At 36.5% G+C, this 242,924-nt stretch overlaps 7 protein-coding genes, 1 non-coding gene and 1 pseudogene across 9 annotated transcripts; 3 read left to right on the forward strand and 6 right to left on the reverse strand.

Moving 5' to 3' along the window:
- Positions 1 to 11,583: 11,583 nt before the first annotated feature.
- LOC121431886 (elongation of very long chain fatty acids protein 5-like) lies at positions 11,584 to 16,484 on the reverse strand. Its single transcript, XM_041629665.1, has 3 exons — positions 16,323 to 16,484; positions 13,896 to 14,020; positions 11,584 to 12,045 (listed from the first exon to the last, which is right to left on the reverse strand). Exons 1-3 carry the CDS (start codon positions 16,464 to 16,466, stop codon positions 11,607 to 11,609), a joined length of 708 nt encoding a protein of 235 aa, XP_041485599.1. The 5' UTR covers positions 16,467 to 16,484; the 3' UTR covers positions 11,584 to 11,606.
- Positions 16,485 to 32,124: 15,640 nt separating this feature from the next.
- Positions 32,125 to 38,983, reverse strand: LOC121431828 (elongation of very long chain fatty acids protein 5-like). Its single transcript, XM_041629582.1, has 4 exons — positions 38,845 to 38,983; positions 35,841 to 35,992; positions 35,339 to 35,463; positions 32,125 to 33,601 (listed from the first exon to the last, which is right to left on the reverse strand). The coding sequence occupies exons 2-4, from the start codon at positions 35,982 to 35,984 to the stop codon at positions 33,166 to 33,168; spliced, it is 705 nt and encodes a 234-aa protein (XP_041485516.1). The 5' UTR covers positions 35,985 to 35,992; positions 38,845 to 38,983; the 3' UTR covers positions 32,125 to 33,165.
- Positions 38,984 to 40,910: 1,927 nt separating this feature from the next.
- LOC121431710 (general vesicular transport factor p115-like) lies at positions 40,911 to 64,818 on the forward strand. Its single transcript, XM_041629368.1, has 20 exons — positions 40,911 to 41,051; positions 42,958 to 43,044; positions 44,931 to 45,075; positions 45,888 to 46,006; positions 46,900 to 47,058; positions 47,349 to 47,554; positions 47,928 to 48,018; positions 48,348 to 48,488; positions 49,442 to 49,685; positions 50,081 to 50,286; positions 52,440 to 52,553; positions 53,000 to 53,118; positions 54,040 to 54,221; positions 54,981 to 55,087; positions 56,051 to 56,189; positions 57,540 to 57,691; positions 59,117 to 59,278; positions 60,274 to 60,501; positions 62,579 to 62,752; positions 64,125 to 64,818. Exons 1-20 carry the CDS (start codon positions 40,986 to 40,988, stop codon positions 64,218 to 64,220), a joined length of 2,937 nt encoding a protein of 978 aa, XP_041485302.1. The 5' UTR covers positions 40,911 to 40,985; the 3' UTR covers positions 64,221 to 64,818.
- Positions 64,819 to 73,946: 9,128 nt separating this feature from the next.
- On the reverse strand, positions 73,947 to 91,630 carry LOC121431633 (serine-aspartate repeat-containing protein F-like). Of its 2 annotated transcripts, none has more exons than XM_041629231.1 (5): positions 91,575 to 91,630; positions 82,285 to 82,335; positions 81,529 to 81,675; positions 77,653 to 79,858; positions 73,947 to 75,169 (listed from the first exon to the last, which is right to left on the reverse strand). In XM_041629231.1, the coding sequence occupies exons 1-5, from the start codon at positions 91,590 to 91,592 to the stop codon at positions 74,262 to 74,264; spliced, it is 3,330 nt and encodes a 1,109-aa protein (XP_041485165.1). In that variant the 5' UTR covers positions 91,593 to 91,630; the 3' UTR covers positions 73,947 to 74,261. The 2 variants fall into 2 exon arrangements, with proteins under 2 accessions (XP_041485165.1, XP_041485164.1); XM_041629230.1 differs by lacking the exon at positions 91,575 to 91,630 and adding an exon at positions 85,053 to 85,161.
- Positions 91,631 to 92,772: 1,142 nt separating this feature from the next.
- LOC121405613 lies at positions 92,773 to 92,991 on the forward strand. The gene has a single exon (XR_005968658.1). It is a non-coding gene; the product is annotated as a small nucleolar RNA U3 (small nucleolar RNA).
- A 15,751-nt stretch (positions 92,992 to 108,742) lies between these two features.
- LOC121431921 (E3 ubiquitin-protein ligase MIB2-like) lies at positions 108,743 to 136,361 on the reverse strand. The gene is made up of 18 exons (XM_041629699.1): positions 136,207 to 136,361; positions 132,033 to 132,288; positions 131,034 to 131,208; positions 130,338 to 130,444; positions 129,732 to 129,902; positions 128,094 to 128,203; positions 127,503 to 127,613; positions 126,687 to 126,791; positions 125,929 to 126,088; positions 125,215 to 125,318; positions 123,321 to 123,466; positions 121,266 to 121,422; positions 119,473 to 119,630; positions 118,123 to 118,249; positions 117,643 to 117,867; positions 112,556 to 112,734; positions 110,494 to 111,554; positions 108,743 to 109,751 (listed from the first exon to the last, which is right to left on the reverse strand). Exons 2-18 carry the CDS (start codon positions 132,271 to 132,273, stop codon positions 109,549 to 109,551), a joined length of 3,540 nt encoding a protein of 1,179 aa, XP_041485633.1. The 5' UTR covers positions 132,274 to 132,288; positions 136,207 to 136,361; the 3' UTR covers positions 108,743 to 109,548.
- Positions 136,362 to 144,094: 7,733 nt separating this feature from the next.
- LOC121432160 lies at positions 144,095 to 175,261 on the reverse strand (annotated as a pseudogene).
- A 2,523-nt stretch (positions 175,262 to 177,784) lies between these two features.
- On the reverse strand, positions 177,785 to 203,802 carry LOC121432023 (E3 ubiquitin-protein ligase MIB2-like). Its single transcript, XM_041629835.1, has 18 exons — positions 203,534 to 203,802; positions 202,076 to 202,317; positions 200,521 to 200,695; positions 199,163 to 199,269; positions 198,465 to 198,635; positions 198,086 to 198,195; positions 196,942 to 197,052; positions 196,260 to 196,364; positions 193,406 to 193,565; positions 192,483 to 192,586; positions 190,976 to 191,127; positions 189,703 to 189,859; positions 189,070 to 189,224; positions 183,476 to 183,602; positions 182,809 to 183,030; positions 181,887 to 182,068; positions 179,007 to 179,269; positions 177,785 to 178,647 (listed from the first exon to the last, which is right to left on the reverse strand). Exons 2-18 carry the CDS (start codon positions 202,308 to 202,310, stop codon positions 178,442 to 178,444), a joined length of 2,742 nt encoding a protein of 913 aa, XP_041485769.1. The 5' UTR covers positions 202,311 to 202,317; positions 203,534 to 203,802; the 3' UTR covers positions 177,785 to 178,441.
- A 4,588-nt stretch (positions 203,803 to 208,390) lies between these two features.
- On the forward strand, positions 208,391 to 233,818 carry LOC121405611 (muscarinic acetylcholine receptor M2-like). Its single transcript, XM_041596542.1, has 3 exons — positions 208,391 to 211,354; positions 211,664 to 211,779; positions 233,424 to 233,818. Exons 1-3 carry the CDS (start codon positions 209,458 to 209,460, stop codon positions 233,583 to 233,585), a joined length of 2,175 nt encoding a protein of 724 aa, XP_041452476.1. The 5' UTR covers positions 208,391 to 209,457; the 3' UTR covers positions 233,586 to 233,818.
- The last annotated feature ends 9,106 nt before the right edge of the window (positions 233,819 to 242,924 follow it).

The following is a 242,924-nucleotide window of genomic DNA, read 5'->3' on the forward strand; positions in this document are numbered from 1 at the left end:
CAGGAATAGAATTTAAGTTCATCTTAGAGATTATAATAAATGATCTGTGTCTGAGATTGTAAGGCTAAGTATGTTACTCATTTTTGCCAAAGACTTTAAACCTTAAATGGAGAAGTCCATCCTGATTGAGAATTGTTTACATGAAGGGAGAAAATAGAGAAACGAGTCATTGGAAATTGAACTAATTCTGTTAGCTAAAAAATAATGAAGATTTGAAGTTATTAACTATTTAATGCTTATTTTAACTTCCATTTTTCACGACATGAATTAGACTTATCTTCAACTTTGTTGTAAAACTAACAAATTAGGCTTATCTCCAACTTTGTTGTAAAACTACAAAATAATGTTTGGTAAAACTACTTTATATCAACTGAAAATTAGTATGAACAGACCATACGACTTGTACTACTAGTTATGCAGTGTGTTGAACACACCAAATGAATATTTCTACATCAGAATTATATATTTTAGTATGTAATTGGTATTACTATTACAGCTCAAATTTTCATTGTTCCTTTCTTTTCATCTTCATTGATTGATTAGTCTATTTTGTGTTGAATTTTCTCCCATATTTATTTTAAACGGAGGGAATAAACAAACAAAAACAAATTATCAGGATGGACTCTTCCTTTATTAATCTTAACAATACTATTTGCAGTCTGACTCTCTGTTATTACCAAGTATTACTAACTCACTGATACAACATATTTTTCATTATCATGGTATAAAATGCCTATTTAAGATTAAAGTGGTTAATGACGATAAGGCTAAAATTAATGCTTTGCCCGACGATCGCTGTAAAAACAATTTATTTTATGTGTACAAAATGAATATCATGACTTTAAAGTACGTGTTGTGGGCAGAAGATACTGGTATAGACGAAACTGCCCCTACCCAGAGCGAATGTTGTTAGCTTTGCCAATTGCTGTTTTCTGAATCTGTCTCATTGATCACCCTTCCTGAGAAAAGTTGGAGTAGTGAAGAGATGTCATAACCAAATTTAATCATCAAGTAGCGTGATTCAGTATTTTATTTAAAAAAATGCAGCTTCATCTTTTTTAATTATTTGTTTTGTACCATACCTTTTATGTTCGTATATATGGAACATTGGTGTATAATGAAAATTCATCCAGATGTTTGGTTTTATAAATCTGCCAAAAATGAAAGGTTTCATTATTTTTTTTACCACAATTCATTTTGAATTCATTTTGAATTAGATGATATCTTGCTTTGTACTTTCTATTCAACATTCACTTTCAATAGAATTGATAGTAGGGCCTCCATCAGTTTTTGAAGGAGATGTTGCCAACAATTTCTGTGTTTAATCTTGTCCCCTACATGCTATTGATTTGTGAACCGGCAATATTTTTTATGTTCTCAAATCATTTTTTTTTTCAGTTGAAGAAATGTAAACCCACATATTGACGCGGTACTGGTGGTATAAATAATGAAAATAAATTATTTGTATTCTAAATACATTGAAAATAATACGGAATGAAAAAGTTTGTTTTTCTCATCGTTTAGACTTAATTTTAATCGTTGTACATGGTGAATCTAAAGGAAGGTGGGGATGAGAGGTGACGAAAAAATAGGGGAATCAGGAGCAGCTGTTGGAGAAAGAGTTGAAGAAGTGATAAAGATGTTTTAGAAAGAGGGAGAAGAAAGAGCATTTATAGCCCATAGCCAGTTTTAGTATAGATTTTGTTGACGCAGCACGCTCCTGCTTCTGTGTTTATATATAGAGGGCATAGGGTTAGAGTTAGGATTGCAATAGTGTTTGGTTCAGAATATTGTAAAACTTAGGATTAGGGTTTGGCATAACGTGAAGATTTTCCTTCGGAGCAATTCTCGCCAGAGTTAATATCTTGGAACCATTTCAGGATCCTGAAGGTTTGCAAGATAGTGTGGTACAAGACACGCTCTAGAGGCGAATGGGTTTTTATGCTTTTGGTTAAGGAAAAAAGGCCGTTGGATGGTGAATAGTGTGATAGAGATGAAAAAAAGTGAAACGCGAGAGAGAGAGATGAGATTGAGAAGTATTGTTCGTGCTAACAATTGTAAATGAGATGAGAATGGATGACTTATAGCAGAGGAATTAATAGATTAGTTTGAGATGAGTTGAGAAGTCCTAGCCATCTGGTCCTAGTAGCGATGAGTAGATGACTATAGTTGAGAGTTTAGACGAGTTGAGAAGTGATTTATTTTCTCAATTATTCCATACGTGTATGTAAAGCGTGTCTCCTTTGAAACAAGAGAAGTTTCGGCAATGATTACCCAGGGGCCGCGGGGGGGGGGGCTTCAGCCCTCACTTTTTTTCCAAAACCGTGTACAAAAAAGTAAAATTGACCATAGGGTTGTGATTTTTTGCATGGTCAGCCCCCCCCCTTATGTCTTTGAAAACCAATCCGTGGCCCCTGTTACATTATACAATAAATCAGTCGTCAATCATATTTTAATACATTATTGCATTAAAGAAACTAATAGACTCAATTTCACATAACAAAATACAAAAGAATATAAAGTGGGAAGATGACAGCTCGCTCTGTGCATATGAAGACATGCATGGACTAATTGGTTCATCGATAAAATGAAAAACTCTCAAATGTTATGACTTTGTTATTCCTCATTCAATTCTCCTTAAAAGAAAAAAAAATCAGTGCTTTGTCTTTAATTAACTCTATACTTCTAAAATCATATCATTATGAAAAGAATCGTTCGCGGATGCAGAGCAGCCGAGCTTGTAAAAAAATCGATGTGCCCCGTAAAGCTTCTAAAACTAGTACCGATGCATTCATTTCAAATAATGGGGGGGGGGGCACATCCTTGCGAGACAGTTGCCCACCCCTGTATACGCCATTTACTATAGTCATGATAGTATAGGCCTCCCTTTCGATGCCATTGCATCCACTGATAGGCTGATATGAGAGGGATCAATAGGACTACAAAAAGCCAAAAGGTTGCTTTTTACTATCTGTCTTGGATCTCCTTTATTCCCCTTTTTCTAGTTCAGTCGGCTGAAGATAATCATGTAAACTTAATCGGTAAAGACGAACCCCTTTGTCACGATAGACGAAATCACATACCACGACAAGATCACCAAGATAATGGGTATAATACTGTAAGAACCGGTGATGTGGTGGTTCTTGACTCTCGCCAATGCAAATTCGTCCAATTGCCAACCCATCTATCATTTGGTCTACTATCGGTTTGTCCACTATCTTAGACAAACTGGTTATGAGACGAAATGGTCATAGACGAAATGGTAATTAGACGAAGTGATGATTGGACCAAATGGTTGTTAGACGAAATGTTGACCGATAGACTGATTGGCATTCGACTGAAGGTAGACCACGTGGTGAGTGGACGAGTTGGCAAGTAACCTAAAATTCTTCATCATATTCATTGCTCCCCTTCACAAATCTTGACCAAGTTAGGATCCGGGGGGGGGGCACTTCCATTCACGAGTGGATACCATGTGCGACCATGGGGTCTCTAAAAGCACCCTAAACACGTAATTTCCACGTTCTGAAAATGCACCCCTTAACAAGTAATGGCGTGTGAAACCCTACTTTTAACAAGTATTGGACACAAAACGATACTCTTGGCAAATATTCCCTGAAATGAGCCCCTAAACAAGTACGGGAATGTTTTATTGTTAGGGGTCCTTCGGTCGTCGGTTTTACCTTATTTGGTTTAGTACAACACAACCTTCTATACCTCGCGCAAATCGGATTCTAAACACGAAGTGTTGGGACAAAAAGGACATCCTTTATAAAACATTTTAATTTTATTTTATCATCCCCGCAAATTCGACCCTAAACACGTAATTTTCCTAGCGAAATAGATACCCTTTTCTCATAATTTTTGTGTTTTTGACACCCTTATCACGTTACGTACGTAACGTGCCCTGTCATGAAAAAGACATCCTTTTTACGTGTTTTTTGGTCGCGCATGGTATCCACTCGTCAATGTAAGTGGCCCCCCCCCCCGGGATTAGGATTGAAACAATTTTCCACACCCATGAACCCCAATAAGAATATAAAATCCCAAACCAATCGTTCAGGTAAGGTCTCCCCCATTGGTGTACACTGCAAAAACTTCGGTGTTGATTTAACACCAGCCCGGAATCTATATATGTCCACACCAGAGAAGTATTGAAACAACACCAGTTTGGAATCAAACCGATGCTGTTTTAATACTAATTGGTGTTGTATAATCACCTATCTGGTGTAAGACCAAAACGAAACTGGCGTTGTTTAACACTTCTATGGTGTGGACATATATAGATTCCGGGCTGGTGTTAAATTAACACCGGAGTTTTTGCAGTGTATGGGTGTATTCAATAGAGGGCATTTAGGAGTTTTGTCTCTCCCCCACACCAAGACCCCATTACCCCCTTTTTATTCTAGAATATTCGGAGAGATTGTACAGTATTATGTTGTAAAATTATCTATAAAAATAACCCAGAGCGATGAGAAATTTTACTAGGAAATGAACGCAACTTTTACCCCTTTTTTGTTAAACTATTCAGCCGATCAGAGTGAATTTCTGTTCTGTTCTTTTTAATAGATATGTTTAACGACAGGTTAAAATTAAGGTTTCATTGTGGATTTATGTAAACTTTTCAAATCAGAAGTAATTTGTGTGATCATTAAGTGGCATGAAACATGTACGATGCATTTATCATCGAGGGGCTGTCTTATCGTTGTTGTTCAATCTTTTTTTTACATTATAGTTTCAACAGCTCTATTTTGTATGTTTTCATTATTAAAACATATTTCATGTTATGATGTGAGTATAAATTTTAGACAAACAAAATGTGTATTCTCACTTGTTGTTGCAGTAAACTGCTTCAACTACGCAATATATGTGTTGAGTTCTTGAGATAACATGAAAATGTGTAGCAACGTAATATTTTGAATGCATGTCTACCTGGGTTGGGCGGGTATTTCTCTATTTTTGTTTGAAACATCTTGATTTGAATGGAGAAGAACCCGGTTGAGATCAGAGTTCGCTCTACATTATTTTAACTTTGAAAAAAATACACATGAAGAACAAAAATACTTGATTATCGGCAACATATATATAAAGAGAAGTGATTAAGAAAATTCTTGGCCATGATAAACTGACAGAATTTTTAAGAACGATTAAAATTGATATTTGTTAATGGATAATCAGAAAATTATATGGATGGCGAGTTAATCATACACTCTGTCCTGTTAAACGTTTAATATTTGGCCAAGTCACTGCAAGATATGAGTCTATTTGGTCCTTAGTGGTCGTATAGATAAACATCATAGTTATGAGATATTAGTACAGTGGGGCGAATAGAGCGAATAAAAAATAATCATCTCTTGACGGTAAAACTTTTATTTTGTCATAAAATTACATGCACGCTTTCAGTCTATCAGATATTCTCGCTTGTCGAATTGGGCTGTTTTCCAATGATATCATTATTCATAAATATATCGAATGATCATAATACTACAACGCACATAAAAGTTTTAATAATCGTAATATAATTTGACAAATAAAATAATATATATACCCACTCCAATTTCAATTTTGTAATCATAAATGTGCTGTAAGAGAGTAAATTTAAGGAGGAGCAAACACATTTTTTTGTGGTCAAGTTTTACTTTGTCATCAAATACACTCATCCAAAATCAATCTGTAGTATATGGTCACCTCATTCGCCGATGCTCTCTGAGATGTATGTTAGAAGAGAGCAAGCCCAGCGAGCGACGAAAAAATATTTTATGTTTTTTTTTGCCCCGAAACGCCGTTTTAGCGCTAGCAAAGAGAGAGAGAGAGAGGGGGATGGTACACTCTTTTGGTGGTGCAGATGGTATTTCGTCATCGAAATAAGTACCATATCATTATGGTCTCCCATCCGCCAAATTCGTTTGCCAACTGAATCCTTAAAATAATGTTATATGGCGATCATAGGATCAAATTTAGATATGAAAGAAGGAAGTCTATATACTCTCTCGTCAAGTTAGTATCTGCTAAAGGGGAACATGTGAGAAAAAAAAACATCAAAGGTGGTCAAATAACAAACAGAGATGGTTCTTATAGTTTTTATTTTGCGACGTCACATGCGAGCAATGACCCTCGTAAATATATAGATAAGTTAAAAAAAAACTTTCATAGGAACCGTTGGACAGTGGCGTACCCAGGATTTTCCACAGAGAATGGGGGCAAAAATTTGACAAGCAAAAAAAAAGAAAAAAAAGGTCTTTAATCACAAATAAAGGATTTCGTACCAGAAAAAAAAATTACAAGCAAAAAAAGGGGTTCAAGCTCGTCAGGGGGGGGGGGCAGGGATACGTCCTTTGCATGGGTTGTGGCTCGTCAGGGGGGGGGGCAGACCCCTGCCCCCCGCGTAGGTACGCTCGTGCCGTTAGACATCGTTTTGTGGCAAAGGATAGATCATGAAACACACATAATTTAAGCTGAGAGTTTTTAAGCTCGAGCTTGACAAAAAGTTATAGATTATCCTCGACATACCATGGCATAGAAAAAAAACTTCATGTCAAATGACAACCCGTATACCCATTCACCTAAAGTGCATGGATATTGTTAATTTTGGCTTTTGGCTGATTTCAATATTCAATTTTATTTCGGTATTTGAATTCTTTCATACGTTTCTTAAACGATTGAGGTCCGTTCTGGCAAAAGAATCTGCCATTATTGCTCTAGCTTGCCCCCAGACTTTGGACCTTCCATGCAGCCCAAAGTCATACAAATAATATAATTCCATTTCCATTTTCCTTGTATACACATACCTCCAGAGCTAATTCATTCTCACAGGTAATTATGTTTGTTCGTTTGTTCGAGTGATGACGTCTATTTTAGCTGAATATTTGATGAATCAAGAGAGAAATAAGTTTGTTGTCATACCTAACATTCTTGATATATAATGAAACTCTGGATAAGCAGGAAACTTGAAGATGCTGTTTTGGACATCATTCAATAACTCGTGACCTTTTCAAATTTCAAACTTGGCATTTCAAACTCAAACTAATTTTCTCATGTAATAAGAGTAATGGTCATGGACGATTTGTCTTGACTATAAGAAAAGATCAATAATCATTAATTTGAATAACATGTATTAGATGTGTCGTGTGGGGTGAGTGTGATTTGTGTGTTATTGTTTGTTTGTTTGTTTGCTTGAAATTTATTTCTGCGTTCAACATGTTAACATAATACAACATAATCAATTATTACATAGATTTTACAATTACATGTATATACATTTTAGACACACGTATCATTTACGATCTCTTTCTGAATATAAAAAAAAGTATATGAAGAATATTATTTAACTCAATTTCAGAACGCAGGAGACCGTCGTCATGGTGTGCGTGTGGATGTTCATAATACCATTGTAAGACTATTCTGATATGTTTGTTAAAGGGGGGGGGGTGGGGTATAACAAATTGAAGATTCTTATATGCCTGTAACGCAATGTAAAATGTAGTACAGTGTACATGTATTTGAGGAAACTTTTACCCACAAAGCCTTAAAGGTCTTTCTTTAAGTTTGCATATTTCCTTTCATATTTTTATGTATTTTTATATTGGCATATTATGTGATAATCATGTATGTTGTACTTTGTAAATGTCTTTTTATCGAAATGAAATAAATGGATTCAATCAATCAAGATTAGCATATAGGTTATCCCATTTACCCCAGTGATGATTAGTGACTTGTTAAGAGAGAGAGAGGGAGAGAGAGAGAGAGAAGAAGAAGAAAGAGAGGGAGGGGAGATAATTGGAGGGAGAGAGGGAGAGGGTGTTCATCAGCCCCCAACACCGCATATATATTTTTTTAACATTTCCATTCTCCATTGTGAATAATATAACCAAAAGACAGGATTCTTCGAGGTATTGTTCAATCACATACGTTTTATTTCATTTTTAATGGCAACGTAATTCATAATTCTCAAGCCTAATCGCTCACGATGGCGGTCTCCTGCATTCATTTATAATCTTGTTTTGAAAACATATATAACTCATCTTTTTTTGTTAATATTTATTTACAATATTTATACTGTGCGACTATTATTATTTTGTTACAATCATGTATTACCTTTGTAAATATTGTATATATGTATTTTGTAATTCTGATATTGATGTGAATGCAGAAATAAATAAATCAAATCAAATCAAAATAATCACATCACCCACTGGGATTCCCAGCTAAATCCTGGTGGGGCCTGGTTGCTGCTCCGTTGCTGCTCCGTTCGCCGACCAGATTTAAACAAAAAATGAATTATTTATGCAGGTACCAAGCTGTTCATTATAATAATTAATACACGAATATTCTATGCCCTTTACTCTATAAAATATGTATATAAATAAACTGTGGAGACTAGAATATTATTACTCTCTTGATATACCTGTTTCCGGGTAAAAGGGAGTTTTCCATCTATACAGAGTTAGATACCCCGATGGAGTTTTCGCTTGTCGCTTTGCGACACACGACGGATTGAAGAACACACACTGTAAAAACTGTGGTGTTAAAACTGACACCAATTGGTGTTAATAGAAGACCACACCCTGAGGTGTTAACCCTAGAGATTGAACATAACACCAAAGAGTGTAAATGTAACAACCGAAGGTGTTGTAGTAACACCTAGGTGTAAAACTAACACCACCGATTTAACACCGGTGTAAAATAACTGGTGTGGTCCTCAATGTAAAACACCACAGTTTTTGCTGTGCAGTAAATGTATTGAAAATGCCTGTCTAATGACAATGAACAGCTGGGAGGTCTTTGTCGAAAATTTGCGAGCCGGAACAGCAGTTCCGACATAAGTTGAGGAACTGACAAAAAATGCAAAAGTCGTTTGTTCGGAGTCCAAGGCGAAACTGCCGTTTTGATTCACCAGTTTACTACAAAGACTTCTTGGATGTTCTTTGTCATGACTGGCATTTGGTAGTTCCTTTCTGCGCATGATCAAAAGATTCTACGCATGATCAGAAGAAGGTAATTTGTACTAAAGTGACATGGTGGTTTAAAATCTAATGAGATAAGCACCAACATTGATGTCCTGATTATTTATATATTCTTTTGAATTGTCGTTTTCATTTACATCCACGAACGACTGGTATTTCTGGTATTTCACAGTTGTGTCAAGTACATTGTGCAACATGCTAAGATAATATGCATTCAAAGTAGGAATGCAACAAATACCTTCATTAAGTGTTCATTTGTGTGCTATTCTAGTCACCTGGTCTATTCAATTTCTTCATCCTGCTATGTAAGGCAAGCTTGCGTAATATCGTGCTTTGAAATCTGCCTATCATGATGAAAGAAATGAAAGGTCATTTGACCAAAATTGCCCATGAAGTAACTACGAACTGGTCCATACAATATCTATGTTCTTGAATCTTTCTTGCGTCGTGTTGTTTACTATTATAATTTGCCTTTTCGTTATCTTTACGTATATGTACTTTACGTATATTTCTATATTCCTTGTATCTATTTTTGAGGGGTCCACATTATACAAGCTTTGCTTTTCAGTGGACCCCTCCATTCTTCTTATGATATATAATTGCATTGATTTAATTATATTGAATGATATTGATTTCACTTGACATGTATGTTAATTTATATTTAAATTACTTTCAAATGTGTATTTTTTTTCCAATATTGAATTTTGTTCATGCTATTGTTTATTTAAATTGAATCAATCTATCTTGTACTTATTTGTATCATTTTGAAGAATGAAAATGAATTTGAATTGAATTGAAGCGGAAAAACCCTAATGTAAAGATTGATCAGAACAGAGTGTATGATTAACTGGGTCATCTTATAAGCGTTTGGTTATCCATTAACAAGTCTCAATCTTATCTTCGTTTGGATATTGCGTCATTTCATTGTGGCCACGCAGTTTCTCAATGACTTCCCTGTATGTATTGCTGATAATACAAACACGTGTTTTTTGTACTACATGTGTAATTCTTCCTTAGTTAAAGATTATTGCATGGCGAACTTTGGCGACGTATGATCTTAAAGGGGCACTACACCTTGAGTATAAATCACCCCCCCCCAAAAAAAAAACCCTTTGCAGTAAGTCAAGCCCACCACCCAAAGAACAAGCTGAAACGAAATAAAAATGACAAGTTTGAAAACTACTAAACATTTTTGTTCATCGAATTCAAGGTTGTCTTTAATAGTACCAATATTATATTGAACTATAATTCTGACACAAGTACATAATGTACTCGGTGACATATTAAAATCTTTTACAAACTGTAGGCAATTTTTTAGGTTGATTCTGGTATGCTTTGGTTTATGTTGTTGTTATAATAAGTCATTCAGATTCCTTTTTACTGTATTTGTGTATTTCTATATTGTAAAGTGCATATAGAGAACTATACTGGTTATTATGCGTTAAATAAATACCCTCTATTATTATAATTTTTATGTTAATTTGTGAACATAATTATAAACATAATCAATTATTGCGCATATTTGAAGTACTTTTACATCACGAAAACACACGAAATGGAGTTAAAAAGATGTGACACCGCTTATAAAAAAAATTCCCAATTTTACCATCAGCCTCTTATAACGAATGGATCACACACGTTCGTAAACGCACATCACTTCTTATTTTGAAAAATCAATCGCTTATAAACTAAAAACTTCTGGTTGAAAAAATACAAAAACAAGAATTTGGTATACTAGTAATATTGATCCTTAAAAGTAATCATCTAGAAATATAGTAAAAGTTGCATTGATTTCCAAATTAGTCATAGATTGAGTTATCTTTTTGATATATTAAATATTCCATAATTAAAACCATACCCTCTCAATATATGAATATATATTAAGTATTTGGAATAATTTTGCATTAGAATATGAAATAAATAAGTTGAATGGTCTTTTCATCTCATTGGGCCTTCTCCAATGGAATTTGTTTATAAGTGATCAACTCAATTAAGTGAATAAAGCTAAATGAATCCATATCAAGGTTCAACGGCATTAGTAATACTGCAGTGATGTATGGAGGGCAGGGACTCGCCCCGGTTAAAAATTATAGTTAAAAAAATATAAAATTGTTTTAAGAAATAGCTGAGTGTCCGATCAATCAAGAATCCCTTACCTTAAAGCAGCTAACTGTGTCATTAGAGTTGTGGAAATATGATACTATTATCATTAGTAGTTGTTTTTGTTGTTATAGTATAGGAGTAGTAGTGGTAGTAGTAGTAGTAGAAGTAGTAGTAGAAGTAGTAGTAGTAGTATAGTAGTAGTAGTAGTAGTAGTATCGTAGTAGTATCGTATAGTAGTAGTAGTCGAAGAAGTAGCAGCAGTAGTAGTCCTACAAAATTTGAGTGCATTTGTTGGTTTAAAGAATAACGGGTCTTGCCGTTCTGCAAAAAGTTACCGTTGGATGGCAAAGTTACCACAATGCGGCCCCGGTGTGTCAACTGGAGTTCATTTTGCTGGACAGGCGGTTGATGGGGCGTATCGATAGAAAAAAAGCTAAGAAAAGTTGCACCCAGAAAAAAAAGCTCACATGCAGTGTTGCATTCAAGGGGGGGGGGGAACTTGAACTTTATTTTGTCGAAGTGATAATTAGAATTATATCTTTATTCTCCTTTACGTTTTCTCACATAGGCATGGTAATAAAAAGATGAGAATAAATACAACATGGTAGCACCGTACATCAAGCAATAAACGCAGAACCCATGAAAGAGGTAGCCAATGACAGCATGCACCAGATCGACGACGAACTGCGTGATTTGGATCTCAGTTAGGTGTCGCTTCCAACTCGGGGCGCCACTGCCGAGAGGCCTCTGTGCCGTGTAGCCGTAGTAGAAGTAGAGACAGACGTGAACGAATGCGTTGATGGAGAGACCGAAAGCGACACCGGGTGTCGGGAAGTGATGGTAGCCGTAGTCGGAGAGGAGGACCATGCTGGCGTGGTGGTAGACGTGGAGGAAAGAGATCTGACGGCTCCTGTGGCGTAAGATCATGAACAAAGTGTCCAGAAGCTCTAGATGCTTGCTGCACCAGTACAGGAAGAAACTGCATGGTTGTTACACGGAGGAAAAGGAAAATACTGGGGATCAACAAATGCTCGAAAAACGAATTTATTAAACAAATGAACGAATGTATTGGTGACTATGTTCGACAAAAATTATTTGTAACGATCGGCCAATTCGACCGTCGTTGCTATCCAATGCCTTTGGTTAATACCCGGGGGGCCACTTCCATTCACGAGTGGATACCATGCGCGACCATGGGGTCTCGAAAAGCACCCTAAACACGTAATTTCCATATTCTGAAAATGCACCCCTTAACAAGTATTGGCGTGTGAAACCCTACCCTTAACAAGTATTGGAAACAAAACGATACTCTTGGCAAATATTCCCTGAAATGAACCCCTGAACAAGTACAGGAATGTTTTATTGTTACGTGTCCTTCGGTCGTCGGCTTTACCTTATTTGGTTTAGTGCGACCCCACCTTCTACACCTCGCGCAAATAGGACTCTAAACACGTAGTGTTGGGGCAAAAAGGACATCCTTTATAAAACATTCTAATTTTGTTTTATCATCCCCGCAAATTCGACCCTAAACACGTAATTTTCCGAGCGAAATAGATACCCTTTTTTCATTATTTTTGTGTTTTTGACACCCTTATCACGTTACGTACGTAACGTGCCCTATCGTGAAAAGGACATCCTTTTTACGTGTTTTTTTGGTCGCGCGTGGTATCCACTCGTCAATGTAAGTGGCCCCCCGGGGGTTAATACGTATTCATAATTCAAAACTCTTGCGTGGTCTGGGTCTGACCCTATATGGTTACTTCCTTTATGTTTTTTTTTAGTGTAAAGAGCTAATCGGATAAAGTCGTAAGAAGATCAAGAATCGAAGCAAAGCAACGAACAAGGCCCTGGGAACAATTAAACGGGGTTGCTGAAGTACTACAAGCAAGCAAAAAAAAAAGAAGAAAAAGGGAGAGGGTTACTACAAATGAAGTTTATTTCTGTCCAGATAAGTTTGACAAACAGACAAAAAGGTTTTCTCTACAAAATACAGGTCACTTTGCTTATAATCATTTTTCCATGTTTAAACACCTATTAGAATTTATGGGGGTTCTACTTATGGAAAAATAATGCACGCAGCACCTCCAGCACCCCGATTTCCAGGGCCATGGCCACGAGTTTGAAAATTCGACATCCATTTCGGAGACTTTTTTTCTGCAACGTTCAGAATCTATTGATAATGTCCGTCAAATCACAATGGACAGATCAGGGGCCCGTTGCAGAAAGAGTTGCAATCAATTGCAACTCTAAAAAATCATGCGTAACTTGATTTTCAACCAATCAACAGCGCGCATTTGGGACTTGCGATTGATTTGTTGACTTGCGTTTAAACGCAACTCTTTCTGCAACGGGCCCCAGAGGTCACTGTCGAAAGATGGTGGAAGGGGACGGCATATCGTCTAAAACCGCAGCAGAAATTGCAAATATGTCGTTTGTTCATCAGAGTCCAGGGCGACACTAGCTGCAACTATTTTCGACAAAGGCTGCTTTGTTATGAAGGGGTTATGACAATAGATTCTCTGCGTTATAGAAAGTGTCTGCGAAGTGTTTGCTAGAATTCCCTAATGAGTCGATGCGCTTCGGCATAACACTCACGCCCATTGATTAACATGACCAAGGAAAATTCAGTGTTAACGCAAATCATAAGCGCGGCTTCTGCTTGTTTGAAAATAATGGTTTACATTGATTTTGAATTTCGTAGTTGGGTTTAAACACATATGATTTCTTTTTTTTTTTGGGGGGGGGTAGCAGATCTATGAAAGTTGCAAGTCTTGGAATCCCATCGCTGTATTCAACATTGTAAAAGCAGAAAAAAGAAGATATACTAACCTGTTTTTAAGCAAGTCGTTGCTCTCTTTCTGAAAGATGGACCCTGCTGCAATCATTCCCGCCACAGCACCAAACATAGTACATGCACTGATGAAACTACAGGTAAAGTTATACACCACCATGGTCTGAAAAAAAACAAGAAAATTATTCATGACATACAGTTTCCATTCGATTCAAGGAAGCTTTCAAAATGAGGACAATAAATTTTCATTTCATTTCATTTCATTTATTGGTTTCTGCAACACTTTTCATGAACATATTAACAAAGAAAATACAATAATAATATACATATAACTGACAAGCAAAACATACAAAAAAAATAATAATAATGCATTTTCTATTAAAACATCGATTATTAGAAGGTTGCAGGGGTTGCCACTATAAGCTGAGCTTGACTGCGTGGCAACCCCAGAAAACGATGATAATTATTCTTACTACATTATCTTAACGTAAGGGTGCAGGTGCATAATGACGGGGGAGGAGGGGGGGGGGGCGCTTGGTCCTCATAATGTATGCTTTATTTGTATTCTTATAGTTGTTGTTTTCCTGTTTTTTAAAACATGTGTTTCATAAGATATATAGAAATAGCCTATTAACTTTGTGAATATTTATTCAATAGTAGTGATTTAATACCTTTTTTGAAAGGAGAAATGAATCTTAACTGTTTCAGCGAACTTGGCAATGTATTCCATATGTCAGGCCCATGATGTCTAAGTGTTTTATGTGCTAATAATGTTCTAGGATTTTCTAGGTGAATGTTCTGACAAGTCCGTGTTGGATATGAATGTAAGTTGTTATTATACGAAAAGAAATCGGTAAATACAGAAGGAAGCAGTTTGTAATGATATTTATACATGAAAATAGCTATTTGTATGGTATTTATATCATATATCTTATACGTTTTTAGACGATAAAAGAGGATCAGTGTGTGAAAGATATGTTGATTTTGTGCAGATTCTAACAGCTTTCTTTTGTAATAAAAGTAAATGTTCAAGGTTGGTTTTACTACAGTTTCCCCAAATAAGGTTACAATAATTAATATATGGTAGTATCAATGCATTGTATATCATTAAAAGGGAGTGCTCTGGCAAAAAATACTTCAATTTGTATAATATTCCAATTCCTTTAGCCATTGATGAGGATATTTTGCTTACGTGTTGGTTCCATGATAAATGTTTGTCTATTGTTATGCCCAGAAATTTCACAGATTCTTTTTTATCTATTGGCTCATTGTCAATTAGAATGTCTTTGGGAAAATCGTCATTCCTATGATTGGCTTGAAAATGAACAAAATGAGTTTTACTTATGTTTAAGGATAACTTGTTACATTTAAACCACGACGAAACATTTTTTAGTTCTAAATTCATTGTATTGATCAATTCATCTAAATTTCTGTGAGACAATAAAATGTTGGAGTCGTCAGCATATAAAATAAACGAAAGAATTTGGGAAGAATTTACTATATCATTAATATATATCAAAAACAGAAGTGGCCCCAAAATCGAACCTTGTGGCACTCCACAATTAAGAAAGGACAACGGAGATTTAATATCATTAATTGAGACGAATTGTTGTCGATTTGAAAGATAACTTTTAATCCATGACCAGGCAACTCCACGTATTCCGTAATTATATAATTTATGTAATAAAATCTTATGATCAATGGTGTCGAAGGCTTTACTTAGATCCATAAATAAAGCGATTATATGACTTCTTTTTGAAAGGGAGTCAACAACATTATCAAGTAATTTAGTAATTGCAAAATCGGTTGACAATTTTTTTCTAAATCCGAATTGGGTTGGAATAAGAATTTTATTTAATGACAAAAAAGAATCCAATCGTTTGTACACAATTTTTTTCCAATATTTTTGATAAACATGGCAAAAGTGATATAGGACGATAATTAGTAACTTTAGTCGGGTCATCTTTTTTGTAAACTGGGACTACTTTTGCTACTTTTAATAAATAAATAAATGGAAATAAAGAATAAATTTGACATTTAGATTGTTGAAAGTCAACCTACAGTTTTATTTCCTGAACAATGAAACACCTAAACGGTTGCATGCTGAGACCGATGGTTTTATTCAAAAGCCAAAAAGGTATTCATCAATTCAAGCACTTATGATTGACGTTGTTACTGTCCTCAGCGAATTGTTTTTAAATCTATCCCGCAATCTTTTCTACGTACAAACCTATGTAATCACGTCAATCATGACATATATTAATGGCGTCACAATAATCATAATTCAGGCCGGTTGATAACCACTATTTTCGAAACCTGTTAATCTTAGTTTTTACCAAGTAAACTATGTAGCTGGGGAGCAGAGACTTGCTGATATTTGTAGCTAATAGGATATTACTTCGTCACTTTGACTTTGAGTTTCAGAGCTAGGAGTCTTAAAGAAAATTGATAAAGTTAAAATCTACCTGTCGGAGAGAATATGGTTTGGTTATTCTTTGGTAGAATGGCGACAAAGCGACGAGGATGAGGTATATGACCATAACAGGGAATGACTGTAGACCAAGCAAGGTCTCTCCAACTTGGTAGAACCATTCAGTGAGCTCCGCCATCTTATTTCAGCTTTCTAGTGGAAGGTCTCACAGGCCTAATTCATTCCCCATAGACTCATGTGTTAAATTGGCACTTTAAAAAATTCATAAAAAATAAGGATGAAATTCGGGGGTCGAATGTTTACTACCAGTGGATAGGATTTATATCTGGCAATCCATATCTGACCAGAAAAGGGTCCCTCGACCGGCTCATTTTAAAAATAAATTGGCGTGTTTGAAGACACCGTCGGGGGAGCAGATTCATCAACTCAAACAGCAAAATAGCCCTAATCCTTCCGCCAGTCATAATATAGTCCAAAATTGGTGATATTTCTTCCCAATTAGGGAAAAGGAAGTTCAGTAATTACCAAAAATAGAATCAGTGTTAGATGGACAATCATATGCATACACTTTGTCAATCAGCCATATCAAAATAAAAAAATAGCAATGGGTTGGCTCGAATGAATATCTATGGCCTACCACTAGTAATTAGGCCCGTGAGACCTGTAGTGGAAGATGGAAGATGGTGGACTCGATATGCAGTGGTTCGAATTCAACTTTCAAACCAGGGCTGGATAATTCGTTTGGAAAGTCATATAGGAGTATAATAACAATTTGCAGCCTTCCACATAATCATGTCTCTTTGACGCAACGAGAACAATACTGATTATTGTATGGACGTAGCATTGGTCATAATGGGGGGGGGGGGTACAGTGGTGTATCAGAACGTTATAATCCAAAGATTAGACAGGAATAATCGTCTTTCTGGGGATTTATTTCACTACTTCTGACATTTTACCATGCATATCATCTCCATACACTGGTGATTGTATGTAGTGTAGCAACGGTTCAGCGGAACGACCAATTGTACAGAAACTGAAGCTTTCATTTGGTCTATATCCAAAGATGACTTTAGGCGTGTTTGGGACCACTGTGCAGATCTCTGAATTGTAGCTTCTGCATCCCATGCGTATAGGCCTATAGCTGTTAAAAGTCAAGTCTACCCCCAAAATTAAGATGATTCGAATCAATAGAGAAAAATCAAACAAGCAAAACGCTGAAAATTTCATCAAAATCGGATGATGAGTAGGAAAGTTAAGACAGTTGAAAGTTTCGCTTATTTTTCACAAAATGGTTATATACACAACTCAGTGATATGGAAATGGCAGATTTTAGGATGTCACTCATTCACTCTTTCTTTATTTTTTTGTTGATTGTTTGATTATAAAATATTTCAACTTGTACAGATTTGACGATAAGGACCATCTTGATTGAACCACAAAATTGTAACAAGTGATGGAGCGCCTCTGGCAGTCTCACCTAGTTGCATTACTAGTACGTTATTCAATAACAGTGCGTATCAAAAAAAAGTTTACACTTAGAAAAAATCCTGTAAAATTATACATTTGTAATATCCTGAAGATTTTTCCACATTTTAACATTGGTATAGATCCATTTAAGCAAATGACGATATAACTGTCGAAAAATATTTCCGCTTGAGTGAGCACCACCATTTACTTTTGAAAAGTTAGGGGGAAATGATTTGCGCAGAACTCTGAAATAGTTATGCGAATAAAAGTAGACCTTAATCATGAAGAACACGTGGAATTTAGCCAGTAAACTTGATTTGAAGATATCTTTTACCGTTTTTAACTTGTTTCCTTGGCCAAAACACTTCGAAGAGTGCATTGCACCCCACCCCACTCCCCCACACACCGAGACCATCATGACGCTATTTGCATTACACTGAGCTGTGATTTACATGAAATGGCTAATTAGGCTTGATTTTCATTTTGTTAATCATTGACCAGCTTGGGAAAAGTGTGGAGAAACAAGTATTAAATGAAATATGAAATGTAGACCCACTTTAAATGATAAAAACTTAGTGAAAGACTGCTGCAGATGTCTGATATAAACTTTTGTTCAGATTCAGTTATGTCCTCAGATCCAGCTGGCACAAAAAAGGGTATAGGTTGTTCTTACTAAGTGTTGAAATTTCAATTTTGGTTTCAAAATTGTTACAAAATGCTTGAATGTATCCGTTTTATTTCAATTGACTAAAAATGCAAGGGAAACGTATAAGAAATGTTTCGCAGGGTAAGTTTGATTTCGCCCTTTGTCCTTGACACAGCGTGAAAATGAGCATCTGCTCAAACTGATTTCTGCGAGCTTTACAAAAATGGACAGTGCTCATTCAAGTGTAACACTCTGTCAAAACTTTTACTACCATTGGATAGATGAGACCCAAACCCAAGATTATATGTGAAAAAATTACCCACATGTTGTATATTTGTATAATTCCCAGGGCTTTTTCAAAGTGTAAACTTTTTTTGATACGCACTGTATAGCAGCAGTGCTGACTTTGATTATTCACAAAAACACCATTTATATAATGATACAAAACTACATTCATGGACCCTTAATGAAATTTTACCTTGATCATGTGACCTAAGACTTTTCAGTGATACTTGATTGCCCCTATGTCCACAATTCATAAACTATATCCACAAACTTTGAAAGTTATATGACAGCAATTTAATAATTACCTTCAACATGGCCAAAGTTCATTGACCTCAATGACCTTTGACCTTGGTCATGTGACCCGAAACTCGCACACGATATTTACTGATACTTGATTACTCTTATGTCCAGGTTTCATGACTCAGAGCCATAAAAAGCAGTATTTGATTACCCTTATGGCCAAGTTTCATGAACTTTGTCCATATACTTTCTAAGTTATGATGACATTTCAAAAACTTAACCTTTAAGATTTCGATATTGATCCCCAACACGGTCTAAATTTATTGACCCTAAATGACATTTAATGTCCACATTTCATGAACTAGGTCCATATACTTTCTAAGTTATGCTGTCATTTAAAAACTTAACCTTCGGTTAAGATTTGGTGTTGACGCCGCCGCCATCGTCAGAAAAGCGGCGCCTACAGTCTCACTCTGCAATGCAGATGAGACAAAAACAATGGTAGTTCCACATGTTCAGCAAGGAATAAAAATTGTTTTTATTACCAATTAGCACTCTCGTTTACCCCCTTACACTTTTTAAAATTCTGGTTGGGTAGGTTATAGCTTTCTGTATTTTTGTACCTGATTTTTTAAGAATTATGCCGAATGTAAAATTACATGCAATTAACAGTTTCTTTTTATAGCATATAGTCGTGTTTTTTTTTATTGATTTTCTTTGTTTCGTTTTGTTTCACTTGCTATTTTGTTCATTTTGTAAAAAGATGTTATTTTATCACTCTTTGTTAGGCCAGTCGTATAAAAAGTGTTTATATTCTTTGATTGTAACACTTTACGTTGGATATGGAATCATTACAATAAACCTGAATCTTGAAATTTAAATGGGGCACTGCACAGAAAATGGTTCTTTTTTCGGAAATCACTGATTAGCAAACAAAATTGGATGTCATTCAGAAGGGGATGGGGGCACTTTTCAGAAAATTTCAGGTACACTGGAGCCTACATGGGGGGAGGGGGCTGGGGTGACTGGCAAGAGTACCCTCATTGGTTCGACATGGCCCCTACTCTCTTGTCCTCGTTTGAGGCTATGGACCTTAGACGACTTTGACAGGATATTCGGTCAAAGTACCTTACTTAATCGTGATATTTGTATTATTTGAACTGGGTTGACATAACGTCAAGATAACGGGGATAATTCTTATCAAATATTTCAATGCAAAGTCTAGCTATTGCGTGGCAGAATGCACTATAATCTGAAAAGTTATACCGTAATTAGGAGTATATAGACATTTTTTTCTTCCAAGGTATATTAGGAAGGTCATTGGATCATTTTTAGTATTATTATCTATACGATCATCAAACTGTTGTCACAGTAATGAGCAAGAATGACACTAGCCTATGGGAGGGGGGCATGTAGGCTACGGCATTTCTCTTGCACATTCAGAGATGGTTCTAGGGCAAGCAAAAGAAAAAGATGACCATGATGAGTGACGTCATTTATTTCTTAATTTAATAAAAAAAAGGGGTAAAATATGGCTCTGTTTGATATACAGTACAGTACTTCTTCCTTTTTTATGTTTCTTTTCTCTTTTTTCTCTTTTTTGTTTTGTTTTTCAATACTCGAAAATCAGTAGGGGCTGACTTCGTCTGCCCTTTCACCCCGCCTTTCACGTCTCTTCCTTATATATGCAAAGTGGAGCGTTGTGGCCCAGTGGATTAGTCTCCGGACTTTGAAACAGGGGGTTGTGGGTTCGAATCCCAGCCATGGTGTAATTTCCTTCAGCAAGAAAGTTATCCACATTGTGCTGCACTCAACCCAGGTGAGGTGAATGGGTACCTGGCAGGAATTTATTCCTTGAAATGCGTGTGCGCTGTAATCATAGTAATTACGGCAGCCAAGCTACAGCTGGGGTAATAATATCCAAGTCCTTTGGAAGCGCATAGAGACATTATTAATAATTGTGATATGCGCTATACAAGAACTGTTTATTATTATTATTATTAAAGTACACTGCAAAAATTAACACCGGCCTAGTTTGTATATCGGAAAACACCCAGAGAGGCGTTGAAACAATACCGGTTTGGCACTTTAGCATTTGAGCAACATGATTTGAATGAAAAGGGAAAAATCCAACAAGCATCACACTGAAAATGTCATTAAAATCGGATGTATGATAAGAAAGTTATGACATTTTAAAGTTTTGCTTGATTTCACAAAACAGTTCTATTTACATCCTGGTCGGTATACAAAAGAGTACACCGATGACGTCATCCACTCACTATTTCTTTTGAATTTTATCATATGAAATATTCGATTTTTCTCCTTATTGTCGAGTGAAACAGCAATTAATTCCTCCCTGAACATGTGCAATCAGCATTTTTACTACTATGGTTCAGTCAAGTTGGTCCTTATTGTCAAATCTGTAAAAAATAGAATATTATATAATTCAAACAATAAAAAACAAAAGAAATACAGAGTGAGGGACATCATCGACTGTCTCATTTGCATGTCACTGAATTGTCCATATCACTGTTTTGTGTAAAATAAGCGAAATTTTAAATGTCAAAACTTTTTTATTTTACATCCGATGTTGATGAAATTTTCAGTGTTATGCTTGTTGGATTTTTCTCTTTTTATTCAAATCAACTTTTTGATGGGGTGGACTTGTCCTTTAAAACAATATCGGTTTGATTCTAAACTGTCTGGTGTTGTTTCAACATGCACCTCTGCATGATGTCACGGTTTTCCGACTGATAGATACCAGGCTCGTATTAAATTATCACCAGTGTTTTTTTTTGAAGTGTACAGTGGTCGGTGATAAACAAAACGTTTGAAACTTGAAAATGTTAAAGTAACTTTAATAACACATCTCTAATAATAAGAAGGGCTGGATTTATTCGACGTTTTTCCATAGGATACAGAGCGTTGTTTTTCCTATATCATCAACATAATAGAATAATTATACTTGCTTATAATTATAGCGCTTAACACTTACTTTGTCAGAAGTCTCTAAGCGCTCTACAGTATATGCAGCATAATTACCCTGGCTTTAGCAGTGCAGCTGTTACGCGCGCTGCGTTTCAAGGAATAAATTCCTGCCAGCTATCCATTTACCTAACCTGGGTTGAGTGCAGCACATTGTGGATCAATTTCTTGCTGAAGGAAATAACGCCATAGTTGGGATTCGAACCCACGACCCTCTGTTTCAAAGTCCGGAGACTAATCCACTGGGCTACAACGCTCCACGCGTTGAATAGAATATCTCCCAATGTTTCTCATGAAAAAGCCCTTGGTCTTTTGACATAATGGCATGTATATCTTATTGTATTGGAAACTTAGATTTGGTAGCAAGGGAGCTTGTTTTAAGAAATACCAACTATAGAAACTCAACCGTTTGCAATATTATCAATTATGATGATTTGATAACAATGAAAAAAAATTATAAGAGTTTACTTCCGATAAATTTCACTATCAAAATGGATTGGTGGAAATAACTATGTTGGTGAATGTGTCCTACCCCCCCCCCCCCACCAAAAAAAAATCAAAATAAACTGAATTATTGATTAGAATCTACCAAAATTTTGCTTAATATTTTGAATCATTTGATTGAACATAAATATACATTCACCAACACCATGGACCTGTGGTAGCTTCATGTCACACTGCAAAAACTCCGGTGTTGATTTAACACCAGCTCGGAATCTTTATGTCCACACCAGAGAAGTATTGAACAACACCAGTTTGGAATCAAACCGATGCTGTTTAAATAATATTTGGTGTTGTATAAACACCTATCTGGTGTTGGACCAAAATTAAACTGGTGTTGTTTAAAACTTCGATGTGGACACATATAGATTCCGAGCTGGTGTTAAATCAACACCAGAGTTTTTTGCATTTCAACACATTTTGATGAATTCTTCTTAAAATTTTGAGGTCATTTATTTTCTCGTTTGCTACCTGCTATTAGAAAATATATACCCACTTATCATGGAATATAATGTACATGTAAAGTGTTTCATTCATGTCACCCTCAGTCAAATAATTAAAAAAATGAATTATGCATTTTGAAATAACCTGCTCTTAGAATCATTGAAAAAATGGTTGAAAAGTATGATTTGAATACATAATTTGCATAACAATCTCTACAATTGGCCCAATGCGTGCTACATGCCAACCATTCAGTTTGTACACTGTAAAAACTGTGGTGTTAAAACTGAAACCAATTGGTGTTAATAGGGGACAACACCCCGAGATATTAAAATAACACCCTAGAGATTGAACATAACACCAAAGAGTGTAAATGTAACAACCATAGGTGTTGTAATAACAACTATAGGTGTAAAACTAACACCACCAATTTAACACCGGTGTAAAATAACTGGTGTGGTCCTCTATGTACACCGGTTAACACCACAGTTTTTGCTGTGTACTGTCTGTTTGTGTATAGGAGATAAAAAGCATATCGGAAATAACAAACATTGATAGCGAAAAGATATTTCAGTATCCTTCAGAGCAAAACCGCTTACTATTTGAACAAGGAACACTGTTCGGTTTTAAGTAATTATCCATATCTCTGATTTTTTAAAAGGAAGACGGGGCAATTGGGTCCAAGTACGATTCTACAAATAATTGTGTTTTATCAGCCGTTATGAAATGAGTGAAGTATCCCTTATATCCTGAAGTACCCCCTCCACAAAATGACAATAGCATTCGGGAGAGTGCATGGCTTTTTTTGATCCCAGCCGTTACAAGATAAACGGTGAATAAATGACTAAATGCGACATTACACTAGAAACAAGAAAATATGAATGGTTATAGATTAAACCAATGCGCATTTTATCATGATAAGTTAGATTAAGTTAATTAAAACCTAAACAACCATTCAACTACCACCACCTCTAAACACATACGCACACGAAGCGCAAAAGTTGTATTTTATTACTCTGATTCAGTGGTTCAAATCAATAGTCAAAAACTTGAAAATCTTGAAAAAAAAAACACTCTGTGTACAAATTATCATCTTTTTATGTATGAAGTATGAATATTATTTTTGTAATGTAATTACAATTTTAGAATGATTTCATATAAATGCAATTTTTTTATAGAATGATTGTGTTTAATAAACTTAAAATTATTTACTCGTATTTCGTATTTTTATCTTCCCGTTTTGCAACGTAACCTAACTTTCTGACCTCATAAAAATGTCAATTATACTGATGATTGAATGATTAACATCGTGATGTTCAAGTAGTTAATGATTGGTTAAAACAAATACGATTAAAGTACTTCAGAGACAGTTGACCCGACTTAGCAAGGTTTCCACGACAAAGGATAAAAGAAGAAATAAGAATAAGAAATGGTGCCAGCGAGAGTATGTAAGAGGTGTGTAACCTGCGCATAAATTCGTAATTCCGAAGCTTCGTTATTCCGAAGGTTCGGATATTCCGAAGTTTCGTTATTCCGAAGGTTCATATATCCGAAGGTTCGTTAGTCCGGAAACGAAAAGAGGTTGGTAATTCCGAAGGTTCGTTAGTCCGAACACGAAATGATTAACGAACCTAATTTCGTTTTCGGACTAACGAACCTTCGGAACATCGAACCTTAATTTGTTTTCGGATTATCGAACCTTCGGAATAACGCCACAAATGTTCGGATTAACGAACCCTTTTACGCTTTCGGATTAATGAACATCGAGGTATAAGCATTTTACGTGTTTCGGAATTACGAACCTTCGGAATTACGAAGTGTAAAAACCGTAACCGGTGTCGATCGGATCATCTTCCATTATTTTTCCTCTTCCCCTCATCACTCCCTCCAGCTTTACCCCTCTTTCCATCATTTTCCTATTGACAGAACATCACACCAATACATTAAGAGCTCAGCTGCCAAAAGGGGTTAGATCCATTTTTCATCAAATTTGATTTTTTTTCTGTCTCAATGTATAGACTTTTAGTAGATGATAACAAAACAAAAGTTTAAATTCCCATTAAAAGGTGGACAAAAATAGCAAAGAATTTTTTTTTTCAAAAGGGGTTAGATCTATTTCAGTTTCGCAAAAGGGGCTAGATCCACAAATGTAATTTTTGGAGAAAAAAATATGAAGACAGGCAAATTTCTCTTATACCCAATTTTATGCTCACATGGTATAGTTTATTGCAATATGGGAGAATAAAACAAATGATTTTTCTTGGAATGGTTGTAAGTGGATCTAACCCCTTTTGCAAACAAACTAGTCTGAAGAGCTCATTTGCAAAAGGGGTTAGATCATTTTGTTTTCATAAAATTTGATTGTTATTTGTCTCGATGTATAGATTTTTAGTCGCTCTGATGATACCAAAGAAAAGTTGAAATTAAAGCGTGAATAAAAATGGCGAAGATAAACACTTGTTTTATTCAAAATGGGTTGGATCCATTTCAGGTTGTTTGCAAAAGGGTGAGATCCACAATTATATTTTTGGAAAGAAATATTTAAAAGATATGAAAGACATGTAGATTTCTTTTATACTGAATTTTATGTTCACATGCTATGGTAGTTTATAATGACAATTTAGTTTGGCATAAGAATAGTGCAATGTGGGAGGAAAAAATGATTTTATCAGAATGGTCGAAAGTGGATCTAACCCCTTTTGCAAACAAACTCTTCATATATGGTGGGGGGGGGGGGGGCTTTGAATCATTAATATACTAGTATATACAAGAAACGTATGAAACAAAATGAATTTACCAGATTTATATCTAAAAAGTGTCTTATTTATTTTTCACTTTTCATACATATCATGACCCTGACATGAAAATTCTATTCGTGAAAAACATCACGTTGTTAAATACTTCAAATTTCTAACAATATTGCAACTTCACAGGAGAACAAAATTGTATCTTCAAATCTTTTGGCATCATTGCATAAATTATAACACAAAAAGATTGGTAAAAGAAGGCACATAATATCCATGCTTAAAATTTTCTAAAAATGGCATACTTGAGAATCTGCTTTTTATAAAAAAAAATCCTGTTGCGAGTTTCAGCTAATTTGTAAAAAGCATTGGGATAGATCGAAGGGATAAAATATTTTGATTTGAACCCATGACCTCCAATTCACGAGGCGGGTGCTCAACCACTGAGCTACCGTATTTTTCATGCCCAATCTACCCACCAGTAATGTAGGAGACAGGTTATCTATACAACAAGGAAAAATATTTCTTCTTTTTAACATATTTTTAACACCACACTGTAAGAACTGAGGTGTTAAAACCGGGATGACCAGATTTGGGCAGTCAAAATACAGGACACTTTGATTTCAGATAAATGGCATAATGAGCCAAACATTTTTAGAGGGCATAATTTCTAAAAAGCTGTAAGAAATCAAAGCGAGCGAGCAAATTTTTTTGGCATTTTGTATAAAAAAAAATCAACATTCGTAGTAAAAGATTTTGACATAATTAGTATGTAGAAAAACATATGTTTCATCCTTTTTCATAAAAGTGTTTGAAATCTTGAAATATGGGTCAAAACGGCATCTCAGACAGGGTCATAAAGGACACGGTCGGGACAAATTGCTGAATTACGGGACTGTCCATTGAAATCCAGGACATCTGGTGGGTGTTTCATAAAGCTGTTCGTAAGATACGAATGACTTTACGCATGACTGGTGATCCTTCTTGAGCTATGTGGTATAGCCCTATGTAATTGAATTATGACCTAAGAACATGTTCCAGTCGTGCGTAAAGTCGTTCATAACTTTACGAACAGCTTTATGAAACACCCACCTGGTCACCCTGGGCCCCGTCTATGGAAAGCCAGCAAAGTCAACATATAAAATGCACGTTTATTAAAAAAATCTAGATATGAATGTATAGGCCTATCCATAAATTCATTGATTTCATGACAATTCGGTGTGATCTCCTTTGTTTACAAAGAACATTTTGCAAATTTTCTGTAGAAAAAATTACGACAATGATGGATTTCCATAGAGTTACGATTGATTGGATCAATTGTAACTCTAGACTTTGTAAGACGGGGGCTCAGGTTACAACTGACAGCAGTCGGTGGTCCTGGAGGACCAGACCAAGACAACACCAGAGTGTATAAGTAACCAAAGGTGTTTTAATAATACCCATATGTAGACTTACATTTCAAAATATTTATTGAAATCCTGCAAAAGTTGAACATAGTAATGATTTCCCTTAATTACCAACAATGTTTTAAAGTATACTTTCTGTTAAAACAACTTTGTATTTTTTTACACAGATTAGCTTCTCACATATAAAATTTATGACAAAATTTTTTTAGAATAGTACTCGTGTATTTAATGGAATGTATACTCATTTGTTAAAATTTAAACAAGCCAAATGATAAATAAAGTGTAATAAAAATATGTTTAAATTTTGATTTTACAATATATTATATGCAAACTGCCAAATACATCGTGATGAACATGTAGTACTTTTTAGACATGAAAATGCTATCATAACATTACTTTAAGGGCATGAATCTGAACACTTTTATACAATGATCATATTTAATCTTTATAAAACAAACCATATTACATCACATGTACAAGGTAAGGCAAGGGTTCAATATTTGTAAAGTGTATAATGATATGACACAATTACTGTGTCTTTGACATATTGTAATATATTACACCATAATTCCTTTTCATTCACAACTGAGGTAGCATCAATTGGCAAACAAATTACTTCATAATTACAGCACTTCTGATAGAATGGCTGATATATTTTTTCATATATTTTGCTAAGAGTACTGTCCCATGTTTGAAATAGCGACCTGGGCCCTGTCTTACAAAGGGTTGCGATTGATCTGATCAATCACAACTATGGAAAGCCAGCAAAGTCTACATATACAATGTATGTTTGTTCCCAAAAAAAATTGAGATATGAATGTATATCCATAAATTCATTGATTTCTTGACAATTTGGTGTGTTCTCCTTTGTTTTCAAAGGACATTTTGCAAATTTCCTGTAGAAAAAATTATGACACTGATGGATTTCCATAGAGTAACGATTGATTGGATCAATCATAACTCTTTGTAAGACGGGGCTCTGGAGTGCAGGAAGGCTGCGATGAAAAGGCACACAGCATCCTTATAGTTGGATTCCTGCCAAAAGACAAGGCAAAAACTTTCAACAAGTTGCAGAACCAGTGGGAACGGGCGCAGGTAAAATCTGTGTCACCCGAGTAGCGTTTCATGAAAGGACTTGTCAGACGTTTTATCTGACAGTTACCATAGTAACAGTGCTCCTCAGCCAATCAAAGTCATGAAAAGTTGTCAGATCCGACAACTTGTCGGACAAAAGTGTCGATGAAACACCCCCCTAGGTGACATTCTAGAGGAACTACATGTACACATTTGGTTTTTCAGGAATTCACTAGGTCGCACGCATGAAAGACATTTCAGATGTTACACAGTAATCTTAACAGGGGCCGCGGAACCGTTTTCAAGGGGGGGGGGGGGGGGCTGACCATGCAAAAAATCACAATCATATGGTCATTTCTACGATTTTGTACATGGTTTTGGAAAAAAGTGGGGGGCTTAAGCCGCCCCCCCACTTCCACGGCCCCTGCTTTACGCAACATGACCAATATGAAAGGGGTATATGTCTGAGTTTCCTCAACAGAAATGTTCATTATTTACTGAGATTTCATACTGACAGCCCATTCAATCCATCTGAGATTGTATTCAGACAATCAGAATGTATTAAAGGCACAGGTTAAATCTTGGTGTCCCCAGGACACGTCCTAGACAAATAGACATGTAAACATTTGGTTTTTCAGGAATTCACTAGGACGTGTGAAAGACATTTCTCACTCAGGGGAGCGTTTCATCAACATTTTTGTCCGACAAGTTGTCAGATCTGACATCTTTCCTTGATTTTGATTGGCTGAGAGGCAGTGTTACTATGGTAACTGTCGGATGAAACAGGACTTGTCGGATAAAACATCCGACAAGTCCTTTCATGAAACGCTCCCCAGATGTAACATGATAGTAATGAGGTGACATTACCAATATGAAAGGGGTATATATCTGAGTTTCCTCATTTAGAAATTATTATTATCATTCATTATTTACTGACTTTTAAACCTTTCAAGCTATAAAATTCACATGTGAATGTATTTAGACAATCAGAATGTAAGAAGTTTACATTGTCATTGTTAGCTCATACAGGCAAAATTATCTAACATATAAATATTCAATTCAATTTTAAATATATATATATATGCCTACATCCTACGTACGGGCGAAGTCTATGAATGGGTTTATTCTGTCATAATACACATATAGACGTAAAGACGAAGGTAGAGGGCGTTAAGGTGCATTACCAACATTGTAAGACAAAAAAATTCGCCTTAAACACAGATGTAGAGAAATATATATACATAAGTATATGTACATTATTTAAAAATGCCATCCTTTATGATCAGTAAAAGGCATCATAAGTGCCTAGCTACTAAAAAGAATACAATGCATAAAGGTAATACACTCTATGGCAGATTGAATTCCATTAAATTCAATTTGTGGCCTTCTCGGTAAATAATAATAATAATAATAATAGACAGTTCTTGTATAGCGCATAACACTTTATAAATAAATAACGTCTCTATGCGCTTCCAAAGGACTTGGATATTATTACCCTGGCTTTATTTATTTAAAAATGCCATCCTTTATGATCAGTAAATATGATCAATAAATATCAATAAAACATTTTTAATAGATTAATGAAAAATGGCAAATATCAAAATTTATAAAATATTGTGAAAATAATAGGCTTATTCAAGAAAAACATTCACACAATTTTTCAAACAAATATAAAATAAAATTTATATACCACCATATGAACATTATGATATATGACATAGTTACAGAAATAAACAAATTCACACTGTAGATTAATAATACTTTTACTGTCAGCCATTCACATATTATATCATAAATACATGCACAATCGAAAGCAAAAGGTAATTCAAACTGTATATGTATAATTGTTTATGATCATTTGTTCAAATGAATTGAAGATAACAAATTTAGGCACTTCTGCACAATTCTGAATATTATCGTTCCAGTTTTATAGTAAGTTATTTTTTATTAGATCAAAAGTGTGAATAGTAATGAGCACTGCATTTTTTATAATTCCCAAGTAAAAATTAAAAAAATAATAATTATTAATCAAACAGACATAAACCTATTCTTTTGGAACAAACTATTATTCTTTTTTTTTTCAATTTGAAAGATTTGAATCGAAATGAGCACTTTAAAATGTTCTCACTCATCCAGTCAAGCTCAGCAACCAATGCTTGTTAATCCAAAGCCACAAATCCATTTCTTTGGAGTGACATTTAGGTAAAATTGCTTTGATGGGGTATGTAACATACTTACATGAAATTGGGGTGATTGCACTTGACCTTGAACAAAGTTTGTTTAATCTAAACGTTTCCATGGTAACAGCCACCGACTGTCCGACACCTACATGTATGCATGGGCCAAGCCATTCAGCAGATTTCAAGTCATTTTTCATGTGTACCCCTAGTTTAGTAGTTTCCTGATATTGAATTGGATTATCATAATTAGCTCATAAAAAAAATAAAGCAAATAAACTGAACTTTCTATCTAGATAATCGCCTTCTGATAAGCACAAAGTAAATGGAAAGCTTAGTAGATAAATGGACATAAAAATTTGCATCATTATTACAAGACCACAATCTTTAAGCACAATCGCCATAAAAAAATTTGACTTACAAAATAAGTCTTTATTTTATCATAAAGTCTTTTCTCTTGAGTATTATTACAATTAATTTTGTTATAGCGTAGATTGGAACTTGGACCCTGAACATGACAAGGGCCAAGATGTCTTACAGCGTATTAAAGCTATAAATCAATTGCAGACAATAATGATCAAATATCAACAACCACCTGTAAGAGTTTCCCCTGTTAAAAATCTACCCTGTGACTCTAGTCTGTATTTGTGCCATGACACCAAACAATATTTTGTCCATCACGTTTCTTAAAAACAATTTGCCGACTCATATGACCTGCATCGCCCTACATTATTTGTTTTAAAATATCTGGTCCCTAACGGGAAAAGAGTATCCTGTTTTTCATATAAATGTTTACACCCTGAAAATGAAAGGTTTTCCTTTGTTATATCTCTTTTCATTAGATTTCAAAGGAAAGACAAATGCTAGTCCACCGCAATTACAGAAACTTTTTGATATTTTTTTCTCTTAAAGCTAAATGATAGTAGTTGTAGTAAAACACTAATTTCATGAGTCTGTAAACCAAGGTTAAGTATGACTATATCATCGTCAATCTAGATCTGGTACAGTTACATAAACTTAACTTTGTGAAATCATAAAATCTCAGCTGAAATACCATCACACTGAAGATCGCCTACACAGATAGGCACACGTGGGACAGTGTATTATTATTGCTGGAATAAAGACCCGACGGAAGTGACTGAATCCGCTCTTATTTTGCTTATTTCTCAGCAATTACACAATTTCTTCCAGAATCCTTTGGCACATATCTTTTATTCATACAAACAGACACTCGGGTGGTCATTATATTAGATTTTGTAAAAAGTCATTTTGAGATCGTTACCAAAACTGGAATTTACCTTTAAGCTAGAACCATGCTTACACCCTGTGGTATCAGCACCAATACATTTCTCTAAAGTGAACAAAACATTACAATTTGATTGTATGACAGATTTGCATAGGATTTTTTTCTTATCGGCCCATATCCCTCCTCTCTTCTTCTGCTCTTTTGTAGTAATTCAACCCATTAGCCCGTATTCTGAACTTGGGTTTAAAGCTAAATTTCAGTAGTTGCAGTAAAACACTGATTTTGTGAGAAAGTCTGTAAAACCAAGGTTAAGTAATACTATATCATCATCGATCTAGATCTGGTACAGCTACATATTAAACTGCACTTTGTGAAATCATAAAATCTAAGCTGAAAAACAATCACACTGAAGATCGCCAATACAGAAAGGCACACATGGGACAGTGTATATTATATTGCTGGAATAAAGACCCAACGGAAGTGCCCGAATCCGTGCTTATTTTGCTTATTTCTCAGCAATTACACAATTTCTTCCAGAATCCTTCGGCACAGATTATTTATTCATATAAACAGACACTTGGGTGGTCATTATATTGGATTCTGTACAAAGTCATTTTGAGATCGTTACCACAACTGGAATTTATCATTAAACTGAACCCTGGTTTAAAGTTGTGGTTTAACTATGGAGAGCCAATTGGAACACAAATCTCTCTTAGCAGATGTTCAATGTATTAGCTCTAAGTAATGACACTCAAATACTTTTATAACTGTCTTAGAATGATAAGTGAAATATTTTCTTCATAATGAAAGCAAAGGGAAACAAAATAGTAAATAAAAGAAAAATATACAATATAGGCAGATTTTTGTAGTTTGTGGCTCCCCATAATTTTAGCTCAGAGTTAGACTATGGTCTATATTAAACCTAACTTCAGAATACGGGCCTGTTCCATAATGTAACCTATCGTTCCTGTAACCAAACAAAGGAATAATGCACTTAGTGAAGGCAGTGGGTCACAGATGAATTAATGTAATTAGAACAGAGTTAATATCGCAAGTAGTATTTTTAAAACTTTCACCATTCAAATATCCTTTATACTGGCACTTAATGTAACATCAACCCCAATTGAAGAGCAATCATTTACTCCACGAGCCGTGATCACAAATTTATACCCATGCTGCCAGATTCAGTGAGATAGAATGTGCATGCAGTGGGCGCATCACACCATGAAATTTCCATCACTGGAAACTTACTTGTGACAACACTGATTGCAATGTACGAACTTTAGATGCCTAAGTCCAAACACCAAGACTGCCATGGGAATGTTTGGAGTAAGGTTACCCTATGGTTTTATTTCTTCTGTGCACTGCAAAAAACTCTGGTGTTGATTTAACACCAGCCCGGAATCTATATATGTCCACACCAGAGAAGTGTTAAACAACACCAGTTTCATTTCGGTAATTAACACCAGTTAGGTGTTTATACTGTACAACACCAATTAGTATTAAAACAGCATCAGTATGATTCCAAACTGGTGTTGTTTCAATATTTCTCTGGTGTGGACACATATAGATTCCAGGCTGGTGTTAAATCAGCACCGGAGTTATTGCAGTGTGAGTTGATTTGGAATTGGTTTAACTATTTATCTTAGGTACAAATTAATCTCTCTACTCTCCTTTGCGTTTACGTAAAAAGGCATTGTAATAGAAAGATGAGAACAAATAGAGCATGCTAACACCGTAGAACATCGAATACACACAGAAACCATGATGGAGGTAGCCTATAGTATTATGAATCAAACCTATCAGGAACTGAGTGATCTGGAGCTCGGTGATGTGGCGCTTCCAGGTCGGAGCACCAGGCAGTGTCTTCTGGGCCGTGTAGCCGTAGTAGTAGTAGAGACAGACGTGGACGAACGAGTTGATGGAGAGGCCGAAAGCAATTCCGGCCCAGGGAGAGTAGTGGTAGGCGAAGTCTGTGAGGAGGACCATGCTGGCGTGGTGGTAGACGTGGAGGAAAGAGATCTGACGACGCTTGTGGCGCAGGATCATGAACATCGTATCAAGGAGCTCAATGTTCTTGGTGCACCAGTACATGAAGTAACTGCAAGTTGCAAGGCAAATATTCTCCGTTAATACCATGGACCTACAAAAATTTCCCATTAGATTCTCGACCGCACTTCGGACTGCAAACTGCGGTCGGATACCCCTTTTTTCATTTAGAAAATCTCAAACAACATTTCCAACCCCGATAAACCCATCTTGGCCAGGTAATCCCCTTGTCTCAATTTCACCACCACGGGCCAGCTAAACGAGCGTTGAGCCAAGGACGAAATGATAAACAACAGCTGTGCTATTACGTAAGACTTGTCTGCCTGTAGAAGGATCTTCGGAATGAAATTATTGTATTCGATATTAATCACGTTTTCAACAAGTATATTACATTCAGACATCCAATACTAGTCCATTTTCAATTTCGAACGAAGAAAATCAACCTCGAAATAAGGAAAGTAAGCGGAATAAGAATTACGGTATGCTTAGCATGCAAGGACCGCGATGCATCCCATATAGTTTCTGTCCGTCCAGCAAGAAAATATGGGATGCATGCCGTTCACTCGCGCAATGATACAGTCTTAACGAAAGAAAGGAAGGAAGGAAGAGAGAGAGAGAGAGAAAGAAAGAAAGAAAGAAAGAAAGAAAAAAAAAAAAGAAAGAAAGGAAGAAAAAGTTTCTATCAACGCGTGTATACATGGAACTCCATGCACTCACCAGAACTACACACATTGCAATCCATCGTGTGTGGCCCCCTGCTGTGACCGTTGATGCTGGGGTGTATTATCTTCGGACCGAGGTCAAGAAACAGGTGTTTCTATACTTAAATTTCATGCTTGAGGGCAATAGGGTTTGTAGTACTGAGATTTGATAAGGGAAACTGCCCAAACTGGGGTATACTGCTCTTCAAAGCAAGATTTTCGTCATGACCATGGACCTCCAAGAAGAGATCTGACAAAGTCTTGCTTTGATCTAATGATCATCATCATCATTACCAGATTATTAAGTTTATCTTGGATGGAGAGGCTTGGGCCTTGGGGTAACACAATGTATTAAAGTTAGTCCTGAAAAGGACTGCTGGTTTATATTTGTGACTCTTGAGAAGAGCAAAGAGCTCATGCTTGAAATGTCCAGAATATCAGTACTTTTAAGAGCTATAATCAGAAAGATAAGTCCAACAGTCCTTTACAGGACTAACTTACATGGTGTTACCGCAAACCTCTTAATCCAGTCTTACCACCATGCCAACCTTCAAAGCTCACATTAAGTTTATCTTAATGACAACATTCAGCAAAGGACATTTCAGCCAGCATATGCTGAACAACATATGGCAAGCCATTTTACCACTTGTTTTTTTCTTCATATATCGAGATTTCAATTTTTGATATGAGGAAATTGAATTATTGATATAAATAAATCACTTTGCATTGTGAACAAAAGAGCAATTCTTTGTCAAGAAATGGGCTAAATAATAAAATGGACATTATAGTGAAGATCTAAAGGCCTGGTCACACCGCCCGAGCATTGTTGGAGCGGTAGGGAAAGAGGGTCGAATTTCGCTCTCAAAATTGGGGAAAAAATTGATAACAAAATTCGAAAACAAAAAAAAAAACAATCGAAATCGAAAATGGTGAACGGTAGCGAGCGGTGATGATTTTTTTCCTCTCCGCTCCACGACCGCTCCAAAAACGCTTGGGCGGTGATAATAAGAATAGGTTTTACATGAGTAGAGTGTGGAGCAATTTTTAAATGTTGTTGCTGAATCATTTCAAACATAATACTACAGTACCTGTATTCTAGTACATCATTTCCTTCTTTCCTAAAGATGGATCCTGACTTGACCATTCCAGTGATGAATCCCAGCAGAGTACAGCCACTGATGAAACTACAAGTATAGTTATACACTACCATGATCTGTAAAACAAACAAAAAGAATCAAAACATCCGTATTTGTAACTTTGCATGTATGGACATCTGCATAAATAAAGGAAACAATGTAAATTAAGAATTTCATAATATATAAAGTTGACAAAAATATCTAGGAAATATGTGAAGGCATGTTACAAAACAAACTTCTTATAACAAAAAATAATGGAGTACATGATCACGATGATGATCTGAAATTCATCTTCATGGATTTCCAGTATTTTTCACTGTTTTTGAAAAGTTTTTCTTCCATTTCTGAAGGAAAAAAAAGTTATTGAGGGAATTTGAGCCTATTTTGACGCAGGAAGGTGGAAAAAAGGTAATTCCTTATTAAACTTGATATGGGACAATCAAACTGAACTTACTTGTTTGAGAGAGTACGGCTTGGTCATTCTTTGGTAGAGCGGTGAAAGAGCGATGAGGATGAGGTATATGACCATAACAGGGAATGACTGAAGACCAACAAAGGTATTACCAACCTGGTAGAATCTTTCCGTAAGTATAGCCATCTTCTCTCCTGTTTGAAAAAATAAGAAATAAGAGTACATTAACATTGAATGGGTAGGCCAGGCTGAAAATCAGGGTTGGCGATTTTTTTGATTTTTTAAAAAAATAAAAAAAATCGGATTTATTTGATTTAAATCAGATTTTTTTTATTTAAATCAGATTTTTTTTATTTTTTTTATTTTTTAAAAGTTCCTTCGAAAAAAAGGGTAATTATCCCCCCCCCTTACTCTTACAATGACATCAATATTGATGTTATACATTTCACCCCTAATATTGTTCTTAACCACATATTTTGTAATTAAAATCCTGTAAAAATGGACAATTAAAAATAAATTTGAGGAATCATGTACATGTGTATCTGAACTTAATTCTATCATACATAGGCTTATGAAGGAATATTCCATAGAGAATTCCCAGTGAGTAGAGAAAATTCCCCTCTCGGATTTTTCATTCAAATATTTAAAAAATCCAAGAGAAAAATCCCTTATCAAAACTGCCAACAAACCCTTTGCCAATTACTAGTATTCATGTATATTGTAAGAGAAATAATTCAAATCAATGATTTTTTTTCAATTAGTCACAGCTTTACAATAGTCAAAGAGAGACTACAACTGTATATGTTTAGGATCTTTTTAGTTTGATAAAAAGCTCTTCTCTTGCTACAGATATAGATGCAAAACTCTCAGTTTTGGAGAACAATATAGGAGATAGCTTAGTCAAAGGGTGACTATACTACATTCTGTTACTGTGATTTTTTTACATTAATCTACAATTTTTATTCCCATATTCTCTACAAAAAAATCTGTTTGATCCATGAAGTATGAAAAAAAATCTACTTACTTTTAACTTAACTAAAGGATAGAAACTGCAAAACTGCTTAAATTACAACATACATGTATGTATTACAAAAAGAAATTTTTTATTTTAAATGAGACACAGCTTACAACTGCCAATGATTGTAACTGAAGTACCTGAATCTTAACATTAAAATGCAGTGTTAAATGTTTATTCTCTGAGTTTTGCAAATTGTTGTTATAGAGCTCTTTCCATTATTACATGAAGATACAAAACTTCCATTATTTGTAGCACTGAACATAAAATGGGCTGCAGTGACTTAAACGGTTTATAAGAGAAAGCTTTTCTCAACAGTCAAATTATGACTGTACTACATTATGTTAATGTGATTTTTATAATTGTTATTTAAAACATCAAATGTATGATAAATGTAACAATACGAAATAAGAGGCATGTTAAATATGTTGATTACATGCAGGTATAATTTTTTTATTTTACATGACAGAAGTAGTTATGTGTAGGCGAAGGATCAAAACTGGAAAACTGCCAACAAACCTTTTCTCATTGACTTTTATATATTATATATTTTTTTTTACAAACTGCTCTCTGAAAAGTCTTTGGATTATGTAAAAACTTTATGTTAAGAAAGAAATTGACTAATAATAACTGACAAAGAATGTAAAATTTCAGAAGAAAAACTCGACATAATTTACAAAAAATGAGTACCTATTGACAACATACATCTGTAGTTTTTAAGGAATTACCTGATTTTATTAATTTGATTTTAATTTGTTTTAAGTAGATATGAAGACTTTGTTGATCTTTTATTGATATAAAGTTAATTCAAAGTTTTTCAGTTGACTTGAAGAATTAAAACTGCATTGAACAAATACTTTGTCCATGATTTGTACATTTTTCAATGGAAGTGATTTAAATCAATGATTTAAAAAAAAAATCATGGTGATTTAAATCGCGATTTAAATCACGATTTAAATCAACGTGATTTAAATCCGCCAACCCTGCTGAAAATATTAATTTCTTTTCTTAATCTATAGGCTTGTCTATACAGCCTATATTTGTTGAAATCATATTATTTTTATCAGCATGGGGTTCCCTTTAACTGTACCAAAGACTGCAGTCTCCGTGTAATTTGTTGTTGTCTGGCTCCACATTCATTTGTGCATTTGATGGGGAAATTGGGAAAATATTGTGTCAATTTCCTGTTATAAGAATTAAGATGGCTATTTCTGTCTACCCTTTGAATACAAAATATTCCAACAGTATCCATGGATTTCAAAAGCACTTATATCAGTGTCACAAAAAACAACGCCTTGCATATTAATTGACATTGTTGGCATGCCTACAAGTTGTTATTTATTTGATAATTTGGCCTCATGAAGGTTTGGAAACCACCCATTATTCATTTAATGTACACTTTTGTGTACAAAGTGAGTGGAAGTGAAAATAAGAAACCAATGAATGAATGTTAGGATTTATGTGAGCCACTGACAGGCGTTTTTCACAAAAATTATAATCTAACTCTAACTTCCTCCATCATAGCGAATCTGATTCCTCCATCATAGCGAAGATCTGATTCTGTCAAATCTATCAAGCATCATTATTTAATATTTTATCATTCCCTCGCTTCTTTTCATGTCAGAATATTGTTAAATTTGTGCCCTTATGATTAAGGCTGAATGACATTTAGAATTAGAGGACTACATACTATCATCATGGGACATGCCAGTTGGCATAGTTCTGTTGCAAATTATGACTGGACAAAGCCATAATTGTATTCATAGGCCTAAGTTAAAAGTCGCGTGCTTAACGACAACGTAACGTGATCTACTTCACTTTCGATCACCGCATTTCTTATATTACCACATGAAAGTCATCATGTGGGACTAGATTAAAAAATCATGTTTTTTAAAAATGTTTTTTACTTTGGATCTTGCAAATCAAGTAAAGCACTTATTAAGTCCACATATTTTCAAAGAGAGTGGATCGAATATTGACATGTCAGTAATATATAATGATCTCTAAATACAAAATAAATGCCACACTTACCCGTTTCAGCTTTATTTCTTGCCGAAATTCAGTTCTCAACTTCTAGTTTTCTGCTGCAAGCTAATAGTCTTAGTTTGAAGAATTTAGTCATCATCATGATACAAGATACACTACTCTTACTTGTTTATTTTATCACTCATAATAAAGAAAGTTTATAAGTAACAAGGTCATGAATTAACCTTATTCTTTACCTAAATTCTAACTGCTAATAACCTTCTTGATTGCATGAAATTAATAAATAAAAAGTGTCACTGACAATCAACAAAATACGTACGGTATGTGAATGCAGACTAATCATTCTGCTACCCTAGATCTCGTGTTCGGAACGTTTTTGTTAGGGTGGGCGTGGCATTTTCGGAGTCGAGTTTTGTGGGATTTACCCCGGGGATTTACGAGCAAAGGATGAACAAAATGTATAAACCTAACTAGATTAGAATAAAAGCTGTCTATTTTGCTCTATTTTCCTGGAATTTTAAATTCGATTTTTTACATCGTAATTTTAAATTCATTGTTTAATTTGTCTGATAGGAAAGTTGTGAACAAGAGGGGGAAAATGTTGCAAACAATTATGTGGAGGAATATAATCCCACATGTATTTACGGTAATTTTTTTTTTATGTTAAAGACAAACGTTCAAGTTGTTGTACAGGGGAGGATGAACAGTTTTGAATGAGTGTGTGTGTGTGGGGGGGTGACTGAAGGGCCCTGGGAACGACTTTTCAGGGGGTTCTGATTTGCAGCAATTTTTTGATAAATTTCAAGTGCCGATTTCCGTTCCCAATATTATTTTCAAATTTTGTATATTATGTTGATTTAATTTGATAGAAACATACAAGGAAAATATTTGTTTTTTTATTTACAGGGCCAGGATTTTTCAAAGGGGAGGCACATTTCGTCCAAGAAAAAATTTTACAAGCAAAAAAAAGTCTTCACTTTCAAAAAGGCCGGGGGGGGGGCACAATTCTGTTTTAACGGCTTTTTACATTGCAAATTTTATCTCTGCCTCTCAAAGAGGGGGGGGGGGGGGGGGGGGGGGGGGGGGGTCGGGCCGGCTGTGTGCCCTTGGCTTTGTGAACTAAGAAAACTATTTAGGGCCTACTTTTTCATGGTATCATTTTCCAGGGGGTGGGGCAGGTGGAGTGTTCAAACACTCATAAGTTAGGTCTATAAAAAAATGAGTGTAACGACTAGAGCTGAAAGCTGAATTGGACGGATCGTTGCATGGTTTTATGTAAATAAGTCTGAAGTACAGCCCCCCCCCACTCAGTGTTATTTAGGGTACGCCTATGCTCGTTCCCTCCCTTTGAAAACACCCCCATATCAAAGGTCTGCCAAAATTTCCGAACCCCCTTTCGAGGGATTTTTGCTGGCCTTTAGTTCTGCCTTAGAGACCCCCCTAAATCCGGAACACTGCTCAGTGTTACCCCTATCTCAGGTGAGTTCTCATTCCAACAATAGGTTGGTACTTTAATTTTCAAGATGAAATAATCATGAATGAGCTTTCAAAACTAGCAGGAATTTCAGGAATTTGATCCCGGGATTTAATAAATTTTCTATGCTATTCAAGATATTGTATAACCCCCTTTTATTTCTCAGGAGTCCAAAGATAAAGATAAAAAACATCCCCTTTTTAAAGAAATCTCCAGGTAAAAATAAAAATACACCCCTTTTTTTCAATTCGCGGGCCGGACTTGTACCCCTTTATTGGACATTTTGGGAACACGCATGCGGTCCTTCCGACTCCCGGAGGGGGGGGGGGGCGGGAAGTACAGTTTGGGTGTTTTCTTTTATTTGCAATAAACTGGGTTTTGAAAGAGGCAAAAATGATTATATAATCCCTGCTCAGTTCCTCACCCAATGTGTATGGCAAAGAAATTAAGTTTGTCTCCATTATACTTGTAGTCTGAATGATCAATCAATCAATCAATCAATCCATCCATCCGTGTTCAAAGAGATCTCCGACTCGACTGTGAAGACGAATTTCTTTTAGAGTACCTACATCATAGAGATTATCTCTATGACCTACATAAATTTCTTTAGTGCCATACCGCCATCTACGTTTACTAATTGCAGTTGTTTTGTGCTACGTGTTCCACACTTAATCCTTTCTTGACTCGCAAAATAACTGAATTTTACAGGAAAATGAGCTTTTTTAGTCGGGTTTTGGGAGGAAACACTCCAGAAAATCAACAGTCAGGGGCAGATACGGTATGTTGAAATGAGTTAATCAATTTAAGCTGTCTGTATTCATTTGTCTGGGCCGTAAAACATGCACATTTTTGCGAATGATATTTAGAAATTATGATCCAGTCCCATGCCTTCCGATTCCTGTCTGTAATATTGAAATGTCAAATACATACTTGCAGCCTAGACTCTAATTGTTTAACACCTTATTTTCATCTGTTCACTTTTAGTTTGGATGTAGACCCAATTATCTTTTTTGTTTTTGTTTTGATTCAATATATGATGGGGTGATTTATAGTGCTGTAGCTCGGCCCGGATTGTTTACGGGGCTGAATCCCGCCGAGTTGGCATTGTCATGATTGTTCGGCTCGGAGCTTTACGGGTCGGGTTTCACTTTGAATCCCTCGAACTCGGTAAATAAACCCGGATGGTTTGATAATATTTGAGGTGTCGTTCGTCACCGCAATAAAAGTCATGAAACTCTTTTTAACAAGCAATCCATCCACCTCGTGTGTAACCCAGGGAACTCCCGCCCGCGTAGCGGTCGGGAGCCCAGGATCACCTGATTAGCGTGAAGTATGGTCAAAATAATTCTCCGAATAAATAGTTGAAACATAAATCAAGCACTTACCACGATTATATGGATGAAGGTCTAACGAGTGGCAGTTTCCTGACATCTGGGCACAAAACTGGAACCTCAAAAAAATGAAAAGTTCTCTCCTACCCAGTCTCAATCGGCTATCGAGACTGGGGTAGAAGGAGAGAACTTGTATATAGAGATAATATATATGTGCAATCTCGGCAGCGATATTTCCAGTGAAAATCACTTCCCCCTTACGAGATTTTTTTTGTTCATCAATCTTTTGGAGTCCATAATTAGCGACGGTCATAAAAATCTTTGGAAGTCAAAATCATGGATTTTACCCCCGGATTTAACCCCTGGAATATTTTTTTGAGCAGCAACCTGGATCTACTGTGTGTGCAATTCAATAGCAGGATACATATAAATGTATCACATGCAAGTCCCCCACTATTGCGGGTCCCTTTAGTTGTGAGGAGGGAGTTGAAGTCATTTTAGTTGGATATTTGGAACTGTCCGATATTTGGGGACTTAACTCTAACTTGAACTGCAGAGTTATTTTTTTACTAAACTAGTGAGAATAGTCTGGAGATGCATGGAGAGTAAAAATAATTTGCTAATGTGAGGTTTCTCTCTAAAGCATATCTTTATTGTATCAATCGCACAGAACAAGGTATTCAAGGTCACGACAAGGTCTTGAAAAGCATTTCCCATAGATTTGTCAGAGGACAAGCCAGACAATTGAAACCATGTGGTGTATAATTGTCTGGCTTACATGTAGTAATCGGCCGATTGGTATTGCTTAGTTACTTTCCATGACAAAGGCCGAGATGGTGGCGTAAAAATATTTGTTCAAATTAGTTTATATATGTTTTTATGATTTCACATGCAAATTCGATTACATTAAAAGGGTTTAGCAAACAGAGAATGTTTAATATTACAACGTCACAAAATGAAAAATGTTGAATTTTGTAATGTAGATAAGACTTCCAGGGGCATATCCAAATGGTAGGGGAAGATCGGGTTACTTGGAAAGTGGGGTAAGTTGAAAGATTGAAATTTTCTTTAATGCCTGTAAAATAATTTTTTTGCAATACTGCCCTCTATTTATTATTAATAATACAACACTTGTATTATTAATACCAATAAATTGAGGGCAGTATTGCATAAATTCATTTTACATGCGTTGAAGAACATTACAATGTTTCAAGTTACCCTGCATTCCAACTAACCCCGATATCCCCTACTCATTAAGAAAATCAAGATTATGTCTCATCTATGTGACTGTTCCTATATTTCTTTTGTAACTGAAGAAATGATAGCATGAATATATCTCTTGTATATTTCTAGATTGCCAAGATATGTGATAGAGTGCAGTCTTCCACGCTCCTGGATGACAGACGAGATGCAGTCAGGGCTCTCAAGGCTCTCTCCAAGGTAAGAAGCCATGGTCCAAAATTTACTCCAAATAATAAATAATAATATAGGTTATTTATATTGCTCACATATCCACCTTGTTAGGTGCTCAAGGCGCTCCTATATTACCCGGCTAAGCTAGGCGTTCATAGCGCACACAGCTTTTTAAGGAATTACTTCCTACCGGTACCCATTTACCTCACCTGGGTTGAGTGCAGCACATTGTGGATCAGTTTCTTGCTGAAGGAAATTACGCCATGGCTGGGGTTCGAACCCACGACCCTCTGTTTCAAAGTCCGAAGACTAATCCACTGGGCCACAGCGCTCCATGTAAGTTTGTTTTAAATATCGGACAGCCACTGATAAAATATTCTGAGAGGGATTCCCATTTAAAGAGAGTTAGACATGGCACAGATTTTTGTTACGGTGCCCTATTTAGCATTTTTGTAGCCATAATATTGATGCTTGCTTTTAATTATAAAGCATCTGTCGGGTATGATGTAAAGAAAATGTGAGAAAAACAGAAAAACAACAAAATGTTGGACAACAGTTTATGAAATGATATGATAATAATAATAATAATAACGTTTTATTTACCCAGGGTAGCCACTTTAGTTAGGAAACTGCTCTACCAGCAGGCCCTGCATAACATAATATGTTATTATTACACTTCTCTGAATGTTGAGCGCCTAGCAAGACGGCAGAAGGTCCCATTTTTATAAGTCTTTGGTATGACTTGGCCAAGGATGGAACGCATGACCTTCCATTCATGAGGCGGACCCTCTACCTCTGAGCCACCATTTTGAATCAGCTTAAGTGGGGAAAGTAATAGAAATACTTAAAATACTGATACTTTTGCCAAATTTTAGGTGAATCTTAAAACATTTCTTCTAGGCCCGTTTTGAAAGTCCATTTTTGATGCACGTCTACACGGCATTTTTTTGGTTGTGTACACGTGTACACGTTGTATACACTGTGAGAGCGAGTTATGTTTTCATGTCGACACGGACCTGCATCAACATGTCATAAAAAGGGGTCTTATATAGCCTAAGTCACGGTTCAATCCACGAAAATTGGTGCAAATTAAAAGTTTACTCAGCTAAGCAGCGCATTAAATAAATAAAGAATGCAAAAGAAAATCAGTGCAGGGCCCTAGCATGCGCCGACCCTCGTTGGATGCGCATTTTGTATACTGTACCGTACATGCATGCACAGATCGCTGGAGAATTAAGTGTAACTGAAGTTATCGATTGATTTTCATTATTTTGTTGCCAATTTGAGGAGCGTTTGTAGGCTTGTAGCACATGTGTATGAGCGTATAACACGTAAGTTGTAGCAATGATTGCTGTCGCAATTGGTGATTCTCAAATTGGCTCTGAGTCTGATTGAACAACGCTTTCGAGACCGGAGCAGACCCATTTCGTGGTACAAAAACTTGAGTCTCCAGAATGAATGTGGATTAAATCGGCGATTTTGGAAGTGAACTCAATCTAGATAATTGAAATATATTGACATATTAGTAATTAAAACATGTGCAGTGTCCGAGAACTAAAATTTAATGTGAGGCTGTGAGCTTGTAATTCACTGACTTTGTAGTCCCATGCGATATGCAAGCTTTATGCAGATGCTACCATGTACACGGTGATGGAATTTAGTACACGTGCACTGACTTTACCGTGTGTGTACATGTGTACCCGAACTGGGCCTAATTTCTTCACAAACATACTTTCCATTATTAATGAAAAGAAGTTTGTTGAGAATATAAATCACTCTTCCTGAATTCCATGCTCTATCCACCTTTTCTTATAAGTATTACTTTTTCTTGCTTGTTATAGTCTCATTTTTGTTCATGGTTATGTATTTGGGGAAATGATACAAAATTATTTTTCATCTGTTTACATTGACAGAAATATCGGCTAGAGGTTGGTACCCAAGCCATGGATATTTTGGTGAATGTCTTGGAGACTGACCGCACCGATGCTGAGATCACTGGCTATGCTCTGGATACGCTCTTCAATCTTCTCTCAGCACACACAGAAGAGGAGGAACAAAGTAAGGTTTCATCGACTGCTCTGGTCCGTATTCTTAAGTCAGGTTTAACTTAGACCACGGTCTAAGTCTGCTAAAATTATGGGAAGCCAAAAGTGTCAAAATTTGGATTAAGTTGTATGTTTCTAATATTTACTGTGCTCTTTCCTGATTATTCAATGGTGAAGACAATCATCTTTTTATATTTCCTAGACAATTATGAATGGTTTGAGAGCCAAATGAGCTGAAATATGATATCTCTACTGTTAGTGACTTATGTAACAATTGGCTATCAATACTTAAACCACAACTTTAAACCTGAGTTTAAGTTAAACCCGACTTCAGAATACGGGCCTCTATCTTTAAAGTTTATCTACAACTTTGGTATTGATTTGATGTTTATTTTTAGGTAAGTGTTATCATTATTAACAAGACTGGGATGAAAACTGTATATGTACTGATCTTGTCATCTTGTCAAAATACATACTATGTTTGAATCAACCGATCAATGAGTCAATAAAATATGATGTTATTCGAACATTCAAATATTATAAAAATATAGGGACTGATTTTTCCCTTTTGTCCATTTATTGTGTGTGTGATGTTATAAACAGATTAAGAATCTTCTCCTTAGTAAAAACCATTTAAACACTAATATCTATTCTCTTTTGTTAAAAGATGTATAGGGATATGTTTCCTGACATTTCTGCCCTGTTCCATGCTTGAGAATTTTGTAATTCCAAAATAAAAATCGAGTGGGATCAGAGTTCATATGGATATTGCAATATCAGATTTTAGAATACATCTGTCACATAGTATGACACATTCAATTTCAGATGAAGAATTTCCAAACGGTGACATAAGGGACCCTGAGCAGATGAAGCTGTGTGCCCAGTTTGCTGAAATATTCATCAAGAATCCAAATAATATTCCACTTGTACTTGGGTTACTAGAGGTAGGTGCACTATTCTTGTACATTCAGTTCCTTTTTTTTCTCCCTTTTATTTTTTAGTTGTTTCATTATGGTGGTGCCCGTTTCAATGATTGACATAATTTTTTTTTTGCTGAAAACTAAATGAGACTTCACTTAGAAATACTTTCGATATCTGACATCTTCCAGGCTTTTGCCTTCTTTGAATTATATAATAATTTGACAAAAGTAAGAAAATTTTAGTGAAGGTAAATATATTAGTGGGGATTTCTCTAATTGCATCAGTCATCTTTCTTTTTGTGGCTACTGAAATAATCATACTTTGTAATATGAGTCGTTTGAGTAAGTGATATGAGGCGAAAAAATCTATTAACTTGACACAATCAGGGAAATTCATCTCTTTTGGTCAGCTATTGTTTGCAGATGCTGCTGGCTGTGTCAGATCTTCATCATCATGATAAAAGAACATTTTGTTCATGTTATCACATCCGTCAGATAATGTATTTCGCGCCATTCAGTTAACCCATTGCCCCCTGGAACCAGGTGTTCCCTCTAAAAAGCCAATTGGAATCACAGAATTCAGTAGTCAATATGATTGCCGGGGGGGGGGGTGTCATGGTCTAGTGGTTCTGACTCATGACTTCAAACAGAGGGTCCTGGGTTTGAATCTGAGGCATGGTTGTTTTCCTTCAGCAAAGTAATTTTACATTGTGCTGCACTCAACCCAGGTGAGATGAATGGATACGGATCAGGATTGTTCCTGGATTGCACTACATGCTGGAAATTGCAGCTCAATCTTAAGCTGGGGTAGTAGTAACAGTGCACCTCAAAGTAGATTAGAAGATCTTGGTAGCTGGGGCTATACATATACCAATTATCATTATTATTAACTGTTCTGTTTCTTTTTCTCTGCACAGGACTATGAGTTCCGAGTAAGATGGCCGGCCATCAAGCTCTTGACCACCTTACTCTCCTACCAAGCTAGTCAGGTTCAGCAGTATGTCCTGGGTAGCCCTATGGGTGTGTCCAAGATGATGGACTTACTCTCGGACAGCAGAGAGGTCATTCGCAATGATGTGAGTACCCCTGATTGTTTGTTGAAGTTATTGTTTTGTGGGAGTTAACATGGTATTGTACAATTAGTGGGTTGTATGCTGTAAAAGATGGCATAAGAGGGAAATGGAAATTGTTGTTGATCCAGCTACGGTAACCAAAGGAAACACCAACATCCAGAAGATTGTGGCCTTTGAGGGTGTCTTTGAGCATCTTTTGGAGATCATGTCAGAAGGAGGTGGCAGTGTTAGTGTATATCCCAGTTAGAATTAATACTATGATTACATCCTAACATGCTCTATGATCTCTGCAGGGCCTGCTTCTGCTGATCCAACTGACCAAAGGAAACGCCAACATCCAGAAGATTGTGGCCTTTGAGAATGCCTTTGAGCGTCTCCTGGAGATCATGTCGGAGGAAGGTGGCAGCGATGGTGGCATCGTGGTTGAAGACTGTCTCCTGCTGCTTATCAACCTCCTGAAGAAGAATAGTTCTAACCAGTCCTTCTTCAAGGAAGGAGGGTGAGTCTGTTCTTAACGTTTTCCTAGGTGTTTTTTAGAGTGTGATTCAAGTGGACCTGAATTATAACATAGAGCCAGCAATGCCAGATTTTAAAAACATAAATCTAATCTTCATGTCTGAGAAAAATGCTTTCAAGAGATGGGCACTTGTACTTGTTGATTCACTTGGGGGCAGGGCAGTGCTTATGTCTTCCAGATGGCATATTTGTGACTTACAAAAATGATTTTTAAAATTAATTTAACTTGGTAAATATGAAATTCAAATGTAAATTAATTATTATCATGCCATGTTATATATGTAGAAATTAAGTTGTATTACAAATGAAAAGTTTGATGATATTTAATTCAATTTTGATTTCTTTTTTCATTTCAGCTTGATCCAACGGATCACCCCTTTCTTCAGTATTCAGAAAGATTCATCATGGTCAGCTCAGAAGGTCAACAATGTTCATCTTATGTTACAGGTATGTCTTAAACCCATTTACTGCTGAATCCTTTAATTACCATACAGGTGATACAGAGACTTCCCAGTCTTAGTAGTCACAGGGTTAATAGATACCTGATAAATGAGATAAAGCTTAAAAGTTGGCAGTTTTTACCAGAAATTAGAAGGAAAACTATATATGTAGTCAAAGTTCCACTTTTTCGTGACAACAGGCCCATCACCTTAGTGAAAAGATTAATAGATTTGGATTTTGTCAAATGCACTTAGCAGAGAATGTCACCTGTGATGTGAAAAGGCAAATTTTATGAGAAAGCAACAAATACTCTGTGATTCCTTATACCGCTTTAGGTTGTGCGGATTCTTGTTGCTCCAAGCAATCCTCAGCAAGCAACGGGAGCCTGTCAGAAGGTTATCCATCAATGTGGTCTTCTAAAGTTACTCTGCGATGTCCTCATGGCCAGTGGAGTCCCAGCTGATATTCTTACAGAGGTGAGTATTTCCCTCAGATTTAATTTCGCGTTAGTACCGTAAGGGCCTTAGTATTCAACCCGTTTGGAGGTTTTCCTCAAATATATAGAAATACGGAATTTACCATAATTTCAGACCTGTCTTATTTCCAAGAGCAAATGCTGGTTATTCTTTTTGCGTTATTTTTTTCTTCAACCCATCAACTGTGTGCTCAGGCGATCGAATTATACGGCGTTGGTTTTTGGTACTAGTATTCAATCCGTTGGCACTAGTATTCTACCTAGCGATGAAAGATGACCCTGTCTCTCGATCTGCCCTTGTCCCATACGACTATGGACTAGACCATTTGAGATGAGACCAAACAGGGAATTAGTCAAAGCCAGAGACTGACATAGATCTAGTTATAGTTAAGCAATCTAATACATTTTGAGATTCGCTATCTATCATCACTAGGTTGAATACTAGTGCAATTAAGTGCAAAAGGTCATCGCCGCATAATTCGATCCTCCGTGCATACAGTTGACAGATTGATAAAGAAAATACTGACAACAGATTACCCTGGATATAAGAAAGGTATGAAATCGAGATAAATTCCTGATTTCTAAATATTTGGGGGAATTTATCAAAATCTTTGAATTATGCTGGGTTGAATACTAGTGCCCATACGGTATGCTTAATTTATAGATTCATGTTGTCAAATCTGTTTTCCTTCAGTGCCCTCAATTGCAATGCTTGTTCAACATTTATTCTAGTTGAAAGAACATTGTGCATGCAAACAATCAAAGGATCAGGGATGCATATTCAGGCACTATGCATCTTGATAAAAGCAAGAATATTGATTAATACCTTGTGACATCATGGATATGTGGTCAAGCCTTGTTAAAGAATTGCCTTACATAATTCGTAAACAATTTACAAGTATACGTAACAAAAAGCAGTCACCAAGTACCTTTCTCCTGGAACCTTTTTTACAGACCATCAACACAGTGTCAGAGGTGATCCGTGGTTGCCGTGTCAACCAGGACTTCTTTGCTGCAGTCAACGCCCCTTCCAACCCACCAAGGCCGGCCATCGTGGTTCTTCTGATGTCCATGGTCAACGAGAAACAGCCCTTCTTGCTACGTTGTGCAGTCCTGTATTGCTTCCAGTGTTTCCTCTATAAGAATGAGATCGGTCAGGAACAGATCATCGCCACACTCTTACCAGCTACTGCTGATGGTAGGTTCAAAGATCGGTGTTTGCTTAAATGCTTTAAACAGATGGCATGGTGATTTTCACTGTTTGCCATGATCTGTCAGGATTGTCCAACTTTAACAAGTGCTTTTGAGAGATCAATCCTAAATGGCTCATTGCCAAGCCCTTTCCAGTGGCATTCTGAAGTTGGTCTTTCATGTCCTTGGAAACTAGTTTGTGTAGTGACGTTACCGAGACTATGTTACAAATACGATGACAGGGTCTCGGTGTTTTAGACACCCACATTATTAAACAAACAACATTTGATTTGGCACTAGGGCCCCATTTTAACACCTCAGTGGAGGGGCAAATGTAGATTAATGTCTAACCCTCCTCTCCCAATTTCTCTCTTTCTTTCTCGTCCCTGTTGCTCCACATAGTGTCAGCAGTGACAGCAGGCCAGCTCCTCTGCGGTGGTCTCTTCAGTACGGATCCTCTCTCCAACTGGTGCGCATCCGTTGCCCTGGCACATGCCCTCAAGGACAACCCCACACAGAAGGAGCAGCTTCTTAGAGTTCAGCTTGCTACCGGGCTCGGGAATCCCCCGGTCTCACTGCTTCAGCAGTGCACCAATCTCATGGCACAGGTATATTTTTCTCTTTCTCTTAGTTTTTTTTTTCAAATTTCTTTTTCACCCACAGTAGGGTGTTTTATTCAATAAACCATTAGTTTACATATACATTTGCTTTCACAATCAATATGGCTCCAGTTTACATTTGTTTTCAGTCAATGTACAGAAATAATCAGATAGTGAGTGTTTAACAGTACTACAACAATAGCTGATAATATACAGTCTTGTTATAAAATAAATCATTTACAGTACCAAAAGCAAAAACATAGCGGTAATTTATGTAGAGAATTAGAGATAAAGATGCAAAATTGTATCTCGCAAACAGTTGAAAAATCTTTTCGACATTAGTCGAAAAGATTAATAAAATTTGACCAACATTTCTCAAAAGATGCTTGCTTCATATTTTCACATGAAATAGCTTTTTCATACAAAAAATAATTCTTCAACTTGTTGAGAATATTCTGTGGCATAAGACGAATTCCAGCTAATTTGATTTTATATATCATACATTTTATCCAAATAATCAGTGTATTTAAATGTCAAGTCCACCTCAGAAAAATGTTGATTTGAATCAACAGAGAAAAATCAGACAAGCACAATGCTAAAGATTTCATCAAAATCGGATGTAAAATAAGAAAGTTATGACATTTCAAAGTTTCGCTTATTTTTAACAAAATAGTTATATGAACGAGCCAGTTACATCCACATGAGAGAGTCGATGATGTCACTCACTCACTATTTCTTTTGTTTTTTATTGTTTGAATTATACAATATTTCAATTTTTACGAATTTGATGATTAGGACCCCCTTGCCTGAAGCACAAAATGTTAAAATAATGGAATTCCATGTGTTCAGGGAGGAATGAAACTTCATTTCGCATGACAATGATGAGAAAATCAAAATATTTCATATTTCAAACAATAAAAAACAAAAGAAATAGTGAGTGAGCGACATCATCAACTCTCTCATTTGCATGTAACTGGCTCGTTCATATAACTGTTTTGTGCAATGAAGCTAAACTTTGAAATGTCATAACTTTCTTATTTTACATCTGATTTTGATGAAATTTTCAGTGTTATGCTTGTTGAAATTTTTTCTTTTTATTCAAATAAAGTTTTTGTTGGGGTGGACTTGTCCTTTAAGGCTCTATTATACTTAATGGGAGTATTCTTTTAGTTTTTATTGATATATATCTAGAAAAAGTAACGGGATCACAAATATAAACATGACAATCCAAGGTTGTGTTTATTGATGGTTTACAGAAATAGTCGTAGGTGTCTGTCATATCTCCTCTACAAAAAGAAGCAGTTGTATAATTGACTCATCTGTTTCTATTTCTGTTATGGTAACTCCTGTAGTTACTCTGCAGGACAGCTTTCTGCTGGTACAATAACAAGCTGGTATATAACCAATTACATAGGAAACATTTTGGCCCGAATTCACAGAGGTTGTTTTTAAAACCCTCAGTTGAACCCATGGTTTATGCAGATTTCCAGTATAAGTTACGCTTAATTACCATGTATGTTAAGAAATGTCCAATACTGATGCATGCTTTTGTCACAGTGTGCCAAACTGACGCCCATTGCCGTGGTCATCCACGCTATTTTATTCCACTGTTTATTCCACTGTTTTGAATTAATGAGTCCACTCTTCAAACAGTGGACTCGGAATAATATTGCATACTTAACCATGGCAACAGGCATCAATTTGGCGCACTGTGACAAATGCGTCCGTCAGCATTGGACATTTTATATAATATACGCGGTATATAAACATAATTTATACAGGAAATCTGCAGAAACCATGGGATCAACCGAGGGTTTAAATGTTTAAAAACCACCATTGTGAATTCAGGCTTTTATGTCTAAGTTAATGAGGCATAGTGGCTGACCTTTCAGACGACAGAAATTACTCTCGGGTCTTTTATCAGTGGGGAGACAAGGGCAGAGCGGGGACTCGAATTCACAACCTCACAATCATTAGTCCAATGCTATAACCACTAGACCACACGACTCATGACAATGAGCAAAAGACACTTGTGTCGTTTCGATACTATCATATTTTGCGTAATATATCTCTCAGTAAACAGTTGATAAATATCACATATACCAATTATCATGAAAATCACACACTTGCATTTGAAGTTTTTTCAATCCCTTTCTCTGCAGCCGACAGTAAAGTTCCAGACAAGACTTGGTCTGTTGATTCTTCTCAGCTCCTGGGTAGCTCACTCACAGCTCGCTGTCTCACACTTCTTAGGGCATCCAGGAAATGTGCCATTTGTATCCTTTGATCAAATGCCATTGTAACAATTCATATGCATTAACAGGGTGTGACTGACACTGGTCCTACGGTCCCAGACCAGTAAAAATTGCTGCCGGGCCAGTAGATTTTCAGAAATAACCAGATTTACTGGTCCGACATGACCAGTAAAAAATGTATCAAACTGATACAAATGATATTTTCTCCTCAATTGTAACAACTATCAATTTTTTTATTCACTTTCATATTTAGACAAAAATATAATATCGATAGAAAACTAGTCAAAATGGTAAAAGAATGATTTTACACACACAAAAAATGCATTTTTCAACAGTGATTTTGTTATTTTCATTGTGTTACCAAGTTTAAAAAGAGTGTAATGATTATTAGCTCATGGTGAAACAGATTTTATTCAGCAATCGTAAGAACGACTTGTTAATAATCTTTGACTCAATGATTGTATCAGCTAACATCACAAGTTGCCGAGAATGCTGATGAACAGGATCTCTTGGTACAAGGACTATGTGCCTTCTTACTGGGAATCTGTACACAATTTAATGACAACTCAAATAAGAACTTCACCAAGTAAGTATATGTCCATTCTATTTATTCTCTTTCATACTTTGTCTTTGACTAATATATACAGTCAAAGATTACCATATGTTTATCTAAATAAAATTGATATATCTGAAATCTTGTAGAGGCAATATTCAAATTATGTGCATACAGGTACTTTACAACAGTTGTTATTGACATCTTGAAAGGTTGCTAAAAATAGTGATGTATGCAAACTTGATTCCAAGTTTTTAGTCCATCTAATAATATGCAACATTAGACTTGCAACAAAACTTTGTTATGTGCGTTTTACTTGCGAAAGATTTGTTATGCGTATGTGCAAGGCAGGGAATAAGTCTTTGGGCAAGTAATAAAACACATTTTTCCTTTTTTAATAAGCTTATAAATAAGCTTTTTTAATAAGTTTTTTATGAATCTACAGTTGACTATGAAAAGGATCTCCGTATAAAGAGCGTGATTCCAAAAGGAGCTAAATCCACTTTAAATCAAAATTGATATTTCGATACAAATATATGTGTCTTAGATGCGGGAATCAAATGCAACATATCGCAATTTCAAAAAAAAAGAGGAAAGGTTGGTAAAAATTGATTACAAATTTGAGATTTGTTCCAAAAGGAGCTAAATCCAAAACAGTTTTGTTCCAAAGGGAGCTAGATCCACTAAACGGTTATTTGAAATTGGTTATTTTTCCTATTTTACATAAAGTTATGCATTCAATTTTTTAGGTAAATGTTGTGGATACAAGTTTACACCATCAGTGCAAATTTTGCTGAAAATAACAGAATTTTTCAATTTTTATGGAAATGTTTGGATTTAGCTCCATTTTGGAATGAGATATCGAAAAGTACATGTAGTTCTTTGGGAAAGCAACACTGGTAAATACTTCACGATCTATTATTTACATTTCCCCACCCCCTTCAATCAATGCAGGGAAAGTCTACAACAGCTAATTGCCAAACGAATTGGTGTAGAGACATTCATTGAGAAGTTAGAAGCGGTATCCAAACACGAGAGCTACACACAAGCAGCCAAGAAACCTCAGTTAAAGTTTGACTCGGTCGACAAGGTCTTATTTGACTACGAATTCACCACACTCTTCAAGCAACTCGAAGGTGAGTATCAAATTTCTTTCCAAATTTTTGATTGTTTTGTCTGTAAACTAAAAGGTCTGTCATTCTCAACTTTGATTGGCCTATGTCTTCAACTCCTTACATAACTGAGGAGTTTCGTATAACTGTTTGTAAGAAATACACAACTGGAACCTATTTGTGGGTGCTAAATCATTTTTGAAATCAATTGATTCCCATCATACAATGTTGAATTCCAGCATTTGTAGATTATAATTTTCATAAATAGCAAACATCTGACTGCAAAGTGTATTATTCATCAAAACCCCATAATTGAAAAATTCTAATTTTTCACTGGAACAGGTTACCATTCATTTGTAAAATTCTATGTAGCTTTATCAGAGTGGCCCAGGGTATATTTGAATTCTGCCTACAGGGTTCCCACACTCATGGAAAATCCTGGAATAATTTGTGGTCATGGAAAGTCGGGGAAAATTTGTGAAAAGTCATGGAACTTATTTACCTCTTGGCTATGGCAGCTTTCCAGTTTGTCGTGCCTTGCAACCCTCCTACTCTGCTTTTATAATTGGTGTTCATGGTTTCCACTTTTCCCCAGTTTTTGTGACATCCCAAATTGTACATAACTCCCTGGATGTCACGGGAATTCTGTTTTCAAATTTCTGTGGGAACCCTATGCCTAGTATTTAAGGAAAGGTACATACTACCATAATAAAACAATTATTCATTTAAGGGAGTAGTAATCAGCGACTTTTGATAGATCTATCTCTTTTGTGCCTCCTACAGTTTCTGTTATCAAGGCAGTACAAGCGGGTGATGATCTGGATGCCAAGAAGACAGTAGATGATCATAATTCAATCGTCACACAATACAAAGACATCATCAGAGACCAGGTATTAAAAGGAGCTTGATATGTTAATTGCCTTCGATGTAAAGGTTCTATTTGCATAGCTCTACACCACTCTATTTGAAAGTTTTCTGTCATAACATTTTATTGTGATGGAAGTGAAAGGATCATAAAAAATGCTTTTAGCACAGTTCAATAGGAATACATGTATATGCATAGAGAATATTAGTTATAATCCATGTAGTAATGATAGTTCCAAGGTATTTTATTCTTGTAAGGGGGGAGGGCATATCATTTTCATTTTTTCACTAGTTTGCTTTTACTTTTTGACCGCTAAATTATATATAGCATGGTAATATTTTATTGTAATAAAAATCAAATGGGATTATAAATCACTTTATCACAGAAGAATATATTTGTTTCATAGAGAAGATGTATTTTGATAATAGATGTCTTATTCATTTGAGGAATCATCCAGCTTTATAGGTTCTTGGACAACTCCCGTAGTATCTTAGAATTTGTCTAGGAAGGAGTTGCCTTTGAGGAAAGGTAATCTCTTGGAATGCTCGATGGTATCTTCACCAAGTGAGATGCATTCTCTGCACTGTTAGGGGATCTTATTTGGGGAGTTGTCATCGGAAAGAATTGACCTGTTGCATTCTTTGTCATATCTGCTCAGGAAAAGGAAATATTGGTAATAATGATAATGATAATAACTGGATTTATAAAGCACTTTTTGCCAGAGGATACAAAGCGCTGCTATTATTATCCCGGGTTTAGCTCGAGCTACCATCACCAGCGGTTAGTGCATGCAAGGAATTACTCCTGCCGAGTACCCATTCACCTCACCTGGGTCGAGTGCAGCACAGTGCGGATAAACTTCTTGCTGAAGGAAAATATGCCATGGTTACGATTCAAACCCACGACCCTCTGTTTCAAAGGCGAGAGTCAGAACTATTAGACCACAACGAAACCAATGAAGTTGTTGTTGTTGTTTTTTTTTTTGAAGGATAACCAACTTAGTGAGCTGAAGAAATCCCATGAAGAATTGACGAGAGAATACAGGAAAGCAGAGTCTCAGTTGAATGAACAATCAAGTCAAATTCAGCAACTAAGAGATCAGTATGTCCTTCTCAAAGCACAACATGGTAAGATCTTCTTGTATGCAGTTTTCTTGATTCTTTCGTCAAAACGTTCTTTACCTTCCGAACATTCCGCCAGATGTGGTACAAAAATAATGAAGATGGTGTCTGTATGTAATAATAATATTAATAATAATAGTCAGTTCTTGTATAGCGCATAACACATTATGAATAATGTCTCTTTGCGCTTCCAAAATACTTGGATATTATTACCCCGGCTGTAGCTCAAGCAGCTTTTATGCACTCGGCATTTCAAGGATTAAATTCCTGCCAGGTACCCATTCACCTCACCTGGGTTGAGTGCAACACAAAGTGGATTAATTTCTTGCTGAAGGAAACTACGCCATGGCTAGGATTTGAACCCATGACCCTCTGTTTCAAAGTCCGGTATGCTTGAGTGGATCTGCATTCAACGCTTTTCTCTCATTATTATTATTCAAGTCAGCTATTACAAACCTAGATGTGTTTTAAAGCACAGAGCCCCATCTAAAGAGAGTAGCATGTGGCTGTAATTTGCCTAAAGCTGCATTTTTAGTCCATAGTAGAAAATCCTGACACCAAGCGTAAATCTTGTATATGTTGCCAAACACGTTCTTTATAACAGGGGCCTCATTTCATATAACCCATTATAATAACAAAATTGCATTAGCAGTTACAAGCTACTGAAATCCTTCATTCTGGTTGGTTGATAGGAAATTTGTTACAGACATTGTGCATTTGTTATTGTAACAAGTCTTTATGAAACATGGGCTCCAGAGTCATTGGGTCATTCCAAGCGCGTATTCTGAATAAAGCATTCCCGTGCTATAAAATCTGAATAGTGCTTGGTCTAAATTTAAACCACCTTTGTGAATTCCACCCTTTGGCCCAAATTCACAAAGGTGGTTTTGAAAACCCACGGTTAAGTCCATGGTTTATGTAGATTTCCTGTATGAATTACGCTTAATTTAGCGCGTATCGGGCGCGTATGTAAGAAATGTCCAAAGCTGATGCGCGCATTTGTCACAGTGCGCCAAATTGACGCCTGTTACCATGGTTAGATACGCTATTTTATTCATGAGTCCACTGTTTGAAGAGTGGACTCATGAATAAAATAGCGTGTCTAACCATGGTAAGAGGCGTCAATTTGGCGCACTGTGACAAATGCGTGCATCAGCATTGGACATGTTTTATACACGCGCCCGGTACGCACTAAATTAAGCGTAATTTATACAGGAAATCTGCAAAAACCATGGACTCAACCGTGGGTTTTCAAAACCACCTTTGTGAATTCCACCCTTTAAGTTTTAATTTGTCTTTCATGTCATGAGTTTACACTCATTGCCTCTCACTGTACTATTTCATGATTATTGGCAGGTAACCAAACTGGTCAAGGTGATGGGGCGGAGACCAGTGATGGTCAAGCGATAGAAATCAATGGGCCATCGGAGAGTAGTGCAGAACTAGAGAAACAATTGGCAATTCAACGACAACTAGTAACAGACAAAGACAAGGAGCTGGAAGAGTTGGTATGTTTATAAAAGTGTTTGTTTCCGTTTGTACAACGCCTACTTAGCTTGTTGTACGCGAGCAAATGGGAGGCTGAATGTCAAACATCCGTACCGTTGCACGCAACACGTACCATCCAAATGTACCGTTGCACGGCTTTAGGAGGTGACATCACAATATGATTTAATTCATTGCGCTCAGTAAAAACAAGGGCGCAATACGTATAAGCCTGCTGGCTAAATGCGCAATGCTGCCCAAGGTCATGTGCGCTTGTAGAATTTTGCTTTTCGCTCCCTTTTCATTGATTACTGCAGGGAAAAACTCTTTGTTTTTTCATATTTTTGTTAAATTCTGAGGCGTTGTACAACACAAATGGCGAATATTCTTATTCGTGCATTGGTGCAAGATTTCGCATATGGTGAAAGAGACGCTCTATTCAACTCGGCTAATGCGTCGTTGAATAGAGCATCCATCTTTCACCTCATGCGAAATCTCGCACCATCGCACTCGTGCCTATTCACTAATTTGTATACTATTTGATTTTAAAATGAGGTCCCCTGTCACATCATTAGACAGATATTCAGGAACATTTCTTCAAGGTGACATAAAAATTGACTGGAGAATGTCTTCCGGTGATTCATGTACGTGCTACATCTTTTGTAGCTCAACAACTTATCTTTCAAGTCAATCATCAGAATTTTTCAATTATTTGTTTTGTAATTATATTTTACACTATTTATTCATAAATTGTACCCTTCAGCTTGTGCTGCTGGGCAGTATTTGCATGTCTATGCTAGTAATTAAAGGGGAATGAAACCTTTGGAATAAGTAGGCTTGTGTTGAAACAAAAAAGTCAAAGAATAAAAACAAAGAAAGTTTGAGAAAAATTGGACAAATAATGACAAAGTTATGAGCATTTGAATATTGCAATCACTAATGCTATGGAGATCCTCCCATTGGCAATGAGACAAGGATGTGTGATGTCACATGTGAACAACTTTCCCTTTGATGGACTTTAAAATACCCTCAAATTGTCTCTTTCTGCTTTTTCTTGTGGTGACACAAACTCTCTATCCATGATGTATTCTTTAAAAATCTGTATTACATGCCCTTCTATAGAAAGAACACATGATCTAGTGATGGATGTGATAAAAGAGGCAATGTAAGTGAAATATATACTAAAGTAATGGGGAGAGTTGTTCACAAGTGACATCACACATCTTTGTCGCATTGCCAATTTGAGGATCTCCATAGCATTAGTGATCGCAATATTCAAATGCTCATAACTTTCTCATTATTTGTCCGATTTTTCTCAAACTTTCGTCGATCTGTTTCTTTGATTTTTCTGTTTTTACACAAGCTATCTTGTTCCAAAGGTTTCATTCTCCTCTAAATAATGAATGAATCATTTTGGTATATTGCATAATGTTCTCTTCTTTTTATAGAGAGGAAGATTAGCATCCATTCCATCGTCTGACAACGTAGAATCAAATACTCCAAGTAATGATTCAGAGATTGCATCACTTAAGTCAAGATTAGAAGAACAAACCCAACTAGCAGAGAAATATAGATTGCAGAATGAAGAATTTGCCTCTCAACTACAACAAGTAAGTGATGTATACATCAATAACCATATATTTATTATTATTATATAGTAAAATTATTAAATTTTTATCATACGGTGCGTCCCAGAAAAAAGGAAACCGGGATTCCCATCTCTTTTTCTTAAAAAAATAAATAAATTGTGATATTTCATTTACATGATCATACATTTCAACTATTTCTTTATATTTTGATAGCTAATATGAGACGATCATTTCGTGCATTAATGAGCAAGACAAGTTTTGAATTTTAATTTGAAAATCAGGTTTCGCAGAAAAGTTGAACAAGATTGGTTAGTGATACGAAGACCATGCTTATTCGATGGTTGGCTCATTCGCATTTCTTTTGTATGTGGCTCTCACTGATCCCTGAAATGAGAATGGATTCAGATTCACATGTGAGTTTCTGCGCAAATCGTTTCTGATATGCCTGAATTGCTTGTAATCTGCCGTCTACAAATGATTTGCTAAGATGTTGTCTCATGTCAAAGATGAGATTCCACATAAATATAGTAAACACTTATTTAATAATTGTGAAATATGTCTCTGAAAATGGGCTTCCTTTTTTGTGGGATGCACTGTATTATGAATAAAGAAGCTAATAATGTGTGATTAAATTTTTTTTGTTGTTGAAAATTCATGACTTTGTCATCTATAATTGAAATTTCATTCATCACACTTCTCTAATTTGTCTGCTTTTATTTAAACAAAATTGAGGTCAGGGGGCACGTCCTCTTTAAATTGTATTTCCAGCTCTATTGATGATATGGAGAACACTTGGATGCATTCTGGTATTTTGCTCTATGATTTGAGAATCCTCAATGAACGATTCTAGAAATTCCTTTTATAAAAAATGAAAAATTTATCCCCCATCATGCATTCTGGTATTTTGCTCTATGATTTGAGAATCCTCAATGAACGATTCTAGAAATTCCTTTTACAAAAATGAAAAATTTATCCCTCATTCAAATGGGACTTTTCAATGTTGTTTCCTGTTGCAGGCCAGCAGTAGTAATGACAACAGCGCCCTCTTGGCTGAGAAGGCAGCCATGTCAACGAAGATCACCGACCTGGAGGTCAGGTTATCGAAGCTGGAGACGGATAATACGAGATTAACTAATGAGAACAAGGAGCTTAGTGGGGCGAAAGACACGATGGAGATGCAACTGAGGGAAGCTTCAGCCAAGGCGGCTAATCCTGAAATTGCAATAGCTCTACAGAGAGTACAGGTGAGAAATGGAGGGTTAGCTATCAAGTGATGTAGTCAGGGGCGTATCTAGATGAGCAAGGGGGGCATGTGCCCTGGATGCTACTTTCAAGGGGGCACTAAAATAGCAAGAGAAAAGAAAATAAAAGAAGTAAACAAGACAAGAAGTTTTTAAGAAGGATTGAAGAACCAAAGAAGCCAGTTGTTAAAGGGCCTCATTTTAGTGATCACCCTAGGGGCAAATTTTTTCCTTGATTTAACACTGCATGTAGTATTGTACCATTGATTTGTATTTTATCATTGGAAGAGTGTCGTCGTAAATCGCATACTAGAACTACTATTGATTCTGATATTGATTTATCTGTTTTTATTCACTTTAATTTATTTCCATATTCAAATTAAAAACATACATCGTCAAATCACAAACATGAATATAATATCACATTAACAAAAATATTATAAAGAAATATTGAAAATGAAAAAAGGGGGAGATGCAAAAACTACTACAAATTGAATATGGAGGAAACACCAAAAGCCAAGAGGGCTTATATTGTGAAGCCCTTATATTGAGTAATAATGGGTACTGATTTAATATTTATTATGCAAATATTTCAATAATTGTACTTGCTTATATAGCGCTTAATACTTACTTTGTCAGAAGTCTCTAAGCACTCTACAGTATATGCAGCATAATTCATGACGAAAATCTCGCGTTTGAGAGCTGTATACCCCATTTTTCCTTATCATCAAATCTCTTCTCCCAGTAATACAAATCCTATTGCCCTCAAGCATGAAATTTAAGTATAGAAACACCTGTTTCTTGACCTCGGTCCGAAGATAATTCACCCCAGCATCTACGGTCACAGCAGGGGGCCACACACGATGGATTGCAATGTGTTCCGGCGAGCGCATGGAGTTCCATGTATACACGCGTTGATAGAAAGTTTTTCTTCCTTTCTTTCTTTCTTTCTTTCCTTCCTTCCTTCCTTCCTTCTTTCTCTCTCTCTCTCTCTCTCTCTTCCTTCCTTCCTTCCTTTCTTTCTTTCTTTCTTTCTTTCTTTCTCTCTCTCTCTTCCTTCCTTTCTTTCTTTCTTTCTTTCTTTCTTCCTTTCTTTCTTTCCTTCTTTCTCTCTGTCTGGCTGTCTAATTTTTTTCTTTCTAGACTTATTTTTCTTCATCCACCCCCTTTCTACACCTCTAAAGAACGTGCATTTGCCAATCATATCTGTAGTGAGGCCTATAAATGTCCTTTTCTCAAAGTTGAGGTGTAGGCCTATACATAGATAATACGTTTGCGATTAAAAAAATAGTTACAGGCATAGTTTGTATTTAAATTATGAATAAGACTTTGGGGTAAAAAAAAATAATGATTTCATATTTTTGTGCATATCAGCAGCATGATTATTATACTTTGTATGTTGGTATGCCATTACTTCTATTTTTCGAACGTTAAGACTGTATCATTGCGCGAGTGAACCCATTTTCTTGCTGGACGGACAGAAACTATGCATGCATCGCGGTCCTTGCATGCTAAGCATACCGTAATTTTTATTCGCTTACTTTTCTTATTTCAAGGTCGATTTTCTTCGTTCGAAATTGAAAATGGACTAGTATTGGATGTCTGAATGTAATATGCCTTTGAAAACGTGATTAATATCGAATACAATAATTTCATTCCGAAGATCCTTCTACAGGCAGACAAGTCTTACGTAATAGCACAGCTGTTGTTTATCATTTCGTCCTTGGCTCAACGCTCATTTAGCTGGCCCGTGGTGGTGAAATCGAGACAAGGGGATTACCTGGCCAAGATGGGTTTATCGGGGTTGGAAAAGTTGTTTGAGATATTCCAAACACAAATCGGGGTATGAAACCGCAGTTTGCAGTCCGAAGTGAGGTCGAGAATCAAACGGGAAATTTTCGTAATGATTACCCTGGCTTTACCAATGCAGCTGTTACGTGCGCTGCGTTTCAAGGAATAAATTCCTGCCAGGTACCCATTTACCTCACCTGGGTTGAGTGCAGCACATTGTGGATCAATTTCTTGCTGAAGGAAACTACGCCATGGTTGGGATTTTACTTATTTTTTTATTGTTAAACAGCAAGAGAAAGATGAATTGACCCAGAAGGTCAAAGGGTTAGAGGCCGAGAAGGAAAGTTTAGAAGGAGATGTCAAGGGTGTCCAGAAAGAGATGGAGGATCTATTGGTGTTGCTAACGGAAACAGACGAAAAGAAGGCTTCTTACAAACAGAGACTGAAAGATCTTAATCAAGAGGTGAGCGATTTGGGAACCCGTTTTACAAAGACTTTGTAATAGCAAATGCACAATTAACCAACCAGACTGAAGGATTTCAGTAGCTTTTAAAGAGAAATGCCAGTAGTTGCAGTAAGCACTGATTTCAGGAGAAAGTCTGTAAAACAAGGCTTAATTGTCAGTATATCGAAGATCTAGATCTGGTACAGTTACATGTACATTAACTGAACTTTGTGAAATCTTGAAATCTACACTGAAAATCACCAACACAGATAAGCGCACGTGGGACAGTGCATAATTATTAGTTTGAATGTCGGGCCCGACGCTTGACCCGAATCCTGTGCTTATTTGCTGATTTCTCAGCAATTACACAATTTCATCCAGAATCCTTTGGCACATGTTTTTTTGTATATACAAACAAGACACTTTGGTGGTCATTTCATTGGATTCTGTATGAACTCATTTTGAAATTGTCACCACAACTGGCCTTTATCTTTAACCAACTAGACTGAAGGATTTCAGTAGCTTATAACTGTTAATGCAAATTTGTTATAATAACAAGTTTCACAAATCAGACTTCTGAGTGCAGTGATGATAATGAAGGATTAGATTGTTTTTTCCCTCCCAAATTATACCAGTGTACTGTTTTTAAAGCCTGTGTATAGCTTTGGTAAAGGGTCAATAATGTGATTGATAATCGAATATCATCTAATAGGACAGTCTTACTGAAGCGTAGAGACCGTTAGATATTTTTCCAACTGCACTTCTCTGAGAAAATTTCAAATATTCAAATCTTGGATATATAGCGCCCTCTCTCGGCAGTGCTTGTTTTAAATTTAAAAAATGGGCATTCAAGCACTTATCTTATAAATTTAGTGATTAGATATCCAAAAGTTACAGACAAAGAACATATCTTGAAAGTTTCAGCCCATTCCATGATTTGGAATAGGATTTAATTGAAAGACAAAAACACACAGATATTTTAATTTGATCGGGTGACCCGATCAAGTTAAATTTCCATGTAAAATTGCAAAATTTATCCTGTAAAACACATTTTCATTTCATATCCTCCACATCATAACTGTTATAGGGCATATCCATTCATATTAGCTAGCAATGAATTGGAATAGTGATAGGTGCATTTTGGTGGATTTACCAAAACTATACACAAGCTTTAAGAAATAATAATAATGATAATATAGGGTATTTATATTACATATCCACCTTGTTAGGTACTCAAGGTGCTCCTATATTACCCGGCAAAGCTAGGTGTTCATAGCGCACACAGCTTTTAAGAAATCACTTAGAAGACTAATCCACTGGGCAACAGATAAGTGTAGTCCCAAGAGTCTTAGGGAGACTTAACCGAATAGTGCATTTTTCTCTTGTCCAGGTATCTGACAACGAATTGGAAGTTGGAGATGAGGACGAATATGAGGATGAGGACGACGACGATGAGGAGGATGAAGAAGAGGAGGGAGAAGTATGAGGAATATTTTCAAACTGAATAAATTTATATCGAACAATTTTACTGGAGTGCCGGAGCACCATTGCCAGAGATGATGAAGAAGAGTGGAAAAGGGACACACATTAGCTCAGTAGTCTTCAACTTTTTCTACTTTTAATATGATTCAATTCACAAAATAATTTAAATATTTGTTATGTATTATTTCTTTACAATTATTTGGTCTGTCAAAGCAAGGTCATAACAATGAAATTGTATATTAATCTGAATTATTACAAACTTTTTTTTGTTTTGTATTTGTCACATGTAGGTGATGGTAGTTTCAGCCATTTTTAAACTATCACCATTCCAATGTAGACTAGGTATGTTTTCTTTGCTTGAAATATTTCTGTCACAATTTTATGCCATAATTTTTCTGCTGCCAAGTCATTTTTCATCAGGTTTTCATTCATAATCCTTGAATAAACTGCAGTTGTGAAATACTAGTTTTGATAAAGAGGTGCCATTCTCAATGGAAAGGATTGTACATTTATTGATATTAAAGTGAAATATAGAGATAATTTTATAGAGCAAATATAATACGGATAGACACCATGGCCCGTATTCTGAAGTTGGGTTTAACTTAAACTCAGGTTTAAAGTTGTGGTTTAAGTATGGATAGCCAGTTGTTACATAAATCACTAACAGTAGAGATATAATAGTTCAGCTCATTCGGCTCTCAGATCATTCATAATTATGTAGGAAGTATAAAAAGATGATTATCTTCACCATCGATGAATCAGGAAAGAGCACAGTAAACATAAGAAACATACAACTTGATAAAAATTTTGACACTTATGGCTTCCCATAATTTTAGCACAGAGTTAGACCATGGTGTAAGTTAAATCTGACTTCAGAATACGGGCCAAAGAGTTATCAAGAAATCAACTTTGTCTTTCTGCAGAAAACCTGCTCAGTGGGTAATTTCAAGCACAGTTTTTTTTTTAAAGTTGGTGTCGGTGTCGAGGAAACACCAACACCAGCTGCGACATGCTTATGGTTCCATGACCTTTGCTCCGATGGAAAATCTGCCGGTTAAGCCCTACGTGAACCCTAACCTCCAAAACTGAATAAATTCTAATCCTTATCTTTCAATTATTCTGAACAAAAATTCTACCACAATCCAACTATAACCCTATGCCCTCTGAGATATTAAGATAGCCTAGGAGCAAGTGTTGCAGGAGCATATGTCATGTTACCACTTGAAATAAGTGGTAGAGAAAATTGGCCAAAAATATGGGGAAGAAATTGAGGTTCAGTTAGCTGACTGCATTAACACACAATGTTAGTTACTTGTACTGGCTAGACCTTGAAGTTCATTTCTTTTTAACCACTTTCCCCGAGGAGAGCACTACACTAATCCTTATCTTTACATTATTCTTAACTAAAAACTCTATTGCAATCCTAACTCTAACCCTATGCCCACTGAGATATTAAGACAGGAGCATATGTCATGTTACCACTTTAAATATAATGTGGTAGAGCAAATTGGCAAAAAATATGGGGAAGAAATTGAGGTTCAGTTAGCTGACAGCATTTACACCAACACACAATGTTAGATACTTGTACTGGCTAGACCTTAAAGCTCACTTCTTTTTAACTACTTTCCCTGAAGAGAGCAAGCGCTGCATGCATTTGGATTCAGGATTGTATGGAGCGCGAAGAATTGATTCAGGCATATCGCATCTAAAAGAAGTGCTTCTTTTTCAAAATTTGTTGTGTACTTTTATATTTGTGTTGGAATATCTTTGTAAAAAAAAAATCAGTGTTTCTTAATTTTTAAATGCACTGATATCAACAAAGTCTACTTGATGATACATGTACTTTGGTAAGTGCAATGATTGTCAATATACCTTGCTATGTGATTAATATAATGAAATGGATTTAGATTCTAAATTGATCTTGGCATAATGAATGGATATTGGTGCTTGCATCCGATTCAATTTCTTCATTGTTAAAGTTAATCTCTTTAATCATATCTCATGAAATTTAAAATGGAAATTGTAAACAAACTGGCATTAGCAGTGCCATTCTTTTTAAAGAATCTTTGTTTCAAGTTTTACAAATTAAATTGTTACATTCCAACTATAGCAACAGAAAAATGATGCATGTCCCTCATTTAAAAACATCTTTCCCATTAAGCTATAAGAAAAAACAGATGTCAAAGCATTTTAATATAGATAGTGACTTCATTAATGATGGGTTGCTGTTTCATAGATTTTCATTGATAGGAATTGTTCCACTAATTGTTGGGTTTTCATAAAAACCATGTGTTTGATTGAGTGATGTCGACATCGTAGTTGATGTCATTGATCAGGTTACCATTGTCAGTTTTTGTCACAGGCCCGTTTTCATAGTTGCGTCTGATTCAGATTGCTTCAAACTTAAAGGAAAAGTCCACCCCAACAAAGACTTGATTTGAATAAAAAGAGAAAAATTCAACAAGCATAACACTGAAAATTTCATCAAAATCGGATGTAAAATCAAGAAAGTTATGGCATTTCAAAGTTTCGCTTCATTTCACAAAAACAGTTATATGAACGAGCAGTTACATCCAAACGAGAGAGTCGATGATGTCATTCACTCACTATTTCTTTTGTTTTTTATTGTTTGAATTATGAAATATTTTGATTTTCTCGTCATTGTCATGTGAAATGAAGTTTCATTCCTCCCTGAACACGTGGAAATCCATTATTTTAACATTTTGTGCTTCAGGCAAGGAGGTCCTAATCGTCAAATTGGTAAAAATTGAAATATTGTATAATTCAAGCAATAAAAAACAAGAAAAAGTGAGTGACATCATCGACTCTCTCATTTGGATGTAACTGGCTCGTTCATATAACTATTTTGTTAAAAACAAGCGAAACTTTGAAATTTCATAACTTTCTTATTTTACATCCGATTTTGATGAAATCTTCAGCATTGTGCTTATCTGATTTTTCTCTATTGATTCAAATCAACATATTTCTGAGGTGGACTTGACCTTTGAAATTGATAGAAATATTACAATCGATGATGACTCTCATGATCACATGGTAGTTGATGTTAATAAAAGAGTAACCATCACTGTAGACCTTGGGGTGTTTCACAAAGATTTAAGTACGACTTAAAGCCACACTTTAATGTCTAGTTACATGCGGTATAAAAGACATAACCGCATTGTTCAGATGCTCAGAGTATGCGCACTACTGCGTATTGATCAATAAGATTGCGTGTTGCATATCATATTCGCATCAGCATTTAAGTCCGACTTTGTCATACTTAAATCTTTGTGAAACACTCTTGGACCCTGTCTTGTTAATTGTCGCAATTAATTCTTCATTAATTAAGTCTTCAATCTCAACTTGACATTTTAAGTTTATAAATTCTTATTATTTTTCACTTCTCTTCAATTTCAATGTACATTTTTATTTATTTGATATTAAGTTTGACTTTATTGTAGTTGCTGCTTTTCCATTTTAAAATTTTCCATTAAACTATTTAAAAAAATTATGTCAAAATTCTCCCTTAAAAGGTTCAATTGATGACGTATCATGGTCAAATGATGATTGCACGAGTACAGTAAAGATTTGTCTAATTGGTATGTTCTGCAATGTACTGTTAAACACGCATTTGTGTAATACTACAAATATTTTTCTACTGTGCAGAATTAATTTCTTCATTGAAATGAACCAATTTTCTTGAGATGACTTGTTCAGCCTCTACTTTTAAAGTGAAGCTCATCTATGTTCAATGTCGGTGTTGTAATGTTTATTGCAAAAGAAATATATAGAGGATAATCATATAAATTTGTTCTTCTCGCCTGTATTTATTTTTATTTCTTAATGGTCTAGGCCACCCCAGCAAAAAGTTGACCTGAGAAAAATCAAACAAGTATATCAGTAAAAATTCCATCAAACTCAGATGCAAGATAAGAATGTTATGACAATTTCAAGTGTTGGTTAATTTTACAAAACAGTTATATGTACATCCAGGTTTGCATGCAAATGAAGGAACTGATGACGCCTCCCACTCACTTTTCTTTCGAAATATTTCAATTATACATAAGATATTTGGCGAGTGTTCGAAAAGGCTTCCCCTGCTTCCTCATTTGCATATCCCTGTGATGTTTCGATAAGTGTTAAGGGACAATACTGTAAATTGAAATGTCATGAATTTATGTTACATCCATTTTGATGAAATTTCAGCATTATCTTTACTTGTTTTGTTTTTTAATCTGGGAAGCATTTCATGAAAGGACCGTAGTTTTTCAGCAACAATTGCTCCACTGTAAATTCCACACACTTTTTTGAGGGGGGGGGTCTTAGTTTCTTTGAATATCCGAAGTGTCCTCTATGTATTTTGTATCCTTCCATAAATAGTTTGCAAATCAGGGGCCCCGTTTCATAAGGAGTTACAACTGTTGTAACTTTGCCATTATGGCAACTACCATGGCAACAGGGCTCAGCAGCCAATCAAAATCAAGGTTGCCATGGTAGTTGCCACGATGGCAACAGGCGCGAGAGCTCAGTTGGTAGAGCGGGGGATTCGTATTCCGGTGACTCGGGTTCGATTCCCACTTGGTGCGCTAGTGCCCTTTGGTAAGGCATTTATCCTCATTACCAGGTCCTTCAGAGAGGACCTTAAGCCGTTGGTCCCCAGGTTGCTTGCTCACAGGCATTCATGCTTTCTTAGCAGTCAGGTAAAAAAAAACCACGTTAAAATTATAACAGTTATAACTCTTTATGAAACGGGCCGCTAGGTTTACAAATCGACTCGCATTGAATGTATCATACCACTTCAACAAACATGACATTTAACAAGAATTTTGACGAGAAATCATCATTCAAGAAAAAAACGTGGACGTTTTAATGATATATACAGAGAGTTATTTCATATAATAATACGCAATATTGTATTTTTGTTAATAAAAAGATTACAATACATCATTCAGTTCAGTTTATACATCACATCATATCAGTTCATTTCAAGAATGAACAAGTACATGTAATACAAATCATACCATATGACAAATTGTAATCATATTTTTTGCAGGCAACTTGCCTACCTATACTGAAAATATATGGCATGTTATTTCAAAATTTTCTCCTTAACAAAAAGAAAAACTTTTGAAACACATAGAAGTGATAAGTCTTTACACAAAAAAAGCACTTTAAGAAAAATCAGCATATTCTTTGAAAACTCTTGAATAGAAGAGTTTTTCTTAAATTTTTCATTATTGGTGAAATAGATCTGGCAAATACACTTTGATTGCAGCACTCACAATTCCATCTTATTAAGATATTATTTGAATGAAAACACTGCAAAGTAAACCCAGCAAAATCTAGGTATAAAAATATACGTTGAGTTGTGACTGATGAAAATACATCTCAACTTGCACTAAATCTTGAAAAAAGCCCAATATTTCAAATCTAATGCAAGATCTTTATAAAGGCCACCACACACCTTACGACCCGTCTGGTCTACGACTGGCTTGCGACTGAGTGGGGGGAGATGTGACGTCACAGCACTTGTCAGCTCGAGAGTCACAGACCGGTCAGAGACAAGTCGCAAGGAAAATAGTAAGGATTTGACATGTCAAATCCTTATGTCTGGATCGCAAGCTCAATCCAACTTCCAGCCAATCAGACAGCAGAGTTGCACAACGCGTATATGGTATACAACGCACATACGCAGTAGTAAGTGCCATTTCTCAGTTGCTATGGCAAAAATCATAAAGCGCATGCGTGCGTCGCAGACAGCGTGGTAGTCGGATCACAAGGTGTGCGGTGTCGAGGCTTATGACTACCTTGCGATTCATCTCTACTCACTCAGTCGCAAGCCAGTCGGGTTGTAAGGTGTGCGGTGGCCTTAATACAATGCTTTATCAAAGACAGAGCTTACAGCTTAGATACATCAATAATCATATCAAGGTAATGGAAATACTGTATTTCTGGGTGCGTTTCACAAAGAAATAATTGTGACATAAAATTGCACTTAAATTTCCGCTTATAATATCTAACGTGCAATAGCGTGTGTCCTATAAGCATGATTTGACCAATGTGGTGATGTGTATTCTACTGCAAGCAACTAGAACTTTAAGTGCGACTTAATTCTCTGAAACACCCCCCCCTCCGATAAGACATTCTACTAAATAATACAAGATTTGTGGTATATTGGATAGGATACAGATATCTGTACAAGGGGCATTTTTCATAAAGTCATTTGTAAAGTTTGAGAAAACTATTTGCACAACATGAATGTGTAAAGTAAAATACGATATAAAAGCAACTTGTCATGAAATCAAATCATGAAGTGTTGAAAAAAAGTGCAGTACAGTAGTTTGTACTGTATTACAATGCAATATTTTGACTGTTAAATGAAACATTTTCACTAAGTTAGGGCAATTCCATAAAATAATCAAACTTTTTGTACCTCCGGCCCCCATTTTTCTCAAGTCTTACTTCACTTTATAAACTGACCAAGTCATGGACCCTTGAGAACATTTCTGACTGTCAAACGAACAAGAAATCAGAGACAGAAAATTTCATGAAGTCCCCACATATAGGGGGTTGGACGTACATATTTTATTAAATTGCCCTACTTTCATTACATGGTTGAGAAGAATGATCAGTATAGAAAGTAGGACCACAGATTTAGTTTCTTTTGATAACTAGTTCACCTTAAAACCCGCATTTCAGGAACATCTTCATAAAGACCACTATCTTGCCTCCCGTGGTTGGTCTATACAGACAGGTTTGACTGTAATTACTGATTGCTATTGCAATCATCAATAAGCCAGTTCGGAGTTCCATTCTGTGCAGTGTGCATGTACTGAAGTGACATGGCAGTTTAATATTTAATGAGATTAGCACCAACTTTGATGTCTTGATTATTCATACATTTTTTTTATATTGGGTTTTCATTAGATCCACAAAAAAACAATTTGTCCTTTAGCAAGTGGTATTTTACAGTTGGTCAAACACATTGATATACCAACATGCTAACGCATTCATAGTAGAAATGCAACAAATTCATGTACCTTCATAGAGTGTTCATTATAGTCATGGCCCTGTTGTACAAAGAGTTACGATTGATCTGATCAATCGTAACATGTCCTTTTTATGCAAAGAGAAGCGCAGTTAATTTTCAAGAAAACAATGAATGCATGAATATACATCACAGCTAGAAATATGTTGAACAAACATGCATAATAGATGTTGACGCTGCTGGCCGTCCATATTTGCGATTGATCGGATCAATAGCAACTCTTTATACAACAGGGCCCTGGTCTATGCAATTTCTTCATCCTGCTATGTAAGGCATGCTGCATAATATCTTGCTTTGAAATCTGCCTATCATAATGAAAGAAATGAAAGGTCATTTGACCAAAATTACCCATGAGGTAACAACTCCGAACTTGTAATGGCAAACTATACACTACATGTATGTGACTGTTTGGTAGCTATAGTGAGATTTGTCCTAGGAAGTTTTGTGCTGTGCTGCTTCTGAAATATATTGGCCCAGCCACAACACCAACAGGTCAATACAGTACTTAGCGCTAATTGAAATTACCATATAGAAGAGTGGAGGAAGGGAGCAGTGATTATAAATACGTTCCAACAAGTAACTGCATCGGAAAAAGAACCTTGAATATAAACATACACAGGTCAAACCTGCTACAATTATCATGGGTTCTTATAAGCAAGGGAGTCAAGGGAGTTATTGAAAAAAAACCCTGAAAGGACTGGCTGGATGTTGAAATGAGTTACAGCTAAACAACAATCAGAAATATAACATTCTTCATTATTTCAACATTTTCCCTTAGTGAATAGTGATGAAAATAGTGGCATATTTAATATTCATGGCACAATAAGTAACAGATCACAAACAATTGGCCAACAAAGCAATACAGCAACATTTGTTTTTCAATGAAATACAAGAAAGAAGTATCTGGGGGTATGTGTATAACTGTTATGTCATTTTCAGTCACTGCAATAGGAATTTCAATTAATTTGGTATTCATTCCAATACCTGCATTTCAGACAATCGAGAATAAATGTTTGCAATTTTGGATACCACTGGTTAAATTAAGCTTCTTATATAATGTAATATTGAAGTGCTGATATCAAGGCTCCACACTTTTTATCTTGGTGGCCCGATCGGTCCACCAAAATCCTCAATTTCATATTCTTGGTGGCCCGAAAAGCAAATTTGGAGGCCTAAAACAGTACAAAACATTACAATTTATCAAAACTTTGATTGCCCAACTTGGCCACCAATTGCAGGCTTTTACACAATTTGTCAACTCTCATTTTTGGTTGTCCTGGGCCACTGCTAATGTCAAGCCCTGCCTGATATTATTAACTTGAACCCTGGTTGAACATCAGATGGACTGTTGATATCTACATATAGCCCCAATTGCCACATGTGCATATTCATAACTTTCTAAAGTTATGCTCGACTTGGTATGAGCAAATGATGTCACAGAAAAAGACCATTGAAATTTGGTAAATATCCAAATATACATGTAATCCTTCATGGATAATGGTCATTTCTTGGTGCACAATGGAATAGCAAAAGTACAAAACCATGGCATCGATTGAAATTAAATATTTCATAAAATGGAGAATTCAACATGTGAAGATACCAGGAAGGTTAGAACCTGTTCAACCAACCACCTATTCAAACAGACCCCTGTCATATGAAGCTACACATTTGTATTATCTGTATGCAAGGCTCCACACTAACTTCTTTTCTTGGTGGCCTTAAGAGTCCACTGAAACAATTGATTTAACATTCTTGGTGGCCTGCAAGGCAAATTTGGAGGCCCTAAAGCAATAGAAAACATCACAATTTATAAAACTTTGGGAGCCAAACTGGACCACAAAGTGTGGGCTTTTGCAGAAGTTTGGTAGCCCTATTCCAGAGCTGCCAAGTCGTATTTTGCATTTTCAGTATTTTGACAAAAAAATCTGTATTTTTACCATGAGATAAATATGCATGCATAATGGCAAAGTTCGATCACTTCTTACATTATTTTGCGCCCCACACCGTCGCACACGAGACCGAAAGCTTCAGTCTAGATTTTTGTTGTTCCGCTGAACTCCGTTGGCTCACTCTCCAATACATAGACTGAAGAATTTGGAGGCCCGTACGTACAGACAACGTATTAGCAGTAACGTTAGATCCAACATTCGACGGAAACCTGTTTTTTTTTCGATCGTTTTTTGGCACATAAAATCATAAAATGTCACATTATGAAAAAGAAATTGCATCCATATTTACGGAAAAATGTATGAAATTCAGAAATATCGTACCTTAGACCGCAGTTACGGCTAATTCGTTTCAAATTATGATCGAAACATCGTCATCTTCGATCCTTCTGTCGGTCAACGTAAGTTGCCATCTTGGATGACGTCATCATCCTTACAGACGTATTTACCAGTCGCAAAATATCGCGATTTGAGCCGCTGCTTTGCGCTTGTAAACTACGTGTGCGCTCGGAACTTGTCACCCGCATTGATTCGCCAGGATATTGAAAATTCTAATCGGAAAGCCTTGATGTAAGCATAACTCATTGAACGTAGAGGGCAGCAACACACGGAATACCTTTTCTTCTCTAATTTGATTTTTCCCGTATTTTATCATGAAAAAGCGTACTGCCGTATTTTAAATTGATTTCCGTATGAAATACGGAAAAATCGTACTACTTGGCAGCTCTGCTATTCCCATTTTTGGTTGCCCTGGGCCACTGCTAATGTCAAGCCCTGCCTGCATGTACCAGCAATGAGGATGCCCATGAAAACCATTTACCTTTTGAAACATTTTTTGGGGTAGGGGTGAAATAGGTGTTATTTTTTTACTATATGAAGCAATATCTCATATACAGTGTATTTAAATGATCTAAGAAAAGCTTTGTTTCAACAGTTAAGTGGTGCAGCTGAAAAAAATTGCAGAAGTCACCCCACCCTCCAAACAATGTGGAATTACATGATATTACAGCAGTTCTCAGCAATATATAGGAGGGTTTGCTTTGAATTTCTGCTACCTATGCCCACCAAACATTTTCTTTTCCTCTTCAATTTCCTTTTGGCGTTGCATAATGGCCGCATTCTTGGCCTTTATCATCCTAATCCTCTCTTCTAACTCATCGTCCTTGGAACCCTTACTGTCTTCCTTTGCATCCTTGGTGACGGCTTTCCTCTTGGAAGACCATACATCCCGTGATCTGCGCTCCTTCCTCACCGGTAACTCTTCACCAACATCCTTCTCAGGGTTTGCAGTGATGACGCTCCTCTCAGAAGACCAAATGTCTTTATTCTTGGACTTGCGTATATCCCTCTTGGGCGGAGCATCGTCCACACCATCCACATCTTCCACTGCAGCATCCGCGTTCTTCCTGGACCACACATCCCTGTTCTTAGACTTGCTCTTCTTCTCCACCCTATCCTCACTGTCCCTGGACTTGACTTTCCGCTTGACGGGTTCTATTTCTGGCGAGGATCCACCGTCAAGAGTTGTAGAAGTTTCCTCCGAGTTAAGCGGAGTTCCTGGTTTATCGCTAAGCCGGCTCAGTAACGACTTGCTCAGCTGCTTACGTTTCGCCGGAGGTTCTGCCACGGTATACATTTCACTTTCATGGTCTAGAGTAATGTCATCGTACTTCACCTCACCTGGTGGTTCTACTCGTTTGAGTTTAAGGCGCTTTTTGGTTGGATTGGAATACTTGTCATTTATTTCTACTTTCCTCCTTTTCACACCATCACCTTGGGGACCCAGTTCTTCGGGGAAGAGGTCGTCTTCTGGGTCCATAGGGGCAATGTCAGTAGTAGAATCGGCAGCTTCCGTCTTCACAGGACCAAGGCGTGACTTCACAGAGTTCCTGACTTTGTCCGCAGGGGGTGCACTACCTAGCCTGTCAAGAACTGATCTCTTCTTCTGGGCAGCAGTATCTACACGAGTAAAATGGGCAATAAAATAGGAATTAGAGTTACCGGTGTATGTCATGCAGCATTTGGCCTTTAACCCTAAATATCCCGGGGTACTTTGATTCTTGGCATTCCCATTATGGCCCCCCCTTGAGATCTCGGCCGCGGATTGCGCGATCACAACGAAAATTTGCATGATGGTAGAGAATGATGTACTCTACACAGTTGCATGTGGGCTATTCCACGGTTACTCACGTTACATTTGGAGACACCTTGACTCATACTTGGAGCTGTAACTCCATTATTATTGATAGGAACTAAACATCTCCGTATCACAACAAAGTACACAGTCTGACTATCCTTTGTATAAAAACAAAACTTGGGAAATTCTATTATGCTCCTGGCAAATCTTTGGAATGTGTCGGTTACTCACGTTACAGATTTGTCCCAACCTGTGGAATTGCCCATAGGTAAATTTTACTGAATTCATATATTTTATTTTGTATGAATTAATTATACTAATTTATTCATGAAATCATACTTTTTGCTCTGATTCACTAAATAAAGCTCCTAGAATGCTATTTTTTGGTGAAAATGTTCTTTATAGCATTCCTAACAATTGTGAATGAAAAAAATTCTGGTACCAAGACCGATTTCTTATGTTTTTTATTGTTTTTCAATGGAAATCGTTCCAGACATTATTCTGATCATAAACAAGGCAAAATTAATTAAGTTTAATCAGAACAAGTAGAAATGATGATACATTTATGAATTTTGGCTAAATACACAATTTGTATTGGATTTGTACACGAAATCACGTTTATGAGCAATTTTGGGTCTGACATGCACTTACATAATGTTGCGTAATGTTGTAACCGCATACCCCGGCGTCACAAATTTGGTCTCAAAATTTGCGCGAGACTTGAAAGTAAAAAGTCAGTGAGCGGCGAGGTCAAAAAATTTTGCGCAGCGGATACATCGTGAAAATTGGAAGAATTAGGGTTACGATCAATGTGTGTGCAAATTCTCATGAACACAGGACAAGAAAGCAAGAACCCACAAAATAAGTCTTTGGTTCATTGCCATTATATGCTGCTACCATGACAACACAGAGCCAGAGACATTAAATAATGTCTGTCGCAAATACTGAGGTTTGCTCCACAAGATTTTCCTGGTGTACTGCCATAATATGCCACTACCATGACAAATCAGATCCAAACAACACATTCAGTATCGTGTAAATCTTCACTCCAAGACCAATGTGAGTGTCAAGTCTTATGAGTAATGGGCACCTGAGGAACTACTTTTACCCTTTTTAGACAGGCTAAAATTTCCTTAACCCCGTACTATTGGTGGGGCTAAATGGCAATTTAGCCCCACCTATAGTACGGGGTTAAGCTTAGCCCACTTTCGTTTTACACAGCGTTTTTGCAAAGTGGGCTAACCCCACCTATAGTACGGGATTATTTGGCCCTGCAAAAAAGCAGGGTTATCCCACCAATTGCGGTGCTAAGAGCAATAGTACGGGGTTAAGATCGCATGTGTAAAACGAAAGTGGGCTAAGCGCTCCCATTCATGCCCCGAAACAGAGCCGGCCCTGTTGTCCAATCAGAGGTAAGTATAATGAATATTCATGAACAGCGATCACTGCGATGAAAAAAAAAGCGCGCGCCAGAAGTCAGCGATTTTGGATATGACCCGAATGACCCCTCAGTGCGCTCGTGAATATTCATGAGCTACCAATAGTCCGGGGTTAGCGAGTTTCGTGTGTAAAAAGCAAGCATTCCTTATCCGGGGTTAGCAAAAACAATTTGGCATGTGTGAAAAGGAAAATAAATAGTACGGGGTTAAGGATAGTACGGGGTTAGCGATAGTCTGGGGTTAAGAAAATCCTGTGTAAAAAGGGTATTTTATGCATAAAACTTGCAAGGGACTGACTGCCCACCCACCTGCCCACAAATATGCTGATTTCTATACCCCTTCAAACTTTGTATACTGGGGGTATATAAAGATGTAATTGTAAGGAGCAAACAAGGGACCTCAAGAGAAGAGAAGTACAAATTTGGGAATCATTTGAATATGGAAAATGCTTGAGTGGAACAATCCTACTGCCTGGCCAATCTACATGAGGCAAGGAACAGTAATCCTCTTTTTCGACCAAGAAACACCTGTATTTTCTACATATTCACCATTTTTTAAAGTTTGAAATCATTGTCAGATAAAAGAAAAGATTAAATCATACGGACATATAAAAAAGATGCCATCTGTAACAAAATTTAGGTCACGGATAATTTGTTTGTTTCATTTTTGGTATATAAAACCACCATCCAAGCATGATGGAAACAGACAAAGTATGTCAACCAAGAATTGCTGCTTGTTAAAAAAGAAATGAAGATGATATTTTGTTTTACAACTGGACAAAGAATTAACAGTTAGATGATGTAAGGTAAGGTGAAAAATGAATTTTATATTCAATTACTAAGAAAAGAGGGTTGTTTTCATCCTACCTTCAGAAATTGTAACTTGAAAAGAGTCCAATTTGGCAGCTTCTCCGTCTGGTATCTCGTGTTTAATCACATCCCGTTTTCTTCTGCCTATCCTTTCTTTGACATCTCGCTTATGCTTTGATTTCCTTTCCCTTTCTCTTGTTCCCCCATCCCTCTTGGGATCTCTCCTCTCTTTTAGTTCATCCTTTTCAATGTCTTTTGATCTTTTACTGTCCCTTGAACTGCTCTTTGAATCTTCTTCAGCCTTGTCGGTTTTCACGATACTTCGCAGAGCCTGGTTCACAGTTTCACTTTCTGATTCAGAACTCTCTGAAACAAAGTCTTTGGCTGAAGCAATCTTTCTGCTTAAAGTCCTTCTATTGTCCTGCGAAATGTGTCTGTCCGCTTTATCCCCTAAATTTGTATCTCGAGGGTTTCTGCGTGCTTCGCGATCTGTGTGAGGGATTCTTTCGTTTAAATTTCTATCATTGTCTCTTGCACCAACTCTGCTCCTTTTCTCATCAATATTTGCATCTCTTGGAGTTCTGAGAGGAGGTGCTCTTTCATTTATGTCATTATCTCTGGGAATCTTTTTAATATCACGTTCTCTTTCATTCATGTCATTGGTCCTAGGCTTCCGTAGCTTATCAAAATCTTTTTCATCAGGCCTTTCCTTTGTGTCTCGAGGATGCCGCCTCTCCTCACGAGTGCCTAATCGTGAGCGGTCTCGAGACTCTCTACTTGAACTGTGCTCCTGCTGATCTCTGGGATAGCGATCTCTCCGATCACGCTCTCTCCTATCGTCCCTAAAACCTTGAGGTCTACGGGACCTCTGTAAGTCATCTAGTCCCCTGCGATCTCTACTGCGGTCAATGTCATTGGCTCTCCTACGTGGAAGCAGTGGTGGGGGACCTTCTTTGGGGAAGGTCATTGAAGTGATAAGGCGAGATTGTGTTGGTGCTTGTGAGGACGTTTTGGTATCGCTTTTTGTTGAAGTTCTTTTAAAACGTGTGTCCTCTTCGTCGGATCCAGATTCTGACTCCGACTCGCTCTCTTTCTTATCTTCCTCATCGCTACTAGATTCGGATTCTGATTCGGCTTCAGATTCCACACTAGACAAAGAAATATCGCTTTCAATTCCCTCTGTGGGAAGCTTTTCTGCTTTGGCATCATCTTGTGATTTCTTTTCAGGTACATGAACGTCATTATCATTTACACTACTCTTGTTCACTGGAATGTTTGCACCATTTTCTGACGATTTGAGAACAACTTTCTTATCTTTCAAATTCACACTACTCCCTGAAGCAAACTTTTGTCTCCTTGCCTCAAGAGCATTCCTGTCAATGTCTTTACGTAATCTGTCTTCTCTTCTGGAGCGCTCAGACGTGTGTCTCTGTGATTTTCCGGGAGACGGCCTTCTATCTCCCCTCCTTGATTCATAATGTCTGCGTCTCTCCTCTATCCTCTTTTCCCTTTCACTATCTCTGCTTCTGTAATCATCCCTCTTGTCTCTTGTGTCTCTCTGATGATGATTTCTCTCCCTTTCCCTACTTCTTTCTTTGTTCCGAAGTTGAGACCGTAAATCTAAATGCCTCGTCTCTCTTCTGTCTCGATGACTTCTATCATTGTCTCTACTATCCCTGACATTGTCTTTTCTTGTATCACGCTCAGACTTCTTTTCTGGGCGATCACTTTTAATTGTTTCTTTCTGTGCTGTTACATCCTTTTCACCAATATCACTTGAATCATGGTTTTTGTTTGTCACACTTTCTACTTCAGGAGACTTACTGTCCTTATCAGCTTCTGCTTCTGAGGAAGAGCTTTCGGCTTCACTAAACGATCGCGTCCGCCAAGAATCAGAATCTGAATCGGAATCCTTATCGCTCTCTGAATCACTGACGGCACTTTTATCCGAGTCGCTGGCCGTCTGGACAAAAATGTCTTCGTCCACGTCTGACTCGGAATCAGAACTTTCGAAGCGGCTGAACTTGGTGCTACGCTCTTCCTTGACGCCACTGTCGTTGGCACTTGTCTTAGGAGCTTGGTGACTGTTGGAGCCAGGAGCAGGCTGGGGGGGAACAGTGGTATCCTGGAGAGGAATGGTAATAAGGTTGCTCCGACCTCCTGTCCCTGCCTGGTGGAAAGGGGCAGGTTGTGGCTGTAGTAGGTTTCCCTGGGCCGGAGGATTCTGTGGGTGAGCAGGAGATCCTGGGACTGGTGTTGAAACCTACAAAAAAGAATTAAGGGGGGAACATCAGTTCAGATCAGGAACAACCAAGCTTTCCATTTGCTGAACAACTTCTGTCACGCAGAATCTTGCAAGAATGATTAATTCTAAAGATCGTGACATGTTTGAATTCACTTCAATTTTTTTTAAGGAGGCAGAGCTCTAAAAACTGAAGCACAGGGGGAAGCCAGGGAATATGCGTGTAAGAACTTTCATCCATGTAACTGCACCTGAAGTCACATGCAGCATCAAGCTCCTGTCTTTATATAATCAAACACAACCATCATGAATAAGTAGCTCTGGGGAATACTTCTTAGATTTGAGAGGACAATAGTTGGGCTAAGAATAGTGAGAAATGAGAACTAAGGGGATGAAAGAAAGATTGAGGGCAGTTTCATGCACACGCACTTTTTGCCAACTAGATGCATCACAGGAGTTGTGGTGCAAATCTAAAGCTCAACCTTATACACAATTTAGCAACTAAAGGGAAGTGTTTGTTCAACCACAATAAGTGAAGTTGTAACAAGCAGATATTGATTGTCACCCTTAACCCATTACCTACTGGAACCAAGTGTTCTCTACACAAAGCCTATAGGAATCATACAATTCAGTAGTCAACAGCTTAAAACACCTTTTCTGGGCAGTAATATTTTTGCCTTAGAACAAAATTATATGAATTACCGTATAGTTTTAAAAGTTTTCATCAAAATAAGATGAGGTAAGATTTTGGCACGATGTTACAATTATCCGTAAAATTGTTTATAAAGTTTTGTGCAACTTAACGAACAGCTTTGTGAAACAGCCCCAAATTTGCTACCTTATTCATTGGGATGGAAAAAAGAGGTGGGGGGGGGGGGGGGGAGGACAATTTAGAATGCAAGTAAGCAAGCATTTACTGGATACAACTGCAAATAAACAGAACTAACAATGACTGAAAGATTATACGAACAGTACAAATGGGTACTTGTACCATTCTGATGATAAATGCAACTGCCCATTCTGGGCCATGTAACATTAGCGATTGATCATGAGGCCAATTTACCCTTGGATACATTGATTTATTATTATTATTATTTATTTCGGCAATGAAAATAGAAAGAAATTGGTACAGTGTATACACATAATAAACATAACAGAGTATAGATTGAGCACCACTGGACTGCCAGGGTCAAATAAAGTTAACTGAATTACTGTAGTCAATAAAGACCATTTGACCCTATCCAGTGGGTGCTTACATAAAACAGAAGCGGATAAAAGAGTGGGTATGAACAAAGATGTTTAAGATCAATTATAATAGAATAAAATAACATAGGTCTACTTAATAACACTTCATTCTAACTTAGAATATAGAAATTAGCTGTTTAAATAAATAGATAATGAACTCATGCAAGGGTAAATAATATGGTCATTCATTAGGCATAAAATTTTTCTTAGTTCATTTGTCCATGAAATAAGTGAGTTTACAACCACTCAGTATAAACATCCTCAAGTTTCAATATTTTCACAATTCATACAGAAGTATTAAATCATAAGCCCTAAATACTTTTACAAATAATTTCCATTATTTTGATGTTATGGTTTGATCTAGGGATAAACAGCAAATATTTTCTTAGTTTAGTCTTTACTTTATAGATGTTTGTTTTTTACAAGACAATAATGATATTACTTACATGGCTGACTGAATCTTCCTTTTTGCTTTTGAGAGCAGCTAATCTGAGAAGTCGAAGACTCTCTTCTTCATCTTCATCCGCTTCATCCGCTTTTGTTGAATCCTCGGCATCAGTAACAGGCTTAGTTCCTTCATTTGGTTGTGTTTTCTGTGGAATAGAGATAACCAGTTAGCATGGGAGGTGGTTTTGAAAATGTAAATTACATCAACATAAAATACATGAAAGTGATTTTATGTTGGTTATTATAAATATTCAGTGGAATATCGATGTCTAGTTAGAATCCTAAGTGCTTTAAAAAATGTTTTAAATTTCAACATAGACACAAGAAATTTTTGTGTTGGTTATAAGATGCAAAAAAGAGGAAGTGACTATCCACTTAACATGTTCCCACAGCACCATAATCTGTACCCCCCCTCCCCAACAAAAAAGATCAATCAACATAAGGCCTAGATAATTGTAAGTGCAAAGAGCAACATCATCATAACATATTATTAACGATTGTATTTTATTTGTTTGATTTTACAAAAATTCAAAGATAAATCTCTGTACAAAATTGGGATAAAAAAGACGGGAACTTTGACAGCGAACAAGGGTATGGTATGGTTAGGGCAGCAGCATGAAAATGTAGTTAATATGGAACCATCATCACAAAGAAATGTACAAAAGTGGTCATCCCACATTTCCCAATTAATGAGGATAAATAAAAACAAATGGCCTCAATATACCAATGGATTTAACCGCATTAGTGATACTTACTGGTTTCAAAGATGCAAGAACAGCAGACCTTAAAGATTCTAGTTCCAGATCCTGTAATTTGGGATAAGACAAAGAGAAACCAGTGACGTAAATAAAAGTACCACTACCATTGACTAATGGAAATAAAGATCAATAGTTACACATTGAGAGCACTAGATGAAAGTTGTGGCTGACATGTACATGGAGATGTTTTGAAGTATTTCCAGCAAATCATATCAAAGGTTCTGACATGGAGGGGACATCTCTTGTTTTGATTTTCTTGAATAGGAAGGAGGGGGGGGGGGGGGTGGATTTCACAAAGATCCATGTTTGATGAAAAATCAGACTTCAAGTCCCACTTGCATAGTTTGATGTCCAAACCCTTCACTCAAGAAAAGTAGTCTGAATATGAAGCTTGAAGTCTCTGGCCATAACAAAAGAGCAAGTTGTACTTGTGCCAGCCTTCTGTGAAGACTCTACTTACTCACTTGTTGATCAGATTATTAATCTGACGATTGCTTTCCATGACAGAATACATGATGGCGGCGTAAAGATAAGTAATTTTTTCCTCACTGTCTAGCATCTCAAAAAAATTAGGAGTCAGATTTTGATAAAATCATTTCGTCAAAACATTTGGAATGGTCATGTATGCTTCCAAGGTTGGTAGTCATTACCTATCTCTTGTTCTTTTTTTTTAAATTTCCCTCTTTTATTTCTTTTTGCTCATTCACTTTTTATTTTTCACTCTTTTTTCTTTCTTTTGAATTTCCATTCATTTCTTTCGTGAATGCACGTCCATTGATACATTTAAGCGTTACCTTAAGACTCGTCTATTCAATGCTTCCTACTCCTAATTGTTTCTAAATCTTATAACTATTACATTTGTAATTTTTTTCTTTCGTTATTTCTTTCTTCTTTCACTGCGCCTTGGGCACTCTGCCGAGTGGATTTGGCGCATTACAAATCACATATATTATTATTACTTCTGTAAAATCTTTGTCTTTCTTTTTCTCTCTTAGCTTTTTCTCTTGATGTATTATGATTTGTTTTTGCTATGCTACTGTTTGTCAAATTTTCATTCTTTGACAAAGGACAAGGGTCATGTCCAAAATGTCAGAAATCTTAAAGGGGTGGTCCGGGCTGAAAATGTTCATAGCCTAGTAGATAGAGTAGAATTCACTGAGCCAAATGCCGAAAATTTCATCAAAATCGGATAACAAATAACAAAGATATTGAATTTTAAAGTTAAGCAATATTTTGTGAAAACAGTCGTCATGAATATTCATTAGGTTGGCTGATGATGTCACATCTCCACTTGTTCTTTTGTATTTTATTACATGAAAATAGGTTTATTCAAATTTTTTCCTCCAAGAACTAGAACAATTGGATTGACAACTGATTTAGTGCATTAGACATTTATTGCTGCAACTTATTCTATTATAAGGGAGATATATTATTCACACAAGTATGAAATAATGACAAAATTATGATTTATGTAATAACATAAGAAAACGAAAAGTGGAGATGTGACATCATCAGCCCACCTTATGAATATTCATAATGACTGTTTTCACAAAATATTGCTAAACTTTAAACTTCAATAACTTAATTATTTGCTGACCGATTTTGAAGAAATTTTCAGTATTTTGCTCAGTGAATTCTACTCTATCTATTAGGCTATGAACATTTTCAGCCCAGACCATCCCTTTAATGACTGCTTTTTGGGGTTCACAATTTTCTTTTGCTTTTCTACCAATACCAATGCAGAAGACATTGGTAACAAGGTTTGCATCACTCATTCAATGAACAAGGTTATGATATAACCTTGAGGGGGAGGGGGGTAATTACATGTATGTGGTCAGTAGATAAGAGAAGCCAGACATGTTCTGTTTGGATTAGTTTAATTTTTATGTGTTGTTTGACAGGATTGGTTCTCTAATGGGTAATGGGCCTTGAAAGAATGGGAGTCGACTCCTTGACTCTGGTGACAAGAACGGGTAGACTTGATTATTCGGCTCTGATGCCCAAGCCTATCCTACTCTACACTAGATTTTTATTTGATTCCAAATTTCAGTGATTATATTTTGTTTTAAGACTTGAATTACTGAATATAGGGGGGTCTTAGACCAAAAGCTTCGGTCTCTCTTATGTTGGTTGTTCCGCTGAACTCCATTGGCTCCACTCACCAATTACAGAGACCAAAGTTCTAAGTCGATCTGTACAAGGACTCAATGGCCATATATTTATGTATTGAGTTCGGATGAACCATGGAAGTGGGGGTTGCGCGACAGCAACCCCCTTTTAAGTTTTAAGTTTATTTTTTTCGTTTTGGTGCATTTCAGGCCAAAACGGAATAATTATTATTTTGGTCCTGACAAGTTGTGTCATGATAAAACTTACAAGTTGTGTCAGACATCTGGAGGGTAACCTCGCTTGCTGAAACTTTCGAAATAAAAGTAAATTGATTGTTATTTGCTTTTATTTCGAAAGCTTTATTATTTCCATATTCATTTATCAGATCCTCTAATTGATGGAATATTCATGATTCATGAATATTCATGCTGTTCGGCCTGCAACCCTGCGCATGCGATGTTTTGAAATCGGCCTTGAATAATACATGTGAGGAATTAGAATTTACTGGCTCAAAATCACCAATTTTGGGGAAAACCGGAGGATGGACATCTGGACATGGAGTGAAATAAGGGTGTAAAGTAAGAAATTAAACTTTTATTTCTTCTCAATGTCTTTTTTGGTAATTTTTTTACAATAAATATGCATTTTTTTTCCACCTTTGCCATCCGGCCGGAGTATCCAAACAGGTTCATCAGCTTGATGTTCACTAGGTGGAACGTCGTGTAGCGGTAGTGAACATGGTGAAGTGGAGCCATACATCACTTGAGGTATGGTCAGTTCCCCCATGTCTGCGCGGTCTCCCATGTCTGCGCGGTCTCCCAAGTCTGCGCACCTGCGCGATTCTAGTAAAAGAAGATACGTGTACGCAATGAGCACAAACTTTACACATGCAATACAGACAGGTATTCATTAAAAAATCTGACTCACAGTAGAGGCGCACGGCCAATATTGGAGACTGTCTGCAATGTGGGAGATTATCTCCTATATCAAAGACTTTTGTGAAGAATTTGGGTATCCAATTTCAGAGACAGTCTCCAGTTTTGGAGACCAATTTCCTTTGTTTACATTTGCGGCAAAAGGATTACCTTGGCGGCCGATAAAAATGTGATAAACAGATTCCTCATGAAAAATTACCCCTTTTCATCCTCTATTTTAAAAATTCACCGTCTACTTTTGTTTTGATAAGGATTTTTATTGTCAATCACACACAGAACAAATGGGCTTCTGACCTCAGTGAGACAAAATTTTGGGTGGAAAAAATCATGCTTTTGTTGATGTTGTTTCTTTTGTCCTTTTGCAAAGCAAGTCTCCAATGTGGGAGATTGTCTCCCCTATTGGAGAGAGTCTCTCATATTGGCCGTGCGCCTCTACTGACTCAAAATGGTGGAAAAATAATGAATTAAGGGCATTTCATGCGACAGCCTCAAAATGCAGCCTTTGTCATCAAAATCCCCGAATCATGTGCAAAGTGAATGAGTGCGCAGACATGGGGTACCATTTTTTTAATCTGAAAATGACAGCCCGAGGTTTTTTCCAGACCAAGAAAATCATATATTTCTTTCAAATTTTTATGAGATATTTGGCACACTAACTCATAATGATGTAAGGAACATGGCCAAATCGTGGTTTTGGGAACCACTCGTAGATTTGTGTACGCGCACTTGTGTACAAAGTGAATGGAGGTGGAAATAGGGAACCGTGCGTGTGACTGAATAAAGCGCTGCTGTATGAAGTGAACGGTGGTTCCCTATAGGCGGAAGTTTTTATTATGAGTCCGGACACCCTACTATAATATATCACGATAATGCCAGGAACATTATCAACTGAAAGATTTTGTGAAATAAAAGTAAGGAGTACCTTTAGAATCCAATGTCATGAATCGATTACAAGAGCAACCTCCTATTCCTAATTGTTGCTGCCGTTGTGCAATGATAGCAATTTTGTCGCCCTCTACGTTCGTGAACGAATAAATAGGGAGATGGATAAAGGATAGGGAGGGGGGGGGATAGCCCCGTAAGAAGTACGGGTACACGACTTGTCCAATATGGTTGATGCCCGGGGGTTGATGTATAAGAGAGAGTGGCAGCAATATTAGATGTATAATGAGAGGACTTATAAAGGGAAGATTTATGAAGGGATCAATGAGGGGGCGCGTGATGGAGGACATGTGCAAACTAAGGTATATAATCATGTTGATGATGTTTATGTTTTGGTTAAGGAATGATATACGTTGATATGTATACAGGGATACTGGGAGATTTTTATGTTATGGATATGAATACTTATACTTGGATACTATTGGATACATGGATACTTGGATACGTGGATACATGGGTACTTGGATACTATTGGATACTTGGATACTATTGGATACATGGATACTTGGATACTATTGGATACTTGGATACGTGGATACGTGGATACGCGGATACGCGGATACGTGGATACTTGGATACTATTGGATACATGGATACTATTGGATACATGGATACTTGGATACTATTGGATACATGGATACTTGGATACGTGGATACGCGGATACTTGGATACTATTGGATACATGGATACTTGGATACGTGGATACGTGGATACTTGGATACTATTGGATACATGGATACTTGGATACATGGATACTTGGATACTATTGGATACATGGATACTTGGATACGTGGATACGCGGATACGTGGATACTTGGATACTATTGGATACATGGATACTATTGGATACATGGATACTTGGATACTATTGGATACATGGATACGTGGATACGTGGATACTTGGATACTATTGGATACATGGATACTTGGATACGTGGATACGTGGATACTTGGATACTATTGGATACATGGATACTTGGATACGTGGATACGCGGATACGTGGATACTTGGATACTATTGGATACATGGATACTTGGATACGTGGATACTTGGATACTATTGGATACATGGATACGTGGATACGCGGATACGTGGATACTTGGATACTATTGGATACATGGATACTTGGATACGTGGATACTTGGATACTATTGGATACGTGGATACGTGGATACTTGGATACTATTGGATACATGGATACTTGGATACTATTGGAAACATGGATACGTGGATACTATTGGATACTTGGATACGTGGATACGCGGATAAACTGATACGTGGATACTTTGGTACTATGAAGGAACATCAAGGAGTTCCTGATACTCTAGAACATGGAAGCCACATAAAGAAGTACATGATACTAAAAGAACTTTTAGAACGAAGCATCACACACCCTAATTACCCTTTCTGCCAGATAATTTACATCGTTTTTAATTTGTATTTTTCTTGAGAGAAAGATAGAAAAGGGTACTTTAGTGAATTGTTCCAAATTGGCTGTTCTCTTTATAGCGAAACATGTATCAATTGCCTAAGCCCATATTATTACAATTTGACCTATAAATTTTAATCCTTTTTAGAATTGATTTTATTTAATTAAGTTGATTTCAGTAAACAAAACATAAATAAACTATTTGGATTATTACAGATTTTTCAGTAAAGGCTAATATAATAACATGTACGAATATGCAGCTTATAAAAGGTGAAGTCTATACCCAAAAAATTATTGATTTGAATCAGTAGAAAAATAAGTAACAAGCCAATTTCATCAAAAAAATATGTAAAATAAGAAAGTTATGCCTTTTGAAGTTTTTGCATATATTACGCAAACCAATTACAATCATGTACAGCTCAGTGATAAGTAATAAGACACGAGCAACAGATAACAACAAAATAGTAAGAAAGGGGATATTAAGAACGATATACCACACTGAGACGTTTTGGTTATATTGAAATAACCAATCAATTTCAAAACATGTCGCATAGAGACATATTTGACATGGTTACAATTCGACGATTAATTTCACCCCGTCCTGCTTGTGATTGCAACGAGACACATCGTATAGGGCCTACATCACAATCCCTTTTTTAAACAAATTAATTTCATTCAGGGCTATGTCTTGTTGCGCTTTTATCTCGTTGTTTAAAAAGCGCTAAAGAACCAATTTTACTTAAACACTTACAGATTCGGTCATCGGATTTAAGCAGTCATTCCTACTCCCTGGGTGTATCTTAGCCATTCGTCAATGTGAATGTCTCGTTCTGATTATGAATTATCTAATATGAGTCGTTCTATTTATCATTTTTAACTTAAAACTAGAGATTTAATAGTTCAAAATTGACCTGATAATTATTTTTTTTGTCCGATTTTTTAAGAAAGATTTGAATAAGAAGTAAAGGAGTGAATATAAAGTTTTGTGAATGAGTTATTGCATGAATGGCATACATTGTATAATTTATTTTTTTCAAAAATTATAGAAAGAATGAACTTGATGAAGAGAAAAGGAAAAGAGGGAGAAGAGAATGAAGAAAAATAGGAATAAGAAGTAAGGGAGTGCAATAAAATTTTTGTGAATGAGATACTGCATCATTGGCATATAAATTACTTATTTAAAAAAAATTATCTTCCTACTTATACATCCAGAAGACTTTCAAAAGAGCATGGAGTACTAGAACTGCATTTGTAACAGAACATCGGCATGCAATGACGCCTTTGATATAATATTTCGTTTTGAGCACAAATTGGATTTGACTTTCATTGGTTGGTTATTATGTGAATGTCTCGTTCTGATTATAAATACGAATAATAGTCCTATATGACTCGTTTTATTCTTAATTCTTTATTATGAAATGTAATTTCTAATATTTCATGAATTTATACCTAGATAAAAATTGAATAAAGTGACCGGTTTATGAAAAGACATGACTTTCTTAGCGCTATTTGAAGTGGTGAAGAGGAATGTTATCTGACTAAACTTAGTGATTCGAGTGCAAAGCGCGAATAAAAATATGTTATAGGGCCTATTGGCTTGCGATCAGAAATTTCATATTTTAATCACGTTTTGTATATACACAATCAGTCCGAAGCGCGTTTTTTGTGTGGAAATCGTATTTTGCTCCTGTGTCCCGGCGTCCCGACAAACCCTTCCCGGGACGCCTATTTGTCCCGTATTTCAGAATATTGAACAAAATGTAGTTAATACATTTAAAAGTGGCGAATTTTCATTAAATAACCAACAGCTGACGAAGCAGGGACAACAATTAAATCGATAACTGTAAACTTTTGCAAGTTCTGCGGTGATTTCTTGCTAACCTAATACATTGCAAACGAACTGGCCTCCTGCCTGTGTGTGGCAGGCTACTAGCTAGGCATGGAGGATCGAAGCAAATTCTCAATGGTGCAAACATCTCACATGACAGTTTTTCCACCAAAATAATCACAAAATCGGCGGGAAATTCTTATAATTATACTATGGATTCTCAGATTAATGATTTGGAGATGTAATCGGAGGAACATGTTATTGACTTTTCATAGATCTAGTTGTTTCAGCTTTCGTTTTGAGTCTTGGTGTGCACGATGCCGCGATGTTTCATCTAATTTTTAAGTTTGACAATATTTTTCACTTTGAAATTTTATTCATTTCTAAAACATTTTATGTTTAAAATTTTGAAAATACATTAAAAAACACCAAATAAAATTATGATTTTTATTAGATGATTGGATTTTTTGTTTACTTGAATTTTGAACTTTCCCTTTTTCTTCTCTATTTTATATATACCCTATCCTTTCTGCTTGCCTTTTTTGTTCCATCTATCTTTCTTTCCTAGACATTTTCTTTTCTCTCTCTCTCTGTCTGTTCATTTTTCTTTCTTTCCTTCTTAATCATTATACTTTTTTATTTCCTTCATTCTTTCTTTCCTTATAATTACCTTGGCATCCTTCTCTCTTCGTCTCCTGTTTCTTTTCGTTCTTTCTCTCCTTCCATTATTTTCTCTTTTTTCGTTCTCTCCTCCTAGCTTCATTCTTCCCTTCCACTCTTTATTCCTTTCTTTATTTTTCCCTTCTTATTCTTTTCCCTTATTTTCACTTTCTTTCTTTTGTTTCTTTCTTTCAAAGAATGAAGGAAACATGTTTATTTCCTTCATTTTTCTTTCCTCCTTCTTTTTCTCACCTTTCCCCCTTTAATTCCCTCCTTTATTTTGTCTTTCAGACATTTAGTAATCTTCCCTTCCTTCCTTTCTTTCTTTCTTTCTTTCTATATTCATTTCAAAGAATGACGGAAACCTTTTTTTTATCTCTTTTATTATTTCTTTCATCCTTCTTTTATTCTAACTTTCTGTTATTTTTTCTGTTTTCCTTTATTTTCTTTCCTTCCCAATCATCTCTTTTCTTTCTCTCCTTCATTCTTTCGTTCACCTTCCTTCTAATTATTTATATTTTTTTCGAAAGTCTTATAATTATACTATGGATTCTCAGAAGCCCACACTTTGTGTGGGCTTCTTTGTTGATCTTATTGTCCCGTATTTCATTTTGTGAAATCTGGTCACCCTGGACTCTCCCTTCCTTTCCCCTTTTCCACAAACATCCCAGATGCCCGGCCGTATCCTCGTATCCACGTATCCGCGTATCCTCGTATCCATGTATCATCGTATCCATGTATCCACTTATCCACGTACGTATCCCAGTAGTATCCACGTATCCTCGTATCCATGTGTATCCACGTATCTTAGTATCCATGTATCCACTTCTGTCTCAAAGACTTATTAAGTATAAAGTTCTGAAAAAGTACGTCGTATCCATTGTTTTTCTCGTTTTAAAATCTAGAGATTTTTGTAATCGATTCATGACATTGGATTCTAAAGCCAAAGGTAAGCCAAAAATAAATTCACTTTAAATCTTAACTCAAATCGTTAGGTGCGCAGACTTGGGGTCCACCATCATACCACCTCCCAAGCCACGGTGCATCATGCACCGTGCATGACCACGCAAGCAAATGCAGCGGCGCACAGCCACTGCTTGGCCGTGTAGTGGTAAGGTAGTACCGTCCGTACGTCGCAGTCATGCAGCTGCAGCGACAACCCGTTTGCACGTCGGCCGCTTGCGCTCGATCGCGCAAGTTTAGGACAACATCCGTCCAGGTATAAGCCAATAAAATGAGCCTAGGCAAACAGAACGATCTTAAACACCCTCACAAATATTTTACAGGCTTACAGCTACAACTAAATTAACCAGGCACACACATTTTATCTCAAATAACACTGAATACTAGTGCATGAAAGTAGATTTCAATAACAAAATTACCTCTGTGTCAGACGCCATATTTGCAGAATTAGCAGCATAATGTATTTTCGATATATTATTAGATTTTGTGTGATCTGAGCTAGCTAGCTGGAAGCAGCGAAAAAATCTAGACTATCCCGCAGACCCATTTGTCAATAATTTGATGAGAGATAAATTATAATTGTCTCAGACTGAAATCCATTTCTTTGGAGGATTGCTTTTAAATCATCATTTTTTTACATCATGTAAAAAAAGTTTTTTGAAGTATCGCAAAGCAAGATAAAGTCTAGCCGAACACCCAGGGGAACAATAACGAAACATAAAGTGAACATTATTGCATATACTATGGTAACGGAGCAAAAATAATCTTAAAAATAGCTTTTATTGGTAACTACCCTCAGTTAGGATTGATATGAAGATAGCTACAAAGATACCCTGAATAGATCTGAATCATAAATCCATTTTTAAGACTAAGCTCATGCATATTCATTTTCCTCATTCAGACTTTGGAGAGTATTCGCACAAAAATAGTGAAATTTTGATAAAAAATATGCTACAAATGAATTTATATTTATTTCCCAATTCAGAAGACATAAAAAAATTATATTTTGTTACATAAGATAATGAATGATTTGTATGAAAAGTACAGAAATATATTAAACAGATAAAACTTGGTAAAGTTTGGTAATAAAGACTAACTAATCTAATGAATATTCCATATACAGCTATTCCACGCAGATATTTCTAATCATAGACTTTATTACCCTTACATTTTATTGCCATTTTAAACAAAAAAAAATCATCATTGAAGTTTAACTAAATTACAAACGGGCAATAAACTCGAGGAATGATTTTAATTGGTGTACTCTCTCATTTTTGGTTGAGCTACAAATAACTTCCAAATTAAAATGCCTGGTACCAAGACTAATAACGTACTAATAAATATTCATCAAAGAGCTGTTCTGTACTGCTTACTAAGCAATTTAGCAAAAAGTTTACTTGAAATTCATTTTAATCGAGAAATACAGATCTTGACAAATACTAATGATAATTAATTTTTAGGTAATATTACTGTTAGCATATATCAATCTAGAAACAAAGCATATACATTGTATATCTAATGAAATTTGTAATAATTCTAGTGTGCTTATACATTCAGTAACTGTATTTTATGATGGTTATTTCTAGTATATAAATTACATAAGTCAGGAAACTGGTTAAGATCATACTTTTAGGGATCATTTCTATAGTATGTATCGTTCTCTTACGACACACTAGTGTCCCCACACCTAACCACGATGAGGAGTCGTAGCGTTTCCCTCTGAGCGCGAAGCGGACTTCGAGTGATATCATCTCGATATCTCGCTCGTTGTCATTGATGACCGTTCCTCTACTTCCTTTGCGAGGAAGAGGAGGAGGGAAACGCATTCTGAGTGGTTAGATTTTTTTTAATGAAATGCAAAGAAAGAATATCAGAATAGGGGAATAACCATGGAGAAATCTTAAATATCTAGAGGGGATTAACCCTGAGCCATGTTGTTTCTCCTCGTTTAAAAGCCTGCGCAAATGCAGAAATATATTTGATCACGATTGTTCGACATGGGTACAGAGATGCACTGGTATGCATCACTTTTAGTTCGATCAGGGAGTTCAACCGATGAGTGAGATTAGAGCCCGGCCGCCAAGCATAACTTTTATGATTAAATCTTATGGGATATTTTTTCATATCGAGGCATGCAGGCGGGTACCGGTTCAAGCAAAACTTGATCGCGTTCAATCATTGGATCATATCTCGATAAAATAAGCAGACATAACTATACTAGGGCCCTGGAGCTGTCAGTTAGCTCTTAAATCAATTCCCGACTGGGCAGTATCCCAGTATCGCGAGGTCACCCGAGGTCATAAAGGTAGGAGCAACGAGCTTCCGCTCCAACTGTGTCAAGAAATTATCGAGACGGTGGATGTAGTAGAAAGATGGCATTAATTTATGAGACCTATGGACATCGGGATGATTCCGGGGAGGAATCGCTGGAGCCTACGATTTAACAATGAGTAGGCCTACTGACCTACCCATTCCATTTCCTAGAGTTTTCCTACCCGCACCCTTAAAAAGGAAGATGAGATTTTCTCACTTATTAAAAACTGTTTTCTGTGGCTATACCCGCACATGAAATCACAGGGGACCACAAACGAACTGGTATCATCCATATTATCTCTCCCATCTCCAATCGCACAAAAAAAGCGCATTTGATGACCTTCCCCTTCATGTATTTCGCAGCTTGTTCTCTATTTAAACCATTATCCAGTTTCAGATCACAAACTATCAAAAATCTTCTGCTCGCGCTTTGCAAGATTTCCATACTCTCATGAGCAAGATGTATCCGGGGGGGGGGGGGGGTCAGAACTAATGCCCCCAGAAATGTTGAAAATAAAGGGGAAAGATTTTGCATTTCTACTTTATCTTGCCCCCCCCCCCCCGCATTTTCCCCTTCTTCCACCCACCCCCCCCCCCCAACTTAAAACATTCTGGTGCTGCAACTCGTTGGGATTATGTTTTTGTTAAGAATGATCCATGTGAGGTTTAAATATGTTTTCTCTCCCTCTCTCGTTCTGAGAATTCATATCATTTTTATTTACAATTTTTTCATTAAAAACACATTAAAATCTGTCTACAGCTTTGGTAAATATTCAATAATATGAACAAATATTTTTTTCACCTAAAACCTAACATTACTTTCTTACAAAGTGTATAGGGAATTTTAGATCTTAATTCTTTCTTTAGTTGATTATTCGTGAAAATTTCAATTTTACATTTGAGGATATTCAGTGTCCTCTCTTCTAAAATGGCCAAAATGAATTTTTCATGTCATTTCAAAAAAGTGTTTATTTTATATCTCTAATACTATCAGTTTAAGACATAAACAAATTCACATAGTAATAACCTTGAATAGTGGTGCAGATTTAATTTGGTGCATTCACCAAAAATTAGGAGGCTTCAAAGGAAGAACAAAATATCTGATACTTATCCGACCAATCAAACATGTAAAGATAGAAAATATATAGCATCCATTCAGCTAGGGCCTGTGGAACGGGGGGGGGGGGGGGGGGGGAGGGATAGTGATGGGGCTCCACCCTTGTTTCAATAAATGCGTACAACTATGTAAAAGTTACCATTGAGGTTTTTGCATGGTCAGCCCCCCCCCCCCCCATCAAGACCATTCCAAGGCCCCTGTCATGTAAGTGAATATAAAAAAGTACATACACATTCTCAAATGATATGATAGTGATTAACAGTTCTTTATTATACAATAACCAATATCAAATAAATCATGTAAGTTTATCATGCTACTTTTCACTCAACAAAAATGAAAGCATGTTTGGCAGTACTGAGGTAACTCATAGAATAAACATCTGTATTGCTTTGGTTTATAGCGAAGGTGTTTCGAATGTATTTTCTAAAAGAAAACATTAAGTGCACATTTTCAATATAGTCAAGGTGGTGTTGCTGTCTTTAAGCAGCTTTGGAAGACTAAAATATACAAGTATTGAAAGTGTTATCGTGAAACCAGGGCCATGACCACAGAATCCACTCTTAATTGTCCACATTATTTTGTGTTGCAATAAATAAATGTACAAGACTTCAGGGCTTAAAGCAATCCTAGGCCATGACCATTTATGCCCCTTTTTAAAGGTCTAGTCCACCCCAGAAAAATGTCGATTTGAATAAATGGAGAAAAATCAAACAAACATGATACTGAAAATTTCATCAAACTCAGATGTTAAATAAAAAAGTTATGGCATTTTGAAGTTTCGCTCATTTTTCACAAAACAGTGATACATGTATACACAACTCAGTGACATGCAAATGGGTCAGTCGATGATGTCCATCACTCACTATTTCTTTTGTTTTTTGGTGTTTGAATTGTACAACATAACATTTTTTACATATTTTACAATAAGGACCAACTTGACTGAACCATGTAGTATTAAACAAAGCTGATTTCACATGTTCAGGGAGGAATTAATCATCATTTCCCTTGACAATGAGTTGAAAATTAGAATACTTCATAAATCATATAATAAGCTACAAAATAGTGAGTGGATGACGTCATCGTTCTCCTCATTTGCATACCGACCAGGATGTTCATACAACTGTTTTGTGAATTTAAGCGAAACTTTAAAATGTCATAATATTCTTATATTACATCCGATTTTGATGAAATTTTCAGTGTTATGCTTGTTGGATTTTCCTCTTTTCATTCCAATCAACTCTTTGTTGGTGTGGACTTGTCCTTCAATTTTCCCATTTGTGTTCAGTGGTCACGGTGACCATTTTAAACAGCTTTGGAAGACACAAATATACAAGCACTGAAAATGTTATATAGATGACCATGACCATGCATGCCCCTCTTAATTGGCCCCACCTGTGTTGTAACAAAGAAATGCACAAGTACTGAAAGTGTTATCAGGTAGTTTTTACATTCGCTACAGGAATGGATTCTATAACATAGAATATCTATTGCTAAAAGCCCTTCATGACAAAGCAGTCTGTTGAAAATCAGTGAATCATAATCATGGTTCTGACTCTTGCCTTTCAAACAGAGGGTCGTGGGTTCGAATCCTAGCCATGGCGTGTTTTCCTTCAGCAAGAAATTTATCAACACTGTGCTGCACTCGACCCAGGTGAGGTGAATGGGTACCCGGCAGGATTAATTCCTTGAATGCCTGAGCGCCTAGGCAGCCCAGCTAAGGCCAGGGTAAATAAAGCAGGGCCCGCTGGGAGAACAGTTTTCGGAACTGAAGTGGCTATCCTGGGTAAATATACCGCTATTATCATTATTCTTATAACAGCAGTTTCATCCTGGGGCCCGTTGCAGAAAGAGTTGCGTTTAAACGCAAGTAAAAAATCAATCGCAAGTCCCAAATGCGAGCTGTTGATTGGTTGAAAATCAAGTTGCGCATGGATTTTAGAGTTGCAATCGATTGCAACTCTTTCTGCAACGGGCCACTGGACTCTGAACAAACGAAATAATTGTGATTTTTCGTAAGCTCAGAATCTTACGAAGACCAGCTAGCTAACCTGGTTCACCAATTTTTGACAAAGACCTCTCAGCTGTTCATAGTGATTTGACGGGCATTTTCAATAGATTTACTATGTTATAGAATCTGTTGCATCGGGATTGCAAAAACTAGCTTTTGTGAAACCAGGGCTGAAATCAATCAAAGGCAATGACTGTTGAGGCCCCTCTTATTGGCCTTGGAAATTTGGGGTGCATCTCATACTAGTAATTTTCCCCATTTGTTATGAAATAAAGGAATGTACCCAACAGGAATGTGGCCTTGCTAAAAAACTGTGAAATCTATAGCAAGTGAACAAAATTAACAAACATTACATGTATTACTAGTAATAATATCCTAAAATGAATGTTGAAAATTTCTGGATTATCCCAAAATAATATATCCTGAAATTTAAAATGATCTTTACATCAGTGATAAACAACTTGTAAGTGCTGACAGCTTTCATGGAATGGTGGCCAAAACTACAGTTATAAAGTATAAAAGTATTTTCCAATAAAATTAGTATCACATGGTCATTAATAGTCACTACTACTACTGCTAACAATACTACTACGACATGAACAACTACTACTATTACTACTACTACCTCTTCTTCTACTTCTATTACTACTACTACTGCTGCTACAAGTACTTCTACTATTACTACTACTACTACTACTACTACTAATACTACTACTACTACTACTACTACTACTACTACTACTACTACTACTACTACTACTACTACTACTACTACTACTACTACTACTACTACTTCTACTACTACTAAATGTACTACTACTACTACTACAGACCTGCCAACCTCTGGGAATGAAAAATTGTATTCTGTGATTAAAACAAATGTATTTTTCCCTAAAAACAGTGTATTTCATAATAAAATGTGTGGCGCACTTGCTAATCGTGGTGCTCCAGCTGCATGCAAGGTAAAAAAAGCACACTTCTATTGCAGATGAAAAAAAAAATCAACATTGAAACATGTGTATATCTCACCCTGGTTTTAAACAAAATGATTGAAAAAAAAGTTACCAGAAGTGACATTGATCTAATAACCATATTTGTGTATTTTTTTAATGAAATAGAGACATATAGAGATGATTTTTCTCAATAAATCACAATTAAAAAATAAAATAAAATCTTTTTTCCAATACGTATTTTTAAAAAAAAAACGTACTGCCGTATTTTGGTTTTAAAAACATACTAAATATGCCCAAAACGTACTGGTTGGCAGGTCTGCTACTACTACTGCTGCTGCAACAAGTACTACTATTATTACTACTACTACTAATACTATTACTACTAATACTATTACTATTACTACTACTAATACCATTACTACTACTATTACTACTACTACTACTACTACTACTACTACTACTGCTACTACAACTATTACTGCTACTACTATTACTACTACTTCTTATACTACTTTTACTACTACTACTACTACTACTACTACTACTACTACTACTACTACTACTACTACTACTACTACTACTACTACTACTACCACCACTACTACTACATGTACTTCTTCTTCTACTACTTTTAATACTCCTACTATTATTACTACTAAAGCTATCACCTCTATTTAACCCCCCTCCCCCCAAAAAATATGCATCTTATTGTAATTGTTTTTTTCTTTACCATCAGTGAAACTTAAACACGCTTAATAGTGTCCAGATAATCAAAGAAATTTGTATACATCAATACCATGCCATAGATAACAGGTGGTCCAAATGATTAAACACTGAAAACTTTTGACACAAAATGGCTTTAAATTCTTCTTCACAGGGAACCATGTGCATGTGTTAGATATCATGTTTATTTGCAGCAATATACAGTATTCTGAAGTCGGGTTTAACTTAAACTCAGGTTTAAAGTTGTGGTTTAAGTATGGAGAGCCAATTGTCACATAATTCACTTACAGTAGAGATATCATACTTCAGCTCATTTGGCTCTCAAATCATTCATAATTGTCTAGGAAGTATAAATAGTTGATTGTCTTCACCATTGGTGAATCAGGAAAGAGCATAGTAAACATAAGAAACATACAACTTAATTTTTTTTTGATACTTTTGGCTTGCCATACTTAAACCACAACTTCAAACCTGAGTTTAAGTTAAACCTGACTTCAGAATACGGGCCATAGTGTTCCTGTCTCTATTCCTGCAATACCTACATAGTTTATAGTATATATTTTCACATCATATTTTATTTTGTATTCAATTAGCTCAAATATTGGGTAGCATGGTAGCCAGGAACATGTATAAAGTTTAAACCCTTTTTTCTAGCTTTAGAGAACATGACAAGAAATAAACAAAGAACAATTGCATTATTTTCCTCTTGAAATCAATTCAGATGGCAAAGAATGTAGCGCCATTATCCATATTAACCACAATATGAAAAAGATTAAAAGAAAAAAAAATTATGTAACACATTTACATTTTACATACTGTTATTCTTTTTAGAAAGCTACAGTACTGATACTGATATTGCAATGTATTTTGAGTTTGTGAGTTGAGGCAAAATAATAGCTTTTATGTCACAAAATGGGCAAAGATGTACGATAGCACCATAATATCAGACTAGCGCCATAATACCAGACTAGCACAAAAAAATGGATGAACAATGTATACACCATTAAAGTAACACATTTACAATTCATTCAAAGCACTTGAATTTTCAAGAAAGGCAACTGCATTATACTCAGTAATATTTTGTGCTGTTTTGTGACTGTTTGAATAGAGCAAAAATAATGGCTGTCATGTATTTGAATCTACAACTCTACACAAAATGGGAACTACCTATCGCAGGTCCAAAATAGAATGAGAAGGGAGATTCGTGCAAGATCATGGCTGTACTCAGTACTCGGGTAAATAAAGGCAGTATGAAGGATATCTGGACCTCGTTGCATAAAATTTACCATTATAGTTACTTTGCCATCCAATGGCAACTGCCATTGTAACGATGATCAGCAGCCAATCAGCATCGAGGATTTCAGGGAAGTTACCATTGGATTGATCGCTAGAGGGTATTCATTTGTCTCGCAATCTACTATGGTCAACAAGGAAATTCGTGATCACTCTCGCAAAAAGTGTTCACTAGCTTACAAGTTCACGAGCTTTCGAGTGCCGCTGCAACTCTTTATCAAGTGACACGGATTGTCCGATATCGTACTCTATTTATACTAAGTTACCACTGGATTGATAGTAACTTTTATGCAGCGCGGTCCAGGAGCACATTTCACGAAGAGTCCCGTCAGTGATTTTCACTGAATGATATGCCCTTAGCCAATCAGATGTGAGGATTTTCAATAGCTTATAACAACTTTGAGTGAAAATCACTGACAAACCTCTTCATGGAATGCTTTCTCGACTGTGATGAGTCCCTGCAATATAAACATTGTGAATCAGCTGAGGAATACAGCGCTTCACTTGAATTTCAACCGGTCGAGTATGATTTAATGTCAGTGTAGCATTTGTTGTCATAGACCTTAGTCCGAGTTAGCACAGTTGTAGGACTGAATGGTTTGAAAGGCAATCTTGGTGAAGAATTACTTTGCAAATTTGTTTGAAAAATTTATAAAATCTCTATGCATGGGATGCTCCGTCTTATAAACAAAATCCCATAAAATAATCAACCTTTATCTCATGCAACCCCCAATACTCTCCATTCTTACTTCACTTCATGAACTTCACAATCTGCAATGATTTTAGAACATTACAAGTCTTTCATATCAACAGGCAGTGTGCTAGGTAAGCACTTGCCCGATTGCTAACTAATTTTAGCCATAATATGTATTGGAGTACATGGATGAGTAGTCCTTGCCTTACATCACTATGACATCCCATATGCGGCCAATTTGAAGTCTCCATGGGTATAGTGATTACCAATATTTACAACTTTTAAAAAATCATAACTTTCTTGTTTTTTGTCCAATATTGTTCAAACTTTCACTTATCAACTTGTCTGATTTTTCTTTATCTTATAAAACCATGTTTTTATTTGGGTTGGATTCCCCTTTAAATATCTAGATGGGATTACCGGTATCCCTGAGCAATGTTGTTTCTCCTCGTTTTAAAGCCTGTGCAAATGCATACATATTTGATCACGATTGTTCGACATGGGTACAGAGATGCACTGGTATGCATCACTTTTGGTTAGATCATCAGGGAGTTCAACCGATGAGTGAGATTAGAGCCCGGCCGCCAAGCATAACTTTTTATATTTTTCATACCGAGGCATGCAGGCGGGAACCGCGGTTCAATCATTGGATCATATCTCGATAAAATAACCTAAAATAAGCAGACATAATACTAGGGCCCTGGAGCTGTCAGTTAGCTCTTAAATCAATTCCCGACTGGGCAGTATCCCAGTATCGCGAGGTCACCCGAGGTCATAAAGGTAGGAGCAACGAGCTTCCGCTCCAACTGTGTCAAGAAATTATCGAGACGGTGGATGTAGTAGAAAGATGGCATTAATTTATGAGACCTATGGACATCGGGATGATTCCGGGGAGGAATCGCTGGAGCCTACGATTTAACAATGAGTAGGCCTACTGACCTACCCATTCCATTTCCTAGAGTTTTCCTACCCGCACCCTTAAAAAGGAAGATGAGATTTTCTCACTTATTAAAAACTACTGTTTTCTGTGGCTATATACCGCACATGAAATCACAGGGGACCATGCATGAAGAAAAAAAAACAAACGAACTGGTATCATCCATATCATCTCTCCCATCTCCAATTGCACAAAAAAGCGCATTTGATGACCCTCCCCTTCATGTATTTCGAAACCAGATTCGCAGCTTGTTCTCTATTTAAACCATTATCCAGTTTCAGATCACAAACTATCAAAAATCTGCTCGCGCTTTGCAAGATTTCCATACTCTCATTAGCAAGATGTATCCGGGGGGGGGGGGGTCAGAACTAATGCCCCCAGAAATGTTGAAAATAAAGGGAAAGATTTTGCATTTCTACTTTATCTCCCCCCCGCATTTCCCCCTTCTTCCACTCACCCCCCCCCCCAACTTAAAACATTCTGGTGCTGCAACTCGTTGGGATTATGTTTTTGTTAAGAATGTTAAGGTTTAAAAATGTTTTCTCTCCCTCTCTCGTTCTGAGAATTCATATCATTTTTATTGACAAATTTTTCATTAAAAACACATTAAAATCTGTCTACAGCTTTGGTAAATATTCAATGATATGAACAAATATTTTTTTCACCAAAAACCTAACATTACTTTCTTACAAAGTGTATAGGGAATTTTAGATCTTAATTCTTTCTTTAGTTGATTATTCGTGAAAATTTCAATTTTACATTTGAGGATATTCAGTGTCCTCTCTTCTAAAATGGCCAAAATGAATTTTTCATGTCATTTCAAAAAAGTGTTTATTTTATATCTCTAATACTATCAGTTTAAGACATAAACAAATTCACATATAACCTTCAATAGTGGTGCAGATTTAATTTGGTGCATTCACCAAAAATTAGGAGGCTTCAAAGGAAGAACAAAAAATCTGATACTTATCCGACCAATCAAACATGTAAAGATAGAAAATATATAGCATCCATTCAGCTAGGACCTCTGGAACAGGGGGGGGGGGGGGGAGATAGTGATGGGGCTCCACCCTTGTTTCAATAAATGTGTACAAATATGTGAAAGTTACCATTGAGGTTTTTGCATGGTCAGCCCCCCCCCCATCAAGACCATTCCAAGGCCCCTGTCATGTAAGTGAATATAAAAAAGTACATACACATTCTCAAATGATATGATAGTGATTAACAGTTCTTTATTATACAATAACCAATATCAAATAAATCATGTAAGTTTATCATGCTACTTTTCACTCAACAAAAATGAAAGCATGTTTGGCAGTACTGAGGTAACTCATAGAATAAACATCTGTATTGCTTTGGTTTATAGCGAAGGTGTTTCGAATGTATTTTCTAAAAGAAAACATTAAGTGCACATTTTCAATATAGTCAAGGTGGTGTTGCTGTCTTTAAGCAGCTTTGGAAGACTAAAATATACAAGTATTGAAAGTGTTATCGTGAAACCAGGGCCATGACCACAGAATCCACTCTTAATTATCCACATTTGTGTTGCAATAAATAAATGTACAAGACTTCAGGGCTTAAAGCAATCCTAGGCCATGACCATTTATGCCCCTTTTTAAAGGTCTAGTCCACCCCAGAAAAATGTAGATTTGAATAAATGGAGAAAAATCAAACAAACATGATACTGAAAATTTCATCAAACTCAGATGTTAAATAAAAAAGTTATGGAATTTTGAAGTTTCGCTCATTTTTCACAAAACAGTGATACATGTATACACAACTCAGTGACATGCAAATGAGTCAGTCGATGATGTCCATCACTCACTATTTCTTTTGTTTTTTGGTGTTTGAATTGTACAACATAACATTTTTTACATATTTTACAATAAGGACCAACTTGACTGAACCATGTAGTATTAAACAAAGCTGATTTCACATGTTCAGGGAGGAATTAATCATCATTTCCCTTGACAATGAGTTGAAAATTAGAATACTTCATAAATCATATAATAAGCTACAAAATAGTGAGTGGATGACGTCATCGTTCTCCTCATTTGCATACCGACCAGGATGTTCATACAACTGTTTTGTGAATTTAAGCGAAACTTTAAAATGTCATAATATTCTTATATTACATCCGATTTTGATGAAATTTTCAGTGTTATGCTTGTTGGATTTTCCTCTTTTTATTCTCATCAACTTTTTGTTGGTGTGGACTTGTCCTTTAATTTTCCCATTTGTGTTCAGTGGTCACGGTGACCATTTTAAACAGCTTTGGAAGACACAAATATACAAGCACTGAAAATGTTATATAGATGACCATGACCATGCATGCCCCTCTTAATTGGCCCCACCTGTGTTGTAACGAAGAAATGCACAAGTACTGAAAGTGTTATCAGGTAGTTTTTACATTCGCTACAGGAATGGATTCTATAACATAGAATATCTATTGCTAAAAGCCCTTCATGACAAAGCAGTCTGTTGAAAATCAGTGAATTATAATCATGGTTCTGACTCTTGCCTTTCAAACAGAGGGTCGTGGGTTCGAATCCTAGCCATGGCGTGTTTTCCTTCAGCAAGAAATTTATCAACACTGTGCTGCACTCGACCCAGGTGAGGTGAATGGGTACCCGGCAGGATTAATTCCTTGAATGCTTGAGCGCCTAGGCAGCCCAGCTAAGGCCAGGGTAAATAAAGCAGGGCCCGCTGGGAGAACAGTTTTCGGAACTGAAGTGGCTATCCTGGGTAAATATACCGCTATTATCATTATTCTTATAACAGCAGTTTCGTCCTGGGGCCCGTTGAAGAAAGAGTTGCGTTTAAACGCAAGTCAAAAATCAATCGCAAGTCCCAAATGCGCGCTGTTGATTGGTTGAAAATCAATTTGCGCATGATTTTTAGAGTTGTGATCGATTGCAACTCTTTCTGCAACGGGCTCCTGGACTCTGAAATACAGAATTGTGATTTTTCGTAAGCTCAGAATCTTACGAAGACCAGCTAGCTAACCTGGTTCACCAATTTTTGACAAAGACCTCTCAGCTGTTCATAGTCATTTGACAGGCATTTTCAATAGATTTACTATGTTATAGAATCTGTTGCATCGGGATTGCAAAAACTAGCTTTTGTGAAACCAGGGCTGAAATCAATCAAAGGCAATGACTGTTGAGGCCCCTCTTATTGGCCTTGGAAATTTGGGGTGCATCTCTTACTAGTAATTTTCCCCATTTGTTATGAAATAAAGGAATGTACCCAACAGATAGACGGAATGTGGCCTTGGTCAAAAACTGTGAAATCTATAGCAAGTGAGCACAAATTAAAAACAAACATTATATGTATTATAATAATGATATCCTAAAATGAATGCTCAGAATGTCTGTATAATCCCAAAATAATATATCCTGAAATTTAAAATGTTCTTGACATCAGAGATAAACAACTTGTCAGTGCTGACAGCTTTCATGGAATGGTGGCCAAAACTACAGTTATAAAGTATAAAATTGTTTTCCAATAAAAGTAGTATCACATGGTCATAAATAGTCACTACTACTACTGCTAACAATACTACTACGACATGTACTACTACTATTACTACTACTACCTCTTCTTCTACTACTACTACTACTACTACTACTACTACTACTACTACTACTACTACTACTACTACTACTACTACTACTTCTACTAAATGTACTACTACTACTACAGACCTGCCAACCTCTGGGAATGAAAAATTGTATTCAGTGATTAAAAAAAATGTATTTTCCCTAAAAACAGTGTATTTCATAATAAAATGTGTGGCGCACTTGCTTATCGCGGTGCTCCAGCTGCACGCAAGGTAAAAAAATGCACACTTCTATTGCAGATGAAAAAAAAAATCAACATTGAAACATGTGTATATCTCACCCTGGTTTTAAACAAAATGATTGAAAAAAAAGTTACCAGAAGTGACATTGATCTAATAACCATATTTGTGTATTTTTTTCATGAAATAAAGACAGAGATGATTTTTCTCAATAAACTACGATTGTAAAAAAAAAAAAAATTAAATTTTCCAAAACGTATTTTTAAAATAAAAAACGTACTGCTGTATTTTGGTTTTAAAAACATACTTAATACGCCCAAAACGTACTGGTTGGCAGGTCTGCTGCTGCTACTAATACTACTGCTGCTGCTGCAACAAGTACTACTATTATTATTACTACTACTACTACTACTACTACTACTATTATTACTACTACTACTACTACTACTACTACTACTACTACTACTACTACTATTACTACTACTACTACTACTACTACTACTACTATTACTATTACTACTACTACTACTACTACTACTACTATTACTACTACTACTAAAACTACTGCTACTACAGCTATTACTGCTACTACTATTACTACTACTTCTTATACTACTTTTACTACTACTACTACCACTACTACTACATGTACTTCTTCTTCTACTACTACTACTACTATTACTACTACTACTAAAACTACTGCTACTACAACTATTACTGCTACTACTATTACTACTACTTCTTATACTACTTTTACTACTACTACTACTACTACTACTACTACCACTACTACTACATGTACTTCTTCTCCTACTACTATTAATACTCCTACTATTATTACTACTAATGCTATCACCTCTATTTACCCCCCCCCAAAAAAAAAAAAATATGCATCTTATTGTATTTGTTTTTTTCTTTACTATCAGTGAAACTTAGAACAGGCTTACTAGTGTCCAGATAATCAAAGAAATTTGTATACATCAATACCATGCCATAGATAACAGGTGGTCCAAATGATTAAACACTGAAAACTTTTGACACAAAATGGCTTTAAATTCTTCTTCACAGGGAACCATGGGCATGTGTTAGATATCATGTTTATTTTGCAGCAATATATAGGCCCGTATTCTGAAGTCGGGTTTAACTTAAACTCAGGTTTAAAGTTGTGGTTTAAGTATGGATAGCCAATTGTTACACAAATCACTGACAGTAGAGATATCATACTTCAGCTCATTTGGCTATCAAATCATTCATAATTGTCTAGGAAGTATAAATAGATGATTGTCTTCACCATCGATGAATCAGGAAAGAGCACAGTGAACATAAGAAACATACAACTTAATTTTTTTTTATACTTTTGGCTTGCCATACTTAAACCACAACTTCAAACCTGAGTTTAAGTTAAACCTGACTTCAGAATACGGGCAATAGTGTTCCTGTCTCTATTCCTGCAATACCTACATAGTTTATAGTATATATCTTCACATCATATTTTATTTTGTATTCAATTAGCTCAATATTGGGTAGCATGGTAGCCAGGAACATGTATAAAGTTTAAACCCTTTTTTCTAGCTTTTGAGAACATGACAAGAAATAAACAAAGAACAATTGCATTATTTTCCTCTTGAAATCAATTCTGATGGCAAAGAATGTAGCACCATTATCCATATTAACCACAATATGAAAAAGATTAAAAGAAAACAAAAATTATGTAACACATTTACATTTTACATACTGTTATTCTTTTTAGAAAGCTACAGTACTGATATTGCAATGTATATGAGTTTGTGAGTTGAGGCATAATAATAGCTTTTATGTCATAAAATGGGCAAAGATGTACGATAGCACCATAATATCAGACTAGCACAAAAAAATGGATGAACAATGTATACACCATTAAAGTAACACATTTACAATTCATTCAAAGCGCTTGAATTTTCAAGAACGGCAACTACATTATACTCAGTATTTTTTTCTGCTGTTTTGTGACTGTTTGAATAGAGCAAAAATAATGGCTGTCATGTATTGGAATCTACAACTCTACACAAAATGGGAACTACCTATCGTAGGTCCAATATAGAATGAGAAGGGAGATTCGTGCAAGATCATGGCTGTACTCAGTACTCGGGTAAATAAAGGCAGTATGAAGGATATCTGGGCCTCTTTGCATAAGAGTTACCATTATAGTAAATTTGCCATCCAATGGCAACTGCCATTTTAACGATGATCAGCAGCCAATCAGCATCGAGGATTTCAGGGAAGTTACCATTGGATTGCACAATCGCTAGAGGGTATTCATTTGTCTCGCAATCTACTATGGTCAACAAGGAAATTCGTGATCACTCTCGCAAAAAGTGTTCACTAGCTTACAAGTTCACGAGCTTTCGAGTGCCGCTGCAACTCTTTATCAAGTGACACGGATTGTCTGATATCGTACTCTATTTATACTAAGTTACCACTGGATTGATAGTAACTTTTATGCAACGGGGTCCAGGGTAACATTTCACGAAGAGTCCCGTCAGTGATTTTCACTGAATGATATGCCCTTAGCCAATCAGATGTGAGGATTTTCAATAGCTTATAACAACTTTGAGTGAAAATCCCTGACAAACCTCTTCATGAAATGCTTTCTCGACTGTGATGAGTCCCTGCAATGTAAACATTGTGAATCAGCTGAGGAATACAGCGCTTCATTTGAATTTCAACCTGTTGAGTATGATTTAAAGGTATAGTTTAACTTTGTGAGCAGCCAATTTAAAAAAATTCTCAAACCAAGATGAAACATGTATACAAGTGCATGTATTAGAACTAATAAACCCTGAAAACAACCATTATTGAGAATGAAAAGCTAAAACTACAAGGCAAATCCTGACTTTGTAAAAAGGCGTCTTATAGACGCCTAAATAGTACACATAACTGTACGGGATGAAATTAAGATGGTGTTTCCGGTCACTTTATATTTCAATTTCTGAAGCACTAAATTATGATTTTCGAACACAATTTTTTCTGGGCTTCATTTTTGTAACATATCACAGACACAGGTGACAAGTGTGACATTCTGGCTAAGATTTTTAAAAAGTCAAACCAATGTTAACCAATCACTTTAATGTCGGTGTAGGATATGTTTGTCATAGACCTTAGTCCGAGTTAATACAGTTGTAGGACTGAATGGTTTGAAAGGCAATCTTGGTGAAGATTTACTTTGCAAATCTGTTTAAAAAATTGATAAATTTCTATGCATGGGATGCTCCGTCTTATAAACAAAATCCCATAAAATAATCAACCTTTTTCTCATGCAACCCCCAATACTCTCCATTCTTACTTCACTTCATGAACTTCACAATCTGCAATGATTTTAGAACATTACAAGTCTTTCATATCAACAGGCAGTGTGCTAGGTAAGCACTTGCCCGATTGCCCGGGGCAAGTAAAAGTTACAGTCAGGCAAGTGTTTTCAAGTAAAGACCAAAACTACTTGCCTGAATTGGGAAAGCAATATTCTCACAGTAGAATGACTAAAATTAGGGTCAATATGATATGATATTGACCCTTATTTTGATCATGGAAGGCAAGATAAAATCTTTTTGGAAAAAGAAATGCAATAACAAGGTAGATCAAGATCAGTACACGTCAAAAGAGAGAAAAGGTCAGTGGTTTAAATAACCGCACAACTTTCCTTTGAAGAGGTCATACTTTTTTTTCCAAGGATCTTTTTTAGGTTTTCAAGTGATGAATAGATTTTTGGGCAAGTATATTCCAACTATTCACAAATGTACTTGCCCAACTGGGCAAGTGCTTCTAAAAAGTTATGTAGCACCCTGTCAACAGGGAAACAGAGATAGAACATTACAGGAAGGAGGGGAGCCACACAGAGGGGGGAATCATGTATTACCATTTCATGGAATTGCTCATAAATCATGGTGAACAATTGTATCTACTAATCATAGGTCACTGTTTCATCTACGTAGTTAACAGAGAGTTCTTAACAGATGACTTTGCTGCAACTAATCCTAATGGGCACCTGCAGATAGGACAGACTTACTACTTCTCAAATGAAATCGTGAAGAACCAATGCTATTGCTGGTCTCTGTTCACAGTAAAGTATTATCTCTATCAAGGTTCAATATGGTAATACTGCTGGATTACCTCAATAAAAAGCACAATGAGTTTCCTGCATTATGGCTACTTTTTAACTTAACTAGTGATGAACCAAATGCTATCACTGGTCACTCGTCATACGGAAGTATGGTCTTTGTCAAGGTGGCATCACTGAAGTACTTCCATAAATGACCTACAGGGTTTCAACAGTCTGGACAGACCAGCTACTTTGCACCACAACTTGTGATGATCCAGTGCTATCACTAATAACTGTCTATAGAGTTGAGTATTGTCCTCGTCAGAGTTGAATCCAGGTGACATCACTGGAAATCTTATCAAAAGTTTCTTGAGCACATTATGTTGAAATTTGCCTTGGCCTTGAGTTTTCCATGCCTTGGCGTTGATGTCGCAGCCTTCAGGTATCAGGCTATGACGACAAGACTGTCTGCCTATTCTTAGGCATCAGCAACCGATGCTATCGGATTCCTGCACTCGGGGCAGTTCGGGATCAGCTCAGCAATGCTTCTGATGATGTCATGACCACAGGCGAAGGAGATTTTCTTCTTGACCAGGTGCTCCAGTGTCTTGACCTTTGACCTCAGTGCTTTGAGCTGGTCATCTTTGCGTTGAAGTTCTGCTTCTAGTTGACCACGCTCACCTTTGAAAGGAACAAAAGGAAATTATGATATCTGTACATCAATAATTCTGCAGTATTATTATTATTGGGCAAACATTAATTTATGTCAGTTTTAATTGGTCTAACCCATATCCTATTAAATACCATTAAATAACTTAAATAATCAAGAGTTATTTGAGTATCTTATGATAAATATACATACACATGCACACTGAAATGTCAATTGAATATGAAAAAAAATTGCAATTCATAGAAATTTGAAAACACTATAATATTCCTGTAAGAATAATACATCCCCCCACCAAATAAAGAGAGAGAGAGAGGAATATTAACATTAATATTTCACAGGACATCTCTCTTCATAAAGTAGGACAATGTGGATGACATTTCCAATGTATTTCCAATGCATTATTTCCTGAAGGTAGAGTGGGAGCTATATCCTCCACGCAGGAATCCAACAAGCATCTTGCCATCCCTAATTCATCATAGAAACAATGGGGAAATGAGGAAAGCTGCTGTTAAAGATGCATGAGGCTTTTCACTATTAATGCCAGGAATAAAAGTCCATATATTAGCACATTCCATTGTTTTGCCTAGACTAAATATGAGGATTGTCCATGAAAAGACGTTTGCAAGATTCCTATGTGAAAGTCAGACGAGGCAGTGTGTTTTTTTTTCTGGGTATAATTCAACTCAGGTATAATTCAACTCAAGAAGAGACTTCCCCTCATCGAAAGAACAAAGAATGGTTATTATGTCAAACCTGTGTCTGTGGGTTTATCTTGGGATTTCTGGGCATCGTTGTCCCCTGCTCCTCTCTTCCAACCATTTGTCAAGCTTTTCCCTGCTGATTTTTGATGGCTTCCTGAGCTAATAGATGACCTCCAAGAGGCATTTCTTGCACTGCTTTTCTGAGCTCCTGTAGGGAGAGGAGTAGTTGATGACCTATCTGGAAAGCTTCTTGTGTTCTGTGTCTTTGTCTCTGGTCTGTCAGAACCCACTGACACCTTCTGTGCTGAAGTTCTTGCACTCTGTGTCTTTCTACCTTGCTCCTGCCAACTCATTGTCGACTCTGTCTCTGGAGATGCCCACACACTCTGCATCTTTGCTCCTGGTCTTTCCCAACTTGTTGATGACTTTTCTGAAGATAGTCTTGAACTTTTAACCTGGGCACCTGGCCTCGCTGAACTCCTGGAAAAGTTGTCTGAAGATGCCTTTGGAGCTGTTGACGACTTTTCTGAAAATGTTCTTCCAGTATTTGTCTGGACACCTGGTCTAGCTGAACTCTCTCGAAAATTCCCAGAGGAAGTCCATGCATTCTTAGTCTTTGCGCCTGGTCTTGTCCAACCTGTTGAAGATTTTTCTGAAGATGTTCTTGCACTCTTTGTTTGGGCATCTGGTCTCGCTGAACTTCTAGAGGAATTCTCTGAAGATGTCTTTGCACTCAGCATCTTTGCATCCTGTCTTGACATACTCCCTGACAAATTTTCTGGAGATGTCCATCCATTCTGAGTCTTTACACTTGGTTTTAGCCGGCTTGTTGGCTTCTCTGAAGAGGCTTTTGCATGCTGTGTTTCTGCCTCTGGTCTTGCTGGCCCTACTGACGACTTCTTAGCTGGATTATTTGGGCTAAATCTCTTGGACCCCGGTCTGGCAGAACTCACTGATATCTGATCTGAAGGCCTCCTTGCACTCTGCTGTTGCATCTTTGTTGTAAGTGAGCTTTTCAGACCAGACCCATTCTCGGTATCAGTGTTTGGAGAGACCTTGGTCAGGCTGCGCAGGGGACGGTCAGCTGTGCTTTGAAGTCTGGAAATGTCTTTCCTGAATAGTAAAAAAAATGATCACAAAAAGAAATGAGTTGTTAGTTCATAATCTAAGTCTCAAAGCAATACAGCATTCAATTTGCTTACTTCAATGTAAAACTCGAGTATATTTAAGTTTGATTTAAAATACCAAATGACAAACCTTTATTTTGCAAAGATATTCAATACCGTCAGTTTAAACAGGGTGCAAATACAGTTGTTGCTATGTCAGGTTCAGTGTGGCTCATCACAACTAATAACTTTTATATATGTACACAGAACACATAAATGTGTTATGTGTACTAAAATGAAAAATAACCATAAAATGCACAAGATTGGAAGATAATGACTTAGATAAGAAACTAATGAAAGTGATAAAATTGACAGGAAGGCTCACATTATTTTCATCACTACATTAAAGGAGAATGAAACCTTTGAAACAAGATAGCTTGGGTGAAAACAGAAAAATCAAAGAAACAGATCAACGAAAGTTTGAGAAAAATCTGACAAATAATGAGAAAGTTATGAGCATTTGAATATTGCGATCACCAATGCTATGGAGATCCTCAAATTGGCAATGCGACAAAGATGTATGATGTCACTTGAGAACAACTCTCCCCACTACCTTAGTATATATTTCACTTAAATTGCCTCTTTTATCACATCTATCAGTAGATCATGTGTTCTTTCTATAGGAGGGCGTGTAATACAGATTTTTAAAGAATACATCATGGATTAATAGTTTGTATCACCACAAGAAAAAGCAGAAAGAGACATTTTGAGGGTATTTTATAGTCCATCAAATGGAAAGTTGTTCACATGTGACATCACATCTCTTTGTCGCATTGCCAATGGGAGGATCTCCATAGCATTAGTGATTACAATATTCAAATGCTCATAACTTTCTTATTATTTGTCCGATTTTTCTAAAACTTTATTTGTTCTTATTCTTTGATTTTTATGTTTCAAGACAAGCCTACTTATTCCAAAGGTTTCATTCCCCTTTAATCATGGCTTTACCTTGTAATGGACTGTATTTTATCTAGAGCCTGCAAGAGGTCATCTTCTAGTGTACACGATTCCCGTATAGTCAAGTCTTCACAGTTGTTAGCATCAAGGTCGGCACCATGAGAGACCAGGTAGGCAAGAAGAGCATCTCCGTTTGTCTTGATCCCAACATGGCCCCATTTCTTCTTCATCTGTTATCAAAGATGAGAACATATTGATTAGAAATATTTAGATATTCATCTAAAATAGCTTTTACCAAGACTAACAGGGGCCTCGGAAATGGGGGGGGGGGGCTGCTCCAGCCGACCACTTTTTTGAGTAGATACGTTTGAAAAAAATTCCCCAAAACGCTGTTTTACAGTTATTTAAATGTTATTGAAGTAAAGTGAATAATTCAAACTTGGCATTCCTAATATATGTAATGAACGCCTATTATCGGTGTCATTCAAGCAATTAAGACAATAGATTCCAAGTTGCTCTGTGAACCCATGATTGGTACATCGCATACCATCTACTTGCAAAGTACACGTGCGCTGCGCCATTCAACTCGTTATCTAGCGTAGATATAGACCAATTATTGTTATTATTTTTTTTTCTCAAAGTGCTAACCTTATTTTGTATTATATTCAATAGTCCCTCGACAGTTAGCAATGAAAATGTGTTTATATAGCCCCATCTTATAAGTATGGTTTCAGTTCTAAGTTTTCTGGATCATGTCTGTTGAATTATCATTTGTATAGCCCTAATGTACTGTACGATTCAAGAGCTTTGTAGACCAAAATTCTTTTTTTACACGGAATAAATCCACAAAACCTTTCGTCTAGGTCTATAATATTACTTTTGGAAATCCACTTGACGAAAATGTAGTACATTGCCATCTGCGTTAACAATTCATGATCCAATTTTACTTTCGTATTATTGCAAGTAACCTACCATTTTATTGGCTGTTCTTTCTCTTGAAAGTGAAAAATTAGGTATTTTTGTAGGAAGAAATAAAAGATGGACTTATTTTTCATACCTTTTAAAGAAAAAATATTGTAAAATTTGTCTATGCCATTTTATTTACGGTTTTATTTAGAAACTGAAAATAGATTCCCTTTTCCCTTAATTTTGATAGGTCATGCTCGGGTTGCCTCCTGAAAGGCCCAAAACTCAGCTTAGCATAAAGAATTTCTTCAATCCCCAACAAGCTGAATCGAATGAAAGTCAACAGAATTGTCCATCTACTGCTGATGAAAAAGTTATCACTGGACCATCTACACCAACTGAGTAATTGGAAGCTCCGGAAGTTAGCCTTCCATCTTCAAGCAAAGCTGAGGGTGTCAAATCTAATGAAGAAACAATAATCCCCCTTGAGCCTATCCAGCAACGGAACTTTCAGTTCTTTAGAAAAAGGAGAACAAACAGTTCAACAGGTCATTTCAGCCTGGTTGGTTTGATGAATTTCCATGGTTGCACTTACATCTTATCTCAAGATGTTGTCCTTTGCCACACCTGTCTACAAGCTGAAAAGGGAAACAAAATGATAATTGCTACAAACAAGGAATATGCTTTCATATCACATGGATTTTCAAACCGGAAGCCAGAGAAAAATTTCGGGAGCATCAAGTTTCTCACTGCCACAAGTCAGCAGTATCAGCTTTGATTGTTGTTCCTAAGCAGTGCCCAGATGTTGCCGAGATGATGCAAAAGGACCTGAGTGAAGAAAAGCAAGAAAGTCAGAGAAATATTGTGAAGATAATCCAAAACATACAGTTTCTGGGTAGACAAGGATTAGCCCTTCAAGGCAAGGAAGATGCAGACTCAAACTTGCTCCAACTGTATCACCTGAGAGCTACTGATGACTCCCGAATGTTGGAATGGTTGAAGAAAAAACCAACAAATACATGTCCCATGATATCCAAAACAAAATGTTAGAGATAATGGCCCTTCCGGGGAACATTTCATCAATATTTTCATCCGACAAGTTGTCAGATCTGACATCTTTCCTTGATTCTGATTGGCTGAGAGGCACAGTTCCTATGGTAACTGTCGGATAAACTGGTACTTGTCGGATAAAATGTCCAAGTCCTTTCATGAAACGCCCCCTAAGGTGTTTAGGGAGGTGGCGTACTCTATCAGGAACGGTGTATTCTTCTCGATCTTGGCAGACGAATGCAGACATTTCGAATAAGGAACAACTGACACTTTGCATTAGGTGGATCGATGACAAGCTTGAACCACATGAATTCATCGGATTAAATCACATTCCGAACATCAAGGCAAATACTATTGTGGCAGTCATCAAGGATGCAGTCACAAGGATGAATTTGAGATTGTCGAACTGCCGTGGACAATGCTACGATGCCGGTGGTCCAATGGCTGGTTCACATCGAGGTGTGGCTCTGCAAATCCTTCAGAGGCTCCAAAGGCTCACCCAATACATTGCCATGGCCATGCCCTTAATCTGGCAGAATGTGATGCAACAAAGGGTTCTAAGCTCCTATCAGATGCTTTGGACATCACATATGAAGTGTGTAAGCTCATTTAGTTTTCACCCAAGCATCAAGGCTTACTAGATCAAATTAAGGAGGACATTAACTTAAAGGCTGCTGGTTTGAAGGTGATTTGTCCCACACCATGGACTGTGTGTGGACAGAGTTTTTATCGCATAATCAAGAATTATGAGGCCCTTTTGATGAAATGGGATGCCTGTCTGGAAGATCGACTTGACTCGGAGATGAGAGCCAGGATCATTAGTGTGAAGTCACAGATGGAGAGGTTTGAATATGTCTTCGCTCTTCACCTGGGTGTCAAGTATATTCTATGACTGACAATTTGTCAAAGACTTTACAGCAATCATCATTGTCTGCAGCGCAAGGACAGCACAATGCCAAAATCACTGCAGAAGCTCTAGGCAGGATCCGCTGTGACTAAAATTAAGATAAGCTCTACGAGGATGTACTTCAAAGGTCAACGGAGCTTGGGTTATCTGGACCACAGCTACCATGACACAGAAGAACCCCAAAGTGTTTAGAAGTGGGAAGCGGAGAGGGATCTTTTCCGTCTTCACCGTGGCATACTACAACAGGTAATACTTCAAGGTGTTGGATCTTGCTATTACTGCAATTAACCGTAGGCTTGATATTCTCCTTAAGATTCTCCTTACATCTCTACAAGAGGAAGAGATATCTCAGGGAGTTGACATCGCTTACAAGACACTGGTAAGATCAACCCTAGACTATTGCTCAACAGTCTGGGACCCACATACGCAAATACTAACAAATCAAATTGAAGCTATACAAAACAGAGCAGCTCGATTTGTAACCGGAGACTATTCTAGGTATAACAGTGTCTCGGCCATGAAGCAGAGGCTCGACTGGGAGCCGCTGCAACTGCGCAGAAAAGTAAGTCGCGTAACAACTTTGCGCGAGGCGCTTGCGGGTCGCCTAGCCATTCCAGTGCGAAAAGTCCTGAGCCCGGTCCAAAGGCCCCTTCGGAAATCTTCATCCATAAGCTTCATTCCCATCTCGACCAACAAAAACTGTTACAAGTATTCGTTCATTCCAAGAACCATCCCAGACTGGAACTCCCTCACACCCCCAACCATCGAAATCAAGAACATAGAAACCTTCAAGCGAAACATACTTCAAATCTATACAAAGCAAAGCAAAGACTAAAAAAGCATCTTCTCTCTCCGTGCCATTAACATCTGCGCACTTCCTGCCCGGTTGGCTCCCACTGTGGGGCGTTGGGCAGTATACCTAAAGAAGAAGCTGTCAGCAACGAGTTTGCCAGCGGAAATGGCAGGAGAAAGGGAAACCTTTATTAGTTTATTCTCAAAGCAAGACTTCAGGGCACATATCTAATAATAATAATAATAATAATAATGCTCAATTCTTGTATAGCGCATCACACATAGCATAGCATGACCCAATGCGCTTGAAGAAGAAATAGTAAAAGGTAAGAATAAAGTAATAAAGATATTTAGATTGGATCATTAGTTCAAAGTTGGTTTTTATGCATTGAAAAGATATGTTTTGAGGGATCTCCTGAATGTTACATAAATCACTTTGATATCTCATTGAATTAGCTAAAGCATTACATACATTGACAAGCATACACACATGGAATGCAATGTATAAAGTACAGTACCTTAAATATGCTATTTTCAATATCATGTACGTTTTTTTTTCATTGCTAAAACAAAGTACAGGTACAAATACACTCGCTCCGTACCTTCTCTCTCTTCCTCTTCAGCATTAACGCGCTATGACGGAAAAACAGGCTCCAATGTTTTTCCTCATTATCAGCCTCCCCCCCTTTCAAAAATGTTCCGCAGCCCCTGACTAATGATATTTTGTTTCCATCTACATGTCTGTTCTTCCTTCCCCTCCCCTCTCCCACCCTCCTTCTCTTATCTTTCCCTACCATTTTCCATTATCCCCCTCTCTCTATCTACCATCTAATTGTGTTTACTGTATGGTCAGCCCCCCCCCCCCACTTTCAAAACAATTATGCAGTCCCTGACTTCTATAACTCTGCTGCTCTACTGCTACTACTACTGCTACTACTACTGCTACTGCTACTACTACTACTACTACTACTACTACTACTACTACTACTACTACTACTACTACTACTACTACTACTACTACTACTACTACTACTACTACTACTACTACTACTACTACTACTACTACTGCTACTGCTACTGCTACTGCTACTACTGCTACTGCTACTACTACTACTGCTGCTGCAACTAGTACTACTATTACTACTACTACTACTACTACTACTACTACTACTACTACTACTACTACTACTACTACTACTACTACTACTACTACTACTACTACTACTACTACTACTACTGCTACTACTACTGCTACTACTACTACTACTTCTACTGCTACTACTACTTCTTAATACAACTTCTGATACCACTATCATTATCACTACCACTATCATTATCACTACCATCATCATCAGAACTATTTTTCTTAGACATTGATTACGGAAACCGGGTGAACCCTGTTCAAAGCAAATGAAAATTACAAAATTCTTTTGCCAAATGATACTAGCAGTAAAGAACACTGGCAACAATACAAGTCACAAACCTCTGCCATGAAAGGTACTTCATCAACATGACGATCTTCACATTCAATATCATCAAGTGCATCCATGGCCATCTGTAAACAGGTGTCCCCATCGCAGTTGGGAATGTTCGCATCGGCACCATTCTTCACCAAGACCTCAATCAAAGCAAAGTTCTCCTTCACTATGGCCAGATGAAGCGGGCAGTATCCTTGATCAAAGTTCTGTACATTCACATTGCAGTGGCCCTGTTGAAATGCAAGATAACAATGAAATTAATGTTGTCTTTGTATAAGACTAGTTGGCCTTAATAAAAGTTAGCACTTTAAAATTACATTGTTTCATGAAAGCGATGCTCAAAACGCTTTTTTTTCACATGCAAAGGCAGAAACTGATGCTCTTATAAATTCATGTTTTTTATTTTATCATCATACATTATCAATGAATATAAGAGTTGGTAAAATTTTTTAAAAATATTACCTTTTTTATTTTACAAATATTACCTTTTTGACGAGTACTTCAGTTGCTTTTAGGGAATTTGCCAACACAGCATTGAAGATGGGAGTATTTCCATTGCACTGTTTGACATCAACCATCTTAGGTGCTGCCTCAATGAGTTTTGTAAGTGCACTGTAACCATGGCAACAAGAAAATAAAATGGAAACGTATGGTGAACACACTGAATACTTATTTGTTAATTTCAAAACACTTAACCTGCAGCTAGAGGTTGTAACAGTTGATTATATGACTGTATATTCCCTGATACAGTTATGATGTGATAAATTTTGCAATTTTACACAGAAATTTATTCTAATCAGGTGCTGATTAAAACATGAAGGCCCAAATTCACAAAGGAGGTTTTGAAACCCACCGTTGAGTCCATGGTTTATGCAGATTTCCTGTATAACTTATGCTTAATTTAGCGCATATCGGGCGAATGTATAAAACATGTCCAATCCTGATGCGCGCATTTGTCACAGTGCGCCAAAGTGACGCCTGTTACCATGGTTAGATACGCTATTTTATTCATGAGTCCACTGTTCGAAGAGTGGACTCATGAATAAAATAGCGTTGATAAACACGGCAACAGGCGTCAATTTGGTGCACTGTGACAAAAGCGTGCATCAGGATTGGACATGTTTTATACATGCGCCCGATATGCGCTAAATTAAGTGTAATTCATACAGGAAATCTGCATAAACCGTGGACTCAACCGTGGGTTTTCAAAACCACCTTTGTGAATTCGGGCCAATATCTGGGTATTTTTTCATTTTTTCATCATCTTTTAAGAATGGAATGGTCTGAAAATGTCAAGATAACTTCTTCTTCTGTCCAACCTGTCCTATTACTGATATCCAATCACTAATTTTGTAAGATACGTGATCAAAGGGTCCAAAAAATAAAAACATTAATCACAGTGGATGCTAAAAATAATCTGAACACAAATTTTCACAAAGAATCAACCGTTGAAAAATATATTCAATCGCCAGTACACTTTTCAAAGATTAAAATGTTAAATGACACTTCACATCTTTGATTTTAACCAAAGCTTTACATGGTTTTATTTATATCTACATTTCCCATTTTTTGTACATCAACAACTGAATACAAACAAGAACTTAATAGAAGAAACATAGTTTAATAGACAAGTGAAAAAAATCTTTATTCAAATATTAAAGAATTATTGAGTAAAACAGTGCTAATAATTTCATCATACAATTTGTTCTAAAATATTGACTGAGAAGAGAAAATTAGAGATGTACATATAAAGGAGCCAAAAGTAAAATCAAATTAAATCAAATCTCAGTTGGAATAATGAATCTAGAGTGAGAGTATAAATGTCATGCACTTACTAGATGTTCCCTGAACGGGCTGCACAGCTCATTGCAGTCATGCACGATGATGATGACGTTGCCTTCAGGTCGACTTCCTTCCTGGCAAGAATAAGGTCTAGTATGGTCCTTCCTTTGCTCCCGATGGCTCGGATTACAGGCAGACAATCATCTTTGGACTGTATCATTGAGAAATTAAACTACCATATCTCAATTCTGACAATTTTGATTGCTTCAGGCTGTCCTGCCTGTCTTATGCAATTCAATGCAGCAGAATGTTGAGTTTGAAATATCATTTTTTTTTATATTTTTCCTTTGAATACAGATAAGGCCATGATACTTCCATTTACACAATGACCTCCATGGTCATTAACTTTCAACCCCTTAAATGCATACTGGGATCTGTTTCATAACGAGTTTTCATTATTTTGACTTTACCATTGTAGCAACTACCATGGTAATAAGGATCAGCAGCCAATCACAATCATGGCAATGTTACAATAATCAGGGATGCCAGTGGTAAATAGCTCCAGGGACTGATTTTCTTTTCTCGAAGGAAGATCATGCGTGCCTTGTGCACGACACGAGCCCAAAACACTAGTGCAAAGTCCAATCGGATGGGGCCTCTTGAAAAGTGCGAGCTCCCGATGCTCTCTGGGCATATCTGAGAGGTCTTTCCTCCTCAAATTTAATCATATTTTATTGGTAAATCTGATATAAAGAGTCTATTTAAAAAAAAATGAACAAGAATAAGGCTCATAAAAAAAATCTAATTCAAGCCATCAAATTTATTGTTCATACCAGTTATTGACAGCCCAAGTTCATGTTTAAAAAAAGACGGAAAGTCGGAATTTGGGCAGTTGGCGGAAAACTGGCATCCCTGAATAATGAAATAGGACCCAGCCAGGTTTGATGTTAATCCATCAGACAGTTCTTAAGTTATTGTGAGAATGAAACCAGAATGGATAAACAAACCCAATGGCCCGTATTCTGAAGTCGGGTTTAACTTAAACTCAGGTTTAAAGTTGTGGTTTAAGTATGGACAGCCAATTGCTACATAATCACTAACAGTAGAGATATCATACTTTCAGCTCTCAAATCATTCATAATTGTGTAGGAAGTATAAATAGATGATTGTCTTCACCATCGATGAATCAGGAAAGAGCACAGTAAACATAAGAAACATACAACTTAATACAAATTTTGATACTTTTGGCTTCCCATACTCAAACCACAACTTTAAACCTGAGTTTAAGTTAAACCTGCTATCAGAATACGGGCCAATGCCTCTCCCCAACCGACAAAGGTGGGCAGATGGGGCAAAACAAAAATAAAGAAATATATTTATAACAATAATAATTAACATCATTTATATAGCGCTTATCACAAGAATGTCTCTAAGCGCTTAAGGCAAATAAATAGAAAGACAAGAAATTTCAGCTAAAACTAAATTATACATGTTTACAGTTGAAAGTAGACAGTTGAAGCAGCATATGCTAAGGACGATCTATTTAACATAAAGGTGAGTTTTTAACATAGATTTGAATTTGTCAGTTGAGTCTGCTTGTTTTTATTCATTGTGAAATAAATTTTCCAACCCTATACGAACTTTGGGAAAGCTGTGAATACAGATTCAAGTTTCAAGTTAATTGTTTGAAAAAGTCAATCAATTACATACAAATAATTTATAACAATATTTTACAAGAATAACAACATGACTTGTTTGGGGATCTTGCTTGTGATAGGGAACCCATTAAAAATGAACAAAAGGTATAGATATTGAATAAAATAATAATTAAACAAAACCAGCCTACCTTGAGGTTGACATCGGCCCCATGCATGAGTAGGTAGTGTGCGCATTCAAAGGATCCATTTTCACAAGCAACCATAAAGCTGGTCAGACCTTCAAAGTTGGCCGAATCAACATTAGCACCTTGCTCAAGGAGGTACCGCACACCATCAAAGTTGTTCCTTCATTGTGGAACAATCATTCACATTGGAAGAAAAAAGTGTGCCACATTAGGAACATAGTAGGAATGATCATCTTTAAATATTTTTCTCAGTGGAAAGATAATAGGTAGGTTTACACAGTAATCAGGAAAAGGACTGTTTGTTATCGTGCTGGTCAATATTTGATTTCAATGTTAGTCAATTTTTGCCAAAATATTGTCAATAACGCCAAGTCATGATATACATTCATCATGAGCTGCAATCTTTCTGGAACTCCCTTCCCTCATCCATTCTTGTTTCCCCTTCTCTAAATATATTCAAACGAAGACTCAAATTATATCTTTTATCTCATGATATGAATTATTGATAATTTGACCAAATTCCTTGTATTGTATTTGTATTTGAATGTATTTATTTATGTCTTTTAATGTATTTCAATTTTCTTCTCATTTTCCTTTCTAAAACATGTTTTGATTCTTCAATTCTATGACTTTCTCTCGTTGGATTACTGCCTCGACAAAAACTTAATGTTTTTTTTTGCAGTATTCCTCAATTCCATCCTTTTCTTGATATCTCTGTATCACTTTATTTAACATAAGCATGTTCACATGTATATCTTTATAATGTTTTTTTTTGTTTTACAATCTGTTATGCTTACATGCATTTATCTGTATATATTTTTTATTGGAATTGAAAATAAACGAATTGAATTGAATATTCTGTGAGCAGGGAAGGGGGAAATGACAGTGAGGCTTTCTCACTCTTTCTCATGCTTACTCTTTCAGTGCTTGCCCCTCTCTCTTGCTTGCCTATCCTACTGACTCTTCTCTCTATTTGCATTAACTATTTTAACTTTGTAATATGTATGCCAGTTTGGAGTTTCTGTCCTCGTTTTGTTTTTAATTCTACCTTTTTCATTATATTCACCTGCACTTTAAATATACTTTGTTGTTATAATGAAAATGCATTTTGGAGCATTTTTGTGAAATTTTTTTAATAATGGTCACTGCATGTTATATAGTTATTTTATCTGTTATACTTTATGCTTTTGATTGTGAACTCACATTGTTAGTCTTCAGACTTTTTGATGAGTATATTTTCATAAAAATTTGAAATTCATTGGTGCTTGTCAATGAACAACAGGTACTAGAGTACCAACTTACAAAGTTCCAAGGGCAGCATGTTTCGTCAATGAGTGATTAACTTTTTTGCCCTTGGCTATGATTCTGAGATTTTAGAACTGTTCCAAACATACATTGAGGGCTGTTCAAAACATACCCCGTGCATGAAAGTCTTACTTGGCCCTCACCGATATTCATTATTTGCAGGCTACACACTGCACAAACTGGTGTTGATTTAACACCAGCCAGATTCTATATGTGTCTACACCAGAGAAGTGTTAAACAACACCAGTTTCGTTTGGGTCTAAAACCAGATACATGTAGGTGTTTATACAAGCAACACCAATTAGTATCAAAACAGCATCGGTTTGATTCCAAACTGGTGTTGTTTCAATACTTCTCTGGTGTGGCCATATACGCTTATGTGGAGCGTTGTGGCCCAGTGGATTAGTCTTCGGACTTTGAAACAGAGGGTCGTGGGTTCGAATCCCAGCCATGGCGTAATTTCCTTCAGCAAGAAACTGATCCACAATGTGCTGCACTCAACCCTGGTGAGGTAAATGGGTACCGGTAGGAAGTAATTCCTTAAAAAGCTGTGTGCGCTATGAACGCCTAGCTTAGCCGGGTAATATAGGAGCGCCTTGAGCACCTAACAAGGTGGATATGTGCGCAATATAAATACCCTATATTATTATTATTATATATAGATTCCGGGCTGGTGTTACATCAACACCAGAGTTTTTGAAGTGCATGTATGTGGAATATATTTCTAATAATATGAACACAATAATGACTTACGCCGTAGTTGCATAGAACAGTGGTGTGCAGCCCTGCTCATCATAGCTCTCAATGAAGGCCCCTTTCTCAACAAGAACTTTCATCATGTCCACGTCATCACAAGCGACCGAAATAAGCGATTTGCCGATGGTGGGCTCATGACGAATCTGGATACATTAAGAACAAATAAACACATAAAATTCATCGTTGCGGCAATCCTAGTTTGTGGATACACTATTCAGGCAGTTTCACACCATTGCACTTTTAAATTAAGAGAATACAAACAGTTCTTGTTGAGTTTATCGGACACATTCAAGCGTTCCAGTACATGCACATAATGAATTTCTAAAAATTTTATTTTAGAGTTGTAAAGAAGTTTAACTTATTATGTCCAGTAACGACAGTACAAGAAATTAAAATAATTCACGCATTCAATTCAATTTACTCAACCATTAAAATATCTATCATACAGCGTACATAATTATGCCATAAATAATACAGAATATGGCTAGGACCAAAAAAAGCAAACTGCTTGTAGAGAATGGCCCCAAAAAGACAATAGCATTGACAATATTTACAATTAGAAACAGAAAACTAACAAAACAAACAAACTTCATCATCAGACATTAACGCAAACACGCACATACATACACACACACAAACCCTAGTAATTTTTATAGATTTTCCATTAAGTAGGCCCTACACATTTCCTTAAACCAGGATACAATTGAGCAATCTTTTAGTTGATTCCACTTTTTTATTATGAGATTTCAGGTTCGGGGGGGGGGGGGGGCCATAATTGCCCACCCCCTCAACAATTTTCGCGATATATCCACTGCGCAAATTTTTTTGACCTTGCTGCTCACTGACTTCTTACTTTCAAGTCTCGCGCAAATTTTGAGACAAAATTTGTGACGCCGGATACGCGGTTACGACATTATGCAACATTATGTAAGTGCATGTCAGACCCAAAATTGCTCATAAACGTGATTTCATGTAAAAATCCAATGCAATTTGTGTATTTAGCCAAAATTCATAAATGTATCATTATTTCTACTTTTACTGATTAAACTTAATTAATACCAATGCAACTTTGTAGATTACGTCATTCTCTACCATCATGCAAATTTTTGTTGTGATCGCGCAATCCACTTCCGAGATCCCCCCCCCCCCCGGAATGATAAGAATCAAAATACCCCGGGAGATTTAGGGTTAAGGGAGAATACTATAAAGGCCGAAAAAAATCTCTGAGGGCTGCATATATATAAATGAATACATTGCCCTCAGATATTAATACGTTTCCCTCACATTCAAGTCTTTGACTGAGAAGAGTCTGAAATGAGGACAGTCTAAATGTTATTAGGCTGGACATTTCCGTGAAGTCTCAGTTATACATTTCAATGTATTTGTGACCTCAGCAAACTTGAACTACCTCCTTGTCATGTTAGTGATTCTCAAATTGTATCGCATACAATGATTCTCCAAAGCAGTACAATCATATTTTCCAATCGCTTTGAGGTAGTTTCTCCCACAATTGAATTTCATGACCAGGGGCACGTATCACAAAGCTTGGCAATGATAGTAAAACACTTTGCTACGACTACAATGTACAATCAATCGTAAAAATCAAGCGTACGATCAATCGCTAACCTTTGTGTTACAGGACCTAGGGGCCTCTTGCTAAAGATTCAAAAATCAAATGCAAGTAGTCTGAAATGGCTGCTTCTGATTGGCTGAATATCAAGGTATGTTTGATTCTTTTTAGTTGAGATTCTGCAACAAGTTCTAGACCTCTCTACCTTTTAATTACCAAAGATATGGATGATTTTGCTACAAAAGTTGAAAGAAATATTAAAGAAGGCTTTAAAATGGTCAAAATTCAGAGTGCTTTAATCTTTAATCTTGATACACTAACCCATTCTGGATGCTCCTTCAACAAGTCTTCAACAGCAGGGATGTTGTGGGAAGCTACTGCAAGCGATATCATCGTTTCAGGTTTCTGGATGTCTTGGGCAACGTCTGTGGCATAGAAAGAACATTGTTCAAAGAATAAATTTCATATTTATGAGTCATATCTATCTAAAAAATTCTTTGATATTTTTGTGACTTGTTACAAAGGTTAGCGATAAATCGCTAAATTTGAAAGAGCAATTCTGATTGGTTCCTTGTCACTCTACAAAGCAAAATGCGCATGCAACGATGATCGTGATAGGCCACTTTTGTGTTTACAGAGCCCAGGACTGATTTATATATAGATCATATTAGGAATTTGTATCTGCGTATGATGACCAATGTAATGTACTAGGAAATTCAGCCTTAAAATAAATTGAAAAGCTTGGTGAAGCTGGGCTGAGCAGAACAATAATAAATAATAATATTGGTTCACCTCAAAACTTTACATATCCTAAAATCAGTACTTTTTTTAATGTTATCCAATATGGTTTTTGTACGATCCATATCAACAAGACAATGTCAGTCCATTTAGACAAGAATTTTCATAGGCAATACTTTTCAGAAGACTATCAGGAACAAATGAGGTTTCAGGTGGGCACAGATTTTATTTGCAAATGACTGTAATGTATTCTTATCAAATCACATTATAAGGAAATTTGCTAAACTGAAAACTCACTCATCAAAAACTCTTCAAATGACTTTTCTTTTGGCTTCCGCCGAGGAACGTTGGTGGTGGGAGCTAGGTTTGCGGAGTTGAAGACAAAAGTTTTGTCTTGGATCTTGACATGAATGTGAGATTCCTTGACCTTGATCACCTTCCCAACAACACTGATGGCCTGAAAGAAGACATCCATACACAACATGTAACCAATAGAAAACATGAAAGAAGAAATTCTAACTACCCTTAAATTTTGGTTGTGGTTTAACTATGGATAGCCAATTGTGACACAAATCTCAGGTCGTTCAATGTCAACAAAATTTGGTGCTCAGTTCTTTCAGCACTCTCTACAAAAATATCTAAAATAGTTTGTATCACCATACAGACATGAAGAAAGAACACAAGAAACATAAGAAACAGACAAATATACACAAAAATGTTTGACATTTTGGGCTTACCCTACTTTTAGCAGAAAGTGAGACCATAAGCAGGAGTTCAGAATATGGGATATTGTATACAGAATACTGAAGTGTTACCTAAGCACTTTGACACCTTGTTTTGGTAGTGAATGATGAAAAAATTCCACACAACAAATAAGACATGAACGGTGACCTCATGACCTCAAAATCTAATAAGAACATTGTTCCTCCAAGTGACACAATTCTGCTGTTCTAGGTTTTTTGAGAGTATTAAAGTGGGTCAAAGAATGCTAACTAGTAGGCCCCTATTCGTTGTATGCCAATTTTTTTTTCAACTGTTCTTGGTGGGAGAGTCACCTTTTCCATAGACTTTTTCCATCCGCCATGTCCAACCTGTAGTCTCTTGACCGTCTCGACGTCATCACTGATGCGGACGTCCTGACCAAGACTGAAACGATGAAGCTACAGGAAGATAAGAAACCAAACTATTATCACCTCGAATCCACTTCACAAAGGTGGTTTTGAAGCATTGCCCATTCATCCTGTAGACTTTGTACACATGATTTGGGCCGAGGATGAGGCCAAGGCCGGCAAAATATGACCTCGAGGCCGTTCTCGACTACATCCCTGATGCATTACCCACTGATGCTAATAAGCACCAGGGAAATAGTCTATGTCGTTTTTTTCAAGTCACCAGGCCGCTGGAGAAAACCTCCTGCATCCTACGTACACATGACTTTGGCTGAGGACGAGGCTAAGGCTGGCTCAATATCACCTTGAGGCCAACCTAGACTACATCCCTGATGAGCAATGTGAAAGCCGGGGTGACAATATTGCAGTGCTTAGAAACATTTGAATTAAGCTCTACATAAATGTTGCATATCATTATCATCATTATTCAAATCGACCAAACAGTTAATTCCAATTCTCGAAGCCAATGTACTATATTAATACAGATTTACTTCACTCTCCAAGCAATTAAATGCCCCAATCCTTCCTTCTGCTACAGTATGTCCATTTCTGTGTATACATCATTCTTAACCCAGCCAACCCTCTTTATCATTTGTAAAGGAAAAATTTTGCTTTCTCTTCTGCATATTATTTATTAGAAAACTGAAGGGGAAATTAGAGAGAAAAAATTAGAGAGAAAATGTATTATTCTGTTACTGTTACCTTTCTTACAGCAGCAACATTCATGGTAAAAGTTTCTTGGATGTCGTCAAAAGTCACTTTGACGTTACCTGCATCCGTTCTTTTAGTCACGTATCCCTTTCTTCCACAAGTCTGTAAATCAAATAAAATACAGTTGAAACACCTTCAGCCTAAGGTTCAGTCAGACCATGGTAAATGACTCTAGACTTATCAAAGCTATTACATTATTTTAAATGGCATACAGTTGGTCGGTTCCTTGTTCTATCCTTTCAATTGTTGCACGCCCTACAGGGAAGCAGCAACTCCCAGATTTTGGTGTGACGCAGCCAGGGCTTGAACTCGCGACCTTCCATATGTGAGACAGATGCTCTATCAACTGAGCCAAAACATACGTTTTCAATTCAGTATTTAATATTCAATTTTTACAAAAAAATATTTGTTACAATATAAAGCTTAAAACTCAGCAATACAATCAAATGCTAACCTTTGTATTATAAGCCAAGTGTTGGACTTTTCATATAGCCATCCCCCCCTAGTCATTCAGAATTACTACAATTTGCTATGACAGATATTCCACAAATATTCTTATTCAGAAAGAACATTCATGCTTACTTTGATCATGTCAGGATCCCATAATCCTCTGCGTTCGTGAAGTACTTGCATTTCCTCTGGAGTTACTGCTATCAAAACCTTGTCTCCTTCATCCACAAACTGTACTTCACCTGCAATAAAATCAATTTTAAAAATCATACACGCAACTTATTCCCAAGTATCGCAACAGTAGTTTAATTTTTTTACTAGTCATTCAATCTTTACTTTTTTTGAACGAGGTTTCAAGATATTTTTCATTCAAATATTTGTCTTTGAAGAGAATCACAAACTTTGCATAACTTAAGAAAAAACTTTCTTCCCTAAAGTTTGTGATTTGCTTTATAATTTTAGTTGTGGGATGATTGTTTGACGATTTATTGACTGTTTCAATTGATATACTAGTATTTTACATAAAGTTGCCCTGTTCCCCCCCCCTTTGTTTTTCCCCATAATTGTTTTGTATTGTACTCTGTTTAGACAAGTTTTTTCATGTATTTTGTATTTATTGTCTATGTCACAGTGCACTCATCACAAGCTGTTCGGAGTCGCTACCTCCATTGTATTGTTCAAGTTCTTAAAATTGTATTAATGCTTTTATCTTTGGAAATAAAAGTTCTTTCATTCAATCAATCAATCATTCATTCATTCATACTACTGTGAACTTTGTTCCATGGTCTCAGACGAGGTGCACTTGTTTCCACATACATGATGACATTTCTGCATACTTCCTTCACTTCACTTCTTTAGTGCAGCCTTAGGAATTTCTAACTAGCTGTAGTCAACAGGAGTATCTTAACTAGGTCGACACAAACAGTGGACAAAGAAACCAATATCCTCCACTCAATGAACAGGTGTGTGTTTCATAAAGCTGTTCATAAGTTAAGAGTAACTTTATGAACGACTCGTGATCCTTTCTTGTGGTAAATGGTACATTCATAGGCAATGGTTAAGCGAGTAAGAAAGGATCACCAGTCGTTCTTAAAGTCGCTCTTAACTTACGAACACCTTCATGAAACAGCCCCCAGGAAACATAAAGATATATCCTCCAAAACCGTTGTGACAGACTCAAGGATCAACTAAGAAAGTAAATTAAGGCTTTTATAGTTCTGTTACATACTTCAGAACCAAGTATGATAGAAATTTGCATCAATTCCTTCACTCTATATTGCCTTTCTATTAAAATTTGTTTATCACAAGGAAGATTATCCTCAACTACTTGCCATGATTTTGCAGATGTCCCTCAGAAACATGACGAGACCTTGACAACATTTCGCGGGGAAGATTCAACTCTGAACAACTCACCGTCATTTTCCAGAAGTCTTTCATAAACATGACCACCATACTATGATAACATTTTACAGATAACATTCTCCTAGACTATTCATCATAATTTAGTAGATGTGTCTCACAAGACCCCAAAGCTGCAAATTAGTGGGATTTTCAAGGAAAAAGTGACACCAAATAGGATTTTCTTCCTAGAAATAGGATTTTTGAAACTTGTAAGAATGATAATTTTGGGTGTGTGTTTCGAAATTTCAAAGAAAAATAGGACTTTGGGCTGGAGAAAAGTATAAAAGAAATAATGAATATGATTTTTCACAATTGACGATGGCAGCTCTGAGACCCTGATAACATGTGACAGAGATTCTGACGACTCACCGTAATTTTGCAGATGTCCCTCGTAAACGTGACCACCAGACCCTGGTAACATGCAGATGATATCGGTGACCTCTACCCTTTCTCGTCCAGAGTTGAACTCTACCAAAGTTTGTCCCAGGCTGAGATTTGCTGTTCTCTGTCCAATCTTTGATACTCTCCCAATCTGCCGGTCTGCAACCAAAGATTAGTTTTATAAAAATTATTTTATAAATGATTTGTCCTCAATGACAATATTGTAAGAAACTTGTAATAGATAAGAAGTTTCAGCTACAGGAATATGTCAGAAGTCTTACAATCAAACACGCATTGTCATCATCATCATCACCATCAGCATCATCATCACCATCATCATCATCAACATCACCATCATCATCATCATATATGCTATTGTCATTATTATAACCATCATCATCATCACCATCATCACCACCATCATCATCATCATCGTCATCATCATCATCATCATCATCACCATCAATACTGTTGTCATTGTCATCACTGTCATCACATTAATCTTGGTCATTGTAATCATCAATGTCAGTATAATCATCATTAAAATCATAATCACAATCACTCACATCATCCTTTGCTAATAAAGCCACAAACCTTTCTTATTTTTCTTGCACCATTGAGGATATCTGGCAACCATCGCTCCAGGAAAACTTCCTTTGAGAGGTATATGCGATGAAGATGATCTTGGTAACACCTTGACACTGTATCAATACAAATATCAAAAGAGACATGGTTGTTAGAATTGAAAATGAAATTGAATAAAATTTGTAACTGAAATAGAAATTGCAATTTAAATCCATACTCAATCAAATTGAAATTCAGAATCTGATTCTGACTTAAATTTACCTAAACTTCATATAAAAAGTTTTCAGATTCAAATTCCAATTCAGATTTGAATCAAATCCAAATAAAAATTCATAACTTTAATTATATGAAATTCATATCTAAAATTCAGAGCAAATTCTAATTTGGATTTAAATTCCAGTTCATTTTTTTACGTGTATAAATCCTCAGAGTAAATTACAAATCAATCCACATGTACATAACTGAAAAAAAAATGAAAAAGATGATAAAACCTAGATCATTCTCTTAGTTTTATATAAAAAATCACTCTTAAAAAACACACACATTGTAAATGAAAGTCTATAAAATAGGCCCTTGTAACATAGACAACTATAATCATTATTTATGATCAATTGGAAGTCTTTGTAAACAATTTGGTACATATTCACATTTGGTTTTATTTACAATATGTACAGGTCATGCCTAGAAAATATTGACTGTACGTACCCCTTTGAGGTCTTCATGGAAGAAACAACCCTTGCGAAGGCATGACTAAGATCATGTTTGTCACTCATATAGCATGCAGTACAGAGGTCAATGGCATAGCATTCGGTGCATCTCCATCGAATTCCTCTAATCTGTTCCATGTTACATCCATCACACCAGACCTTGTGATGACGATCTGGTAAAAAAAAAAATAATCATTAAATATATTCATGCCAGCTATATACAAAAGCAAAAAAAAGATGTTTTTTTTTTCCCTCAAAATCTTCAATTATGAGGCTTCCACTAAAATTAATCATGCCCAATAACAAAGAACAACTTTATGAAACACCAACCTGGGTCCCATCTTACAGAGTTGCGATTGATCCGATTAACCACAACTATGGAAGGCCAGCAACATGAACATCTAATCTGAAATCTATGTTTGTTCAAAATATTTTATAGATTTGGTGTATATGCATACATTCATCATTCTCTTGATGATTCAATGTGATTCTCTCTGTTTAATAAGGAGATTGTGCAAATTTCTTGCAGAAAAAATTATAGTATGGATGGGTTTCCATACAGTTGACACTGAGTAACTAAGTAACACCCTGTTGGGTGTTTCATGAAGCTCTTCATAAATTTATGAACGACTTTACGCCGACTGGAGCATGTTCTTTGGTCATAACTCAATTACATAGGGCTATCACACAGCACAAGAGAGGATCACCAGTCGTGCGTAAAGTCATTCGTATCTTACGAACAATTAATATGAAACACACACCAGAGGGGTGTTTCACAAAGATTTAAGTATGACTTAAGTCGCACTTAAATGCCGACGCGTACAAGATATGCAACGCGCGATCTTATTGATAGATACGCATTAGTGCACGTCCTCTTGAGACGATCTGACCAACGCGGTCAAGCCTTTCATACCGTACGCAACCCGGCATTTAAGTGCTACTCTAAGTCATACTTAAATCTTTGTGAAACACCCCCCTGGTTTGACAAAACATTTACCTGCACATGTACTAGCTAATTCAAGAAACCTAAGATCAAAGGCCTTGTTGTAGCCAATCCGGTAGAGACCCTTATCACCACAGTCCCACTGGACCATAATGGTGTTGGGGGGAGAGTACGGTTGCTGGCTTCCCCAACGATTCAAGACAGTTCCTGCATGTCCCCTTCCGCCATCTTGGTTCTTGTAGGTCCAGTCTGGTCCTCGTATGACACGGTTTCTACCACCCCAGATGCAGCTCATCTTCTAAAGGAGTCCCTAGAAACCGGATTGTAAGATAATGCGATTTCGAAAATAAAACATGCACATGAAACTGAAAGGGACATCAACCTCTTAACAGGAATCACAGTATTTTGAGGATGAAAAAAAAAGAGATTTTGAATGTAAAGAGACTATTTTCAACTTTCTCTATTATAGACAAGTGTATAATCCAATTTGCAGAGCCAGTATTTTCATTTTTAAAAAGGTTGAAATTCTGCAAAACGGGAACAGAAATCATATGAACGGTAGCACGACCTTGGGTCTTAAAATCATAACCTTCCATCATAAACAAAAATATATGTAGATATAGCGAAAGAACTTTTACAAAATAAATGAATAGTCTCATTTCAAGGTGTCATAATTTTTTTAGTATTGTTAAGTGAAATTGCCACTTGGTTTACGACCACTATGGGCCGTATTCTGAAGTCGGGTTTAACTTAAACTCAGGTTTAAAGTTGAGGTTTAAGTATGGGAAGCCAAAAGTATCAAGTTTTTTATTAAGTTGTATGTTTCTTATGTTTACTGTGCTATTTCCTGATTCATCGATGGTGAAAACAATCATCTATTTATACTTAATACACAATTATGAATGATTTGAGAGCCGAATGAGCTGAAAGTATGATATCTCTACTGTTAGTGATTATGTAACAATTGGCTGTCCATACTTAAACCATAACTTTAAACCTGAATTTAAGTTAAACCCAACTTCAGAATACGGGCCTATGTCTTTTCTCTGATTGTCTCATCCCATATGGTCTAATCCTGGTTCATCTACATATAGTCCATTCAGTTCAATTACCATTTAGCCCATTTACCACAAACTTAGTTTAAAAAAATAAATCAAATGCATTAAAATCAATTATTTTTCCTTGATATTATAAAAAGTGATCGTTAAAAATCAACATAAACAAATGATTGTTTATCACAAGAAATGCCAACTTCAAAACTTGTTAATGCATGGGATATTTCAAAGGCACACCAGGGAGATTCCAATGTGACAGTTTCACATCAAGTGTAAAATTGAATGACTTGAATACATGATCCACATCTGCTGGCGCACTGTCTAAAATCAAAATTAAATCAAATTCAAATAAAATTATCATCAAATTTAAATCAAACTTAATCAAATTTGGAAAAGGGATGGGAAATGTGAAGATGTGGAGAATATATTAAAGTAAATAAGAGAGAAACTAATACTGAAAGGGGATAAAGGGGTTTGGAACCTGAATTATGAAAGCAAGAGAGAGAGAAAGAGATGGAAAGACAAGGAGAGAGGTAAGGAGGGGAGGGAGGGAAAAATTTATGTGTTCATTAGGTTCAGCACAGGACAGGTGACAAGGGATAAAAGTGTATTGAGAGAGCTGTGATTACAGAGCTACCAAGTCTCACGCATTATGCGCGAGACTCGAGCATTTTGGACTCTTGTTCATCCCCTCAAATCTCTGTCTCACGCAACTATCACAGCCTATCCCCATATACATTGTACACAATGTCAGTGATCTCACTCAGATTCACAGAAAATCTCATGCATAGCTGGTCTTTGAACTTGGCGATTACCCTAAACAAATAATCTTGTCAAGTGCTCAAAACAAAGAAAATGGGGAGCTGTGAAAGCCAATTGATAGGCCACTAAGGATTAAAAGAGGGAAGTGGAGGGGGATTATCCCAGGTGCCAATGGGTAACCATGGATTACAATGGTAGTAACAATAGGGCTACTAATTGGATTGGGATCAATAACAATAAGCCTTTGAATGTGCTCTGGAGAATCACAGATTTTAACAAAAGGCTTAATCTGGCAGAATTCTAAACACAAGAGTTTTACAAACATAATTAGTGGAGAAGAATTTCTGTTGGCTTTAAAGTTTTAGAAGTTAAAGGAGAATGAAACCCCTAGAACAAGATTGCTTGTGTGAAAACAGAAAAATCAAAGAAACAGATCAAGGAAAGTTTGAGAAAAATCAGACAAATAATGAGGTTATGATAATATTGCGATCACTATTGCTATGGAGATCCTCACATTGACAATGTGCCAAAGATGTGTGATCTCACTTGTGAACAACTCTCCCATTACTTAAGCATATATTTCACTTAAATTGCCCTTTTTATCACATCTATCTGTAGATCTTGAATTATTTATATAGGAGGGCATGCAATACAGATTTTTAAAGAATACATCATGGATAAAGAGTTTGTATCATAAGAGCAAAAATTACACTTTTGGGGATATTTTATAGTCCATCAAAGGGAAAGTTGTTCACACGTGACATCACACATCCTTGTTGCATTGCCAATAGGAGGATCTCCAAAGCAGTAGTGATTGCAATATTCGAATGCTCATAACTTTCTCATTTTTTGTCAGATTTTTCTCAAACTTTTGTTGATCTGTTTCTTTGATTTTTCTGTTTCGACACAAGCCTACTTATTCTAAAGGTTTCATTCCCCTTTGAGTATCAGTAACAGAAAAAGTTGATCGTACTTAGCTTTCCTGCTAAAAGGTTATTATATCAAAGGCAAATTCATTGATACTTCATACTATCATTCACTGTTCAAAGTGTCATCCTTGTGTAGCTTATACATAGAAATCAAAGCAATATTTCTGTTCATGCTGCTGCCATTTACGCGATGTTTTTTTAGAAATACAAACTGATAAGCACAACTGCTGAATTGAGAGCGGTCTACTCGCGGGTCTGCAGCATTGTGTATGAATTGATTGATATGGGTTCCATTCACACTCAACACTAGATGGAAATTTGATTTGTTAATGACTTTTAATCATAATCTATTTATATTTGCAATTTAGTTTTTGATTTGGCACAATAAACAAATTGCTTGAATCACAATCGCAGTTGTCAAGATTGACCACCAATTCTGACCGCGATAGCATTCTTCTGTGTGCTGCCACCATGTCTCCGGTGCACGGTACGATGTACAATTCCTAAGGCGCTCCTACAAGCTCCGTGAGGCAGCTGCAATTCACATTTAAACGGCAAAAAGCTGCCAAGTGCACAGTTCCATTACAAACTCAAGTGAAAAAAGTGAGCGAACATGCAACGGTCGCACTTAGGGTGCTATATTTTGAGGTGTTGCATTTTTTATGTTTTTTACTTTTTTTATCTTGGCACTGAAAAAAAATGCAGGACATTGGCTTGCGAAAGTGTCAGTTTTTAGTGAGGACATGTTTTCAAAATCCAAGAACATCAGGAAAACCATGAAGAATCCACTTTTTAAACCCTGTGTTTCTTAACTACGATGTTGAGAAGTCCCGATGGTGATATTTTTGACGCGAGATACGATTTAGGTAAGAAAATTTCAATTTTTGAGATTTTGCCCATGTCGCCAGATGAATTTGTAGTGTGGGAGTGAGTTAGTAAATGTGTAGTGTACATCATATTTAGAGTGTGTTGGTGAGTTCAGTGGAATATTGCTGAGTCTACTTAACAACCGCGCACATATGCAGTTACTCAGAGATTTATCAAATTTTTATCTAATTTTCAGCATTTTGCTTTGTGAATTTTACTCTCTAGCCAGTATAGGCCTATTCATATCTCCAGCCTGGACCATCCCTTAGTTTAACAACAGCAATCTCTAGTGAATCTCTTTTCCTCTAGATTCTACCTTAGGATGCCCATTTGGCATTACATCATGCCTGGGCTGGTTTACTCCCGCGAATCCAACTTCTCAGAACTCATCCACGTCCATGCCAAGCGCCACTGAACTCGCCCGCCATCCGGTGTGTACGGAGTTCCCAAACTTCCCAAGTCAAGACAAGTTCTGCAACTCCAACGCAATCTCATTCTCAAATCTCAATATCGACCGTATTTCGCCCAATTTGGGTCTAGAAGTAGATCTATCATGCACTTTAAGACTCCCTATGTTAACATGCCCTTATTTTAGCAATGGAGCGAAATACATACCTGATAATTTAGAACTGTAAATATCATCCAGTGGTCGTTGTTTACAGGAATTTGTGAGGTTGATGCAGCATGCAAAAAGGTTTTGGCGCTGGCCGGCTAGCCACGTACCGTACCGGTACGTGGACAAGATATAGAGGGTAACGTCCGCGTGCGGACTTGATTGATCGCACAAATTGTGGGGGTTCCCCAACTACACATTGACAGCAGCGGGAGGGGGGAGTGAGGCGGGCGAGGGAGAGGGGGTCCAGGTCCAAGGTGTAAAACTATGATTTTTCGTGTGGTTTGAAAAAAAAAGTGTAAGAGGGAAACAGAAAAGGGGAAAAGGAGAAATAAAAAAAGAATGGCAGGCTGATTAATGTAGCAAAGCAAAAGCCTTCCAAGAATATTTTTGCAGAGTTTTTGGTTAAAATTTGGCACACATTTTGAAGACAACTCTTTCTGGAGGACTTCTTTCACTAGCTCTAGCCTAGGTATTACCTAGAGTTCGGGAGTTATAACTTGTTGCATTTTTTTTTCTTTTTGTCAAAATATACATGTGTTGCAACACATGTATATTTTGACAAACAGATCCATGAATTATCATCTTTAAAATTTCTATCAGTTTCACAGCAGAGCGATCGAGTGAGCAAGAAATATTATAGACACATTTGATACAAAAATATAAATTTGAGATAAAATTTCAACATTATATTTAGAAAATTATCACATATTTTACCCCTTCTCCTTTCCTTTCCTACTTTTCTTGATTATGAAAATCTTTCGTGGGGGGGGGGGGGGAATCCATGGCAACTCAAGCCTCCCCCCACCATCTGTATGCCAGTGACAGACACAAACCATCAAACACATTTTACCATCCTCAAACGTCATCGAATATTCAAAGGGCTTTTTCACTAATTAAGCCAATTGTGGATGACGTAAGTTATGCACATTTTAAAAACGGTTTGTGACCGCCTTCCCATATTAAACTAAATATGCCAATTTTGTTCTGAATTAACATGAGGAAAACTTGGAGTGCAGTTCAGAAGAATTTCAATCTGCAATGATAGGGACCCATTAGAGAAAGAGTTGCAACCAAACGCAGGTCTAAAAAAATCAAACTTAACTTGCTTTTCAACCAATCAGCAGCGTGCATTTGGGACTTGTGATTGATTTTTTTTACTTGCATTTCAACTCATCTCTTTCTGCAACAAGCCACTGGTTTAAGACTTGAGCTGATGGGAACAGAAATATATACAAAATCTGATTTAGCAACCAAAGAATAGATCACCATTCGTGCATGAAGTTGTGCATAATCTATGGACATTTTTCATTATGTCATAGCATTCAGGGGTCCGTTGCAGAAAGAGTTGCGTTTAAATACAAGTAAAAAAGTCAATTACAAGTCAAAAAGTCAATCGCAAGTCCCAAATGCGCACTGTTGATTGGTTGAAAATCAAGTTGTGCATGATTTTTAGAGTTGCGATCGATTGCAACTCTTTCTGCAACGGGCCGCAGGAGGTGTTTCACAAAGACTTAGCAACTGAAAAGTCATAATTTTCCAGGTAGTGTTTCATAAAGTCATTAGTAAGTTACGAGCAAATGTGAAATGACTGGTGATACTCTCTTAGGCACTATATCGTCACAAATGAACATTTGGTGGCTACAAATTTTCACAAGACAGCATCACCAGTCGTTCATAAAATTGCTTGTAACTTATAAACAGCCTTAAGAAACACCCACCGGGGCCCCGTCTTACAAAGAGTTACGATTGATCCGATCAATGCAACTCTATATGGAAATCCATCCGTGTCATAATTTTTTCTGCAGGAAATTTGCAAAATTCCCTTTGTAAACAAAGGAAAACACACCAAATTGTCAAGAAATAAATGACTTTATGGATATTATACATTCATATCTAGATTTTTTTTATATGTTGACTTTGCTGGCTTTCCATAGTTGCGATTGATTTGATCAATCTCAACTCTTTGTAAGACGGGCCCCAGGTGTGTGAAGCATCAGAGCATTCGGAAGGTTACTCTGTCCTGCATATCAATCAATTAGATCATGCAATGAAATACATGCGTTGGCATACTTTTTTTTTTTAATTATGTGTTTTATTGGGCATACTTTGCACTTAAGCATAACTTTTATTATTATTTATAATTAAATCTTTGTGAAACATCCTCCCATATCTTCATGAAAAGAACTGGGCCCCATCTTACAAACACTTTTGACTGATCCAATCAATTGCAACTATGGAAAGCCAACTAAGTCAACATATAAAATGCATGATTGCTCAAATTTTTTTCTAGATATGAATGTATATCCAAAAATTCATTGATTTCTTGACAGTTCAGTGTGTTCTTCTTTGTTTACAAAGGACATTTCGCACATTTTCCGTAGAAAAAATTATAACACTGATGGATTTCCCAAGAGTTATGATTGATTGGATCAATCGTAACTCTTTGTAGGAGGGCCCAGATTCATTTGTTGCATCAATGATCTGCATAATCTTCATGCCAATGCATAATATCTGGTAAAATAGAAATCATGTTGCAATAAACTCAAACTACTTCTACCAATCCACAGGACTAATATATCTATTTATTTACAATATACAAAAGTATTGTTTTGTCAACATAAAACACAATACAACCATGGGTTATGCACTTATAAAACACTGAATGGAATGTATTGAAAAGAAGAGTTCAAGTAAGCTTTGATAAATTAAAGACAGTCAGTTGATGAGACAAGTCACAATCACAATATAATATGATGAATCTTTGGTATATAAAGCTACAATGATGTAGGGGCACAACCGGGGGTGGGGGGGTGGCCACTTACATTGACGAGTGGATACCATGAGCGACCCCTAAAACACGTAAAAAGGATGATTTTTCAAGATAGGGCACGTTACGTACGTAACGTGATAAGGGTGTCTAAAACTCAAAAATAATGAAAAAGGGTATCTATTTTGCTAGGAAAGCTACGTGTTTAGGGTCAAATTTGGGGGGATGATAAAACAAAATTGATGTTTTTTAAAGGATGTCTTTTTTCCCCCAACACTGCATGTTTAGAGTCCAATTCGCACGAGGTGTGGAAGGTGGGGCCATATACCAAATGGTGTGTAAAGGTATAAAACCGATGACCAACGGACCCGTGAAATAAAGTATCACTGTACTTGTTTAGGGGTTCATTTCAGGGAATACTTGCCAAGAGTATCGTTTAATTTCCAATACTTGTTAAGGGTAGGGTTTCACATGCCAATACTCGTTAAGGGGTGCATTTTCAGAATATGGAAAATACGTGTTTAGAGTGCTTTTCGAGACCCCATGGTAGCGCATGGTATCCACTCGTCAATGGAAGTGCCCACCCTCCCCCCGGGTACAACACAAAGTTCCATTATTCCTGACTGGTCATATACATGCATATTAATATTTCATAGCTTGGTGAATGCATGGAATGAGTTCAAATCTTATTTAAGACAATACTACAACAATAATAATACTGGTTCAAAAATAAATTACTTCATATCATCACTTGTAGACATAAAAGGGCTATTCCTACATCAATAGCCACTGACACCCGCAATAAATTAACATCTTATCAAGGTGACATTCCATTGCAGGAAAAAAGAAGTAAATACCCAAGTGCAATTTGTATTTATCATTATGGTTAAGGGTACAAAAAATCCAGGAATACTTTTGGACGGATGAAAATAATTTTTAATTTCCATGAATAATGACTTATTTTGTACGCCATGCTTTCCTCATACAGCCTAAAGCACTTACACTGAAATAAATTAGTAATTAACAAAGGAAATTAAAATGCAGAATGAGTTTTCAATGCCTTTCTGCAGATACCCGAGATAATCCTCTGCTCTGCCGCCCATGTCTAGTTGTAAATAGCAAATCATTCCTGGGGGGTGTTTCACAAAGATTTTAGTGTGACTTAGAGTCGCACTTAAATGCCTCGTTGTGCGCGGTATGAAAGGCATGACAGCATTGGTCAGATCATGCAAAGAGGACGCGTACTACTGTCTATTGATTAATTAGCTTGCGCATTTCATTTTAGATACACGCCTGCATTTAAGTGCGATGTAAGTCATACTTAATTCTTTGTGAAACATCCCCCTGATCTAAAATGCAAACTGAGTTCATATCTCCTGAAGATAGCATTCCATAAAAGTAAACAATAAGAGTCAGTCTTAAAAATATAAATAACTTAATTTATCAAATTTTATCATCTATGAAAATAAAGAACTTTCCTATGTTCATGTTGTTTCATAAAAAAAAACCCAAACCACTTTATGGGAAAAGGTACAAAATGCCTTTGGACAAATCATAGTCATGAACAGGTTCAAAATGTAAACAATACCAGTCAGTCTTAACAAATATCAATAACTTTTATCAGCTATGAAAATAGAGAACTTTCCTATTTTCATGTTGTTTCATAAAAAAAACCCAACCCAAACCACTTTATGAGAAAAGGTACAAAATGCCTTTGGACAAATCATAGTCATGAACAGGTTCTTAATGACTTAAAAACATCTTCAGTTAACATTTCTAGTAGGGATAAATCATGAACTCTTGTCTTCAGTAACAAGACTACCCCATTCATTCATAAAATTCAATATCTTTGAAAAAAGGATAGCTTTTATCATTTACATCCTTAAAAAAACACAAATTAAACCACTCTGGAATCATAGTGCTTAATAAAAGATGTGTGTGCGTGTGTGCTCACATGTGTGTGTGCGTGTGGGAGGGAGAGGGTGTGTCCACTGAGAATTGAAAGAAGGGTTATTTCTCTTCAATAAGCATTACTAATGCAAACAACACAAACACTCAAGAAGCAGGGGAGGAATTTGATGTCCAGCAACACTTCAACCTGAGCTAAGTCATAGAGTGCGTTCACATCTTCTTGAGATAACATCGTATGCTAGCCAACGGGTAAGTATTGCCACACATTCGCTGAAAAACAAACTTACACCATGAATCTATGTGTAAAGAGGATGTTTCTACTTCACGATGCTTAAAATACCCGAGTCTTCTGACTTATGGTGCCAATTTCTCAATTATACTTAATACTTTGGTAAAAGTGTACAATAATTCAACATCTTCAAAAGATGTTTCACAACAGGGGGAAGTTATCAAACTATTTAGTATTATTCAGTTATCACCCATAATCACATGTGTAAAAGACATTTTTCTTTGTCGGCATGCGTCGAAAACACTCTTTGACTGAGTTTAATACTTTATACATGTACTTGGGTAATGGTTTACAATGAATTAACATCTTCATTAGATATCCATCGCAAAATACAAAAGTTATACAGTGGCTTTAATACTCAACTAAATTGCATAATCTTTTATCACTCATCATTATGTTTGAAAAATACAAGAAAGAGACTGCTTTAATACTCTATGTTGACAGAGTGTGAAGAAATATCCCATGAATACTTCGTATCTGGGAAATAGTTTACAATGAGTTAACATCTTCATTAGATATTCCATGAAAGGGAATAATAGTTAAACCGTGGCTTAAAGGGGAAGTTCACCCTGACAAAAACTTTAATGTAAAAATAGCAGAAAAAATAATTAAAAATATTGCCGAAGGTTTGAGAAAAATTCATCAAATAATTAAAAAGTTATTAGAATTTCAATTATTTGATTTGTGACGTCATATGCGAGCAGCATTCCTACTTAGCGAATGGTAAAAAATCAATAAAATGTCATTTTCTCAGAAAATTGAAAATGGTTTTCACTGTACCTTTTGTATATCAATGGACAAATTATTTTACACCCGATCATGAATAGAAAACAAAAGTCATCAGGAACCATGCAAAATTTGAAATTCATGCATTTTATATTACATAACACATGGGGCAGCTGCTCGTTTATGACGTCACAAATCCAAAACTTTGAACTCTAATAACTTTCTTACTCTTTAACGGATTTTCCTCAAACCTTCAATATTTTTTAACTATTTTTTCTGCTAGTTTTGCAACAAAGTTTTCTTCAGGGTGAACTTCCCCTTTAAATACTTAACTTGCATCATCATTCATCACCAATATATTTGTTAAGACAGTTTCCCTAATGCCTTTAAACACCCATTAGCAATCTTTGTTGACTGAAAGTGAAAAAAATACATCCCGGGATACTTCATACTTGAGTTGTGTACTGGTTTAGGATTAATGAAATAACATGTTGTTTAGATCATAGTCCACAGCATGGACTTATTAAAACTCAAATCATGGCTCACATATATAAATTACTTGCATCATCAATCCTAATCGTGTGCATTAAAAGAGAGTTTCTATATCACTACAGTGTACACTTTGTAAAAGAACTTTTCTATAACAGTCTGATTAAGTGTACAGATTTCTTCATGAATACTTTGTCCAGGGTTGTGAGTGGTTACAAATAAAAATATCTGAAAAAAGCTGAAGAGTATTGACAAATTCTGAAAAAGAGCTCCCATACTTTTTGTACAGAGGAAAGCCAAATATAGGCTGAAATTCAGCAGAATCAAAACAAAAATAATCTGAAATCAGATAAAAATCTGAACTTCACACCCCTGACTTTGTCACAGGTCTGAACCGAGTTCATACCTTTAACTGAAATTTCAAAGCAGAGATTGACTGTCAAATCACTGAGTCACAACTTTACTATTTTGCATCATCACAGTTCATTATGGTTGCAGGAGTATACACTTAATCTTCATTCCCATACATTGATAACCAAGGAAATCATTGACGGTAGGTAGGAACTTGATTTCATTGAATAATTTGTCCTGGATGATGGTGTAAAACATGCAGGAAGGCTGACAATAATCAATGCTAAAAAAATAACAAAAAAAAAACAATAAAACAAACTCCCTACCATCATGTATCAACCACATAGAGCATTCTCAAAGGAGGAAGAGCAGTTAAGGATTCAAATGCATCATAGCTGGGTACTCTGGTAAAATAGGTTCATATCTACTTTGGATTAGATTCCACAGTTTTCAGTAATACAGAAAACAAAACGTCATATGAACACTAAATTAAACGAATTTCACAAACACAAATCAACATCAATATAATCATAGTTCAAATTCATAGACGATGTTCATATGCATTGAGTGAATTAGTAGGTACTTTACAAATGGGTGGTTCATAAACAACATCTTTAACAACACAAGGGCAGGCTTTAAGGTTTAAGGCAAGTACATGTATCAGTTCCAGTACAGGTAAATGGCTCAAGCTTTTTGCTGATGACAGCTTTACTTAATGTATAAAACTAAAGTTACAGATTCTCTACAGAGTTGGAAGTACATAAACAGTGATCTACTCAAGTAACAGGTCAAGCACAAGGTCATAGCTCAAGATCATTTCAATGTACTCTGCATCTCATACATATTCATTTAGGGACAAATTGAAAACAACATCTCTTGCAAGAAAAGTATGAGGGGGGGCCGCATGTCTGCGCACCACAGTTGATAATGTTCCTTATATCCTTATGAGCAAGTGTGCCAAAAACCTCATAAAATGTGAAAGAAATGTATGATGGTGGGCCCCAAGTCTGCGCACCTAACAATTTGAGTTAAGATTTAACATGAATTTCTTATTTCACAAAATCTTTTGGTTAATTGTGTTCCTTATATCATTAAAAGTAAGTGTACCAAATTTCTCATTAAAAAGTGAAAGGAAATATAAGATTTTCTTTAAAAAACTTCGGGCAGTCATTTTCAGATTGAAAAAAAAAGGTACCCTATGTCTGAGCACTCATTCATTTTGCACACGATTCAGGGATTTTGATGACAAAGGCTGCATTTTGAGGCCGTCACATGAAATGCCCTGAATTCATTATTTTTCCACCATTTTGAGTCGGATTTTTTATGAATACCTGTGTATGTAGTGCATGTGTAAAGTTCGTGCTCGTTGCATATCTTCTGTAACTAAAATCGCGCAGATACGCGGGTGCGCAGACTTGGGAGACCGCGCAAACATGGGAGAACTGACCGTATGATTTTCTTGGAAAAAACCTCAGGCAGTCATTTTCAAATTTGAGTCAGATTTTGTGGTCGTTGTGCATCTTCTCTTACTAGAATTGCGCAGATACGCATATGCGCAGGCAAGGGGGGCTGCACAGACTTTGGGGACCTTACCATAACAACTTACGGCACAAGTGATGTTTCAAGTTCTCTGCAGATGATAGCATTTGTGCTCTACATTGATGACTAAAGCAATAGGTTGCTTGGAGAATGGACAGTAATAGCTCAATTCATTGCTGACAACAGTATACATACGACTGATGAAATGGGTTTCTTTGAGAATGGACAGTTTCACAGTTTGGAAACAGCATCTACTGCAACGAGAATAACATTTATTGCACAAGTGATGGCTCAAGCTCATTGCAGAAGAATGGATCTATTGCTCTATATCAACGACTGAAGCAATAGATTGCTTCAAGAATGGACAGTAATGGCTCAACTCACAGTGGATAACATTATTCGTTGCTCTATATAAATTACTGAAGCAGTAGATTCGTTGGAGAATGGACAGTAATGGCTAAACTCATTGTAGATGGCAGTATTTGTTGCTCTAAAGTACTAGCAACAAGTGAAGCCACAGATTCCTTGAAGGAAACAGCGTGTATTGCAACAAAACAGATCGATCACAAAGTAATGGTTATTGTTCATTGCTGATGATAACATGCTTTACTCCAGATCAATGACTGATGTAATAGGTTCTCTGCATAAAGGACAGTTCGGAGACAGATCTGCAATGCTTCGGGTGACATCATGTCCGCAAGTGAAGGAGATCCTCTTCTTGACCAGGTGCTGAAGGGTTTTCATTCTTGACAACAAGAAGTCCATCTCCTCGTCCTTCTCCAGGAGGTCATCTCGTAGTTGATGCAACTCATCTAGAAATACAAAAGTTAAGAAAGAAAGGCTCAATCCTAATGCGATCTAGATAGAATGAACAATATTGGTTAAAGACGACTGTTGCTACAGAGATTTCTCACACCCAATGGATTAATTTCTTAATGGCAGATCCAGGGCTTAATTTTCAGTGGCTAAAATACTAAACTTTTGAAAAATGTTTGCTGACGGAACGAGTGACCGAACTTTGACAGTGAATGAACAATCCCTTCAACCATTTTATGTTCAACTTAAAGATAAATGCCAGTTGTGGTAATGATCTCAAAATGAGTAAAATGACCAAACAAATGTCTGTATGTTCAAATAAAAAAAATATGTGCCAAGTGGCTCTAGAAGAAAATGCGTAATGGCTGAGAAATTAGCAAAATAAGCACAGAATTCCATCAAATGTCGGGTATTTTTCCAAGCAATAATAATAATAAACTGTCCCACATATGCTTTTTTGTGTTAGTGATAATCAGAATTATCAGTTTTGAGTTAAGATTTCATGGTTTCACAAAGATGGGTTTACATTAATGTACCAGTTCTAGATATATGATGATATGGTGACAATTAACCTTGATTTAAAAGACTTTCTCATGAAATAATTGTTTGCTGCAACTACTTTCTTCTACCTTTAAGTCTAAACCTCAGAGCATGAAATTCAACTCAAATTAGATTTATATGTCAAAACTAACACTGTTCAGTTTTACATTTTGCTCTTAAAATTACACCATATAGCATGCATCCATACATGTACATGTTTATCATTTGAACATATATGTAAAAGGAATTTTTTGTGGAAACTGAAATGACTTTTAATGACTATGGTGAATCTTGCCGCCCAAGTGCCCTAAATTTTCTCAACAGAAAATGAATGCTCTCAGAACCTTCTCTCGCCTCAGCAATTACATACAACAGTTCATAGTTTGTAAACAAAAACAATATATTACGAAGAATGAATGGATGAATTTATTTATTATCCAATGCAATGATAATACCAATTTACAAGTTTACAGACAATCATTTATGAATACATAGAAAAGCAAGGATAATAGGAACCAGAAAATGGCATGAATGCTAGTCAAGTCTGGCCCCTTCTAGTCTAGACAGATAGATGGAAACATGTTTTTAAGAATGAAAAATCGTGAGTCTACTAATATACTCTAGCAATGAGACAAAATGTAATGACAAACCATTCATGGAAATCGTCTCTTTCGACTTGTACTCAGGGCCATCCCTAGTTGTACTCTGTTGAGCATTTCTGAATCGTTTTCTTGGACCTCTACGTCGCCTTCCTGAAGGCACCCTACCAGGGTAGGTGAAGTCCCCAGCCATCGGTTTCTTCAATCCAGCATCTTCCAAGAATGGGTCCACGAAAGAAGATGGGGGGATGACTTCCGTCTCCAGACTACTGGTTACCTTGGTAACGGTACGTAATGGGCGCTTGACCGTGCTCCCAAGTCGGGCAATGTCTCTCCTGAGTGGGTAAAAATTGTTACAGTAGATTGGTATTCATGTCATTTCAGGGCCCATGCCACAAACATAACTATTATGGTAAATCTGCCATTCAACAGTAACTGCTATGGTAATAACGATCAACAGCCAATGAAGATCAAGGATTTCCTTGAACTCACCATTGCATAGCAGACTTACCACAAAACTAAGTTTTATGCAATGAGGTGAGGGGGCAAATATTATTTCCTATCCAAACCATATTTTATTGGATCTACTACAGTGACAAGTTCCATGCGGTAAAAACCACGCAACATTGGCACAAAATTAATATCTCTGTAGACCTTGCTAAGTTATGTACTAGCGGATAACTAAACTTGGAACCTGTGCAGACCTTGCAACAACTCTATACTGCTATGGGATACATAAGCTTGCAACCCAGTATGTGAAGAATCTTTGTAGATTTTGTGAAAGCTTTATACTGCTCCATTATAATATTGGTACCTGGAGTATTACAAATTTTTGCAGACGTTATGAAGGCTTTGAACTGTTACTTGATAATTAAACTTTGTACCCGGAACAAATCTGCATAGACCTTAGGAAAGCTTTGAAATGCTCCCGTACACCTAATCTTGGTATCAGGAACAATAAAAATCTATGCAGGCCCATGAAAGCTTTCTACTTCTACAGGATAAGTAAACTTGGTAGGTCAGAACATGAAAAATCTCCACAGACATGATGAAGGCTTTGTAATGCTACATGATAGATTAAGTTGGAACCTTACTTTGTCTCGTCTTGTATTTGAGTAAGCACTGGTAAAATGGAGGGGTTGATATCAAGAACCATTTGTCGTTGGGTTATGTTTTCACAGTTGTGTGCGTTCAGGTCGGCACCGTAAGAGACAAGAAAAGCCAACAGGGCATCTCCATTTGTCTTTACGCCTCGGAAACCCCATTTGTTCTTCATCTGTAAGAAAATAATAATTTGCATTGATACTCCCAGGTTTCATACCAAGGTATATGTGAGGGCGAATCAGCTCAAAAATAGCACCTCCTTCTTGTATAGAACACAACTTATATCAAATTAGCATGTCCCTACAGATACAAATAAATGAAGAAATAAAACAAGTGGAATGCCTCTGGCCGTCTCACCTGCATCACGCGGTTCATTATAGCAGCAGTGCTGACTTTGAATACTACTCTAACTCGCACAAGATGTTCAGTGATACATGGTTACTTTTATGTCCACTTTTTATGAACTAGACCAATAAACTTACAGAGATATGATGGTTATTCAACAAAAAACCCCAACATGGCCAAAGTTCATTGACCTTACATGACCTTTGACCTTGATCATGTGACCTGAAACTCGCACAGGATGTTCAGTGATACTTGATTACTCTTATGTCCAAGTTTCATGAATTAGATCCATAAACTTTCAAAGTTATGATGGTAATTCAACAGATACCCCCAATTCGGCCAAAGTTCATTGACCCTAAATGACCTTTGACCTTGGTCATGTGACATAAAACTCATGCAGGATGTTCAGTGATACTTGATTAACCTTATGTCCAAGTTTCATGAACTAGGTCCATATACTTTCTAAGTTATGACGTCATTTCAAAAACTTAACCTCAGGTTAAGATTTTGATGTTGATTCCTCCAACATGGTCTAAGTTCATTGACCCTAAATGACCTTTGACCTTGGTCATGTGACATGAAACTCTGATAGGATGTTCAGTAATACTTGATTAACCTTATGGCCAAGTTTCATGAACTAGGTCCATATACTTTCTAAGTTATGATGTCATTTCAAAAACTTAACCTCAGGTTAAAGATAAATTCCAGTTTTGGTAACGACCTCAAAATGACTTTTGACAGAATCTGATATAATGACCACCCAAGTGTCTGTTTGTATAAATAAAGAATATGTGCCAAAGGATTATGGAAGAAATTGTGTAATTGCTGAGAAATAAGCAAAATAAGCGCGGATTCGGTCACTTCCGTCGGGTCTTTATTCCAGCAATATTAATACAACGTCCCACGTGTGCTTATCTGTGTTGGTGATCTTCATTGTGAACATTTTTCAGCGTAGATTTCAAGATTTCACAAAGTTCAGCTAATGTAAGTGTACCAGATCTAGATCCTCGATTATATTCTGACAATTAAGCCTGGTTTTACAGACTTTCTCATGAAATCAGTGTTTACTGCAACTACTGGCATTTCTCTTTAAGATTTGATGTTGACGCCGCCGCCGCCGTCAGAAAAGCGGCGCCTATAGTCTCACTCTGCTATGCAGGTGAGACAAAAAACAGGGTAAAAATTAGAGAAAATAAGAAGGGAAATACAAACAAATATAAACACTTGAATCATAGGTATAGTACCCCAATTTCGAACATCTCTAAAATAATAGTCTCAGGGTACAACGAAAAAAGATGATGAAAACATATGTACAAGAAATAACAGAAAAGCTAAGGAAGATGGAGAATGAAGTATTGAATAGGTGTGTTGTCAGGTAAAATTAAAATGAATCAACACAAGTGCAATTAAAATAATCCTGGAGATACATGTATAAACGTCCCCTCTACTCAAATGGGGGCCGTTTCATAAAACTGTTCTAAGTTAAGAGTGACTTAAAGAGCGACTAGTGATCCTTTCTTGTGGTAAATAATATTGACCATTAAATATTAATTGGTGATTATTAACACGTAAGAAAGGATCACCAGTCGTTCTTAAAGTCGCTCTTTACTTACGAACAGCTTTATGAAACACCCAGCCGGTCCATGTACCAGTCCTCGTAGATTCATCCATAGTAAAAGTAAATGTACCTCAATCACAAACGGTTCTTCGTTGACATCTGGAGAATCAACGTAGATGTTCAAGGCAACCTGAAAAGCAGTGTTCCCGGCATGGTTCTTCAGGTTGATATCGGCACCGTTCTTCACCAGGATCTCCACCAAGTTGAATTGTTTTCCCGCTATGGTCTCAATGAGTGGACAGGAACCCATTGTGTTTTCCTGCGCATTTACATTGCACTTTCCCTGCAGATTAATAAGATGCCCGGGGGGGCCACTTCCATTCACGAGTGGATACCATGCGCGACCATGGGGTCTCGAAAAGTACCCTAAACACGTAATTTCCATATTCTGAAAATGAACCCCTTAACAAGTATTGGCGTGTGAAACCTTACCCTTAACGAGTATTGGAAACAAAATGATACTCTTGGCAAATGTTCTCTGAAATGAACCCCTAAACAAGTACAGGAATGTTTTATTGTTACGAGTCCTTCGGTCGTCGGCTTTACCTTATTTGGTTTAGTACGACCCCACCTTCTACACCTCGCGCAAATCGGACTCTAAACACGAAGTGTTGGGGCAAAAAGGACATCTTTTATAAAACATTTTAATTTTGTTTTATAATCCCCGCAGATTAAACCTTAAACACGTAATTTTCCTCACTAAATAGATTTAGCTTTTTTGTGTGTTTTTGACACCCTTATCATGTTACGTACGTAACGTGCCCTATCGTGAAAAAGACATTTACGTGTGTTTTTGGTCGCGCATGGTATCCACTCCTCAATGTAAGTGCCCCCCCCCCAGGATAAGATGACATTAATTTGTCAGGAGGGATCCTAAATGGCTAAATGGTTTACAGTCTACTTGCTCTACAAAAAGTTGGCTTCCTTTTTGTCTTATGAAAAACGAAATAAAAAATTAAAAATCCATATTTTCTTGTGAATTCTAAAATGGAAAAAATCTGATAATTTTTTTGTTGGCCCAATTGATCATGGGCCCGGCAGCGACTGTGCAGCTCCAGATCGACTAAGCTCTATCTGTTATTTTAATAGCTAAATCCATTTGGTATAATTGCTGTTTGGTCTACACTTCATTTATACCCACTGGACCATACTCTGAAGTCAGGTTTAACTTGGACCATGGTCTAACACTGTGCTAAAATTATGGGAAGCCAAAAGTGTCAAAATTTGTATGCCACTGTATGTTTCTTATGTTCACTGTGCTTTTTCCTGATTCATCGATGGTGAAGACAATCTTATATTTATACTTCCTAGACACTTATGAATGATCTGAGAGCCAAATGAGCTGAAATATTATATCTCTACTGTTAGAGATTTATGTAACAATTGGCTATCCATACTTAAACTACAACTTTAAACCCGAGTTTTAGTTAAACCCAACTTCAGAATTCAGGCCATAATGCACAGATGGTCAAATTTCCCACTTTGTCTTACTTTTATGCACACTGTCAAACAAAATTTGGTTAATATTACAAACAGTTCATCTTATCATAGGCCTGTATTCTGAAGTCGGGTTTAATTGAAACTCTGGTTTGAAGTTGTGGTTTAACTATGGAAAGCCAATTGTGACATAAATCTCCAACAATATAGGTTCAATGTATCAGCTAATTTAACTCTCAAATCATTCTCAACTGTCTGGGAAAGATTAATAAGATAATTGTCTTCACCTTAAAAGAAGTAAAGAAGAGCACAGTAAACACAGGAAATATACAGAGTAAACAAATAGTTGAATTTTTGGCTTCCCATAATTTTAGCACCAAATTAGACCATGGTCTAAGTTAAACTCGACTTCAGAATACGGGCCATGGATATCAAGTGGTTTAAGATCAAGCAGATAATAGACGAAATGGGTATAACCTAGATGAAAATAAGACAAAATAGTAAAGAGACTATCTAGAATGAGACTAAATTTTCTGTATTTTCTTCAGTCAATTATCTCAAAAAACAAATATTTCATACATATAGCAGAAGACCGACATACCTGCTTAATCAACAGTTCTGTGGTTTCAACACGGGCATAATCAATAGCGTGAAATATGGGGGTGTGACCTTCGGCGGTTGTTGCATCAACTAGCCGTGGGAACCTGTCTATTAGCTGCTTCAGAGAACTGTAATGAGGTAAAATATGTAAAAGCTTTTTGAGTAGGAGTTAGGCTTGTGAATCTACTCCTTGTTCTACCTACATCTCCTTCTACTTATCAAGACTACCATCATCTTCATCAGCATCACTGCTGATGTCAACAACAGCTTCACTACTAGCTTCATAATTTTCATCAAAGCCCCATCTTCCTGTTAGTTGCCAACATCAACATCAGCATGCACCATCACCAATACCATCACTTCCACCACCACCATAACTACATCACCATCATTTATAATCCTCATCATCATCGCCATCACCATCACCACCATCATCATCACCACCATCACCATCATCACCACTACCACCATCATCATCACCATCATCACCACCACCACCACCATCATCATCATCACCATCACCATCATCATCATCATCATCACCATTACCATCATTACCATCACCATCACCATCATCACCACCATCATCATCATCCTTCTCCTCCACCTCATCCCTATCACCATCAGCACCACAATCATCGTTCCTACCATCATCTTGGAGAAGTGAACATTCATCCTTCACTTACTATGTGTCATTATTGCTTGCAGCATAATGCATTAGGGATACACCAGAGTCCGAAACTGCTTTAAAGTCTGCATCCTTGCGGTTCAAGATAAGATCAACCATAGAGGGAGCCCCAAGGTTAATGGCCAGCATCACAGGAATCGGGCTGTCCTCACCCTGGGAAAGAAACACATGTACAGTCATTGGCCACCTCTTATAATTGGTAGTCCATCGATGGGATAATGACTAAAAAACAACCCCTAGAGTTTCTGGTGTTTTCTTGACCAATCCCAATTCTGCTTGTGCTATACGGAAGCGACTGGTATTGCTAGGGTTTACAGGTTTATTACAATATCCTGGCAGTTGTATCATTCAAGTCTACGACCACTTGAGAAATCTCTATTAAATTTCACATAATCAGGCAAAGGATCTACATAGGTAGTTTCTGCTGAAAATGCTTTGCTTTCACACTGGCATAGTAGAAGGCATTTTAGCTTTATCAGGTGCCCGTTGCAGAAAGAGTTGCGTTTAAACGCAAGTCAAAAAATCAATCCAAATGTGCGCTGTTGATTGGTTGAAAATCAAGTTGCGCATGATTTGTAGAGTTGCGATTGAGTGCAACTCTTTCTGCAACAGGCCCCAGCATGCAGATGTGAAGCACCCAGTGACTTACAACATTTGCCCTGTGGTTGATGTCTGCACCGTGCTGCAGGAGGTGAAAGGCACTCTCTGAGAAGCCTTTGATGCATGCAATGGACAGGGGCGTGAAGCCTTGATTGTTGGTGCTGTTCACATCAGCTCCTTGTTCCAGGAGGTACTTGACGCTGGAAGGTCTGTTCCTGAAGTTTAAAAGAATATGGATAGGCCAGCAGATTAGAACACTTTATTCTTCTCCCTTGGGAGGTATTAGCAGTAGTGTCCACAATCAAATCATTACAAAACAAACATTATTGAATACATTGGTCCTTTCCATCAATCACAAGTGGCCTCAATCATATAGTTAAATTTGGCACAGTACGAATCGCAGAAGGAAAAAAATATAATGAAAAGAAAGTATCTGGAGATCAGCCATTAAATGAAAAAGAGCAGCCAAGAGTTAAAAGCTGGCAATGCAATTAGAAATGAAGAAATAATAATAATATAGGTACAAGGGAAGCCACTTCAGTTGTGAAAACTATTAATTCTCCCAGCAGGCCCTGCTATTATCATTACCCCATCTTTAGCTTGGCTGCCTAGGTGCTCAAGCATTCAAGGAATTTCTTCCTACCTGGTACCCATTCACCTCACCTGGGTTGAGTGCAGCACAATGTGGATAAATTTCTCACTGAAGGAAATTACACCATGGCTGGGATTTGAACCCACGACCCAAGTAATCAAGAAATCAAGTAACCTTGTCCATTTGGCATTATACATACATTTGATAATGTATTAAAAACTGAAAAATGTACCTTATAGTTGCATTGCCCAGTGGAATGCAGCCTCAAACCCCATCACAACTCTAAATAAAGGCACCAATCTTGTCTTTTGGCTTTCCATACATTTGATAATGTAAAGCTTAAAAACGTATCTAGGGACAGTGATTTTCCGTTTCAAAAAATGGCCTTTTATGTTTCAGAAAATCTGAAATTCCGTTCCAGCACGTCAAAAAACGGAAATTCCGTTTCCCCATAGACGTTGTACACACGGAAAAGTGACAATTCCGTTTACACATTGAATAGCAAAATCAAAGCGCATACACTCGCACTGGCCAAAATTTGTATCTGCTACTGTACCAACAACACAATAGAATCCGTTCTAATCGGATCTATGCTGGTGTATTTAATGATTTTTCAAACTGATTTAGCATGCATACATCCTCACCTTTCACATAATTAGCATTATTTTACGGTGAAATTAAATTTCATCGATAATTTTGGTGTTTTTTGGACATCGTTATCATCAGTCAACGACTTTCGCCAATCCGCCATCTTGGATTTTAAGACCACGATATCGTGCTGTTACATCTTCAAACGTAGAGGGCAGCAACACACGACCGTGCAGTTGAGCGATCTGAAGTGATGTGAAGCTCAACCCGGCCGGCAGGGTACGATCGCGGGGTACTATCGAGTGTGCTGATGTCGAGAGCAATCACGATGTGTGAATTGTCATGATTGTAGCGAAGTGAGATCGTGTTTTCTGGGGTTTTGTGGCCATTTAATATTCTCATTTTGTTGTTATTTTGGACAAAATTTTGTTGCTATTCTGTGTATTTTGAGGGAAAATACGTTTTCCGTGATTTTCCGTTTGAAATGCCACTTTCCGTTTCAAAAGGCCTTTTCCGTGAATTCCGTCCGTTTTCCGCGATCGCGGAAAATCACTGTCCCTACGTATCATTGCCCAGTGGATTGCAGTCCTATTGTCACAACTCTAAATGAAGGCACCAATCTTTTCTTTTTGCTTTCCATACAACTGATTATCTAAAGCTGAAAAATGTACCTTATTGTTGCATTGCCCAGCGGAGTGCAGCCCCCTTCCCCATGACTTTCAATGAAGGCACCATTCTCTACCATGGTCTTGACCATTCGTTTGCTGCCAATGGCAGCGGCATAGGACAAGAGGGAAATTCCACGTTCTGGCTCACAGTGCAATATCTACATACAAACAAAAGAAAGAAAGAGATATCATCGAGTACACCTGTCCCCCCTCCCGTGCGGGATGAAAGACTACATTTCCTGATACAGACATTTGTTTAACTTTTTGAATTTGATCAAAAAACGAGGTCTCTCTGCTGTGTACAACCAAAATCTATGCCATCAACCATCATAGGTACATCTGAAATATATACACAATTGTGGGGGGGGGCAGGTGTTGTGGATGTATAGAGTTATTGCAAAAAGATGCAATGTATACATTACTTTTCAGTACATTCACCTTGACTTTGACAAAAAAAACTTAAAAAGCCGTTATAGTTAATGACAATTTTTTTTTATTCATCATGAGACCTTAAAATTCAACCTGGCCAATAAACAAACACAAATCAAGCTGGAAGTTGATTCTTAAACCTTTCTTTATTATTGGGAGAAAAAAACATCAAAACTCACATTAATATACCCAAAAGTCCACAACTAATCAGATTATTATCACAATTATTTAATCATCAAATAATTTCCAAATGATCACAAGCAGTAAAGGAGGAAAGACGACCCAAAGAAAAAAAAACACCTACAGCAACTACCAAATGGACTTTGAACTTGATTTCAAAGTTTTGATCCCTTAACAGTTCCCAACTTTTCCCCACATCTTTGAATTTAAATATCAACATTTTGTCAATGTTTACAAGTATTCATCCATCTTTCACAATAAAATTTAACATACATGTACATCATCTTCTATAGCCCAAAATTCTATCTTGATACCTCAGTCACACTTCACCTAAAACAGCAGTTTTAATATTTTTTGTACCAGCTACATATAAGAGCAGGGGGGAAACCCCAGTGTAGTGGTCCACCTGCACTCCCCCCGATCAGTTATATCTTAAGGAGAGACCTGCGGGTCACAGTGATTCACTTCGCTTTTCGCCTCCCAGGCACAGGTGATGCCAAACAAATAATAAAATATACATAGGTGATTTGAATAAAAATGAATAAAACGGTTGTTTTTGAGTCGTCATACGGCCGCCATAGGGGAAATCTGACTGTGGTACAATGCTGATACTAACGCATTCAGGATGCTTCTCCGTGAATCGTCCCACTGATACGATATCTCCTCTATCTACAGCTGTAGCCATGTTGTTCACCTCTCGTTTTGTGATCCGAATGAATCCTAGAAAAGTGAGAGACATCCTCATATATATATCATTTTAGCACACATGTACTCCTCTTCTTTTCTTAATCTTCTTCATCTTCTTCTCCCTCTCCTCCTTCTTCTGCAATAGCTGTTATCGTTGCCATTATTATTTAACACCATCATCATATCATCTTCACCATGATCATCATCAAAGCCCATCCAAAACCACCACCCCCATCACTATCATCATCATCATCATCACCATCATCATCATCATCATCATCACCAATCACCATCATCATCACCATCACCATCATCATCATCACCATCATCATCATCATCGTCATCATCACCATCATCATCAACATCACTACCACCAACATCATCATCCTCATCATTATCATCACCTTCACCACCACCACCACCATCAACATCATCATCATCATAAACAACATCATCATCATCATCATAAACAACATCATCTTCATCATCATCACTACATCATTATCACCTTCACCACCATCGTCAACATCAACATCATCATCATCATCACCTTCTCCACCACCACCATCATCACCTTCTCCACCACCACCACCACCACCACCATCATCATCAACTTCATCATCATCACCATCCTCTTCATCATCATCTTTATCATCATCATCATCATTATCACCGCCACCACCACCACCACTATCATCATCATCACCACCACAACCACCATCATCATCACCACCACCACCACCATCATCATCATCATCATCATCACCACCATCATCAACATCATCATCACAAATCACCATCCCCATCAACATCATCACCATCATCATCACCATCATCATCATCATCGTAATCACCTTCATCATTATCATCATCAACATCATCATCACCATCACTATCACCATCATCATCATCGTAATCACCTTCATCATTATCATCATCAACATCATCATCACCATCACTATCACCATCATCACCATCCCCATCATCATCATCACCACCACCACCGCCAGCAACATCATCTTCATCATCATCTTCAACCTCATCATCATCACCTTCACCACCATCATCACCACCATCGTCAACATCAACATCATCATCATCATCACCTTCTCCACCACCACCACCATCATTATCAACTTCATCTTCATCATCATCATCATCATCATCACCATCATCATCACCTTCTCCACCACCACCACCATCATCATCATCTTCTCCACCACCACTTCCATCATCATCATCTTTATCATCATCATCATCACCTTCTCCACCACCTCCATCATAATCAACCTCATCTTCATCATCATCATCATCACCATCATCTTTGGCATCATCATCTTTATCATCATCATCATCATCACCTTCACCACCACCATCATCAACTTCATCATCATCAACATCAACACCATCATCAAATTTCTTCACCATGATCATCATCACTGCCACCAATAATGCCCTCATCACCATCATCATCACTTACTTATATAATCTTCTGCCAATCTTTTCCCTTCAGCATCCAAAGCATGATATATGGTCGGAGTAAGGTTGGCTGCATTGAAGATGAATCTACTATAGTCTCTTGTTCTGACATGAACATCTAATCCATCTATCATGACAACCTTCGCAGCTTGGCCAATAAGCTGATATTAACATATGGAAATTAACACGCACAAGTCATAAATTCAGTGGTTTAACTTGGGGAGAGCAAACAGGCACACCTCCCCCCGGAAAGAAGCCCCCTCTCTTTGGAGTGGACTCAGTGGAGGGGTGCAAAATATGGGCACAAAGGTTAAAAAGATTATTTCAAAAAGAAATAAACCTGCCTACATAGCACAACACTTCCTTTATCTAGAATCTCTAATAAATAAAGCTTCGGTTAATCTTTCCCATTGTCTTACTCTTTCTGAAATAAGTCTATCCTATAGCTGTCTTTATACTCTTGGAGAGAAATTTGAGGAACAACCCAAGATGCTAAAATGCACCAATATTTGGAACTCGGTGCCTGTCCTGGCATTGGTTGTTGGAAGTGTCGCAATCTAGGCACTTGCCCCACAGGCACCAACAGATGAATTCATAATTAACAAACATGCATGAACAAAATATCAATATCCATCTGTTACAAGAAAATTGTGCATGTTACACAGAAAAATAACCATTCTTTGAAAGCAATGCTTTTAATGATCTTTAGAATTTCAGCGCAAGTGGTATCGCCTATATCAGTACCTGCATAAAGTAAAGACAATGAAATTGAAAAAAAAACATACGAAAAATATGAAGTAGGATACATCACTCTTTTAATGATAGCTGAAGTGGCACTTATATTTGATACTTTTCTTGCCATCAGTTTTGCTTTGTAGTATCAATTTCAAGGGCTAAGAGTTGAATTACTCTATCCATTACGCATGTTTACTACATCATAGACACATAAATTGTGATGACCACTGAATCTTATGTACCTATATTAATAATATATAGCATTTAGAATGCGTCTTCTATCTAGTTTCCTATTCAGAGGTGCAGAGGGAATTATTACACAGAGAGGGGGGTGTTATTTGAAATATGATGAGAATAGATAGGTTTTAAGGTTGGCTTTGAATGACTCTATAGATTTGGCATTGCGTATTGTTGATGAGAGTGCATTCCACAAAGCTGGATCACTATGAGCAAAGCTTTTTCACCAAATGAGCATTTGATTCTACGAGTTGTCAACAACCCTGTCCCTGAAGATCTTAGATTTCTAGAGGGTACATGTTCAGAGATAAGACCATTAAGATAATGAGGAGCACAACCATTGGGAATTTTCCATGTAAGCAACAAAATCTTGAATTTTATTCTCTCCACCACAGGCAACCAGTGAAGTTCTTTTAAAACAGGCGTTATATGCGTATATTTCAAAGTTTTACATAGAATTCGGGCAGCTGCATTTTGCACTCTTTGAAGCTTGCGGATTTTTAGCATTGAACAGTGCATTGCCATAGTCTAAACGAGAAATAATGTATGAATATAAAACAGATGAATTTACATTTGTTGACATGCATTTTCTAATACTATTAATATTATGAATTTGGAAATACAAATTTCTACATGTCAAATTCACATATATTGACCTGTTTACTAATTAATTTTGTACTGTATTTGTATATCTCCAACATGCTTTCAAGAACCGTCTGGTTCCAGAAGGCAAATGAGTTAAGCTTATAAATTATTCAACCCCCTAATTTTTTTCCTTTTAAGTTAGCAAAAACTGAAGGAAAAAAAGAGGAAATGGATAGAAAAATGAGAATGACCTTTTTCATAGAGCATGTCCATCCGCCATGTCCAAATTGAAGTCTCTTGACCATCTCAATATCATCATTAATGCAGACAAACTGACCAAGACATAAATGAGGAATCTGAAAATAAGAGAATATGCAAGTGATGACGTCACCAAAAACTTTTTTTTTGCATTTTTGCATTTTAGCATTTTCGATACCATATTTTGGTACATGATGAAATACCCACGCTACTAAATTTTGGGCGAATCGGTCCATAGGGGTCTGAGATATGACCTCACGAATACATGATTAGCCTCATTGAAGACAATGTATTATTGGCCTGGTTCTAAAAGTTAGGATTTTTTTCCACTTGTGCCCAAAAAAAGGAAGAAAAAAGAGAAGGAAAATGGAGAGAAAAGGAGAAAGAAAGACAGACAGACAGACAGACAGGCAGGCAGACAGACAGACAGACAGACAGAAAGAAAGAAAGAAAGAAAGAAAGAAAAAGAAAAAAAAAGGAAAAAAAAGAAAGAAGGGAGTAGAAAGAAAAAAAGAAAGGAAGACTATTCAAAGGAATGAGCTGGGTAATGCAACTATATTATACTCTTACTGAATGAAAAAAGCCCCATCAAAATTCCCCATCGGTATTCCTAACAAACAGAACAGCACATAAAGAATCAGGGATTCCTTCTCTCAGAAACAAAGTCGGAAAACCAATTACATGTACTTTTTACCAATACACACTTATCAATTTCTACAGGTGCTCATTAAACTCTTTAATTTCTCAAGATAAATGACAAGACTCCCTAATATGTTTTTCTTGGCTCTCTTTAGCATTTAATTACAATGAAGAGATGCACCCCAACACATGTTTTCTTCTTTAAGTGATACTTTTTATAGGAATATTGTCTCCCCTATTACCTTTCTTAGTACAGCAGGGTTCATAGTGAAGGTCTCTTGACCATCGCGGAAAGTCACAGTGAAGTCTCCAGAATGAGTTCTTCTCTTCACAAAGCCCTTCTTGCGAAAAGTCTGAGTATAGACAAGGTAATCAAGGAATATATCATATTAGCAAATAATATCAGCTGAACCAAGCATAGTGGTTCAGTGGTAGAGTGGCTCAGTCGGTAATGCGTCAGCCTGTCAAACCAAAGGTTGTGGGTTTGAGTCCACCCCAAGCAGATGACTGAAGCCTGTGTTGTGTGTAAACATCTCTCCTCTTTTTCATAGATGCAGGATATGTTACAGTGGAAAACAAACTGTCCCTCAGATGAAATATTAAATGGAGGCCCTGTGTAGAGGAGAGTCACCATCTTTGTACATTAAGAAACCACTGCACTATTTGCCTAAAAGAGAAGGGGTAAACCCCAGTGGAGTTGTCCACCTGCACTCCCTCAATTAGTGATACCGGGAGGAGACACCTGCAGGTCACAGTGATTCAATTCACTTTTTGCCTCGCAGGGAAAGGTGACGTCAAAAAAATAATGATAATCAGGAATGGGAGGTCATGGGTTTGAGTCCAAGCTGGAGATCAAAGACTAGAATTGAAACTTTCTGCATTTGTGACGGGTCAGCTTATTACATCGGAGAAAGGAATTCATTTTATGAAAACTTTGAAATTGCAGGTTTTCATGAAAAGTGGCAATTTAAATTTTCCTTAAGAATCTATATCTACTTTGAATACATAAAATATCAAAGAAAATGTATCAATAAATGAGGAATGCTAAGGTTCCTCATTTGAACAGTTAACATCATCTAATACACTACATTGTCTTGCATGAGTTAAGGAAACAAAACTCAGATAGAACATGGTATTAATGTAATGATAGTGCATTTGAATACTCACATTGGTCATTCCTAGCTTCCACAATCCTCTACGCTCATGGAGTTTGTCCAATTCTGCTGGAGTAGCACTCACCAAGACTTTGTCTCCCACATCAACAAGCTCAGGATCTCCTGAAAAAAAATCCCCAAACATTTCCCAAAGGTCCCAAAAGGTCTCTATCATCAGCCTCTGGGGGCTGTTTCATAAAGCTGTTTGTATTAAAAGAGCAACTTTAAGAACGACTGGTGAACCTTTCTTACGCTCTAAAAAAACACCAATGAACATTTAATGGTGAATACCATTTACCACAAGAAAGGATCACCAATCGTTCTTAAAGTCACTCTTAACTTACAAACAGCTTTATGAAACGGCCCCCTGGTTGTCACTTCCCAACTTTCAAAATCTGGGGGGGGGAGTCCTTTGATCATAAATGCCCACTTTGTGGAATAACTTCTTTAAAGACACCAAATTTTGTATCTCTGTTGAACCTTTCATAAAATTTTGCTGGAAACGTTTCTATTATTACTCTTAACTCTCTATGCAACTTAAGTACTCTGCAAAGTGGACTTGGTGCTTTGTAAGTGACATTATTACTACTATTAAGTATGGTATAGGTTTAATCACATGCAGCTCAAAAGTAGATAAAGGTCAAGGTTCCCAGCTTTTAAAGAAAACAAAATTCCCTGCTAATTATTTAAACCCATGTTTTCTAAGTGGTTGCAGTGAGTTACATGCATTTTTAGTATAAAAACAATAATGTAAAACTAATTAGTACCTCCATAACCAGTCATTCAAAGAATGCTGTTTTGATATGCAACAAAATATAACAGACAGACTACCATGCTTTCAACATTTGGGCTTATCAAATTTCCCAAATTTTTCCCTCATTTAAGGGCATTTTTCCTTGATTTGAGGTACTTTTTATCAAATTCCCTGATTTTTCCCTGACTGGAAAAAAGTAAAATAATTTCCCCAGCCTGATTTACCTGATGGGCTGGGCACCCTAAAGATTATAGAAACTTTGCTATATCTGGTACCCGTTGCAGAAAGAGTTGCATTTAAACGCAAGCCAAAAAAATCAATCGCAAGTTCAAAATGCACGCTGTTGATTGGTTGAAAATCAAGTTGTGCATGATTTTTAGAGTTGCGATTGATTGCAACTCTTTCTGCAACGGGCCCCTGTTCAAATAAGGAGAAATTTTTGCATTTATGAGGTAAATAACCTCCTTCCATTCCAGCCATATAAATGAAAGCTGGCCACTGCATGCCCATAACACATTACCAAATAACATTCATAGCATATCCTTTGATCATTTTTTTATCTTCCTATACCTTGTACATGTATACCTCTGACTACCTTTTTTGCTTCTATTTGTTTCCCTCTGCTCTCTCACACTCCCTTTTTTTTCTCCCGAATCTCTCTCTTTTCTATTGATTTTCTCCTGATTTTCTCCTGACTCGTTTTTCCCTCTTGGTCATTCCTTTGCTTTTTCCTTCTCTATTTATTTTTATTTTGTAAAGTGCATATTCCGTTGATACTTCTTAATAATGTTTAATCATGATGACATTTTTTTTTAATTTGTTAGGTCCACTTATTCTGTAAATATTGTTACTACAGTTCAGAATTTCTGCTATCATAACAATGTTATACATTTTAATCATTTCATATAGTAGGCTACACTGTAAATCATTTTGTATCTGGTTGCATGAGATTTCGATGAATAAAATACCATTATTATTGCTACTATTTATCTTTCTTCATGCCAGAACTAACTCACCAAGCAGTGGTAGGTGTCCATCATACACCTGGCCTCCTCTCCCTGGGCATGTGTAGATAATTCTGGTAAATTTCACCTTCTCTAGTGATGAGGAGGATAGCTCTACCGCAGTCCGTACGTTGATCTTATCCTCAACAGTCTGCCTGGATTTGACAATTTTTCCCACCTGATTTTCTGAGAGAGAGAGAAGACAAAAATACAATAATGATTTTTTTTTTTTAAATCACTATTATGAGCAGCTTAATAATATGCTAATGTTCATCAGGGGAGCGTTTCATGAAAGGATTTGTCAGACGTTTTATCCGACAAGCCCCATTTCATCCGACAGTTACCATAGTAACATTGCTTATCAGCCAATCAAAATCACGGAAAGATGTCAGATCTGACACCATGTCGGACAAAAATGTTGATGAAACACTCCCCAGGAGTCCGTAACACAAAACTTAGCAATGATCGTAGAACAAATTTTAATGATTGATTGTATTAACTACAATGTACAATCAATCGTACAAATCAAGCGTATGATCAATTGTTACGTTACGCTTTGTGTTGTGGAGCCCTGGCCTTTGATTTGATATGATTTGTAAAGGTATTATATAATAAACCACTAGGTCAAAACTGCAATGGGTAGAGTTTACAATACATAATAAAACACACAAATGATACATCATCTCCAAAGTATGAATCATGTCCAAACTTCCAAAGAGTGATATCATTATTAAAGGGAAAAGTATGTAAGAATGAACAACAGAGCGGTAGGCAAATACATTTTTAAAATTAATATGCAAATCAAAATAGAATAGGATAGGGCTCATCAGACAATCACAAAGTCAAGGTTTCCATGAAAGTCATAATATTAACGGCAAAGTTAACAGGCCTTGTTTGACAGCAGCCTCAAGGCTTAATAAAGCAAAATTTCAAACAAATTTGTGGAAAATATTATAAGGATGGAGGAAAAACAAACCAGACCTGATGGGTAGTTCCTGCGCCAGTGAGGATGTCTAATGACCTTTGCCCCTGGATAGCTCCCTCTCAGGGCAATATGAGGAGAGGTGGATCTTGGTAGCATCTTAGGACTACATCAATGAAAATTAAATCATTATGTGGAGTTTTTCTTTTTTGCCAGGAAATTGAAGAATATTACCAAATAAAGACACATTAATCAATTGGTAATGCTGAATTCAAACAGTATAGGTAAGAAATAATGGTGAGATATTTTTTTAATAAACGGAAAATCATTTTCATAGATCTAGATCTAGCAGGTCAATTAAAGTAAAATAATAAATACTTTAGAAGAAAACTTGAGAATATTGAAAATCCCCAACACAGATAACCACATGGGAGTATTTGCCTGCAAAAAAGTGCCATCTACTTGTAGTAGCAGAGTAGTTCATCAATCACTCAGCAAAAAATATCAAAATTATTCACACATTATTTAAATTAACATATGGTCTTTTATTGGATTCGGTTAGCAATACTTGTGGCATTACACAAATGAAACTCATTATCATAGAACAAACCAAGCTACCTCACAGCTTTTTCTTTTATACAAACATTGTAGTGATATTGCTAATTTCAGATCTTCCAACAATAATCTCACAATCTCAAACATTCAATTTTTCTTACAGAATCTTTTCCATATTGTCTATCTTTACAGAAATCATTAGTTCTTTATTTGATCAATGAAAATTCCCTTATAATATCTTAGGCCAGGGGCAGATACAGGATTTTCCAAGGGGGGGGGGCATTTTTTTTCAAAATGAAAATTTTATAAGTGAAAAAAAAAGTCCTCACTTTCAAAGGGGGGGGGGGGGAACGGGTGTGCTGGTGCTGGGTGTACTAGAACGGGTGTGCTCTGATCCCCCCCCCCCAGATCTGCCACTGTCTTAGGCAATTATTCAAACTTAAAGGCCTCTATTCTTGAAAGAGGTTTCTATACACAACAAAAAAAGTAAGTCCCCCCTAAATCAAATTGCTGTAACTTTTGAACCAAATTAGTTTGAGATATGATATTTCATAGGTGGTTTTCTGCACTCAATAAGCAACTCCTGGGGAAAAATGAGATTGATCGATTGAGTCATGCATGAGTAATTAAAGATTGAATTAAAAATGACCATTTTTAAAAGTCACAAGAGTCGTTTTTCAGTTTGTTGAATTACAAAGTTGGGCAAAAGTTGTTTTCAGGTGAATTTTATGGTGTTATACTGTTTTACTATCCATCATTCAACCACTTCAGACCAGATTTTGATATCGTATGTTCGGGTTGAGTGAACACAATGTATTGCAGGGGCTGCGGAAGCGGGGGGGGGGGGGGGGGGGGGGGTGGGCTTTAGCCCCAACTTTTTTCCAAAAGCATGTACAAAAATGTAAAATTAACCACACGATTTTGATTTTTTGCATGATCAGCCCCCCTCCCTCACTTTTGACCCAGTCCTCCCCCCCCCACTTTGAAAACCGTTCAGCGGCCCCTGAATTGTGACGTATTATCATAGGGGTTTATGGTAGTATCCTCTACAACTTGTTAGATCATGTTAAAATTTGAAAATGTTGGTGGCTTCCCCGATTATAGGCCCCTTCCCCTATTTTAAAATTCTGGATCTACCACTGATTTGTCCATACATTCAACTGATCCTGAGAAATTGTTAGGAAAAGAATACATTTATGCAGTATAAAGAGTATTAATTCCTAAGTTTTCGATTGTGCTCGCTCAACCATGAAAATGTTTAAAATTCGGAAAGTATGTGGTGATAGAAATGATGGATGATAAAAACAACAGCAATTAAAGTCACATTTGAAACCGAATTTGCCCCCAATAATCACTTTATTATCCTTTAAAATGCGTCTGTGACATTGAAAATACCAATTTTCCCACTTTGATGCGTGCTCACTCATCCATGAATAAACGAATCGATTTCATTTTTGCACAGAATTTTGCCCATAGGTTGATAAACATTACTGCCAAACGACATTGCTAAAGACAGCCTTGAAAAAAAGTTCCACCATATTGAATAAGGGATTACTTATTCGTAAACATATGCACCCATAATGTACACAAGTCTATGAGAGAGGAAGTCAAAATTTTGAAATGAGGGTTTGTTTCATGGACGGTTTTTGTTACTTCTGCCAACAGTTATTTCATGAAACTTCGCACATGGCTTCAGAGTAACACTATCCAAAAGGTGCGCACACCAAAATAACCATTCGATGCGGCACAGAGTGGGGCCAAGGCCTTGAACTTTCTTCTCATTTGCATAATTTTCGAGTATTGTGTGCTCACTGATGCATTAAACATCGGGATTTTCACAAAAATTAAATCAAATGAACTATGCAAGGAGGTTTGTGACAAATATCCATAGTTACAAATTGCATTTTTTCCAATAACGTAAAAAGAGCTAATCACATTCCACATGTTCATTCAAGCGTGAATGTTTAATTAAACACCTTTGAATCATTGAAGCATGTTAATTGGTCATGAACACAACGAAAAAGTTGAGAAAAGATCATTTTCAGTTACCAAAATGAAACAATACTTGCCTATGATATTTGAAAATCGTATTTTTTGTTTTCAATAAATGTTCATTGAACCGTGAAACGATGAATACTGTTGAAGAAACTCTTCCCCAAAATAACTGTCATCATATTCTATCATTTTTATTGACATAAACCTGTAAAATATCCAATTATAGCAAATTCGGACTGGTGTTTATTCAACCGTGAAATTTAGCCAAAAAGTTGTATCGTCTGTTAGAAAGTACCTTTTATAAGCCTTCTGACTATTTTTCATGATGAGAATGTGGAATTAGTTCCAATAAAATGGAATCAAAGTCACGATATTTGGCTTGTGACTTTTGAAAAGTGACATTTTTGCCTTCTGACGGTGCTCACTGAAGCATGACGTAAAATACGTCCATAACATTTACTCAGAGGGTAGCTTATAAAATTACCTATACGCTCATGTAAAAATATATTAAAAACTCGAATTGGTTTGGAAATTATTGATGTTTGTTTAAGGGGGGACTTACTTTTTTTGTTGTGTATATTTTAGCATAGTACAAAACCATGGACTGTAGCAGATTTTTGTACATAATTATGCTTATTTCATTGCATGCACTAAAAAACCCCCAAATAAATGTGTGTTTTGGGAAAAGTGCTAGAAAAAACAGTTCTATTTACCCCATGGATGTCTTGTGGGAGGAAAGTACTCTCATGAAGACATGACTAAGATCATGTTCATCATTCATGTAGCAGGTTGTACAGAGGTCAATGGCATAGCATTCGGTGCATCTCCATCGTATCCCTCTGATCTCATCAACATTACACCCATCACACCAGATCTTAGGATGGCAAACTAAAAGTGAAAATATACACAGATAAAAGTAATCAATGCAAATATCTTTATTCAAACCTGTCTAGCGTCAACCAGTCTAGGGGCCATCTGTCTGCTGGAAATGTGCCTCTAGTTGCCCGACAAATCAATCCCCATTTGAAAGAAATTTGTGTCATAGAACCCTTCAATAAAGGCTACCTGCCTTCAATGGCCACTTAATTCAATTCAATTCAAAATTTATTTCAATCAATTCAATTCAAAATTTATTTCAATCAATCAATCATAAAAATACAGGTATATACAAATTAGGTAAAAACATGGGATTGGGAGCCCCTAGAAGTTTCCATTAAAAAAAAAATTGTGGGTGGGGCAACACCATGGTACAATAATACATATAAAGAGTGAACAACAAATAACATTGAAATACGATTAAAAAAAGAAAAAAAAGAAGGAAACAATGGGCTAACTAGTTTCCTTGGGTGGTTCGCCTGATAGACAGGTATACGTTTGTAGATGCAGCAGTATAAAGCAAAAATAAAATTCAGCAGAGCTTCCAATTGGTGAATATCATAAGTGGGCATGTGGTCTACACTAAATTGCATTACAAAAAGTGCTTTTGTGTTTCATAAGCTAAGTCCAGGGAACCGTTTCATCTGACAGGATATCAGATATGATATCTTTCCTTGATTCTGATTGGCTGAGAGGCACTGTTACTATAGTAACAGGGACAGTGATTTTCCGTTTCTAAAAATTGCCTTTTCCATTTCAGAAAATCTCAAATTCCGTTTCAGCATGTCTGGAAACGGAAATTCCGTTTCCCCATAGACTTTGTGTACAAGAAAAATTGACAATTCCGTTTACATAGAAAACCAATACGCAACGAGTAGCGATGTCAAAATGCTAGCGCTGCTCAAAATTTGCATCTACCAATGTACTAACATCGCTTTAAAATTCATTTTAATCGAAGAGATTCGAGCTAAAATAAAAATTAGGGAAACATAATCAACATTAATATATTCTCACCTTTCATATTATTAGCATTATTTTATTGTTAAATGGGATTTTATCGCTGATTTGGGGACTTTTCGGACATCGTTTTGAGCAGTCGACGACTTCCGAATATCCGCCATTTTGGATTTGATGAATCACCGTGATCATTATATTATGACCGAACGCAGAGGGCAGCAACACACGGCCGGATTCTGCCTTCTATGCGGACGTAAGTGTAAACTAATTTGGATACGATCGAGTGATGGAGAGGCTCGAGTGTAGTTACGATGTGTTGATTGTCACGATTGTTGTTGCAAAGTGAGATCGTGTTTTTTCAGTTGATATTAGTATTTTGTTGAGGATTTGGGATTAATTTCTGTTGCTTTTTTGTGCATTTTGAGAAAAAACGTGTTTTCCGTGATTTTCCGTTTGAAAAGCCACTTTCCGTTTCAAACAGCCGATTCCGTGAATTCCGTCCGTTTTCCGCGATCGCGGAAAATCACTGTCCCTATAGTAACTGTCGGACAATGGGACTTGTCGGATAAAACGTCCAACAAGTCCTTTCTTGAAACTTGTTTGCTCCCCAGGGTCACATTTCAGACTTTGCAGTAATGCATGGTAACAGGGATCAGAAGCCAATAAAAAAAATCAATGTTTCCAAATTATGTATGAAACTGTGCTCACGACCTCCCTCGCATAATCAGAGATGCCAATTCCTTCAATGAATGGCTCAAGCCTAACTGACCAAGGTTCTGAAAGGAAACATGTCCAGGCGAGAAGATGGATTCCTATGCTCACCCAACCAGTATATCAGGGGTCCATTGAAGAAACAGTTGCGTTTAAAAGCAAGTCAAAAAATCAATCGCCAGTCCCAAATGCGTGCCGTTGATTGGATGAAAATCAAGTTGCGCTTGATTTTTAGAGTTGCGATTGATTGCAACTCTTTCTGCAACAGACCCCAGATCTCTGAACAATATTACTTGTTGTTTTGCATTAAAACAAAAATACTGAACCTTCATAATTCCTATAATGTGCTAAAAATAATTCTAATTCTTTTATAGGACATACCTGAATTTGCAGTGTCAATGATCCTGAGATCGAAGGCCTGGTCGTACCCAACCCGGTAAAGACCCTTATCGCCATTGTCCCACTGGACAAGCACAGTTTTGGGGGAGAGTATGGTTGATGGAGCTCTTGATGACTTAGGACTGTTCCTGCTTGTCCTTTTCCACCGTCCTGGATCTTGTAGGCCCAGTCTGGTCCTCTTATCACACGAAAACCAGGTTGTACAGGAGTCTCCATACTTGTGCCTCTAGAAACCATGTAAACGTCCAAAACTTGGGAAAGACAAGAAGAAAAGGATGCGATTAAAGGAGAAATTGGATTACATGGTACAATAGCATTCTGCAAAACACTGAACTCCAAAATTGAACGGACGAAGAAATTTATTTCAATTATCAGAAATTGAATGATCATGTCATTTTGCATTGACTGAATCTGCTTATTCCAAGATTTATCAACTGAACCACTGGCATAAATCCTTGCATCATACCTATTGGTAGGGGGGGGTGATCTATTGTTCCATCACCCCTGAACAATAGGTGTGACACAAGGATTTAGCCCAGTGAACTGAACAAAAGAAATTTAATTATTTTTAAAAAGTGTATTACGATCCCATTTTGCACAATGGTACCCTTTAAACTCTGAAATCAAACAATTTACATTTGCCCCAAATGGATCACCCTAGCTGGCTCTATAATTGTAATACCTGAATACGGTACCCCTTACCACCAAATACTTTACAAATCCCAACCATTCACACACAAAATTTTAAAATTGGCTTTTGAGTTTTGATCTGTGCGATGCAAAACTTTCTGTTGTCAAGTGAACTTTGTTCCTTCTTCTGCAAAGCAAGTATTAAGATCTTTCTCACCTTATTTTGTCACCAAGTCCAAGACTCATCTCATAATCATACAGATCCCCTCTTTTCCTGCTTCATGTGCAAGGCAATCACAGGACTTCATCTTAGATCTACATAACACTCAAGATTATTCTACTCTCTCATCTCCTCTTCTTCTTCGGGAAACAGTTCAGTCCACCGTCTGGTGTATTGTCGTACTGGTGAAGTGCAGCGTGCAAGTGTATGTACATTATCCAATAAAAAATTGCTTACAGCGTGCAAGTAAAAATAACCACCGTTATTAACGGAGCTGGGTCTTTTGTACCTCTTGTTTAAAGATGTGTAGAGAGGTACAATTTACTGTGCTTTAGGGAGGGAGTTCCAAAGTCTTATCGAATCTGGGAAGAAGCTCCTCTGGTAGACAAGTGTTCTGGCAAAGGGAACAAGGATCTTCTGAGAATGACCTCTATGCATAGATGTGGATGGAGTGAGGAAAGTAGGTGGGATGTCAATGAGTGAGTTGGTAATACAGTAGATCATCACCACCTTGGCCTGTGCCCTACGCTCTTGTAAAGTTGGCCATTTGAGCTCGATCCAACAAATTTTATTCTAGACTAGAGTTAGTTAGAGACATATCTCTCACCTCCCAATAAAAGTATAATTTGTTTCTCTTGATAGAAACAAATAGAACTTTTAACAGAAGTTTTATTGGGAGGTGAGAAACAAATTGCTCTCGAGATGTGTCTCCAAATCTAGAGCCTAGAATAAAATTTGCTGTTCGATCGAGATGAGAGTAGACCCTCAATCTACATTCCTTTTCTCAGGACTATAGCCTCGGCTTCAATTTAATCACATAATACACATAGGGGAGATCTAGGCCTAGATCTACCGTATCCTACGTTGCCTTTAAAGATAAACTCCAGTTTTGGTAACGATCTCAAAATGACTTTTGACAGAATCTAATATAATGACCACACAAGTGTCTGTTTGTATGAATAAAAAATATGTGCCAAAGGATTTTGGAAGAAATTGTGTAATTGCTGAGAAATAAGCAAAATAAGCGCGGAATCGGTCACTTCTGTCTGGTCTTTATTCCAGCAATATTAATACACTGTCCCACGTGTGCCTAGCTGTGTTGGTAATCTTCAGTGTGAACATTTTTCAGCGTAGATTTCAAGATTTCACAAAGTTCAGTTTATGTAACTGTACCAGATCTAGATCCTCGATGATATTCTGACAATTAAGCCTGGTTTTACAGACTTTTTCATGAAATCTGTGTTTACTGCAATTACTGGCATTTCTCTTTAAAGTAACTGTTACTAGATCTAGATTCTAACTTGTAATTTGTTCAACTGGTACAACATGACCCCTAACAACAAAACGGTATTTAGATCTACTTTAAGTTTAATGCCAGTCTTGCCTAATTATGGCTTATTTCGAAAGGGTGGGTGCTGTCGCGTTAGGGTGCGTCAACGCGAACGCGAAGATTCATCCAAAGCCCCCCGGTTTGGCCGAAAGGGTGCGTTGGGAGCGCCATGTCGCGTCGCATTCACTGGAACGCGCCCTTTCGTCCAAAGCCCCCCCCCCGGTTTGGACGAAAGGGTGTATTTAATAATAATGAATAAATAAATACAAATATTTATAAGCTGAACAGACAAAAAAGACGAGTGATATGTGAAATTTGCATAGGAACATAAATCATCATATGGCACAAACATTCTTTTTAAGGTAAAAAAAAACAATGACGGCATGCTGCATGAGGATTTTTCGGTGGAAATGTTTTATGGTGTAATATTGATACATGTAAAAATTATGACTGATTTCAAGGTTCTTTCAAATTAAAAAAAAGTAACTTACCTTCAATTCTATACTTTGCAGGTGTGTATTTATTACGAAGGAAAACATTCGTATATCTGGAGATATTTGGTGTCCCCCATATTATAAAACTTACGTCAGATGTGTCCTGGAAGGGCAAGGCCAAAATTGATGTCGGGTCAGCATTCACAACGTTTAACTCTTCAGACCCTACCTTACTATATTTTACACTTGAGACCCTGCCTCAGTATATTTTGTGAGATGTATCTGTTGTGTATGTGTGCGTGTTGTGTGTATAATATGTGCGTGTTGTTTGTATAATATTAATAATACTTATAATAATAAAAATAATAATTTTCACCCCAAAGAGTGAATTTATGGAAATGAATTTGGAGTGAAAAATTGGCGCCAAGTGGCTTTTTGCAAGGGTGGATATCTGATTTTATTATCATTATTATTATCATTATTATTATTATTATTATCATTATTATTCTTAGTTGAACTTTTCTTTCTTTTCCTCAAATTGTCAATGCTTTAAATGATTGAAAATCAACTATTTTACGTGCAAATTGGCAATATTATTAAACACACCCTTTCGTCCAAACCGGGGGGGCTTTGGACGAATCTTCGCGTTGACGCACCCTAACGCGACAGCACCCTTCCTTTCGACATAAGCCATTAGAATTACAGTGGTTTTCAGGGGATATTTAACAATTTCTGACATACTATTGGTGAGTGGAGCCAACGCAATTCAGCAGAGCAACCAAATAGAGACTGAAGCTTTGGTCCAACTAAATTTAAATGAAGACGAAGTCATGGAAATGTAAGAGCACATGTGTCTGTACCCAGGGAACTGTGGTCTGCTTCCCGGGCCGGAGCCCAGGAGTCGTCCGTGTAATACTAGTCAAACATATACTCTCCAAAATGAGGTAGAATGGCATGGGTTCGGATTAGCACTTCAAATAAAAGGGGAAAAATTATGCACTTACCTCGATTACAATGGATGAAGGTCTCTCGTGACACTGCTATTAGGGTTTCTGAAGCCACACTGAAGTGTCAGCATAAAACAGGCTGATTTAGGGGAAAATATGGGACATTTTGGGCAGGGTGACCAGATTTCACAAAGTGAAATACGGGACAATCGAAAAAGCACGCTGTAGGAGCGGATCGACCGAGCCAGGTCTTAATAAAAAAAGATCAACAAAGAATGCTACACATAGTAAAAGACTCGTAAGAAAATATAAAGAATAAGAAGGGAGAATGAACGAAAGAATGAAGGAAAGAAAGAAAAGAGGAAAGAAAGCAGATGAATTGAGAAAAAATGAAAGTAAAAATGAAGGGGAAAATGAAGGAAAAAATAAAAGAAAGATGAAAGAAAGAATAAAAGAGAGAAAAGTGTTTCCGTCTTTCTTTGAAATGAATAAAGAAAGAAAAAGAAAGGAAGGGGAAATGAAGAAATGTGTGAAAAAATGAAGGAGAGAAAGGAAAAAAAAAGTGAGAAAAAGGAGGAAGAAAGAAAGAATGAAAGAAAGAAAAAAAAGGGGAGGAAGGAAAGAAGGAAGGGAAAGAAGGAAGGGAAAGAAATAAAGAATAAGGGAAAGGGGGAAAAATATAAAATAAAGAATGAAAGAAAGGATAAAAGGGGAGGAAAGAATGGAGAAAATGAAGAAAATAATGTAAGGAGAGAAAGAACGAAAAGAAAAAGGAGAGGAAGGGACAAGGAAGTGACACGTTTTCAAACTTAAAAATTAGATGAAACAACACGGCATCACACACAGGAATCTCTCCCATCCCATTACAAGTTTGCACTGATCACAAGACTCAACAACTAGATCTAGTTATGAAAACTCAATAACTTGTTCCTCTGATTACATCACAACATCAGTATTCAGAGAATCCATAATATAATTATAAACATTTCCCACCGGTTTTGGGATTATTTTGGTTGAAAAGCTGTTTATTATATGAGATTGTTTGCACCATTGAGCATGTTGAGAATCTGCTCCGATCTTTTTATATAACTATATTTTGTTCAATATTCTGAAATACGGGACAAATAGGCGTCCCGGGAAGGGTTTGTCGGGACGCCGGGACAAAGGAGCAAATACGGGACAATCCAGGGAAATACGGGACATCTGGTCACCCTGATTTTGGGGGGAAGTTCAGGCTGCTAGAAAAATGTGATCTGAATTGAACTTGTGTTTGGCATGTATGGAAAGAAAAAAATCAGGGGCTTCTTTTGACAGTAAGGACAAGTTTATATGATCATTTTAAATAAGGATTTAGAGATAAATTGCAAATCCTTATTTGTGTGTGTTGAGATCGCCATTTCCCCATGCGTTTTCTATGGGGAAAATTAAATGTCTGTTTTGCACAATTTTTTTTTCACTTTGTCGCAATTTTTCATTGTGATTTGGTTTCCAATTCTTTATAAAAATCATACCATCAGAAAGAGCATAAAGAATCCTATTGGACTCTTTATGGACAAGTTTTTGGCATTAATGATAAATTTATAACAGCTCTCGGAAGCTAAAAATTTGGAATTGTGTGCGTCCATTTCTTAACTACACAGCCTATGCCTGGCAGAGAAATGCTGAAACTGACCTAATTTCATTCTTATTTTTTGCAGCCAATAATTTGATTTTTTTTTAAAGGTTATATTTCTGTCAGTCTGAAGGTCATTTCTCTTCGATTTCACAAAGAATATGTGACATTTTCTTGAAATAAGAAAAATAAGTTCAAAGACCAGCTATGCGTGAGATTTTCTGTGAATCTGAGTGAGATCACAGACATCGTGTACAATGGGGATAGGCTGTGATAGTTGCGTGAGACAGAGATTTGAGGGGAAGAACAAGAGTCCAAAATGCTTGAGTCTCACGCATAAATGCGTGAGACTTGGTAGCTCTGAAAAAGGAAAAGTTAGACGTCTGACACAAGGAAAACGAACGAGACAGAATTTTCCTTTAACCTCGCATGTTGTGTGAGTGGGTCCAGTCGATGTCAGGCTAGCTGTATCACAAAGCCTTGGCTTTAGCTTTACTATAAAGTGCATTATTTTTTCCCCTTTTATTTGAAGTGCAATTCCGACCCTATTCTACCCCATTTTGGAGAGTATGGTATATTATGTTTGACAATTATTACACGGACGAGTCCACGGGAGCGTTTCATGCACATGTCGGACGTTTTATCCGACAATTCCCATTTTATCCGACAGTTACCATAGTAACAGTGCTTCACAACCAATCAGAGTCAGAGAAAGATGTCAGATCTGACAACTTGTCGGACAGAAATGTTGATGAAACACTCCCCTGCTGGACCTGGCCTCCGCCGGCCAGCCCGCAAAAGCGTGCCTGAGCTCCCTGGGTTAATGTGTCTGTGACATTATCCAAGTCAGAAGCATTTAAACTAAAAGTCTTTCAAAAATTCCAGGATCAACATACGGTACGGTAACCATGCAGGTTGCAGGTCCATCCTTAGCCTATTTTAACGTTAGAGGTTTGATCTGGTTTTTAATCTGTTTCTAGAGATGAGTTTTAACTTACCGTACCAGGGTCCATGCAGCGAATGGCGACACGATCCCTGTTCGGATCCGTATGATCGATCCCGCGGTCTGGACGTTTAAAGGTCTTTGGTGTGGTCTGTCGAAAGTCAATCGGCAGCAGCCGGTTGATCTTGAGGGAATTCCCCGAATTACGAGTATGGTACTTCCGTCCCGACTCCAAGAAGAGGATCGAGGGATTAAGATAATCTGAAGAGTTTTGAAATTAAACTTGTTGTTGTTGTTGTTTGAGTTTAACAGCGTTCATATTTGGGGGCATTACAAGATTGAAGTGAAGAGAAAAAAAAATCGAACGCCCCCCGGCCCTCGATCCATCACACACACACACCCACACACCCTCATCCTTTCATTTCACACAAATGCACAGGGAAAAGGGCATCTTTTCTTTCGAAAATGGCACTAATAAAAAACAAGAATGACTTACCTACCTTAAGGGGCTTAATTAATAAGGGGGCACAGAACACGTCTTGAGGGGCATTTTTTCTTGGGTAAAAAGTGGCACTGATACGTTAAAGGGCGCCTGTAGAAGGCAAAGGGACACTTGCTAAAGGCATGAAACGGAAGGGGCACAGAACACGTTCAAAAGGGGCACTGATTCGAGAAAGCTAGGGCACTTACAAGAATGCAAGGGGCATTCGTAAACAAATAAAACAGATTCTTCGCAGGTTAAAGGGGCGCCGAACACGTTCGTGAGGGGCACTTTTCTCGGGTAAAAAGGGCCTTTGATATGAGGAATGACACTTGCTAACACATAAAACAGCTTGTTTATCCAGTTTCTCCAACTCTTTATGCACCTCATTCTTGTTTGATTGGCTAATCATTTGCAGGGATGGATATGCAGGAACATCTATCATTTTTATCCATCCATCCACCAATCCCTCCATCCATCAATCAATCAATCAATCAATCATGGGCGGAAATCCCAGGGGGGACAGGGGGACGTGTCCCCCCTACTCAAAATAGTAGGGGGACACAATATCAAATAGTCTTTTTTTTTTGCTTGTCAAATTTTCCAGACCCTTGTCCCCCTACCTTTTGGGAGAGATTTCCGCCCCTGCAATCAATCAATCAATCAACCAACCAACCAACCAAGCAATGCAATCAAGCAAGCAAGGAAACATGCAAGTAGGCTTAAAAATTATTGTTTAATGTTTTTATACACTTACTACACAGAACTGGACAGGTAGTAGCACTTAATCTTTAAAAAAAAAAAAGAAAATCATGAATTCAAGCTTTTGTAGCTTCTTAGGAACGAGTGCTAACCAGGGGCCGCAGTGGGGACTGAACATGAACTCTCAGAAAAGTTTTAACCAACCTACCGGCCCGCTACCGGGTTGGTTATGAGCCAGAAATTGGTTAACATACATATATCAAGAGAAGTATATATTCGTCTGACATGAAATTTTCTTTTAACCAACAATAGGCTGGTTCATTATGCATGTTACGTTAACCAACAAAATATTTTCTCGAGAGATAACAGTTTGATAATTATTTTCAAGTTTTCGTATATAGGGCCTACATACGGTCACTGGAAAAAGTAGGGGGCTGGAACATAATCTGTAAACTTATCCAAAAATAAATAATCTCCTAATTTGGTTTTAAGTATGAACAAAAAATGAAGGTCGATCTAATTGCTTTCAAACTATCAGCACCATATATAGTTGTCAAAGCCTTTACGGGGCTTTTATGCTGAAGAAAATATCCGCGCCGAATGCTGCATGGAATCTTAAACAAAATAAAGCAAAATGAAACTTCAATTCAAACTTCATGTCAGAGGCCTATTTTGTGATAATTTCTATCAAAAACATCAATGGAATAGATCAATCCAAACGGCTTTAGCACGATGTACAGAAAAGATAGAACATTGTTTATTTGGAGTCCATTATTTTAACTCTTTAAGAGCCATTGGCAGCTATGCGTGCCCTTAGCCTCCTCTTGCCATTGGCACGTATACGTGCCCAAGTAACTTTTTTTGTTTAATGATTATGATACTAGACGTTTTGATATGAATTAAGCATTGACCATAATGAATTTGGCATTAAAAAATAAAGATCGCACATTTTTATGTATTCTAATTTTTTCCACATTCAAAGACAATCTTTTGAAGTTAATCATCCGGCGGAACGCTTTTAAAAGGGGGTGGCCTGACCAAGCAAATATCACAATTAGATGGTCATTTACGTATCAACACGTTTGTGCAAAGTGGGGGCGCTTATAACGGCCCCTGTGGTAATATTCTGAAATTATTTCGGACATTATTCAAAGATTTTATCACATTTTCTAATCCTAAAATATTGGTATCGTGCAAAGAACATTATTGTGGTAACACGATGGGGAACTAAGAAGGGGAAGAGCGGTGAAAACACTAAACATGTATATGCCAAGAATAACTCGGAGCCATACACAGCCCGGGGAAGCGGGGTATGCTAAATTGCAGTAATTTAATTTAAAAGCAATTTCATTTTGTAACGAACCTTTTTTTTTGCTTGACCAAAATGACCATGGGCGGAAATCCCAGGGGGACGTGTCCCCTACCAAAAATAGTGGGGGGGGGCACAATATCAAATGTCCCCCTAGTATTTTTGGTATTTTATGATGGAGAAAAATATATCACTTCACAATCGAAATAATACATGTATCTTAGAAATTACAGAGCTACTGGATGCTGTAGTGAATGAAAACGGTGAGAAACGAGCAATATAAAAATATTTTAGAGAATAAGGTGACCTAAAAAATTTCGAATACTGTATTTTTGTTCGTAGATTTTTGATATCCAATCATCATTAGATTTGTATAAGATAAAATTGTTCAAATTAAGCGTTTTTTTAAGAAAATAAAAAACATCGCAGGAGGGGAATTAACTAAGGTGATCGCCCCTTCCCCCGCCTCACCAATATCTGAGTCTACTAAATACTAAAGGAAGCACTCCCATCTAAACACCAATCATTTCACTCTAATTTGCATGGATTTAAAATAAATCCAGAATGACTGAAGTTTTAGTCTTAAAGTTTTAATCCTAAAGATTGATTTTGAAATCTCCCACGATTTGAATTCGAATCTTTAAAGATTTTTTTTTCAGGTTACCTAAATCCAGAAATCGATTGTAAATACAGTCCATTTGGATTTAATTCAAATCCCTGCAAAGCTCCAGACAATCATCATAATCATCATCGCCATCACAATCGACATTGTCAACCCTGTCATCATTATCGTCCTTATCATTTCATTTCAGGTCCACGACTGAGGAAATCGGCTCGCTGCAATTAGGGCATTCCGGGATCAAATCAGCAATGCTCTTGATGACGTCATGACCGCAAGCAAAGTAGATCTTCTTCTTGACCAGGTGTTCCAGTGTTTGGACACGTGACCTAAGGATCTCAAGCTCTTTGTCTTTACGTTGGAGTTCAGTTTGTAGGTGGTGTAACTCGCCTATTAAGAGACCAGAATGAGATATAATTGAGTCATATTATTTTACATGAGAGTCTGAAAGACATTCGAATATGAATTCGGCCTTTTGCCACGTCCTGTTAGTTAGAATAACAACGCATTTTATTGTCATACATCTCATTTATTCAATCAAAATGATAATGAAGATTACCCATTGAAAAACAATGGATGTTGGCTTACAAGCTACTAACATCTAGTCATTAATTTGATTTGCTGATAACAATCTTGGGGGTTTTTCAGTCTGTTATTGATCATTCATATAACAGAGTCCAGGGAATATTTTGAGTTTATATCACCATGGTAGCATGACTCTTCCTGTTTTAAACTAATCAAATCACCACCTGTGGAATTCTGCTGACTGCTAGAAACCGCTGCCACCTTCTTTTCCGGGACTCTCTGCGTCCCAGGGCGCGCCGAATCCCCAGTCAACTTCACTGAGGCTTCCGCTGTTCCAGAATTCGATTTCTTTGCGGCTGGTCTCGCTGCAGCACTCTCCTTAAAAAAAGATGACATAGGGTTGGCATCACGTCCGGTGTCTTTGTTCTTCTTAGTCAGGTTACGAAGAGGGCGGTTAGCTGCTGTCTGCTGTCTTGCAATGTCTTTCCTGCATGCGTAATGAGATTGCAAACAAAGATCAACAAAGATCGTAGAGCGGTATGTTCATATCTAAAGAAGAAAGGAATAGAAGTTTTACATCACTAGCAGCGGACAACGATCTGCTTAACAAACAGAATCGTACGAGAATAGGGACTAACTCAAAACTGTGAGTTAGGTGGACGACGCCAGCTCATTCGCTGTCTCAACGATATACGTACATTCTTTATATACGCTTCATGCAGTCCGATATAAGAACTGGAAATTTTCTAGTTTCAAACTAGATTGCTTGGATTCGATGTGTGAAATTGGAATATGATTATATGTTCAGAGATAGGAACTTCAAAACCAAGAATTTTTAGGCGTATGATAAGGATAACTACATTATATTATTTCCGCAATGTAAATTATATTCCTAGCTTCGATTGTTTTGCTATATTGACCAATGGCTTTCAACTTTGATATAACTTGTATCGAAATCCTTTAAAGGGGAATCCAACCCAAATAAAAAAATTGTTTTTATAAGGAAAAGGAAAATCAGACAAGTTGATAGGTGAAAGTTTGAACAATATTGGACAAACATCAAGAAAGTTATGAATTTTTAAAAGTTGTAAATATTGGTAATCACTATACCCATGGAGACTTCAAATTGGCCGCATATGGGATGTCATAGTGATGTAAGGCAAAGACTATTCCTCCATGTACTCCAATACATATTTTGGCCAAAATGTCATTTTCCCAAAAATTTTAATTCAAATTATCATTTTTCTTTCATGAGGACATAAAACAATATACTACCTGGGTTATATTTAGATTACTGCCCCAGGGGAATAGGTACTTAAGAGAAAACCACAAATCCCTGATAATAAAGTACATGGCCTATGAGAAAGTTGTCCTTGCCCCTTGTCATAATTTACTTACTGAGTTGCCAATTTGAAATCTACATACTATTAGTGATCTCAATTTTAAAGCAGCTATAACTTTCTTATTTCTTGTCCAATTTCTTTCAAACTTTCACCATTCTGTTTAATTTATTTTTCTCCTTCCCGACACAACATTTTATGGCCAAGGCTGGATTCCCCTTTAAATACCACACTCTGAATTCCAAGGATTGATGAAATGAATCCAAATCGGCTGTGCATAGGAACCAGCCGAATATGAGATTTAGATTGAAACCATGTTAATTTAAATATTAATTTAAAAGGTTTGATTTTAAATCTTTTGATATTTAAAAGTTAATCCTCAAGATTTAATTAAAATAAATTTAAATTCGGCTGGTCAATATTCACAGTCGACCTGGATTTATTTTCAATCCTTGGAATTTAGAGTGCATATTGGAAGAAAATACAACCAAATTTAAATACTGTCATGCATATTCAATGTTTAGTTCGTTGCTTTAATAAACAAATTCGCGAGCCTAAAAATGGGATCTTTTGCGTTTGCAATCAGGCTGAAATCTAGTCTCAAACGAACAAAGTCGTGATTTTAACCACTTTTATTTAGAAAAGTCCGACCATATTTTTGTTAAGTTATGAATCCAAAGTTTTAAAAACAATCTACACAGAAAAATAAAATTGGAAGTAATTCCTTCTCTAATTTGTGAAAAGTACAGGATCAAGTTAGACGATTCTTTTCGTTTACATTTTGTTTGTAGCATATTTGCCGCAGCAATAGCCAAAATAAGAGTAATGAAAAAAGAAATCGCAAAATATGTGGCCTATAGCTAGAGGTGAAGGATTCCGCCAATGGAGGCAAGGTCCCTGCATTACATGTTTAATATTTACTAAATATTAAACATTCAGGTATTTTATTCTATGCAAATTATTCAAATTTGTAGTCAAGGAAGACAATAATCAATTACATTTTTCTAGTCATAAAGGCATCACACCTCCGTGTTTATAATGTTTATGATAATTTGCTTATACGTATAATACTTCGTTTTGTTTTACTTATGAAAAAAATATCATACATACCTCAATTTATAATTGTTTGTATATATATTTCATTTGGAAATGTCATTGAAATTATTTTCGATCACTTTACTTTGTTCTGTTGAAAATGAAATAAAACAAATTGAATTTAAATTGAAGTAAATACTCTTATGTAAGCGAAGAAAATGCATGAAACTTTAATATACCGGTATTTCGTAGCTTATTAATTTGTCGAGTTTGCTTTTGATAAGTTATTAAAACGCTGTGAAATCATTATTCATTCATATACTGACGTATATGTATTCTGTATAGCTAATGATAAGGTCTTTAAAAGCTGTGTTGTTTTTATATATTCATTCATGTCATGACAAATATAATTTAAAGTATCGTAATAATATGCAGTAAAATATTTCAGTTTATATGAATTAAAAGATTACATGGATTTTAAATACAAGCTAAGTGTAGATAGGTAGGAAATAGTGACAATGGTGTACCTCAAATAACTTCTTAATATCCAAAAAATAAATATATATATTGTAATGAATTTATGAATCCCGAAACATGCCTCTTTCTGTAACGTGCAAATTCATGATTATTATGCTCCCTCTAATCATTAATCAAATCAATACTTATATTTAAACAGTGTCAGCTTACGGTATGTTCAGTTAAATATAGGAAAACAATATTTGTAGATACCCTCTTTGAGCTTGTATATCGAGTAGAGGTTGCAGGATTGGATCTTGTTCCAAGTCAAGCTGGATTTTCATGGTGATTCCAGCGCTGTTGGTTGCGTTCAGATCACCACCATGAGAAACGAGGAAGGCAAGAAGAGCATCTGAGTTTGTCTTGATTCCAAGGTGCCCCCATTTCTTCTTCATCTGAAACCAATACATTCGACTAAGCATCAACAAAATTATTGGTCGTATATAATGGGGTACTAGCACTGGCGTATAGGGGCAGAGGGACAAAGTACCCCCTCCCCCTGTAAGATTTTTTTGAGGGGCGGTGGGCTTGTGAGCTTTTTTTCCCTGCCAGAAAAAGTTTGTCCCAATAGACATTATGGACAATAAGATTTTTTTTGAAAAATAAATAAAAATGTAGGCATTGCAACGAATGTTCATTTCATGTATCATTAATCTATAAAAGATTACTATATAACCAATATGCTAAAATTAAATCAAAATGGATGAAAGAACTATGAAAATATTAAGGGTGTATGATAATTATTATAGTGTGGAGATATAATGTAATTTCTTCTTTCAAGTTTACAGCTGCAAGAATGAAAATATGGTTTTAACCCTTGCATGGATTCAGCTCTAAATTTATTGTTTAATCCCATGTTACACTGCAAAAACTCCGGTGTTAATTTAACACCATCCCGGAATCTATATAAGTCAATACCAGAGAAGTATTGAAACAGCACCAGTTTGGAATCAAACCGATGCTGTTTTAATACTAAGTGGTGTTGTATAAATACCTTTCAGGTGTTAGACCAAAACGAAAATGGTGTTGTTTAACACTTCTCTGGTGGCTGGTGTTAAATCAACACTGGAGTTTTTGCAGTGTACCTTACCTACATAATCAGTTTAGTTCAAACATTATAGTAGATGTGACGTACCTCGGCCATATACGGTTCTTCTTTCATGTCTTGTCCTGATTGTGTTTTCCGGATAACATTCAGAGCAAATTGCAGGGTAGTATCCCCACGAAAATTTGGAAGGTTGAGGTTTGTACCGTGTTTTACCAAGACATCAACTAAATGGAGATTTCCACTGCCAATTGCCACTCCGAGAGGATTGATCCCATATTCTCCATAAATTAAATTCACATTGCAGTGTCCCTGTGAGGGAAGATTTCACAAAATTGAAATATGATAAATAAGGTAAAGCAAATCCATTTTTTGGGGGGGATTAAATCTAATTGTTCGATGTGATTTGTATCAAGTTTATTATCCTTTGAGAATTCCAAAGAGCAATATTTAGACAAACATAATTTTTGTGAAAAGAGTCCCACGTCATCTCTTGCACGTGTCCTGCTACATTGGACAGCATTTTACTAATTCTAATCATTTTCTTGGAATTTTGCTTTTGTTATAAATTTTGAACGGTGTTTTTAGACGTTTCCTGACTTTTAATAAATGGGTTTTGGAGTCAATATTATCAAATTCGCTTTGAGAAATATCAGAAGTTCAATCTTTTACGTTGTATTTGAAATCACTTAAAACCTTTAATGAGAAATACCAGTCATATAAAATTTTGAATAATTGTTCTATTTTATTCTAATACCTTTTTTATTAACAGTTCTGCAGCATTTCGGCAGCCCTTGATAGCAGCTGATGATAAAGGAGTCTTGCCCGTGTCATCACGTGCGTCTACCAGTCTTGGAACCTTGTTTAAGATTTTATTCATAGCACTGAAACATCAAAAAGAAGGAGAATTATTTAGGATTATGAGAACAGATAGGGGCATTGATAGCAAATATTATATTTTAAGACCTATAAATATATACATACTAATTTCATGCATGATGGTAGAAACAGTTACCACCTAAACCTAAATTAGTTACTGCAAAAACATGGCTCTATGAGATACCGAGATTATAATTTAGCCAGATTTTTGGTAAACTGTTTATACCGGCGATCGATAAGAGTAACTGATGACCAAAGATCCAAAGTAGATTTGCAGATAAGTCAATATTCGGAGAGCTCTTAATTTGCTAATTAGCACAAGGTGGTTCACGAACCACGAGTCTCGCCTTCGCAATTTCTAATATATGCAATATGATCTTTTGATCCCTTGATAACCTGACTTCATCATCCTTATGAACACACGTATTAGCAAAAAGTGTAAACACAAATTATGCATGAATAAAGAAATAGTGACATGTTGACCCCTAAATGACCTTTGACCCCATCATTCTCAGTAACACACATAAGATATTACTCAAGGATCATTTTTATCAAGCGTTAACACAATCGATGTAGAAATAAAGAAATGGGAGCAATTTGCACAAAAGGCTGCCCTTTGATCCTAGATGACCTTTGACCCCATCATCCCCAACAACACACTTGTGGTACTACCCGTGCAAAAATCATTATGTACAAAGAGTGGACATAATTCATGCAGAAATAAAGAAATGTTATCAGTAACTTGAACTAAAACTTTACCTTTTGGCCCTAGGTGACCTTTGACACCATCATCCTCAACAACACAAATGTGATATTACCCAAAGATCATTTGTCATAAGTGTGATTAAAATTGATGTAGAAATAAAGAAAAAAGACCAAGTTAAAAAAAAAACTTTAAAAAATACCGGTTGACATGACCTTATATCATTTGACCTTTTGACCCGTAGATTACCTTTGACCCCATAACTCTCATGGGCTTATATGACCCAAGGATTACATGTACCAAGTAGGAACACAGTTGATGCAGAACTAAAAAAAAATGATAGCAAGTTGAACCAGGGTGACCAGACGTCCCGTATTTCCCGGGATTGTCCCGTATTTTGCTCCTGTGTCCCGGCGTCCCGACAAACCCTTCCCGGGACGCCTATTTGTCCCGTATTTCAGAATATTGAACAAAATGTAGTTATAAAAGTGACGAATTTTCATTAAATAACCAACAGCTGACGAAGCAGGGACAACAATTAAATCGATAACAATATTTTACAAGTTCCGTGGTGATTTCTTGCTAACCCAATACATTGCAAATGAACTGGCCTCCTGCCTGTGTGTGGCAGGCTACAAGCTAGGCATGTAGGATCGAAGCAAATTCTCAATGGTGCAAACAATCTCACATGATAAACAGTTTCCACCACTAATCACAAAATCGGCGGGAAATACTTATAACTATAAAATGGATTCTCAGATTAATGATTTGGAGATGTAATCGGAGGAACAAGTTATTGACTTTTCATAGATCTAGTTGTTTCAGCTTTCGTTTTTGGGTCTTGGTTTATACGATGCCGCAATGTTTCACCTAATTTTTAAGTTTGACAATGTGTTTCACTTTGAAATTTTATTAATTTCTAAAACATTTTATTTTTTAATTTTTAAAAATACATTTTAAAAAACACCAAATAAAATTATGATTTTTATTAGATGATTGGATTTTTTGTTTACTTGAAGTTTGAACTTTTCCCCTTTTCTTTATATACCCTACCTTTTTTGCTTGCCCTTTTTGTTCCATCTATCTTCATTTCATCTCTTTCTTTCCTAGACATTTTCTTTTCTCTCTCTCTGTTCATTTTTCTTTCTTTCCTTCTTTTTCTTCCCTTCTTTATCAAATATCCTTTTTTATTCTTCCCTTATAATTACCTTGGCTTCCTTCTCTCTTCGTCTCCTGTTTCTTTTCGTTCTTTCTCTCCTCCCATTATTTTCTCTTTTTTACGTTCTCTCCTCCCTTCATTCTTCCCTTCCGCTCTTTGTTCCTTTTTTCCCTTCTTATTTTTCCCTTATTCTTTCTTTCTTTTGTTTCTTTCTTCCTTTCCCTTCCTTTCTTCCTTCCTCCCAGTTTTCTTCTTTTTTTCTTTTTTCAAAGAATGAAGGAAACATGTTTATTTCCTTCATTATTACTTTCCTCTTTTTTCTTACCTTGTCCCCTTTAATTCTCTCCTTTATTTTGTCTTTCAGATATTTTTTCATCTTCCCTTCCTTTCTTCCTTTTTCTTTCTTTCTTTTTTTCTTTTTTTTTTCTTTCTTTCTTTCTTTCTATATTAATTTCAAAGAATGACGGAAACCTTATATTTTATCTCTTTTATTATTTCTTTCATTCTTTTATTCTAACTATTTGTTATTTTTTCTGTTTTTCCTTTATTTTCTTTCCTTCTCAATCATCTCTTTTCTTTCTCCTTTATTCTTTCGTTCACCTTCTCTTCCAATTCTTTATATTTTCACTGTGTGTGGGCTTTGTTGATCTTCGTTGGTCAAATGTCCCGTATTTCATTTTGTGTAATCTGGTCACCCTGAGTTGAACTAAAACTTGAACATTTTTGTAACAGACCAACAGGAAATGTGATCACTAGGTATCTGCCGAATTTCGTTCAGGCGAGACAAAAATAAGAGAGCAGCTTGCTGGCTAGCTATTTTACCGGAAAAAACTAGTACAAGATACAAAAAAAAAATATCCAAAGGTTTTCTTTTTAACAGCGATCATGAGAATACCAAATCGGCTACAGTTAATCCCCGGAAAAAAATATCATCACCTCTAAGGTGAATATTACATTTACTAGTGTTCTATTGGTAGAAAATGATACATATACAGTACAATAGAATAGATACATGTACACTTTAGCCTAATTTTCATCATAGGAATAACCTTGGTTAAGATGCAATGCGAAAAAATCTTACAATCTGATAATTTTAAAATTAATATTCTAAAACACTTTTCGAATCAACTGCGAACAGAAAACACGAAGATGATATCATTGGAATATAGCAAAATTACGTGTCAAAGTTGCGGTCACAATGTTCTTGTCGCTGTCAAAGTGAGCATTTTAATATGCTCGTTTTATCCGACCTGAGGGAACGAAAAGTATTAATGGAACTGGAATCAAGTAACCATTTCTCCCTTTTTCGGGTGGGGGGGGGTTACACCCGCAAATGTGATAATCGCCCACAAATGTAATATCGCCCACAAATGTAATAACACTTTACCCACAAATGTAATAACGCCCACTAATGTAATAACACTTTACCCACAAATTTAATAATTTCACCCACAAATGTAATAATGCGCTTTACCTACAAATATAATAAATTAGAAGGGATTTTGGCGAAACCGTTCTAAAATAAAATCCTATAGTAATACGTTTATATAGCACAAAAGTGCAAAGTCTTTTTTTCCAGACCCGGTTATTTCAAAAATTATAATGTAAGTCCAAACTAAGATACTGTTACATATGAGAAGAATTGTACAAGCAATTACATTCATTTATTTAGTTATTTCCTCTTTAAGGATATTTATATCCTAGAATGATAAAGAACATTCAGGAATGTCTTTGTAAAGCTTTGTGAATAGAGACTGCTAGATTGCTACGCAATAGGATTTCAGTGAACAATAGGATTAGCTATGTTGTTGATTTCACTGAGGTCATTCAATAATGTTTTAGAAATGTAGACTGCTCTAGATATGGGCAGAATGTTTTTACTGACAAAATGTAGACAATACTAGAACTTTCCATAATAGTGAATACTAGAAGCCTCTAGAATAGTGAATACTAGAAGGTTCTAGAATAGTTGAAATGTGTATATATAACGTGGCAGTTTCTTCAAGGACATCATCATATCATACCAGATCACTTCATCAGATCATATCAGATCAGAGCTAAGAGTTTCACTCCAGACTTTATGTCTATCAGAGCAGACTTTATTTCCACCTGGAATATCTATCTTCTGTGGAATTATTTGCACGCCATCAATGAACTGTTTGCAGTTATTTTGAGAGAGGAATTCTCAGTTCCCATCAAGATCAGCAACCTGTTTAATGAACGCTTTTCAACCCATGGAATGCTGAAATTGCCTGTTAATCATCATCAACATCGTCTTCACAGACATTTCAACTCCTAACAGTGACTTTTGTTATTCATCGTGCTTTAACATCAGTTTCATCATCGCCATCATCAATAAGGAATCTTCCCAGCCAACTTGGATTATTACTTGGATATTGTATCATTACTTCGGAATTTTACCTCTAGCACTTCAAAAGATTGATGTAAGACCGTTATCATTTTGTTATTTTTTGGTTAATTATTTCCTGTAATAAAAAAAGGAAATAAAATCTAAAATTAGATCTTCCTTCTTATTTGTTGCAGTATCGTAACAATGCGATAATGATATTCCAGTGGAATAAAAATGAGAATCGAGCCTTGTCTTTTCTCCAGACCCAGTTAATTAGAACTGGTGGAATCAATGTCTTTGTTGTTTTAACTTATACAGTGCGTATTGTGAATATATGCACTAAGAGTAAATTGAGAATCAAGCAAGTCTTTTTTCCAGACCCAGTAACTAAATACTGAAACCCTATAATAATGTGTTCCTATAGCACAAATGCGCAAAGTCTTTTTTCAAGACCCAGTTAATTCAAAGAATCATATTATAAATCCAAAGTCTTTTTTCCAGACCCGGTTGTTTCAAAATTATAATATAAGTCCAAAGACTTTTTTTTCCAGACCCGGTTATTTAAAATATTATAATAATAACTTAATCATGCGGCGCATATTGCAAATATATGCGCTAAGAGTAAATTGAGAGTAAATTGAGAATCAAGAGTAAATTGAGAATCAAGCGTAGTCTTATCTTCAGACCCGTTTACTTTAAACCAAAAACTAAATCACTTTACCTACAAATGTAATTTCACCCACAAATTTGATGATGCAATTTACCCAAAAATGTAATCATTTTTGATCGCCCACAAATATACCGGTAATAATGACTTTTTCCACAAATGTTATAAATTTGAAGGGATTTTTGGCAAATCTGTTCTAAACTAAAACCCAATAGTAATGCGTTCATAAAGCGCATTATTAACTGGGTCTGGAAATGATACTTTGCATTTCTGTGCTATATGAACTCATTACCATAGGATTTAAGTTTAGACCGGATTCGCTGAAAATCCCTTCAAAATTTATTACATTTGTGGGTAAAGTCATTATTACATTTGTGGGCGATCAACAGTTATTACATTTGTGGGCGTTATAACATTTGTGGGCGTTATTGCATTTGTAGGCGTTATTACATTTGTGAGCGTTATTGCATTTGTAGGCGTTATTACATTTGTAGGTGCAACAGGGGGGGGGGGGGCTGGGTGCAGAGCCCTCTCAAGCCCCATCCATATCGATCCATTTTAACATCTTTAGCAAGTGTCCTGATTCTACCTACTGAGTATTGTCTTCAGCTGCTGCACCATGCATGACTGATACTAGATCCTTTGAGACCGCTTTCAGATCAGCATCCTTCCTATCCATTACGAGGTCTACGATGGTTCTCGATCCACTTTGAATTGTCAAGAGTGCAGGTGTAACATTATTCTCGCACTTTTGCAAAGATGAATCGTAGCAAAAATGACAATGGGGAGAAAGAAATTCATTCGTCATCTGTGATGTTGCCAGCAGTTTCAATCCCTTTTTGGGTTAAAATTGTTCTTCTTTATGTTCACTTTTCTTATCGTCATAGTGATCAAATCCAATATCACACCGTATTATCATGAATATGATAGTAGGGCCTATTGCTTCAACCATAATGTGATGTAGGTTTAGCTATAAACACAAAGGCAATGCTATTAGAAAGACAGAAACACATTTTTCCAGTTTCATAAAAAGTGCTAAATAACACATTTACTCATTAAGAATTAATTACTGTAAACAAATATCATTGACCAATATAAATATATTCAGAATTTATAATAGTTACATTGCACATCATTCTATTGATGAAAATATTTTATTTTATTTGAATGTATAGATATATCTACTGATAACGAATCGGATATTCAAGTTGACACGATTTTCACACCTTCTGGTTGACGTCAGCACCATGCATCAATAGAAAGTGTGCACATTGAAAGAACCCCTTAGCACACGCCACAGAGAGACATGTTATCCCTTCCCAGTCAATAGCGTGCACATCAGCTCCTTGTTGTAGGAGGTACTCCACTGTTTCGAATTTGTTGCTTTAATTTGGAAAGTGAGAAAGGAAATCATTCTGATCATCTTCTTAAAATTAGTGTGATTATTATTTACAATCTATAATATTTTGAATAACACATGCGACGATTGGCATTTGACCTGTGAATACTCTTCCCTTCAAGAACCTTAAAATACTTCAAGGCTTCAAGCACCTTAAAATACTTCAAGACTTCAAGCACCTTAAAATACTTCAAGACTTCAAGCACCTTGAATTACTTAAGGCTTCAAGCACCTTAGAATACTTCAAGCACCTTAAAATACTTCAAGATTTCAAGCACCTTAGAATACTTCAAGACTTCAAGCACCTTAAAATACTTCAAGACTTCAAGCACCTTTAAATAAAACAAGATCATTGTCACTCTTTTCATTTTAATTGAGTCAAACTTGACAGCTGTAATGTAGGCCCCATAACACATTCTATTTGGCTTGTGCCATCATTTCAGGCAGTCGTGTCTGGTCGGGCTATCGCGTAACCATACCATTAGCGAATTCCCGACAAGTTGGGTATATCTTATGGTAAAAATCGAACCTTTTTTATTGATGTGTAATGTCAAAACACTAGTGCATTTTGTGTTGAGCTTCAAATGGACGATAATAAATCACACATTCAACAGACAAGGCAACATCTGTGTTCAAATCTGTTAGTAAATAATGGGAATAGAAAATAATAGCTACGTCTACCATTATTCTCTGTTACCAATTATTTCACAATAAGTGTGTAGGGTGTTGGTAAGATTGTGTATATGTACTCATATACACAGACACCCCATATATATATATATTTTAATGAGGCAAAGTGGTAATGCATATTTAGTTCCAACACTGTATTTTTTAGCCCAAATTTTTTGACGTTAAACATACGTCTTCTTCAGGGATCCATACAAGAATGCTCACAATAACAAGAACTGAAATGATAACATTTATGATTGAGGTAGTCATGGGACCGCGCACAAAACAGCATCACCATCATAGGAGCAGCGCAGGCTGTAAAAAAATATCGCGTGAGGACATCATCGTTATGTCACAATCACTTATGTGTATATTTGTATATATATCTAGAGAGAGAGGGGGGGGAGACAGATAAAGATAAAACATCTTACGCCATTGTTGCATGGAAAAGTGAGGTATGTCCTTTCAAGTCACTGGACTCTATTAATGCTCCTTTCTCAATGAGGAACTTCACTGCGTTTACATCTCCTTGGCCTGCAAAAAATCCTAATGGTGAAGCGCCAGGCATGGGCTCGTGATTATTCTGAATATAAACAACAGGAAAGGAACTGTGTATATGAAATGATAATTAGTTAGTTATAAAACATTTCTTCTTTCTTTTAAAATCAGTTTCAAAATATACACTGTTTCAGTTTAAGTCTAAGTTATCAGTTTCATTTTAATTAAAGTCAATTTCGTTTCACTCTTTTTTTTACTTAATATCAATTTTACAGAAAACTTTTATTTGTTTTGTAAAACTTTCAATTTGATAATCTGAAGGGAATACTTTTACATCATAACAAAATAAAATTTTCAAATATCAGTTGCGGGAAGGGTTAAAAAATATCAAATTTGTGGCGCCGGATAAAGGGTTATGTGACTGACCGTATTGCGACTGACCGGAGTTTTTCTATCTACCAACGAAACTTGAAACTGCTTCCCAAATTCTTATGGCTTATTTGAGACTTCTATGTAAGCAATGCATTGCAGGTATTTGGTTAAGGTGTTTTTATATGAAAGAACTATTAAAAAGTAATCAGTCTCTTTTTTCTAAGTCCTTTTTGTGTAATGCGACTGACCGAAATTTGGGACGTCATCCACAATGCTCATCATACCTTTCTGTATGTATTGTTTTAAAGCCTAGGTTGTCAAGATAAATTGACCATATAAATTTGACAGAAAGACTCACTCCTGTAAAACTGGCAGCACCAAGTATAAGAAAAACACGTAAAAGTGTAATGCAACTGACCGTGGAATCGCCCAAAACAATATTCTAATGATGTGATAAAACCACATATATTACATTTTCCCAGAAAACATCATACTGCCAAAGAGTTGGATATAGCTGATAAAATAATCATTCAAACCAAAATGTAAATGCAAAGTCAGCACTGCAAGAATCTGAAAAGAGATTATCACATTACACAAATATGATAATTAAAACAAATGTGTAGCAGTGGCGTTACTACGGGGGTGGGGGCACTCGTGTCACCCATTCGGCTGGCCACCCCCCCCCCCCCCTTGAAAAAAGTGGAAATTCTTTGGGAGCCTCGTCTGCATTACACTGCATTACAAAGACACTGAAATATAATTAATTTCCCATTTCTCCTTTGAATTACAAGACAGTAGTGAAATGAGCCAATAGGTTTGGGTCGGTATAAAAATGGGAGAGGTAATAACGGCAGAGGTAAAAATGACAAAGGTAAAACAGACAGAGGTAAAATGGCACAGGTAAAAATGGCAGAGGTACCCGATCGAGGTACAGTAGGCCTCGGTCGGACCTTGATCGGTTTTACCAAATGTAACTAAAGTTACGTAGAAATGAACGACTGAATAAACACGCAGTAATGAAGAACACTTTGATCCACGAAGAAATATGTCATAGGAGTATAATCTCACCCATTCCGGATGTCGAGCCAGGATGCGCTCCGCTTCGCTGATATCACCAAGAGCTAAAGCTGTAATCAACGCAATTGCCGGATCCTTCTTGATGCGGTTATATTCTTGATGGGCAAAGAAATCTTAAACTTAATTATGAAATAACAGCAAAGATTTTGATACTGATTCATTAACTTGCTACTGCTTCTATATCTACTAGTTACAAGTTACAAGTCATAGGCGGCGGAAGCGGGGGGGGACAGGTCCCCCAAAAAAAATTTGAGGTGGGGGGACGATCCACCCACTAAATTTTTAGTTGATAACTTTTTTTTTTCCTTGTCAATTTTTTTTACATGTGTCCATCATAAAATTTCAGGTAGACCCCCTCTAATTTTTTGGCTTCCACCGCCAATGTTACAAGTAATACTATTATTCTCTTATTTTGTTATAGTCATCTATCGATCATGTCTGTTCGTTTCTGTTCAATAATTTACGCAGAATGAACATAAAGATAATAGCAAAAAGGTAAAGTACATGTATTGCTGCTGAATTTGGGAAAAATACAGTATTGCAGCATATCATCATTTACTCCGTATTTAAAAATGATATTTTTTGATAATCCATTCGATTCTGAGGAAAGGACGGGGGAGCCTCCCAGAGGTGAACGACCCGTTACATTCAAACTTTACCAGTATATGTAACTGCCATGACAATGTGATTCAGGAGCATCCATGTTCAAAGTCTATTCCAACTTATTAGTCATTGAATATTTTTTTTTCTAGACATGTAATCCTGTTATACTTTGCTTATAATTAATGTTTTATTATAAACAGTTATGAATTATGATTATGATTTTCTCTGTTTATTATGTATGTTTAACTATGAATTGTAAATGAAAACAAGAGTAGAAAAAATAAATTCAAACCAAATCAAATCAAACTTACCGCGAAACATTTCTTCGAAGTTGGGGTCTTTCGGTTTAGGAACACGAATCCGTTCTGGAGTCAGATTAGCAGAACTGAAAATGAACTTTTTTTTGTTCATCAGCTTAACCCGAATATCGGAACCGTCAATCTCTATCACTCTTCCAACATCACCAAGAGCCTAAAACAAAGAAAGGACTATTTTGTTTTCAAGAGCATATACACTGCCAAAAAAACCGCTTATAAAAATTTTAAGCATGTTATTTTAATAAGCCCATCACTCTAACAACTATTGTTTAAACTTTTAAACAACTGTTTAAATGTGTTAAACAAGTTGTTTAAGAAGTTTAAACAATTACTAAAAGGTTTAAACAACTTGTTGTTAGAGTGACACTTAAAACAACGTGCTATTTTTTTACTATTTTTATTAAAAAGGCTTTCATACGCATCATGAAATTGAATAAAACAACGGTTTGTAAACCATGAAAAAAAATATCATATTTCGAAGAAAATAATCTTTTTAAAATCTGGTAAATTTGCCTGAAATATAAGACTTGAATTGCAATTTCATCAGGAACATATCTAATTCCGCACGAAAAAAATCAAATTATGCTTGAAATTTTCTTTATCGTTTATTATGACAAAAATAATATTAGATGATGCTTTTGTGTAGGTCTGATGTTCTGTTGATTTATTTGGGTAATTATGTAGAATCCTGCAATAATAATAATGATAATAATAATATACAAAAGTTATAAAGCGCATTATACCGACGTTTTAAAGCACTAATAAAGAACAGAAAGAAAGAAGAATATACATATAAAAGATACCTCAGTTAAGGAAGAACTAAACTGAAAGTGAAAACATCTTTATCAGAAAATCAATAATACAAATATAGAGATAATGCGTAAAATACCACTTAAATACAACGGGTCGATTAATCATGTGAGTAAATTCAAATAATAATGATTAAGAACATAATCCGACTTAAGGCTCTAAACATACGGTATTATGAGTAACAATGCAAAATAACTGATGGGGTATAATTTCAAGATGGGATAGTAAAACTAATATGTGGGTTTTAAGGTACGAGGGACTTAAATAGTTCTAACAATGGTGATATATTGTCAATAATAATGATCACTATTTCTTTCCTTAGTTTGTCAAAATTAAAAAAATCTCAAAACAGGTGGGTTTGTCTGCAAATGAGGTATATTCTTTGAAAAATTGAATCAGGAGCATAATTGCATAGAGACCGGAGCGACTACCCTTACATTCTTCAAAGAATGGAAAAGTTTGAAATAAAATATAAGAAGAGGAAGTATGAAAAAGAGATGGTTTGGTCATCTTTGATTTACCAATTCTTTCTGTTTTCTAATTCTTCAACAACACACACACACACTTTTTTTTTAAGACACAAGTTCACACCTAGTTACCAATAATGCATATAGCATTTCCATTTATTTGAAAGCAGGATAAAAGAGCATTGTAGATTAAATGCTCACGGGCATAGGTGCCGCGGCCGGGGATCGAACCCTGGACTTTTTCATGTATAGCCAGGCGCCTTAGACCACTCGGCCACGCGGCCACGGCGTGGCCGCGTGACACACACATCCACCCTCACGCACCCCCACACCCACATATTTTATATATATATATATATACACATGTGTGTGAAGCTATACATGTACAACAGCTTTGGCAACTCTTTTATTGTAAATATTGTGTAAAGATATGGATGAAGAGGGTAGATAGCTCTGGGGAACCTTGATTTAAGCTACGCCTACCATTGTTCTCTTCATCCATTTCTTTACACAATATATATATACATGTATATATATATATATATATATATATATATATATATATATATATATATATATATATATATATATGTGTGTGTGTGTGTGGGGTGTGTGTGTGTGTGTGTGTGTAAAGTTATACATGTACAACTATATACATATATATAAATGTAAATACATACTCATACACGGACACGCACACACCCACACACACACACACACATATATATATATGTATATATATATATATATATATCGTAATTCGTAAAAGGGGTGGTCCGGGCCCAAAATACTTATATCTAAATGAATAGAGTAAAATTCGCAGAGCAAAATCGGATAACAATCAGCAACAGTTCGTCCTGAATATCCATTAGGTGGGCTAATGATGTCATATCTCCACTTTCCCCTTTCTTATGTTTTTACATAAATTATAATTGTTTCATTTTTCATACATCTGTAAATGATGTGTCTCTATTATGATGAAATTAGTTGCGGCAATTAATAAGTAATGCATTTAATCAGTTGTCAATCCAATTGTTTTAGTTCTTGGTTTTTTTTAATAAACCTTATTTCATATAATAAAATACAAAATACAAGTGTCAATATGACATCATTTTTTTTCATTAAGTTGAGAATATGACATCATCAGCCCATCTCATGAATATTCATAAAGTCATGCGTAGAACTGTTTCACCGGAATAATCCAAATCTTTCAACTCCAATAACTCTTTTTGTTATCCGATTTTGATCAAATTTTGAGCATTGTACTCTGTGAATTTTACTCTATTTATTGAGATATAAATTTCTCCAGCCTGGACTTTCCCTTTAAAAATAGATGAATACGTGGACAATTTTTAACCATTGCAGGCGCGATCCACAGTCGGGCTTTGGGTGCGAATTGGCGCGAAAAAATGACAAGCAAAAAACCCAACAAATGAGATCGCAAACAGATCATTTCACGCGGTCCAATCCTCCATAGGGATTCGTCAAATTCTATGCCAATAACTGACAAAGAAAAAAAAAATAGAATACGCATGTTCAGCCCCTCTACACTTATTTTGATGTAAGGTTACCTGTTTCATAGCTGAAGTCCATCCACCGTGCCCAGACTGTAATCTCTTGACCATCTCCATATCATCATTTACTCGGACAAGTTGACCAAGACAAAGCCGATGAACCTTAAATCAACAGGTAAGTCAAAGTTAAATATGAATTAGTACCACTACGACCTATTATGGTGATGATGATGATGATGGTGACGATGATGATGATGGTGGTGGTTATGGTGATAAAGATAACGATGATGATGATGGACTCGTCGCTCCGGAGCTAAGGACAGTTTTCTGTGGCATCGCAAGAAACGTACGTCCAATTGCAATCCCTTGATGGGGTTTTGAAAGAAAGTGTATTGGCAACTGAATGCTAATCAACTACAAATTTGCGTTTATATTAGTTTAGCATATCATCATCAAACATGTCATTTATTCACGCTTATGAGAATTTTTTTCAGACGTTATACAATAAAAATATGTGGGCTTCGTGGAAGTTGTATTACACCACATATGGGGGCTGTTGCTTGCATAATGACGTCATAAATTAGAAGTTAAAAATAACTCATATTCTTTAAATGATTTTTTTTAAACTATCCCAATATTTTTCATCTTTATTTTATCATTTATTTTTTGGGGGAGGCTTTTATCAAAATCCATTAATCGTTATCAGGGAGAACTTCTTCCTGTAATTTGTGCTAATTACCTTTCTTAGAGCTGCAGAATTCATGGTGAATGTTTCTTGGCTATCATGGAAGGTCACGGCGAAGTCGCCAGTATGGGTTATTCTGTTCACAAAGCCCTTCTTTCGATATGTCTGTTGCAGGATAGACAAAGGAACGTTCTGAATGTGACCCTTACAATTTTTGCTATTAAATTCAAAGTTTTACTAAGTCAAGGTCATTTCCCTGATTTAGGGGAAAAAAATCAATCATATTTTGGTACAAAAATTGTAACCACGAAAATGCCGTTTGCGAGATGTCCACACACAAGTAATAACACTAGAGATAACACTAAATTTGTTGCCCAAGTTCAAGTTCAATTCATTCATTTCCAATTAAAAATCACAATATAAAAGATCATAAAAATACTTAAATGTATATTGCTGTTGAACCTGGAATGCTGAACATGTTATAGGATGCCAGCTGGTTGTCAGTGTTATCAATTTCCTTCTTTCTGTTTCGATTGGTCGTGTACATGAATTTTAAGATAAAGCCATCATAATTCGTTGTAACATGCATTACAAACATAATGTATTTCTTTTAAACTTCATAAGGCTTGCTTTTACTTAGATTAATCATTTTTTTCATTCATAAAAAAAAACAGCCGGAATGTGAATTACATATTCCAATTTTGTTTGTAGATGAGTTATTCTTTTGAATGCTCAATATTGAGCCTGTTGGTGTTATTTAACCAGGCGCGGATCCATCTTTTTCCAAGAGGGATTTGACCAAGAACTTTAAAAAGCCCAAAAATGGGGTTGGCTCCAAAATGTAGGTCTTAATAATTTTAACTTTGCAACCCAGGGGGGGGGTTAAACCCGCCCCCACGTAGTTCCGTCACTGCTGACAATATACCTTGAGCAAATCGGCATCTACAACTCTCTTTTCCGTCGAGGATAAAACGAAAATAAATGTTCTAGACACGGAATTTGATAAATCGGTGGCAGCGGTGGGATGAATTTACTTAAATAATCAGAATGTAAAGGATGGATGTTTGGCCTATGTTCATAACTAAACTGCAATGACATAGGAGTCGGACCATCCGAGAGACTAGATAATGATAAAAGTCGGAATTGTACCATCACCATGTAAATTACAATTACAGATGGAGTAATTTCTTAGACTCACGCTGGCGATCTCAGGCTTCCACAGAGCTCTGCGTTTGTGAAGTATCTCCAATTCTGCAGGGGTCGCGGTTACCAGAACGTTGTCTCCTTCATTCACAGCCTCCTGATCTCCTGAAATAACCAACATGACCAAAGGGAAAAGAAAAAAAATAATTTGTTGTAGATCAGCTCACTCTTTCTAACTTAATACACTACTACACAGCAATTGATTTTTCATATACCGATATGGGGAATAGCAAATATTGCGGAAATGCTTTCCTCTCTGTCGAGAGAGATGCTAGTATGGAGTGCCTTACCGAGGGTAATTCGAACTGGCGTCATGGAATTGCCACACTGCTGCTGTAAACAACCCTATTAATCCAAAATATCATCATTCTTACCAAGATTTGGTAGATGTCCGTCATAAACCTGGCCGCCAGAGCCTGGCAGCGTGCAGAAGATCTTAGTGATGTCTATCCAATCCGGTGAAGATGAAAACGCAACCGCTATTTGGACATTGACTCTTTCCTCAGATGTCTGTTCACGTTTAACCGCTGTCCCGAGCAGCTTTCCTAAAACAAGATAGAACATGCTGCATATTACTCATACCTAAAGATTTTCTTGATTATTCCTTGTTCATGCCATCTTTCTACAGTCAACGCATAATGTAGTTTCATAAGGTATGAAGTCAGAACCATCTGTTTAAAATACAATGCTGCTAGATTTTCCACCTGTAAACTCCTAACGAAACGTTGGCAAAGCAGAGAAGTCATCTATATGGAAATGAACATCATGGAATTCTCAAAATGTTCTTTGCAACGGAAAATTGATATCGGGTAAATTTCTGTTTAAGTTTATGTTGATTCCGAATCCCCACATAATATATACCGTTGTTCTATTCATCCATTTCTTTCACAAAATATTTAAATGGAGTTGCCAAAGCTGTTGTACATGTATAATTTCTCACACACACATCCACACATATATATATACTATACAGCAAAACTAGAGAAACCTTCACATTCTTTTCCACATAACATAGTAAAGGAATTAAATATTTTCCTGGTGCATCAAGGATAAGAACACACTTAGAACAAACCTGATCCTTGTCTCTTGAGCCACTGTGGCTGTCTGACAACCTTTGCTCCTGGAAATATCCCTCTGAGAGCTATTCGAGGAGATGATGACCTCGGTAGCATCTTAGGACTACATCAATTATAAAATAACCACATTTTGATGTTATGCGTCAGTTTAACTCCATCCCAGTTCTTTATATCAAGACAAATATATAAAGGATATCCCTAGACCTTACGATGGATATTCGTTTCATCCGTGCCTCTGATTAGGTAAAAGGTAACTAAAAATACAGCTCAAATAAATCCTAGGAATTGTTTGAATTGAAAGGTTTCTCCAAATCGTCATGAAAAATATCATCATACTTGTATATATCATTATATTCGTAAATAGTGGTAGTAAAATACGAGCTGTGATTGGCTGGATTGGTACCACGTGACCTCCCTTCAAAAAGTTATATTGTACATATGTACAATATAACTTTCGATTTTTGGATGGCAAAACTCGTGTTAAATGAATGGGGAGAATATCGATTAATTTGTTTTCAATCGATATATTTGTATATCGATTTCCCAAAGTAGCATTTTTATAATTTCCGATAGCAGATAGAAATACAAATTTACGTGGTTTAACCCCTTGCAGCAGACGACAAATTGAACATCGTGTTCAATTGGAATTTCACAAATATAAAGTAAGAAGAACGTATGCCATCTAGATCTAGACTATGGTAAAATCCATGATGGTGGGCTTAGATTGAGGGATCTATTTACTATAATGAATAGTGAACGTTCTATCATACAATATTACTGGACTATATGAACGCCAAATATAAAATTATCCCTCGTGCAAGCCTATTTCACCTCGACCTTCGGCCTCGGTGAAATAAACCTGCACTCGGGATAATTTTATATTTGTCGTACATATAATCCAGTATATTGTACAATAGATTGTACACTATGTATATATTATATTCTTGGATAGGGAACATTGAGGTTTCAACTTTTGACAATATATCCCCTATATGAACGAATTATAGACTCACAGAGAATGCATCATGGTCAAACTCTGCTTGAAAAAAACGCATAATTTGGAAGTGTCATATGGTGTTGTGTTTCTGAACTTTGTAATCAGAGGGTCGTTTGTTTAGATTTCACCATTTTCATTATTATACTTAATTGACAAGACATCATTCCAGTTCGTCAAATGGGTACCCCATTCATTGGATGTCAAAGCCATAATCTCCATTATATTCAAACCAAAAAGCAACAAATCAAAGGGCTATTGCCAGACCCGGTGACCATTTCCCCCTCGAATATCCATGATTAAGTCCATTGGAAGTAGCAATCAAACACAACATAGTTCTTGATTGGTTGTGGAACATACCCCATTGATGTCTTGTCTGAGGAAAGCACTCTCATAAAGACATGACTAAGATCATGTTCATCATTCATGTAGCAGGTTGTACAGAGGTCAGTGGCATAGCATTCGGTGCATCTCCATCGTATCCCTCTGATCTCATCAACATTACACCCATCACACCAGATCTTAGGATGACAAACTATAACAAGGAAAACAAGTTGATGGAAAAGAATATCATTTAAACTTGTCCTTTTGTATTGAATTTGAATTGAATTTATCACAGCAAAAACTGTTGGGTTAACCGGTGTACATAGAGGACCACACCAGTTATTTTACACCGGTGTTAAATTGGTGGTGTTAGGTTTACACCTATAGGTGTTATTACAACACCTATGGTTGTTACATTTACACTCTTGGTGTTATGTTCAATCTCTAAGGTGTTATTTTAACACCTCAGGGTGTGGTCGTCTCTTAACACCAATTGGTGTCAGTTTTAACACCACAGTTTTATAATTATTACCAAATATCACTGTCAGGTATACAAATACAAGGAATAGTACATCACATATAAACAAAACATATGGCATGTATGGTACTTGGAGCTAACATAATAGCAATATGCTAATCGATGTTAGCCCCAAATAAAGATATTATCATAGTTTAAACAATAATTTTAACTAAAACTCAATATTGTACATAAAATTCAGTATTAATTCTACTTATTACTGATGCAGAAAATTTCGATCATTTTTAGTGAACATATTTACACTATTTACAAGAAAAATAAATATCTTAGTTATTCACAAAATCTTTAAATAGAATTATTTGTTTTCAGGCAGTATTTTACCATACCAAATTAATTATAATCTTCCAGTAGCATTAATTTTAACGATTTGCTAAATATATTGCGACTGAGGGTGTTTCTAATATTACTTGGCAGATGATTCCATAAAGTAGGACCAGAAAATGAAATTGATTGTTTTCCCAAATTGGTATTATTTTTGTCAAGATTAACATTTCGCTTTTCACTATTTCTTGTATGATAAGGACGGTCTATAAATGAAAAATAATCGATAAAACTATGCCGCAACCGATTATTGATTAAACCTTGCATAAATAATCCTATCAAATATTGGTATTGTTTGAAAATATCGAGAATATTTAGACCATAAAGTATCACCTATCCTAAACATCCTTGGCCACAAATTGGCACCTTTCTCATGTTCCGAAAAACATCTTTTTGATCTCCCCTCGTTCTACCCAGGTGTTCCCTCCAATTACGTACAACATTGGTGTTATCATTTAAACAGAAGCAGTTGCCTTAGCTTGGGGTATCAACTGGAAGTCCACTCACAGAGGCAGTGTTTTATTGTCATGGTGTTGTTTAACGTTTTTTTAAAATCAAATTTTGATAAAAATTGTCTTTAATATATTCCCGAAACTAATCTATACACACAAATATCTTACAGAATCGATCATGAAGTTTGAAACGAAAAAAATCATTCGGAAAAAAAATTATTCAAAAACTCATTCCCCCACTTTTTATGTGCCATGGCATTACGTCATTTGAGATCATTACCTTTATTAGCTGTGTCAATGATCCTGAGATCGAAGGCCTGATCGTAACCAACCCGGTAAAGACCCTTATCACCATTGTCCCATTGGACCAGCACAGATAACTTCGGAAAGTTTGGCCGACATTGAGCCTGGAGTGAAAGAATAGTTCCTGCATGTCCCTTTCCGCCATCTTGGTTTTTATAAACCCAGTCTGGTCCTCTGATGACACGGAAACCTGGTTGTGGAGGAGTTCCCATTGACCCGCTAAAAACAAATAAAAATTGGCATATTAACAGAGGATTTTCCTCTCCATATTGTATTTCTTTTATTAAACATATATACTATATACATATATAGTAAAGCACGCTATCCACTCCCAGGATCCGTATACATGTATAAGCAGCGATCTGAAGTTTTAATTGTATTTAAAAGACTCAAATATTCTACATTGTGCTACAGTTTTGATATTTCATTTAGATTCCGAAACATACAGAATCTCACGCCCGGTCTCCCCACTTCAACTCGTGTTTTTCCAGGTAAGCAAAATATCCATCTCCGCCTTTTTATCAGTATTTGTGCCTCAGTGAAAGATATCGCATTAAATTTTCCTCGAAAAAATAGACATACATCACTTAATATTCTCTAAAATTAACTCAATTGAAACAAATATACAGTGACGTTATACATTTATAAGTACTGTTGGATGGATATAATTATTTTACACCGTGGTATAATGAGAAATTATATGTATTTTTGCAAAGTTTAAAGTTTTATTTCTTCATGGAATTAAAGATTGCAATAACTAAATCATATATCATATTTCAGACATGCCTTTGAGTTTATCAATACAATATTAGAGATTTTGTTTAATCATGCAGGAACAGATATGGTTGATTGAGCAGATTATAATTAAACAAGTTTCTGTGATCATCAAGGCATGATAAATGTTCGATGATCATGAATTGATTCTTCAAATTGTTAATAGTAAAATTATATCATTTTATTTTGATGCATAATTTTTCATATTGATCATTTTGACAGGAATCAAAACTGAATTTTTGTGGACAACCCGTGAAAATTCATTGGAGGAAACTTTACCTGTTATCAATTTATATTACACGTTTCAAATATAGGCCTAGTAATGCCGAGGGAAAATGAATCGTATATCACATTAAGGCATAATTCACCCGATTCAGACGAATTTTCCCATTTTTATGGTGGGGGGGAGGGGTGCTGATAAACTCTCTTCAGTCTCAAATCATCATGACCCCCCCCCCCCCCGTCGCCAATTAAGATCAAGAACTCTAGCCCCTCCCCCATCTCTCTCTCTTCTGTGCTCTCCCCCCCCCCCCCCCTCTTTCTCCCCATTTTCAACTTGCCAATTACATTCCCTTTCTCATATTGTGTATAGATCTACAGATATAATGACCTAATATCTATTCTCGTGTAATCATCATATAAGAAAAGTCAATAAGATTACCTATTCTTTCTGCACTCTTCAAAGTCAATCTAATATACGTCACTAACTTGCTCAAATGCTTTCCAAGATTTCATAGATCAGATCAGTCATGGCGTCTTTACATACAAGTCTACGAATATACCACAAGAGCCAAATTTGATACAGCATTTAGTACATTATTTTAATACAGCGGCTGTTTCGTATACTGCACGGTGTCTACGGGGATTCCCCAGCTATTGCGCAATGCCAGCATGTAGCGTAGAAAAACCACTGCAATGTCTACACTTGAACGTCTCTTGTTATGTTGTTCTATTATTGTTCGTGTTCTTGTGTTGGTAGCGATCTGTAAATAGTTTCAACATAATTTCAATGCATGAGAAGTTTCAATGAATGTCAGATCTAGTGTGTCGTTGCCGGGCTGCCGTTATGTGAAAGCTTTTTCTTCTTCATGATTACGTCACTGTTCTATGTTCCGGGGGGGGGGGGTATTTGATTATTTTTTCATGCAACAGAACTGGAGGGTGTTTCATGAAGCTGTTCGTAAGATAAGAGCGACTTTAAGAACGACTGGTGATCATTTCTTTTGGTATAATGGTACACCATTGGCGATGGTTTAGCGCGAAAGAAAGGTTCACCAGTCGCTCTTAACTTACGAACAGCTTTATGAAACGGCACCCAGGTCACAAAAGCAATTAAGGTTTAAACGTTACTAATATACATGTTGTTTTTTAGTAATACAATTCAAAATTTTAATTTCGACTCTTAATCCTTGAAGAAAATTAATGGTTCTCTTCGGCCTGCTTTGATCTATGCTGTAAGAGTTCCAATCAATGAACGAAAACGATTACGTACTTAAAGGGGGATTCCAAGCTGAAGAATCTGGTTAAATAAAGTTCAATTCATCGAACACAATGCTGAAAACTTCATCAAAATCTGATTAAGTAATTAGATTTTAAATTTTAGTACTACTAGTATTTCATCAAAGCAGTTAAATGCACCTCGTCATGAATACTAGCATTCACTATGTGGGCTGATGATACCACATTCCCACCTATCCCTTTTCTATTATATGAAATCATAATTATGCCATATTATGTGTGTATTAAACGTTTCTCTCTTATGCTAAAACTAAGTTACAGAAATAAAAATATAATAATGAACTAATCAAACCAATTATTAATTCAAAGGTTTTAGTTCTTCGAGGACAAAATTTAGATAAAGATATAATTTCATTTAATGAAATGAAAAAAAAAACAAGTGGGGATATGACATCATCAGTTTGCTCATTGAAAATTCATGAAAACCTAGAACTGATTCACAGAAGTAATGCAAATCTTTGAAATGTCATGACTTGTTTCTTGTCCGATTTTGTTCAAATTTTCATTGTTTTGTTTGTCGGATTATTCTTTTATCCGCTGAAGTCATATTATTTTTAGCCTGCCTCTTTAAGATGGTCACAACCCATCGTGCGTGTCTTTGCATGCATGTGCATTGTATTGCAGTTGCAATCAGTAGGCCTTCTGAGCATCTATCTGCGATCCGTCAGTCTTATTAAAGGGATGGTCCGGGCTGAAAATATTTGTATCTAAATAAATAAAGTAAATTTCACAGAGCGAATTGCTGAAAATTTCATCAAAATCGGATAACAAACAGCGAAGTTATTCAATGTTAAAGTTTAGCAATATTTTGTGGAAAAGGTTATATGCACATCGTCATGAGTATTCATTAGGTGGGCTGATGATGTCACATCCCCACTTTTCCTTTTCTTATGTTATTACATGAAATCATAAATGTTTAATTTTTCATACATGTGTAAATGATGTGTCTCCATTATGATGAAATAAGTTGCAGCAATAAATAACTAATGCACTTAATCAGTTGTCAATCCAATTGTTTTAGTTCTTGGTAGAAAAATTTAGAATAAACCTAATTTCATGTAATAAAATATACAGGAACAAGTGGGGATATGACATCGTCAGCCCACCTATTGAATATTCATAAAGACATGCCTAGAACTGTTTCACCGGAATAATGCAAATCTTTAAAATTCAATAACTTCGTTGTTATCCGATTTTGATCAAAATCTTCAGCCTGGACCATCCCTTTAAGGACTCTTCGCTTTCACGGTGCACGAGGGATTCAGTTTCTGTTTGTTTATGTTTATGGTAACTTTCGTGGGGACAGCATTTTTGCTGGTAAACGCCAAGGTGGTATATAGCCAATTACCTGTGTAGGAAACGTTTTACGTCTAGACTGACCTTATAGACGACAGATGTTACCCTCGGGCCGTTTTGTCATAATGGAGACAATGGCAGAGTGGGGATTCGAACTCACAACCTTCCGATTATGAGTATAATGCTCTAACCACTGGACCACACGACCCGTGTCAGGAACATATTAAAGAACATAGAAAATGTATTGTTAAATGCCTTTCATGACAATTTCTGTTTCTGTTTGTGGTAACTCCCGTATAGGAACTAGGCAGGACAGCATTTGTTGGTAAACGCCAAGGTGGTAGATAATCAATTACCGAGGAAACATTTTACGTCTAGGTTAATCGGTCATAGGGCTGGCAATATAGACGACAGATATTACTCTCGGGCCGTTTTATCAAAGTGGAGACAATGGCAGAGTAGGGGTTCGAACTCACAACCTTCCGATTATGAGTATAATGCTCTAACCACTGGACCACACGACCCGTGTCAAGGACATATTCAAGAACATAGAAAATGTATTGTTAAATGTCCTTCATGACAATGCACATCCAACAAGTCTTTGTCAAAAATTAATGAATCAGAACAGCAATTTCGTCTTGGAATCGGGACAAACTACATATTTTGTAAGTTTTTGTCAACTCCGACACTTAGGAAGAAAATGCTATTCCCGTTAATCAACTTTCGACAAAGACCTCCCAGCTGTTCAGTGTCATTTGGCGGGCAATTTCGATACATTTACTGCGTTCCTGTGTCCTTCGTGCGTCGAAAACTCCATCCAGCCGCACCTGTCTGTTTCTGCCGTTCTATGACTTTTGCTCCTGCGACGATTTCAAATCTAGCATTCCGTCTGAGACCAGAGCAAAGGTCGTAGGACCAATATGTCGTGTCACCATCTCCTCCTTCTCTTTAGTCTTTTACCATCCTACTTGTCATGATAAATTTGAGAAATCGCGAACATTTGTATATTGACGACCTGCGAGCTTGTCAGAGGCAATCGTGGTCATCTTCTCTGACATTTCGTTATTTCGCTACACGCGTAACACACTTTTTTGTGTGTTTGGTGAATGGTTGGGGGCGCCATATATCTGATATTAGAGCTGAAATGATTTGCAATGCACCATTGGGGTGATAATAGGCTACACGATTTTTTCAGCTTTACATTATATCATTCTTTGATTTATTAAATCCTGAAGGAAAACCGATAGGATTGTCAAATATATAAGTTATAACACTGACATTTCCCCATTTGTTATTAAACATTTGATGTATACCAATACGTTATTAGAGAATATTTTGTTAACAACGGAGCGTGATTACCATTTACCCCTCTTCATCAGCCTCTGAAAAGTTTTCAGCCTTCGGTATTCTGGGGTATCATTGGTCTTCAACAAACGTTGTTTGATAGTTTTGATCAAATGTATTGGATAAAAAACAAGGCCTATTTTTGGTAAAAAATAGGTGAGAAGTGGTGTAGCGAGGGGGAGAGAGAGATAGGAGGGGAAATCGTCGAGAAAAAAAAAAACGATGACACAAATCACGTTTAGACACCGACCACTACACCATCACTTGGAGGCAGAGATGAGATATCAGAGAGAGACAGAGAGAATACATCTTGAAGGAAGAATATGGACAGATAATGACAGGATGCCATGGGTAAAAGAGTCGATATAGTCAATTTTTAGAAATGACTAGAAAATATAACTATGTCATTCTGTTGTATCTTACACATCCGTACACCCCTTACTAAAAGGTCAGCATTCAATCCTTGGCAAGACAGGCTGATGTATCCAATGGGTTGCCTAATTTGGCGGGGAAAAACATATCATACGACTGGATTACTCTCTCCCATGTGGAAAGTAATTGATTGTTAAGTTTGAAAACGCTGATTGAATAATCACTCGATCGTGCGCCATGTAGCGTGGTGATCTCTGCATCTGAGAGGTGGAGATGCTTCGGTCGCTGATTTGCCTTGCTTCTCGGTCAGTGGATCTATCGCCTTGATCCAAAGAGCGTGTATAATACACCAGTTCGTAGTTACTTCTGTATCTATAGCTGTATCGTTCAGTCAGCAAAATACCAGGGTTGGACATCACGATAACTTAAAGAGCACGCTAAGTGTGGAGTGGATCGAAGTTTTATTTGAGATATAATTTACTTTTGAAGGAGTCCAAAGATAATGAGTTATTCATGGACAATTTTGGTCACATGACCTTTCGTTTCTTTCATTATGATAGGCAGATTTCGCAACAAGATATTACGTATATTAGCATGCCTTACATAACAGTATGAAGAAATTGAATATACCAGGTAACTAGAATATAGCACACCAATGAACACTCTATGAAGGTATTGTTGGATTTCTATTTGAATGCATTTTGTAGCATGTTGTACAATGTACTTGGCAAACTAGGGGTTTGTTGACGCATTTTTTATATATAAAAATGAAAAACACGATCCAAAAGAATATATAAATAATCAATACATCAAAGTTGGTGCTTATCTCATTAAATTTTAAAACCACCATGTCACTTTTATAGTACCAATGGCCTTCCTGTTGATCATGCGCAGAATCTTCCGATCATGCGCAGAGTGGAACTACGAACTAGCTTGTTATCAACTCTGATGATTTTAATTTTAATTGTCCTTATTGTTTGGACCGTCGACCTCCTCCCCCCCCCCCTCCCTTTCCCTCACCGTTAACGGGAGGAATCGAAAGGATGTGCACGCAGCGGATAAAGTGGAATTTGATTTACAAAATCAACCCGTCGATGCACCGATGCAGTGATAGGAATGAAATGGCTGCAGCTGGATGTGTAGTTTGATCGCTTGATTTTTGAAGGAGACACGGACATATGTGAACATCTCAACTTTCATCGCTTACAAAGCCGATGCGTAAGAATCATCCAACTTTATATGGCTTCAAAGAAGGTCATTGGTTTGCAGTAGAAGGCAAATGTGGAAGCGTATATAATGTTGGAAGTCTATCATGGCCTATACATCAACGAAATGGACAAAATATCTAATTCATTCGCAACGCCTTTTACGCGGATTATATAATAACTAGTAGTAATGTGGGAGAACCTCTCATCATCATTATATGACTATATGGTTACGGATAAGAGGAAGTAGAACTTTTACCAAATCAAGGAGAACCTGAATCCGGGATGGTGAAGCATGTCTTAATTCTTAAATTGAACTGTGTTGCTATCTGTCAGTAATTGATTAATTGGGCACCGGCCTGATTGTTAGATGAAACGAATTTCAACGACGTCCTCTCGTTTGTAAATCACTGAAGAGTTTTAATGGGCGAACCGATTTGGAATTAAAGAAGCTTTGTTGTCTTTTATTAATTATCTATCAATATCTTCTAATCGAATGAACAAAGCTGATGATAATGATCACATTGAATACATGTTTTGCACACCTTTAATAATCAGCGCACAGCAACGTTGTTAGCCTAACAGAGTGCTAACAGTAAGCCCAGTCACATTTTTCTGATTGTGAAGCCAAAACATTTATTTCAATGTGTAAGTAACGCATTGTTGTGACATTAAGCATCGCTGCTACGTTACCGATTGTTCTGTTCGAGCATTGTTAGCGCTAACAACGTTTTTGTGCGGTCAATACAGGAAGCTAAAGATCAGGTTCACTTTCAATTCACAGTTGGAGGAAACATCTAAATGCCTTGGTAAAAGGCAAGGTCATCGATGTAAACATTTAAACGAATAGATGGATGCATTCAACTCAACGGCTGGGCTTGAGGGGGAATCATCCAGCATAGTGCCAATCGTCGTCGCTGTCATTGTAAGCCTCGTCGTCGCAGCGACAGTCACGGGTAACCTCCTGGTGATTCTCGCGTTCTTTACGACGCGCCGTCTCCGGACATACAACAACCATTTCATACTCGGATTGGCCATCGCGGATTTTTTCGTAGGTGCTATCGGCATGCCGATGTTTGGAGTGGTCTTTATCCTCGGTCGATGGCCGTTCGGCGCAATTTTCTGTGATATATTTTCGTATTGCGACCACGCCTTCAGTCACATTAGCGTGGTCTCTGTAATGATCATCAGTCTCGATCGCTTTGTCGCCACCGTTTATCCTCTCCACCATCGTTCTCACTGGCGAAGTCGATCACAAGCCCTCCTTCTGGTATCAATTGCGTTTCTAGTCCCCCTGATAACTTGGGCACCTCCAACTATCTTCTGGAGTCACGTGCATATTGGGAGTGAGAACAATACCTTTAGTGAGTCGGAAGATTGCTTACCCGACTACTTGGTGAGTGATTTCTTCAGCATCCTATCTCCGGTGTTGTTCTTCTGGATTCCTTTCACTATCACAACGTTATTTTACATAAAGATATACAGCGTCATACATGCTGTCGTAGTGCGAAAGGGTAACAACTGGACAATGCGGAACTTGACCAGACGAAGACGTTTTCAAACTAAAGATTCAAATCTACCAAGAAAACATAGTTTGGACCATGCTGAGTTGAGCGTGATCATGCCATCCGTATTTAGTTCCAGGGAAGTTAATGGGAAAGAAAATGAATCAGAGAGCAAAACGGAATGTCCGTCAGAGCAATATTGCAAACAGAGTAGCTTCCTCTTGCCATTGGATTACAAATGTTCCAATTTTGCCTTCGTAAACAGTGCCTTCGAACCTGACACTCAAGACAACCTAACCCAAAATGCTCTGGGTCGTCGACTCTGGGTTTCTGAGCAATCAATGAACACAGTTTCTTACGAAGCTGATGCATACTCCCACCGAGTAACCCATAAAAGTAGATCTCACTCTGCTTCTTCAGTATTTGACAGTTTTAGAAACGAACGAAGCAGTAGCTGGACAGTTGAGCTCGCTAGTAGCAAAACAGATGCAAATACGTGCTATACATGTAACGGAAACGTTTGTTCCAGTTTCTATACGAAATCAAATACTCCCAAGCAGCTTTTTGATAGACCAAGTGATATTCAGAGTAGATCTACTCCATTGGATATTAACAAAGTTAGTAAATCATGGATAGACCTAGCTAGTGATAAGTCTTACTTTTCACATAGTTTTGATAATATGAGCTATAGCAATAGTATTGGCAACGTAGGCCCATCCAATCAGGTGATCATCACAAAAAGCCTTTCGCCTGGAGGAGCTTATGTGACCGTTGGTAGGACCAATGTAATGGTCCGAAAGACACCTTGCATATTTATAAAGGATTACCGCAACCAGGGATATATAGATAACAGCGAAATTACACGTTCAGGTGAGTTGGTTACCACTTGTTCTAAGCCTCAAGAGACAAACTGTGTAAATAACTTACGTGATACGACCGGAAATGGGTTCATCCAATCGAGAAAGGCATTGCAAGGCGAGTGTTTTGTAAATGGAAGAAAATCTAAGGTCAAGACTAACTACACTTCTAAAAACAGTGATAAAATAGACGACTTTGTCGAGGAAGGTTCATTGATAATTGATCCACAACCTTCTACCGAACCTCAAAGTTTGTCTGGCAACTCTGGCATATGGTGTGGTGATGACAGTCAACAAGATGTGCCCCTGGAGGACATCGATGATGTTCCCCAGTTAATCAAAAGCACAGTAACGGATAGGCGACTCAAACATCAAAACACAAAAGGTAAGTTACTAAATGTATTACTATTGGTCAGTACAACTGATATTTGTTGTTTGAAGCGTAATACAACTTGACAGTTTCCTTAGAAATACCCTAAACCATGGCTATAAATCTAGATCATACTGCTGTTCATTTGATGCATTCATTAAAATTCGAAAACTAAAATCAAGTTGTTGAACTGTTCGTGAAATGTAGGGAATTAATTACATTGATAACAAATAATAACTTCAATTGACAACACATGTGACACTTATGAGGGAATAGTTGCTCCCACATAAAATATATAAATGTATTTGTATTATTTTTTTACAGGGATTCGAACACTGGGTTTGATCATCGTGGCCATGTTTATTACCTGGGCGCCTTGGGCTGTCATCGTCATCATCTTAAGTTTGTGTGAGGACTGCATTCCCGAAATACTCTACTCGGTATGCATGTTCAAATTTTCCTTCCAAACGTGCAACCATGCTCGTTCCGCCAGCCAGAATTTGACTTTAATCTTGCAGTACTTCAAGTACATAAAGCCAGTTTCCCCCTTTAACTATATAAAACGAGCAAGATTACTAATATATTGATATCATTGTTCGTTTAGTACGTAAAAGGGATTTGTTATCCGAGACCAGAAAAGCAAGTCCCTTACCTTTCCGATTCCGAATGCAAAATAGATAGGCAGATCATTTTGGATTTCGAGTACCAGCTCATGGGAAAAAAATTTTTTCAAAATCGCATAGTTTCTTGTTTTTGAGCATTATAAATAAATATCGATAATAATAGAAATTTAGAAACTATGATGGTCACACTATGCAGCTTACCAACAGCGGGCTTGGTTCAACCATGTACACTGCAAAAACTCCGGTGTTGATTTAACACCAGCCCGGAATCTATATATGTCCACACCAGAGAAGCGTTAAACAGCACCAGTTTCCGTTTGGTCTAACGCCCGATAGGTGATTACACAACACCAATTGGTATTAAAACAGCCTCGGTTTGATTCCAAACTGGTGTTGTTTCAACACTTCTCTGGTGTGAACTTATAAAGATTACGGGCTGGTGTTAAATGAACACCGGAGTTTTTGCAGTGTAGTAGGTCCATGGTTCAACGGATTAATACCCCCAATATCAGATACTGAGGAGTGGCACTCATTGATATGATAATGTGTGTGTGTATAGAAGCACGTGGGGTGAGGCCGTGAGTTATAGTGTATTTGTTAGGGTGCGTGTGTGTGTGTTTTTTATGAGGGGTAGGCGCTTGGTATCCATGACTCCTGAGGTGGCTGAGTGTCTTCTGGGGGTATTTCAGACAATCAAAATGAAAATATTTCAATCTTCATAAAGCTCCTTTCACAGAACACTGTGAATTTATCAAATCAATATATCAGATGTACATTAAATGTAATTAAAGTGTAATTGCGATTTTTTGACATTATTATTATTGAATTATTATTATCATTGAAATCATCATTAACGTTTTGATATCGTTTGTTTCGACAGAGCTTTTAACAAATCACAATCATTGATTTTCAAACTATATTTTCCAATAACTTACGAAAGAAAATGTATATGGAAGAGCCGTGGTGCACAGCAAAAACTGTGGTGTTAACCGGTGTACATAGATGACCACGCCAGTTATTTTACACCGGCGTTAAATTGGTGGTGTTAGTTTACACCTATTGGTGTTATTACAACACCTTTTGTTGTTACATTTATACTCTTTAGTGTTATGTTTAATCTCTAGGGTGTAATTTTAACATCTCAGGGTGTGGTCCTCTATTAACACCAATTGGTGTCAGTTTTAACACCGCAGTTTTTACAGTGTGTCGTGGTTCTGACTCTTGCCTTGAAAACAAAGGGTCGTGTGTTCAAAATCCCACCGCGGTCTAGCGTCCTTTGGCGAGGCGTTAATCCACACTTGAATGCTCCCCAGGGAGTGGATGCATTGTATACTGGCATGCAAGGATCCGATGTCCTGGGTAATATATTGTATAGCGCATTGGGTCATTATGGGAAAAGCGCTATAAAAAATAGCTATTATTATTAATATTAAGATACAGAGAGATTTACTTTATTCACATGAATTGAATGAATCGAATCCATTGATTAATCTTATTTGGAAAGGGTGTTAAAATTCAATCATAAATTAAGTCGAATGGCTAGACAATACCAAAGGATATGTCAGTACTAGTTCGATACTATTAGATGTCATGAAAGTTAAACAAATAAGAAAGTCTCGCCCCATTGTCTAAAAGGACAGGCCTATACGATGGAATAGAAATGAAAGAAAATACATGTAGAATATTGGGGAGTTTCATTTTTCATTTCAAGAAGAAAGAAAGATTTTATCATAAATTAAGAAGGATTTCTACCTAAAATGAAGGATGAAGTTGTCATGACTACAGGAGTAAGATTTCCACAAATTAACTGATTAAGGTCAAGAATGATGAAAATACACTAAAAATAGAAATGTTAACTAAACATTTGAAAGGTTAGAGGAGTGAAAACATTTTCTAAATGTTGCATTTACCGCTTTTTTAATGGTTCTACCGAACATTTAAAATGTTGGATTCAGCTTTATACAAGGTTGGATGTAACATTTGGAAAAGGTTGTCACTCCTCCAACCTTTCAAATGTTGATTTAACATTCGAATTTTTAGAGTGTATAAGGTGGAATTTTCACAAAATAGGGGGTGGATGGGCATGTGACGACAGTCTGCGTTGTAGTGGAACTAGAGTTGAGGGGGAGGATTAGAGGTGACTGCATCCTTTCGACACAACGGGGGAGGGGGGCTTCCTCGAAAGGTTGGGTTTGAGGAGGGGGTCAAATTAACGCAAAATTGGGAGACTACCGGGGACGTCTTTCACAAAATTAGTTTTCGGAACCAGTAATTTTTTGGAAATTAAATTAAATAAAAATCAATCAAATTAATCAAATCAAATGATATTAACATGAACAATTCAATATTGATAAGAGAAAAGGGAAGAGAGCTTGTATATTTGCTGTTTTTTTAAATAAATTTTGCATAGTTAATGAAGATCAGAATTCTAGAAACCCCACAATCTTACACATACCCACAGCCTTCCGTTGAAAGCACCCCCTTCCCGCGGTTGTCTCGAAAGGTTGCATAGGTTACATAAAACCTTATTGTAACCCTAACCCTACCTCTTAGACGAAATAAAGCATGGAGCAACTGTCGCAGGAGAAAATGTCGTGTCACCTTTCCCCCAAAACACCCTTTCGAGAAAGCCGACCCCCCCCCCCCCAGGTGACTCCAAGGGGTCCGGCCACCCCCACTCCACCCCCGTTCTGCGAACGCAGACTATCAAAACAAAAATGCTGATACTCAGGAAATCATTACAGTTCAACAAGATGGCGGATAACCTTGCTACGAATAAACAATTAAGATTTGTGAACAGAAAATTAATTTCCATCTGTGAATCAGGCTTTCGTGCGTCTACACAAAAGAACAACCGGGCATACAATGTGCAATTAACATTGTTAGGCAAGCTGCATTTCTAAAGCAATATACATATAGGCCTATATTTATATAATGGGTGCGGCATATCAATCACAATGTCAAATGTTAAGAAATATGTTGATCAATACTAAAATCAGTATTCATGAAAAGAATCATTTTGAAGACATAATAAAATACTGCATTCAAAGCTGTGCATGATTGCTACAAACTGTTTGGAAAGACAAATGACTAAAATACCCCGGGGAGAATTTCTGAAAGCCTTTTGTTAAATTGTGCACGATTAAACCTGCTTACAACTCGTTCCCATTGCCGTGTGATCCGTTGCGAACGCCACGATCGACTTTCCGTTGCTGATTTCGAAAAAGCTGAATCATTCAAAAAAGGTATACGATCAATACCATTGCCCTGATACGATCTGATACGATCCGATACGATCACTACAATTACTATACGATTTAGACCAGTTTAAATCGTAGCGCGAATCGTGGCAATGGGAACTGAGTGTTAACGAATACGTTCGATCCGAAGATGGTTAAGCGGTCAAGGTAAGCGAGATGAAAATGACTGAATTAAAAAAAAACATTCTACAGAAATTCTATAAATATACTATGCTTTATCTTGCTTCTGTTTTGTAAGGAAAATTTCGTAGCGAAATTGATGCAGATAGTGGAAATAAAAAATAGTGTGGGTAATGCTTATTCTTGCCTTTGTTTATAATATTTTCATCGGTGAAATGAGTTTTGCCAATCTTTGAATTAAAAAGAGTATAGATTAAAAATTCATAAAATAAGATTTGGTTTTGATGTGAGAATGCAGCTTTTCAATGAAGAAAACGTTAAGGCGATCTATAGTGTGACTTAAGAATCGGCAAGACCCTCCGTTCTATTATTATTCGGTTCTCGCCATGTGTTCAATATTTCAGAATGGAAAATTGGTAATATGTATTGAAGGGCAAATCTTAAAAACACTATTATATAAACTTGACCTAGATGCCCCTCTCTCATCAATTTTTTTTCAACGGCCAGCATAAAATGACTTTATATGGGAAGGATGTTATACAATTTTTATGAAAGAGCGCGAATGTGTTTACAACGTTTAATTGTAAGTGGCCTGTGAGCGGGTACTGTGAAAGCCTTGCAAATGAAAGTGCACTTTCCGTGAAGACATTGGTTGTATGAATGGATATATATACGTAAGAAAGTAGGAATGAAATCTCAATTGCTATTCATTTAGTGACGTAGTTAAGTGCCATCACAGTCACTTTAAAATGATAGACCACGCGCGCTAGATGTAATGAGAAAAAAAAAATGAATGCAGTTGAGACGGCGTTCGGGCTTTGCTCCATTCATCGGAGATATATATTTTTTTAAGTGATTGCTTTACAAAATGGCCGTCTCTAATTAAGCGATTTGCAGATGCGTGTTTATTTTCCTTTTTTTACAGAAACACTATGGTCTCATTTTAATTCGAGTCATGCTTTGTGGATGGTTCAAATCAACCAAATTTACGTTAAGCGTGTAAGGAATTTCACTTTATCTAACTTGATCTGCATTAGATGAAACGAGTTCTCGGTATTCTAGTTGACATCCACCCCTCATCAATTTATTTCATGATTAAGTCAGGTAGCATCACACAGCTACTTTTACAATCCTTTAACAAATTCATCCTTTCTCATTTCAGTCCCTTCACAAAATGAATACACATGTATATTTGTCTGAAGAGATATTAGCATCGGCGACGATGATAAATGAATAGGCGCAATATACATATAGTAGGGCAATAACCTTTCAACATTTTAATTCCATCTTGCTTTTAATCCTATTTTCTATATGAAATTAGTTAGAAGAGTAGATTCTCCGAAATGATGTTAAATAGCATGCAGCACTGAATGATGCGAAATAGGCAAAATATATGAAAATAGTGTGAAAACAGTTGGTTTTCCTAATGAAGTTGGAAATAGATCAAAAGGAAAGATCAGCGTAATAACTTTAAAGGATATATCATGAGAGTCTGTATTTATGTAGGTGCCGTGGTCTAGATCATTTACATGTAATTGCTAGAATATTAGTGACTGCGGCCTCAAATTAATTCGAATTTACATTTCACGATTGAGCGTAGCAAGCGATAATGTCTAATTTATATAGTTAAGCCCGTGCTGCAAAATGCAAAAAAAAAACAGACTTTTAAAAAAGAACAACCTTTGTAAAAACTTTATACGACTTATGTGAACCAACGTACTTAAAAGTTTCAAAAAACTTTTTACAGTGGATGAATGCACCATCCGTAAGCCCACACGTGCATCCTCCCTCACATCCACCATAATACACGCTTACACACACACACACACTCACATGTCCACTCTCACGCCCCACCCCTCTCTCTCTCTCCATTATTCTATCTGTCGGCCACAAAAGCACACTCAAACAAGTCTTGTTTGCAATCATCGTTGCCGCTACACTTTGACTGTAATCCCTTGGTGATTATCGATAGATTCTCGAATATTCCGTCATCTAACGGAGATATGAACACAGTGTTCGTACTTTTTATTCGGTAAAAGCGGAAAGATTCAAAGAAAGTAATGCGATATTTTTTCCCCAAGAGGCAATGAAAAAAGATTTCAACCGTACTATCGGAAAGTACATCATACAAGTGTACAGTCATTCTGTGTCCAGTGAAGTCTTCTTTGATTTAAATCAGGCAAAGAGATTACTTCATTACTGACATACTATACTGCAAAAAATACATTTTGTTTGCATTATGCCTACCAAGGGTAATCCCAAATAAATAAAATTGAAGGAGATGGGGGCTATCATTTTGTTCAAATATATATCGACTTGCTTTAGTATTATAATCTCAAATGTAATATGGCCTTTATGACATACTTATACAGTGCGTATCAAAAAAGTTTACACTAAGAAAAACATCCTGTAAACTTATACATTGGTAATATCCTGGTTATTTTTCCACATTTTACCCTTGGTACAAATCCATTTAAGCAAATGACGATATAACTGTCGAAAACCGTTTGAGTGAGCACCACTTACTTTTGAAAAGTTAGTGAGAAAATGATTTGCGCAGAACTTCGAAATAGTTATGCGAATAAAAGTAGACCTTGATCATGAATAACACATGGAATTTAGCTAGTAAAATTGATTTGAAGATATCTTTTCCCCTTTTAACTTGTTTCCTCGCTCAAAACACTTCGAAGAGTACATTGCGCCCCACCCCCCCCCCCCACAGACCGAGGCCATCGTGACGATATTTGCTTTACACTGAGCTGTGACTTACATGAAATGGCTTAGGCTTGATTTTCATTTTGTTAATCATGGTCAAGCTTGGGAAAAGTGTGGAGAAACAAGTATTAAATGAAAAATGACATGTAAACCCACTTTAAATGATAAAAACTTAATGGAAAAAGGTGAAAATGTTTGAGATAAACTTTTATTCAGATTCAGTTATGTCCTCGGATCCAGCTGGCATAAAAAGGGTAAAGGTTGTGCTTACTAAGTGTTGAAATTTCAATTTGGGTGGCAAAATTGTTACAAAATGCTTGAATGTATCCCTATTATTTAAATTGACCAAATGTCCGAGGGAAATTTATGAGAAATGTTTAGCAGGGTAAGTTTGATTCCGCCCTTTCCCCTAGACACATCGTGAAAACGAGCATTTCTGCGCAGATTTCTGCGAGCTTTACAAAAATTGACAGTGCTCACTCAAGTGTATCATTCTGTCGAAACTTTTACTTCCATTGGATAGATGAGAACCAAAAAATATATGTGAAAAAATTATCCGCACGTTGTATATTTTTCAATTCCGAGGGCTTATTCAAAGTGTAAACTTTTTTATGCACTGTATATTAGGTGATATGTGTTGTATAGAGTGTTATTTTTTTCTTTTTAATTCTAACAATTTATATTTTTAAATTTTCATTATTATTATTTTCATTATTATTATTATCATCATTTTTATTGTTGTTAATTTTATAATCATCGTTTTGAATACAGCTAAAAGGCTACTGTATCACCGAAATGATGGGGGGTCAGGCATTTTTAGCCTTCCTAACAAAATTGAATTCCTCCCCTAGAGTTTCAACGCAACTGATTAATTTATAACCTATTCGATCGGTTTCACATTTTCTTCGACTGTCATTTCCAATTCCAAACTTTATCCTAGTTTGGCGGTGAAAAAAAGAAAACGACTGCTTTTTGAAACATTAATGAGTCATGACTGGTTAAGAAATATTGAAAATTCAGGCATGACAATTTCTAAGATATACGCCAATTGTTAAACACGTGACAGACATGCACGATCCACACTCACAAGGAATTTCATGTCGTTGCCACGGAAACATATCATTTTTTATACCATGTGTGCGATGTACTTTGTGATTCCAAATCGTGTGCGGCAACGGACTAATATCCGAATTTCCTCAATTTTTTTGTTCATGATTTATGATGACGTTATGGTGTCACGTCCAATTGTTTGGATTCATTCGTTACCATGCCAACATTGCCGGGTGTCTCGGGTAGTTTTAAAACCGATTGATTATCGTTTTGAAACCTTCTACAACACCTTTCAAATCGACCATAAAACGGATTAATGCTTTTCCCCAAGAATTAATGGCGAATCGAAACCAAAGGGACATAATAAATCGATTCAGTACACGAGTTAACTTTAACATTGAATAAAATTGCATTGCTGTAAAATTGATTGATTGTAATCACTTTTTTGTTCCATTACTGCCGCTTTACCATTGTCCCATGGGTAGTTGTACACGAGAAGAGGAGAAAATTGTTTCCTTTGATACGAGGAAAAATGCATAATGGTCGAGGTATAAGGGTATTTTCCCTATTCTTAATGATCCGCTCAAACTAGGCTGCATTACGGGTTAAGAGAGAAAAAAATAACAGTGTAAGCCAGATTTTCATGCAAAATATATATATATATATAATGATCAACTGAAGTTGAAAGTTTGTGCTAAATACTAAGTTTGTCTCTTATAAACTGATATTCTTGGGAGAAATATTCCTGCGTTTCTTGCGATATAAACAAAACAAGTTTTCATATTTCATATGAAACCTTTTAAGCCGTTGGCAGAGATACACGCAACTTTATAAACGGCTTTTTTTCCTTCTTAAAGGACAAGTCCACCTCAACAAAAAGTTGATTGGAAAAAAGGAGAAAAATCTAACAAGCAAAACACTGAAAATTTCATCAAAATCGGATGTAAGATAAGAAAGTTATGACATTTTAAAGTTTCGCTTAATTTCACATAACAGTTATATATGCACATCCTGGTCGGTATGAAAATTGGCAGACTGATGACGTCACCCACTCACTATTTCTTTTGTATTTTATTAAATATGAAATATGAAATTTTTTCCTCCTTGTCAAGTGAAACAAAAATTTATTTCTCCCTAAACATGTGGAATTACCATTATTTTAACAGTTTATCGTTAAGTTAAGTTGGTTCTTCTTGTCAAATCTGTAAAAATTGAAATATTGTATTATTCAAACAATAAAAAAAAGAAATAGTGAATGATGGACATCATCGACTCTCTCATTTTCATATCACTGAGTTGTGTATTTAACTGTTTTGTGAAAAAGAAGCGAAACTTAGAAATGTCATAACTTTCTTATTTTACATCCGATTTCGATGAAATTTGCAGCGTTACGTTCGTTTGATTTTTCTCTATCGGTTCAAATCAACATTATTTTCTGGGGTGGACTTGACCTTTAAAACATGAATGCCACACTTAAGTGTTACAGAATGTACAATAATTGTTTGCAGGAAAGTCACTACCACAAGGAAGGTTAACCGGATTTGTTCAACATTAAGGCAAAGGAACTGAGTTGAGTGCTGGCGTAAAAAAGTTGATTTTATAAAGAAAAAAAAAACTCATCCATGCAAGTTCCATTCTACGCACACTAAAGTGCCAAGTTTGCTAGAGTTTAGGTTTTGGAGATGATAATAGAACCAGGATGGAGGTTTGCTACAGCATCACAAAGCCTTATGACGGAGTAAAGCGTCAATATGACAGATACCTATCCACTGGGGTCTAAGTTAGCCAACTGCGCATTTCTCAAAGCGTGTGCTAAGTAATTAGCCCACTCGGCTAACTTTAGCCCACCGATTTAGCCCGGGGGTAGCTGGCTAAATTTGTGAACTTAATGACGCGATTTAGCCAATAAGGTAGACCGGGTTAACTTAGCCCAGCTTCGGGAAATGCAAAATTTAGCCTGTTGTGCCAAATGCCGCGATTTAGCCCGAGAATTCGGGCCATTTATTACAGTACAAAATTGTATACCTATACAACAGGATTGCTATGCAGGTGCGTTAAGTGCAAGAGGACATAAACATGATTTAAAAAAAAGGGGGGGGGGTTATTGGCGATGATTTGAAGTGGATTATATGAATTCATTCTTCTTTCATTTTTGGCTTGCTGATCAATGGAGGATTCCATAGCCTCCTGTTTGCCCCCCCCCCCCACCTCCCGCTACACTGACCTGGAAAGAAATGTTTCAGACCGATCAAACCTTTCCATTGATCAACTAATCCATTAAACAGTAATATATGCTCGTTGAAGTGAAGAAGCCGGGTGCATTTGGTGTGAGTGGGTGTGGGGGTGTTCATTTTGAGGGGGTCTTTGTAAGTTTGCGGATGTGGGTGTGTGTGTGTGCGTGCGTGTGTGCTTGAATATACGAGGGCGTGTAGCAGGCGCGGATCCAGGATTTCGTAGGGAGGGGGGCCCAAATTCGATCTGATTTTGGCGCCCCTGTGTACTTTTCGGAAAAATGGCGGCCCCTCCCTCCCCAGGCAATCATAAGTGCCTTAAATGCATGTTAAATTATCTTATTTCATAGGCACATGAATCAGGGGCGGATCCAGCTTTCGCCAATAAAGGGGCCCAATTTTTTTTTTTCAGCCATATTTTCCCCGATCGGCCGCTCGAAGATTTTTTTTGGGTTTGTTTCTTTGAAGGGGGTAGTCTTACAAGTCACATCTTAGCTTTATTCTTTAAATCAACATAAATGTATAATATCATAATCCTTATTTTATAATGCCTGTGCGAAGCGCGAGCAATTTTTTTTAAATTGCATGAATTTTTTCCTAAAATTTGAACTTTCTGAAAAAAAGATGTGCCTGCAATAATTACTGCGAACGCGAAGCGCGAGTAGAAATTTGTGATAAACGTTTTGAACTGATCGGAAAGGTAGGCCTACCAGTCCTGTTAAAGACTGCATACAGTTAGCCACGAAAACGTGATATATTTCAACAATCAAATAATGCGAGCGCGAAACGCGAGCTGAAAATTTTTGACATTTCTACATAAAAAATTTTAATTTTTTTTTGTAATCATGAACAGGATAGCTATACAGTATTACTTAACAATTGATGCGAGAGCGAAGTCCGGGCGGAAAAATTCTAGATTTGCGAGAATTCTAGAATGCGAGCGCAAAGCGCGAGCAGAAAATGTTTGTATACGTTTTGAACTGATCGAAAGGTGCCTTTTAAGGACTGCTTGCATTTAGCCATGAAGACATTACATATTTTCTTCAATCAAATAATGCGAGCGCGAAGCGCGAGCTGAAAATTTTTGACATTTCTACATAAAGAATGGAAAACTTTAATACAATATACTTATTACAGAAAAAAGCAATTCGAATCTGTACTGATTCCCAATATTTATCACACACAAATCCATTATCCCATAAACTAAAGACTCTAACAGTATTTGACATAATACACTTCAAAGTTTACTACTTATGTTTAAGTACGTAAATAACATGCTCCCACCTTCATTCCACAATTTTTATACTCTTAATACATCTATTCATTCATACCCTACCCGTTACTCTTCAAATTTCCATTTAATCAACCCCAAACTGCTTATTGCGCAGAGATCCATCAGACACCATGGTCCAGATTTGTGGAACTCTCTACCAGCAGAGTCTGTAAAACAATCTTCGTCTCTTCACTCATTTAAGGCTAACGTTAAATCTATGTTATTATCAGAATATTTGAAGTAAAATTTCTGTGTCGTGTCCTTTTTATCGTGAATTTATTCCTCCTTCGATTTAGTCATCACCAATATCTTCATCATGACCACCATCATCTCCATGGCCTTCATCATCATCATCATCATCATCATAATCATCATCATCATCATCATCATCAACAACAACAACAACATCATCATATCACCGTCACCTTCAGCTTTATCATCTTCATCTTCACACTATGATATTGCATGAATTCATGTTTCGTATTTGAAAATATATGCCCATTCTGCTTTATAAATGTATTAATTCAATTAGTATAAGTTTGGGATTGTCATTTTTTCAAGCAATCTGCTTATGATGACAATCCTTCTCCAGCCATTTGTGAATATCATATAGTTAATAATTTTGTGTGGAATTATTTTTAGTACTCTTTATTTATGATTCATGCCAAAAATGCTAATATTATGTTTATTATGTTATGAAAAATGTATTATACGAATGTTATGGATGCAGAAGAAAACAATAAATCAAATCAAATCAATTGATGCGAGCGCGAAGTGCGAGCGGAAAAATTCTAGATTTGTTTCCTAAATCATGAAAAAGATGAATAAAATGGAATCTTCCTATATTAATAATGCGAGCGCAAAGTGCGAGCGTAAAAAAAAAATCGTGATTTCGACCTTGAACGGGATACTCTATTCATGTTTAAATCATGAAAGGGATGAGAAAGGGGATCTACCTACATTAATAATTCGAGCACAAAGGGCGAGCGGAATTTTTTTATATTGTGATCTGACACTGGATAAGTGAATGAAAATGCGCGCGTGTGTTTCAGATTTAGACTTATAATTTAGGCATTCTACATAATCTTTTATCATGAAAATAAAAGCGAGCGCGAAGCGCGAGCTTAAAATATTTGATATTCCGATCTGATATTTCAAACACTTTATAGGAAACTTGTAAGGTGGATATAAATCGCACTTGATAAAGAGCGGATATGTTTCATCATTACTTTAATTTGAGACATAGGACCTTGCCATCCTTATAGGACATGTTATCATATGAATATGATGACTATATATCTTCCTATTCATCTTGCTAAGCGCGAGATTAAAAAAGGGACAATTTAATTATTAAATTGATATCTTATTATACATGCATAATGAGGGCGCGGAATCTGATGATATTATTGCCTGAACACTGTACATTCAAGCACCTTTTTATTATGAATAGGATGCATCATTAATTAGTTGATATATATTTAACCATTAATGCGAGCGCAAATCGCAAGCCGAAATTTTTGATAAACTGTCATGAAAAGGGGATTTTAGGTAGTTTGTTATACAATCAATATTGAGACATACATAACCCGCCAATCAAAAATGCAAGCATAGCGGCGCTAGCTGATGCGTTTTGATAATCAGACCTGAAAAGGGATATTTTGACAACTTTATGGAATACATGAAAAGAATAGGTACCTGATAAATCAAATTCGCGAACGCACAGCGCAATTGGAAAATGTTAATATTCAGACCATAAAACTGACATTTTTACAGAGCACGTTTTAAAATTCAATATGTAAATCACAAAAATTAATGAAAGTTCGATTTCCAAGGAGAAATATGTTTTGTATACTGACTTCCAAACTTGATATTTAAGCTCCACGTTGAACAAGATATGTGGATCATTTAACAGGCAATGCGAGCGCGAAGCGCGAGCGAAAATTTTATATAGTGACATGAAATATTTTTTCCAAGCCTTCCTCTCATCTTATTTTATTCATTCGTCTTCCTCCTTTTTTTTCTCTCTTTTCTTTTCCTTCCTTTTTCTTTCCTTCCCCTTTTTTTTGCTCTACCAATAGGGGGGCGCGGGCGCCTCGGGCCCCCACCTGGATCCGCCTATGCATGAAGAAGAGGCAAATGAATAATGGATTTATAATGATGTGTTCATGAATAAATGTAATATCACTTATAAAAATAATCAATGCGAGCGGGAAACTCGAGCGATTTGTATTTTAACCATTTGATGCTTTCAATTTCGTTAAATTTCTCATCAGAGTAGGCCCTGCTAGAATTATGTGAGCAGGAGCCAGGCGCGGATCCAGGATTTCTTAGGGGGCCCTAATTTCAAGTCAAGTAATAATCGTGCCGAAATATTGACTCCCATTGCCGAATGGGTAATGTCTAGTTCAGTTAATTCTCACAGAAACCTCTCTTGCATTGTAGGCATTCTTCGTTACTGTGGGTACTCCAATTTTTTTCTACTTTTTGTTTCAAGGTTGAAAAATCTTAGGGGATGACACCCCTGTATCGCCACGTATGAAAACTGGTTGTGCAATAACTAAATTGCATATTCTGCATGAAAGAAAATTAATATTTTATTTTGGGTAAGATATTCTTCAAAAGATATAAATTAACATGCTTTTTATTATATAGTTGAGGTAGACTCCGTAGTCAGCACTCAGCATTTACTAATTGGGAGTGCACTGCCTACTTAGATCTGTGTTTGGATTTATTATACATTATTCGCTTGAAATCCATTCAAAACAGTGAGTTGTCTTGTCAATCCTAATCAACAAACATTGGCTCTTCCGCTCTTGCAAAAATCATATAAAGTATCAAAAGGTTATGTATCTTATAATCTTGCTCAAATTTTATATACTCCAAATAGATTTTCAAAAGAAACAGAATGCGTGTAAACGGTGTATATAAATAGAAAATAAGATACTAAAGATAAATATACTGTAAAAATATTCTTTATTATCAGTGTCTTTATAAATATGAAAACAATGCTCTTAAGTTCGCATCATTTTGGACGATAAGTTCTAATCTCTCTCTTTCATACGATACTAGCGAAACATGAATTCCAAGGTCCCATGTATCTTGTATACATCAACTAGTTCAAGATGTAACAATAAATGTAAATGATAGCAATGCAGTTTAGGCCTGAGTAAATACACAACAAAAAAAGTAAGTCCCCCCTAAATCAAATTGCTGTAACTTTTGAACAGAATTATTTTGAGATATGATTTTTCGTAGGTGGTTTTCTACACTCATTAAGCAACTCCTGGTGAAAAATGAGATTGATCGGTTGTGTCATGCATGAGTGATTAAAGATTGAATTGAAAATGACTATTTTTGAAAGTCACAAGAATCGATTTTCAGATTGTGCATATGCAAAGTTGGCAAAAAATGTTTTTAGGTGAATTTCATGGTGTTATGCTGTTTTACTATCCATTTAGCCACTCCACACACAATTTTGATATTGTATGTTCATGGTTGAGTGAGCACAGTGTATTGCAGGGGCCGCGGGGGGTGCTGGGGGCTTCAGCCCCTCACTTTTTTCCAAAAGCATGTACACAAATGTAAAAATGATCATACGATTGTGATTTTCTGGATGGTCAGCCCCCTTCCCACTTTCAAAACCGTTCCGCGGCCCCTGTATTGTGACGTATCATCATAGGGGTTTATGGTAGTATCCTCTAAAACTTGTTAGATCATGTTAAAATTTGGAAATGTTGATGTCTTCCCCGATTATAGGCCCCTCCCCCATTTCGAAATTCTGGATCCACCACTGACAGACTGATTTGTCCATAAATTAAACTGATCATGAGAAATTGTTAGGGAAGTATGCATTTATGCAGTATAAAGAGTATTCATACCTAAGTTTTCGAATGTGCTCGCTCAACCATGAAAATATTTAAAGTTCGGAACGTGTGTAGTGATAGAAATGATGGATGATAAGACAACAGCAATTAAAGTCACATTTGAAACCGAATTTGCCCCCAATATTCACTTTATTACCCTTTAAAATGAGTCTTTGACATTGAAAATACAAATTTTCCCACTTTGATGCGTGCTCGCTCATCCATGAATATACAAATCGATTTCATTTTTGCACAGAAAGATTGCCCATAGGTTGATAAACATTACTGCCAAGTGACATTGCTAAAGACAGCCGTGAAAAAAGTTCCACCATATTGAATAAGGGCTTACTTATTCTTAAATATATGCACCTTTAATGTACACAAGTCTATGAGAGAGGAAGTCAAAATTTTAACAAATATGAAATGAGGGTTTGTGTCATGGACGGTTTTTGTTACTTCTGCCAACAAATATTTCATGAAACTTCGCACATGGCTTCAAGGTAACACTATCTAAAAGCCGCGCACACCAAAAGAATCATTCGATACGGCACAGAGTGGGGCTAATTAAGGCCTAGAACTTTCTTCTCATTTGCATAATTTTCGAATATTGTGTGCTCACTGATGCATTAAACATCGGGATTTTCATAAGAATCAAATCAAATGAACTATGCAAGGAGGTTTGTGAAAGATATACATAGTTACAAATTGCATTTTTCTAATAACGTAAAAACGAGCTGATCACATTCCACATGTTCACAGTGAGTCTTCAAGGTGAATGTGTAATTAAACGCCTTTGAATCATTGAAGCATGTTAATTGGTCATGAACATAACGAAAAAGTTGAGAAAAGATAATTTTCAGTTACCAAAATGAAACAATACATGCCTATGATATTTATAAAATCGTATTTTTGTTTTCAATAAATATTCATTGAACCGTGAAACGATGGTTATTGTTGAAGATGCTCTCCCCCAAAATAACTGTCATCATATTCTATCATTTTTATTGATAGAAATGTGTACAAAATTCAATTATAGTAATTTTGGACTTGTGTTTATTCAACCGTAAAATTTAGTCAAAAAAGTTGTATCATCTTTTAGAAAGTACCTTTTACAAGCCTTCTGACCATTTTTCATGATGAGAATGTGGAATTAGCTCCAATAAAATGGAATCAAAGTAATGATATTTGGCTTGTGACTTTTGAAAAGTGACATTTTTGCCTTCTGACGGTGCTCACTAAAGCATGACGTAAAATACGTCCATAACATTTACTCAGAGGAAAGCTTATAAAATTACTTACACGCTCATGTAAAAATATATTAAAAACTCGCATTGGTTCGGAAATTATTGATGTTTGTTTAAGGGGGGACTTACTTTTTTGTTGTGTATAGTTTCAGTGGAATTCGTTAAAAAATAATAAAACGTGATTTCCCACTGTAGGTTGGAAACGAAAAGGTGTCGTATCATGAACTGTATATAGCTGTCTTTTACGCATTACTACATGAAACAACAATATAGGAACGATAAAAACCATACAGTTATTTCAGTTATTTGAGTATTTGACGATTCGTCAAAAAATAAAACACGCATCCGAAACTTTCACCTTTACAATGAATGTTTCATTTATTCTTTTACATATTGCACACCAAGATTTTTGCACCCTGCGGGTTCAAACTGCACCCCTAAATTTCAAATTGAAACCCTAGGGGTGCAGTTTTGAACCCGCAGGGTGCAAAAATGAACCCCAACCGCAGGGTTCAATTTTTGAACCCCAAATCAGGGGTTCAATTTTTGAACCCATAGGGTGCTGATTTTGCATCAGCCTTTTGGGGTTCAATTCTAAACCTTTATTTCTTAGTGTGTGCAAGTAAACTTCAAAATTTCTGTAAATAATATCTATCAATATATCCATCAGTGTTGTAGACAAGGCTCAAACCTCCAAGGCCAAGGCTTTAATACCCAAGACCAAGGCTTCAATCCCCAAGGCCAAGGCCAAGGCATGGAACCCCAAGGCCTAAAAACCTCAAGGCCAAGGCATTTAAAAACTTTCAATATATGGAACAATGAGCCAACAACAAGGCGGCAGTTCAAATATCAGTACGGCGCGGCGCCCCTACATGTAAGTCGATCCTCAATGTGCCCCCCCCCCCCCGTTCGAACATTAATTCGCGCCCAGTTCGAACATCATTTTGACATCCCTTCGAACTCAATTTACCTTCCCTAGTTCGAATATCATTTCGCCCCCTTAGCTCGAGTATCAATTTTGCGCCCCCCCCCCCTAGTTTGAACATCAATTCGGCGCCCCCTAGTTTGAGTATCAATTTGGCGCCCCCACTTCGAACATCATTTCGGCGCCCCCCTAGTTCGAACATCAATTCGGCGCCCCCCTAGTTTGAGTATCAATTGGCGCCCCCCTAGCTCGAACATCGATTCGGCCCCCCTCCCCAGTTCGAGTATTATTTTTGCGCCCCCAGTTTCGAACATTATTTTAACATCCCTTCGAACTTTATTTCGGGCCCTCCTAGTTCGAATATCAATTCAGCGCCCCTACATGTAGGTCGATCATCACTTCGCCCCCCCCCCCCCCGTTCGAACATCAATTTGGCCCCCAGTTCGAACATCATTTTGGCCGCATCCATTCGAACATCATTTTCGGCGCCCTCCTAGTTCGAATATCGATTCGGCGCCCCTACATGTAGGTCCAACATCAATTTGGCGCCCTTAGTTCGAATACCATTTCGCCACCCCCCCCCCCCCCCCCCCCCGTTCGAACATCAATTTGGCCCCCAGTTCGAACATCATTTTGGCCGCATCCATTCGAACATCATTTCGGCGCCCTCCTTGTTCGAATATCGATTCGGCGCCCCTACATGTAGGTCCAACATCAATTTGACGCCCTTAGTTCGAATACCATTTCGCCACCCCCCCCCCCCCCTAGCTCGAGTATCAATTTGGCGCTTCCTACATCAACTTGGCGCCCCTACGTCGAACATCAATTCGGCCCCCTCCCTAGTTCGAGTATCAATTTGGCGTCCCCACTTCGAACATCATTTCGGCGCCCTCCTAGTTCGAATATCAACTCGGCGCCCCTAAATATAGGTCGATCATCAATTCGGCCCCCCCCCCCCCCGTTCGAACATAAATTAGGCCCCCAGTTCGAACATCATTTTGGCATCCCTTCGAACTCAATTTGCCTTCCCTAGTTCGAATATCATTCCCCCCTAGCTCGAGTATCAATTTTGCGCCCCCCTAGTTCGAACATCAATTCGGCGACCCCCTAGTTTGAGTATCAAGTGGCGCTCCCCTAGCTCGAACATCGATTCGGCCCCCCTCCCCAGTTCGAGTATTAATTTTGCGCCCCCAGTTCGAACATTATTTTAACATCCCTTCGAACTTTATTTCGGCGCCATCCTAGTTCGAATATCAAGTCGGCGCCCCTACATGTAGGTCTAATATCAATTTGGCGCCCTAGTTCGAATATCAATTCGGCGCCCCTACATGTAGGTCGATCATCACTTCGGCCCCCCCCCCATTCGAACATCAATTTGGCCCCCAGTTCGAACATCATTTTGGCATCCCTTCGAACATCATTTTGGCGCCCTTCTAGTTCGAATATCGATTCGGCGCCCCTACATGTAGGTCCAACATCAATTTGGCGCCCCTAGTTCGAATACCATTTCGCCACCCCCCCCCTAGCTCGAGTATCAATCTGGCGCCCCTAGTTCCAACATCAATTTGGCGCCCCTACGTCGAACATCAATACGCCCCCCCCCCGTTCAAACATCAATTCTGCCCCCAGTTCGAACAGCATTTTGACATTTCTTCGAACATTATTTCAGCGCCCTTTTGGTTCGAACATCATTTTCTTTCCCCGTCTTCCTCTCCCCTTTTCTTCTCTTCTTTCCCCATTTCTCTCTTTCTTTTTTCATCCCTCTTTTCTTCCCTCTTCCTCTTTCTTCTTTTTTCTCCTTTTCCCCTCTTTCCTCTCTCTTCCCCCTCCCCCCCCCCCCCCCCCCCCCCCCTTCCTCTTTTTTTCCCCCCCCCCCCTCCCTTTTCTTCCTCTTCCTCCCTCTTTCTTCTTCCTTTCCTTTCTTCTCTTTCTCCCTCTTCTTTTTCCGTTTTTTTTCTTTCTCTTTCTTCCCCTCTCTTTTTTTTCTTTCCTCCCTCTTCCCCTTTCTTCCTTTCTTTCTTTCCCCTCTTCTTCTTTTTTCTTCCCCCTCTCCCCCTCCCTTTTCCTTTTCTCTTTCTTTCCCGTTTTCTTCTTTTCCTTTCCCCTTTTCTTCTCTTCCTTTCCCCCTTTTTCCCCTTCTCTCTCTTTTTTCTCTTTTTTCTTCCCTCTTCCTCTCTTTCCTTTTTCTCCTTTTCCTTTTCCCCTCTTCCTCTCTCTTTCCCCTCTTCCTCTTTTTTCTTCTCCCTCCCCCTCCCTTTTTCTTCTCTTCCTTCCCCCTCTTCCTCTTTTTTCTCTTTCTTTCCCTCTTCTTCTCCTTTTTTCTTTCCCTTCTTCTTTTCCCTCTCTTTTTTCTTCTCTTCTTTCCTCCCTCTCCCTTTCTTTTCTTCTCTTCCTCCTTTTCTTTCCTCTTTTTCCTCTCTCTCTTTTTTTCTCCTTTTCCTTTCCCTCTCTTTTTCCTTCTCTTTCTTTCCCCTTTTTCTCTCCTTCCCTTCCTTCCCCCTCTTTCCTTTTTCTTCTTTTCTTCCCCCTTTCCTCTCTCTTTTTTTCCCTCTTCCTCCTTCCCCTCTTCCTCTCTCTTTCCCCTCTTCTTTTCCCCTCTCCTCTCTCTCCTTTCCTCTTTTCTTTCCCCCCTTTTCCTCTCTTTTTTTCTTCCCTTCTTCCTTTCTTCTTTTTCTTCTTTTCTTTCCCCTCTTCCCCTCTTTTTCTCTTTCTTTCCTTCTCTCTTTTTTTAGCCGAAGGGGGGGGGGCCGAGGGGGCCTCGCCTGGCGTGTAGTATGAATTGCTTGTGTATGTGTGTGTTCAGAAGTGCCATTTGATCGCTATCATATTCTAAGTACCGCCGCGCCGGATGAATCCGTGCATTCATGGCGGTGGAAGTCCCCACACCATGCACGCTCTAATATGAATATCCGCCATTATATTTTTCTTCATCATTTTTTGAGTTGGCTTTTTAAGAACTCAAAATAAAAATTCCCTGAATCATTTTAAGTCCACATTGTGCGCCAAAATATATATCATATTGTTTTTTGTGGAGAATTTCTTGAATACGACCTTTTCTCATTCCAATGAAAAAAGGTCCATGTTTTGCCTTTGCATGAACTAATCTCTTTTAATACTTTAATCTTTATGTCCTCGGTTAAGAATGGGATATTTCATTGAAATATTGTAATCTGTTTACTCTCAATTCATATATTCATTCGTATGCTACTCGACAAAATATCATTTTCATGTTCATAAAGTGAAACCTTCCTCTTTCAATTCGTAAGCTTTTATCGGCATAAAAAAAATCAGAATCTGCTTCCAACCTCTCAAAAATTGTATAACTCTATCCCCTTTTAAAGGACTTTGTAGAAATCATTTACTTGAAAACATTCACGGTTTGTGTTGGTAGGTGTGTGAGGGTGTGTATGTGCGTGTGTGCGTATGTTTGCAGATTGAACTTTACTTTATTTTTAAAGTTGCATTTAATATTGTTTTGTAGCTAATTTTGTTATTTTTGTTTTGGGGGCCATTCTTTACAAGCTATTTGATTTTTTATTATGGCCCAAACCATAAACCGTATTTTTCTTATCACTTGCGCATCCATTTGTATATTGTTACGATACTTCAACAAATAACAATGAAATATTTTTTATTTTAGATGTGATTTCCTCTTTTTTATTACAGGAAATTAATTATACATTTACAATCATAAATAAAACATAAATAAATATTGATCTTACGTCTCTTGAGATTGGTTTAATTCCGAATAAATGTCCAGGTTGGCTGGCGAAAAATTCTTTTATGATGGCGATCATGAAACTGATGTTGTAGCACGATAACAAGAGTCACTGTATCGAGTTGAAATGTCCGTGAAGACGATGTAGATGATGATTGACAGTCAATTTCAGCAATCCATGGGTTGAAAAGCGTTCATTGAAACAGGTTGATGATCTCGATGAGAACTGAGAATTCCTCTCTCAAAATAACTGCAAACAGTTCATTGATGGCGGTAAATAATTCCACAGAAGATAATTATTCCAGGTGGAAATAAACTCTGCTCTGACATAAAATCTGGCGTGAAACTCTTAGTTCTGATCTGATATCATGAAGTGATCTGGTATGATATGATGATGTCCTTGAAGAATCTGCCAGCTTTATATACTAATTACAACTATTCTAGAGACTTCTAGTATTCACTAGTATGGAAGCTTCTGGTATTGTCTTTTAAAAGAACATTCTCCTTCTTTCAGGAGCAATCACACTCTTGAATGACCTCAGTGAAATTAACATGACAATAAAATAGCTAAGCCTATTGTTTATTTCCACTACCAATATAAGCCTATTGTAAAGCAATATCTATTCAGAAATAACAATGAGTATTCAAAGATTAGTGTCCAACAAAGCTGTAGTAGAACATTCTTGATTATTCTATGCTATGAAATATCCTTAAAGAGGAAATAACTAAATAAATGAATGTAATTGTTCTTACAATTCTTCTTACATGGAACAATATACACTATTATTTTGTTGTATTTATACTTTCAATATGGTTGAATAAATTTAATTGAAGCCATGTAAAGATATGGAAAAGCAGTGAATCATGACAACGATTCAAAAATACACTGTGGGCCAAAAATGATTAATAAAAGGATTATATTAGAACAAATCATCTTCTACATGTAAAGGCCCTATTGTTTTCTCCCTTTTTTTCACGAGCTTGGAAAAATATTAATTTGCAACTGATACAATAAAGATACTCTTTCATCGTGTTTATGTTCTCTTCACTATTTTATTTCAGGTCACCGTATTTCTAGGCTATATGAACAGCACTGCAAACCCGATTTGCTACGCTCTCTCCGATCCGAAATTCAAACAGGCATTTCGTCGTCTGCTTCGTCTAGAATGTCGGAGATCTAAGTCGGCGTCATCCACGGCAGACCACTCGATGACATCCTTTTGAGACGGTGCACCGCGGTGGAGCGTCTTTGCCATATAAGTGTTCAAAGACGATTATCTGTATTTTGAATCGTAAAGCTATATCATATACGTTTTCTTGCGCATACTCAACTTTATTTTTATTTATATTTTATTTATTTATTTATTTTGGTATTATTCACCCACAGTGGTCTCTTCAATAAAACTGCTTTACAAGAGAGCCCTGTTAAATACAAACATAATATAATATTATACAATATAAAAAGAGTAAAACATTGCATACATCATTTTATTTTAAAAAATACAATCAACTATAAAACCAGAAAACAAAAAAACACCAGCATGATAAAAAAGAAATACTTAAAAAATAGGGTAATACATTAAAATCAATGAAGGATGAAGAGAAATCATATAAACAGCTGCCAGCTAACGTCAATAAAAACATAATTTTGGAGGTATAATCTTTGATTTTTATTGACTGCTTTGTTTGAATATTTGCATGATTTATTAGATCGCTGCGCTGAGCCAGAATCACAATGATATGATCAAATTTTAAAGGATTATCGAGATTCTGTTTAGATTATTGAGTAAATAATTGACTCTATAACAGAATATTTGGATTGAAGCTATTTTTCCACTTTCTTTTTATATTCCTACGCTACAGTGACGCATATCGATGCGGGCAAGAGTGTGTGATACTTAGGAGGCACAAACAGGAGATGACGAAGAAAGTTAAAGAGAAAATGATGAAAAAGAGAAAGAAAACCCCTTGAAGTTTAAAAAGTCAAAGAAGTTAATACTGTCAAAAGCTGCAAGGGATACAATGTCAACCGTTTCTCGTAGAGTTGTCACTTGCTTGTCCTCACCCCTATAATGTAAATATCTGAGTTATCTAAAGGGCCTGAATAATTTCCGATCCCAAGGGATACGGACTTTGATGACACAGAAGAATGATGCTGACATCGTCAAAGAAGTCCTAACCGACCACATACCAATTATCAGAAAAAGTATTAAAAATTCAAATTTCTCACACTATCACACCAAACAAATTTTATGTTAGCCGCCAGCCTGGTATAGCCACATGAAAATTCGAATTTAAATACATGCAATCTATCTATTTTTTGTTTACAAAATCACTAGTATAAGAATAATACTTCTAAATGACTCTAAATTTACACTAAGATCGTTTTCAAAAGATATGACATTTGCAATGGATATAACTATAATTTATGATCAATTTCGTGGAGATGATTGATATCACCTCCAGTTTGAACTCTTGGGAGTCACCTGCGCGAAAGAAAATGGAATGTCAATAAATTTAATAAGTTAATAATACATGATTCAATTAGATAATTCAATTTAATTCAATTCAAAATTGATTTCAGTCATTCTCATTGGTTATTATGTTCATTTTGTTGACTATTTCTATGTAATATTGTTTATTGTGTTTTTAATTTCTGTTGATACAGGGCCCCTTGGTCGAGCAGTTCTTATAACTGAAAGGGCTACCCTGTTCAAATAAAAAGAAAAAATCAATCATAAAAATAAAGATATATACAAATTAGATGAAAACATGGGATTGGGAGCCGGAAAGCTTTTAAAAAATAAAAAAAAGTGTGGATGGCGCACCACAATGATGTAACTTCATTACAAATCACTTGTCAAATTATAATAAGAAATAATACTCTTAAACAACAAGGTCGTTTACAAAATTTACGACATTTGCAATGGATATAAAAATTATCAATTGCGTGGAGATGGTTTATATCACCTCCAGTTTGAACTCTTGGGAACAATCTCACCTGTGTAAAGGGAAAATAGAATGTATAACTTCATGAAGAGGAGTCTGGTATATAGTGATCCCGATTTGCTCGAGAGTGAACTCAATTTGCCCTTTCTTATCGGGGAAACGGACTTTTCTTTAATTAAATACTTGAAATTTGTATATTCCCTGGACGACACTAAATGAATTCAGTTATTGTTTGTGTCCAATTTTTATTCATTGTTATCATTATAATCAAGTACTTGAAGACGTTTCAATGATGTAAGAGTAATTGATTCGAAAAGTTTGCCTAAACTAAGTCCCAATGATGGACAAATAGTAAAGGAAATTACATTAACAATAACAATAGTGACAATAAAATTGATGATTATCAAAGAACTAATAACAATAAGAATAAAAATAACAATGATAATAATAACAGTAATGATAATAATAATAATAATAATTGGCGCTATATATAGCGCTTTATCAATCTACGACTGTTTAAAGCGCTTAGCAATTATTACACGGTCACTGGATTCATAGCATCAAGCAGCCTGTTGAAGGTCAAGTTCACCTCAGAAAAATGTTGATTTGAATCAAAAGAGAAAAATCAGACAAGCATAATGTTGAAAATTTCTTTAAAATCGGTTGTAAAATCAGAAAGTTATGACATTTCAAAGTTACGCTTATTTTTTTACAAAATAGTTATATGAACGAGCCAGTTACATCCAAATGAGAGAGTCGATGATGTCACCCACTCACGATTTCTTTTTTTTATTGTTTGAATTATACAATATTTCAATTTTTACGAATTTGACGATTAGGACCTCCTTGCCTGAACCAGACAATGTTAAAATAATGGAATTCCATGTGTTCAGGGAGGAATGAAACTTCATTTCACATGACAATGACGAGAAAATAAAAATATTTCATATTTCATATAAAAATACAAAAGAAACAATGAGTGAGTGATGTCATCAGTTCCCTCATTTGCATACTAACCGAGATGTGCATATAACTGTTTTGTGAAATGAAGTGAAACTTTTAAATGTCATAACTTTCTTATTTTACATCCAATTTTGATGAATTTTTCAGTGTTATGCTTGTTGAATTTTTCTCTTTTTATTCAAATCAAGTTTTTGTTGGGATGGACTTGTCCTTTAACATGTTTAAGGGAACACTTGCTAAAACAACCACAATTATTTTTGTTTCATACCAGTACCCAATTAGCACCTGGGTGAGAGTGGCAAAGTGTGGATTGACGTCTATAATGATATTCTAAGATAATAATGATAATAGAAATTGTATAAATGATGATATTAACATAATAGAAATAAAAATGATTACAATAACAATGTTAAAATCTGCTCTGTAATAAGCAAGAGAGCCGCATACAAAAAAATTAACCAAAATCCCTCAGTCGCCAAACTTAGTAAGACAATGTGACAACAAGGTTTTTTTAATGAGGTTATCATTAGTAGTGTGCACATGGGTGACTAACAAGTGTAAGCTCAAACACAAATCAAGAACAATAAGAACTAGATTTCTAGAGCAATGTATGGGCGAGTCCGCGCTGATATGTTTTACCTTCGTTTCGATGTCATAATCAGGGAAGAGCGCTCCAATTATTGATTGTGGTGAAACGTGCGAAGGGAAAATTTATTTCTCAAAATATCAGAAGACATCTAAACAAAAGGTGCCAATTCCCAGGCTATTACATAGTTTATATTTTTTTGTGTTTATGTTTTCCCTTGCACTTTAAATCATTTTTTTCTCAATTTTTGTTTAAAACTGTGAAATCGTGATTTCTTTTCATTTGTATGTTTAGAATGTATTAATATTTTTTAAGTGTAAGTAAAGAAAACGAAATGAATGTGTCTTTTAATGACAGAATTCCGGTGTACACATTGTTAATGATTTTGCGCAATACTAGTACGTCGCACAGAATTAATGACAATGTAAAATATTAAGGAGAAGATGAAGAAGAACAAAAATAAAAAAATAAGGAGAAGCAGAAAAAAAGATAAGAAAGAACTGAATGAATATAAAAAGGAAGATTGAAAAAGAAAGAAAGAAAAAAGAGAAGGAAAAAATACAAAGAATGTTAAAAAGAAAAAATGAAGAAAGAAAGACAGAAAATAAAAAAGAAAGAAAGAGAAATAAGCAAAGAAAAAAAAAGACAATGAAAAATAAAAATTATGCTGCTGGATCTCCTAATCAGTTTTTTGTCCTTGTCATATCATTTCATTATAAATGACCTCCGGTGGTTCATTTTGTGTAAGCCAATATCTCAATGCTCATTTAAATTTATTATTAGAACAGATGCTCATTAGAGGAAAACACAACTTCCAAAAGAAAATTCTTGTCATGTTTTTTCCAACAAATTGCTGACATATTTTTGTATCTTCATTTCTAAATTGCGCCAATGCCCTGTCCAGATTTCGACTCTGGATGGAGTATCACATCTAAATTATCATGGAGCGGAAAAATACCTTATTTGCACATTTCATTTCCATTTATTTTCATTAATTCCTATACATGTTTATAATGTTTCCTTCATTTTGATTTCAAAATGATCATCTGTTCACCCTGAGTAATTTTTGACGGCTCTAATTAACAGCTCTTTATATTTACATCAATATGATTTCGACCTTTTTTGTTCCTTCTCTTTTTTCTTTCCTGTATATATGGTGATCGCGCTTTTTCTTCAATTGCCCCTTCCCTTTGGAATAAGCTACACCATCATACATTCATAATGCCAAGTCTGTGAATCAGTTCAAAACCCTACTCAAAACCTATCTGTTTAATAAATGATTCACAGTTGTGGGTCGGTCAATTGGAGGTGCACACCAGTTTTGAGTTTTGATTATTACAATAGTTGTATTACCTGTTTCATTATCCCCTGCCACTTTTTTACAAAGTACAAACCATAAACAGAACACAGTGCCCTTAGAAACACCAGTGGTAAGCGCCTTCTAAATGTTATGTATTGTTATTATTATTATTTATATATACGCATGTATGAATAAGTCGACTATATATTTCTCCTTTTCCACACTTTACAAGCTTTGCTTTTTAGTGGACCCCCCTCATTTCCATTTATGCTCAATATTACACTGGGTTTTTTTACGAAGTAAGAATGCTCGCATGTCAAAGTGCACTTGATTTGTATTACTTTATATTACTTTGTATTATGTTTTGAATGGAAATGTAATAAAGAATTGAATTGAAACAGCTTGATCGATGCGTATCCAATAATTTTCCCCGAATTTATTATTTTAATGATTCGTTTCATTCTATGAGTTTACATAACCTTCTATTAATATTACTTTTTTTAATTATCGAATTCAGTCTAACAGCTCTTGAGGTGAAAGTATGTTACATATTTGGATGAGGGTCAGTTGAAAATATGACGCAGGAAACCGTTCTTAGCTTTAGCTTTGAATTCGTCTTCGGTCTGAAAAATACAAGGGGATGCAACATCCAAGTTTGGCTTATAATCACAAACTAATGCACATCAATGAATTATCATCAAGTTGTATGTATTCCATAATCTTATTAGACAGATGAAAGATCTCTTTCTTTATTCATTCATCTGTCTAATGAGATTATGGAATACATTCAACTTGATGATAATTCATGAATGTGCATTAATTTGTGATTATAACTTGGATGTCGTATCCCCTTGTATATTTCAGACCGCTTCTGACGAAGTCTTGATAAAGAAGAAAGCTAAGAATGATTTCCTGCGTCCTATATAATATATAGGACGTTTCGTTTTTATTTCAAACTTAAGTCTCATAGAATTATAGAATTAACTGCAGTCAAATTTCAGTAATCATCAATACAAGTCTTCGTTGATTATTAATGGATATATGCCTCGTCGTTCTGGTTTATGTGAATCATATTAAGAGCGGCTAGATAAAGTGGTATTGGTGAGGCCTATTAAACTGTTATACTATCGATGAAGGTGATTTGTATTTAATAATTAACATGTTTTTCATTTTGTAACATTGTTCAGTTTTATTCAATTGTGTCTTCAGACTTCAGTGGTCTTTTACAAACAACCATGCCGACCAGTAAATTAAAAAATATCAGTGTCTACTCGAATTGATGATTTGGGGTTTTTCTGTTATCGTTGGTTCCAAATTTCGATATCACGTTCAACATTGTCAAGACAAGTACTTATGGAGTTTCATTTTCGAAAGATATTGACCTAACTCTAATATTGTTTAAAAATTGCACAAATTCATCATGATTGTGGGTCTACTTGTCGATCAGTTTTCTGCAGAAAGAAACATTGTAGAATAGATGTTCAATAATACTGAGCAGAAGAAAATGAGTCTGCAAAATATTGAAAATAGTTGTCTGATTTCTCACATTTCGTTGAAATTGTGAATACTGATACAGTATTGACGGATATTTGCAAATTATTTTATGCTCTGTCAATAATTCATATCCTTTAGCTGGTTTGCATTTTTTGTTATACTATATGTTAATATCTATGTCTTACACTGTAAAGCACATAAAGCTTTTTCTATTATGCGCTTAATATATCAATCTTTGTTATCATTATATGATTATTACTATTTTCACAAACCTAATTGATAATTCAATGTTTGATAATTATGAAACTTCATGTATAGTGATCGACATGACAAATACAGGGGCCGCGGAATCTGGGGGCCTCAGCTTTATTCCGAAACAGCTATAGTCTATAAAACCCTAACAATTTACTATCTGATTGCAATTTTTGCAAGATCAGCCCCCCTCCACTTTCTTAAACTTTCGACGCCCTTAAAGGCATTGTTTAACTTTGTGAGCAGCCTATTTAAAAAATTCTCAAACCAAGATGAAACATGTTTACAAGTGCATGTATGAGAACTAATAAACCCTGAAAACGACCATTATTGAGAATGAAAAGCTGAAACTACAAGGCAAACCCCGATTTTGTAAATAGGCGTCTAATAGACGCCTAAATAGTACACGTAAGTGTATGGGATGAAATTAAGATGGTGTTTCCGGTCACTTTATATTTCAATTTTTGAAGCACTAAATAATGATTTTCGAACGCAATTTTTTCTGGGCTTCATTTTTGTAACATATCACAGACACAGGTAACAAGTGTGACCTTTTAGCTCAGATTTTTTAAAAGTCAAACCAATATAAACGCTGACACGGGTTAAAGTTTGATATTCTCCAAACTCATGTCCGTCAATATTGATGAATATTTTGCCGAAGTAAATGGAGTAAACTGGCTCTTTTTCTTGTCTATAACAAGCATTTGGTCGTTAAGTCTTTTATAAAATCAAACTCTGATTCAATAATAAAAAAATTCGAACCGTATATAATGCTATATGCCTATCCAACAGGGTGCTATACATAAGCACTTGCCTGATTGCCCGGGGCAAGTAAAAGCCGGGCAAGTGTTTTGAAGTAAAGACCAAACTACTTGCCCGAATAATGCAAGTAAAATTTTCACAGTGGAATTACCAAAATTAGGGTCGATATATGTGATATTGACCCTAATTTTGGTCATGGCAATAACAAGGTAGATCAGTTCATGTCAAAAGAGAGAAAAGGGTCAATGGTTTATAAAACCGCAATGCTTTCTTTTGAAGAGGTAAAACTTTTTTTTCAATGTTTTTTTCGGGGAAGTGAAATAGATTTTGGGGGAAGTATATTCGAACTATTTAAAAAATTACTTGCCGACTGGGCAAGTGTTTCTAAAAAGTTATGTAGCACCCTGCCATCCAACATATCTGTTTTTATAATATATCTGTATGGTTGCATTGGCGAATATTAGCTCGATTTAGATTCTGGCATTAGGGACAATTCTGTGAAATTCTTGCATTTTAAGTTGTCCACATATTGAGAACACTTTTGGGAATTTCAGAAGGCAGTCTCCACCCCCCCCCCGTCCCATCGTATATTATTAGTAAGTGGGATTAGGAGGAAAATGTTATTTCATTTCGATTTAAATTGCATTAATCGCAAACAGGAAATAGGTGACGTCGTTAGACACGTTGGGGACCATTAGACATCGGTCTGATAATCGTGAAAATTTTACACGGACATGACTCCATCATCAATCCAATGCAATCCATATATAGCACGATTGGAAATATTGTGAACGTGATTTCTATTGAAACAAAATTTTGTCATATCTCTTCTATTGAATGAACCAAATTAAGCACAATACATACATACAATTTATATCGCAATATCTTAAAGCATTGATCTAACTTAAAGGGGTTCTTTTTATATGCGCCTGTACTTCGCTTTGTACGGATCACTGCTATAGCGTGATTTGATTGATATTTGAAAGTTGTGGAAAAAATGAATTATATATATAAAGTAATTTTATCTCAGTTGCACAAAGAAACTCTTTCTAACCAGATTAGTATAATTAGCAACCTTACTCATTATTAGGGTTAATGTATTTTGAGTGGGTTTATCACTGACGTGTAGCGGTCGCTTTTGTTTACAGCGGAAGTGTAATAAAACAAATAATAGCCTTGATGAAGCTATAGAGGTGTGCTGATTATGCCTGCGCTTCAATTAATCCGCTCGTCTACCCATTAATTATTTAGCTATTTTCCTATTAATCTGTGTCATTAATTAGCATTTGGCCTTGTTCGAATCCCTCTAACCCCCCCCCCCCCTTCCACTCTCTCTCTCTCTCCGTGAATCGGTATCTTTGTTTTCTTTTATTCTGTTGCTCGCCATATTCGTGGACATTCTCTCTACTAGTCTACAACCCTCTTTCTTTCATTTTGTCTCTCATTGGGTTCTAACCTCCCCACCCATCTAATGCTCTCATCTCTTCTTTTCTCTCCTCTTCTCTCTCTCTTTCTCTTTCCATGTCACTCTCTCTTTCACACACACACACATTCACGCGCGCACATGCCCTTATCCTTTTTTATTTTCAATTTCATTATGATTTTATCAGCAGCAAAGTAACAAAAGAAAAATTACGTTATTTGACTAGTTTAACTTAAAGAAAAGCTAATAAAATATGGATGAAATGGGCTGATTTTTCAATAAATGATCAGGATGAGACAACGTCCGTCAAGGGAAAGGATAAGGTGAGTTAGAAAACAACAACTTTCCTGGTGGGTGTTTCAGAAAGCTGTTCGTAGGATAAGAGCGACTTTAAGAATGACTGGTGATCCTTTCTTTTGATAAATAGTATAATAATTTTTATGGTTTAGCGCGTAAGAAATGATGACCAGTCCTCTTATACATGTAAGTCGCTCTTATTAAAAATAAAAGTCTTAACTTACAAACGGCTTTATGGAACGGCCCCCTGGATTGAACTCAAGAACGCCACTGACGTCAAGATAGTTTATAAATTATTTATTTTCTTTAAAAAAATCAACGAAGGTTACATGTTTATTGTCTTCGAGCACGGATTCTATCTACTCCCGTCAAAAGAGAGAAATGTCCTTAAAATTCAGGGACAACGTCAATGGAGTACGATTATGGCAAACTGATATAATTTGGGGTTGGATTGGTGCACTGACGATACATCTATAAAGGTTTTTGATCTAATTTAGAGCTTGTCGTTGTCATAATGTGACACAGTGATAGCCAATT

Source organism: Lytechinus variegatus, chromosome 18, assembly GCF_018143015.1.
Source record: "Lytechinus variegatus isolate NC3 chromosome 18, Lvar_3.0, whole genome shotgun sequence".
In the NCBI taxonomy this organism is placed as follows: domain Eukaryota; kingdom Metazoa; phylum Echinodermata; class Echinoidea; order Temnopleuroida; family Toxopneustidae; genus Lytechinus; species Lytechinus variegatus.

Coding starts and splice junctions, on each gene's coding strand:
- LOC121431710 (XM_041629368.1), top strand. CDS start 40,986: ATGAGCTTTTTTAGTCGGGTTTTGGGAGGAAACACTCCAGAAAATCAA. Junction 55,088..56,050: donor AAGACATCATCAGAGACCAG/GTATTAAAAGGA, acceptor TTTTTTTTGAAG/GATAACCAACTTAGTGAGCT. Junction 62,753..64,124: donor TGAAAGATCTTAATCAAGAG/GTGAGCGATTTG, acceptor TCTCTTGTCCAG/GTATCTGACAACGAATTGGA.
- LOC121432023 (XM_041629835.1), bottom strand. CDS start 202,310: ATGGGAACTCCTCCACAACCAGGTTTCCGTGTCATCAGAGGACCAGAC. Junction 197,053..198,085: donor GGAAGCCTGAGATCGCCAGC/GTGAGTCTAAGA, acceptor ATCCTGCAACAG/ACATATCGAAAGAAGGGCTT. Junction 189,860..190,975: donor CTTTTCCATGCAACAATGGC/GTAAGATGTTTT, acceptor TCCAAATTAAAG/CAACAAATTCGAAACAGTGG.
- LOC121431921 (XM_041629699.1), bottom strand. CDS start 132,273: ATGAGCTGCATCTGGGGTGGTAGAAACCGTGTCATACGAGGACCAGAC. Junction 121,423..123,320: donor CTGTTCTATGCAACTACGGC/GTAAGTCATTAT, acceptor TCCACAATGAAG/GAACAACTTTGATGGTGTGC. Junction 112,735..117,642: donor AAGTACCTTTCATGGCAGAG/GTTTGTGACTTG, acceptor CTTTGATAACAG/ATGAAGAAGAAATGGGGCCA.
- LOC121431633 (XM_041629230.1), bottom strand. CDS start 85,151: ATGGCTCCACTTCACCATGTTCACTACCGCTACACGACGTTCCACCTA. Junction 81,676..82,284: donor TTCTTGCATCTTTGAAACCA/GTAAGTATCACT, acceptor TCTATTCCACAG/AAAACACAACCAAATGAAGG. Junction 79,859..81,528: donor AGGAAGATTCAGTCAGCCAT/GTAAGTAATATC, acceptor TCTTTTTTGTAG/GTTTCAACACCAGTCCCAGG.
- LOC121405611 (XM_041596542.1), top strand. CDS start 209,458: ATGGATGCATTCAACTCAACGGCTGGGCTTGAGGGGGAATCATCCAGC. Junction 211,355..211,663: donor CAAACATCAAAACACAAAAG/GTAAGTTACTAA, acceptor ATTTTTTTACAG/GGATTCGAACACTGGGTTTG. Junction 211,780..233,423: donor TTCCCGAAATACTCTACTCG/GTATGCATGTTC, acceptor ATTTTATTTCAG/GTCACCGTATTTCTAGGCTA.
- LOC121431828 (XM_041629582.1), bottom strand. CDS start 35,984: ATGGCTATACTTACGGAAAGATTCTACCAGGTTGGTAATACCTTTGTT. Junction 35,464..35,840: donor AGCCGTACTCTCTCAAACAA/GTAAGTTCAGTT, acceptor TTTGTTTTACAG/ATCATGGTAGTGTATAACTA. Junction 33,602..35,338: donor AATGATGTACTAGAATACAG/GTACTGTAGTAT, acceptor TGCAACTTGCAG/TTACTTCATGTACTGGTGCA.
- LOC121431886 (XM_041629665.1), bottom strand. CDS start 16,466: ATGGCGGAGCTCACTGAATGGTTCTACCAAGTTGGAGAGACCTTGCTT. Junction 14,021..16,322: donor AACCATATTCTCTCCGACAG/GTAGATTTTAAC, acceptor GTTTTTTTTCAG/ACCATGGTGGTGTATAACTT. Junction 12,046..13,895: donor AACGACTTGCTTAAAAACAG/GTTAGTATATCT, acceptor ACAACCATGCAG/TTTCTTCCTGTACTGGTGCA.